General features: G+C 34.4%; 2 protein-coding genes across 10 annotated transcripts; both read right to left on the bottom strand.

Annotated features, from left to right (window-relative positions):
- Positions 1-7,131: 7,131 nt before the first annotated feature.
- Positions 7,132-151,738, bottom strand: LOC118201287 (uncharacterized). 8 transcript variants are annotated; one of them, XR_015041233.1, is made up of 8 exons: positions 151,488-151,738; positions 126,040-126,123; positions 111,879-111,967; positions 94,631-94,816; positions 79,778-79,949; positions 49,949-50,004; positions 49,473-49,609; positions 7,132-7,312 (listed from the first exon to the last, which is right to left on the bottom strand). XR_015041233.1 is itself a non-coding variant. In XM_085817064.1 (7 exons), the coding sequence occupies exons 1-7, from the start codon at positions 151,606-151,608 to the stop codon at positions 7,172-7,174; spliced, it is 918 nt and encodes a 305-aa protein (XP_085673190.1). In that variant the 5' UTR covers positions 151,609-151,736; the 3' UTR covers positions 7,132-7,171. The 8 variants fall into 8 exon arrangements, 6 of the variants coding, with proteins under 6 accessions (XP_085673190.1, XP_085673191.1, XP_085673193.1 ...); XR_015041232.1 differs by lacking the exon at positions 7,132-7,312 and adding an exon at positions 46,031-46,158; XM_085817064.1 differs by lacking the exons at positions 49,473-49,609; positions 49,949-50,004 and adding an exon at positions 46,034-46,158 and having other exon boundaries at positions 151,488-151,736.
- A 4,414-nt stretch (positions 151,739-156,152) lies between these two features.
- On the bottom strand, positions 156,153-201,528 carry LOC118180797 (uncharacterized). 2 transcript variants are annotated; one of them, XM_085817070.1, is made up of 9 exons: positions 201,311-201,523; positions 186,789-186,872; positions 183,351-183,439; positions 179,391-179,576; positions 174,914-175,051; positions 170,606-170,661; positions 166,065-166,201; positions 162,942-163,066; positions 156,153-156,329 (listed from the first exon to the last, which is right to left on the bottom strand). In XM_085817070.1, exons 1-9 carry the CDS (start codon positions 201,429-201,431, stop codon positions 156,189-156,191), a joined length of 1,077 nt encoding a protein of 358 aa, XP_085673196.1. In that variant the 5' UTR covers positions 201,432-201,523; the 3' UTR covers positions 156,153-156,188. The 2 variants fall into 2 exon arrangements, with proteins under 2 accessions (XP_085673196.1, XP_085673197.1); XM_085817071.1 differs by lacking the exon at positions 179,391-179,576 and having other exon boundaries at positions 201,311-201,528.
- Positions 201,529-226,715: the final 25,187 nt, after the last annotated feature.

The following is a 226,715-nucleotide window of genomic DNA, read 5'->3' on the forward strand; positions in this document are numbered from 1 at the left end:
TATTTATAAATTTGATTAAAATCGAGATAAAAATGTTATTGTTATCAAAACATCCAGACAAGAGGGAAATATAGAATAATCGGTACTGTCCCATTTAAAGCAGGAAGTATGGTAATTAATTCTGCAAAATAAAGCCCTTGGAGAAAAAGCTAATGTTTCTCGTCGTATAAGGAATAGAAAATTTACATACTGATTTAAAAACTTGATACCATCAAAAAATACGTTTCTAAAACGGTTCAAAACTTTTTCTACAATGTATCTAAATTATCAAGCTCACAAAAAAAGAGAAAAAGCATGCATGCCTAGCAAAATAGGCTTTTTTGGGGTGGCAATCAGCAATAGTTTAAGGCAACGTTGCGCTTTCACACAGAGAAAAATTTATATGTTATTCTTAGATATGCTACGGCTAATTGCCCTGTACTCGTGTAATGTGGATTCTGATGTATTACATAATATTTAATTATTCTATAATACGGCAAAATTTAGAATAAAATTACACATAATACCTTTATACATTTAGAATAAAATCCTGGCAATGTTTAAACATATTGATTCATCAGCTCTTTTATTCCTTAAAATTCGCCTCCTCCAGTGGCCGAGTGGTTATTAAAAATTCGATTCTAGGCAAATAAACAGCCTGAAGGGTAGGCATACGCGGGTTTCCGATGTGTAATGTGAATAGGAGCAGGTTTACTTCAGAAAGTTCTCCATAAAGGCATCCCTAGGCTTAGACAGAGCAGATAGCCTTCATATGCTTTGTATTATTCAAGTAACTTAACCTAAGGATTACTTCATAGTACCTTAACCTAAGGATTACTTTCCTAAACCACAGGCCCACCAGCGGCCGAGCGGTAAAGTCGCTGAATACTGGTAGTTCGGTCCGAGGTTCGAATCCTGCGAACGGGCCGGCTGCATGGGTGTTTTAGTGGTTTTCCCCATGTGTAACGTGCATACGAGCCAGTTTCCCTTAGAAAGTCCTCCACGAAGGCATCCCTCCCCTTAGGCAGATAGCCCTAGTGTGCTTTGCCATAATTAAATACACACGCACTTTCATAAACCACAATTTTTTGACAAATTTTCTACATCTAATTTCATTTATTACGATTTAATAAATATTAAATTAAAAGACGAACTATTTAGAAGGTAAAGATATATTAGCTAATTTTTATTTAAAATTTAATTGGTCCATACTTCAAACTAATTTTATCATATACATAAGAACTCTACTGTATTTCTGCGTACCGAAATTCTATTAAGACAGGTCATTATCTACTTTCTCACAATGTAGACAAAGCTAATAATACTGGAACAAAACTTATCATCTGGATGAAGTCAATCTTCAATAAAGATTCATGCACATTATTTTTTTTTTCGTTTTTTTTTACCTTACCTCTATTTTTGGTAATACTATCTTTCAGTAAAATGAGATGTTGTTATAATCAAGTTATTATAATCAAGAATTACTAGATTTATAATCAGCCTCTTCCAGTCTACTCCCTTTTCAAGCTATATAGTCCCGTTAAATTTCTATAATATTAAAAACTGTCACCATAGTTAAGATAAATGCATGGTTAAGACAGTCTGACATTTTCAGGATAACTATTTTATCTGTAATTATTTTTTTAGTATTAGAAGTCCTACCATATTTATTTAGTTTATTTAATTCTGCATCTTTTTTGGTTTACATATTATAGTTTACGAAGAAAAGCTAAAACAAACTTTAAAATTAATTAAGAACGTAAACGCTATGGAATATATAAAATAATCTAATCAGTATACAACAAGGGTAATTCCCCCTAGGGAAAATTTTATTTCATTTCCCATTCTAATTTCCCCTAGGGGGAATTTCATAGTTTCACGGGGGAATGCGGGTAGCTTTTATTTACCTGTTAAGTATTAGTTTCAGTTTATGAATATAAAAAACTACTTTGATATTTAAAAGGATATCTTCAAGTGGGATATCTTCTTCGATAACGGACCATCTTTAAGTGGCATTTGCCAAGCCCTGAACATAAGTCTTGGAATATCTGGCTAACGAATTGGTGACCGTTACCTGATATGATCTTTAAAGGTGCACCATATTTTAAAATAAATTTATTTAAAAATGAATCTGCGATTATTTTGGCAGAAGCTCTTTTTAGGGGAATTATTTCTATACTCATTTGCTAAAATAATCAACAATTACAACTAAGTAACAGTGTTTATTCTTATCGCTTTTCGGATAAGGCTCTAAGAGATCGACCCCGAGCAATTCATTGGGGAAATTAGCCTTCATGCTATTTAGGTATCCGACCGGCCGGCAATTAACAATGTAGAGTACATTTGTATAGATAGCTTAACTCTCTTTCTCACTTTCTCACTCTCTCTCACTACCGAACCTCGGTTTTTAAACTCATTCTTCAAGGCAGAATTTGCATTCCTTCAGGCGCGCTACCAAATTTAAATATTCTGGCATTGACAAATAGGGGAATGAAGGCTTATAGGAAAGCTTAAAATTAAAATTTTACTTGTTAGTTGAAAAATAAATATAAATCTCTACAACATCATTAACTATATGGCAAGACCTCTGACAAACTCTTTAACAATTTCTTGCAATTTTCGAAAGATTAGCGCCTCTTGTACACGTTTGATTGTTTTCTAATACCGACATGACCAAATAAATAATTTTAATAAAGGACCTATAATATTTCAAGAAATGGAGCTAGTTTTTTCGCAGTAATTGAAGGAGGGTAGGTTTTAATGGTGATAATTTTTGAATCTTCGGTTTCGATACCTTTTTTTTTCGATACCTTTTATATCGTGTTGTATAACTTACAGCATCGGAAATTTTATACTTTAGATATTTCAATTTCATTTGCAGAGGATTTTCACTTGTTAGGTTTTACTTTTAAATCAGTACCTTGTAAAAGTATAGACTTCCGCCAAATGTTTTATGTACTCGTCTATCGTATTACTGGTAACAATTATGTCATCTAAATACATGACCGAGGACTGGACAAAGAAATTATGTCCATAGCTCGTTGAAAAGTAGCGGAGGCACCACATAAACAAATGGCGTACGTATAAATGCGTAAACGCCAAATTTTATGATAAACGCCGTCTTATTAACATGTCACTAAAGAAGGAAAAATTATTTCGTTTCGGACCTAGCATCTAAAAGCATAATGTTAAAAGAAAATAGTTATTTAAAAAAAAAAAAAAAAAAAAAAAAAAATTAAGTCGGAGTATTTTATTTTCAGATTTTCTAGTTATTATCTAACTATTGCACAAAAGAGGAAAGGAAACGTAATAAAATAATTACGAGTGATAGTTTTTTACATTAATTTCGAATTTCAGTTAAGTCAATAAATACAGCAAAAATATTATTTTTTTTTGGAATAATATAGAGAGCATGCCAACTTCGATGTTTTCAATGCAATGAATTTTATTTTCTTAGTCATCTAGCAATTTAAATTCTTGTTATTTAAAATGATTTAACAGGGCAGTTGTTAAGCATGCAGATAGTTCATTCACTGCGAAGCATTTTATTTTATTATTTTTATTTTATTTTATTTATTTTGTGTTCGTCTGTGTTTGAAACAAATAATCAGATAATTACCGATTAAAAGGAGGTATAAAACAAGATAATTTAATGGAATGAAAAAGGTACATAGCCCATTAGTTGGCAAAATGAATAAAATTGCTGAGACGTAGGTTAGAATATCAGCGAACCAACATATTTTGGTTACCATAGCTCCTCTATCATTGACTGTTTTCTTTCAAATAACCTCATTTACAATAGTCAAACTACTGTTATTCCTGATTTATCTTCTGATCACTATCCTACCTTGTTTGAAATTACTATCAACTGCTTCCTTTCTGCATTAGGTCGCAGCAGTGGAATTACCAATTGGAATAAATATTCTCAAATTATGAGAGAAACTATACCAGATAATCCTTGCATTAGCAGTAAAGAAGCCTTAAACACAGAAATTTAAAATTTTACCAGCAGTATTGAGCAAGCTTTGCTATCAATAAATTCATCAGTAATCACCCTTTTCTTCCTCTTCCGAATAATATCAGGCAAAATATTAAATATAAAAATCGCATCCGGAAATTATGGCAATCTACTAGAGACCCAAGAATTAAAGCTCACCTAAACGCTCTTCAAATGACCATTAAAATAGATATCAGGGAATTTAAATCTCAACGGTGGAGCAACTTCTTAAACACCCTTGCTACTGAAGACAATTCTATGACATTGCTCGTAAATTTAAAAAGGCCTTTCAAGTAGATTCCTCAACTTCATGGTTGCAATGGACTTGTTTACTCTGATTAAGATAAAGCCAATACTTTCGCTGACATTCTTGAAGATACCTTTACTCCCAATGCCTCCCCATATGATAATGATCATATCACCTAAGTCAATAGCACAGTATCTTCTTTCCTTAATAGCGCTGGACCACTTAATTTCACCTTTCTCGCTTCTCCAAGAATTGTTGCGGATTTTTTCAGCTCTTTAAAAACTAAAAAAGCTGCTGAATGTGATGCCATTCCTTCCAAAGCACTCAAGCATCTTCCAATTAATGCAATTAAGTGCTTAACTAAAATAATTAACTCTCTTACTAATAAATATCTGGAATATAATTTAATCTAAAATAATCAAGCTCTCTTACTTCCCAAAGTATGGAAACATGTGGTTGTCGTAAATTTAAAAAGCCTTTCAAGTAGATTCCTCAACTTCATGGTTGCAATGGACTTGTTTACTTTGATTAAGATAAAGCCAATACTTTCGCTGACATTCTTGAAGATACCTTTACTCCCAATGCCTCCCCATATGATAATGATCATATCACCTAAGTCAATAGCACAGTATCTTCTTTCCTTAATAGCGCTGGACCACCTAATTTCACCTTTCTCGCTTCTCCAAGAATTGTTGCGGATTTTTTCAGCTTTTTAAAAACTAAAAAAGCTGCTGGATGTGATGCCATTTCTTCCAAAGCACTCAGCATCTTCCAATTAATGCAATTAAGTGCTTAACTAAAATAATTAACTCTCTTACTAATAAATATCTGGAATATAATTTAATCTAAAATAATCAAGCTCTCTTACTTCCCAAAGTATGGAAACATGTGGTTGTTGTTGTCTTCCCAAAGCCTCATTGTTCTACTTTTCCTCAAAATTATCGGCCTATCAGTTTACTTAGTCAAACTTTTAAAATTGCGGAAAAAATTATTCTGTTTTATATTAATCGAATCATGCCTCCTAGCTCTTATACTCCAGATGAACAATTTGGATTTAGACATCTGCACAGCACCAATGATCAGCTTCTCCACGTTATCAATTACATTACTGAAGGATTCAATTACAAATTTCCTGCCCGCGCAATTTTCGTAGATATTGTTAAAGCCTTTAACAGAGTGTGGCACCAAGGATTTATATTCAAACTAATTCAGCTCAATTTTCCGAACCACTTTATTGGACTTATTGCCTCTTACCTCAGAAATCGAACTTTTGCTGTCAAAAATGAAAACACTCTCTCAACTACAAGAAATATTACTGCAGGTGTCTCTCAAGGCTCCATTCTGTCTCCTTTTATTTACAATATTTATACTCAAAACATTCCAAAAGAATCTCATATTACTATCGCCTTATTTGCCGACGATACCGCTATCCTAACTCAAGCTTCAACAATCAGTACTGTACAAATTTTTCTACAAAACTATTTGGAGCTTCATGAAAACTGGATGACGCTGTACAGAATTGACAAAAACCAAAGCCATTATTTCAGAAAAGGGCAAACAAACTTCCTTCCGCCTAATCCCATCTTCTTTGACGACGATATTCAGTGGACGGATCAAGTAAAGTATCTTGAAGTCACACTTGGCAAAAAACTCACTTTTCGGCAACATTTACACGAAACTGTCAGAAAATTCAATATCTCAATAGCTACTATGCGTCCTCTCCTCGGCAGACATAGCAATCTGACTATCAACAATAAACGTGTTTTATACAAGTCTATCCTTAGACCTGCTTTACTTTACGCCATTCCGGTATGGGACACGTTGCTAAACTCCACATGTAAAAGATCCAAGTTATTCAAAATAAGACCCTTCGTGAAATTATTAATGCACCCTGGTTTATCCCAAATTTCATATATTCACAGAGATCTCCAAATTGATAGTATACAAATTGTATAAAGTATATATATATATATCTAAAAAAAAAAAAAAAAAAAAAAAAGAATAAAATTACATAAAAAAACTTGCAACAATTTTTTTTTTCATTTCACAATTTTTTTTCTCATCCAAACAGCTGTATCAGTTCTTTGTGATGCACACCTTTTCCTAGAGAAAAACACAAATATCCTTCGTATAATCTTACCTAAGATTTTTGTTAATTTTTTGAAGTACTTACTACCTTACTGATCCAATTTTTTTACACATTTGCTTGTCTATTTCCATTCATTACATCTTTCTTCGCCGACTGATGGCGGCTAAGTGAAATATCCCATTCTACCATCTCGATTCTTCTTCTCATCCTTCGTTGTTTCAGACATTCTTTTATCTGATGCAGAATAAACGCGTGTTGTCGCTATTTCTATTCGACATAAGTAACTATACTACTAGTATTTTGATTGTTACAGTTATTGGCGTCGCTGTGAAGGTAATTTTAGTCCTGCTTTTCCGAAAGTCATCAACACCAAACATTCTTCGTTCATTCGGGAGATTAAAACTTGCGTCTGTACTGTATTTGTAATGGATGGTCGACATTTTTACTTTACAGTTGTAATTTATATATCATTTTCGATAAGTAATTTTTCCTTGAGGATTCGTACATTCGCTTCATCTACTGCACTGATTTAGAAAAAATTATCATTATTTTATCCATCTTTTGTAAGTCTAGCTCATTCAATTCTTAGGCTTAATAGTAGAAAACGTGGCATAATTTGAAATAAGCTTAATCTTTATTTCAAATGTTCTTAACGATTCCTCTAACATTCCATGTTTTTGAGTTTTATTAAAAACACTTACACATCATGAAAAATAAAATGTTTTCCCTTAAAAAGTATTGCAGTTAAATTCTTTCGCCCTATTAAACCATTTTAGTGCCTAAATATAAGTATTTATTAAAGAGAAAACGTTCAAGCGCTACAATGTTCAAGCGCTACACTTTATTGTTTATTCATTAATTACAGTGCTATACTCCGGAGTTTTCGGAAAGCAGAATCTATGTCATCTTGAGAGAGGTCTGAATGCAGGACACAACGAGCACGGTTGCTAAGCCATGTCGACACTTTAACTGTGACTTGTTCCTCATCTCCTTCTTTTACCTACAGACAGAAAAGCGTAACATTATTTGAACTGTTTACAATACTTGACTCATGGATATTAAAATATTGTTGCTTATTCTTAGAATAAAATCTAGTGATATTGAGAACCATTTTAATATTAACTAATTCTAGTCTGAAAGTGAGACATTATATTACGAATAATAAAAGAACTCCCGTAGGAAAATGTTTATTTGAAGCTTAAATAATATTATTACAGTTGCCCGCTAATAGCAGCTATTGCCTGACTCCTTCGAGGAAGATCTATTATGTTTGTGTAAATACTTGTACATATTTATTACTCTTCCTCCTGTAGAATGAGGAGCAGCTGTGCATTTGTTTTTAGAGTAATTTGGTAAGGCTCACAACCAGCGCTCAAATTCACCCCAAAAATGCTGAAAGGGGATGAAAATGAAGCCGATTGTCTCCCAGTCCAGTTTCATTCACACTTATTTCCTCAAACCGTCCAGTTATTAACTTTGTAGGGTTTATATTTATTTTAACTAACATTTATATTAAGTTTAAGCTATCTTTCCTGTCAAGCCTTTACTTTGCCCTAGAACTGCCAATGCCAGAGTATGTAAATCACAGTAGAACGCGCAGAGTATTCAAATTTTAGCAGAAGTAATTTGAGTTAAATAGAAGGGAAACGAGATTTGTAAGTGTGCTTCTTGATTCACGAGAGTGAAGGTTGCTTGGTAGAAAGTTTAAGAACCGCGCGTTTCGATCTGTGTGCCTATTTCGACAGTTAGTTGAATCTTTCAACTTCTTAATCAGAAAGTTTTCTGAATCTCAGCTGTATCTTAGAACGCGGTTAAGATAGTTACAATTATAGAGCCTCGTAGATAGTGACTTCGTTAGTTATTCATCCTGCCATTCATTTTTAGTTGTACTTTCTTATTTTTGTTTAACCGCCAGGTCGGCGTAGTTTGTGAGCGTCAAGTGAACGCAACTATAATTTCTAAAGTGAAATAAAAAGGGATTAAACCCTTCTTACGAGTTTGTGTAATTTCCAGTTCATAGCAGTCACTACTACTGTTGGGGACAAGTTGGGGCCACGCAACATCACATTGGCGCCCGAACACTTTACGAACTGAAATGGCCGAAAACTGGATGGAAGCTCCTGTACAATTCCAACAACAAGAAATGGAGAACCAATTAGAAGGATTTGGATACCTGGTCCAGACGATGAGAGCATCGATCAAGCCAAACGTCAATTTCGACGGAAAAAATTCGGGGGCGATATTTTTAGAAGGCTTAGAAAATCATTTCCAGCTATACCCTGTGCCAGAAAAACAAAAGGTTGCCATTGCCATGTCTGCACTAAGAGGACAGGCCTCACTATGGTGGAAGAATATAGGGAAATTTTTATTAGGGGAATTCGGAGGCCAAACATATACCTTTCAAAATTTCAAAAGATCATTATTAAAGGCCTTCCCCATAGTGAAAGACCGAGCAAAGCTAGAAGCTGAACTGTATACTTTTTATCAACGTAATATAGAAGATTTGACGGACTTCATTCTGCGAAAAGTTAAGCTGATAAACATGCTGTATGGGAAATGCATGAAAAAAATGTAATGACGCAGAGATTATTGAAATAATCTTACCAAGATTACTACCTGCTGTCCAAGATAACGTCTAAATCCGAAACCCAAGCACCTTGCAGGAACTCTTCGAGTTGGCGGTCAAGTTCCAAAATCACAGAATAGCGGAAAAAGCTAGAGGGGCATCGTATTCTCAAAGTATCCGAAGGCAATCTTCAGATGAGCAAACCAGAAACGCAAATCGCTCTTATGGGGGAAAGAGCTATCAAGCTAACTCAACGAAGCTCGAAGGTCAAGGCCCAAAAAGGAAATTTGAAAACAACCGTCCGCGTACCCAGAAGACAGAAGTTAAAAGGAAAGCTTTAAAAGGAGTAGAGGGGCCTGTAAAAGCGAAGGTCCAGACACTGGAACTTTCGAAAAAACCCGCAAGAAGATACCTAAATATGGTTGCGGTAAAGAACTCACAATTACCGATTATACAAGTCCTGTTGGCGATGTACCAGTAGAAGCCTTCATCGATACAGGGGCAGAAGGTAAGTTTATGAGTGATATTTTTTTTAAGAAGAATTTTAATAGGTTACGATTATTTAAAAATGAAAACACAGAAATCATAACAGCGCAAGGACAAACTTGTCAATGTATTGGAAAATTATCTTTAAAAATACAGGTTCAAAACGAAAGCCTTAAAGTATTAACTTTTGTAGTAAAAAACTTGCACAGGCCACTTATTTTAGGTATGGAGTTTTTAAAAGCCGCGAAGGCCAAACTGAATTTTCACGAAAGTTCTATTGTGCTGGAGATGGATCGGAGGGTGGTGGAACCAGTGGAACAACCGCAAGTCGACCTTAGCCATTTAAATGACCATGAAAGCCAAGCCATCCAGCAAGTGCTGAGTACTTTTTCAAACTTATTTTCAGAACGGCCTGGTAATTGTCAAATTATTACGCATGATATTCAGTTAATTGCCGACAAAACCTGTAGGACTAAACCTGACCGCTATGATAAACAGAAAGAGCAAATCATAGAAGAACATATTCAGGAAATGTTAAAGAACCAGATAATAACGCCCATAAATAGTGAGTATGCGAGTCCAGTCGTACTATGTAGGAAAAAGAACGAGTTTCCTCTTTCGGATAAAAGGGCTTGGCGGTTTGCTATCGATTACAGAAAACTTAATAGTGTTACTAAATTCCCAGTTTAACCTTTGCCGGTTATAGAGGAAACAATTAGAAAGATTAAGTCTACGAGATACATGACTATATTGGACTTAACGTCTGGGCTACTCTCAAATAGCTATGAGACCCGAAGACATACATAAAACCGCGTTTATAACAAAATCGGGCACTTATGCATTTTTACGCATGCCCTTTGGGTTGTGTGGGGCCCCGTCAACATTCCAGAGAGCTATGGACATTGTTCTAAAGGCCTGTCCTAGGAAAATCGAATTTAATCTATCTAGATGATATAATTATAACGAGTAGTACGTTGGAACAACATATTAAAGACCTGGAAGAAATTTTTAAATTATTAAAATCGGCCGGTCTTACAATTAACGCATCAAAATGCAAGTTCGCGACTAAAGAACTTAAATATCTGGGTTATAAAATTTTGCAACAGGGTATAGAAATTCAGGATTCAAAAATAAAAGCCATCAAGAATTTCCCACCTCCCAACACCGCCAAGAAACTTTCTTCTTTCCTTGGGTTATGTTCTTATTATCGGTCGTTCATAAAAGATTTAGCGAACATTGTTGAACCGTTGTTAGTAATTAAAAGAAAGAAAAGTAAGTTTACGTGGACAGCAGAGGCAAATACTGCATTTGAAAGGTTAAAAGAAGCACTCATCAATGCCCCTGTTTTGAAATTCCCGGAAGGGGACGAAAACCTGGAAATTGCAGCAGATGCGTCGGACTATGCCGTAGGTGCGGTTCTCATGCAAAATGGCGATCCTTTGGCATTTTTTAGTAAAACTTTAAACTCTACGCAAAGGAATTATACAGCTATAGAGAGAGAAACATTAGCCGTATTAATGGCTGTACACGAATTTCGAGTTTATTTCGGCAAAGCGCCAGTAACAGTTTTTTCGGATCATGCAGCTGTTGGTAGACTTTACTCGTGGAAAAACCTAACGCCCAGGTTAATAAGATGGGCTTTAAATCTTCAAGAATATAACCTAATAATTAAATATAAACCGGGTAAGGAAAACAATGTTGCTGACGCACTATCTGGAATAAAACTGCATGAGGAAGGTAATGAACTCAAATGCGCTGTGTTGACTTTAAAAATTTTACCATTCTAGACAAACAATTATTGCTGAATTGAAAGCTGATCCTGAATTTGGAAGTATCTATGCGTATTTGAAGGACCCTGAAAGCTTTGAACACACAGATATCGATGCAATAAGAGCAGAAAACTATGAAATAATAGATAATTTATTGCTTTATACGAAAGCAACAAACGAAAATTTCGAATATAAACCACTTATCCCAGCCTCGCTTCGATTAAGCATTTTGAAGGAATTACACGACGCGAAAACAGCGGGTCATTTCGGGGTCAGAAAGACTTTAAAAATGGTACGAGAGGCGGTATATTTCCCGCAATTATACAAAATAGTAACTGCGTATGTCAGGTCCTGCAATCAATGTCAATTAATAAATGATATTAATTACAGCCTGGCCGGGTACTTAAATAGCATTCGCGCTACATTTCCGAATAAAATTTTATTCATAGATCTTCTTGGTCCTTTCCCCCAGAGTGACTTAAATAAAAATCGTTTTCTTTTAGTATTTGTAGATCATTTTTCAAAATGGACAGAAATTGTTCCACTTAAAACCCGCGTCAGCCAAAACAGTCGCAGATGCATTCTTACACACATACATTTTAAAATACGGTGCACCGATAAAAGTCATTAGCGATAACGGTAAACAAATCGTTAGCCAAATTTTTGAAAACATTTGCACTGGACTTGGCATACGCCATATCAAAATGGTTCCGTATAGACCACAGGCAAACATCGCAGAAAGAGTTAATGAAAATATTGTAAAATTAATTAAAATTAATTGTAAAGTTATGTTAGCACACATCATAAGCGCTGGGATGGCTACATAAATGAGTTAGCTTATGCTTTAAGAACAGCAAATCATGATACTACGGGAAAAACTCCAGCAGAATTATTTTTAGGACGTAAGTTAATTACGCCACTAGATAAATTATTCTTTGTGCAACAAAGAGAGGAAAAATTGAAATAAAAAGATATACAGAAACTCATTGATCAGGCGGTTAAAAGTTCGGATACGGCAAGAAATAGACAGAAACTGTACTATGATCGAAAACGCAGTGAAGCAGATGTTAAAGTTGGGGATAAAGTGTTAAAGCGAAAACTTTCTTTATCAAGTGCCCCGGACAATTTCACTGCAAAGTTGGCTCCAAAATTTGAAGGCCCCTATGTAATTCAGGAAATCAAGGGAGTCGTATTGTACCTTAAGAACCAGAGAGGGGAAATCTGTAAATCAAGTTCCGACCAGGTGAAGAAATATTATAATCAAAATTATTTTGAAATCCTTAAAAGTTTCTTGCAGGACTTAAGCGCAAAAGAAAAGAAGGTCCTGAAGTAACGCCACCCGCTCCACCACCCAAGAAGCAGAGAACAGAAGAGGAACCTAGCCCTTCTATAAGTCATTCTAGGGTCCCGAAAAGAAGGAAGGAAAATGGTCAGACTTCAGTATTCAAGAAATCAACGCCGCCGCGTAAAGAATCTTTGGTAAATAGGAAAAGACCAGATACATCTTTCCACAGTAGAAAGTCTGCGTCGAGGAAACCACTTCCAGGGCCAGATTGTCAGGAGCAAACAAGGCCGCCGTTCACGAGAAGAAAAAGACAGAAGGAGGAACGAAAAGATTGGCACCAACAGAAGAAATTCAAGCAAGATTCCAGACCGGAAGCCGCCAAGACCAGCCGTCCAGGGGCAAAACGGAAAAGACAGGAACCCGAAGACTACTACCCCAAGAGGCCGGCGTACAGAGGGCGAAAAACATTGTAAGTTACCATGGACGAACAAAAAACCCAAAGGCGAAGATTGACTTCCATGAATTCCATAACTTGGGATCAATTCTGCCAGAAGAGGATGTCAGAGTTCCAAGCATCGAAAACTCAAAGATAAGTTAAAATCTTCTATAAATTTTTCCTTTGGTCTGAAATGTTATGCATAAATACGAAGTTCTATGTGTTGACGGAAGTCAATTTGTCTCGGTTGAGACTTAGTTTTGTTTTACTTTATTTAGCTAAGGCAAAAGCATTATTTTCTTTAAGTGTAAAATCTAAGAGCAAGCAGTTCCTGTTGGTCGAAAGACTAATGCTGTTATTTTAAAGCCAAAATTTGGCCGAAAGTAAAATAACTTCGTATTCTTGTATTAATCAAAAATTTAGTTTCAGTGCCGCAAGCTTGGCGAAGAAAGCGTGAAGTAAAACTTTATTTTTATCTTATTCATTTTATGGTAAATTGTAAAAATCATATGTATTAGAATCTTGTAAATATAGGTACATACTTGAAAGTTATGTAAAAGCAGAATTTAGTCTAGAAGCATAAAATTTTAGATGCTAAAATTAAATGCTCGAAAGAAATGAATTCAAATTTAAGTATTAAACTGTAGATAAAATCATGCTTTAGAGTGAAAGCCTGCATGTCTAAAGAAGAATGAGGGGGAATTAGAATGAATGTGTTTTGTAGGGTTCTCTACCTACACTTGAATTTTAAGAATGTTAAACATAGCTCATCGAGTTTCAGTATGTCGATTAAGGTGTGTCTATTTGGTCGTTGAATTCTAACAAATCATTGTGGTTAGGGAAAGTATCGTAATACAAAAACACGAATATTCCCGTTTGACACCCCACATGGTGGAGAACCAGGCTAAAGTTAAATTCATGTTTGAATACTTGAATGAATGTGAATTAAGCAGTTAATTAAGGAAAATAAAAGGATCGAAAACGAAAACTTTATCCAGTGTTAAGAAAGTGTAAATCATAATGTATTTAGAAGATACTGATATTTATTCCTTCCAGATGATGGAAGGAAGAGAAAAGACTGATTGCTGAAGACCAGAAAGGATCCTGTAAGAAGAGATGGTAATTTTTATGTATGTACAGAAATGATTCTGATTTTTGCGAAAACAGTTTGTTTTATGCAAACGGGGCTCTTGAGTTTTAGATCAGAATGTGGAAACTTTTTCAACAGGTCGTTTCTAGGACCTTCTTCCAAGTTTACCAAATTCTGGCAGAGGCAAATGTAGGGTTTATATTTATTTTAACTAACATTTATTTTAAGTTTAAGCTATCTTTCCTGTCAAGCCTTTACTTTCCCCTAGAATTGTCAATGCCAGAGTATGTAAATCATAGTAGAACGCGCAGAGTATTCAAATTTTAGCAGAAGTAATTTGAGTTAAATAGAAGGGAAACGAGATTTGTAAGTGTGCTTCTTGATTCACGAGCGTGAAGGTTGCTTGGTAGAAAGTTTAAGAACCGCGCGTTTCGGCCTGTGTGCCTATTTCGACAGTTAGTTGAATCTTTCAACTTCTTAATCAGAAAGTTTGCTGACTCTCAGCTGTATCTTAGAACGCGGTTAAGATAGTTACAATTATAGAGCCTCGTAGATAGTGACTTCGTTAGTTATTCATCCTGTCATTCACTTTTAGTTGTACTTTTTTATTTTTGTTTAACCGCCGGGTCAGCGTAGTTTGTGAGCGTGAAGTGAACGCAACTGTAATTTCTAAAGTGAAATAAAAAGGGATTAAACCCTTCTTACGAGTTTGTGTAATTTCCAGTTCATAGCAGTCACTACTACTGTTGCGGACAAGTTGGGGCCACGCAACATCACACCTTTATTTTATAAAAGAATTTGTTATCGAGCAGAAAAAAGAAATTGGCCTGATCGAAACTATTGCTACAGAGTAAGCATAATGCAGCTCTCCAGGACTGCTTTATAGTCATCGGTATCAAGATTCCAGGCGCAAAATTTAAACAATCAAGACGGAAAAAAAAAAAAAAAAAAAAAAAAATCCATCCTGTCATCACGAGAGTTTTAACGTTACTGTTAAGTAACGTTCCCTTAGTATTACCTATATTCTCCCACATCGACTAAATTCTACAGCATATAATAAGATTCTTTACTCAACAAAATGTTCCATTAGCAATACCTGTATTTACACACATCGATTAGATTCCACAACATTTTATATGATTCCTTACTCAAGAAAATATTTTTTTTTCATTTTTTTCAAGTACCTATTGGTGACACGCTTTACGCAACTTTTAATCGCTGGGCAGCATTCTTTCAGTGACTACTGGGTTATTGCAGTGTTATGTAATTCTGTTTCTCAATTTAAATTTATCAGTTTTTACTGTTTCTTAATTCAGTTTTTTCAGTAATGAAATTTTATTAATTTGATTTAATTTATTCTATTTAAATTGTTGAAAGTTAATTTTTTTGTAAGCTGTAATTTGTTAACTTTAAATTTAAGTTTGTTACTGTTAATCTTTGCATCCTTTAAAGTGAAGTTTGGTTAACTTTTAATTTTATTTAAGAACTTAAATTTACGAGTACTTTTGGTTTTATTTGTACTGTTCTGTTTGAGGTTGTTTAGGTTTGAAACTTAAATTTATTTAACTCTTAAAATTTAAAGTTTTTGTTTGTTACACTTGTTTGGTGTGTAAATTTAATAAGCTTTTGTTTAACGTTTACCTCTCTTTCTGGTTAAGTTTATGAATCCATGTTTTCTGACTTTGGTGGTAATGTTGATTTAGGCGTTGAAGAAACTTAATTTTTAAAAATGATCACTCATCCGAATAACTGTGTAATTACAGTATTTTAAATAGAAAAAACTTTTTTTGTGTATTTGATTGAAATGAATTTGTCAAGTATTAGATCGTAAAATTCAGTACCTATAAATGAAAATTATATAATAGATTTATTTTTCCACAAATTGTTGGAAGGGAAAACCTTCGTATTCGCAGAATTTGGGGAGATACTATTTTTCTTATCTCGGGCAGTTAGCGTCCCTGAATTCCTTTCTAAACGTTTGGCCATATGTTTTTATTTACATATTCTGTACCCTTTATCGCAAAGTTCTTTTGTATGCATTTGTTCTACGAGGGATTGCTTACGGAGGGTAGGTAGGTAGGTAGGTTACGGAGGACTGGAACGCCTGGTGTCTAACAGAGGTAAACAGGCATGTGTTCCAAACCTTCCTCTAACTACGGCAAAAGCTTCCTGGAACCACACGAGGCTGCACCAGGAGATTATTGAGGTTGTCAGAGGGAAGTACATGGCCTTACAAGGGCATTAGTGGGATTGTATTACAGTTTGAAGAGGCAATCTGTGGTGTTACATATAGTAGGTAGTTAAACTAAAAATACTTGGATAATAAGACGTACGCATAAAAAAAACATAAAAATGCATAGGCAACAATACACAAAGCACAATGCGTAAAATGCATAAACAGAGAGCACAAAAAACAGGTACATACACATAGTCACTTAAGGCACAAAAAGATAAATGGAGTACATGAAGTCACATGAGAGCTGGAGCACAATATTAGTGTAAGGCTGTAAGGATCTTAAGTTTTACTAACGTTTATTTTATTTTAAATCTTTACTATCACTTCTTATTTTCTACTTCCGGCCAGAATTATAAGCGTTAAGGTTTTTGTGCAAAGTTTGTCTGGCGAACGCCAAGTATTTAAGTTGTGGCCTTTTGCCAAGCGAGAGAGAGGAAGCAGTGAGTTCGAAGCAGGCCGCTTACCTTAGAAGTTACGCAGTTGCTTGTTGCCTTCCAGGCCAGAGGTTTTAATCCTCTTGATAACTTTTAAACGTATTGTAGTGTTCTCAGTTATCTGTACTACATACGCCTTCCTGTTAATATAAGGCCAATCTTCCACGTTTATTATTCTAAAGTTAAATTAGAGTTTAGTTTTATTTTTATACTTTTACGTTAGACCCCGAGTAGCGGGTCGGTGTATTCCGAAGTACGGAAGTTATTGTATATAGAGAAAAATAAAGGGTTTTGTATACCCTTCGTCTGTATCCTGTCTACTTACCACAATTAGTGAACATAGCTTTAGTAAGCTCTCTGTTCCGAGTCAGGTCCTTGTATGTTCCCGAAGAAGGTAAGAAGGAACAGTGACCCTGATAGTGGCGCCCAACGAAGAAGAATAACCATGGCTGAGTTTCAAGAAGAATCTGTGCTGCCTGCAGAAACGGCTCAGAATCGAGAAATGCCAGCTGCCGCCCTGGAAGGATTTGGTTACATCGTCCAGACCATGCGCGCTTCGATGAAACCAGAAGCATCATTTAATGGAAACTCACCGGTAACCAGTTTTTTGGAAAAATTAGATGACCACTTCATGCTCTACCCCGTGCACGAGTTTCAAAAAGTTACCTTAGCTACCAGCGCTTTGAGGGGCCAAGCGCTTAACTGGTTCAAATGTATAGGCAGAAGTCTCTTGGGTCAAGCAGGAAGTCCCACCTATACTTACGAAAATTTCAAGACTGCCCTACTAAAAGCCTTCCCTGTTGTAAGGGATCGTGCGAAATTAGAAACGGAACTTTTCAGTATATATCAACAAAGAATCGAAAACCTCTCGAGCTTTATTTTAAGAAAAATTCACGTTTTCAAGCTCTTGTATGGAAACCGTCCGGATCCTGAAATAATTTAAGTGATTTTGCCGAGGTTACTACCCCAAGTGCAAGACTTTATTGAATTAAGAAATCCGACTACACTGGAAAAGTTATTTGAGCTAGCAATCCAGTTTGAAAGTAGAAGAACGGCGGACGTCGAAAGAAGACGCCAGTATCAACAGCGAAACCAATTTGGTACGCTAAGACTACAGCAAACTCAAGCACATGGCTACGGAAAAAAAGCGAATCAGTGGGCAAGGAAACCCGAGCATTCAAAAACAGCCGGCGAACGTCGACAGTTCAATAGCAACCCAGGAAAAAAGTCTCAAGGCCAGGGGAAAAAGAAGGAAAGCACGGAAATGAAAAATAATTTAAACTAAAACGGATTTCTGCTGACGGGAGGGTGCGGAAATCCGAAGGCCAAGAAAACCCCTCTTCCTACAAGTTAAATACAGTAATGGTGAAAAATTTGACTCTTCCGAAGATTGAAGTGTTGGTGAATAATATCCCAGCCACCGCACTCCTGGATACCGGCGCGCAGTGTTCCTGTGTGGCAGAAGAGTTTTTTAGGAAGTATTTTCGCAAATACCGCATATATAATGCGGATAATACGACAGTGTTAGCGGCGCAAGGAGAAAAATGTAAGTGCGTAGGTAAAGTACCTTTGTATATCCGTATCAAGGACGACCAAGTAAAGGTGATGTTTTTTATAGTAAAGAATCTGCAAGCACATTTAATTTTAGGAATAGATTTTCTTTCAGAAGCACAAGCTACGCTGGATTTTAATGAAGCGTCCCTTAAGCTGACAATGAAACCAGTTCGTACAGAAAACGCTGAACCGCCGATGTTAAAACTTGACCACCTCCCTAATGACGAGCAAGGAAGAATCCGACAAGTGGTAAGTGAATTTGCTTCGTTATTTAGTGATATTCCAGGATTTACTCAGGTTACTAACCATAGTATTGACACCGGAGATGCAATGCCAGTTCGTCAAAAACCATACCGGTATGATAAGAATAAGGAAAAAATTATAGAATGGCATATTACCGATATGCTACGTAAAAAGATCATAACGCCCATCTCAAGTAGTTATGCTATCCCGGTGGTTTTATGTAAGAAAAATAATGACTATCCTTTGACGCATCCAAAAAGATGGAGATTCGCTATTGATTACCGTAAATTAAACTCCATAACTAAATATCCGGTATATCCGTTACCGATTATAGAAGAAATTCTAAGGAACATAAAATCAACCAAATTTATGACGACTTTAGACTTAACGACTGGTTATTTTCAAATAGGCGTGAGGCCTGAGGACGTGCCTAAGACTGCTTTTATAACCAAGTCTGGCACTTATGCATTTTTGCGTATGCCGTTTGGCCTTTCAGGGGCCCCGGCAACATTTCAGCGATGCATGGACATTGTGTTAAGACCTGTTCTTGGAAAGTCCACATTTATCTATTTAGACGATATCATTATTACTAGTGATAATCTCGACCAGCATGTACAGGATTTAAGACAGGTGTTTTCTTTATTAAATGAGGCCGGTCTAAAAGTTAATGTCGGAAAGTGCAAATTTGCAGCCCCTGAATTAAAATATTTAGGTTACAAAATATCTCAAAAAGGGATCGAGACAGATGAATCAAAAATAATCGCTGTACAAAAGTATCCGACTCCAAACAAGGCAAAGAAGCTCTCTTCTTTTCTAGGACTTTGTTCATATTATAGGTCCTTTATAAAAAATTTTGCAGCTATTGCTGAGCCATTATTAAAATTAAAAAGGAAAAAGGCAAGATTCTCGTGGACGGCCGAAGCCAATAGTGCTTTCGAAAAATTAAAACAAGCATTAACGCAAGCCCCTGTGTTGAAATTTCCTGAAAAGGATGAGAATTTAGAAATTTCAGCGGATGCTTCGGATTATGCGGTAGGAGCGGTACTTTCGCAAAATCAGCAGCCCGTGGCATTTTTTAGCCGAACTTTAAATCAAACACAAAGAAACTATTCCGCGACCGAGAGAGAGGCACTTGCAGTTCTGTTAGCAGTGCAAAAGTTCCGAGTCTATTTTGGAAAGGCGCCGATAACAGTGTACTCTGATCATGCGACGGCAACTAGATTGTACTCAGGGAAAAATTTATCCCCCAGGTTAATAAGATGGGCACTCAAGCTGCAAGAATATAATATGGTAATTAAGCATACCCCTGGAAAGGAAAATATCGTAGCAGATGCCCTATCAAGAATTAAAATAGACGAACAAGGAAATACCGTAAAAGTTGCAATGCTGACAGCATGTACAATAAATTCCCGAGAAACTGTAATAACCGAACTGGGTAAGGATCCTGAGTTTGGAAGCATTTATGAGTATTTGAAGGATCCTGAAAATTTTAGCCACCAAGATATTGTGGCGATAAGAAATAGGGCGGCCCATTACGAACTAATAGATGGTCTATTATTCTATACAAAAACTACGAATTCCAACAACGAATTTCGACCTGTTATCCCAGCTAGTCTTAGATTAAATATCCTGCAGGAGCTCCATGACAGCCCTTTAGCTTCTCATGCTGGTATTCGAAAAACTATCCAACGCGTACGCGAGGCAGTCTAATTTCCTGAACTGCAAAAGTTAACAAGGGCGTATGTCCAGTCCTGCCCAACATGTCAAGCAGTTAATTATATTAATTTCCGCCCGGCCGGGTTTCTAAATAGTATTAAATCGGAATTTCCAAATGAAATAATTGGCATCGATTTATTGGGCCCTTTCCCAAAAAGTCAGTTAAACAAAAGTCGCTATCTCCTTGTTATAGTTGATCATTTTAGTAAATGGACCGAAATTGTTCCCTTAAAACGAGCCTCCGCGAAATTAGTTACGGATTCTATTTTAAATAAGTATATTTTAAAATACGGGGCGCCCCTAAAAGTTATATCAGATAATGGTCCTCAATTTGTAAGTAATATATTTGAAGACATGTGCCAAAAACTGGGCATACGTCATTTAAAAATGGTCCCGTATCGGCCGCAATCAAATTTAGCGGAACGGGTCAATAGAAATATAGTGAAAATTATCCGTAGTTATGTTCAAAATTTTCATAAAAGCTGGGATAACTATGTCAATGAATTTGCTTTCGCCCTTAGGACCGCAAAACATGATACAACGGGCAAAACTCCTGCTGAGTTATTTCTAGGCAGAAAGATTATAACACCGTTAGATAAATTATTTTATGTGCAACAAAGAGCCCCAGAATTTAAAATGGGTGATATAGAAAAACTAATAAAAGAAGCAAAAAAGAATACGGAAGTAGCACAAAGAAAACAGAAGCTCTATTATGATTTGAAACGACGGGGAGTAACTTATAAAGTAGGGGACGAAGTTTTAAAAATTAAGCATTCACTTTCTTCAGCACCAGAAGATAAAACTGCCAAATTTTTTCCACGATTTGAAGGACCATATGTTATAGAAAAAATAACTCACGCTGTTGTAGTGTTAAGAGCCAGAAATGGTGAAACCTGTTCCGCAAACATTGATCAAATCAAGCCCTACTTCGATCGTAATAAAATGCAAATCTTTTCAGATCTTTTGCAGGATCCGGCACGGCAGACACCGCAGGTACAAGTTCCAGAGGTGGAAAAACGACAAGTACAAGGGCAAGCCAATGAGAGACAGAAGCAAGTGAAAAGAAAATTGCCCCGCGGAAAAATTGAAGGTAACAAGAAAAAGAAGCCGTTCCACCGTCCAGAAAACAGAGTTCACGAACACCCCCAGAATGAAGAAGAGAGAAGGACGACGTATGTGAAGAGGACCAGGAGAAATGACGGCAACTATAACCCGGCTCTAAAACGGAAGATCGACTCATCCGACAGGACTCTCCGCAGTAAATGTAGCCGAACTGCGGAAGGGCCATCAGCGGCGGAGGAAAAGTTACAAGGAAAATTTGAACGGCCAACAACGAGGTCCAAGCAGGCACACGACAGAAGTTTCCCGGTTCCGCCAAGACCAGCTGCCATCAAACGGCCAAGACCACAAGCAGAGGACAAAAAGAAGGTATTCAAGGGTGACCGAATTGGTGAAAAAAGGAAGCTTCCAGAGGAAAGCACTGAAGGGCGAGCCCGTACAAGAAGGAGGATAAATCACACAACTATCTGCAATACCTTTAAAGACTGGGCCCAGAAAAGGATGTCCGAATATCACAAAGATAAGTAAAATTTTATGTTACTTGGCAAACTTAAGTTAATCTTTCATTCTTACTGCAAGTGGCAGATTTCAAGAAGTTTTACCTCATGCGAGGTCTACCTTTATCGCCAAAAGGGCGAGAAATCAGTTACCGATTTTGATATTATGTTTTTCAATTACTCGCGCGTAAAACTAAAGTTGATGTATAATAGCGTTGTGTAAGGACTTAAATATTGTAAAAAGTTATTGTATAAATTTTATTTAAAACATTCTAGCAAGAAAGAAGTTTTAGTCTGAAAGACTTTTTGAAATGTAGTATTTCAATGTAGAAAGAATTGGCACTTGCTTTGAAAAGAATAGAAGTTAACAATGTACTACTAATGTATGTTTCCAAATGTGTAAAATTAACGGCATGTTAATATGTTCTTATATACAATCTGAACTGTTATTTTAAATGTTAAGAAATACCGTGATATGGTAAAAGTGAAAGTAATGTTAAATTTTTTTTTTTTTATTCGTGTGACTGTAAAAAGACTAAAGCATGGCGAATATGTGTTAAAGGTTGAATGATGTAGTTAGGCTCTCTGACGCTACACTTTAGAGTTAGACACTTTCAGAATAGTACCTCAGGGTTTAGAGTTGAAATTAGGGTGTGTTAAGAGGTCTTCTTATGTTGAATTTTAACACGTTAGTGTTTTGATTGTAGGAGGAAGTGTGGAACACGTAGACAGAAACACATTCGTGTTTGGAGTTCTTTTACAACACATGTCAGAGAGCACGGGGAGAGATAATTAAAATAGTCATGAACAGGTAAACAGGCATGTGTTCCAAACCTTCCTCTAACTACGGCAAAAGCTTCCTGGAACCACACGAGGCTGCACCAGGAGATTATTGAGGTTGTCAGAGGGAAGTACATGGCCTTACAAGGGCATTAGTGGGATTGTATTACAGTTTGAAGAGGCAATCTGTGGTGTTACAGATAGTAGGTAGTTAAACTAAAAATACTTGGATAATAAGACGTACGCATAAAAAAAAACATAAAAATGCATAGGCAACAATACACAAAGCACAATGCGTAAAATGCATAAACAGAGAGCACAAAAAACAGGTACATACACATAGTCACTTAAGGCACAAAAAGATAAATGGAGTACATGAAGTCACATGAAAGCTGGAGCACAATATTAGTGTAAGGCTGTAAGGATCTTAAGTTTTACTAACGTTTATTTTATTTTAAATCTTTACTATCACTTCTTATTTTCTACTTCCGGCCAGAATTATAAGCGTTAAGGTTTTTATGCAAAGTTTGTCTGGCGAACGCCAAGTATTTAAGTTGTGGCCTTTTGCCAAGCGAGAGAGAGGAAGCAGTGAGTTCGAAGCAGGCCGCTTACCTTAGAAGTTACGCAGTTGCTTGTTGCCTTCCAGGCCAGAGGTTTTAATCCTCTTGATAACTTTTAAACGTATTGCAGTGTTCTCAGTTATCTGTACTACATACGCCTTCCTGTTAATATAAGGCCAATCTTCCACGTTTATTATTCTAAAGTTAAATTAGAGTTTAGTTTTATTTTTATACTTTTACGTTAGACCCCGAGTAGCGGGTCGGTGTATTCCGAAGTACGGAAGTTATTGTATATAGAGAAAAATAAAGGGTTTTGTATATCCTTCGTCTGTATCCTGTCTACTTACCACAATTAGTGAACATAGCTTTAGTAAGCTCTCTGTTCCGAGTCAGGTCCTTGTATGTTCCCGAAGAAGGTAAGAAGGAACAGTGACCCTGATAAGGCAGTTCTGTTGGATATAAATACAGGTACATCTTGAATGATGAATGATGAGTTCTTGAATACTCATGTGTGCAGAAGAAGAGTGCGGTTAGATTGCTAAGGCGTTGATTATTGTAGCATCGCTAAGAACATAGATAAAAACACTTATAAAAGGCACGAGGATGTTGTAGCACTAATTATTGAGCAGTGCCCCAGCAATGTGTGCACCGTGAGGCACACAAGCGTTCACTAACCCTGCGTAAGAAGATGTTGTTTACATGCTGTTGAAGGGATTACACACGTATCATTATGGAGGCATAACACATCTCTCTAAGGAGATGCCACATATTTGCGAATTGTTAGTATTGCCACTTTAGATTGTGGGCGGGGGAGCTTAAACACACAGTTGTGGTGAAGCCCAGATATTGTAAAATTCACTTGACTAGTCTTAGAGCTTATCGTCAGTACACCATAGCGTCATTTTAGCACGGTAGGCAAAGGTCTGTGCCAAATGCCGCGATGGTATTCATGATGCTGGAGATTGAATTAACCGCTCCTTTATGCGTTATAAGGAACCGGTGATAGGCGTTCCTATTGTTTGTAGGTAGCGGAAGATGGTGTGCAGCCGTCAAAGGACATTCAAATACGTAATGGTCTGGTGACCCTTCTGATCCACAGACACAGATATCTGTATTTGAGATGCCGTGGCGATTGTAATAGCTGGGAAACGGGCCGTGACCCGTGATGAAGTAGGTGAGAGGTGCTTCGGCAAAGAGTCGATCGGCGGAAACTTTCGGGAGGTAGGTGAAAGTCCGTCTGCCTGTCTCGCATTCGGTCCACTCACGTTGCCATTGGTGCATTCCTTGCTCTCGTAGGAGGCCCTTTAGATAAGAGCAGGGCGCAGGTACGGTGATGGGTTGGGCTGTCGGGTTGGAAATTGCATCTTTGGCCAACGTGTCAGCAGCCTCGTTGCGCTCATTATTCGCATGGGCTTTAACCCAGACTAGATTGAGATGGTAATGAGGGTGTTGCATAAGGAGATGTTGGAGACTGAGTATGAGAGGTGAGACATGATGATGGTTCTCAAGTGCAAGTAAAGTTGAAAGGCTATCGGTATAGATATTTGCTCGTGGGATCTGGCAATCTATGAGATGTTGCACTGCTGCCGTAATTCCCAGTACTTCCGCCTGGAAGATGCTATTGTAAGTGCGAAGTTGTCCTTGCCAGTCGTGTACAGTTTTGCCATTCTCATAGTGCACAAAAGCACTGCCTACACCATTCTCCTGCTTTGAACCGTCTGTGTAGATCTGGTTCCCATTCCGTGGTGCGTGTGTACAGGTGTGAGTCTGTTGCTTGTCAATTTTGATGTGGGTTCCACTTCCTCTGAGAGCTGGATGAGTATGGGTAGAAGTGGAGGGACGTTCGAATTGGACTGGACTGTAGCTGTTATTTGCGAAAGTTGCATTTTTGCGTAAGTGGATCAATTTAGTAAAAGTTGCCTCCATCTCTGCTTTTATATGGAGTGGTAATATGCCGGCTAGAACTGTTGCTGCACTGGTGGCGGTTGTGCAGTAGGCTTTGCTTAATTGCACGGCGAAAGGGCGTTGTAGCGTTGTAAGTTGCCTGATCTTGCGAGTACCCATTGGCTGCGCCCAGATCACTGCAGCGTATAAAGCTATTTTTTCTACAACTGTGAGGTATAGCACTTTTTGGATGTGGGGGTTTTGGCCCCAGTTGCGACCTTGAAATTGTCTTGCTATGCGGGCGATAATTGACGTCTTGTTTCTGGTTTCCATGATATGCGGAATCCAGGTGAGACCTTGGTCCCATACTACCCCTAAATACTTGAGATTCCTCACAATTTTGATGTTTCGGCCTAGGAGTTTTATGCATGGACGACGAGTTGGATTGGTACCTTGTCTGGGAATTATTATTGCTGACGATTTTCCTATGGAGATCGTGAGCTTTAATTTGTTGCATGCGGTGGTAAATAAGGTGCAGGTCTCTGTGCTGTTGCGTTCCAGTTCTTTCCTGGTGCGTCCTCTTACGAGCAGGGCTACGTCGTCTGCATAAGCAGTGATGTTTGTATGCTGTGGCCAGTTGGTTTCAAGGACTGAATTGAAGGTGAAGTTCCAGAGTGTCGGTCCCGCACAGGACCCCTGCAGACAACCTTTTTCTTGTACCTTGGATGTCGTACCGTCGTTATTTACAAACTGAATATGGCGGTCGTGGAGGTAGCTGTTGAAGATGTTGAATAGGTTGAAGGGGCAGTGTGCTCCTCTGAGGGCCTGCTTAATTGCTGGTCACCAGAGGGTGTCGAATGCACTCTTTAGGTCTATAGAAATGAAGGCTGTGTGCATGTCGCTGTTTTTATTGCGTAGTATTGTATCCTGAATATTGTAAAGGGCATGTGTCGTGGAAAATCCTGTGCGGAATCCATACTGCCGGGGGCTGAGATGGTTAATTCTGTGCAGGTGGTACTTGAGCCTGTTAATGAGGAGTTTTTCATAAATCTTGCCTAAAGCAGAGAGGAGGCAGATGGGCCGGTAAGAACTTGGGTCTAGTGGGTTCTTATTCTTTTTAAGAAAGAGAACGACATGTCCTCTTTTGAAGGCTGCTGGAAAGATTTGTTGGTGAAGAAGTTGATTGAAGTAGGTCTCAAAGAAGGAGAGGCGTGCTTTATAAGCTGTATGGATGATTGAATAATCTAAGCCGTCAGGTCCTGGCTCTTTTTTCCGAGGAAGGTGACGGAACAGCTGTTTGATTTCTTTATCGCTAAAGGGTACATCGGGAGGTGTCGCAGGAATGGTGGTGTTATTGCGAACCTTTCGTTGTTCTATCGTGTCCTCTTCTGGGTCATCGTTTGAGAAGACGGTGTCCAGAATGGTGGAAGCTGTGCTCTGCACGATGTTGGTGGTAAAATCCATGGTGGGTTGTGCGTGGATCTGGGCCGGGTTAAAAATCTTATTCGACGAGATTTTGTGTAGGATCCCGTAAGGATTGTTGTTGTTGGTACAGAAGGTGCGCCAGCTGGTGACTTTAGCCGTGATGATGTTCTTTTTGTATGCTGCACGCTCTTTACGGTATGTCATGAGTAGGTGTGTCTTTTCTTCTTCGTTAATAGTGGCGCGGAGACGTCGTCGAAGGGCTCTGCATTTTTAGCCTTTGCTGCCTCAGCTCTTTGGTCCACCAGCTGACACCCTGTATTTTCTTGGCCACACGGATAGGAAAGTGATTTTTACATGCTTCGTGTAAGCTTTCTATCAGATGATTCGTGTAGTGCTCCATGCCGTCCGGGCTGCTGAAGTTGTAAATGTTCTTTTCTTCTTCGCTGAGTAAGCGAGTGAAGGTGTGGGTAATGGGACGAATCTTATTGCTTGGTAACTTAAAGCGTCGTAGGATAGTAATGGAGGTGACGCAGTCTACTTGAAAATGGATGTACTTATGGTTTGAAGCACTTTCCTCGTCTAAGATGGTCCAGTTTTGGATGAAGGATGCTATGTTGCTTGTAGATACGGTGAGATCCGGCCAGCCCTTTCTGTAGGTACTATCGTAGGATGGTGGCGCATTTGGTGCGTTCAATAGCTGCAGGTCTTGGATTGCTAGGAAGTCTTCGAGTTCTTTTCTTTTCATTGTGGTGTCTGCGTAACCCCATATGGAGTTATGCGCATTGAAATCACCACCTAGGAGGAGTGGTGTGAAAGGATACTTTTCCCTGTTTTCCTGTATGTTGACGATGGCGTTGCTGATGTCTTCCGTGGGGGAAGAGTAAACAGAGGCAGCGATGATTTGTATGTTGTTGTAAACGAGTAAAATGGCGATGCAGTCTCTTTTGAGTGTGATAACGAGAGGGGACCAAGAAGGATTGCAACAGTCGATAACTGCTCTGGGGGCTTGATCATTCGTACCTGCTTGTGATTGAAAAATTTTCCGGGCTGTTGGAAGGCTGGCTACACGGCGATCATTACAGTATGGTTTTTGTATGAGAAGGAGGTCCAGGTTGTGGGTGATGACATGCTTGACCAGTTGGGAGGCAGCTGCTTGAGCTCTTTGTAAATTGATCTGAGCACAGCGTATTGGTCCATTTGTCTTGGTAGTGTCTGTGATTGCTGTTGTGAGGATATCGTTGCTGAAATTCTGTAAATCATCCATAGGTGGTATTGCATTTAATTCTGCTGATGTACCGTCCATAAGTTGGGCAGGTGACATCGTAGGCTGGGTGGTTGCAGGGTGATTTGCTTTTTGTGTGGTAGTTGTAATCCGCACAGTTGATGCAAGTGGCCTTTTGGGATTTGGAATCTGTGATCTTGTGATTGCCTGAGCAGTATGAGCAATATGCTTTCTTTTTGCATCTGTCTTGGGTATGCCCAAACTCCTGGCAGCGACGGGTATTGAAATGTTCAGCGATGCGGTATGCCCGCCAGCCGAGATACAATCTTGATGATTGCATGATGGTGTGGAAAGCTGCGGGTTGGCATTCAACGATCCACTTGACGCCATTGCCCCTATTTTTTAACCTATAGAGGACTTTGGCGTTGCTTTTGGAGATCTTAAATTCTGAGCCAATAGCTTGCTCTATTTCCTCCTGAGTGATATTAGGAGGGACGATGTGGATTGCTACCCGTGGGAGTCTAATGATTGGCAATCTCGTTTTAACGATTTCTCGACCCTGTGTACTTTGGAGTGCTTGGGTGAGCTTTTCGAGATCTTCTTTAGTGGAACAGTCGACTGCTAGTCCTTCCTCCTGGATGTTACGGACTGTCGCGATTTTGATGCCCAATGAGGGAAGTGGGAACTGTGCGCTTAGCTTCTCTTTGAGCTCCTTTATGGTTGTTCTGATGTCTTCTTTCGGATAAACAAGCAGAGTGTGCTTATAGGATTGTGAGGTCGCTTGAGCGTATGTGCGCGTGATGTTGTAAGTAGGCAGAATAGGTGTGGCAATGGGTAGTGAGGTGGCTAACTCCTGATCTGTGTTAACTTCCGCATCAGTTGTTGAAGGTACGGAGGACAGTCCTCTGAGGGCCAAATTTCGGAGAGCTTCCAGAGCTGTTGTTAATTGGTCTCTGAGATCAGCAGGCAACAGGAATCGTTTGTTCCTGATAGTTGTACCAATTGTTTTTGCTTCTTCAATAAGTGAGTTCACTTTATCGGAGTAGTTATATTGCACTGATTCGATGAGGATAGCTGTGTCTAAGTTGCTATGGTGCACTGACGTGTCGGCTTCTGGCATGATACACTTGTGTGGTTGGAGCTATGTAACACTATGATCACTATGTGAAATGCCGAGGTCTGTAATAAATTTCTGATAAGTAACACAAGTACTGGAGTAAAATTCTAGGGGGACTGTAGATAGAGTATTAAATAAAAAGACCTCTTGGTATCTAACACAAAGAAAATTACTAGCACAGTAAGTCGCAGATAAGCGATGCTAACTGGATAACATTATTTACCATGCTAGAGGCATAATTGTGAATGCAGAATAAAAATGCAATTAAAAAAATGGATTACTATGACTATTAAAATCAAAGCAACATTGTAAACAGGTAAATTTAGCTAAACATCAGCAACAACAACAACAACAACAACAACAAAAAAGATACTAAACAATTTGCTAATGCTGGCAATACTCTAGACTGGTAAAAAGTATAAAGCTTACTGAATATAAATAAATTATAGCTTAAGTAGCTGCTGAATGGGGATAACTACTGAGGAATTGGAAAGCTACAGATGAGGTGGCAGGAGGAATGAAAAAAATAATGAGCTTAATTAACTAAGTAGTTAAATATGTTAGTGGGAGTTGAGATAGAGGAGGAGGAAAGGGTAAGGGAGATTAGCGTAGAGTTGTTAGCGCATTCGAGGGATCAGAAATTAGAGAAATTGAGATTAGATAATGCAATAAATTAGAATTATATTAGCCGTATGCAATAAGCTGGCGAATTATTGAAAGTGTTAGTGGGAGTTGAGATAGAGGAGGAGGAAAGGGTAAGGGAATTGATGTGAAATTCGTAAGGAGTTGTTAACGCATTAGAGGGATCAGAAATTAGAGAAGTAAAAAAAAATTATATAATATAATACAATAAATTAGAATTATATTAGCCGTAAATTATATAATACAATAAATTAGAATTATATTAGCCTTGTGCAGTAAGCTGGCGAATTATTGATTATACATTGCAAGAAATTAAAATTATATTAACATGTAAAACACAGTAAATGAGAATTATAATACAAAAATAATGCAGAAGATTAAAGTTATGTTAACCGAGGAGCAGAAAACTGGAAATCATAAAGAATATACAACGAAAAGAATAATAATAGTAAAAAAAAATAATAATAATTACAATTTCTAGAAAGCACAATAACTGAGCGTTATAATGAGATTATTACTCGGAAGGCACAGTATTTCAAAATTAAAATGATTATACAAGCAGAAAATTAAGATTAAAATTTCCGAGAAACATAATACTCAGTTAATATTCTACGTACTACGCGTTAAAAATGTTACTGAAAACAGTAAGCAGGAAATGTGAGAATCATTATTATAAATTTAAAAAATATATATACAGACAACAAGCAGTATGTTCAAAAATTAGCCATGGGGTGCTAGAAGAAAAGATCTAACAGTTGAAGAAATGCTGCGCTAGAATAAATCAGTCTTGTAACACTGATATAACGTTGAAGAAATATATATTGATGTGCACCAGGTAAAGAACTCAGTCTTGGAAGTAATCAGTAGCGCATGGGAAAATAGTTCTTGCAAAGTTCTTTAGATGGCAGTGCAGAGTTGACTTCCGTAATAGCTCCCAAGTGACCTTACAGGGTAAGGGAATGTAGAGGGGGCTGGACAGTGGACGTTGTACTTAGGCCAGTAGCAAACGCTCCACAGTGAGCGCATGCGCAGACTATATAATAGCAGAGTGTCTCAGGGACCAACCCTGCGATGTTATAAAGTGACGCCAACTGACAGAGTCGAAGAGGGTAGAAACGTGAATTAAAAACGATTAAAAATCATTAAAAGTTTAATAAGTATTGTTATAATTAGGCTATTGAAATAAGTGATATACCAGATGATTGATAATAGGAAGGCCTACCTCCTTATTGCTAAATGAAGGCTGTAGCACCAGGGGTTCCGGAGTAATCCTTTGTAACGATTGAGTAAATGGCTAAAAAGTGATCTTCATTAAAAACTATATAAAATCACACACGCTCGGCACACACTCACAAAAATTGTACGAGAGGAGAGCGAAATGTATCCCCTATTCAACCATATGACGATTGTGGATGGATTACTTCTAGATTTTACACAATCGATTTATATAAAACAGGTAACAATCGGCACTTCACTCAGTAAAACAATGGAAATTGCGTGGTATCCGTCGCGAGAAACACAATAATTAGAAATGTAATATCTCCGGAACTGCTGAAGTTATCCGCTCGATTTTTGCACCGAATTAATCCACAGATTATGCACTTTCCGATAATATAACACTTAGAATCCTAGGATGAGTAATTCCGTTGATGACTTTGGCTTACTACGTAGCTCGTGCATTTCGCGGCAACAATCTTCTTCGTACGACACTGAATCGGCGGGGGGGGGGGTGAAACTTATGGCCATTAAGCATATCCCTATGTTAAAGTGGGACGGACCCTGGGCGAGGCTAGTTTGTTTAATAAGTCGCATTTCGGCCGAGGGGTGTTTGACCTCTCACAATAGCTTTAAGGGATGGTACTAAAAATTGTGATATGTCAGCCAACTTTTGGAAGCCGGCGAAGACTCTTTTCCCCGGTGAATCTCTGGTTCGCACCGAGAGGCTGCTGAAATTGGGCGACCGTTCCATCCTCACTCATCATCAAGTACAAGGTGCCCGCCAAATGAAGTAAAGCGGCTGCGACGCTGTTCGAGAGAAGGAGACTGAGAGACAGACCGAGGCATTCAGAAAGAGCTGCAGCTGCTGTAATAGAAGAAGTTTTGTACTTCACTGCCCTGAACGGGAGACGGGGAGAGAGCATCGCAGACGGAAAGTTGGGGACTCCTTTTTGATGGCTACAGTAACATCTAGAGACACATAAATGGCCAGCGGAATCAAGGAAGTTTTGCACTCGTCGGATGGAAGCGTGAGAAAAGCAGTCCAGGGCGGAAAACTGGGTGAAGAGCCTGGCTTCAGACACTGATGCTTTAGTCTAGTTTAACCTCTTACCTTTACTTTTGTTCTTACATATGTAACCACTCCAGGCGGGATGTTATGTAATTTGGGTTCGCCTCGAAGTTTTTGCTTTACCGTAAATCAAGCAGTCTGAAAAAAAAAATGTTAAGAAGACGTCAAAATTATTATTGAGGTGGGCTCTCCTCGCACTTGTGAAATTAAATAATTTTAGTGAAGTATGTTATTTTGTTGTTTTCTCGAGTTCTCATATTTAGACAAAGCCACCATATGTTTTAACTACAAAATGTAACTATGTACAACTAACTAGTATGTTTTGCTCACAATAAACATTAGATATTTTACTTCAACTTTATCTGTTTGTTTTAATTTTTTTACATTGAAAATACTGAACTAATTATAACTTATACAATCTTTTGCAAAAAATTCGAAGCGCCAAGAAGGACTTTTGCGATTGTGACGACATTTGATATGCATAAACATCTTGATTGATGAATGCTCGCGCCATTGCTGTGTCTGTTTTCTTGAGGTCTGATTTTCAGCTTTATGTTGCGGTAAGTAATGTGTGTAAAGTGTAAACTATTTATTGTGTATAATTTTATTTTTGCAAGTGCTCTATATTTGTGCAATTTGTTTCAAGTTGAAAGAAATGTTGTTATTTTATGGCTCTTGCAAAATTTCGGTACAGTTAAGCCTAGCACGACGATTTGTTTACATCTTTGAGTAGTGCCAGGAGGTAAAGGAATGCCAGGATGGACGAAGAGGACGATGATACGTTTTATAGCGCGCTTAAATGTTGCTATGATAAACTTGAAACGGCTATTGATCAAAGTGTAGTATGAACCAGAATATTCGTGAAAAGGCAAGGCATGCAATGTGTGAGTTAAAGGTTTTGATTATTAAGAATTTTGAACGTATTAAGTCCTTGGGTTACCGTGAAGTTTGTAGGGAAAGTCTTAAAGACATTTTCGTAAAACCAACGTATGCTAGTGCTGTACTGCCATCTCCTGTGGACAATGTGAAACAAAGTTCTTTAAGTTGTGGTCTTGTCATTTCTTCGGAAAACCGTTCGTCAGAGGATATTAAAAAGATTCTTAAAGTACAAATTAATCCTGTAGAGAAAAAAAGTGGGTATTCTCAATTTGAAAAATATTGGAAATGGCAAGGTATTGATAAAATGCCCCTCTGAAAATGACTTAAAAAGGATACAATCTGAAATTCAAGTAAAATCACCGGAATTAACTGCCTTTCCTTCCTTCCTTCCAGACGAAGGAATCCTACGATCTTAATAAAAAATGACCATAATGAGATAAGGGATGAGGATGTTCTTGATGTTTTAAAAAATCAAAATTCAGATGTTATTGCTTTTAAAAATGAATGGAATGAACCTCGAATTCGATTTACATTAAAGAAATTTCAAAATACGAGACATTTAGTTGTTGAAGTGCATCCAGACATGCGTAGAGGTATTTTACAGGAAAATGCCGATTAAAAATTTCTTGGAGTATTTGTACTGTGGATGATTTTGCGGTGCTTAATCGGTGTTTTAACTGTTTAGGATATAATTACCGTGATAAACATCGTAAAAACCTTCGCGCTTGTTATTTCTGTGGACGTGAACATGAAAGTAAAAATTGCCCACATAAAAATTTGAATGTCTGTATTAATTGCATTAAACACATTAAACAAAAAATAAAAAACGAGAAAAAAAAATTAAATGTAAGCCATTTGCCTTTTTCTGAAAGTTGCTCTTGTCATGAATTTATAACAAGTCAAAATATATCAAGAACAAATTATGGATAGTAGTCATAATTCTATTTTAAAATTTGTTAAAATTAATATACATAGATGTAAGGCTGCTAGTCAGCAACTTGTTTTGAATATGGAGGTAAATAATGTTTCTGTTGCTTTTATCCAAGAGCATTATTCTTATCATGGTCTTATGCCTGGCTTTCAGAGTTCCTTTAGGTTATGCTAAGATTTTAATTCAGTAATCATAAAGGCTGCTATTGTTGTTCGAGTCGGATTTCTACCTACGTTTTTGGATTTCAGATTCGTGGATTATAATATAGTGACTCTTGACATTATTTTTAAAGATACAAGAAACTTTTTATTTTCATACTACTTTGAGCCTTCCCGATCTATTAACTTTGATTTACAAAAAATAAGTCGGGTCTTCCAGGCTAGGGATCTTGCAAAGCTTATTTGGGGTATGGATTCCAATAGTAAGTCTGAACTGTGGTTTAGTTCTTAAAGTGATGCTCGAGGAAACAAGCTTGGAGATTTTGCCAGTTTCTATAACTTATATTTGATCAACGAGGACTGCGGCCCTACCTTTTGTTCGGAACAGGGATCAAGCTATAGAGACGTCACAATTATGGGAGCTGATATGCTAGCAAATGTTACCCGCTGGTGTCTGTCTTACTGTGAATCATTGTCAGACCATCCAATGATTTAATTCGACTTATCTGTTTCTGCTGCTGCTTTAATTGCTGTCAGTAGATTTTTGTTTAATACAAAAAAAGCAAATTGGTGATATTTTGAAAAATATTGTTCACAGTATATTTCTTTGATCATTAATAGTTTGGATTCTTGCTCAAGTACTGACTCACTTGATGTGATTGTAGATTTTATTACTTCAGTTATTTTTAAAGCATGTATTAAATCTATGCCTACTAGAAGGACTGGTATGCGAAAAGTACCTTGTTGGTCATTGGAAATTTCCATTATGAGAAAGAGAGCTAATGCTGCTAGACGGAGGTTCCAGAGGACTACTAGCAATGATATACGGGAATTCTATAAACGGAAAAACCTTGATTTAAGAAAACAATACAATAAAATGCTTCTTGAGACCAAATTAGAGTCTTGGAGGAAGTTTCTTTCGGATATCAATAATGAGAATGTGAGGAAAAAAATTTACACTTACGGTATTAAAGAAAATTTTATGAGGAAGATTGAGATCTCGGGCTTTCGGCTTCAAAGCGGTAACTTTACGTCTTCCTTGAGGAAACTATCGATGCTATTCGTGATTGTGTGAGGAGCATTTCCTCCTGATTGTGTGAGGTTTTGATAATGACTTTCATACTCAGTGGCGCTCATCTGCTCGCAGTAATTATGCGTCTCAGAGTGATCCTCCTTTTTCGCAGGCTGAAGTTGATGATGTAATTTGTAATTTAAGGCTTGACAAGGCTCCTGGCCCAGATTCTATTCCCAATGAAACTATAAGATACTTTCATCGGCTTTTCCCTTCAGTTTTTCATAGATTATTTAATATACTATGTTTGAATCTTGGTGCTTTTCTACGAACTTGGAAAAACGCGCTGGTTATTGTGATACCCAAGAAACAAACTTTCAGTGTTCCACATGTGAATAATCTTAGGTGTATCTATCTTCTTTCTTCTTTAGCTAAATGTTTTGAAAAACTAATTACTAACAGAATTACTTGGCATCTACATAAAGAAAATATTCTTAGTACTGACCAATATGGTTTCATTGCTCAAAAATGTGCTGAGGATTCACTTCTGCGTCTTAGCAACATTGTACAGAGGGGCAGGACGAAAGGTTTGTACACTATTTTAATTTTTCTTGATATTGAAGGAGGTTTCGATAATGAATGGTGGCCTGCTATTCTTAATTTACTAAAAAAATTAAAATACCTCATAATGTGTTAATTATACATAATGTGTTAATGTATATTGTGTTTAATGTTGTTTCTAATTTGCTGAAAGACAGGACAGTCGAGCTTTTTCTGGGTGGCACGTCAAGTGTTCATCAACCTCAGGGAGGATGTCCACAAGGATCTGTTTCCGGTCCCAAGATTATAATAATCTAAGATTATTATTATCCAAGATTATTATTATGAATGATCTCTTACAGAAACTTTCTGATCTCTTCAGTTGTGAAGTCATTGCCTTTGCAGATGATTTGTTGATTTAATTCAAGGAAACGAAATGCAAAAAGCTTTTCATCTCGCCCAAGATATTTTAGATTTCATTTATCATTGGTCAATAGATTTTAAGTCAAACTTTAACCATGCAAAATCGAAAGCCATGTTTATTGATAGAAAAAATACTACTTATGAAGACTATCAATTGCTTTTAAATGACAATCCCTTTGAGAGGGTGAATGACATTAAATATTTGGGTGTTTTGTTAGACAGCAAATTAAACTGGAAAAAGCATATTTCCTACATTTCTAATAAATGTGAGAGACTTCATCTTGGGCTGAATCGAATTGCATGCAATAGTTTTGGTGTTAAATCGAATGTTAGCGCAATTATTTACGAACAAGGCATTGTATCCTTCATTTCATATGAACGTAGAGCTTGGGGATTGTTTCTAAAAAAGAAAATTAACTCTAAATGCCTGCTTCGAGTTCAAAGACGAATTTTACTGCGAGTTATAAGGGGTTACCAAACTATTAGTTACAATGCTGTTTTCTTTCTTGTCGGATTTCCACCGCTGGATTTGTTTATTCTGACATTTATAGATTACAAGAATAGTCTTGCAAACTGCTCCAGTTCTCATTTTGATCGTTTATTGCCCTTGCCTGTTCTTCCACATCCTTCTGTAAGACAACCAGTACAGATTCTGGATAGTACGGACACTGATGTAAATTCATTCTCACTTGTGATGTATACGGATGGCAGTAGGATTGATGATAAAGTTGGTTTTGCTTATGTTATTTTTGGAGATGATGTTGAAATTGAGTGCCACCGATTTCGCATTAGAAATGAATGTACTGTACATATTTCTGAGCTTCTGTGTATTAATTTTGCAATTAAGTGAATAATTAGCCACGATGGACGTGGTTCCAGCTACTTAATCTGTACGAATTCACTCTCTTCCCTAGAGTCCCTTAAAAATACATTTTTATGCAATGAGATTATTGTTAATATACAGCAGTCTCTCGGAGATCTGGAGAAGAAGGGTATTTCAGTGTTTTTTACATTTGTTTGTGGTCATTCGGGTAATTATGTAAGGGAAAGAGCTTATTGGCTTGCTAAGAATGCAACTAAAAATGATATTAATGTTGATGTAAATATTCCAAAATCTTATTTAAAAAAAAACATTCAAAGCTAAAATGATTGAGCAGTGGAACTGTGATTATATCTCTTCTGATAAGGGATCTGTTACAAAAACATTCGTCCCAACTATTTTTAAAAGACTGAAAAATAAGGACTTGTTGCTCAATTTTTGTCTGGACATAGTAAGTTTAATGTTTATCTTGAACGGTTTAAGCTGACGTCTTCCAATTTGTGTTATTGCAATTTGTGTTTTTCTACCTGCTTTTTGACTGCCCATTACTTGATTAAAACAAGAAATCTATTGAAATGCAATTCATTGGCCGCCGAAATTTTATAATTTTGTATTCTTCAGCTTCGGCCTACCGAGCATTCAACGATTTTGTTGATTTTTATTTTAAAAATTGTAAATGATTTCTTTATACATCTTTATACTTTAGTATTTACTTTTTTTTGTGTGTGTGTTTTTCTTTGTGTATGATTTCATTGTATTATTGAAAATTGATGTTATTACTTAGAATTTTGTCTTTTTTACTTACGATTTGTAAGTCTCGTATGATACTTTGTGGTACACGAGTATTTCTTTTACTTAAATAAATAAATAAAAAAAATCTTGATCGAACATGCAAATGATCAAAGTTTCAAGGCAAATGAACAGGAACCGAGATCATAGTGCGCAATTCGCAAAGTATAAAACCAGTAACACAGGTGGAAAATTTATCTTTTTTGTTGCTGCCATTGTAATTCTGTAAAGAAGCAACTAAAGATGCCATTACAACGATATCGAAGACCTTACAGACAACTAAACGATTTCGAATATGGTCGTATTGTAGGGTTGCGTGAAGCTGGGTGGTCATGCCGAGCAGTAGGCCGCCACCTGCAGCGTAAGATACTGCTGTGCAAAGATGTTGGCAACAATGGTTGCTACAAGGAATTTTCGACGAAATGAAGGCTCTGAAAGGCTAAGAATCACAAATGCAAGACAAGATAGGATGATTGTTCGTCAAGCCCGAACCGTCCCAACGGTATCATTATCCACTATTCAACGCACTACAGCCACGTCTATACCTCCCGTGGTACCGTCCGCTATCTCACGGCGCTCGTCTGTGGTAGGGTTACGCTCACAGAGGCTTTTAAGACTTTTGCCTTTGACCCCACAACATCGGCGGAGTCATCTGGAGTGGTGTCGCAGCCGATCATCAAGGCTGCCATCAGACTGGCACGGTATAGTGTTCAGCAATGAATCCCGTTTCACTCTTGAAGCCGATGACTGCCGTGTTCGTGTCTGGATAGGACAGGGCCAGCGGTCCCAATCAGCCTTTGTTTTACAAAGGCATACAGCCAATAACCCCTGGTGTGATGGTATGGGGTGCTATTTCTTATGACAGTAGGTAATCTTTAGTCATCCTCCGTACATCTTTAACAGCTCAACGATATGTTGATACCATCCTGCGGCCGGTTGCATAATCCTTCATGACACGTTATCCTGGAGCCATTTTCCAAGAAGATAATGCCAAGCCACATACCGCTCGCATATCTGTGGACTGTCTCAGTGCGGTTGATACTCTTTCTTGGCCAGCAAGGTCACCAGACCTTTCCTCAATCTAGCATTTCTGGGAGACTTGGTAGGCCGCCAGATTCAGGCACCACAAAATATCGCAGATCCGGAGCGACAACTAATAAATGCCTGGTAGAATGTGTCGCAGGGTGGTATTAGGGACCTCTACCACTGCTTGCCTCGAAGAATTCAAGCATGCATTTCCGCCAGGGGCGGTTCGACCAACTACTAATATGAACACTCAATGGGTGATTATGATCCATGAGCAGATACTATGACCTTGATTTTTCAATTATTTTATTATCTGTGTATGAGTTATACACATATTCAATTTAATCAAAAACAAGCATTTCTTTCATGCTGCTTCGATTTTTTTGCAAAAGAGTGTATATTTGTTTATGTTGCGAGTACATTTCACAAGGCATATTTATGTAAAAGAATACTTAGTTACGTTAAATTAGGTTACTAATTACCTAATTTAATTAATTTAATAGCTATTAATTAATTTAATAGCTATGTCTACACTTTACACCATGTTCAACGCATTAGTGTTTGGCATGAGCTAGCTATGTTCTTTAAAAGTATTTACATTTATTTGTGGCACCTGAAAATTTCATAAATAGCTTAATATTTAACAGTAGCTCGCCCATGTAACTCAAGAGCATACACTTTTCAGTTCATGAGGTAACTTCCCGAAGCCAATAAGAGAGCTTCAATTAGAGTTCAATTAAGCCTACCGGTTTGGGCACCATTTCACGTCCGAAATCTCGACGATACAGATCTGCCAATTTTTTCTACTTCCCGAGCTAGGGTTGAAGTTTTATAATTCTCACATATTTTTATTCTGTGATACTTAACTAACTGTTGTTTATGGCATTTACATTTTCGTCAGAAATCTCACAGATTAAATAGCAGAATCTTTGGGTACCGATAATTAAGCGAATTTGAATTTAGTTCTACTCGTGTTTTCGTTCATTTTAAGAGCAGTAACTGATATATTTATTAATTTAATTTCAGCGGCGTAAATAAGGATATGCAAGGAATGCCGTCGCATAGGGGCCTGAAGGCTTAGGAGGCCCTTGAATGTCCTGCTGAACTACATTCACATATTTAAACTTAAAACACAGATTCTATTGTATATGCATGTATATACAATAGAATTCATCTTCTTTTAAGTTTTTAAGAGCCCCATACATATATGACGCAGGTAGGGGACCCTTGGATGCAGATGAAACAGCTAAATTCAGTGTTGCACACATCCAAACTTCAATTGAAAGCAAAGCAAAAGAGCTGTATGCTTTCCTTTTGATTCTCCTCTAGAGGATAGCTTTCAAGTTATTACTGATAACCGGGGCTAGGCTGTTGCTAGTTTATTGTGAGAACAGATTCCGAATTTCTTGAAGTGAGCACGCGCAGTGATGCAGTGCAAAGGTGTAAGAGAGTTAAGTAAGTATTTCGAAATTCTTCAAATATTCACTGGTATTTCGGAGAAAGTTTAAAAAGATTGCGTTCTTCGGGAGACTCTGGAGCAGTGATAAAATATATAAATAAATAAAATAAAATAAATACTCATTTAAAATATAGAATGACTGGAATGACAAAATTCGCAATGACCTTTTTTTTTCTTTTGGAACCTAAAACTCTGCCATCATTAACAATGTTTCATTATTAATAATTATAAATCAAAATTATTATCAAAATTATTAATAATGTTTCAAAAAACATGTAAAGAATACTAATCCTCGTGAAGTACAACTGCTGTTATTTATAAATACTTTCAGAACAAGAATCGAAAATTTGAAATCCATTAAGCATTTAGCAACATTACCAAGGTAAAATATTATATGATATGGCAAGCGATGATTCGGAAATATGCTATTTACTTATATTGTATTTATCATTACCTGTAACTACAGCCACGAATGAGAGACAATTTTCAAAACTGAAACTAATAAAAACATATTCGAGAAACACTATGACGCAATATCAGTTGCGAAACCTGTTACTATTGAGCGTTGAAGCTGAGAAAATGGACGTCCAGGTATTGATAAATAATTTTGAGGAAATGAAGGTCAGGAGGCGCAAATTTTAGTAAAGAAGGACTTTTGTCTTCATGATGAATTTAGGTCACCGATATTATAATTACACTTTATTATGAAAAAAACATTAGAAAAAAAGAACCGTATGAACTGAGAAAAAGTAAAAGAAAACAAGAGAAAAAATTTACCATACGCATGATAAATATGTTTTATATTTAACAAATGTAACATTTACATTAGAAAAGTTCTTATTTATTACTTGTATATTATACTGCATAAATCATGTTCATAAGCTGAGCACTTTTATATGTTAGAGTGATTTCGATTTTATACGTTTACTTATTATGTTTTCTGTCATTTTATAACATAACCAGTCAGTTATTTATTAGCTTTCTAAATTAAGCGAAAAAAACTCAGTTTGGCGCAGATTTTGTTTAAAAACTCAAAATATATTTGTATGTAAAACCTACTGGATTTTATATAAAAATCTCCGCAAATCTAGGCTTTCTTCCTTTTCTTAATGCTATACTTTATATCGACATGTTCCTTTTTTATATGGACTTATTCATTTCTTATCTATATTTATCTCAGTGAAAGGGGAGAAAAATCTGCCTCTCGCACTCCCACACTCGCACACAAAAAATCTTAAATAAACTGATTAAAATCATCTGATGTCAAATATTACACCCAGACTAAAGTAAACATTTATTTCACAATTGGTCAAGGAAAAATATTTCCATTTTTATTCTTTCTTTAAGTTATGTACATTTAAACTGGTTCCTTAAGAACGTGCTTTTAATTATTCCGGATGTGACAAAAATCACCATCAAAACATCGGCTCCTGAATATTTTATTTTTTTTAACTTTTAACTTTTTTCCTTTTTTAAAGCAAATTTATTGGGAAGGCAGGAAAGTTTTTGCATAGGGGCCCAAGAGTTCTAGTAACGCCACTGCTTAATTTCACAATCCTTTTATTGGATCATGACATACATCGATAACACATAGATCACACTACTTGCATTTCATTAGCTATCCGCTCATTACAATCAAATTAGTACACATTACTGTACTTCTATTAGAAATATTGCTTTGCAGTGTCTAGTACCTCCTCAAAAACTTAACGTCTGATTTCTTTATATAAAATTAAAGAAAAAAAAATCTGATGTGTACACCACATGACTTCCTTGTACGGAATATTAAATTATACGCATTTTTTCTTGCATTTCATTTAAACTTATTGGATTTAATTAAATCTACTTCGCCGACAGCGCATAAACAACAATAGAATAAATCCATTCTTTAAAATTCATTCTAGTATTTGTTTACCATAGCGACACTCTGGCGCTAGATTCACTTAACAGTATTATATTTCGTTCATATTATAACTCATAATGCACAAAATTTATATAATTTAAAGAATAGAATTATCTAATAATTAATATGTTCTATTCAAATACTATAATAAAGCTAGAATGATGTATAAAAGAAATTAAGCAAACAAAACAAAAAAAGAAACAGTTATTCACAGACGATTGAGTATTTCTCATTGAATTAATTCAGTTCTCACTTCGCGAGAAGGCAAAAATACATAGAAACTCAAAATATCTATATTAAAAATTACGAAGTAAATCTTATACTCTTATTTCCTGGAGAAAATTCCAGAAAGGATTAAGCATGATTTAATTGGCAATAATAAATGAAGGCGTTATCTTTGTTCTTGCGAAGCTAAGTTTCTCTAGATTGGCAACAAATCCACTAGTCTGCTGTTTCAAATGTGAACAAGCAATGGCCGCCATCAAAAAAATTATTAGGCTTAGCGGCACTTGAACAACTTTAAAATTGTTGATAATTCTCAAAATATTGCATACAGATTTACTAAAGGCATAAAACCCTCAACCGGAAGATAAGAACAACATAATTCAATCATTTTTAAAGCAAAAAATGTACAATTTACAAACATATGAGAGTAAAGAAACTGAGATCACTGAGCCGGGTAACAGAGTGGATATATATATAAATATATTTATATACGTTTGGTGCGGCCGATTGCAACCAAAATACGAGGTGCACATCTACATGCTATAGCAGTCCTATATACAAAATTTCAACGTTCTGAGGCTACTCGTTTTTGAGTTAGGCGAGTTATGTATGTACGTACGTACGTACATACGTTCGTACAGACGCCACGAAAAATTCTCTTCAGAATTTATTTTAAAGCAGTTTTATATTTTTTTTGGAGGAAACGAGTCTTTTATTCTGTCCTTACGTACAGATATCACGCAAAAACATCGTTAAATTGCATTCGATAGCGGTCAAAATGGATATTTTCTTTGAAATATGCTGCCTGAAACTTTTCGCGATTACAATACTTCCTCTTTATTTCGTACAAGGAAGTAAAAGGGGAGGGGATTTTCTTTTTTAAGAATCACATTCCTTAAAATTAGTAAGGCATCTTAGAGTAAATCTGATTGAGGTAAATAGCAATCCTTTAAAACCGTGGTGGAAAGCATGTTAGGTAAAATATCACTCATTTAATTAATTAGTATCTCAAAAAGTGTAAAGCATCGAAGTTAATATTTAGCTGTAGATGTAATAAAAACAGCTCGCCGAAAAGCTAAATGTTAAAGAAATAAAAAATAAATAACATGATTTAACGAGAGCAAATTTGAAGATTTATAGTTTTGGAGGTTAAACAGAACCTTTCCCTTCAGCTGCTAAACTGAAAAGGATAAAAAGGGATATGGACTACTTTACTGTGAGTTTTCAATAATTTGTTTCTGAGTTGTCTTTCGTTTACTTTTTGGTCAATAGATGACGCCACTGTTTAGTTTTCTATCATTTAATTAGAATCTTTAATTAGAAGTTTTTCTGCTGTTCTCGTGCAGGTACACGTGTCTCATCAGTTGCCCCCTCAGTCCCATCCATGGGAAAGATTGGATTGGATTAGCCGTGGGAAGCTCCCTCATTCCCATTCTGGCTGATATCTACATTCACTATTTTGAATCAAAATTGTTTGAAACTTTAAACTTCCCGGTATGGTTTCGCTACGTAGACGATACTTTTACCCTGTTTGAAGGTAATAAAGATGATTTAAATAAAGTTCTTTTAACAATGAATTCCATCTATTTAGTTCATTTTTGAGCTTGAGACTTGCAATTCTCTTTTGTTTCTCGACATTCTAGTCACACGTAACACATCCAACTTCAGTACTACGGTTTACCGTAAACCTTCATCGGTTTGCCTTCCACCACACTTCAAATCATGTCATCCGACTAAACAAAAATTAGCTTCATTTTATTCCTATGTTTTCCGTGCTCTTCAAGTTGGCTTCTCCAAAGTATCCCTTGATAAAGAACTAAATTATTTAAAAGCAATAGCTATTGACAGGGGCTTTTCACACAACGTTATTACTCAAGCAGTTAAAAAATTCTCATCTCAGCACACCAAAAAGCACACTCTTGTTTTAGGAGAGTATAAAAATTCTGTTGTCATTCCCTTCTTTCCATCAATAATCTATAAAGTTGCATGTATTTTGCAGAAATTTAACTTTCGGGTCGTTTATTCTCCCATCAATAAAATTCAGAGTTCCATACGCAAGGACCCCATTCCGAATATGAATTCCTGGGGTATTTACAGGATTCCTTGCCAGTGTGGTTTAATTTACATTGACCAAACTAAGAGAGCCTTAAAATTTCGCGTTAAGAACATGAGGCATATGTTAGAAAAAAGGAAACTCAGAAGTCTGCTGTTGCCCAACATTGTTGGTCCGAAAAATCACACTTTCAATTTTTCTGCTGCGAAAATTCTTCAAAAAACAACTTCCATTGGTAAACTGGATTTTCTAGAAGCATTTCACATGCAAAAAAATCTTTCTGTTCTAGTTAACGACCCTAATTCCAATCCATCTTTGCCTTCAGCCTTTAAAGAAATTATGTTTTAGTTCTGGTTTCATCAACAGATGGCGCCAGTAACTTATCTCCTGTCCAGGCTTTCTTATCTTATCTCGTTCATTTGCGATTTTGCAGCTGAAGATGATGGCTCGGTAAAACCATTGAAACTAGTCTTGTGAAAATTTGAAAATATAACGCTGATTTGATTTTTGTTGTTTGACTTCTAAATTAATATTTGTTCGGCGTGTTGTTGTATCTTAATCTATAGTGCATCTCAAATTTTAGTTGTTCAACAGTTACAATCACATATTTTCGCTCTTGAGTCCTAGTTATCTGCTTGGAAGATGAAATAGATAAATAAATATATAAAAATTAAAAAGACTAAAGATATTTTATCAAGTCGCAAAAAAGAATGTTTATGCATGTTTGGTAAAATATCTTGACGTTATCCTCGATAATCACTTAACATGGCGTTTCCAGACAAAATATGTTACCTCCGAACCTCGAACCAGTGAAATTAAACACTGCCGCTTTATTGCTCGAAATAAGCTTCTAGATTCTGACCATAAACTGCTCGTTTATAGAACTATGTTAGCATAATTATGTTTGTCCTATCTGGAGATCTGAATGTAATTGTAAAGCAAGCTACTAACTGCTAATGGTTTATAAGAAATAAAGCCGATCATAAAGAAGTCAAGATCGCTACTGCTACTGACTACGATTTGAAAATTTTCTAAAAATTCTAAAACAATATAGTCTAAAATTCAACAATAAGTCTAAAATTCAACAATAACAATTCTAAAACAATAAGTCAAAAATTCAATTATTTTAAATGTTGGCTGGGATGTACGTATATTCCACGAACGACGTAGTACACGTTGCTATACACAATTTGATTATGATCGTAGCTGTTTAAGACAGAGCTTCTTAAATGTTTTTCAGTCGCGACCCCTTTTTTATAACTGAGATTTTTTCCGCGACCCCAGGGCCTCATAATATTTATGGAAATTTTGTGGGACCCCATTGAGTTAAACCGACACACGCGTGAGTGAAACTGTTAATTTTTTTACTTGTGCTGTATTATACTACTGCAGTTTTAGGTCATTAACTTTAATTTCTAATTTTAGGACATATGACAGTGTGAAAATTTTAAATCAGTAACAGACGAAATGACAGCGTCACGTGCAAAGCAAGTAAGGCGAACGTTTATATTATAAAAAGAAGCGCCGAAACGTTTTTATTTTTTCTTTGTCTGTATTGTCTTATCTTTAACTATTTTCAGATACATTATGTAAAAATATTTGGTAATTGTAAAATTATTATAATATAATAAGTTAAAGAAATATTAAAACTGCTAAAATTTTTGGCGACCCCCTGCTGCAGGTTCCGCGACCCACAGTTTAAGAAACTCTAGCTTAAGCTATACGGATAAAGACTCTTCTAGGAATGAAATGCACACAGATATCTGCAAATTTATCACCATCGGGTTTCAAGGATTTTATCACTTCATATGCTATTCAGTGTAAGATTCCACTGGGATAGAGCAGCCAGATCAACAGCAGGAAAATTAGAATTGCTAGTTTAATGGATGGAGTAAGGAAGAGGAAGAGTGAAGCTAGTGCGCGTTTTATGACAGATATGTCAGTTGCACACATGTTGCAAAATATTCTAGATTTCGAGACATTCAGGAAGAATATATAAAATGAAATTAAATAAGTAGGTATATAATTTATTTACTCGAACTTCAGTCACTCAGTAAAATTCATTGGATCCCCATCAGCTCTAAAAAATTGAGGGAACTTTAAAAGCTTCGGCTACTTCCCTAAAGCGTTCATTGACGCCTTTGGAAACTCCGGGTTTAAATACATCTTGAGAAAGCATTTAAGTAAGATTTACATTACTTATCGCTACACATACCGTAGCCATTCTGTCGACAAACTGTTGACATGTGAAGAGCGGCGACGGGAAGTTAAGCAAAAGCATATTTGTTTCAACAACATCTGGATTGATGGTGATCAGTGCACTCTTTAGATTATGAATATCTGCAACATAAAACTTCGCTATTTAAATTTGAATAAAAATGAACAAGAAAATACATAATATTAAAGTGAAACAAGTTGAAAACATCAAATTAAGTCGAAGTATAATTAAAGTATTTTACATAAAAATTATATTGGATTATGTAAGAATGTGTAATACTACAAACTATACTATTCACACGCAAAGATTTTGCTTTAATTAGCAAAAAAATTTAGGTTTGGTTTATCAAACCATTTGGTTTATCAACCATCAAACCAAGTAGCTATAGATTGAAAAAATATTCATATTCTAGTTTACTCATATACAATTAACGCAAAATATCACTTAATTCTAGTTTTAGCGTCACTAAACCAATTTAAGGAACTCAACCTATTGAAACACTTAAATAATTCAAGAAATGCCATCCTCAGAGGTAATCTAAGGGTTGCATTCAACTACTTTCTTGTAGTGCCATCGTATTTAATTTTTAGCTTTACTTCTTCATTTAGAGGTAGTTAAAATTTAACACAATTTAAATCTCAACTATGGGATATACCTTGCAATATAAATGTGGATATTATTATTTCATTATCTTTCATTAAAGGTGATTTTTTCTTTCTCTGCAAGAGAATTACTTTATAAGAGCAGCAGTTCCAATACGTCATAGTAAAGACCATAGTGGTTAATTCAAACAACTTTCCTTTAATGTTCTTTAAACTAAATACTGAAACTTCATTTAACTCCATTAAATATACCGTGAACACTCTTTGAGACCCCATAGTTACAGATGATTAGTCTTCTATGGAAGTCTTCGTCTTAAGGAAGATGACTATTTAACGGTAATGGCATTCAAGGCATTTTAGAATCTGTTGGAATATTATTGAAAAGTGCGAGACAACGGCTTAATAAAATGGTTATATTAACACAATTATATTAATAAAATTGCAAATTAAATATAAACTATTAAATAAATATTGTATCAAATATGGAAACTTTTAAATAAGTAAAACTTATCTAATATGAAAAAAGAAAATACATAATAGGAACTTTATGCAATTGAACTTCCTATTAGCGGACACTCAGGAGGCTAAGGCTATTCTTTCGTTATCAGGAATTGTGGATTAAATGGGGAAGTAATTAGTCTCCTATTTAGAGTCTCGAAGGTTAATGACGAGTATCCGTTAAAGTGGAACCTCGATTAACGGGGTTTCAACTGAAATATAAATTTGATTTGGATGATGAAGTTAATTTTTATATACTATTACTAATTTGGCAGATAGAAAAAGAAAAATCTAGTATAAGCAATATCACGTTTATCGTAGTCACCTCAGTAGAAGTTGCCATTTTCACATCCGGTTCTATTTCTTCTTCATCTATAGTTGTATTCCAAGTTCCAGGGTTTTTAAAAACAAATCGTAATATTTTTTGGCTTAAACTCAATTTTAAAATTTGCACTGACGAAATTGGGCAGCAACGGAAGAAACAACGGTAAAATTTCTGCAGCAATGCCGCAGAATCTCTAAAGTGAACAATGATGAAAAGCGTTTGGTAAATAGTCGCTGCGTAATGCCGAGGTTGTGCGCGATACCGAATTTGCACAATCCTCAGAGTTTTCAATGAAAAAAGGTCGCTGTGTAAATAAGGGGAAGAACAGGGCAAAAAATAAATGAGAGGGATTTCCCCAAAAAATGTAAATAATATATTTTTAATGTATCATATATCTGTCATTCAATAATTAAAATTTTATTTTAAACTGTTAAAGTGTTTTTCTTTTAGTATGTTGACAATGTTTGCAGGCTTACGATAAATATAATTAGTTTGGAAATCATTTGTTGAAAATGTCACGAAAATCGCAAACTATCACCCAATAAGTAGCTCTGACTTTTTCATCTGAAGAAATAGCCCCGATTGCTCCAAGGTGATTGCGTTAATATGTAAAATGCGATTTATTTAATACATGTTATTAAAGAATTTTAGTTTGACAGAGAAATTAGACACTACTTCTCCTAGTATACATGTGATGGTCTAAATCTGGTCAGGTGGTGGTCGTCACAGAAAATCATAACAAGCATGAAAGATATTTATTTATGTTCTCAGATACCTTGTCAGTTTTAGAGGTGGTATCCATGAAAAGATTCACTTTGTTGTATTTCTAGCCTGGTAAATAATTTTTTTACGGTGTACCGTAGAGAGCCTATCATTATCTTCTACTCAGATACTTACAGTTGCTAGCATAAAAAGATTATGTAATAATATTAATACTACACTTTTTATAGAGCCGAGTTTGCATCAAGAAGTGGATATCTGTTCAAACTCATCTGTTTTAACACTCAGTCTTCAAGAGCTGACTTTCGAATTATTAAATATCCAGTTCCATTCATATCCACAATTGAGACGCTTTGCTGTACCGTATTTTCTGTGTCTTTTCTCTTCATTGAAATCATAGATAACGAAATCTTTAAAGCGAAATCTCTAAAATGAAATGCTGAGTAAAATATAATGGAAACCATGATTTTTGCTAGAACAATAAGTTTTTATAGCTCTAAATATGTCTTTTACAGATATTAATATAAATTTTCTCTTAAAATATTATGTAAATTGACAAAATATTTGATTTCACTAGATATTAAATTGCTCAGTTTATCCTATTAACGTTAGGCTACTGAATGTTTTATTCTCCTTTGATACATCTGCGATTTTGTATACAATATTCCCTCCCCCTGAGTGACACAGGATTTTAGATCCGTCATGAAGACCAGTATTTAAACAGCATTTATTAATTGAGTTTGTATAATTACTTATTTTAGTCTGTATTTGCATAAACTTACATTCATTAAGATGATATTTACATTATTAAAAAAGTAAGAAAGCAAAATATCTTAAATTATAAGCTAATTATATACCAAGTAGCAAAACTTCTGATAACCGGATAAACCCGGTCATAACGCTCAGAGGGTTGAAGAGCAGTTCAGATTTTATGTTAATACACAACCATACGAACCATAGTTAAAATTTTGCAATCTGATTGCTAAAAAGGGGGAAACGAATTAGTGACATTCATTTACAGAAGTGTGTGCGTATTTTGCAGTCTAAGGCAGCAAGATAAATAGTCACTTTAACGTACAGTTTAGAATACGAAATACCTATGGATAACTCTATATCTATGGTTTGGGTCCCTCCTAGCTGTTTATTTGAGAATTCCTTACTCACTTTTATTCAGCCCTTGTCAATTGAAAGTTAATACTAGTATAATAAGAAATGAACAACTACTCTAAATTTAACCCTTGATAATTGTCAGTATATTGAGAGTAGAAACATGTGGTATAATTACTATTACCTTGAGCTAATTTATGAGCTCTTAAGTGATCCCTTTGTATTCTTTCCGTTGCTGTATCTAAAGCCACTAAACCTGCTGCAGCGAGAACCCCAGCCTGGCGCATTCCACCGCCCAGCACTTTACGACATCGCATCACTCTGTTAATAATAATGATAATGATAATCATAAATCATAATTTCATACTAAAATATTTTTATTTTGGAATTTGTTTTATAACTTTAATTTACAGAATTATTCTTTACAAAATTAATTGCACCGAGAGGTTAGACAAATTACAGATCAGTTTAGTGAAGACAATAATTTAACATCAATATTATAATAGACATCTCATTTACTTTCGTCTGTCTTTTTTCCTCCCTCATTATAATTTCATCATTTTTATCATTGAAAAAGCAAATTAAACAGAAATAAATTAACTTCTTACAAGATAATAGATAAATGAAATTAAAAAAAAAATAATTGGAATATTTAGTTACCAGTTTATAAATTCCGAAGTTCCGCCTACTAGGGAACCTACAGGTGCTCCAATTCCCTGTGTAAATTTATCACTGTAAATAAATAATTTTAAAAACAAAAAGAATAATTAAATAATTATTTCAGTTTCTATCTGGGCAGTTTTAAACGATTTAAATATTGAAAAATATACTCTTATGCGAAAGAAATTAATTGCTTTTCGCCTTCAGTATAATATGTGAAATCGGCCATTAGGGCTATGATTTTCTAAACAAAAAGAGATATGTTCGGTTCTTTGAGAATTATTTTTCTGGTGAAAGTGATAGAAATCATAACATAATCATAATCACAACGCGTAATAGTTACAGATACATCAAAACAAATAAACGTTCGAAAACATTTATAGATTAGCACCGTAACTCTTTAGTGTTTATGTATAGATTAAAAAAAGTTACAGAACTGCACAAATTTGGCATTGCTCACATTAACCCACCTAATGATCCGTATTCGATTCATTTATACGTTCCAGAAATGAATTGAGAAAGATCAACATTTTCAAAAATTTTAACGTAGGATAACGATCCTCCATAATGGTCTGATAGAAAAGCAAAAATTAAGATGCTATTTGAGGTGTGTGTGAATGCTTATATTTTCGAAACTACAAATGTTCCAATCAATCTAAATATATTATTAGACATATAATAACCCTAGAGTACTGGCTAGACAATGGCTTTACAAGTATGTCAAGAAAATCAGAGCCTGTTGACTCTATTGCTTTATTAGCAGATACAAAGATATTGGCGAATCTTCAGCCACTTTCTTTTGCAATAGAGGCAGATGTTCTGGATCTGAGAGAGACCTTGCAAAGAGAGATTGAGACTTTAAAGGAAAGAAAAGCTCCTAATCATATGTCAGACTTACTCTCCTGTCCTTACGGTGGGCAAATTTTGTGTTTCTGAAAGTACTAAAAGTGATAACCTGGTCGTACATGTTCCACGCTAGTGACTTCCTATTGCTGAACTCCTGTAGACTTTCTGAATAATGTAGCCAAAGTGAAGGGAGGATCACTGCTGTCACTTGTACAGACAATTTCTTACGTTTATTTTCACGTTGTTACCGAATCGTAATCAGAGAAAATTTCTCCTTGACGGCTAGAATTATATAGACCGAGTATCACGATCAGAAAGTCTTCAAGTCTTTCCTCTTTATTTTCAAAGCTACACTTTTCCGTTAAAATTTCCTTCCATATAATCATACTGTTTCCAGAATTCTCGTGATTCTTCTTAGTAGAACTTTAATCGTTTTATCCTTTTTCCTTAGTGTGCTGGGAAAACAAAGTGGTACCTATCATCCATTGGAATAGTGCATTATACGTATAATCAAAGCTTAAATTCAGACGAAGATCGGCTGAGCTGCTTTTTGGTTTCTAAGTGGAATTGTAATTCCAGCCGATACCCCAAAAAAGACAAGGTCCGATAGTTTTTTTTTTTCTATTTAACTATTTAAAATTCTTTTAATAATTTAATAGATTTCTCTTAATTTAAATTTAATTACTTAATTAGTTTAATTTTTACACTGTAAAAAAAATCTGTAAAGTTACTAAGAAAAGTCGTGGAAACTGGGATGTCATGGATTATTTGAGTAATCAAAACAGGAATATTCTTAGTAACTTTACAGAGATTATACCTGTAATGGTTACAGATGTTTGACATGTAATGTTACCGGAAGATATTCTGTAGGCATAACAAAGTTTTTGTAAGTTGATTACCGAAGCATATGTCTGTAAAGGTTACAGATCAAAGATCTGTAATGTTACAGGAAATTATCGTGTAAGTATAAAATGGTTTTCATATGTGATTTACCAATGTAAACATCTGTAAAGATTACAGGAAATAATAGTGTAAGTAGATCGTAATTTTTGTATGTGAATTACTAAAGGGAATATTTGTAGATTACTAGTGTTCTGCTTGTAAGGTTTGTAATGTTGCGCGGCCCCAACCTGCACGCAACAATAGTGGTGACTGCTAAGAACTGGAAAGTACACAAAGTCTTGAGAAGGGTTTAAATTCCTTTTTATTCAACTTTAGAAATTACAGAACCGTGCTCTTGACGCTCACAAACTACGCCGAACCGACAGTAAAATAAAAATAAGAAACTAAAAATGAATAATAACAAGTGACTACCTACGAGGCTCTCTAAACGTAACTAACCTAACCGCGTTCTAAGATACCGCTGATAATTCAGCAAACTTCTGAATATTACGCTGAAAGATTTAACTATCTGCCGAGGCAAGCACACAGGCCGAAACGCGTGGTTCTTCAATTTCTACCTAGCCACCTCCACGCTCGTGAAGCAAGAAAGCACACTTTCGAACTCGTTTCCCTTCTATTTAACTCAGATTACTTCCGCTGACAATTTGAATACTTTGAGCGTTCTACTAAAATTTACATATTCTGGCATTGGCAATTCCAGGGGAAAATAAGGCTTGACAGGAAAGATAGTTTAAACTTAAAATAAATGTTAGTTAAAATAAATATAAACCCTACATTTTCCGCTGCCAGAATTTGGTAAACTTGGAAGCAGGTCCTAGAAACGACCTGTTGAAAAGTTTCCGCAATTCTGAACTAAAATTTAAGAGTCTCGTTTACATAAAAAAACAATTTTCTCACAAAAGTTAGAATAAATTTCTGTAGATACTTATTTAACCCTCTCTTCTTACAGCAACCTTTCCTGGAATTCAGCAATCAATCTGTTCTCTTCCTTCCAGCATCTGGAAGGAATAAGTATCAGTATCTTTCTAAATACACTATAATTTACACTTTCTTGACACTGAATAAGTTTTTGTTTTTGAACGATTTATTTTCCTTAGTTACTGCTTAATTCACATTCATTCAAGTATTCAAACATGAATTTAACTTACTCGACACACTAGACACACCTTACTCGACCCTGGGTCTCCGCCATGTGTGGTGTCAAACGGGAATATTAGTGTTTTAGTATTGCAACACTTCCCCTAACCACAATAATTTGTTAGAATTCAACGACCAAATAGACACACCTTACTCGACATTCTAAAACTCGATGAGCTATTTTAACTTTCTTAAAATTCAAGTGTAGGTGGAGAACCCTACAAAACACATTCATTCTAAATTCCCCCTCATTCAACTTTAGACATGCAGGCTTTCGCTGTAAAGCATGATTTTATCTGCTGTTTACTTCCTAAATTTAATTCATTTCTTTCGAGTATTCACTTTTAGCATCTAAAATTTTATGCTTCTACCCGGTTTATATTTAATTATGAAATTATATTCTTGAAGTTTTAAAGCCTATCTTAGTAACCTGGGCGTTAGGTTTTTCCCCGAATAAAGTCTACCAACAGCCGCATGATCCGAAAAGACTGTTACTGGCGCTTTGCCGAAATAAACTCGAAATTTGTGTACAGCCATTAATACGGCCAATGTTTCTCTCTCTGTAGCTGTATAAATCCTTTGTGTAGGGTTCAACGTTTTACTAAAAAATGCCAAAGGATGGCCATTTTGCATGAGAACAGCACCTACAGCATAGTCCGACGCATCTGCTTCAATTTCCAGGTTTTCGTCCCCCTCCGGGAATTTCAAAACAGGGGCATTGATGAGCGCTTCTTTTAACCTTTCAAATGCGGTATTTGCTTCTTATGTCCACGTGAATTTACTTTTCCTTCTTTTAATTACTAACAAGGGTTCAACAATGTTCGCAAAATCTTTTATGAACGACCGATAATAAGAACATAACCCAAGGAAAGAAGAAAGTTTCTTAGCGGTGTTGGGAGGTGGGAAATTCTTGATGGCTTTTATTTTTGAATCCTGAGTTTCTATACCCTGTTGCAAAATTTTATAACCCAGATATTTAAGTTCTTTAGTTGCGAACTTGCATTTTGAGGCGTTAATTGTAAGACCGGCCGATTTTAATAATTTAAAAACTTCTTCCAGGTCTTTAATATGTTGTTCCAACGTACTACTCGTTATAATTATATCATCTAGATAGATTAAAGTCGATTTTCCTAGGACAGGCCTTTAGAACAATGTCCATAGCTCTCTGGAATGTTGACGGGGCCCCACACAACCCAAAGGGCATGCGTAAAAATGCATAAGTGCCCGATTTTGTTATAAACGCGGTTTTATGTATGTCTTCGGGTCTCATACCTATTTGATAGTAGCTAGACGTTAAGTCCAACGTAGTCATGTATCTTGTAGATTTAATCTTTCTAATAATTTCCTCTATAACCGGCAAGGGGTAAACTGGGAATTTAGTAACACTATTAAGTTTTCTGTAATCGACAGCAAACCTCCAAGCCCTTTTATCCGAAGGAGGAAACTCGTTCTTTTTCCTACATAGTACGACTGGACTCGTGTACTCACTATTTATGGGCATTATTATCTGGTTCTTTAACATTTCCTGAATATGTTCTTCTATGATTTGCTCTTTCCGTTTATCATAGCTGTAAGGTTTAGTCCTACAGGGTTTGTCGGCAATTAACTGAATATCATGCGTAATAATTTGACAACTACCAGGCCGTTCTGAAAACAAGTTTGAAAAAGTACTCACCAGTTGCTGGATGGCTTGGCTTTCATGGTCATTCAAATGGCTAAGGTCGACTTGCGGTTGTTCCACTTTTTCCACCACCCTCCGATCCATCTCCAACACAATAGAACTTTTCTGAAAATTCAGTTTGGCCTTCGCGGCTTTTAAAACCTCCATACCTAAAATAAGTGGCCTGTGCAAGTTTTTTACTACAAAAATTAATACTTTAAGGCTTTCGTTTTGAACCTGTATTTTTAAAGATAATTTTCCAATACATTGACAAGTTTGTCCTTGCGCTGTTATGATTTCTGTGTTTTTATTTTTAAATAATCGTAACCTATTAAAATTATTCTTAAAAAAATATCACTCATAAACTTACCTTCTGCTCCTGTATCGATGAGGGCTTCTACTGGTACATCGCCAACCAGGACTTGTATAATTGGTAGATGTGAGTTTTTGACGATGACCGTATTTAAATATCTTATTGAGGGTTTTTTCGAAATTCCGAGGTCTGGACCCTCGCTTTTACAGGCCCCTCTACTCGTTTAAAGCTTTCCTTTCAACTTCTGCCTTCTGGGTACGCGGACGGTTGTTTTCAAATTTCCTTTTTGGGCCTTGACCTTCGAGCTTCGTTGAGTTAGCTTGATAGCTCTTTCCCCCATAAGAACGATTTGCGTTGGTTTGCTCATCTGAAGATTGCCTTCGGATACTTTGAGAATACGATGCCCCTCTAGCTTTTTTCGCTATTCTGCGATTTTGGAACTTGACCGCCAATTCGAAGAGTTGCTGCAATGTGCTTGGGTTTCTAATTTCGAAGTAATCTTGAACAGCAGGTAGCAATCTTGGTAAGATTATTTCAATAATCTCCGCGTCGGGTTTCTTCCCATACAGCATATCCGTCAGCTTAATTTTTCGCAGAATAAAGTCCGTCAACTCTTCTATATTCCGTTGATAAAAACTAAAGGAAATTTGAAAACAACCGTCCGCGTACCCAGAAGGCAGAAGTTGAAAGGAAAGCTTTAAACGAGTAGAGGGGCCTGTAAAAGCGAGGGTCCAGACCCCGGAATTTCGAAAAAACCCTCAATAAGATATTTAAATACGGTCATCGTCAAAAACTCACAATTACCAATTATACAAGTCTTGGTTGGCGATGTACCAGTAGAAGCCCTCATCGATACAGGAGCAGAAGGTAAGTTTATGAGTGATATTTTTTTAAGAATAATTTTAATAGGTTACGATTATTTAAAAATAAAAACAGTTCGGCTTCTAGCTTTGCTCGATCTTTCACTATGGGGAAGGCCTTTAATAACGATTTTTTGAAATTTTCAAATGTATATGTCTGGCCTCCGAATTCCCCTAATAAAAATTTGCCTATATTCTTCCACCATAGCGCGGCCTGTCCTTCTAGTGCAAATGTGGCGATGGCAACTTTTTGTCTTTCAGGCACAGGGTAGAGCTGGAAGTGATTTTCGAGGCCTTCTAGAAATATCGCCACCGAATTTTTTCCGTCGAAATTGACATTTGGCTTGATTGACGCTCTCATTGTCTGGACCAGGTATCCAAATCCTTCCAATTGGCTTGCCATTTCTTGTTGTTGTCCAGCAGCTTCCATCCAGTTTTCGGCCATATCAGTTCGACAAGTGTTCGGGCGCCAATGTAATGATGCGCGCTTCCAACCGGCACGCAACAATAGTGGTGACTGCTGAGAACTTCGAAAGTCCTCCACAAAGGCATTTCTCCGCTTAGGCAGATAGTCCTAGTGTGCTTTGCCATACTTAAATAAACTAAACTAAATCATTCTCCTTATACCCAACAGTGTAATCTAAAGAGACTGCAATTGGATATGATTACAGTAAAAAAATATTTTAATGAAATTGTTTCAATAAACAATTCTAAATATTTTTTCAAATTCTAAAAAAAATTACAGATATAACTCAACAATGGACTTAAATTCAGTTATCACAAGCTATCCAAAATTATTTTCATGCTTAATTGCATTATTCGTTTAAATTACAACATATAATTCTTTTAGGCATAAATGCTTTTTAATCTCTTCTGCTACTAACCATTAATTGAAATAATAGATTAATTACTCGGACAGTTGTACAGGAATTTTCCCAGATTTAAAACTTTATTAATAAATTACATTCTTCTCATTGAATACAAAATTGAAGAATTAGTTAGTCCTAAATTTAATTTTTCAAGTATTCCTTCTACTAAAACATTTATTGCTTACAGGCGGCCAAACAGTAAGCTGAACACTAGCATTTGGCTCTAGATTGAAATCCTAGAGAATGGGCTGCCTGTGTAAATGTTTGTGTAACGTGAAGTTTTCCTTAAAATATTCCTTTCCTTGGACAGATCGCCCTCTCTTGCTTTGTCATATTTCAAATAATCAATTCAAGCATTTAATGTAGGTATGACCTCACAACTTCGTCACAAATTCTAACTGAAAAATTTAACAGAATCCCTTGATACTGTGTCTATAATACATGATGAATATAGAATTATCTTAAAAATTTAAGGAAGAAAATATAACGTATTTGGAAATGCCTTGATCCTATAATTATATTTTTCTCTGCTATGCCTAGAAAATTAAGAAAAGTAGATTTAAGAATGTAAAAACTGAAGATAAAGAATTCAGCATTAATTATTGATATGATAGTAGTAATAAACTAACAATTTTTTAATGAAAAATTGATAATGCATAATGGCTCCTTAAAATTTTAATTTTCTATCCTACTATTAATGGAACTAATTTATCACTATAATCAAAATGACTCAGATTTTCTTCCTTTAATTGATGTCAAACATACGATGATTATTTCAAAATTCCTGTGGATGATTTAATTGTTCTCAAAATTTTCTATTCATTTATTAAATGCTTCAGATTAATGTTTTTGTTATCATTATTTCAAACCACTTTTTAAATCTTCGGGAAAAATGTTTAAATCTTCATTCAACAAAATTATACTTTTAGATAGATTTTTATGGAATAAAACTTTCTGTAAGATAATATTCATTCACACAAGATATTAACTTAGTATTTGCTCATTTCTTTACAAGTATTCGATGACGCCTTTTAGTGTAACATACATGTTACATAAGGAACCATTTCATTTTAATGTAATATTCCATAATCATATATTTTATTTTGTAGAGTTGCGCGCCTCCAACTTGCACGCAACCAAGAGGTGACTGTTGAAACTGGAAAATAGACAGAGTCTTGCTAAGGGTTTAAGTCCCTTTTTATTCAACTTAAGAAATTACAATTGCGTGCTCTTGACGCTCACAAACTACGCCGACCCGGCGGTAAAAGAAAAATAAGAACCTGAAAAGAAATAACAAGTCTCTAACTACGAGGCTCTCTAAAAGTAACTAACCTCACCGCGTTTTACAATACCGCTGCTAATTCAGCAAACTTTGAATATCACGTTGAACGAATAACAATTCTCCGAGGCAAGCACACAGGCCGAAACGCGGGGTTCTTCAATTTCTGGCTTACCTCCGCGCTCGTGAAGTACGAACAGCACACCTCGAACTCGTTTCCTTTCTATTTAACAGAATACTTCCGCTGATAATTTGAATCCTTGCGCGTTCTACTAAAATTTACATACTCTGGCATTGGCAGTTCCAGGGGAAAGTAAGGCTTGACAGGATAGATAGTTTAAACTTAAAATAAATGTTAGTTAAAATAAATATAAACCCACATTTGCCGCTGCCAGAATTTGGAAAACTTGGAAGCACGTCCTACAAACGACCTGTTGTAAAGTTTCTATAATTCTGAACTAACTCTCAAGAGCCTCGTTTACACACACACAAAAAAAAAAAAAAAAAAAAAAAAAAAAATCTTATGTAACAAAATGTATACTAAATTTCTGTCGATACTTATATAAATCTCTCTTCTTACAGCAACTTTTCCTGGACTTCACCAATCAATCTTGTTCTTTTCCTTCCAGCATATGGAAGGAATAAGTATCAGTATCTTTCTATATACGTTATAATTTACACTTTCTTGACACTGAATAAATTTTTGTTTTTAACGATTCGTTTTCCTTAGTTACTGCTTACTTCACATTCATTCAATTATTCAAACATTAATTTAACTTTACCCTGGCTCTCCACCATGTGTGGTGTCAAACGGGAATATTCGTGTTTTAGTCTTACAACACTTCCCCTAACCACCATGATTTGTTAGAATTCAACGACCAAATAGACACACCTTATTCGACATTCTACAACTTGATGAGCTACTTTAACATTCTTAAAAATTCAAGTATAGGTGGAGAACCCTACAAAACACATTCATTCTAACTTCCCCCTCATTCATCTTTAGACATGCAGGCTTTCGCTCTAAAGCATGATTTTATCTACAGTTTAATACTTAAATTCGAATTCATTGCTTTTAAGCATTTACTTTTAGTATCTAAAATTTTATGCTTCTAGACTAAATTCTACTTTTACATAACTTTCAAGTATTTACGTATATTTACAAAATTTTAATACATATGATTTTTACAATTTTCCATAAAATGAATAAGAGAGAATAAATTTTTACTTTACTCATTCTTCGCCAAGCTGGCGGCACTGAAACTAAAATTCTTATTAATACAAGAATACGAAGTTATTTTTATCTTCGGCCAAACTTTGGCTTTAACATAACAGAATCAGTCTTTCGACCAACAGAAAATGCTTGTTCTTAGATTTGTACTTAAGAAAATAATACTTTTGCCATAGCTAAATAAAGTAAAGCAAAACTAAGTCTCAACCGAGACACATTGACTTCCGTCAAAACATAGAACTTCGTATTTATGCATAACATTTCGGCACAAAAGAAAAAATTTTATAGAAGATTTTAACTTATCTTTGAGTTTTCGCTGATTGAAACTCTGTCATTCTTTTCGGGCAAAATTCTTCCCACGTTATAGGTTTCATGGACGTCAATCTTCTCCTTACTGACCTCCGAGTGTCGTCCACATTAGTTTTTCTCTTGCGTCCTCTGCATGTTGGTCTCTTGGCGGAGTAATCGTCGGGTTGCTGTCTTTTTCGTTTTTCTCTTGGACGGCTGGTCTTGACATCCTCCGGTCTGGAGTCCTTCTTGAATTTCTTCTGTTGTTCCTGGTATTTTCGTTCCTCCTGCTGTCATTTTAGTTTCCGGAACGGCGGCCTTGCTTGCACCTGACTCTCTGGCCCTGGGAGCGTTCTCCTTGATGTATAATTTCTACTGCGATACGCTGTAGGTGGTGTTTTCCTCTTTACCAAAGTTTCTTTACGCTGTGGCTTTGGATTCTTGTTGATCTTAAATGCTGGAGTTTGAAAGTTTTCATTTTTTTTCTTTTTGGTACCGTCGTATGGGTTGTAGAAGGGCTAGGTCTCTCTTCAGTTCTCTGCTTCTTGGGTGGTGGAACACTTGTCGTTATTTATGGACCTTCTACTTCTTTTAGACTTGAGTCCTGCAAGAAACTTTTAAGGATTTCAAAATCATTTGGATTATAGTATTTTTTCACCTGGTCGGGACTTGCTTTACAGATCTCCCCTCTCTCGTTTTTAAGGTACAATACGACTCCTTTGATTTCCTGAATTACATAGGGGCCTTCAAATTTTGGAGCTAACTTTGCAGTAAAATTGTCTGGGGCACTTGATAAAGAAAATTTCCGCTTCAATACTTTATCCCCAACTTTAAAATCTGCTTCACGGCGTTTTCTATCGTAATATACATTTTGCTTATTTCTTGCCGTATCCGAGCTTTTAAGCGCCTGATCAATAAGTTTTTGCACATCTTTCTGTTTAAACTCTTGCTCTCTTTGTTGCAAAAAGAATAATTTATCTAAAGGCGTAATTAACTTTCGGCCTAAAAATAATTCTGCTGGGGTTTTTCCCGTAGTATCGTGATTTGCTGTTCTTAAAGCATAAGCTAATTCATTTATGTAGCCATCCCAGCGCTTGTGATGTGTGCTAACGTAACTGCGAATTATGTTTACGATGTTTTTATTCACTCTTTCTGCTATGTTTGCCTGTGGTCTATACGGAACCATTTTGATATGGCGTATGCCAAGTCCAGTGCATATGTTTTCAAATATTTGACTAATGAATTGTTTACCGTTATCGCTAATGACTTTTATCGGTGCACCGTATTTTAAAATGTATCTGTGTAAGAATGCATCTGCGACTGTTTTGGCTGACGCGCGTTTAAGTGGAACAATTTCTGTCCATTTTGAAAAATGATCTACAATTACTAAAGAAAACGATTTTTACTTAACTCGCCCTGGGTGAAGGGACCAAGAAGATCTATGCCTAAAATTTCATTCGGAAATGTAGCGCGAATGCTATTTAAGTACCCGGCCGGGCTGTAATTAATATAATTTATTAAATGACATTGATTGCAGGACCTGACATACGCAGTTACTATTTTGTATAATTGCGGGAAATATACCGCCTCGCGTACCCTCTTTAAAGTCTTTCTGACCCCTAAATGACCCGCTGTTTTCGCGTCGTGTAATTCCTTCAAAATGCTTAATCGAAGCGAGGCTGGGATGACTGGTTTGTACTCGAGATTTTCGTTTGTTGTTTTCTTATAAAATAATAAATTATCTATTATTTCATAGCTTTCTGCTCTTTTTTTAATCGCATCGATATCTGTGTGCTCAAAGCTTTCGGGGTCTTTCAAATATGCATAGATATTTCCAAATTCAGGATCAGCTTTCAGTTCAGTGATAATCGTATCTCTAGAATCTAAAATTTTTGAAGTCAACACAGCGCATTTAAGTTCATTTTCTTCATCGTATAGTTTTATACGAGAAAGTGCGTCAGCTACATTGTTTTCCTTACCCGGTTTATATTTTATTATTATATTACATTCTTGGAGTTTTAAAGCCCATCTTATTAACCTGGGCGTCAGGTTTTTCCCCGAGTAAAGTCTACCAACAGCCGCATGATCCGAAAAGACTGTTACTGGCGCTTAGCCGAAATAAACTCGAAATTTGTGTACAGCCATTAATACGGCTAATGTTTCTCTCTCTATAGCTGTATAATTCCTTTGTGTAGGGTTCAACGTTTTACTAAAAAATGCCAGAGGATGGCTATTTTGCATAAGAACCGCACCCACCGAAGAGTCCGTCGCATCTGCTGCAATTTCCAGGTTTTCGTCCCCCTCCGGGAATTTCAAGACAGGGGCATTGATGAGCGCTTCTTTTAATCTTTCAAATGCTGTATTTGCTTCCGCTGTCCACGTAAATTTACTTCTCTTTCTTTTAATTACTAAGAATGGTTCAACAATATTAGCGAAATCTTTTATGGAAGACCGATAGTAAGAACATAACCCAAGGAAAGAAGAAAGTTTCTTGGCGGTGTTGGGCGGTGGGAAATTCTTGATTGCTTTTATTTTTGAATCTTGCGTTTCTATACCCTTTCGCGAAATTTTATAACCGAGATATTTAAGTTCTTTAGTTGCGAACTTGCATTTTGAGGCGTTAATTGTAAGACCGGCCTCTTTTAATAATTTAAAAACTTCTTCTAGATCTTTAATGTGTTGTTCCAACGTACTACTCGTTATAATTATATCATCTAGATAGATTAAAGTCGATTTTCCTAGAACAGGCTTTAGAACAATGTCCATAGCTCTCTGGAATGTTGATGGGGCCCCACACAACCCGAAGGGCATGCGTAAAAATGCATAAGTGCCCGATTTTGTTATAAACGTGGTTTTATGTATGTCTTCGGGTCTCATAGCTATTTGATAGTACCCAGACGTTAAGTCCAAAGTAGACATGTATCTTGTAGATTTGATCTTTCTAATAATTTCCTCTATAACCGGCAAGGGGTAAACTGGGAATTTAGTAATACTATTTAGTTTTCTGTAATCGATAGCAAACCTCCAAGCCCTTTTATCCGAAGGAGGAAACTCGTTCTTTTTCCTACATAGTACGACTGGACTCGCGTACTCTATTTATGGGCGTTATTATTTTATTCTTGAACATCTCCTGAATATGTTCTTCGATGATTACGTCTTTTTGTTTGTCATAACGATATGGTTTAGTCCTACAAGGTTTTTCGGCAGTTAATTGTATCTGATGCGTAACTATTTGACAACTACCAGGCTTTTCTGAAAACAAGTTAGAAAAATTACTCACCACTTGCTGGATGGCTTGACTTTCATGGTCATTCAGATGGCTAAGGTCCACTTGCGGTTGTTCCACAGATTCCACCACCCTCTGGTTCATCTCCAGCACCACAGAACTGTCTTGAAAATATTGGCCCTCGCGGTCCATACCTAAAATAAGAGGATTTTGCAGATTCTTCACTACAAAAATTAATACTTTGAGGCTTTCCTCTGTTACCTGTATGTTTAATGATAATTTCTTGATGCAGTGACAGGTTTTTCCTGGCGCCGCTATAATTTCGGTATTTTTTGTTTTAAATAATCGTACCCTATAAAAATTCTTTTTGAAGAATGTTTCGCTCATAAAATTTCCTTCTGCTCCTGTATCGATTAGGGCTTCTACTGGTACATCGCCAACCTGGACTTGTATAATTGGTAGATGTGAGTTCTTTACGATGACCGTATTTAAATGTCTTTTTCAGGGTTTTTTTAAAACTTCCGGGGTCTGGACTCTCGCTTTCACAGGCCCCTCTACTCGTTTAAAGCTTTCCTTTCAACTTGTGCCTTCTGTGTACGCGGATGTTTGTTTTCGAATTTTCTTTTTGGGCCTTGACCTTCGAGGTTCGATGAGTTAGCTTGATAGTTCTTTCCCCCATAAGAGCGGTTTGCATTTCTGGTTTGCTCATCTGAAGATTTCCTTCGGGTACTTTGAGAATACGATGCCCCTCTAGCTTTTTCCGCTATTCTGCGATTTTGAAACTTCACCGCCAATTCGAAGAGCTCCTGCAATGTGCTTGGGTTTCTAATTTCGAAGTAGTCTTGAACAGCAGGTAACAATCTTGGTAAGATTATTTCAATAATCTCCGCGTCGGGTTTCTTCCCATACAGCATATCCGTCAGCTTAAATTTTCGCAAAATAAAGTCCGTCAACTTTTCTATATCCCGTTGATAAAAACTATATAGTTCGGCTTCTAGCTTTGCTCGATCTTTCACTATGGGGAAGGCCTTTACTAACGATTTTTTGAAATTTTCAAATGTATATGTCTGGGTTCCAAATTCCCCTAATAGAAATTTGCCTATATTCTTTCACCATAGCGCGGCCTGTCCTCTTAGTGCAAATGTGGCGATGGCAACGTTTTGTCTTTCAGGCACAGGGTAGAGCTGAAAGTGATTTTCTAGGCCTTCTAGAAATATCGCCACCGAATTTTTTCCGTCGAAATTGACGCTCTCAAAGTCTGGACCAGGTATCCAAATCCTTCCAATTGGCTTGCCATTTCTTGTTGTTGTCCCGCGGCTTTCATCCGATTTTCGGCCATTTCAGTTCGATAAGAGTTCGGGCGCCAATGTAGAGTTGCGCGCCTCCAACTTGCACGCAACCAAGAGGTGACTGTCGAAACTGGAAAATAGACAGAGTCTTGCTAAGGGTTTAAGTCCCTTTTTATGCAACTTAAAAAATTACAATTGCGTGCTCTTGACGCTCACAAACTACGCCGACCCGGCGGTAAAAGAAAAATAAGAACCTGAAAAGAAATAATAACAAGTCTCTAACTACGAGGCTCTCTAAAAGTAACTAACCTCACCGCGTTTTACAATACCGCTGCTAAATCGGTGGTGCAACTTTGAATATCACGTTGAACAATTAACAATTCTCCCAGGCAAGCACACAGGCCGAAACGCGGGGTTCTTCAATTTCTGGCTAACTACCTCCGCGCTCGTGAAGTACGAACAGCACACCGCGAACTCGTTTCCTTTCTATTTAACAGAATACTTCCGCTGATAATTTGAATCCTTGCGCGTTCTACTAAAATTTACATACTCTGGCATTGGCAGTTCCAGGGGAAAGTAAGGCTTGACAGGAAAGATAGTTTAAACTTAAAATAAATGTTAGTTAAAATAAATATAAACCCTACAATTAAAAAAATATCGTATTCTGAAAATATTGGAGATTGCAATGTATTTCACTCCTAACATATACAGCTAGCTTGAAGATCTATAATTAACAATCAATATAATTCATAATAATGAATTTCGTTATGCATATGCAATCCTTCCCATAACTACATCTTGCAAGATTAGATTTAGTTGACAAAAACTATTAAAGATAATATAAAAGATCTATTTGGTTCCAGCAATTTAATGCAGAAATGAAAATACTTTTAATACCATATATTAGTGGTTCTCAACCATTTTATCTTTGCTAGATCACGCCTCTCCTGCTTACCCAACTTGAAAAATAGATATACACTTATTTTGATTTTATTATATTTTAACGTTTTTATAAATTAAATAAGAAAAAGGTATGGAAAATGTTGATATATACAAAAACAGATCTTATATTTAAAATACACAGAAAAAAAAAAAAAAGACTTATCCAAATGCTACAATGAATCTTCTATTGTAGATCTTGAAAATTATACACACTGTGAAAAATGAATGTGGCAAACAAAAATTGATTTAATTTTGCACACAGTTCTTTTACATGCATATCAGTGAACACTGGGGGGGGACTCTTTATTCCAATACACAGAATATAGAAACAAAAATAGGTTTATTTTTATTTGAAAACTATCCAAAAGGAAAATAAAATAAAAAAATAGGTTAAATTTATATATTATTGTTATTTTTAATTAATCATAGTTGGGAAGAAGCAGTCCTCTTCTTCTTAGGATTCAAAGCATGGCTCCTAAATAAAGAAAAAATCACGTTCGTTAGAAGTACATAACATATTTTAAATTTGTTATGTGACATTTTAATTCAGAATCTCTCCATAATAATTACATGCACTTGCACATATTTCAAATGATTTAAATATTTTTTAAAATTAAATAATTAAATTGCAAACAAGATTCCTTTTGGTCTTTTCATGAAATCATAAATTGCATGTATCATCTATTTTTGAAGCAAAAGCAGTACAAATTTAAATAATTCATTTTGCAGAAAATAATTTGAAGTTTATTAGATGTTTACTATATAATATAAAATAAATCTCTAAAATAGTTTTAATAATGATCAGATTTTTTTTAAAGATTAATTTCTCTAGAAATTGAAATGTATTAAGGTAGCACTTCTCAATCTGTGGATCATACAGCTTGCCCTCGTGGTCCTCTGAAGTTTCCAAAGGAGACAAAAAAATTTAGTTGAAAAATCTCAGAGTTTAAAAGTTACATATGACTATCATCTATCACCTTTTCTCATAAGTTAGACATTTTATGAAATTTATTATTGGTTACCCTACTTACAGACTTCCCACTCAGTCTTAGCAGTAAAAGATGAATTTAAAGCACTATAACTGTGGTACTTACCACCATATATCCAAATATACTATCATATATCCACTAAGACTGTGGTCTTACCATCATATATCCAAATATAGAAGAGCCATGCAAGAAGTACAACTCATCCTATTAATAATCTTGAAATATTAGAAATATAACTTTTCTTCAATGGAATTAATTATAAAATATAACGGATTTTAATTATATGTTAATAATATAAGTGTACTAGTAGTAATATATGCTAAAAAATTGCTTTCGAAGGGAACAGCAGCAAGGTGATTCACAAATTATGATAATTCACATAATCTCTATTCGAAAAAAGTTTAAGAAACCCTGAAACAGGAGAATAATTAAATTATGGTTAATACTGATAATTTCAGCCATATGCTTTAAGCTTGATGATCAACATTAAAAAATTCTCAGAAAGTGTTACTACTAAAAAAAAACTACTTTTCCACATAATATGAACTTATACGTAACAGCATTTAATACTTAGCTCACTGGCAAAATATACAAAATTTTGAAATGCAAGTATATATATATATAAGGCCAATAATATAGTTATCAACAATTAATGCATGAACTTCAATACTTACACAATTAACAAACACATGAACAATGATGTTACATGCATTCATCCTCTGAATTAACTAGTCAGTTTGGGTATTTTCTATCTTAGATGTCGCAAAAATTGATCGTGGATTTAATATTTTAAATGTTCCTCTCATAGACATTTTAATACTTGTATTTTTTACATAGAGTTTTTAGTTTTACAGATATTCATTTGTTCACTTATTACGATTAAATTTTACAGACAGAATAGATGATACCTGATTACATTAAGTGGTATTTAAGACAGAAACTTACTTACTGGTACTTAACGCAGTTGCTAGAAAAATATTACATAGTGAAAGGCAGGGTACAAAGTCAGAATCTGAAAACTTATTGACTTACACTAAGCTATTTAATGCTTGAAATATTTATGATTAGATAATATCTTTTACATAATCAATATCTAACAGTGATATGATATACTTTAAGTATACAGTAAAACCTCTCTATAAACTTCCATAATTTTGTACAATTTTGATATTTAATGGATTTTGATATTTAATGCTTCACAAAGCATGATTCTCAGTGATAATTAATATCAATGTTTGTATCACCAGAATACTTGACATAGTCACTTAAAGAGGTATAGTTGCTAAGGAAGGTTTTTCTGTACTTCAAACAATGATTTACATATTTTAAAAAGTATATTTTTCTGACACTGCTATTTAAAAAGTGTATAACTCCTTCTACTCTTAAGCATAAAAATTTGATATTTTTATGCTTAAGAGTCATTCATTTAGTTGTAACTTACAGGAAGATATCTTAAATGCCTAAAATGTTTTAATTTATGAAAAACAGCAGTTAGAGTATATTGAAGGGTGCCCCCTGCATTATCAAGGGAGCGCAAGTTTGTGCAATTCTCTGATGTTTACACAAGCCAAAATAACATGGTCAAAGAATTGCACAAACTCGGTATCCATGTACTTCCAAAAATCGCCAATTTTTGCCAAGGGGCCCCCATAAATATGCTTTTACCAAAACAGGCTTTAAGGCATACTGTCAATTACATTTTAAATTCCAGTGATTTTTCAACACTAGTTCAAATACTCTAAGCATCTTTTGCATCAGCAAAATTTATAACTTAGCAAATGTGAACTATGAAAAAAAATCTCTGAGCTTACCTTGACCCTTGGATTTACTAAATCTATGACACTTTTTTAACGCCAAAGAAATTCGATGACTGAAAATACGCGATGATTTATTTAATCTGGTTTTAAAATGGGTCATTTTAAGTTTGGCTATATCAACAACTTATATTACTCAGTATTGTTGGATAATGAATTTGTAATTCTTTTTCATTCTTGAAATATATACACGACAGAATTGGAATAAAAATTTTAGGTTTTTCAGATGAACTCATAGATTGAACTAATTTGTTGAATTTTATCAAGTAGTTCTTAAAAATACAACTAACGATTAATTAAAACCAACTGCAATTCAAATGGATACTCTTTGTCAAAAAGGAGCAGTAGAACTTATTTTAAACATTCAGCAATAAATAGTTTTCTGAATATATTTTTTAGCGTAACGGCAGTTTCAAACATAATAAAAAGAACAACATTCATTCTAATGAGGATAATTTTGAAAATAATTCACATTAAAATATATCTCAAAGAGATTTTTAAATTAAAAGATGACACAAAAGAATTATTCTCAAAAAATACATGTTATCTCAGATATAGAAGAAATTTGGCATTGAGCTGAGTATTGAAATTAATATATGCAACTGACGTATCATTACTTAAATTTCCATGATTTGATATTGAATGCTATAACTATTAAATATTAGCAAATGCATTTTATAATGAACTTTGCTCCAAAATTTATAGTAAATGTATATGTAAATTTACATTATAAGTACTAGAATGAATGTTGTACCATTTTATTAATATTTTATTTTTCAACAAGCATAAAGAAAAAAAATAGAATTTTTTTCTCTAATTTCCTAGTAAGTTACATAATAGTTAAAAATATGCCAAAGTCATGGCATTTCGATTATTGCCTTTTGTAAATGTTAGTTATAATGTAACTTAATAGATGCTGTAAATACGCATTTACATTCTTTGTCGCTAAAACTCAATTCAATTCAAAATATAAAGAAATCTCACTTACCTGTCAGACGCATTCTCCACTTTTTATTATTTTCTACATATTTTATTGACGACACAATTAAATACATTTACAACAAATAGAGGCACATATAAACTTTGGTTAATGTTTCGCGATATTGTTACATCTTTCGCAATCATCAAGGTTCTGCACTAGTCCGAAGAATTCAAGCGCACACAGCGCCATCTGGTGCAATACAGTTTCTACAGAATGCCCCCCGAATGACCAGGGGTTCATTCAAACACTTGCATTAATACAAATTTAACAAAAGAAACTTTTACAATGTAAAGTTCAATCAATTCACACATACTTATTTACTATACTACACTTATACAAACTACACTTATTTACTATATAAACAAAGCATTCATCTTTAAACAATTTGTAAAGTTACCTGCAATAAAGTATAATAAAGATAATAAGCTGGCAACTCAATACCTGTACATACATTAAAACTTTCATTACATATATCGAATAGTACTGTAACAATAATACAGATTAATAAACATATAATAAACAATTAAATTTATTCATTTATTTCAAGATTATATAAAAGCTGCACAGGTCCTTTAATAACTGCCAATGCCAATGATTTGCAATTTTCGGAGTGCCTATGGTTCAAAACCATGTACCTCCACATCAGAATTACTAAAAGTGAGCAGAAATAGGAAAAATTTGGCATAAGTGATTTATTTGATGCTCAATAGAGGGAGCCACAGGCTCGAGAAAGTTTAGGGATAGAGAAGAGAAAATAAAAACTTAAGTATCATAATTTTTTTTATAAGTTTTTAGGTTTTTATAATTTTTTTGTATTTTATATTTTATACTTTTTTTGGTTTTTATAATTTTTTATACACAATACAAACACTAAAGCAAAAAGCGGATAGAAAAGAGTTTACGATTAATAAGCTCATTGGCATGTGGCTTGTGTAGGAGAGTGCAAATAATAAATGGGAACGCGATGAAAATATTTTTAGGCAGATTTAGAATCTGCGGGAGATGTGATTCTTAAGTAAACAGATTGATAACTTTGCTTCAAGATCTTGGATTGCAGTTTTTGAAGATGGAAAAGCAATTATATGGCAGCTCGCTGAAGAGACGTCCTTCCTTCATGGCGCGGGGGCTGGAACTGATGTTGAGAGGGCGTGTTTTGCCCTTTTGGACGGCGGATAGATGCCAAACTCTCGGCCTCTTCTGTGAGCTGCGAATAGCAGGGTCGTATGCTGGTATCTGCTGGAGTGCTCGGTTATCAATCTGTTCAATTTTGAGGAATAAATTTTGACTAAGTTTTTTAATATAGTAATCAACAGGTTTAATATTAAGGTCCGAATGAATCACATCTGTACGGACGTACCAGGCTGCATTCAAGGCCATACGTAAGGTCTTACTTTGAAAAGATTGAAGTTTTTTCACATGAGTTTTTGCAGAAGTATCCCAGATTGTACATGCATACATGAAGACATGTCTTATAATTGATGTATAGAGAAGAATTTTGTTTTTAATTGACAGATGGCTCTTTCGAGCTAAGAGAGGGTAAAGTTGGGCTCTAGCACCTTTTGCTTTATTGAGAACATTTTCAATGTGAAGGTGCCAGCGTAATTTTGAATCAAGTACAACTCCTAGGTACTTGTAAGAATTTGACCAGGGAACATAATCGTCGAAAAACTTTAAATTAATGGAAGGGTACGGGAGGGGGCTACGTTTGAATATCATAGCAGCACATTTAGCAACATTAATTTTAATTTTCCAAGTGATGAGCCAGTGCTCAAGGCTGGAGAGATATCTCTGAATGGTGTGAACCAAGTTTTCAAGGCGTTTGTGCTGAGCTAGGATGGCCGTATCATCTGCATAAAGTGCAAGAGTGATACTAGGTGATTTTGGTATGTCATTTATGAAAATGTTGAACAAAATTGGGCCTAAAAGTGACCCTTGGGGGACGCCGCTTAGTATAGGACGGGGTGCCGAAATGAAAGAATTAACTCGTACAGAAAAAGATCTATTAGTGAGGTACGAGTTAATTATATGAATTAAATGGGCCTAAACGTCAAGTCGTATGAGCTTGATAATGATTCCTATATGCCAAGTCCTATCAAATGCTTTGGCTATGTCAAGAAATAAAGCGCCAGTAAGCATATTGTTACGAAACCCTTCGTGAATGAACTCCACTGTCCTCAGCAGCTGGTGCGTAGTGCAGTGTTTTGCTCGAAATCCAAATTGTTCATCAATCAGAACGTTGTGATTTCGGAGAAAATCATTCAGGCGTTTAAGTAACACAAATTCGTATATCTTTGATAACGAAGATAGGAGGCTGATAGGTCTATAATTTTGAGGATTAGAAAGGCTTTGGCCTGGTTTTGGAATAGGCACAATGAGTGCTTGTTTCCAGCTTTGAGGAAAATAGCAATGCTGTATCATAAAATTTATAAGCATTACTAGGAAAAATAGATAACTGGTGGGTAAATTTTTAATCATACGATTAGAGATAGAGTCCATACCAGGGGCTTTTTTGGGTTTGAGCTTGGTAATGTATTCACTTACCTCGCTCATGGATGTGTATTGTATTTCTCTCGCGAAAGGCGAGGAGAGGAAATGTTCAACATCTTGTGGGAAAGAACTTGCGTTGTTCGCAAAAATTCCTTCATTATGTGGTGTAAATTGAGTTTGAAGAGAATCCGCAATTAATTCAGATTTCTCAGCGTCTCTGTGAGCCACCGCTGCGTCCTTTAATAACTGATGTACCTGTTTTAATTTCACAAGACCTTACTTTTCCATCTCTGCCAGGAAATACTGTTACAACTCTTCCTAATTTCCAAAAATGTCTAGGTAGCTTTTCATCATGAATTAATACAATATCATTAACTTTAAATTCAGTAATTTTACCTGAAGGTTTAACACAATGAACAGATCTCAGCATTAATAAGTATTCATTTTTCCATTTATTCCAAAACATACTTACCAATCTTTCTAGATAATTAAATCTTTTAATTAGCATTTTCCTATTAACTAAATTAGAATCAAAATGAAGCCTGGCAAGAGGCAAACTATTCACCCTGCGCTCCAATAGCATATGAGCTGGAGTTAGAGGCATAGGTTCCTGTAATTCAGAATAAACATAAGTTAAAAGGACGAGAGTTAAGAACACCTTCAATTTCAATAATTAGAGTTTCTAATTCGTCTCGAGATAAAGTGGTTTTTCTCAGAGTTTTTCGTAAAGCAAGTTTTACAGATTTAATTAGTCTTTCATAGAAGCCACCACGCAGCTTTCTCAGCGATGTAGCACCATTGGATTTTGTGGGAGGCGTAAAAGTCTTTTACTGTTGGATGACTAATGACAGTCCACAAATTTTTAAGTTCAAGTTCTGATCGTTTGAAAGTTTTGGCATTGTCCGTCAAAACTTGAGAACATAGACCTCGACGAGCAATGAATCGTCGAAAAGCAAGAAGAAATGTTTCTGTAGTCATGCTACCAACAAACTCTAAATGAAGAGCTAGCGTTACTCCACAAGTAAACAACAAGATGTAGTTTTTCTCATCACTGTCTTTGGTATAAAGTGGTCCACCGAAATCTATACCTACTACAGAAAAAGGAGGTAATTCTTCTGTTCTATTTACTGGTAAAGGAGCAGTAACTTGCACACCAGGAGAAGAATTAAATCGTTTACAAAGAATACATTTTCTTAAGATATTTTTAACAGTTTGTCTTCCTTTAATTATCCAGTATCTTTCGCGTATTTCTATCAAAGTTTCAGAAATTCCACCGTGAAACACTTTGTTGTGTGCATCCCACACTAATAAATTCACAAAGTGATGTTTTGAGGGCATAATAATTGGGTGTCTTTGAAGGTAAGAAAGTCTTGACTTCTGAAGTCTTCCACCAACATGCATTATCCCGTCATTATTAAGAAAGGGATTCAGTTCTAGAATAGAGGAAGTCTTAGAAATTGTTTTACCCTGTCTCAAAGAGGACAGCTCTTCCGCAAAAGCTTCACTTTGAACAGTTTTTGTCCAGATAATTTCAGCCTCGTTAAGTTCTTCAGTGCTTAGTTCACCACATCGTTTAGTTTTAAATTTAAGGTTGTATATAAATCGTAGTATCCAACTTGTAACACGGTATAATTTTCTTAAACTACTATATCTATTCAAATCCATTAAATGTGTCAAATTCGATTGCACTTTGCACACAAAAGACGATACTTCTTCCAGTTTACTTCTTTTTTCGCAATATACTTCTAAAGAAATCTCTAGACAAATTTCATAATTAGAGCCTTTTGGCCAATCCCTTTTCTTCAACCGAAGCCATTCTGGACCTTGCATCCAAATCGAACTGGACATAAACGTTTCCACGGTAGCTCCTCGAGATACGAAATCTGCAGGATTATCCTGCCCACTACAGTGATTCCAATCAGCAGGACCAGTTCTAGACTGGATTTCGGATACACGGTTCGATACAAAAGGTTTCCATTTTGAAGCTTTCCCTTTAATCCAATGAAGAGAGATTAAGGAATCTGTCCACATATATACCCTAGGCGCAGGAAATTTAAAATTTGTTTTCAAATATTGGAAAAGTCAAGAAGAAATAACAGCTCCCATAAGTTCAAGCCTCGGTAATGTCAACCTTTTAAGCGGTGCGATTCTAGATTTCCCAGTGATAAAACTTGTATAAATACAATCATCACTTGACACATAACGGAAGTACGCAACTGCTCCGAAAGCTTTAGGAGAAGCGTCAGAAAATATGTGTAGTTCTAATTCTTTCACCAACTTCCATGGTATGGAGAAATATTTTCTTTCGATTGTCAAATCTTTCAACAGATAAATATGAGAGCACCAATTATCCCATTTTTTCTTCAAGTCAGTTGATAGCTCATCATCCCATCCTAAACCAAGTTCCCATATTTCTTGCATTAATAATTTTATGAGAACAATAAAAGGTGATGCAATTCCCATAGGTTCAAATAACTTCGAAGCTGTCTGAAGTACACTACGTTTTGAATTCTTCCTATCACAGGTCATGTCCAGTAGAGGTTTTACATCTAACTTAAAATTATCTTCTTCGGTGTTCCATATTATGCCTAAAACCTTCAAAGGACGTTCTTTAGTTTCTGTCACATCAGACAAACCTCGTTCACTCCATGATTTTCTCAACTCATCCGAATTAGTATTAAATTTTCTTAAATTCATGTTCGCATCTTTAAGAATTTTTACAGCGCTCTGTGAAAGTTCTAAAGTTTTCTCTATTGTATTTGCTCCATAAAAAAGATCATCTACATAAAGTGCCGAGTCAAGCATTTCACAAGTTTCGCTTTGTTCAAGTTTATATTTTCTAACGTGGTATTTAATAGTCGCAGCAAGGATAAATGGGCTTGATGTCACTCCAAAGGGAACGCGAGTCATTCGTAAAATTTTGTAAGTTTTTGAATCACTTTCATCTGGAAACCAGAAAAAACGTAAATAGTCTCTATCCTCTTCCGCTATTCCTATGGTCAAAAATGCTCCCTGAATATCACAGCTGAATGCATATTCATATTCGAGAAATCGCAAGATTACATCCAAAATTCTGGGATTCAACGGTGGCCCAGGATTTAAGCATTCATTAAGAGATTTGCACCTATTACCTTTTGACGATGCATCGAAAACCAATCTGACTTTCGTAGTGTCCCTATCCGATCTTACTACAGCTGAATGAGGCATATAATAAGAATTCTCTTCTAAGCCGAAAGGACATTCTTCAACGATATTCAGTTTTAATTGCTCCTTAACTATATTCTTATATTCATTATAAACCCAATCATTTTCTTTCATTTTTACACTTAAGTTACGAAATCTTCGTTTTGCTACAGCGAAATTGTTAGACACGTTTTCTGGTTTACTGTCCCAGAATAATTTAGATGTATACATTCCATTTTCATATTTTAAATTACTTTCGAATTAAGAAATAAATTCCTCTTTTAAATTTAAAATCTCCACTGTGAGTATCATTTATCCCCATTGAATCTAACTGCCAAAACTGCGTTAGTTTTTCATTTAATGCGGTGCAACATTCAATTTTCATAATAGAAATATCCCGATTCGCATTTAAATCTGATGGAGGGATTCGACCTTGAACAACCCTTCCAAACAGAGTATTAATCAAATACAAAGATTTGTTTAATAGCCATTTTTCTTCCGTATGAATATCCCAAAAATACTGTGCTCCAATAAGCAGAGACAATTCGTTTCCTGACAATTTACTTATGTTTGACAATTGAATGTTCTTTCTCGAAAGTATTTGCATTAATTTGTTATGCGATACTTTAAACTGCGATTCAGAAATACAGTCAGTCAAAAGTGCTTCAATCGTTATTTGCTTGTCCGAATCACATAAATTACAAAGTGAAAACCGAACTACGTCATACGTTTTTTGTATTGGCACTCTAGAGCCGAAAGTGTAAACAGCTAGACTTTCTTGTCTAATTATCGGTAGTTTCATTTCTACGGCTACTTCTTTTCTCAAAAAACATCTCTGTGACGCATTATCTAACAAAATATTAATCTCGATTCTATAGTCTTAGATCGAGATACTATATCTTATTTTAAAATTCTATTTATTTTTTTTAGTTTTATTTCTATAGAAAATTCGATGAAAGCTAAATACATCAAGAATTAAATTTTTCCTTATAAAATTCTTCTTTCTCTTATCCCCTCTTATTTAGTAAATGATACTATATGTAAACAAACTATATCTTTATTATGTATAATAATAATCTAATAAATGTTTACATACATTCACATTTACTGCCGAGCAAGTTTCAAGTAGTATGTCGCAATCATCGGATTCATTCACACATGCTACGGAAGACACAACATTTAATTTATTCGCGTCGACGGTCTGACGAGACTCCAGAGGGGGGGGAGAAGAATAAACATTGGGTTGATCGCAAATCAATTCGTGATGCATAAAACGTTTACAAATTCCACAAATAGATTTTTTTTGACACTGCTTATATACGTACCCCTTCGAAAGGCAAGCGTAACATATACCATATTTTCTAAGAATGAATTTTCTCTGTTCTACCGATAAGGGACAAGAGGTAGAATCGTGCTCTATTTTCGGTTTTGTACAAAATATACATTTTTTCACATCAACAATAAATGCAGAAGTAGTAAAAATGTTCGAATTTAATTTATTTTTCCCCTTACATTCAATTTTGGTTTTATTAAATCTCCCGTTAGGTTTTTGTAAAGGATTAAATTTAGTTTCCAAACGCGAATCTGAAGTGTTTAAATTAAAGTCTCTACTTAAGTACTTGTTACGTTCACGACACTGAATTTCAATCTTTAAAAATTCCAATAAATCAGATACTTTGTTTTCATGTTCTGAATGTGTTTTACGAGAAAATTCTAAGGACAAATCTTTGGGTATCGATTTTAACAACACTGGATACAATAGACAACTGTAACTATTAGGATTAATTCCGTCATTTTCTAATCCTCGAATATGTGTTTCGCATTCTGAGTAAAGTCTACGCAACGCTACAATGTCATATGATTTTCGTACTGGACTAAGTTTAAAAGTCTTGCCATATGCGCATCGATAATAATATCGTTTCGACCAAAGCGTTCTTTTAATATGTTCAAGGCAATTTCATAGTTTTCAGAGCTTAATGCTAAACCACGTAGAGCTACCTTAGCTTCGTCTGTTAAGTACGATTTTAAATAACTAAACTTCTCCACATTACTAAGATTCACATTTTTATGGATAGCTACTTCAAACTGAGAATAAAATTCGTTAAACCTTAATATATTGCCATCGTATTGAGGTATCTGCAAGCGAGGAAGTTTTACTGTGTTCTGCTGCTCACTTCTGGTTTCTACAACATTCGTTCTTTCAGTTTCGCGAACAACTTCGCTTTCTTTCGTTTTAAGGATTCTATTCGCGCGAATTTTCCAAGTAATAATATTATCTTTATATTCTTGCTTTTTTTCAATTTCCTTTTCTATTTCTTCCGTTTTGCACAGTTTTAGAATTTCCTCGTTAAGATACTTTAAATTAGCTTCTTTATCTAAAAGTTTCGCTAAAAGTTCATCAATTAAATCAACTGATCTTTCCTGTTTGTTTATTTCAGTTTCTAACAGTTTCATCGTGTCAGTTGCCGCGCGTCTGACAGGTGCTCTAATCTTTTTTAAAGCTTCAATATCCATCATAACAATTTAAATTATTCAATTCGCTAAATACGTTTTACAGTATTCAATTCGCAATTTACTTTATCTAAAGGTCTCTTCCGGATTATCGGCACCAAAAAGATTTGTAAATACGCATTTACATTCTTTGTCGCTAAAACTCAATTCAATTCAAAATATAAAGAAATCTCACTTACCTGTCAGACGCATTCTCCACTTTTTATCATTTTCTACATATTTTATTGACGACACAATTAAATACATTTACAACAAATAGAGGCACATATAAACTTTGGTTAATGTTTAGCGATGTTGTTACATCTTTCGCAATCATCAAGGTTCTGTACTAGCCCGAAGAATTCAAGCGCACACAGCGCCATCTGGTGCAATACAGTTTCTACAGATGCTTTATAAGTTGGTAAAGACTGTCCTGGATTAAAACTATCTTGACACAAAAAATAATATACATTGAATACTTTTACAAATATGTAATTGCTATTCGACTATATAATCTTTTAAGGCGAACTTATCGCATGTATTAATGAAATAATATTCCATTTTTAATGTATGTTAAGTTATTTTGTCGAATTTTTTTAAATATATTACATTTATTTTTTCTTTTTCGTTGAGATTAATAATAACATACATAGTGTAATAATGCTCTGAAAAATATTCTAAAGCAGTTCACGCTGGAATTAATGATAACATGCATGGAATAAGAATGTTACATCTGTCCACAAAATGAAAAATATGAATATTCTAACGCGATATGTTTTAAAAGATACATAAATATTTAACATGAGAAATTATTAGACTATAGATAGAACATTAATATTAAGCTTATTTGTTTTTAAACTAACATATTAACAAATTTGTTTCTGTTTATAAATATGAGCAGTTTAACTGCAGACACCTGCAGATGTAACGAATAAAAGTTGTTATTTTACTAAATGGAACACAAGCTCTGTAATTTGAACTCTAACAATAATTCAACACAGGTTTATTTAGGAGCATTAGAATTATAAGCTAAACATTAAAAGAATTTAATTATAGATAGTGTAAAGAACATAACAAATACATTACATAAAATTAGTAAAATATACGTCAAACACTATTTCGAACTTACCTCGACCATAGCAAAAATAATGGCTAACATGGCGACTATCGTTGAACTCTCCCGCTAAGACGCTGTTTTTCCACCTTCTTCCTGATTGGTTCTTCTCTCTCAGCAGTTTTAAGCCACGTGATCACACGCTACGGACAAAATCAAAGCAAAACTTCTTGAAAAATTCCTGTAGATTTTACAGTTTGGTTTGGTTCTGTGTTCGTTACAGGTATTTCCTTCGTAATTGTTCGCATTTCTGTAACTATACAAGACTTTTGTCTGTAAACTTCGAGGTTTTTTTTTACAGTGTAGCTAGTTATTTATTTATTTTTTCTTTCGCTCCTCACAGTCTTCCATAGGGCTCCGGCACTTCTAACTTTAGAAATTAAGCCCTGATCTAATTCATATTAAAAGTTACATGTAAAGGATAAGAAACATATAATTAAAATAACGAATAAGTGCTTCTGTCATCACTTCGGCAACTTGTCTTCAACTTATTTTACTCTACATCATTAAGCTTATTTTATATTGATAAAAAAGTTTTTGCTTTTATCTCACTTGTTAGGTTAAACTCAATTCAAAGATGTAATAAAATAGTGAATATTTTAAATCAAATTTCAGTCAAAATCCTATGCGACAACGGTCTGTGTTGTCGCTTTAAAAAATTACCTGCATACTGTCAAGATAATGTCAACATATCGCTCACTTTCCGAAACTAAATGCATAGTTGTGAAATTTGGTGTATTTTCATAAGATTATTATTATTTTTTTATAGAAAGCGTTATATACAGCAATTCGTGCAACAACAGTATTTTAACTTTTTAACTTAAATATATCACCTGTATTAAATGGCTGAAATTCATTGCAAATAAAATCTCGCTCACGAAATGTAGATGTAGAAAGTTAAACTTGCTTACCTTTCAAACCAGATTTTTTGTGTCTTTACACATGCGTAATGTGAATGCGAGCCAGTATTCTTTAGTCCGCGAAGCCATCCCTCCCCTTAGGCAGATAGCCCTCCTATGCTCTGCCATAATCAAATAAATCAAACCATACGAGACCAAACCAAATGCTTTCACAGCAGCGTTTCGCATTTTTGAAGGTTTTTATTATATGCAAATTATTTAGATATCCTCATTTACATTATTAAGTAATGTAATAATTTGTAATATTTTGGATAAATTAAAGCAAGCTGAGGATTTAAATTTAAACTATTTATTTTACAGTAAAAAATAAGAATAGTAAGTTTTGAATAAATCTTTCGACATATTAAATAGGAAGAGAAACTGGTGAGTGTAAAATTCAGTATTAGATCAAAAAGGAACCTTTGTTTTGACGTAGATTTTGAATAAAATTCTATCAACTTTGAGGGCTATCGGACAAGATATTTCTTCAGGAGAGAAAAAAAAAATGCTTTCTGAAGAAGTAGCATATTTATTATAAGTAAGTTTAAAAGAACTCATAGCACTTTTAATTGAGGAACTTTATTTGCTGAAAGGAGTGAAACTTATTATTAACATTTGTGAAGAATTTCAGGTAGAAGCTGCAAGACTATGGAGGCTGGGGATCCGATTTGTTAAGTGTCTAAAAAGCCAGAACCTCTGTTGATTAAACAGTTACGAATTGTTTACCAATTACTTTTAATTTCATTCAACTGAGTATAGAACCTGAGACTGCAATTTAAGTTTGTTTTTCATAGCTGCCAGAAAAAGTACAATTTTCCGATATAAAACTACTATTTAATAATTTTTCTGGATTATCTATGAAATATTAGAAGCTAATGTTTTTATTATTATGTATTTCTAGATGAGAGCCTATAAACACTTTTCAAAGAAATGAGAGCGTAAGTTTAAAAGACTTTTCGTGTAAGATAAGTGATAAGTTTAGCACGAAAATATAATTTAGGAAGTAGAAAATCTTGCGTATAACTTACCTTCGATATACACATAGAAACATTCTTTGACAGAATTCACATTCACATTCATTTCAGAATCACATTCTTTGACGATTTCATTTACTGGTATTCCAGAAGCAACTGAAGCATTTATGATTCTTGCACCGTCCATGTGAACTTGAATTCCTCGGCTGTGTGCTAAAGAACAAATCTGAAAGTTGTGGAACAACAATAAAGCGGATTCTCTAAAAGATTTGGGACAATAATAAAAGTATAATTTCTATTTTTAAAAACACTTCTGCCATATAAAAGTAAAATTACAGCCGCATACATGTAAATACGTGGTTATTATGGTGATGCATATATGAATCATACCAATTTTAGCTGAATTTAGCATTAAAACAATTCGAAAGTAGACAGTTTACTGAGCCGATTTTTATCTTAATATATCCATATCAATGTTTAGCTGTTCTTTTCCCCGGTAGACAACAGCATAAAATAGTACTCTTTATTTCATTAATGCGAAGAAAAAACAATTAATTTCTGTTTTTACAGTGGTCAATTTAGCTGTGTGTTATTCATAAATTCGACATTCGAGGCTTCAGAATTTTACTCTATGTAGTTGAAGGTATGCACTTTTCATTTCTATGTTAAGATTTAACTACGTAATTGTTTTAAAATGAAATATTTCAATTTTTCTGTCTGATTCATATATGCATCACTATGCATTTATGATTATTCATCACTCCAGAGTGCAGTTAGATGCATATATGAATCAGGTTAAAATTTAGAGTTTTAATTATAAAATTTCATAACACCTATTATTTCATGCTTAGTTTTATATCAGCAATACCCACTCGATATTTGCATGCGTTGTTGTTATTTAGAGGCAAAAAATATTAATTTTATGGCTCTAATTATGTAGCATGTGTACTGTTTGTTTGTAATAAAAATTCGTTTGATTTTTTTATTTATCTTCATTTAGTGGGTAATTGCTTTCAAACCATTTTAAATTGACGCATCCTTGTGAGTTACATAATTTTCTCCAACAACTTAAACCTGAATTTTTTAGTTTACTGATAGTTTGTATGATATAATTTCAGTTTCAAATTAAACTGAATTTTTTTAATATGAGTGAGCTTGGTAGATGAGCGAGAAAAAATATTTGAATGACGAAGAAATAAAGAAAGTATGGAACAATGGGCCGTCTGACAGTGAAGATGATTTTGAATTTCTGGAAAGAGATGATGACAATCATCCCTCTCTACAGAATGGAGCCAACCGCAAGGATTTGCTAAATCTGGCCGCCTTTCGGGTTGAGCCATCCTTTGGACTGTGCAAAATGGGTAGAAGTTCAGTTCCTAAGCATGGAAGAACGAGCGGTCTTTTACAAAATGATTATAATGTGAAAAGACAGAGAGGCCATGTATCAAGCATTCCTCCAACCTGTGTCAGCAGGACAAAATTCAACATGTATCCATATGGAGCGAAAATCGCACTTGTAAAATGCCAAACTGCTAATTCCTAACATTTATTAGATGCGAAAAATTCGCTGTAGCATTATGTCAAAATAAGGGCAGAAATTGGTTTAAAATTTTCCATGCAACGTATATTGGACAATAAATGTACATATACAAAATATTTGATATGTCATTTTCATTTAAATTTTCATCACAATTATAATTTTTATAAAGTCTGAACATGACTAATTAGAATTAAGTTTCAATAAAATTTTAATTAAAGTCAGTATCTTCTAAAAACAATAAATAATTGAGTATTTTGTGCCAATATTAATTAATTATATTATTGGAAATGATTTTTTCATGTGGTTTACATTCTAATACTAAATGTATGACGATGCATACTGTGTCTCACAAAAGTAATGGGACACTTGTGCTTTACGAAAGGAAACTGTAGTAAAATAAATTAAAAAAAACATGTAAAAATTTTTTGTGGGTGTGTTTCATACTTAAATTTAGTAACAATTATTACATAACATACATTTTCTCAAAATATTAAAATAGTAATTTAATAAAAATACAATTGTTTAGAACGGAGCAAAAAATGGCTCACATAAGTGATGGGACACTTACATTTCCATCAAATATTTTTCCAAAAATTTTACTTCTTAAAATGTTTTAATATTTTGTTGGATTTCCTTTTACTTTTAAAACGTGATTTAATCTTCTTGGGATGGATTCGACTAATTTTTTTTTTGTGATTTCTGGAGTGATTTTACCCCATTCTTCTTGAAGCAATAATTTTAATTGTTGTTTTGAAGAAATGGTGCGTTTGCGAATTCTTGATTCCAGTTCTTGCCAAATATTCTCTATGGGATTTAAGTCTGGAGATTGTGGTGATGTTTTCATTATTTCAGGACAGTTATACAGCAGCCAGAGTCTAACGTTCAAAGCAGTGTGCTTGGGATCATTGTCCTGGTAGAATTTAAAATCGTTATGAAGGGTCAATTTTCGTGCTGAAGATTTCAAATTTTGATTTAAAATGTCAATATACTTGTACTGATCCATTATACTGTCAATAAGAACAAGATTACCAACTCCAGCGGACGACATACACCCCCATACCATAACTCCTCCTCCCCCATGTTTTACTGCTGGCACCAAGTTCTGTTTGCGAAATTCTTTCCTGGGTTTTCTCTACACCAAGATTCTACCGTCAGAACCAAATATAATCAATTTACTCTCATCAGCAAATATAACTTCATTCCAGTAATCAGAGTTCTTATTTAGGTTGCATTTTGCGAAAGCCAGTCTGTTCTTTTCTTTTCACCTTACGAAGAATTTTTTCCCGGCTGCTCTACCGTCATATCCAGCAGATTGAATTACTCTTCTAATAGTCTCAGGATTAACAATTACTCCATATAATGTTTGTAAATCAGCAGCAACTTTAGGAGCACTCATTCTTGGATTTTTTTTAATATTTTGAACAATAATTCGTTTTATTCCATTGCATAGCTTTGATGGTCGGCCAAGTCTTCTTTTATCCTGAATCATATGATTCTTTTTATATCGTTTAATGATATTGAAAACTTTTGAATGACTCATGTTAACTGTTTCAGCAGTTTCTGTAATAGATTTTTCACGTTCGATATGCAAATTAATAACTAATTTTCGAATTTCAGGCAAAGTTTCTTTTCTTTTAGCATTCATCGCTGTACAGAGCTAAAACATACAAAAATTCCAAAACAAACTGGAGAGAAAGACTACAGACGATTTTATAAATTATTGCGAATTGCTTTTGAGTAAAAATAAAAACCCAAAAAATATTTTTATTGTAGTACGTAGTATTATCTAATGGTGTCCCATCACTTATGTGAGCCATTTTTTGCTCCGTTCTAAACAATTGTATTTTTATTAAACTATTATTTTAATATTTTGAGAAAATGTAAGTTATGTAATAATTGTTACAAAATTTAAGTATGAAACACACCCACAAAAAATTTGTACATTTTTATTTTAATTAATTTTATTATAGTTTCCTTTTGTAAAGCACAAGTGTCCCATCACTTTTGTGAGACACTGTATATACATCAAACCTAAAAATTCAAAAAATAACCAATAAAAATTGCTAAATAATTTTTTTAATATTTTTCCATATTTATTTAAGCCATGACCATGAAGAAAAAAATCTGATGTGTACACCACATGACTTCCTTGTACGGAATATTAAATTATACGCATTTTTTCTTGCAATTTATTTAAACTTATTGGATTGAATTAAATCTACTTCGCCGACAGAGCATAAAGCACAATAGAATAAATGCATTCTTTAAAATTCACTCTAGTATTTGTTTACCATAGCGAGACTCTGGCGCTAGATTCACTTAACAGTATTAATAATTATATGACAGTTAACTTATATAATAATTATATAGCGGAAACTAAGTTAACTGTTATATAATCCAATAATTATATAACAGTTAACTTATATATTTCGTTCATATTATAACTCATAATGCACAAAATTTATATAATTTAAAGAATAGAATTATCTAATCGTTGTCACATGTTCTATTCAAATACTGTAATAAAGCTAGAATCATGTATAAAAGAAATTAAGCAAGCAAAACAAAAAAGAAACAGTTTTTCACAGACGATTGAGTATTTCTCATTTAATTAATTCAGTTCTCCCTTCGCGAGAAGGCAAAAATGCATAAAAACTCAAAATATCTATATTAACAATTACGAAGTAAATCTTAAACACTTATTTCCTCGAAAAAATTCCAGAAAGAATAAAGCATGATTTAATTGGCAATAATAAATGAATGCGTTATCTTTGTTGTTGCGAAGTTAAGTTTCTCTAGACTGGCAACAAATCCACTAGTCTCCGTTTCAAATGCAAACATCAATGGCCGCCATATAAAAAAGGCTTAGCGGCACTTAGACAACTTTAAAATTGCTGATAATTCTAAAAATATTGCACACAGATTTACTAAAGGCATAAAATCCTTAACCGGAAGATAAAAACAATATAATTCAATTATTTTTAGAGCAAAAAATGTACAATTTACAAACATATAAGAGTAAAGAAACTGAGATCACTGAGCCGGGTAACAGAGTGGATGGTGTTGGTGAGGCCGATTGCAACCAAAATACGAGGTGCACATCTACATGTTATAGCAGTCCTATATACAAAATTTCAACGTTCTGAGGCTACTCTTTTTTGAGTTACGCGAGATATGTACGTACGTACGTTCGTACAGACGCCACGAAAAATTCTCTTCAGAATTAATTTTAAAGCAGTTTTATAATTTTTTTTGAAGGAAAAGAGTATTTTATTCTGTCCTTACCTACAGATATCACGCAAAATCATTGTTAAATTGCATTCGATAACGGTCAAAATGGATATTTTCGTTGAAATATGCTGCCTGAAACTTTTCGCGATTACAATACTTCCTTTTTACTTCGTACAAGGAAGTAAAAATGTTTGGTAAAAATATAAAAAATCATGCATTGAAGGGTTAAATTAAGTACGTGTAGCTGGTTAGAGAAAGGTAAAGGATCTCCCGTTTCTTCTGAATAAGGGGAAATCGTCCATCTGTAAGCCACTGGTAAAAAATGCATTATTTCCTCCTTGGTGTACAACTTAAAAATATTCTATTAATAAATTTCAGTAATATAGTCATGATTTTACTCTTGATAGTCAGCTTTATTTAACCTATTATAGATTTGGGATTAATCAGTCCAGTGAGTAAACACTCACGTCTTTGGCAGATGAAGTATATCTCTGGCAGAAGAACTATATCTAATTTCGTTGCACTTCATGAAGCTTTCGTGCAGCAGTAGAATGGCTAATTCGTGTTTCCGCTGCAGCCTGAAGGTAGCATCTTCCATTGCGCATCACGTTGTCAGTTGCATTATTAGTATATTTCAAGCGCTAACTAGTGCACAAAAGACCAGTTTTACATTCAGTTACTGATAATTAACATCAATAATTACTCCACTGAGCAATGGTTGAAAACTTTAATCAGTGAATAATTTTTGAGTAATAATAATCAGTAATAATTTTTGAGATTATACTTTAATTTTAAAGAGCTATGTACACTGCTCAAAAAAAAAAAAAAAAAAAAAAAAAAAAAAAAAAAAAAAAAAGAAAAAGAAAAAAAAAAAGGGGGGGGACAGTGCTATATCTCTCGTTCTACTGGGCCGATTGACAAAATTCAAACTGCGTTTTTCATGTCTCCAAAACGAAACTTAGGATATATATTAGATTTATATATAGCACTATTCTAACATAGGTATTCTGACACAAAATTGCACTTTTTCTGAAATAACATATCAATATTTTTCCATATTTCGATTCTACGACTCAAATTATGCCAAAATACCAAGTTTCGTAAAAATCGTACGAGTAGTTTTTAAAATATTAACTAAAAATTATTAAAAAGCTAAGTTTTAGCTCCTCAATGTTAATTGAATTTGGTAAATGTTTATTAATATCGCTTTTTTTATTAAACTTTTATTATTTTTCCTTTCACATTTCGAAATTTAGGTTCATTCCAAATAAAATTTACCCATTTTTTGTGTTTTATTTTTTAAATTTCTATTTTTAAATAATTTTTATAAATTTTTCGAAAAAAATTTTGAATTATAACCTATAAAATTTTTACCATCATCTTAAAGTAGGTGCATTTTTAAGCATATCTGCAAAAAATTAGACTTTTTTATTCAAAATTTTCTAAGATATACGCGAATTTACATATTTTCGCGTTTTGAAATTTCGCATCTTTTTCTTGAGCGATAATAACGCCAAATGTGGTTTATGGATTTTTGTTACAGTGAATTGCCACCGCTATTTTTAATCTTAAATTTCAAGTAAAATTTTACGGAGAATTAATTATATGAAATATTTTCCCTCAATGATGCGTAATAAATATTTATTAATACTATACGAAAAGCTATTTTTTAAAAAATTACAGATATTATTCAAATTTTTAACTATTTTTTTTAATTTCTTTCTTTCTTCCTTTTTTTAAAAAAAAATAAGAGTAAATTTTTGTAAGAGTAAATTTTTACCTTCGGCGTTTTATCGTCTGCTACTTTACTTTAACTTTGTTTAAATCGAATTGTCTAAAACTGAGAGTTTTCGTTTGATGTTTATTTGAATTTTATGAAAATATTTTATGACATTAACTGCATAATTTATTTCTAAAGAAACTGTTGCTTATGAAGTGGCTGAAAGAGCAGCTGATACTATCATCCATATTTTTAAAGCACAGTATATTTTTATAGAAACATAAGATTTAGAATAATCATTTTTATAAAAGTCAAATTATGATATAGTAAACATACAACCCTCTAGAGACTGAATTAATGGAAGTTCAATGGTTATGTAGAAATGATCTGCAGCTACTTAATGGCTGGATAAGTAAGCAGGTTCTGCGGACAAGTAAGAATAATTATATAAACGACACCCAACATTCTGGATTCAATTAACGACGAGGATACGATGTTTATTAAATAAATTTAAGAATTTTTAAAACATAAAATATCAACTAATTTTTTATCCTAAAATGTATTTTTGTGCGTAGCGTATTTTCATTATATCCTTAAAATTCTAATTTAGAATGTAATTGTCAAGAACTGAATCCTAATCATCAGTAATATAATAAGTAATTATTACGGTTATTAATAAATCCTTCTTATAAAGTAATTGCAAATATTTCAAAAAACTTTCTGTCTGAATGAAAATATTTTTCTATGCAAATATTTTTAATTTTATATTAATCAAGATTGCACACGATATTATTTATTTACACTTCAATTCTTACCGTCAGCTCTAGTAGAAGTTACAAATCAATTATATTTAATTAAGGATTGGATTGGATTGGATTGGATTATTTAACTATGGCAAAGCACACGAGGGTTATCTGCCTAAGGGAAGGGATGCCTTCGTGGAGGACTTTCTAAGGGAAACTGGTTCGCATACACGTTACACATGGGGAAAACCAGGGAAACGCCCATGCAGCCAGCCCGTTCGCGGGATTCGAACCTCAGACCGAACTACCAGTGTTCAGCGTCTTTACCGCTCGGCCGCTGGTGGACTATTTAATTAAGGAATGACCATCTAAGTTTAGAAACAGCGTACCGTAACAGCAATTCAATTATTGGCGCAATATCTTTTATGTTACTCCCGATTGGCAAGCTACATGTTTTTTAATGAGTATTCGGGTTTTGCTAGTAACTTCACTTGGAAATCGCGCTTAAACTAGGTTAGTTGGTTATTTGAACATAGAAAGAACATGGGAGCTATTTGATTAAGATGCTTTCATAGAGAACCTTTGTAAAGAGAACCTAGAAAACTACGAAAACTAACCATGCAGCCTGGGTTAAACTTCCCAACAAACAATTAGTATTTAACCATCTTCAAATGCTAGGCAACTGGCGAGGCTCGAATTAAATCTCCAATTTAATATTTTATTTGTAAATATTTAAAATATTGTTGTATTCTTAGACACAAAAAGCAGAATTTAAGTTTTGTTAACTCATTAGTAAATTACCAAGCCGTAGTGCAAATGAATATTCAATTTCTTTTGCAATAATTGCATTCACTTAATATTCTTGGAATATGAGCTAAAGAAGGAACGTTCTCGGAAGATTAACGAAGTGTTTAAATTCAGTGATATTAGGTTTGTCTTACAAGCTCAGGATCAAAACGATTCTGCAATTGCCCGAGCAGTTGACTTGTAAATGGCTGTGAATTAATCAGCTGACTTTTAATGACTTTAATTCAGTCAGAAAACGTATTCCAAGTGTTTTGTATTGCATGACAATGCATGTTTTCATTATTCAATAACCAGTCGGAGAACCGCTTGTGTTCCGAAAATAAGTATGTGTATTCAATTGTGCTGCATGTTCTTCAAATTTGTCTTCGTGTGATTTTTGTTTTCTTTCCCAAAATCTAAAGTTGCCACTCAAAGGAAAGTTTTTTGACATTGAAGAGACAAAAGAAGTATGACATCTACTTTTAGAGGCATGTCAAAAACAGATCTCTACAAGCCTTCTCTTCCATTACATGTTGTGCAGTCAGACAAAAATTGCATCAGCGTAAATTCTATAATCTATTTTTATTACACTCTGATTACTTTATTAACATACAGTGAATATATACTAAATCTTTTACTTCAGCTTAAGTAATCCGGAATTGTTGTCGGAACTAGGACTTAGAAGATAAGTCAAATTAAATATTTCGATATCCCAATAAATTCAAGGTCGAAGTTTCAATATTTGATTTTCGGAGGGAGAGGAAATTTTTTAAGTTTTGGTCCATTATCCTAAGTATATTTGCTTGGATTCTTTATTTTTCTATAAAAGCGCAAAATTTACGCATGGTATACATATAACGCATAGCTTCAAATTAAAATTTAATAATATACAGAGTGGTTATAATTAAAGTTCCACATTGAAACGGTCATAAAAGGAAAACTACTGGATCAAATGTTATCAAGCTTGGTAATCGTGTAAAGGAGGTCATAGGAATTTATTTTCCGGGAAAAAAAAAAGAAGTTCGAAACCTCACCATCAGGGGGGAGGGGAAATGACGCTGTATGCGATATTGTTAAACGAAATATGGGTCGGAATCTAACTTAACCTTTTGTTACACGGTTTTAGTATGTTGTATACCCTTAAGAAATTTTGAAGTAAGCAAATTACCGTTTAAAGGCGTTAAATTCGATAAAAGTCGAGTGCGCCATCCGTGTAAGTGAGAAATTCGTCCGTGAAAACCACGAATTAGCGATTAGAAAATGTGAGATCGCAAATCACTCGCACAAGTGCGTACAATCTGGAAATCGTTTTCTTACAAATCGCTAATTTTTAATTTTTGAAGCCTGAGTTCGGCCCTGAAACATGAAGATACTGATTCAAAACGCTTTTAATCGATTTGGGCCAAAGAAATCTCTCATGTTATCTATCTAGTTCCATTGCATTCTGTTTAGTCATTCCACACTGTTTAGTGTTCAATTGACAGCTAGTTTTATAACTGAACCATTTTTCTCTGAAAAGGGGTCGACAGCTGGACCACTGTGATTTCAGCTCACTTAGAGTCAATATTAAAATGTTTCGTGATACATGAACTGCAGTAACGTGGCATTTTAGATACTACGATTTTTATGCAGGGCTGGGCCCCATCTCACGTGTGTCTCACAGTTACTTGGGCAACATTTCACGAATGAACGTCTTAGGCCGACACTTCCCCTCTTCCCACCAGACCTCAACCTCTGTGACTTTTGGCTATGGGATTATCTCAAAAGCACTGTTTATGGTGATAATCTAAACAATTTGGCAGAAATGAAAAATGTGATACACTGACATGTACGTAACATTCCTCCTGATATGCTAATTGCTGCTGCTGAGAATGCAGTAACAGAATTTAACTTCCTTTCGGAAAATGCTGGACGCTACGTTGAACATGCTTTATAACACATTTCGGAAACTATTAAACACATTTTAAACAGATATTTTTATGTCTTATTTCATTTAACAATATTGTATACAGCGTCATTTTTCCCCTGGTGGTGAGTTTTTAAACTCTTTTTTTTTCCTGCGGAAAATAAATTAATAAATTCCCATAACCTCCTTTACACGATTCCCAAGTTTGATAACATTGGTCCGGTAGTTTTTCTTTTATGACCATTTCAAATTGGAACTTTAATTATAACCACCATGTAAATTAAACTTTAAAAGTTTGACAATTTGGTTCAAGTCCCAGCTTTAAAAGTATATATATATATAAATATAATCTTTTACATTAATCCTCTTAGAAAGAATGTTTTAAGAAGCTAATTTTTCTCTCGCGTTTTAGATTGTATAAAAAAAACATGATCTTTAATATGATTTAGATTGTTTCAGTCGATATAAGAATCGGGTTACTCGGTGGTACAGAATAAACCCTGTTGGACTGTTTTATTTCTTTGTCTTTTAGCAAACATCTTTTAATTAAAATATTTACCCTTTGGACTTCGCTTTAAACTTTATTTATAATTAAAATGACTAGAAAATGAAAAGCTGTCTTCAGCTGAAACGCAATTCATGTAATTGATATTTTAAAAAATTGACAAGAATGCAAAATTTATGAAAGTCTAGCAATCGAAAAATCTTAATTTTCTTGTGTGAGCACTGAAAATAACTGTAGAAGGAAAGAAGAAAATTAGGGAGAAAAGTAAGCAAAAATTTGCAGGGAAATTTGGCTGTCAGACATACCAAGATGTTTCAAAAAGTTGGACGCTTTTGAATATACTTTCAGGATACTTCAAAGAATTTAGGTGTTCAAAGAGAAAACACTTGGACGTGTACATCAGCAAATACCATCAATTGAGCTTGTGTTAACAGAAAAGAAAAAAAACGATATCATTGCAGATTAAAGTGAAGAGCGACTGGTTTTAGACTATATGGTTGTATAAATTTAAATTTCGTTATAGAACATCATATCGTATCATAAATGGAGAATCCCATGATTTTCTCAGTCGAATTATTCGAAGATTCAGGAGTTTATCCAGTGATGTATGTGGATGTCACCTAAAGATTTCTTTTCCTTCTGATGAAACAGCGGCCGAGCGGTAAAGTCGCTGAACATTGGTAGTTCGGTGCGAGATTCGAATCCCGCGAACGGGCTGGCTGCATTGGCTTTTCCTGGTTTTCCCCATGTGTAAAGTGTATGCGAGCCAATTTCCCTTAGAAAGTCCTCCACGAAGGCATCCCTTTCCTTAGGCAGATAACCCTAGTGTGCTTTGTCATAATTAAATAAACCAAAACCTCTCTTTCCTTTCATCTAGTACCTTCAAAATGTTTAGCCTCTAAAGACTGATAAAGGCTCTGATCAAATACTTCGTGAAGAACTTTCTAAGGGAAACCAGCTGGCATACACGGTACACATGAGAAAATCCACGAAAACGCCCATGCAACCAGCCCGTTTACTGGGATTCGAACCCCGGAGTGAAATACCAATGTTCAGCGACTTTACCGCTCGGCCGTTTGTGGGCCTTTATGAAATGGAAGGCGATAACTTTATTTAAAATGATTGTCAGAAATACCAAGATATTTCGAAAAGTTGGTTACTTTTTAATATACTTGCAGAATGCCCAAAGAAAAAGAGCAAGAATAAAGTAGAATGCCTGAAGAAAAAGAGAAGAAAAATAAATTTTTGCGTAAAATTTAGTAAGTGTATTTTTTTTTAATTTAAAACCTTTTAATCTTATGATATTTGATTCTTGGGATTTCAAAAATAAAATATTTGGCTAAAATATGAATAACATTTTAAGAAACCAAGTGTAGGATAAAATTGTGTAAAGCAATGGGCACAATGATGAAACTTTTTAAAGCAGTGTATGCAAGTCCTCCTAAGTTAAAATTTCGGTTATAAATCTTTCTTATTTATATATATCTTTTCTGAACGGAGCATTGAAAGGCGTGTTAACTGTGCTTTACTGTATTTTCTCTTTTAATATACGCAGTTTTCAAACGCATCGTAGTCTCGGTCACAAAGTATTCTTCCGAAAGAAACGCAATTCAAATAAATAAAATCAAATTCTGGAAAATTTATATTAATAAATATATTTAAAAGGCTCAGTTCGAAGGAATAAATAGAAAATTTAAAACAATTATCTGAAGAGACAATGCAACACAAACAATTAAAATAAAAGTATAAAAATTTAAAAATTACCTAAAATAATAACTATGACAAATATATATATACAGTGTCTCAAAAAAGTGATGGGACACTTGTGCTTTACAAAAGGAAACTGTAATAAAATAAATTTAAAAAACATGCAAAATTTTTTTGTGGGTGTGTTTCATACTTAAATTTAGTAACAATTATTACATAACATACATTTTCTCAAAATATTAAAATATTAATTTAATAAAAATACAATTGTTTAGAACGGAGCAGAAAATGGCTCACTTAAGTGATGGGACACTACGTACTATGCAACAAAAATCGTCTGAAGTAAGCAATAAAAATATCTTTTGGAGTATTTATTTTTACTCAAAAGCAATTGCCAATAATTTATAAAATCGTCTGCAGTATTTCTCTCCAGTTTGTTTTGGAAGTTTTGTGTTTTTAGCTCTGTGCAGCCATGAATGCTAAACGAAAAGAAACTTTGCCTGGAATTCGAAAATTAGTTATTAATTTGCATATTGAACATGGAAAATCTGTTAGAGAAACTACTGAAACAGTTAACTTCAGTCATTCAACAGTTTTCAATATCATTAAACGATATAAAAAGGATCATATGATTCAGGATAAAAGAAGACCTGGCCGACCATCAAAGCTATCCAATGGAATAAAGCAAATTATCGTTCGAAATATTTAAAAAAAAATCCAAGAATGAGTGCTCCTAAAGTTGCTGCTGATTTACAAGCATTATATGGAGTAATTGTTAATTCTGAGACTATTAGAAAAGTAATTCGATCTACTGGATATCACGGTAGAGCAGCCAGGAAAAAATTCTTCGTAACTGAAAAGAATAGAAAACTCAGACTGGCTTTCGCAAAATCCAACATAAATACGAATTCTGATTACTGGAATGAAGTTATATTTGCTGATGAGAGTAAATTTAATATATTTGGTTCTGACGGTAGAATCTTGGTGTGGAGAAAACCCAGGAAAGAATTTCGCAAACAGAACTTGGTGCCAACAGTAAAACATGGTGGAGGAGGAGTTATGGTATGGGGGTGTATGTCGTCCGCTGGAGTTGGTAATCTTGTTTTTATTGACAGTGTAATGGATCAGTACAAGTATATTGACATTTTAAATCAAAATTTGAAATCTTCAGCATGAAAATTGAACCTTCATAACGATTTTAAATTCTACCAGGACAATGATCCCAAGCACAGTGCTTTGAACGTTAGAGTCTGGCTGCTGTATAACTGTCCTGAAATAATGAAAACATCACCACAATCTCCAGACTTAAATCCCATAGAGAATATTTGGCAAGAACTGGAATCAAGAATTCGCAAACGCACCATTTCTTCAAAACAACAATTAAAATTATTGCTTCAAGAAGAATGGGGTAAAATCACTCCAGAAATCACAAAAAAAAAATTAGTCGAATCCATCCCAAGAAGATTAAATCACGTTTTAAAAGTAAAAGGAAATCCAACAAAATATTAAAACATTTTAAGAAGTAAAATTTTTGGAAAAATATTTGATGGAAATGTAAGTGTCCCATCACTTATGTGAGCCATTTTTTGCTCCGTTCTAAACAATTGTATTTTTATTAAATTACTATTTTAATATTTTGAGAAAATGTATGTTATGTAATAACTGTTACTAAATTTAAGTATGAAACACACCCAGAAAAAATTTTACATGTTTTTTTTTAATTTATTTTACTACAGTTTCCTTTTGTAAAGCACAAGTGTCCCATCACTTTTTTGAGACACTGTATATATAAAGAAAACTATTTGAAAAAAAAAAAAAAAACCCTGCACCTTTATTTACGCAGTTCGAATAGGTAAATAGAAATTTTTAAAACAGTTATTCGGAAAAGCCATGCAACTTAAACAATTAAAATGAAATTCGAAAAAGAAAAAACTACTTAAAATAATAACGGTTATAATTAAAAATATAATATAAAGTATATTATTTGGAAAAAAGGAACGATGATGACTTTTTCTCCTCTCACGAGAAAGGAAACTATGTTGCCATATATTAAGAAGTTCGCCAAGTGAACTATTCTTAGCGAAAACTGAAAAAAAAAAAAAAGTGCCAACATAAATTTGTGAATTTCTCAGTAAATTTCGCTCCAAATTTTACAAAATTTCATATTTAGGCGTAATTTGAGTTGTAGAATCGAAATATGTAAAAAAAAAATTGGTATTTTATTTCAGAAAAAGTGCGATTTTGTGTCAAAATACCTATGTTAGAGTAGTGCTATATATAAATCTAATATGTATCCTAAGTCACGCTTTCGAGACATGAAGAACGCAATTTGAATTTTCTCAACCGGCCCAGTAGAACGAGAGATATAGAACTGTCCCCCCCTTTTTTTTTTTTTTTTTTTCTTTTTCTTTTTTAGAGCAGTGTACGTAGCTGAATATGACAGAGGCTAACACCTTCCACTTATTTTCAGGCAATTTTCACGTAGTTATCATATAAAACTCTCTAGTTCTTTTTTTATGACTTTTGAAATAATGCTTGTTATAGAAACATAAGATATTATGGAAAAATTAAACAAACACTTTTAATTTTCCATTAGCGACAAAGTAGTTACGTATAATCTAAATCCACGAGGTAGATGAAACTGACATACATCTAGCTCAAAAGAGATTTTTACGATGCACAAATTTAATTCGAATTGAGAAAATATTAATAACCAATAAGGTAAACTCTAAACTACGATTTCGCTCCATTTTGAAGTTATACGCTTACCTGTTTAATAAAAGAAATAGGTAGTACCCTTCCTCCACATCTGTTGTGAGTGTTTTCTAGACATAAAAGAGCTGTGTGTGGTTCATGAGCAGCTGGTCTTTGAGGCCGTATTTTATTAACCACTTGTTCCATATCAAAAGTTCCATCTTCACGGGTAGTTAGAGCACTAGCATGGATACCTCCTAACTGTTAGAAAAATACATTTATATCAAAACATTGTTCAGTGAATTAGGGCTTTTTGAAAGTGGTTGCATTATGAAAGCATTTTGACATTAGACCCCCCTTTTTTTTTAGAGATAATAACGCCGAATGTGGTTTATGGATTTTTTTACCATGAATTGCCACAGCTATTTTTAAACCTTAAATTTCAAATACATTTTTACGCAGAATTAATTATATGAAATGATTTCCCTCAATGAATGCGCAATAAATATTTATTAATACTATATAAAAAGCTATTTTTTTAAAAATTATTGATGATATTATTCAAATTTTTAACTTTTTTTTTTTTAATTTCTTTCTTTCTTCCTTTTTTTTTTTTTTTTTTTTTTTTTAATATTTGTAAGAGTAAATTTTGACCTTCGCCGTGTTATCGTCTGCTACATTACTTTAATTGCATTTAAATTGAATTGTCTAAATCTGAGAAAGTTCGTCTGATGTTTATTTTCACAATGTTTTCAAGCAAACAGGACGCTGACATTTTGGGTCATGTCCCAGCTTAAAAAATATATGTATAAATATAAGTTTTTTCATTAATTCCCTTTAAAAGAATATTTTAAAAAGTAATTTCCTCTCGTGTTTTAGATTATACAAAAAGCATGTTCTTTAATATAGAAATTATTAGGCTTAAAAATTCTAAATAATATAATTTAGATTGTTTGCATCCGATATAAGAATCGGGTTACTCGGTGGTACAGGATAAGAGTTGCTGGAATGGTTTATTTCTTTCTCATTTAACAAAAATCTTTTAATTCAAATGCTTATCCTTTGGACTTTGATTTATTTATTGTTAAAATGTCTAGAAAATGAAAAGCTGTCTTCAGCCGAGACGCATTTGATGCAACTGATATTTAAAAAAAATTGACAAGAATGCAAAATTTATGGAAGTGTAACAATCAAAAAATCTTAATTTTGTGTCAGCACTGAAAACAAATGTAGATGTAAAGAAGAAAATTAGGGTAAAAAAAGCAAAAATGTAAAGGAGAATTTACTTCAAGGAAGTTGGATGTTCAAAGAGAAAACACTTGGACGTGTACACCAGCGAATAGCAGCAATTGAGTTTGTGCTAACAGAAAAGACAAAAACGATATCATTGCAGATTAAAGTGAAGAGCGACTGGTTTTCGACTATATGGTTGTATAAATTTAATTTACTTCATAGAATATCATATCGAATCATAAACGAAGCATCCTATGATTTCTCAGTCCAATTATTTAAAGATTTCAGAATTTATCCATTGACGTATATAGATATCATCTGAAGACATTTTCCATCTTGATGAAATCAGTCTTTCCTTTCATCTCACGCCTTCAAAATGCTTAGTCTGTAAAGACTGATAAAGGCTCTGACTAAATACTGATGAAATGGATTGATTTGGATTGAGAGAACTACTAGTATTTAGCGACTTTTATCGCTCGACCGTTTGTGGGCCCATTTGAAATGGAAGGCGATAAATTTATTTAGAATTAATGTCAGAAATTCCAATATGTTTAGAAAAGTTCGATGCTTTTTAATATTGCAGAATGATTAAAAGAAAAAAAAAAAAGAGCAAGCCATTAAGAAGACAAAATAAATTTTTGCATTAAATTTAGTATTTTTTAAATTTAAGTTTTTTTAAATTTTATATTTGATTCTTGGGATTTCAAAAATAAAATATTAGACTAAAATATGAATAGCATTTTAAGAAATTAAATATAGGATGATTAAATTGTGCAAACCAATGGGTACAATGATAAAACTGTTTAAAGCAATGTATGCAAGTCATCCTAAACTAAAATGTCGGATATATACACTGGTGTGTAAAACTTAAGCAACAATGCGAATTTTAATCAGATAACCATGCAGTTGCAGAAAAGGGCTTCTTACTATCGGTACAATGAACACGCAATTCAGTAGAAAGGTCATGCATATGCAAATGTTCGGAAAAAAACATTACAGGTTACGTGATCGTACGCAAAACGCGTGCGCTCCACTCGAGACTACCATGAAAGGAAGGACGAAGACGCAATTAAAGACATTCGCTGCAAGTACAGTGAAATATGGCTAGAAGAAATCATCTGGATGACTTCACGAGTGGAAGAATGATCGGAAAACTGGAGGACGGGTGTAGTGGGACCAGTGGGGCTGAAGATTTCGAAGTCAACAAAAGTGTCGTTTCGCGGGCTTGGAAAGCTTTCCAAACCACAGGTACAGCTATTAGAAAGGTTGGTGGTGCCCGCTCCAGGACAACAACTGCAGCAGATAACCAATATATCGTCCTACAGGCGAAAAGAGCCGAAAACCAGTCAGCAAGCTCCACAGCTCAGCAACTGTGTACAGCAACCGGTGACAATTGTCGTGGTTTACTGAGTCCAGACACCTTCACAAAGATGTCTTATTCGCCCGCCGTCCTGAACGCTGCATCCCTTTTAAAAGTGGCCATCGGCGCCACCGTTTAGAGTGGTGCAAGGAGCGCAAAAACTAGGCATCTCATCAATGGAGTCGTGTCCTCCTTACGGATGAGAGTCGTTTTAGTGCCCCAAGCGATTCTCAACGCCAACTTATTTGGAGAGAGTTAAGAACACGGTTTAATCTCAGTAACATCACGGAAAGAGACCATTACGGCGTCCTGGAGATCTCGACTGGGGATGCATTATGCTGAAAGGGCGGACAGAGTGCCACGTTTTCGACAGAAGTTCTGTAACCGGAGATCGCTTTTCTCAGGAGGTTATCCTACCCTATGTGCATCTGTTCCGAGGTACAATTGGACCAGACTTCATTTTTATGGATGACAATGCACGGACACACCGGACTCCTGCTGTTCAGAAGCTACTGAAAAGTGAAGATATCACTCGAATGGATTGGCCAGCGTACTTCCCTGATTAAAATCCCATAGAACATGCGTGGGATGCTTTGAGAAGACGCCTTGAATCACGATTACATCCTCCGGCGAACACCCAGCAACTGAAACAGATGCTGATTGAGGAATGGGCACTCTCACCTCAAGATCTGTTGGAAAATCTGGTGCTGAGTATGGGGAGACGGTGAGAAGCAACCATTGCAGTAAGGGGAGGGCATATCCCATACTAAGGAACATCTGCTTGTTGTTCTTCCTCTTGTACAAACAATCGTGTGTAACGATACTATGAGTTCAATAAGGCCTGTTTATGTTTAATTCCATTCTGTATGCATTGTATTCATTTTTGCGCAATTATGCTTTCATCATGGTTTAAATACAAAATACTGTCTCTTGTTTCTGAATTTCCTCTCTCTCAGATGATATTTTGTGGATTTATGCCAAAAAGAACACCTGTTGCTTAAGTTTTGCACACCAGTGTATATCTCTTATTTATATATCTTTTCTAAATGGAACATTGAAAGGCTTGTTAACTGTGCTTTACTATATTTTCTCTTTTAATATACGCAGTTTTCAAACGCATCGTAGTCTCGGTCACAAAGTATTCTTCCGAAAGAAACGCAATGCAAATAAATAAAATCAAATTCTGGAAAATTTATATTAATAAATATATTTAAAATGCGCATTTCGAATAAATAGAACATTTTAAAACAATTATCTGAAGAGAGAGTGCAACACAAAAAATTAAAAGAAAATTATTAAAATTTCAAAAATTACCTAAAATAATAACTGTGACTAAAAATATAGTATAAAGAAAACTACTTAAAAAAATATAAACGACGCACTTTTTATTTAAGCTACGCAGTTCGAGTGAGTAATTAGAAATTTTTAAAACAGTTATTTGAACGAAACCATGTGTGACGAACCTGCATTTATCCATGGCGGCCCGTAGAGCAATCACAAAACATCCGATGGTTCAGTTTTTCTAATGCTATTTATTATTCGCTATACTTACATATTTACAACTGTCCTATTGTTAGGCGGACTACCTTCACAGAAATCATGTTGCCTAATCAAACGACATTTCGTTTCTACTTACATGCATTGCGCTACTGCCAAGCAGCGCCCTCTACTTCTCTCTTTACAACACTCCCCACCTGTGAACTCTTTAAGTTCACAGAAACTGAATACAAAATAAACCATAATTTCTAAATCAAACACAACATTTGAATACTACATCAAATTACAAATAACAATTAAGTAATGTTTAAACACGTTAAATCAACTTATAAAGTAATTACTAAATAAGAAACATTATACTAAATCAAAATTCGCAATAATTATATAAACTAAACTACATTTAGCAACAATCAATAAAGATACTCAGAAGATGACATAAGTGTAAACAATAAATTATTATACTGTAACTCTTTACTACTAATTATGTACTTCAAGGTTGTACAGTAATTGTACTGGTCTCTTTAGATTACCTGTTTGAGTTTTAATGAGACACGAGCGAACCTGACCATCTCTGCCAGGATAAGTTTCTATTATCTTACCTAGTGTCCACAAATTCCTTGGTAAACGGTCGTCATGTACAAGGACTACATCATTAACATTAAACTGACCAGACACTTTAGTAGGTGGACATAAATTCACAGATCTTAAAGAAAGCAAGTAATCCTTCCTCCACCTATTCCAAAAGTGGTTTAACAAGGTTTGTTGATGTTTATACCTTTTGATCAAGGAATGTCTAGATCCAATAAAGTCTTCTCTGCACACTCTTGTAACTGGAAGAGAAAGTAAACGTTTACCAATTAAAAAATGAGCAGGAGTTAGCGGTGAGGGTTCTGAAGGGTCATTGTAGACATACATTATGGGTCTTGAATTAATTATGGCTTCGATTTCTACGAAGACTGTTTCTAGCTCATTCAAACACAGACTAGAACGTTCAACTATTTTCCTTAAACAAGTTTTGATCGTTCTAAAATGCCTTTCCCAGAACCCTCCCCACCATGCTCCTTTTTCCACAATAAACTTCCATGTTATACCGTGGGAAGAAAACAAATTTTGTACAGATGGATGTTGAATACATTTCCAAATTTTTCGCAACTCGAGATCAGCACATTTGAATGTCTTGGCATTGTCAGAATATATCGTTGAGCACAATCCACGACGAGAAATAAACCTGCGAAACGCAAGTATGAAATTCTCCACGCTCATAGAAGGGACAAGTTCTAGATGTAAAGCTCGAGTTGTAGCACATGTAAACAAAAGCAGATAATGTTTATTCTTGCTGTCCTTTGTAAAAAAGGGACCAGCATAATCCAGCCCTGTTACAGAAAATGGAGATGATTGAAGAACACGATCAGGTGGTAAAGGAGCGGTTTCCTGTGTACCGGCACGCACCTTGTATCGTTTACACAAAAAGCACTTACTTAACGTGGACTTGACGTATTGGCGTCCTTTTATGATCCAAAACTTTTCTCTAATATCGGCTAAGGTAGCTTCGACTCCAGCATGAAACAATTTGTTATGAGACTCAAAAATTAGTAGTTCACTGTATCTATCTTTATAAGTAACAGCCATGGGTGTTTTTCTTCGAAAGCAAAGTCGGAAAATTGAAGTCTGCCCTTTAAACGCAGAAGACCATGGGTATCCAATTCTGGGTTAAGTGAATAAATCGACGATGTGTTTTCTAAGCATTTTCCACTTGATAGATCTAGAATCTCTTTCGCAAAGTATTTTCGCTGTGTAACTTTTACCCAATAGAGCTCAGCTCGCGAAATTTCAACAGAGCTTAATGGACCTTTGACTTTCACTGAATTTCGTTTTATATTGTTGACAAACCGCATAACATAAGCCGTAATTCGATACACCTTCAGCAGCCTGCTGAATCGCGTTAACTGTAGTAATGCCGAAGATTCTACGTCTTGAACAGAAACATGAAGAGATGTTTGCACCCTTGCTTCGTTCTGAACGCTCTCCTCGTCGATGTTGGTCTGTTGATTTACTGGCCAAACACTTTCAGGTTGAGACAGCCAGCTAGGTCCCTGTAACCAAAGGGAACTTCTCACAAGATTAAAGGCATTTTCTCCTCGAGATAAAAGGTCAGCAGGGTTTTCACTCCCACTGCAGTGAAACCAGCATTCAGGATCCGTGAGAGACTGAATATCAGAAACTCGGTTTGATACAAAGGGTTTCCAGTTTCTTGCACATCCCTTTATCCAGTAGATAGTTATTTGGCTATCACTCCAAAGAAACTTTTGATGACACAGTTCAGGAAACAGCTTTGTCAAATACATAGACAATTTGGCGGCTACTAAAGCAGCCATCAATTCCAAACGAGGTAAAGTCATAGTCTTGAGTGGAGCTACGCGACCCTTTGCGGTAATGAAACTGGTGCAAATAATGTTTTCTGAATCAAGGTATCTAAAGTATGCTACTGCGCCGTACGCTTTAGGGCTAGCGTCAGCAAATACATGAAGACTAACATTAGATTTTTCACTACTACCAAAATATTTTCTCGGAAGAGAAAACTCCTCCAACACCTTTAATTCAGCTTGCCAGCGACTCCAGTCCTTAACTATTTCTAATGGAAGGGTATCATCCCAGTCCACACCTAATGTCCAAATGTTTTGTAACAGAATTTTCATTTTCATCACAAAGGGTTGAAACACACCAATTGGATCGTAAACTTTGGCCACCCTTTGGAGAATAGTACTTTTTGTGGCCTCAGCACTGTCATGGGATAAATTTACTAAAAATTCGCAATTCAACTTGATCTTATCTGCTTCAGAGTTCCAGATCATGCCCAAAAATTTTGACTCTTTAGCTGGTTCTATGTTATAACCTTTTCCAATCCACCAGGAATTAAGTTCCTCGGAATTTGACCTTAATTTTCTCAAATTCATCTCAGCGTCTTTAAAAATCTTAACCGCGTCTGAGGATAATCGACATGCATCTTCAATAGTGTCTGCACCGTAGTATAAATCGTCTACATGTAACGAGGAATCTAACATTTCATAACTTTCGGGATTTGTGCTTTTATATTTTTTAATCTGGAATTTTATCGTCATCGCTAAAATTGCTGGACTACAGCAAAGTCCGAATGGAAGACGTTTAAATCTTAAAACTTTATATTTTTCCTCACTATTCCCGAACCAAAGAAATGTTAAATATTCCCTATCCTTTTCTAAGATTCCTATCATTAAAAAGGCCTTAGCTAAATCTCCGCTGAAAGCAATTTCATATTTCCGAAATTTTAAAATTATGTCCAAAACCACGGGGATCAAACTAGGTCCAATATCTAAAAAATCATTTAAGGACTTTATACCTTTAGTTCTAGAAGAGCTCGCGTCGTAAACAATCCTACAACTTGTGGTTTCCTTAGGTTTTATTATTTCCCTGTGCGGCATAAAATACGATGCCTCCGTTATTTCCTGTGAACACTTCTCAACTATACCCTCCTTCATTTGCTCTTCAATTACGGATTTATACTGCTGATAAATCTCAGGATTTCTAATAAGTCTATTTTTAAGACTTTCAAATCGTCTTAATGCTACTACGAAATTATTTTCTAATTGCCCTGCTTCCGATTTCCATAATAAACTGACATAGTATCTATTACCTTCTACCCGTATTTCCTTTTCAAAGCTCTGAATCATTTCTCTCGCCTCGTTAGAAATCGCTGAGTCATCGGTAAGGCCCAGCAAATCTAAAGTCCATAACGATCTCAATGAATCAGTTACGCAAGAAGAAAGGTTTACTATTGCCGTGTTTTGAGATACTATTTCGCTCTCTTTATCTTGAAGGCCAACTGGGACCCATCCAAACATAGTAGAAATCGCATAAATTTCCTTTCCTAATTGAATCTTTTCCCCCCTTACCATCTTCCAGTAATAATCCACACCTATTAGAATTCCAACGCTTCCTTTACATAAACAAGCGATTCGCAATCCGCACTCATACATCATTTTTAGTGTTTGTTTTGACGGCGTGGTCATATGCGCAGCCGTTATGGCGTCAGTGACAGCTGATTTTTATTTTGTTCTTTTGCTTCGCATCCGAAACACAGAATTCGACAACCTTATATGTTTTAGGTACTGCGTATTTCATTCCGAAAGAATAAATAGACAATGTTTCTTCTCCAACAAATTTTAAGTTTAATTTCTTAACTACACTAATATGAACAAAACTTCGTGTAGCACCACAATCGAAAATTAAATTAGTTAACTCTAACATTCCGTCATAATGAGCTAACACTGAACAGGTTTGCAATAAAGCATTTTTATTCAATGATCTATCACAAGGAACAACAGAAAGCGTGTGTTTTTTTGGGGAGTTTTGTGTTTCATCTACTGAATTATCTCGCGAACTTTCGCACAATTCTTTTATGTTTTGATTTGAAGCCGTTCGCGCTTTGTTACGATTTGAACTACTCGTACAAAGTGATTCATGATGCGACTTAAACCCGCATTTTAAGCAGTTAGTTTTATTTCTGCACGATTTCCAAATGTGATATTTTCGAAAACAAATAAAGCATCTATTTTCAGTACGTAACTTAAAAAATTTTTCTTTAATGCTTTTATCACAAGAAAATGAATTATGGGACTTTTCGCAGAAGATGCATGCACGATTATCAACATTGAAACTGGCAGCCGTAGGTACATTTCTGTGAATTTTTTTATAATCAGACTTAGCATGTTCGAAACGTGGAGGCAAGGTATTTCTTTTATCTCGCGTCAATAAACTCGACGCTTCACGACATTCAATTTCCCGCTTTATGAAGTCCAACAAGTCTGAAACAATTTCTTCATTTGGGCTTTTCCTTCAATCCAAAACGAATTCTTCTGGAATAGCTTTTAACAAAACAGGTATTAATAACTGACCAAATGAACCTTTCGTAACTCCTTGCGCTTCCAAATTCCGAACTGCAATTTCGATTTCATCATATAACCTACGTAAAGCTTTAATATTATTTGAATTCCTTACTGGTTCTAAATTTAACAGTTTGTTCATGAATTGACTAATTATTATTTCTTTTTTCCCGAATCTATCCTTTAAAGTTTTTATACTCTCATCGTAATTTTTTGCATTTAATTCTAATGAAGATACTACATTACTCGCGGCACCTGTAAGTAATGTTTTCAAGTATGCGAATTTTTCGATCTTACTTAGACTTCCGTTTTTGTCTATAGCGCTTTCGTAACTGTTCCAAAACTCCGTAAATTTTTCAGGATCACCTGAATATTTCTCTAAAACTAGTTTTGGAAGTTTTACCGTACTTTGTACATTTTGCAGTCTAACCAAGTTTTGTTCAGGATCTTTAATACTTATTTTATCCTCTTCCAACATTCGATTAATTCGTTTAATAGCTCGAGAACATTTTTCCTGATATTCCTCAGAACTAACTACATCCGCTTCTAGAGAATCTATCTCAATTACGGAATGAATTGCCTCGTCTAATTCTTTCAAATTACTTTTCTTTTCTATTAATAATTCAAGCACTTCGCATAATTCATCTGTATCTTTCTTTGCTAAGCTATCCTCGACTTTCTTTAGTAGTTTAGATACTACCGTTCTCAATGCGGTTCTCTTTCGTTTTAATCTATCTAGTTCTGCCATTATTTTGCGTTAATACACAAATGTACCTAAGACTGCAAATTATCAAAATTCAAATCAAACACGTTCAAAATTTAATAATAATCATGCTCTTACCTAGGGCATGGTCTGGACACATACTTCCTCGTGAAGTTCACTTTAACAAATCCAAACATTCCCGGCCGATGCACCATTGTGACGAACCTGCATTTATCCATGGCGGCCCGTAGAGCAATCACAAAACATCCGATGGTTCAGTTTTTCTAATGCTATTTATTATTCGCTATATTTACATATTTACAACTGTCCTATTGTTAGGCGGACTACCTTCACAGAAATCATGTTGCCTAATCAAACGACATTTCGTTTCTACTTACATGCATTGCGCTACTGCCAAGCAGCGCCCTCTACTTCTCTCTTTACAACACCATGCAACTTAAACAATTAGGATGTAATTCGAAAAAAAAATATTTAAAATATTAGCATGAAAATATAATATAAAGAACATTATTTGAAAGAAAGAACGATGCGACTTTTTTTTGCCTTTCACGCACAATGTAAAAAGGAAAAGGAAAATAGGTTGCCATATATTAAGAAGTTCGCCAAGTGAATTATTCTTGGAGTAAACTGAAAAAAAAAAAAAAAAAAAAAAAAGCGCCAATATAAATTTTTGAATTCTCCGTAAGTTTCGCACCAAATTTTACAAAATTTAATATTTAGGCATAATTTGAGTCGTAGAATCGAAATATGTAATAAAAATTGGTATGTTATTTCCGAAAAAGTCCGTTTTTGTGTCAAAATACCTATGTTAGAATAATGCTACAAATAAATTTTATATATGTCCTAAGTCGCGCTTTCGAGACATGAAAAACGCAATTTGAATTTTGTCAATCGGCCCAGTGGAACGGGAGATCTAAAACTGCCCCCTCTTTTTTTGCATAGTGTACATACCCCCTTCCGGGACTAACCGGAGGGCAACTCCCGGCTTATACTTATGCTTTACTTTCGTTGCAAGCATCAACTACTAAGAGTTTAAACCTGATCGTTGAAGGCTGCCGTATCAAGAACGGCCGTTCGCGGTTGTGAGAAAAATAAGGACGTGTCAATACATGTCACCACCCGAAGGCGAAAATTAATACTTTGTCACCCGAAGGCAAAAATCACAAATATGCAGAGCATACGATCTATGTGAGATGTTAAACGCTGGAAGGTCCTTGCATTAGCAGGCTGTCGTGGTAGGTGCAGGGTAGTCATTCGAAGTCCGATCGGGGTCCAAGTTCCTCGATCAGCAACTTAATCATCTGATTCTGCAATCTTCATTAGCATCATCGCAGCTTAGAAACCTGTTGATAAGTTTTCTGCTTTGGTCTTTGCCAATCTTTTCTATTTGCAAAATAATAGTTTTAAGGAAACTATCAACTTTCCGATCATTAAGCCAGTCCAAAGCTTCTGGTTCTGCTGGTGGAGGGGGATTTAGTTTCTTCTGCAGTTTCTCACTGTAAAGAGACTTGGTGGAGTTTCCATGATTTCTGTCTACTTCAGCTTGAATAAGTTTTGGGAAGTCTGCTTTTTTAGGTGGTGGAATCGTCTTTTGCGGGATCCTTCTTTCAAATTTCTTCTTATACTTCGCGCAACCATGATAGCTGCAAACACGTTTTTCTTGGCAAAAAATGCACGTTGGTTCTGCGTCTGGTTTCAGGTTACACTGGTTGCTTCGGTGGTTTTTTTCCATATTTTCAGCACCTCTCTGCATTGGTGCATAACTGCTGCGTGTGTCCCCACTCTTGCCACCTATAGCACTGAATAGGTCGGTTTTTCGGTGCAAACTTATCTATTCTGATGTTTACACTGAATATACAGCGTAGATTGTGTATGGCATAACCTGATTTCTTTTTTATGGGCAGTTTTTCTGAATTATTTTTCTTACTTCTTTGGAACTGTTTTACTTTCAAGATCGGGAACTTCCTCCTTTCTAGATCCTTGAATATCGCTTCTTCAGTTATATTATCCAGGGATGTTCTTCAACACTACTTTCAGCTTACTTGGTTTTTCCGCATTCAATTGGAAGGTATGGAACGGTATGTTCCTTTCTTTCAGCAGTTTTGTAGCATTCCTGTAATTATCTACGGTCTTCACATTAACGAAGATTGATTTTGCCTTTGTATCAGCTAGGAATTCTTCCTCGCACGCTTGTCGCAGTAGTTCCTCAACTTTCAACCAATCAGTTGCATTGCTTTGAAGTACAATTGGTGGGAGCGTCTCTTGCTGGACTGCTCTTCCTTCCGGCTCCTCCTCATTTACCTTATCGAGTGACTGGAATCTGTTCGCAATTTCCAAGAACTTTTCTCTTCTAGAAATAACCGACTGTGAAACCGTAGACCTCCATGGTGGGGAGGTTTTTGGGAAAGATAGATACGAACGGTTAAAACTTGCTTAAAGAAAATTGTTGGACGATCCTCTCTTTCTTTGAAAGAATTGGAAGCTGTTTTTTCAGAAATTGAAAGCATGTTTAATTCCAGGCCTATCACGTATCTGTACAAAGAACCCTCAGAACTCTCTCCACTCATCTCAACTCATTTTCTCATTGGTCAAAGATTAGTGTCTTTACCTGTAATTAAACATAAAAATGAAGATTTAAATGTTAATAGAAATTCTTTGGTAAAGAAATATAAATATCAGCAAACGCATCTGAATCACTTCTGGAACAGGTGGAGGAAGGAGTATTTACTTAATCTGAGATCAGCTTATGTTTCTCCACAACCAGGTAAAATAGTTTCATTTAAAGTGAATGATATTGTTTTGATTAATGATGAGCGTTATCCCAGAAATGTGTGGATGATGGGAAAAATTCTAGAGCTATATCCAGGAGGAGACAGAAAAATTCATTCTCTTCTTATTCAAACTCCTAAAGGAAAAATAAAACGCTCAGTACAACTTGTGTATAATTTGGAAATTAATCCTCAATTGTGTTGGTTTAATTGAGTTGTAAACCTGCTAATGTTCTATCTGTGTATTAATGATAGTTTAAATTCTATGTAAAGTGGATATTTGAATAAGTTTATTCAGAAGTTAAACATATAATTTGTTTTTGTATATTAAGTAATTGTGAACAATTTTGATGCTTTGTAAAGGATGTAATATTCTATTCGTGTTTTTTTTTCATATAATTTCAAATGGTTCTTGAATGTAAATGTTGTTACAAACCAATGGTAAGTGAACTCAAGTGAGTTCAGGTGGGGAGTGTTACATATTTCCCGCGCCATTCGGCTAGAGGGCGCTGTGACGTTCCAGTAGCCAGTGGCGGGCGGATACGTGTATGTTCCAATAGTTAGTGGCAGTGGCAGGCTGGATTCTAAGGGTGTAGTACGTAGAAGGCAGAGATGCCTAATAATGTATCTGTATCTTCAGTTTATTTCAATTTCTTACATATTCTTGTAAATAAATTTTATTAGTATTATTGAAAGCCTCTTTGATGCACCTTTAGGCACACAGAACCATTAGAGGCAAAAACATGTATCTAGACAGACTCGACTTCTGTGGTAAATACATCTGCCTTGATAATGCTGATGACGTAACTAATGCCGAACCTGAACTGAAACTTTGACGTTACTAATTCGAAACTTGAAATCAAAATTTCGAGAACTGAAACCTTTTTCTTGTTGAGCTAAATTACTGGATAACTGTGCAGTTCAGCGTCTCTTCCCGTTAATATGCTAATTCGCTCTGCTCTCTTTCAAAAATGTAAATATTCTTGAATGGCCACGATTAAAATGCCAAATAAATTGCAGCTGCAAATGCCATTTCAAATAGAGATAAATATTTAATTCTCTTCGACGGTAAAGTTTGCTGTTCATGACAGATTTAACATCTTACGTTTTACAACATCAACATTGCTAAGTCTTTTTAATTATACACACACACACACGCATACATATGTATATGTTTGTGTGTGCGTATGTGATATTGTAGTTTTTGCGGAAAATGAGACCAACTCCCTTTTTAATACTGGTCGAGAAAGTTGCTGAGTAGATGACGATTGCTGCGAAATTCACAACTGGCATGCTGGTTAAACATAATTTTTATTTTAAACAGGAAGAATTATTTATAAATGCGTTTTTTTTTTAAACTGGAACAGCACTAGGGCTGCTAAACAAGCCTCACAATTTCCATGTACGCAGTTTGCATTTTAGGTGATAAATAAAGAAAGAAAAGCCGAAGCGACACGCGTGGTTTACTCAAATATAATCTGGCGTAAAAAAGTAATGCATTTTAACTTCGGTTGTATTTATAGCCGGAAGGTCTCTGTATTGATACTGAGCAGCGATTGAATTAATATTCTATATATAGTTGGTTCTCGTAGGAAAGGAAGTGTAAAACAGTTGCCAATTGAAATTAGGAAATGCTATTTCTTAAGATGACTGTGACAAGAACTGTTAAAAACTTGTAATAATCTTAGAAGAAGTTTAAAATTTGTATTGGTAGGCGTTAAAAAGGTACACTTTAAAATAAAGCTAAAAAGAAAACGAATAGCACATATATAAAAAAAAATAAGGTAGAATAGTATATTACATAAAAAAGTAAATAAATTATTGCTAATTTCACGGAAGAGGGCTGACTTATCAAGAAGAATCAGTCCTCCCCCCCAAAAAAAAATTCCTTTGTCCGTCTTTATTTTCACAGTTGTTTGGTTTAATCATATACTTCCAATTACAGAAGCATTTTAAATGGTGAAATGTTTTGGCAATGTGTAATTTAAAAATAATTAATTTTTGACTAATAATGAAATCTAACTACGTATATAATAACTGTTTTTACACAGTAATTCCAAAATCATGGTTATAGGGGAGGTACAGAACAAAGATACAAATAACATTCACATAGGAAATACAGATCACAGTCCATTTATTTAGGCATAATTACAACTTAAGATGCATTTACAATAAGAAAAAATTAAAATGATATTGAGATCACATAACTTCTCATACAAATTGCTTCATATAAAGAACAGTACCCACAGAAACTGTATCAGGCATTTAAAAAGATCTTGCTTCAAACTACGTCAGAGAACACATGTGCATATTTGTAATTTGCCTAAAAGAAGATCATTGCCGGTAGAGGGCGGTAGGCGCACATCTCAGTAAGGGAAGACGCCATTCGCGATTTTGCTTTCGTCAGTGATGGGAGACTTTACGTAAGCCGAAAGAGTAGATATGATTACATGTAATGCGGCCGTGCTTATTCTTACATAATTTTACGGTACTAATCGGTTTTGAGAGCCGTAAAAAATCGCCAAACTATTGTTGATGCCAGTGCTGACAAAAATAGTTGCGGCAACCCTAACGCAAGAAAGGAAGTATAATAGTAATTAACTATCTAAGATTGATGTTTTAATTTAGATGAAAGGTTAATTTCATATGATACTTTTTTATTATTATAATTTATATAAAAAAGGCTAAACATGACTGAGTGGAAGCATAAGAGTAAATAGCTATTTCAGATCATTGTTATAATTTATATAAGAATTGCTAAACATAACTGAATGGATGCCTGCATCGCTATTTCACTACCGAGTTATCGCTAAAACATAGTTTCATCTCGTTGGTTGTTCAAACACAATTTTTTATAATGAATGATGCCTTTTCTTTGAAAAAATTCTCGGTAAAGTGCAGAATCGCCCACTTATTTGTTTGCCGCTTTTTACAAGGGATTTTTGGATTTTTGTCAATTTTACTTTTTAAGTGAAAATAGGTCGATGTGTACATAGATAAAGTGCAATTCTGGGATTTATTATTATTATTATTATTATTATTATGAAGTGAAAATAGGTCGATGTGTACATGGATACCGAGTATGTGCAATTCTTAAAAACGCGTCAAGCAGTGAGTGATTCTGCACTTTACCCAAAATTCTATTGCACACTTTTCGTCATGGGCAATTCCCAAATTGTTAAATCTATAGGATGTTAAAAAAGGATTTAAAATGAAAAAATGATTTAAAAATTAAACTAGTATTTCAATGGCGTCTTAAGAAAAATAGAACTATATAAATTTACGCAATCTGAAATCAGCGCATACGCTAGATTTGGCGCGCTGTTAAATGGGCGAGTTTGCTAGATTTGGCGCGTTTGCGCATACATTTTCGCTGCAATTTTTTTACGGTCCTCAAAACGGAATAGTACCAATTTTACTTCGTGCCTCACGCTGAAATGAAGTATTAACGTATTTTAATACAGAAAAGTTAAGTATTTTTTTTTTCCTTTAAGAATTATGTGCTTTCGAGAGATTTAATTCATGATTATACTAAACATTTTGGTTAATCTTCGGATTATGGAAACTTGGCGATTTTTTGGCAACCAACCCTGCTACAGCAACCTGCTAGTTTATTTTGCGGGGACGCCATTTTTTTTTTCACGAAGTAAAGGCATGTTTTTTATTTTATTTATTTTTTTTTTAACTCAACATTTTTTTCCAACAGTCTGCTAGCCGAATTACGCTTATGCTAGAACTTTTATGGAACAAAAGTGCTTAATCATGACGAAGATTAAGTGCGAAATTGGGAGAAAGTGCAGAATCGCCCACTGCTTGGCGCGTTTTTAAGAATTGCACATACACGGTATCCATGTACACGTCGACCTATTTTCACTTAAAATAACATCCCAGAATTGCACAAAAATGGCATTGCGCACACTCTTGACTTTATCCATGTACACTGCTAAAGTCCTAGCTAGTAACCTTTATCGTCTTACCAAAATGACGCCAAACTACCTGTTACCATATTTCAAAAATTAGCCAACATTTTAAAAATTTCATTAAATGATTAGTCATTAATTTTCAAGCAATAAATATCTGCAAATTCCCAAGGATACCTTAAATGGCTAAGTACATTGCATATTCTCAGCTCTTACGTGATTAAAGAATTAAGTTAAGAAAAGTGAACAAACTATAAAATTAAGTTCAAAATAATCCTTCTTTTCATAATTTGAATCCATAAGCTATTATAAAACACTGCTTATTAATTAAAACATATTGCTCATCATATTTGTATGAAAGAAAGGCATAATATCATGAATTTTTATTTCATTTTTAAACTGCGTCAGTAAATAAAAAGAAGGAAAAAAGTATAATGCAGTTTTATCGGGCGATATTTAGGCAAAATATTTTCAGTCTTAATATTAATAGGTTTGGTTTATTTGATTACGGCAAAACACCCAACAGTCATTGCTTAAGTGGAGGGAGCCTTCTTTGGAGGACTTTCTAGGATAAGTTAATTGGTATCTACATTACACATTGGGAAAATCACTAAAACCCTCATATGCTAGCCCGTTGACTGGGATTCAAACCCCGGCCAAACTACCAAAGTTCATCGACTTTACCGCTTGGCCGATGATGAGCCAATATTAAATAGACATAGAATCTTAAAAAGTGATACAAATGTTGCATATTTATGTAATTTGTCAGTGCTTTCTCTCTACACGTCGCTTCTTTTCCCTATTGCTTTAGATTTCTATTTTACTGAAGTTGCTTTCTTAAAATAAATACTTACTTTAAAAGCAATAGCTATTTTAAAAGATCAGGTGTAAATTTTAGGTACCTGTGAAATTCCACCTTGTTCGGACAAGAAGATGTGGGACAAATCTCCTACCATAACTTCCTGGCCTCTAGTCCAGCAGTGTGCCATGACTATAAAAAAAAAAAAAAAAAATCATAATATGACAATCAATTAAAAATGTTATATATTTTATTTTAGAATAAACAAATAAGTTTATAATAAGTTTTTTTTTTAGGCAAAGCCAAAAAAGAAACTTATCATATTGATAAAAGTTCGAAATCTGATAATTAAACGGTTATGTTACACATACATTCAACTTCAGCAACAGAGCTTCTCAGCCTGATGGGAAAATAACAGTCAAAATGCAGCTAACATCATGCAAGAAGATAATCCTTGTTATACATGATTTTAGCCTGCTGTAAATGCCTCCTTCAGTTCCATATCTTTTTTTTTTTTTTTTAAACTTGATGAAAGTACACAGAAAGTTTCCAAGACAGAGGATAAAAAATTTAAACAAACTGAAGCCTATCGAGTGCTAGAATATTTCTGAACAGCTACATTTTTTTTAAAGCTCTTATGATATATGCGGGAATAAGCTTCTTTTTACATCTAAAAATGGCAACGCGCTTACCAGCAAGATCACGTGGCCACTTCGCAGACGAGAGATGAAAACATAAGCGAAGAGCATATTCGCAAAGCTTACAGACCGTTTCTTCAACTGTTTGCTCCAATTGGTTAAAACAGGAAACGTAGAGTTACAGAATCTTGTGCTTGGCGACTTTTGCTTCATTGCCTTTGCTATTTGTTTATATGAGCATGTTGTACCAAAATGCGTTAATGTAGGAATAACGCATACTGGAATAAAACATAATTTTAGTTATACTTACTTATAATTTAAGTAAAAAGAAAAGGTATCCGACGTCCTTAAATGTTTATTGAATGTTTTCATTTGGTTTAATTTTCATTTTAATTTATTTTACTATATTTCCCCGCGATGTTCAGAAATGGTTTAGTTTAGAGCTTGCACAGTGCTTGTTTATGTGCTTTGAAAGTTGTATATTTTCCTTTCGTTATACAGCTTTATTGATACCTTTGTATAAATTAATGCGCTATGGAAATTTACACAATAGACTCTTTCTAACAGAAAGGACGAAAAGGTACAAATGTGATTTCCATGTAAATACTTTTCTTGCAAAGCAATTACCGTATTTTAACAGTTTAAGTTCATTCTTTAACCAAATACAAATAAAATATTAATAAGATCAGCAAGTTGTTTAAAATATATTGCGCAAAATTCCCCTTAGCTTTCATTTATAAAATAAAAATTATCTAATGATACAAACGCTGTTTCTCCTCGCTTTACTGAAAGCATACAAGGTGTTTGGCGTTCGTTACAAAGCCGCCTACAAGGCAATAACTCGCCGTTCCAAATATGACCGCCAAGCAGATGTTTCATCCAATGAGAGCAGACTGTAGCAGAAAAGGCCTGTAGGCTTTGTGAATATGCAAACGACGATGGAAGTTTGAAAGCGAAGGACTTTGAATTCTTTTTATGATGCGATTCCGCTTAATATGATGTTATGCTGTTTTTATGATGTAGAGACATTAGGTTATTTGGAAGCAGGAGACATGAAAAGTGAGCAATGCAACTCGCCGGGACTCGAACCACGGACCTCTCGAATACTCGTCGAGTGTGCTGATCACAATACCACGAAGGCATGCTAAGAAGGCGGGAGAAATACTTTATATACTCCCCCATTTAAAGAGCGACTGGGGATTAGGGAACCCAATCACCAAATCCCGGTTTTGGAGAATCAGCATCCCCCCTTTTTTAGTTCGGGCGCCACTGTAGAGGCATTAAGTTATCTGGAAGCAGGAGGCATGAAAGGGGAGCAATGCCCTCGCCGGGACTCGAACCACGGACCTTTTGAATACGCATGGAGTGTGCTGACCACTACACTGCGAAGGCATGCTAAGAAGGCGGGAGAAATACCTTATGATGCCATAGACAGACCTTTTTCGTCTCATTTCATTTTATGTATTATCTTCGTATTAAATATGTTCACGTGTTTTCGTCATTAAATTACTAAATGTGACTGTAAAGTGGTTGAAAAGTAGACACACGCGTTCGTTATTGCTTTTATTGGCCGTGAGAAAAACAAGTTGGTACAATAGATATAGTTCGGCGCTCGCAGGCGCCCTCTTGCAGAGAACAAAATCAAAATTTACATAAAGCGCGAACCTTGAAATACTATTTCAACATTCAGTGGTTACAATTCACAAAATTCAAAAACACAATGCAGTGTTAAAATCATGATATAATGCTTAATTTATGATACATATGAATTCTCAAATTGGTAATGAACACAATTTTGTAATATTTCTTTTGACCATGCCATCTGAAGTCTTAATGGTCACAATTCTAACAATATTATCAAAACCAGGATGTAACTGAGTAATTGTACCCATTTTCCATTTAGTTGGAGGTAAGTTATCCTTCTTTATGAGACACAGATCATTAACTTGAAGATTTTTAGTTGGCAAAAGCCAGTTTGCTCTTTGTTGTAATCGACACAGATATTCTTTGTGCCAACGCTTCCAAACTTGTTGAACCATTTTTTGAATTGAGATGGGAAACATTAACTTCAATATAATTTGGTTCAGGAATACTTGTTAATGATCTACTAGTAAGAAAATAACCAGGCGTCAATGCTGATAAGTCATTTGGATCATTAGATAAATTTGCTAAAGTTCGCGAGTTAAGGCAAGCTTCTATTTGTGTGAGAAATGTTTCAAATTCTTCATATGTCAATCTTGCCTCACCAACTACTCATTTTAAATTATATTTTGTTGATTTTATACCAGCTTCCCGGAGTCCACCCATATGGTGCGAACCTGGAACGTTTAGATGCCATTTAATGCCATTATCAACCAAATATCTACGAACGTTTTGGTTATAAGTTGTAGATCTAGCAAGCCTTTCGAATTTCATGAGTTTGCGTTTTTCTCCAACAAAATTGGAACCGCAATCGCTATATATATCACTGTTTTTGCCCCTACGGGAAATGAACCTCTTAAGGGCTGCAATAAAAGCATCTGCTGAAAGATCAGTTACTAATTCTAAATGAATAGCTCTTGTCATAAAACATACAAATAGAGCTATATATGCCTTGAATGACCTAGAGCTTCGACCCTTATTTGCTTTAATTTGAAAAGGACTTGCGTAATCCACTCCGCAGCGCAAAAGCGAAGGAGCAGAGATGACGCGACTAGATGCAAATCGCTCATCAATTGATTAGTGACAGATGCTCTAATTCTGCAACACTCTATACATTTTCTAACTAAATCTCTGATAACAGCTCTAGCACCTATGATCCAATATTGTTCTTGAATACAAGATTGCATGAACTATGGACCTGCATGCAGAAGTATTTCATGGTAATGTCTAACAATGAGATGAGTTAAAATGTGCCTCTTTGGCAGCAAAATGGGATGACTAAAGCCATATGAAAGGTTTGAATGCCGCAAGCGGTCGCCCACCCTGAGAATACCTGAATTATCTAAAAATGGTTTTAAAGACAAAATTTTGCTTGTACAAGATAATGATTGATTTATGTTTAAATTGTTGATTTCATTCTTAAATTCAACATATTGCATTTGTAGAGATATTAGGTATTTTTTGGAAGCAGGCAAGATGAAAAATTAGGAACGCCTTCGCCTGGAATCGAACCGCGGACCTCTCAATTACGCGCTGAGTGTACAGACAACCACACCACAAAGGCACGCCAAGAAAGCGGGAGAAATACCTTATATGCTCCCCTTTTAAAGGGCGACTGGGGTTTTTAGGGGACCCAATCGCCAAATCCGGGGTGAGGAGAATCATCATCCAACACCCTTTTAGTTGGGGCTCCACTGTAGAGACATTAGGTATTTTTTGGAAGCAGGCAAGATGAGAATTTTTGCATGATCAATTTATACCAAATTGTGATCGGTGAGGTCGATTGGTGTGATCATCCAAGAGGGTCAAAGGTCTTTGCGATTGTTGAAAGTAGTGTTCGTTTGGTTAAGACCTCAGGATATGATGAATTGACTTTGAAAAAAAACATATCTGAAGCTGGATACCACAAGATACCTAACGTTTTCTACAGTATCATCATTGTCAATGTTCAAAGAAACATTTGATAGGCACAAATTGGATTAATTGACTTTAAGACTTCTTTGCTGTTAGAAGCCCATTTTCTTAGAACAAATCCTGCACGTGACAATATCTAAATTGTATTTGTAATTCAAGAATTTCAGTAACTGAACGGGCTCCTGACATCAAATCATCAACGTGAAATCCCTAAAGCATGTCTCGGAAGCCAAAGGAAAATTATTTGCTTTTTCTATTGCTAACTGCTGTAAACATTTTACTGCAAGGTACGGTGCTGATGCAGTACCGTAAGCAATCATAGTTAATCGAAAACCCTGAACTGGTTTAAAAGGTGAATCACGCCAGACTATTCTTTGAAAGTCTGCATCTTGAAGTATAATTTGTCTGTACATTCTCTCTATGTCCGCAGTTATAGCTATTCTGTGAATTCTGAAACGAATAATTAATGTTATCAGATCAGTCTGTAACTGTGGACCAAACATCAGTTTCTCATTAAGAGAAATACCACTAGAAGATTTAGCAGAATCATCAAATACCACTCGAAATTCATCACGATTTTTATCTGGAACTGAATGGTGCGGAAGGTCAAAGCTTCTTCTCAGAATTTTATTTTGTGTTGCCTGAAGTATGTGAAAGTTTACCTTTGAGGGTAACGCCCAGGCTATAGATGAGTAGCATAGAATCGGCCGTACAATGTATACGTATATCCTGCTCTTTTTGTTGAGAAACAGCCCAGAGTAATTTCCGAGGAATGCAGGAAGTTGTTTGGCAATATCACAAGCTTTTCCTATGCCGTGCTCAATATGGCAATTCCATGTGAGCTCTTGGTTAATAATAACCACCAGAGATAACTTACATTATTTACACAGTTCACAATTTTCCCCAAAATGTAGAGGTTGTTCAGTGCTGTTTTCCGAATCTTGTGCCTCCTTGCCAATAGAAACCTTGAGGCATTAACATTTATTCTCCATTTTCTGCTCCAGTTCTCAGTATCTAAAACAAAATCCTGAAGTCTGCAGAAGGCACTGTAGGGTTGTGTTACGTAGAAAAAAAAAATTAAACTTTTCTCATTTAACTTTTTACTCTTTCAAACTGACTGCTTTGGTGCCGCGACAAAAAAAAAAAAAAAAAAAAAAAAAAAAAAAAAAAAAAAAAAACTACTCTAAACTACTAAACTTTGTACATACAATAATCAAAACTTTTAAACTCTAAAAGACATCAAAGGAAGATATCCCCCCTGGTGTTTTGGTAGGTAATCACGATTAATTGACAAAAACAAAATTCGAAAATGCACTTCCACAACAAAATCTTTAACACGCTATCTCTCACTAAATTAAAATAAATTAAAACTAATTTATATCTCCAACCTGAAAACACATAAATTTCAATACAAAATCTAGAGATAGCCTTAAACCTTTAACATTTCAAATACCACACAGATCTCTTCAAACACCGGGGAAAGATACAAACTCACAATTAAGAAGTTTACTCAACATAATCAAAATCAATTTAGTAAACAGATCGTATAGTCACCAACACTAAAACTTATTTTTCTACTACTGCAATATACGAGGTAATTACCCAGGTTCGGTTGAAAAACCATGTTTCCGTAAGGATCACATGGGTGACCTACAGTAGACCACAATTAATACACAAAAGAAACATACTATTGCGTGCGTACGGGTTCGTTATGAAATGAATGCACAAGTCCGATAAAAAATGAACAAAAATTTATTATTATCACAACAAAAATGCTTAAATTTTCTCAAATTATCATGCAGTATTACAATGTCTCACAGTAGTTATCTTTTAACTACTCAAATGTCCAATAGAACGTAATTCAAAACAGCTAAAGAAAGCTAATCCGCGAATTCGCTACAATCAACAAGAGCAGTTTTCTAAACAACAACAAACTAAGCAACTCTACTAACTGAGATGTTTTCCTCCTTTTATAAGCTTTTAAAATCACGCGCTAGAATTTTCCAGTACTTTCTCGAAATCAAAAAGAGATATTTATTTATTTAATGCACGCGCTTTTGTATTTTTAATTTTCCGGCTTAGCTTTCTTCTTTTAATATTCGTCACGCGCTGCACTGCGCGGGAAATAAAACCAATTAATTTATAATTGAACTAACATTAGCTTTTTAAGTACCGAATTCGTAACAATACGATATTAAAGATAATAAACACATTTATTGAAAATTCCCACACATTATAATTTAAGATAGCTGGCCAGACTACCCCTACAAAATCTTTTAAATGATACTCATAGTTGTTTTTTCTTTTCATAACAATCTCAATTTGAACATTATTCCATTAACACAAAAATCATAGTGAAACACGTCACAGTTCTTAATCATTTTAAACAAGAACACTGCAGAAGATTAAACTCATATAAAAGGCTAATTTAGAATAAATCATGTTGAACATAGCACTTAAACATTAAAACAAGGATTCACTTCTTCCAATTAGTTCAATTAACTTCTGACTAGTAAACATTAAATAAAAAAAAAAAAAAAAAAAAAAAAAACCTTCTCAGCTAAGAATATAGTAAAATATATTCAAATTTTATCTACTTAACATGACAGCTCTTGCTTTAGTATTAAACATTTCCAAATTTAAAAGGATTAAACACCACTGATCAAAATTAAACACCAATGAAAATATAAAGTCACTCACGAAATCGGTGTACCACCTTTGAGAGATTCAGTCACTAATCGCCGAAACAATAACTGCCAAATCTTCATCGTTGTTTTCCGGAACCGGAGCTTTTTCATAGTTCCAGTTCATAGTTTTCAAATTCCTCCGTCAAGCAGCACCTTAAGTCAATCAACTTCCCGTTTTCGAAGTTCCACTGAAAATAAGAGAAGGAGGTCGAAACTGGAGACAAAGACCAAGGCAGACTCAGGCGATGACGACTTTCCATATTTCCATCTTTTCTAAAGCAAAATAGAAACTCCAGCACGAACGAGCAGTTCAGACTGTTCCACAAATGGGAAAGAAACATCAGCGACGAAATTGAAAATAATAGGCCGCAAGAATTGCCGCCGTCAACATGTCGAGCACCCGCACAGTCTCGGACACTCCGTACTCAGATTCTCGGAGATAAAAACTTAACTGTAAACCGCGGTCGACCCCCGAAGAACCGCCGCGTTTTTCCTCCGCTCGAATTTCTTATTTTCCATCCTAACGGTCTTCAACGGCGGGAATTTCATGTCTGTTTCTGAAAGAGGTCGACTAGGTGATCACGTAAGATGGAGACAGGATCTTGGAAGAGCTCCTGAATTTTCAAAGGTGTTTTCCAGAAAATCTTCATTTATTTAAGAAAATTTTCGCGAATATCCTCTGCATTGTCTCGTTCTCAAGGTCGGGAGTTCTCCTGTACCTGGGGGTCTTGTCTTCCTTGCAATCTTTTGCAGCACTAAGACGGAGCGTTCAGATAAGTAGAACTTCTTTTCTCTAAGCTAAATCAAATATCTGTCACTAAAGTACCTTTAAATTCATTTATTTATTATGTTCATTATTATTATTATGCTCATTTTATTATGTTCTGGCATTAAAAAATTAGTAATTGCTTTAAATCATGTGGTTCTTTTTTGGTTACCATCTCGTAGGGACGCTATCCTTATCAGTAGCCCTTATCAGTAGTGTTAGCACTACCCATTGGGGCCCCTTTGAGGAATTTTTCGAGAGGGAAAAACACGATCTCGGGCCTCAATGAATGTATAGAGTTGTAGTTTTTGCTCCTTTAGTCTATATTTCCTATCTATTTAAATTAAAAGTATATATTAATACAGTGTTCCTCAAATTGATAAAATAGTACACATATAATAAATTATGACCATTAACTTAATAAATAAATAAAATGCTTATTTAAAAAAATAATTAATATTAAAATTTAAAAAAGTTCCTTTTTACTCTCCTCTGAAATATTAAAAGTTCCTTTTTACTCTCCTCTGAAATACAAAATTGCACCCCTTTCTACACTCACGTTTGTGAAAATTGCAACACCAAGAAGGAATCGTCATAATTGAATGCAATTTAATACACAGTTGAGTGGTAGTGGTACAAATAAATGATTAAATGTTCAAAGCAAACAAACAAGAACAAGAGATCAGAATCAGTATTTTGTGTGGCCACCACGCGCCGCAATAAGTGCTGCTACACGACGTGGCATGGAGTCAAACAAAGTTTGAATGTCTGACTGAGGAAGAGCATTCCATATCGTTTGTACGCGTACCCAAAGTTCGTCTGCAGACGCAACAGGACGAGGATCACGAGCAAGACGCCGACCAATGACATCCCACACATGTTCAATTGGCGACATATCCGGGGAACACGCAGGCCAAGGAAGAAGCTGTACCTGCTGCGCTGCAAAGAAGGATTTAACAATCCGAGCAGTATGAGGGCGGGCATTGTCCTGTTGAAATACAGCGCCTGGCAAGCTTTGAAGGAAGGGAACAGCTTCGGGCTGTAGAACTTCACGGATATACCGGTTGCTGTTCAGATTGCCCACAATTCGTAGCAATTGAGATCGTCTATGATATGCTATGGCGCCCCAGACCATAACTCCGGGTGTTCGTCCACTGTGGCGTTCGATAATGCACTCCGGAAGGTGGCGTTCACCGGCATAGCGTCTGACACGAATGCGACCATCATGGTACCACAAATTAAAGCGGGATTCGTCAGAAAACACGACATGCTGCCAATCAGCACGCCAGTCTCTATGCTGATTGGCCCATTGTAGCCGCAGGCGGCGATGGTCGTGCGTTAGGGGGATCCTGTATAAAGGAGTCCGTGCGCGCAGTCCACACTGCAGCAGACGTCTACGAATTGATGAAGCACACAATGAAACACCTGTAGCTATTGACCACAGTGCTGCCAATTGTCTAGAGGAAGCTGTGCGGTCCGTCCGCGCCATGCGGACCAGGTGTCTATCATCGCGAGCTGACGTCACATTTCGGGGTTCACTCCCGGATTTCCGAGTTGTCCGACACTCGTCCGTCCACTGCTTCCAAACGCGCATCACTGTGCTGCTGTTACGCTGCACACGAGAGGCTACTGCACGATACGACAGTCCAGCTTCACGAAGGCCGATGATTCTCCCTCGTTCAAACTCTGTAAGTTGTTCAAATCTCGCTCTCTTTCGTCGACGAGGCATAAGTACAGATTGAGTTAACGTTTACCACTAGCAGATAACCACCGATAACCATACACGCCTCGCTACAGCCGTCTATTTATTCGGATCCATCAGCCGTTCAGAGGGCGCTGCTCAGCATAAGCATGCGCTACGGATTTGCAATTCTAATCATTTGCATATCATGCGCTACTTTGCATTTCCTGAAAATTTCAGCTCACTCGCGTAAGTCCTTCATGGTGTTGCAATTTTCACAAACGTGAGTGTATATACCTTTCCTTCGCACCTATGCTTGATTTTTTGCCCATCGGTGCAGAAAGACTTAGCGGGTGCAACAAAAGACATCTGTCTACTTTGTCTGTCTGTCTGTCTGTTTCCTCCGCTCTATCTCAGCACCTCACTGACCGCGGCCGGCCCCGTAGGGGCCGCCGTCAACGTAGCAAACCTGCTAAGGCTCCAAAAAAAATCTGCTAAAAGTCTTCTCTAAAAATCTCTTTTTTTCAAGTCCAAAAGATCCGTCTCCTTTTTTTCGTGCAACCGCTTAAGAAACCTCGGTTTTACAAACCTCGGCTCAACCGCTTAAGAAAGCTCGGTTACAAGAAACGCCTCAAAATCACTATTGGCTCAAACAACACTAAAATTAAAAATTTAGCCAATCTTAAGGAAACTTGGACTCCCTTTCGCCAACTAGAAGAAAGGTAATAAATAGCCACTGAAATTCTCAGAAAATCAGAACTTTCTACAAGAAGACAGACCCTTTCTTTCCCACGCAAACGAAGAATGTTTCCAACCTATAACTCTGTCAAAAAATCGCCGCCCCTTAGAACTATTCGCCTCTGAACGAGAAAAACACGTGTTTTCAACCCCCGCGAAAAAGGGGAAAATGCAGCTGGACAGTGACCTCTAACCTCCAAAGAAGCCTACTCGTGAGAAACGGAAATACAACCGCGCCCTTTTAACTCTAACACACATTCTGCTAAACTTAAAGGAGCTTTGCCGTTAAGTTTAACAATATTAAATATTATACATTAATTTTAAAATAAGCACAATACAAATTCATTAAACACAATAAAATAATATAATAACTAAGAATACATTATGCACAGTAAAATAACACGCAATAATTATACACAACAAAAAATACATAAGAATTTTCCATAACAGTTGCCTAGAGCTCACAGCTGCTGCCGCATCCTCGGCGTTCCAAGCTAACATACAGTTATGGTCCAGTTTATCTTTGGGAAATTGATTACGCAAAGGAGGTAGAGAATGAGCGCAAGACAATAACCCTGGGGCACTTCTGCAGTGGTGTTTTTGAGCGCTGTATAAGCATTTCCTTGACTGCCGCTAAAAATTAGATTGGTAAGGAAGAAACTGAGGAAAAGAACACTTTCCTCATTTTCTTGATCAGTTTTAAATTAACCCCTTATGCCAGATGCTGTCGAATGCTTTCGCCAAGGATTTCTGTGCATTTTTTGTGGTGCAAAGCTGCCGCAATAAATGCAACTAGTTTGATTAGCTACTTTGAAGTAGACAGTTGTTTTCTGAATGATTACAAATCGGAAGGAAGTAGCTAAAGATATAGATTCACCCTTTTTAATACAATGTGTTCGTAAATATTGTTAAAATTGGAAAGCAATCTTACAGGGCGAAAACTCTCTACTTTAGTTCTGTCCTTTTCAGGCTTACTGAGAACCAGGATCCAAGCTTGGCTTTTCTAAGAATTAAAATAACTTAAGAATGAGGAAGGCATTGATAATTCCAGTGACTTTGGCGATAATGTTGAAAAGCAAATTGCATAATATGTTGTTAATAATTCCGTCAAGGTGCAAGGCCTTTTTAATATCAACATACGTATTATATTTTGAAATTCACAGGAGTAGTGAAGACACTTATAGGGCTTGCCGAGTAGCTAAGCTTTAGTTCTAAGCTATTTGATAAATATGAGGTCACAAAAGTAATATAATATGAGAACTGAAAGTTAACTTTATTCCAAACTAGTTGTATTCGAATTTTAAAAGAGTGCAAATATGTAACTAATGTGTATTTTCACAATAGGAAGGTTGTTTGCAATGACAGTATGAGCCAAAGCATGTAAGTTAATATGAGGGTGGTCTTAACAATTTAATGGAGAAGTCGGACATAATGATGAGGCGAGCGGGCTGACTGCATAGGCGTTTTCCACACATAGGGAAAAACATAAACACGTGGATACGAGTTGGTTTTTCCTAAAATGGTCATCCAAGAAGGCTTGGTTTAGTTTTCTGTATTTGGACATAGCAAAGGAGGGATGCCTTCCAGGCCTAAGGGAAGGTATGCCTTCTAAGGCTCTTTGCCTAAGGGGAGGCAAAAGAAAGAAAAAACTGGTTCGTATCCACAATATCTATGAGGAAAATCACGAAAATTCCCATGCAGCTACTTCCATGGGCCGGGATTTGTACTCCGGACAAAACTGTCAGTGTTCAGTCATTTTACCGCTTGCCAGAGACTACAACTCCTCCACAAAGGTATACTTCCTCTTGGACAGATAGTACTTAAGTGCTTTTCAATAATCGAATAAATCAAACCAAACCAAGGACATACGTATTAACTAGAGACTCAAACTTGAAGCAGGAAATCAAGGTACCAACCCTCTGAATGTTGCGACTTAAAAAAACTTTAAATGATTTTAAGTGAAATTCTCAATAGCATAATATAATAGCAATAAAAATTTCCAATGATTTTTTCGTAATTAAATTATGGAAATAATACTACGAATAATTATTAAGGATAATTAAGAATCTTATAAATGATATAAATATTAATATAAATTTGTGAATAATAACAGCTTTTTGTTCATTTTACAGGAAAACAGCACATTTCAAGGGAAAATGATACGGATCTCTGTGTTAATGTTTGTTAAATAATATTAGATTTATGTATCAAATATTATGAAGTCTATTCTGTTATAATCTATCTATATGACATATAAAAATAAAACATTGCTCAAAATTATACTTTTAAATTTAAAGCTGAATTAATTGAATTGGTACAGAATGTGTTTAAATTTATTTCTATATGGTAGGAAACGCATGACATCATTAAATCACTTTGCTAGATTACATTTGGTTCATACAAAAGTTTAAGAATAATGGAGAAATGCGTTTCCTTTTTTTATTAAAGGACTTTCAAAGGTACTACATTTTGCACGAAATTTAACATGTGTAATAATACAGTTAATACATACAACTATAAATATTGCATTTTGCATTAGCAAAAAAGTTCTTCTCATTTAGATACTTTTAACTGCATACTGACTAGAGGATTTAGAAATAAAATATACATTTTAATTTTCATCATTTCATTAGGAAATAAGCTTGATACCAATTGTTTAATAATGTGCTGCTGATATGCACTGCTTAAAAACAAATAAATAAAACATTTTAAAATAAAAATTCAGTAATTATATGCTTTCTTACCAACAATTTTTTTTTTAGGGGGGGAGGCTGCTCCTGGAAATAAATGCTTATTCAAATTCGGAAAAACTCGAGATCGGCAACAATAAAGCCGATGAAAGATGTACATTGAGCCAAACGAGCGAGAAACAGCTAAACATGGCAAACACGCACCTATGCATTCGCTTCTCCTTTACTATTTCCTAATGGCTCACCAGCAGCCGAGTGGTAAAGTCGCTGAACACTGGTAGTTCGGTCAGAGGTTCGAATCCCGCGAACGGGCTGGCTGCATGGGCGTTTTCGTGGTTTTCCCCATGTGAAACGTGTATACGAGCCAGTTTCCCTTAAAAAGTCCTCCACGAAGGCATTCCTCCCTTTAGGCAGATAGTCCTCGAGGCTTTGCCATAATCAGACACACACACACATACTATTTCCTAATACGTAGCTGATTCCAATCAACAGAATGGACTGGCTGCATGGGCGTTTTCGTGGTTTTCCCCATGTGCAACGTGTATACGAGCCAGTTTTCGTTAGAATGTCTTCCACGAAGGTATCCCTCACCGTATGCAGACAGCCCTCTGGCTTTGCCGTAATTACGTAAACCAAACAAACCCAACCTACTTCTGTTAGGTTGTCGCAGGCCGCGAGGCACGAATTCCTAGGCCGGACTCCTATCACAGATTAATAAATAAACGATGCCTAAACATACAAATAGCATTCTGAGGGTGTAAATAGCATTTCAGAAAAAAAAAAGTAGTTCCAGTGCGGCGAGGAGTAGGGCGAATCACGCTACTTCCTGACAGGGAAAAGAAATTTCATTAGTGGGAGAAGCGAAACCACTTTATATGGAAATGAATCTAGCATGTTCTGTTGAACAAAGTACGAATGAAATGTGAAAGTATTAGAAACCTGAAAGCATTAGGAAGAGAGAGATTCAATGCCGGCTAATTTTCCGTGTCAGCCTATGTGTCCTTGTCGGCTAAATGTCTTTGTCAGCTAAATGTCCTCGGCTAACTGTCCTTGTTGGCTAAATGTCTTGTCGGCTAAGTGTCCGTATCGGCTAAATATCCTGTCGGCTAACTAGTGTCGGTTAAGTGTCTGCGACCGTATTCCAACCACAGACGCAATCAATAGTATTAGAACGCGTATAAACTTTGCCAACCATTTGGCGACACTTTGGTCCAGCCCCTGTATAACTGTAATGGGTATTTTAATTGAAAACTGTAACTGACCTTCCAAGTAGCTGTAACTGTATCCGGCTCTCTTATGTCTTCTAATAATTTAGAGAAGTATTAGAAATTTCTCGGTGGCTGGAGAAAAAATATATAAGACAGAAGAGAGCATTAGTTTCTCAGTTGTTAGTTCAGAGTTGAATTCCTTGTATTGATATATCCGTGACGCTTTCGCCTTTTAGATGCACTTTGTATTTAACGTCACGTGTCAAGTTAACTAGAATGCATTTACTTATCACTGACTTACCAGATGCAAGATTTCCCATAGTTCCCGATGGAACGAATAGAGCTGCTTCTTTGCCCAGAAGGTCAGCTACACGACGTTCTAGCTCTGAAAAAAATACAAATTTTTATTGTAGTCTATACAATTTTATAAGCATTTCACAGCAATATTGTCAGAATTTTTTCACATGGAGTAACAGGAGAATAATTGAAAAGTCGCAAAATGTAGGGCATGCCGACAGAAATCTCATAATTTTGGGCGATGCCATAGTTATATATGCTCACATGACCACTGACTTCATCACAAATTCACATGCTGCTTACGTAAATTACGCTTTACAATTCGATTCTTAGTCGTTTTAATAACGTATCTTATTTTGGCGAATATTTTAAAAATATATTGCTAATTATCTATTATTGAAACATTCATTCTTCTTTTAATTAATTCTGAGTTAATTTAGGTTTTTATTTTAAAATTAATTTGTTGATATCCGTTGATAAGTGCTTCCTGATGTTTGGATTGTTAGCGATTTTGTGCTAATTTTTTTGTGTTCAATTTAGGTTCAATCCAAATGAAATTCGCAGATCCTTTATTTTCTGACTTGCTTTAAAATTTTATATTTTTTAGTAATTTTCATAATGTTTTTGAAAAATATTTTGTACTATCTATAAAATGTTTACGTCCTCTTAAAGTAGATGTATTTCTAAGCATGCCTGCAAAAAAAAAAAAAAAAAAAAAAAAAAAAAAAAAATTAGAGCTTTCAATTTGAAATTTCCAAAGATATACGTGACTTTATATATTGGCGCCTTTTGGAATATGGCATATTTGTTATAAGCGACAATAACGCCAAGTGTGGTTTACGCACTTTATTAAAATTATTTGAAAGAGTGAACGATGAACTTTTTTCCCGCTTATGCGCAGCGAAAAAAGGGAAAGGAAAATAGTTACTATAAATTAAGAATTTAGCCAAGTGAATTATTCTTGGCGCAAACTGAAAAAAATGCGCCAGGATACGTTTTTGAATTTCTTGACAAGTTTCTCACCAAATTTTACAAAATTAAATACTTGGACATAATTTGAGTAGTAAAATCGAAATATGAAAAAAAAAAAGGGTATGACATTTCAGAAAAAGCTCGGTTTTGTGTCAAAATACCTGTGTTAGAATAATGCTATATGTAAATCTCCTAAGTAGCGCTTTCCTGACATGAAATACGCAAGTTAAATTCCGTCAATGTGCTCTGTAAAACGACGGTTATAGAAATACCATTTTTTTCTTTATGCAGAGTGTACATATTTTACAATACATTACTATTAATATTTTCACATTACATACATACGTCATGTATATATATATTATATAAATATATATAACAGATTTGTAACGAAATTATCCTAATAATATTATTTCTGCGCAATATGCTGCTGAAAAATTTATCAGTTATATACAAAAATTTAGAACCAAATTTACAAAACAGAAAAGGAATGAAATTCAATCTCACTGAAATCCAAAATTCCCAATAAATATGTAAAAAATTATCAACTAATTAACACCAAAATAGAAGAATTTCCGGAAACTACAGATATTTGAAATGCAAAAATGTGTCTTTCTTTTAAAAAAATTTCTTTAAAAATTTATATTTCTTTTACTTTATTTGGGCATTAAATTTATTTCATATGGATTTGTTTTTGTATATTTTTAATTCATTTTCAGAATTCCTCAAGTGGCGTACAGAATTTTTAGGTGAGCTGTTATAATTTTTTTTTTTTTTTTTTTTTTTTTTTTTTTTTGTTGTTGTATTTCACATATCTGTAGTTTTCGGGAGTTCTTTTGGTTTGATGACAATCCGTTGATAATTTTTACATATTTATTGGGAATTTTGGTTTCTACTGGTACTGAAGTTTATTTCTTTCGTATCTTTGTTGAATTAGGTTTAAAATTTCTTAGTTTTTGGTCCATATATATAGATATATATAAAATCTGCCTGACCTAAGCGGAGCATTTTAGCATGGAATAGAAAAAAATTACTAACTTATATGCTAAATAAATAAATAAAAGTTGCCCTTTTAACTTAATATTGAAATTTTGTACATAGTTTTAATAAGGAAAAAAGCGTTAAGAATTCTATAGATACAAGAAGTTACTTTAATTATAAACAAATATTCGTGTTTGAAATTCTAAAGCTTTAGCTTTGCTTTGCCTCGACAGTATATATCAGGTCTAAAAATATTTCATTTTAAAGTTAATCTATCATTTGAAATAAAATATATTATAGAACAAACACAGTGAATACTCTTTAAGACTCACGAATACAGATACTTTTTATTTTCGGTAGATGTAACCGTTTTATACAGCTAATGTAAATGTATGTTCTTATATATAAATGCAGATCATTTTCAGAAGTAGTTGCCTTGAAAGAATCTACCGTAGTCATATTCCACTGTAGTGTCAAGATATCTTATTTAGTGTTGTTGCAAAATAAATTTTTCTCATTGAATTATTCCACTTTGTTTGATACTTATATAATTAACACATAAAATTTTCCTTCATTTTAAAATTAATTGATTAATACTTGAACGAAAATAAACATATTTTAAAGCATATTATTATAACATGCATGATTATCTTACTATGTTTATTAGAAGAAAAATCATATAAAAATAGACATTTTTGTTTTATAGTTATTTAAAAGAAAATTTAATTTGATAATTTCATCATCGTGTTCATTTTCTTGATCTGTTATCCTCATTTTGTCCTTTTCATAAATATCTGAACTATATCTAAATAATTTCGTTTTTCAATTGAAGATCGTTTATTTACTTCTGGGACACAACTACAAAAGAGCGTTTTAACCACTGTATTACATATTAATAACATATTAACTTTTGCTTGGTTTAAAAACACATCATGTACACTAGTACAATGTCGCACGAAGGCGGAAATATGAAGATATGAGTTCATGAGATAATAAAGTACACTAAAAGTAATACACTAAGTTAAAATAATAGCACAAAATTTGTAAACAAAGTCCTTTTCGGCTCTGCCAGTGTATTAAACAAAGCTCATTCTTTGCAAGATGAGTAAAATTAAAAAAAGTTTTGTTTAAATAAAAGTAGAAGTAAATGTATACAGAGTAACTAAGATACGAGAAGCTAGCTACAAGTTTCGATGGATATATATATATAGGAGATGAGGATGAAGGATGAAAAACTGAAACTTATGCTTCTGAAACTATTGAATTGCATTTTTCGTGATAGAAGGTGACTAAAATTCAAATTTGAGGCTTTAAAACTTACGACAGCTATGCCAACTTCCAGCTTATCCATAATGGATTTTGCTGTTTTGAACTTTATGAAGAATTCTTTTACTTTTTTGAATTTGTATCGTAATCTTATCCGAAGAAGGATGAGTCATTTTCTTTTGGTGGATCTTGATGAGTTTTTTTTAAACCATACAGATGAATGTTCAGGAAGTTTTCGTTCATTTGTTTTGAAGTGAAGGAAAATCTTTATTTGAAAAAATGAAATTTTGCTGATTTGCTGATTTTGCGGATTCTTTTTTATTTCTAGCTGCTTCTATTACTTTTCGTATATTTTTTGAGTGTTTAACACACCATTTATATGATGATACGTGGGAATCACTGCATAAGGCGCACGAAGCTGGTTTAATTTCTTCTTTCTTTATGTACATAAGTAAGTTTTATGATGTTTCGCACTCTAAAGACATCTAGGGCTGAAGTGGCAAAGATCCGTACCTTTGGCACTTATAGCACTGCACAGGCTCTGGCTTCGACTTGTGCGTTTCAATAAATACATCTAAACCTTTGATGGTTCCTTTGCCTTCAACGGAGCGTTTTAGATCAACTTGAAAAACTAAAATATTAACAGTGTTTCCATTTCTGACTGAGGTGAGTTGTCTAACTTCAAGTATAGGAATTTCTTTATGAGTTCTTGTTGGATTAACCCCAGGTTAGTCTTCTTTAGCAACCTTCATCGGTTTTTCAGAATTCAGTTTAAAACTCTAGAACTCCACTCCACGCATTTGTAGCAGTTTGGTGAAAAATCTGAATGATCAATTTCGTAAACTCTAATGGTAATTTTTTACCTTTCATGTTGGCTTTATATTTTTGATGTCTTTATTTTCCATTTTCTCTTTTAATGATTTCTAACCTGCACTAAAGTCATCGAGTACAATTGGGGGAACATGACCTTTAGTTTTGGGAGGGATAAAATCCATTGCATTTTCGTCATCTATATGGTCTTTCTGATAAGTTCACAAAATCTATTTGATTGTTTAGGTTCGCTCTGTTCAGTGTTAGAAAGAGGTCATTTGATAGAGTTACGACGGGAAATAAACCCTTTGGTCCGGCTAATTCAGTGTGGACTGTAACTCTTAATTAAACTAAATTACAATATCTCATTATCTTTATTTTACTCATTTGTGGAAGACACCCAGGCAACCACACTAACTCTGCTTTGCCACTAAAGCAATTCCTAAAAGGAATTTTTTTTTTTTTTTTTTTTTTGTAAACAGTAACGATAGCAGCGCCATCTCGCTTCAGAGGGATTTGACACCTTTTGCTATCCAAGCAGGCGGTCTCAAATGTCATTGCAATGGATATTGAAGTAACAGGTTTGAAGAGAATTGCTGTTTTGGCCACCAGAGCTCTCTGCCTGTCTGTGAGATTATTTCGCAATGCGCAGATTGTATGCGCAGCTCGCATTTTGTTCTTGCATTCTTAAAACCGCTAATTAACTCTGTGGTTTTACTTTGTGCTGTGTGTTGTGTTCGAAAGTTCAAACTACCGAATAAAGGTTAAATTTACAGTCCACTCGCAGTGATGTATTCTTAGGTTTATTAATTTAAAGTTAAGATACCGCTTCGCTACATTATTTTAGTCCGTCGAGCCAGAGCTTCGAAAAAACCCCGCGCTTGTGAATAAGAATTCTACGTGTCCGTATTGGTGTTGATAATGCAATTTCGGTTTAGAATTCTCAAGAGTTAGGAATGGATACGGTTGATCTTTACATTATGGTAACTTGGCGATTTTTTGGCGAAAATTTGGCAACCAACTCTCCTACAGCAACCCTCTATTTTTTTTTCCCCGCCGCCATTTTGTCTTCACGAAATAAAGACATGTTTCTTTTCTTTTTATCTACTGAACACTTCTTCCAACAATCTACTAGCCGAATTACACTTATGCTAGAAATTTTATCAAACAAAACTGCTTAATCATGACAAATATTCACTGCAAAATTGGGAAAAAGTGCACAATACCATACTCCTTACGCGTTTTTCAAAATAACACATACACATAAACCATGTACACGCCGACTTATTTTTACTTAAAAAAACATCCCAGAATTGCACAAAAATGGCATTGCGCACACTCTTCACTATATCCATGTACACTGCTTTTTTCTCATAAACTAGAAAAATTTCACGAAAATACATGACAATTTTCTCAATCTTTAAACCCGGTAAAAAGAACATATATGAAATTACCTGATCGCGAAAAAGTATTTACCCTTTACAAATATGAACATTTCTACATATAAAATAAATAAAATATCCAAAACGTTTACCTCTAAATCATCTATTACATTATACATGTCACCAACGAATTCATACCGCAAGCATTACAAATACTTAGTATCAAATATTTAAATTATTTCCATGCACGTTTACTTCAACTTAAACGTATACCAAATTCCTACAAACATAAAATTCACAAAATAACTATCATTTAATTAAAATATCACTAAACCATGTACACGTCGACTTATTTTTACTTAAAAAAACATCCCAGAATTGCACAAAAATGGCATTGCGCACACTCCTCACTATATCAATGTACACTGCTTTTTTCTCATAAATTAGAAAAATTTCACGAAAATACATGACAATTTTCTCAATCTTTAAACCCGGTAAAAAGAACATATATGAAATTACCTGATCGCGAAAAAGTATTTACCCTTTCCAAATATGAACATTTCCACATATAAAATAAATAAAATATCCACAAACTTTTACCTCTAAATCATCTATTATATTATAAACGTCACCAACGAATTCATACCGCAACCATTACAAATACTTAGTGTCAGATATTTAAATTATTTCTATGCACGTTTACTTCAACTAAAACATATACGAAATTCCTACAAACATAAAATTCACAAAATAACTATCATTTCATTAAAATATAATTAAATTCAAAAACACTACTTAAAATATAAATGAGCACATACATTAAATTAATAAAAATTACCTTACAATCCTAATTACTTTAAACTAAATCATTGCTAATAACAATTTTCCCAATAATACCAAATTCCTTTCCACCTTACATTTAGAACAATGCATAAAAATAATATCCTTAAATAATTAAAAATACTAACTTACCTAATCTTCTTCAGAATCTTGATTACGTGGCGGATACACTTTTCTAATTCATTCAATAAAATTATTGAAAGATTTTTTCTGCGAATTTTTCCTCCATACTTCCTCCGCTAAATAAAAAGCAAACTTCTCTTTATCACAATACCTAAATACCCATTTCGAATTCACTTTAGTTAGGGCCATGGGATCCAAAAATTAACCAACACTGTTTCACACAACACAGAATAAAGCTAAATACAAAATTTCCAGATTTTTTCCCGATTTCCCCCCTTTTCCGATTAAAGAACCGTAATTCGTCCATTAATATCACATGACATATCCCATTATCTCTCATTTCCCTCACGCAAAATAATGCGTAATCGGAACTGAGTACTGCTCACATTATTACCAAAGTCCCAGGTAGTAACCTTTATCGCCTCCAAAATGTCGCCAAACTACCAGTTACCATATTGTAAAGATCGACCATGGATACAGTGTTCGAGGTGAGTGAAATAGTTAACGCATTTTAGTTGCATTTGAGATTTCTTTATTGCTACTATTTTTGTGTTTAAAGTATTAGTAAAATCGAGAATTTAGAATATTTTCAAAATGTCAGATATAGAAAAAAAACGAAAGAAAATTTTGAAAACACAGGTAACGAAATTCATCGAGAGAATAGATTATGATAACTTAGATAATGCTGAAGCTGAATTAATCTTAGAAAATGTAAAATCTTTAAGGAAGATTTTAAATCTCTATTTAGAGAAATTTATACAAATTGTGATGATGAAAAAATAGACACTTTCGTTGAGGAAGAACAGTCGATTTTAGAGAAAATTGAGGAGGTTCACTTAAAAATTATTCGTAAGTTAAAGATTTACAAGGTCGTAAATGCAAATGGCGACAAACCTGTCGTACCTGAATCAATCTCTGAAAGTTTAAAGTTACCGAAATTATCTTTACCCCCATTTAGCGGAAATTTAACTGAATGGATAACATTTAAAGATTTATTTAACGCTAGTGTTCGCAACAATCCAAATCTATCTGGAGCTCAAAAATTACAATATTTAAAGAGTTCTTTGAAAAATGATGCTTATCGCATTATTCAGTCAATTCCCATATCTGATCAAAATTTCAGTATTGCTTGGAATTTACTAGAAGAGAAATTTTCTAATAAGAGAGAACAGATATTTGCTTTTATTAAAAGAATTCTTAACGTTTCACAAATACAAAAGGAATCTGCATCATCGATATTAAGTTTAGTAGATAACGTAAACGAAATAACTCGCTCATTGGAAATATTAGATCAAACGATAGATAATTTTAATGATACTTTGTTGTTGTATATTATTTTGCAAAAACTTGACGTTTTAACAAAATCGTGGTGGGAGCGTCAATTAAAAAAAGACGAAATACCAAAGTTGAATGACTTTATAGAATTTTTGAAGAATTACGCTAGAACATTACAGAACAGTAAACCTTTAATTAGTAAAACGCATAAATCAGAATTTTCTTTCGTTTTTTTTATAATAGGGTTACTTCTCTGATTACTAATTCTACCTACTTATTTTGTAAAGAAGATCATTTTTTATACAGGTGTTCTAATTTTTTAAATTTACCAGTGCAAAAACGAATAGAGTTTGTTAAGACTAATAAACTTTGTTTTGATTGCTTGTCTAATGTCCATAAAGTTAAAATGTGTAAGAGTGAAAACACCTGCAAGCATTGTTTTAAGCATCATCATAGCATTTTGCATTTAGAAAATAATTTCAAACCAAAAAGTGCATCTAGTTTCTCTTCACCGGAAGCACAAGTGTTTGTTCCGAAATCGCAAATTAAACCAGAAAACAGCTTGAGTGAGGTTTCTCCAACTGTTTGAGAAACAACTATGAAAATAAACATTTTGTAGCTCATGCTAATGGTAAACGTAGTCATGTACTTTTGTGTACTGCTTTAATTAAGGTTCAAAACTCAAAAAATGAATTCATAAATTGTAGATGTTTACTAGATTCAGGTAGTGAAAAATCATTCATTCGTCGGAAAACAGCTATCAATTTAGGATTGAGCATAAAGGATTCGAAGATGTTAGTGTCGTGCTTAGGTACTTTCAATACAACTACTACTGGAGAAGTTGAGTTGTTGTTTACACCTCATTTTAATACTAATTACAGAATTTCAACGTCCGCTTACATAATAGACAAAATTACAGGAAACATTCCAAGTGCAACATTACCTTTGAATTTATATGAAAATTTCGAAGATTTAACTTTAGCAGATCCTACATTTCATGAATCGGGAGAAATTGATATTTTACTTGGAGTTAATGTATTCCTTACTTTAATCAATGGCGAGGTAATTAAAAGGGGCAAAAATCTTCCATTTGCATGTTGTTCTAAGTTAGGATGGGTAATTGCTGGAACTACACATTTTGAATTCCTAAACCGTAAGCAGGTTTCAGTCAATACGCTAAACGTAAACACGGAGGAATTAGTTAAATCATTTTGGGATTTGGAACAAATTCCCGCATCGAAACCTTTAACTAAAGAGGAAAGATTGTGTGAAAATCATTTCGTGGAAAATCACGTGCGTGGTGAAAATGGTCGTTACTCAGTAAAACTGCCATTCAAGCCTAAAAGAAATGAGTTAGGTAATTCCAGACCATCAGCCTTTCGCAACTTTCTTAGTCTACAACAAAGACTAATAAAAACTCCTGAAGTATATCAACAATATAAAGACTTCATGTCCGAATATTTATCACTTGGACACATGGAAGAATTATCCGATGATAATTTAGATAAAGTAAATTTTCATTATTATATACCTCATCATCACGTGCTAAAAGAATCCAGTCTTACCACAAAACTACGCGTCGTTTTCAATGCTAGTGCCAAAACTACATCATAGATATCGCTTAATGACACGCTAATGAATGGTTCCAAGGTACAAGACGACTTATTTACTATTCTTTTGAGGTTTAGATGCTATCTAGCCATTACTGGCGATTTATTGAAAATGTATCGACAAGTTCAAATTCATGGTGAAGATCGCGATTTCCAAAAAATATTTTGGAGAGATGATCCATCGAAGCCGATTAAAACTTACAGGTTGTGCACAGTTACGTACGGCACTACTTCCGCTTCATACCTGGCTACTCGCGTACTCAAACAACTAACAATTGACGAAGGAGCTAAATTCCCAACGGCAGCTGAAATAATATTACACAATTGTTATATTGATGATGTCCTATTTGGTTCAGACACAGTAGAAGACGCAGTAGAGTTAATTTCACAACTGAGTGAACTTTTACAAAAAGGTGGCTTTCAATTGCATAAATGGTGTACAAATGATCGCTCGATTTTGGAAACTGCTTTGAGTGCTCGGAACTCAAATTCTTCATGTACAGTAGTTGATACTAAATAAATAAAATTATTGGGTTTGGAGTGGTATCCAACGCAAGACGAGTTTACTTGTCACTTTGGAAATCTCGAAAACAGAGAGTGTTCTACTAAAAATTTAATTTTATCTTCTATTTCGAAAATCTTTTATCCACTTGGTTGGTTAGCACCTTTTATAGTTGCAGCAAAAATCTTGCTTCAAGATATATGGATAATACAAATCTCGAGGGATGATCCCTTGCCAGATGAAATCAATCAAAGATGGAAAATCTATTGTGAAGATATCGCAAATCTTGAATGCATTCATATTCCTAGGAGAGTATTATTGCCCAAATCTACAAATGTAGAACTTCATTGTTTCTGTGACGCATCAGAGAAAGCTTACGCCGCAGTGATTTATTTAAAGTCTTCAAATCATTCTTCAGTTTCGGTGCAGCTACTAACATCAAAAACTCGCGTAGCTCCCCTGAAAGAAATCTCTATTCCTCGTTTAGAACTCTGCTCTGCAGTTCTATTAGTGCATTTGGTTCAAGCTGAGCAGAATTCATTGCAAATTCATGTTGACGATATTTACGCATGGAGTGATTCAATGATAGTTTTGTCCTGGATACAATCAGAACCAACACGCTGGCAAACCTTCGTAGCCAACCGCGTTTCAGAAATTCAATCAGTCTTACCTTCATCGCATTGGAATCACATAAAAGGAAAGGAGAATCCAGCTGATTGCGCATCAAGAGGTCTTTTGCCTTCAGAGCTTTCTACTCATGACTTGTGGTGGACAGGTCTTCATTGGCTTAATTCAAATAATATTCCGTTCTCTATCAACTTACCAGTTTCAGAAGAGTCTTTAAGGGAACAACGGAAAAATATTTCTTGTTCAATTGGAACAGTCGCTTCGCAAATTCCAGTCCTTAATGAAGTTTCATCATTATTGAAACTTAAAAGAATCATCGCATGGTGTTTTCGGTTTGCGAATAATTCAGCTAAATCTACCGCAACAAGGATTAAGGGTTACCTTAAAACTGAAGAATTGCAATACGCTAGAAATGCAACTGTTAGAGTAGTTCAAATGGATGAGTTTTTTAACGAATATAATCTTCTGAAAAAGAATCAACCGTTAAACTCAAATAGTAAGATCCTTTCTTTGAACCCCTTTATCGATAAGAATGGACTTATACGCGTTGGAGACAGATTAAGACAATCCAACATCGCGCAGGACAGAAAATACCCTATTTTGTTGCCCAAGAAACATCACGTAACACAGATTATAGTGAATCATTTTCATATATCCCATCTTCATGCTGGCCCCCTGCTATTGCTATCAGTAATTAGAAGAGAATATTGGATAATCCACGCTAGGTCAGTTGTAAGACAACAGATTTGGAAATGTGTGAAATGTAATCGTGTACGAGATAAAACATCTACCCAGATAATGTCTGATTTACCATCGTCTAGAGTCGTTCCGTCAAAGGTTTTCTCCAAAGTTGGAATTGACTATGCCGGGCCATTTCAAGTGAAGCCCAGGCAAAGTCGAGGAGTAAAACCAATGAAATGCTACATTTGTGTATTCGTGTGTTTTACTACAAGAGCTATACATATTGAATTAGTAGGTAATCTTACATCAGAATCATTTATTGCCGCTTTGAAGCGCTTTGTATCTCGAAGAGGAAAACGAATAGAAGTGCATAGCGATTGTGGCACAAATTTTATTGCTGCAGATAAGGAATTGAAAAGAGTAATAAACTCCTTGAATGAAAATGAATTGGTTAATAAATATTGCTCTACTGAAGGTATTAAGTGGATATTTAATCCTCCCGCAGCGCCACATTTTGGAGGATTATGGGAAGCTGCAGTCAAATCTACAAAGTTACATCTCAAGCGAACCATAGGTGAACAACTTCTAACGCAAGAAGAATTTATGACATTGCTAGCTCAAATTGAAGCTTGTTTAAATTCGCGACCTTTGTGTCCACTGTCTGAAGATCCATCAGAATTTTCTGCACTTACGCCAGGCCACTTTTTAGTTGGTAACCCGCTAACTGCCTTACCAGAAGAAAGTTTACACGATCAAAAAATTCCTATATTGCAACGCTGGAAGATTGTTGAGAAAATGTTTCAAAGCTTTTGGAAAAGATGGTCCAATGAATACATTTCTAATTTGCAACGACGTTCAAAATGGTTGAAAGTGCAACCTAATTTAAAGGTTAATGATTTAGTTATCATAAAGGAAGACAATTTACCCCCGCTACGATGGAAATTAGGAAGAGTGCTGGAAGTTTTTCCTAACTCAGATAATATTGTGCGTATCGTGAAGATCAAAATTGCTACCGGAGTTTTCAAAAGGCCAATTCACAAACTTAGTATTTTGCCTATCATTGATTAAATTTTTTTTTTTCTAAAGCATTATAACTTTGTACTTTGCTTTAACTATAATTTCCTGAATTGTATCAAGGCTTCTGTGCATCTGTTTTGAGAACAACTTAGTTTCATTGCATAATTTCATATTATGTTTTCTTGTGTATATTTTAATGATATATTTTTGCATAATTTAATATTGTTATGATAATTTCATTTTGTAAAAGTTATCTATTTTGAAACGATGTTTCAACGCCGGGCGGAATGTTCCGGGCACCAGAGCTCTCTGCCTGTCTGTGAGATAATTTCGCAATGCGCAGATTGTATGCGCAGCTCGCATTTTGTTCTTGCATTCTTAAAACCGCTAATTAACTCTGTGGTTTTACTTTGTGCTGTGTGTTGTGTTCGAAAGTTCAAACTACCGAATAAAGGTTAAATTTACAGTCCACTCGCAGTGATGTATTCTTAGGTTTATTAATTTAAAGTTAAGATACCGCTTCGCTACAATTGCTGTTCGAAGAATGAAAGAATTTTGCGTAAACAAATGGAAAATACAGTGGTTTTCTTCACCTAAAAACAAAGGATTTATGGAACTAATGAAAATCACGAAAAAAATTAAATTTATGAACAATATTAATATTAATCAGGTTTTAACTGGACATGGTAGGTTTCCGTTCCATTTCAACCGATTTAATCTGCAGAAAAATAAACTATGTAATAGTTGTCAGGTTGATGGTGATGGTAGGCATTTTGTGGTTGATTGTAGTTTAACAGCCCCTATTAGACAGATTTTTAACATTACTGATTTCAATGTAAGTGTCATTAATTTTTAAAGTTTTTAAATCATATACTATTGCTCTAATGAAGTTTATCAACTAAAATAGGGCGCTTGTAAGAATCTTCTATTAAAACTGAATTCTGTATTTATAATGGGTTTTAGATATCTGTGGTGTTCTATGTTGTGAATTAATGTTTATGGTTTGTTTTTTGTTTGTTGGTTGATTGGTTTGTAATTTTGTGTTAGATGTGCTTACTTATTTTTAATTTAGTATTTTTGTTTGTTGTTTGGGGGTGGCTGGGTTACTGGCTGCACTCGTTTGTGGAGATACTGGGCCCTCTTCTTTCGAGCTATGGGGACACTCATGTCCAGGTGGGCTGAAGGAAGCCTCCAATTCTTACCCTTTGCTATCCGTAATAGTGCGTTTTTTTGCTTGATTTATTTTGCTTTAAGGTTAAAAGATCATTATCTTCTTTGTTTTTAGCATGATTGCTTTCTTTAGAGATTTTAGGGGTTTAATGAGTTTGATTTGATTCGTAAAAAAAAATCAGCGAAAATATATGCGCAAAAGCGCCAAATCTAGCGTACGCGCTGATTCAGATTGCGTAATGCGTAAGTTTATATAGTTCTATATTTCTTAAGACGCCATTGAAATACTAGTTTAACTTTTAAATCCTTTTTTGATATCCTTGAATTTAACAATTTGGGAATTGCCCATGAAGAAAAGTCTCCAATAGAATTTTCGGTAAATAAACTATGTAATAGTTAATATTGTGGATGATGTAACCAATCACCCACTGCTTGACGCGTGTTTACACATACTCGGTATCCATGTACACATCAACCTATTTTCACTTTAAAAAAAAAAATCCCAGAATTGCACACAAATGGCACTGCGCACACACTTGACTTTATCTATGTACACAACGACCTATTTTCACTTAAAAAGTAAAAGAAAATTGACAAAAATTCAATTGTTACCCTTGTAAAAAACGGCAAACAAATAAGTCGGCGATTTTGCATTTTAGAAAATTATGTTTGAACAACCAACGAGATGAAATTATACTTTAGACATAACTCGGTAGCGAAATAGCGATGCAGGCATCCGTTCAGTTATGTTTAGCAATCTTTATATAAATTATAAAAATGATCTGAAATACTTATTTATTCTTATGCTTCCATTCAGTCATGTTTAGCCTTTTTTATATAAATTATACTAATAAAAAGTACTATATGAAATTAACACATCAATCTTCAATATTTACCATTATACTTCCTTTCTTGCGTTAGGGTTGCCGCAGTTATTTTTGGCAGCACTGGCATCAACAATAGTTTGGCGATTTTTTACGGCTCTCAGAACCGAATAGTACCTTATTTATGACTTCAAAATAATAAAAATGAATTTAATTTTGCATTTTTATTTGAAATAAAAATTTTATTGTTTATGATATTTTATGGAATTTTATGTTGTGAATGATGTAATGAATGACGTCACATTATTTTAAAAGTAATTGGTTTTAATATCTATAAATTTAATCTAATGTTTTAAACATTACTTATAGCTGTTAAATATTAAAGCACAATTTAATTTTGCAATTTTTTAAATATAAATTTATTATGAATGATTATTTAAATAATTTTAATTCTATGCGTGATGTAATCAGCTCCCTGATTGGTTACTGAATATTTGTGCATTTCCGCGCCATTTTAAAATTTTATTATTCATCTCTTCGAATTCCTCAGATTTCAAAGCGAATGGATAAATGTTGTTATTGGTAATTACCAAGAATTATTGGTATCGGCATAAAAAAAATTGCCGTTTGAGACCTTATTTTGGCCAACCTGGATTTTCTAATCAAAGACTTATTTATTGTTACAAGGGTCAGAAGAAATTTATTAAAAATTTTTTGAGGAAACCTCGCTAATTGTTTCTTCAATGAAGTGCGAGAGATGGGGATAACAGATGAAAATCTTTTCTTTTTTCTGGTACTTATCAATATACTTAAGGTAAACTGCTTAAAAAAATGTAAGTACATATTTTTCTTTTACTTTATTATTGTATACTTCAATTTTTATTTAAAAATTAATACCTTTTTTCAAAAATTCCTGAGATATTTATTGCCACATATGTTTTAATGTTAAATAATTATATCATATAAAACTTATTTTAAAGGATTTGAATTTAAGTAATTGAAACATTTAATTCTTTTGGTGTTACTTTGGTAGACGGTTGCACGGATTTTGGCGATTTGTTGGCGATTTTTCTTTTGGCGAGTAATACAACTTATGGTATTGATGGATAAGTTATTTATGGTAACCGATACTTTGTTGTCATTTTATTTAAAAAATAATGTGTTTTATTCTGCATAAATTCCGTGTTTTAAATATTATTTATGGCTTCTAAATATTAAAAATCAATTTAATTTTGCGTTTTTATTTGAAATAAAAATTTTATTGTTTATCATATTTTATGAAATTTTATATTGTGGATGATGTAACCAATGACGTCACCTTACTTTAAAAGTAATTGGTTTTTATATGTATAAATTTAATCTAATGTTTTAAACATTATTTATGGCTGTTAAATATTAAAATACAATTTAATTTTGCATTTTTTAAAAAAATGATTTTTTTATGTATGAATTTTTAAATAATTTTAATTCTAGGCGTGATGTAATAAGCTCTCTGATTGGTTATAGAATATTTGTGCATTAACGAGCTATAATCAGCTCCCTGATTGGTTACTGAAAATTTGTGCATTTCCGCCCCGTTTTAAAATTTAATTCATATCTTCGAATTCCTTGAAAGATGTCTTCAAAGATGTTATTTAAATTATGATTCCGATTTTTTTTGTGGTACTTATCAATAAGCAATAGGTTAAATGACTAAAAAAATGTAAGTAATATTTTTCCTTTATTTTATAATTGTATACTTCAATTTTTTGTTGAAAAAATTAAAACACTATTTTCAAAAATTGCTGAGATAATTATTGTCCATATGTTTTAATGTTAATTATATTCTATATAACGTATTTTAAAGTATTTGAATTTAATATTATTCTAATTCTTTTAAATGTTGGTATGATGGTTTTTATTTCGATATTCAATTTCAGTAATATTTTAATCTAATTAAACGTTGGCACAATGTTTTTATAGCGGTGTTTTTATTCTCTTTGCTATAGGAAAGTAATAGTAACCTTACTTTACTATTTTATACTCATAGTAAATGTATTTATTTACCCTTGCTGCCATCTTAAAAAGCGACATTTTCAACAAAAAAATTAATCCATTACTTTTAACGATATTTTTTTTTTTTTTAAGTTTTGAATATTTTACTATACGTAAAAACAGCATTTTTCAAGATGGCTGACGACTGTAAAATCCAAGCCAACAATTGCGCCAATGTAAATCGCCAAAAATCCGTGCAACCGTCTACCAAAGTAGTACCATTTTTTACATTCGTGCTTCACGAACTTAACGAAATTATAATTGAGATCTTGGCGCAAATCTAAAATCGTCAAATGGTGCCCGCAGAAAAACATCGCGGACGAAAACGTCGCGGAGAAAACAACGCAAAGCGAAAACGTTGTAGTACAAAACATCGTGGGAGAAAAAAAAATGCAAAGAGAAAACACCGCAGTTCTAAAACATCTTGGTACAAAATATCGTGGTCGAAAATTAAGCGGTTCAAAAACGTCGCAGTTTGAAATCATCGTCTTCGAAAATATCGTGGTAAGAAATAAAGTACTTACAAATCATCACAGCGATGCGATGCATGATTTTTTTTTTTTTTTTTTTTTACCACGATATTTTCGACGACCATGTTATTAAACTGCGAAGTTTTTGAACCGCTTTATTTTCGACCACGATATTTTCTAACACTATGTTTTAGAACTGCGATGTTTTCTCTGCTTTCTTTTCTCCTACGATGTTTTATACCACGACGTTTCCGCCTTGCGTTGTTTTCTCCGCGACGTTTACTTCCGCGATGTTTTCGGCTGTAACCCGTCAAATATGGTTGAGGGCCGCTGTAACAAACATACACCGAAAATACTTTTCTTTTGAAGTTGAGAGAACATACCCGTTGATGATTTTACTTATAATAAACGTGCTCGTATAGCTGACAGCTGCAGTCATGATCCTGTTTGCCATTCCAATCAATGTCACTTTTCTTATTTGAAATAATTTAAGATAGCGTTAGATGAATATTTTTCAAACAGCCAGAATCAAACATGTAAAATTATTCTAATCATTCAGAACTCTAATAATAACGCATGACAAATAATTGCCTCTCAAAATGCTCCAAAGTTAATAACGATTCGCTAAAACTACAAGTTATTTGATGAAACGCATTATTACCCCGTAAACACAAATTCAATACGTACATCTTTAAATATCACAAAAAGATGCTTTTTTATATCTGAAAAACAAAGCATAACTTACTCATAAACCAAAAACAAAATAGAAAAGAATTAGCAAAATTTTCACTTTTGCTAGAACCTAACAACTAAAAATCGTACAGTTACAAATATGTCAAAATGAAATTCAAAACGCATCATTCAAAGGTAAAAATAAGACGTAAAACTAAAAAATAAACAAAATATGAACTTACGTTTGCAATTATTTGAAAGATACAATTTTTCATGATGCACAAAGCAGAATTTTAGGAGAAATTTTCATTTAATATGTATTTCATTCAAATCCAGTTAAATAAAAATGAATTTTTCATCATTGTTAATAACTTGAGAAGTATTCCAGAAATCTTTATATTAAATTTTAATCATTTTAAGAGCTTAAGATAGAAAATATAATATTATTTGCTGTTTGCGACAAAACTCTGTCCGTTATAAACAAAAGTCAGAAGCACGAGATTATTTACATTTTTTATCATACCTTTTACTTCTAACTCTACTTCTTTTATTCCGTATTATTTGCATCTCAAATAAAATCAAATGGTTATGATCGAATTTGTTTTTATTTCTAATCTTCTTGAACTGCACCTACAGCCAGATCATTTTCACGAATTTTATGTTGGCTAAAATGGATGTCTTCTAATATTGGACCCTCAGTTTTTCTCAAAATATCTACTTATCACGAAATATAGAATAGCGAAATAATTAACTCGTAATAAAATCCAAAATCTTCTATAGAAAATCCAAAAATAGTATGGGGGTTTGATCGTCTACGGTGAATTTCCAGACGAATTTTATTGCCAATAGTGAATTTTCCGAAGCTTAAAACTTCATGAATCTCCAACACAGCGCTCATTCGCCAAACAGAGTTAGACTTTTACATTTTTAGTTTCTCACTCCCACTGCTTTAGCAATTAATTATTGTTAACATTATTTACTTTTACATAAGAAAAAGCATTTATATCTCTTTCATAAATTGTTTTATTCCAAATAATTTTAATTGTGTTATTGAAATGGATTCCTTAGTTTTTCAGCAAAGTTTTAATCTGAACTTATGGAGTGGTGTATTTAATTATGACAAGGCACACGAGAGCTATCTGCCTGAGGGGAGGGATGCCTTCGTAGAGGACTTTCTAAGAGAAGCTGGCTCGTATACACGTTGCACATGGGGAAAACCACGAAAACGCCCATGCAGTCAGCTCGTTCGCGGGATTCGAACCTCGGACCGAACTACCAGTGTTCAACGACTTTACTGCACGGCCGGTAGCCCCTGAACTGATGCGAACTTTAAACTGAATTGGGAAAAAGAATACAATGGATTCCATACTTTCATAAAGAAAGGTATTGAGTTATTGTTAATGGCTAAATTTCTGCAGATGAAATAAAATAAACAATTACATTTCTTTTAATTACAAAAAACGAATTTTCTACAGATATTTGCTCAGTTTTAAGAATTTTTCTTATCGAATAGGTTTGGATCAAGTATATATTCGTACCAATTCTCACCTTTTAAATTTGTAGTCTATCCTTTGAATCTTAATTATTCTTTTAATCTTTAATTAAGTCTTCATAATCAAATCAAAAATTCTTTACTTTTATTACATTATAAATTACTAAATTCTTTATTAAATGATTGTAAATTCTTTATTTTTATTACATTTTGTTATATTATGCCTGCTTTTAATTTAATACACACCATTGTCAATATTTTAAAAATATTTTTTTTTGGGGGGGCAAGTAAATTTTATTTTCAATTTGTGATCGAGTTTGTTATTAAGGTCTAAAAATTCAGGAGATATTAAATTAGAATTTTAGTCCTAAGCTATGTCTTTATTTGAAGATATAAATACACATATCATAGTTTGGGTATTATTTCAAATGATACTCTCGGACATTTGAAATGATGTTTTTACAGAAGAAAATATTTAGGCACCAAATGTTTTGAAATTTTAGCTCGAAAGTAGAAAGAAAATCACAGATGACGAGGTAATAGACAAAAATATGCTTCCTCATCAGTTATGAACATCTATTAGGTTTTGTTTTGGTTTATTTGATTATGGCAAATCACCCAAGGGCTATCTGCTTAATGTCATGGATGGATGCCTTCGTGGAGGACTTTCAAAGCGAAACTAGCTCGTATAGAAATTACATATGGGGAAAACCGCGAAAACGCCCTGCAGCCAGCCCGTTTGCGGGATTCGAACCTCGGATCGAATTATGAGTTTTCAGCGACTTTACCGTTCGGTCCCAAGTGGGCTAATCTTTTAGGTAATAAATCTAAAAATGAATTCACAGATCTTTCATCAAATAATGCAACTGAAAGCAGGGAGTCAAAGTCACAACGTACATTACGAAATGTAGGGGGGGGGAGGGAAGTTGGTAAGATTTTAGTAGAATATAAGATTAAAACAACAAAAAAAGTGTAGCTTGCATTGCGTCCAAAATTAAATTAGGCAGCTAAAAAATTTGTAGCATTTTTATTGAGGACAGAGTTCCAAGAAGTCACAGAAAACATTTGCCTTAAAAAGACATTTCAAAATAAATAACTTATGTTCAAGTCATCCATAAGGAAACCATGAAAATGTTTTTTCGGATAGTCCATTGACAGTGATTAGAACTCGCTTCGAACTACCTGTGATCAGTGATTTTACTGCTCGGCCACCGGTAATCTCGCAAATTTGAAATTTATAATTGGATTATTTCGATAATTGCAAGTGGTGTAAAATAGATTTCTTCATTATTTATCGCACCTTTCTGTAGTATACATTCAATCCCCTGTCAGCGCATTTATTAACATATAAGATGTGTACTCTCTGTATCGCTCTAAAATAAATATAATAGGAGACATCATCTTTCAGCAGCAAACTGATTTCCAGAATTTCTTGTATTCTGACTTAAATTGGTACTTTTCCGTTTCGCCGGCTCAAATCTCGAAAAGCAGACTTTGTTGGCGACAGCATACAGTATACACATAAAATTGTTAACAAATGTTAGTTTTAAGAATTTTTTATTTAAGGCATAAACGTTTTAATATGGTTTAAAATTTTGTAAAAAGCCAATAAATAAAAACAATAAATTTGTAAAAAGATATTAATTTAAGAATTTACTATTCTATCATGGTTCAACATCCTGATTCGCCGGTTCGTATCACGTGACCCCATTATTATGTCAAATTGCAGTGCTTTACTTCGCTAGTGCATTCTTATTAGAATTGATGAATTTAACTCTTGATATTGCCTTTTCTATATTTTCGCCTTCGGGTGATTGGTGCGTTTATGTCCTCGTAATTAACTTAATTACCGCGAATGGTCTTAGGGCACAAAATTTAATCTTTGTAAATATTTTACGTGATTGTATGCCAGTATTGAAAGAAACAATCAATCTGGTAAGAAATGGCTGCGACTTGTTTTGAGAATGAGGCGTAAAAGGTTACCAGCGAAGATATTCCGTTTGGCATCAGTTGTACCATTATTGGCGACTTTATCGTTTGGGTCGGCAAAACGAAAAAGTACCCTTAAATTTTCAAAGATTCAATTGTTATCTGTATACTAATTCAGAAGTCAAACAACAAAACATCATATCAAACAACAAAACATAGTCAAAGAACAAAAATCACATAGTTTTTTTTGTTGTTTGACTTCTGAATTAGTATTTATTCGGCGTGTTATTGTGTCTTAATTGTTATCTGTATGTTTAATGTTCCATTTGGAAATTTTTTGCTACAGCGGCCCCCAACCATATTTGGTGATTTTAGATTTGCGCCAAGATCTCAGCAATAAGCGCTCGTGAAACGCGAATATAAAAATAAACAGCACAATATACTAAGATAGTAACAATAACACTAACATGCAGTTTTCTAAGAATATTTTTAAGATTTACTCCTTATTATTTTATCGCATGTAATTGTTCCAGTCAACTGCAGCACTTTAACATATATTAAATTGTTTGATACACCATTTCATGGACGTTAGCTGCTCTGCCCAAGAATATGTAAAAATTTAAAGCAGTAACGAACGATATTCTGGAATCGCTGAACTAATTTCCAACACGGAGGCCAATCATGTTTTTGTTATTTTTAACACTGCACATCCGAATGGGTTCTTCGTTACCATAAAGTTTCATGTTCTGGCCATTTTCGAATACTCCTTTATCAGGTAAGAGGCCTTTTTCTTAAAAAAATGATTCGGAATCCACCTCATTACTTGTTAAATTAAAGACTGTTAACGTCATACTCACACACACCAAAAAAAAAAAAAAAAAAAAAAGTATATATTCTAAAATAAACAATGCGTATTTGAAAACCTTATAAAATTGAATTATATAAGAGAGAGCAAAAATGCAAGACGGTGATAATGTACGATTACATGTCGAGGTAGAAGAACACGCAGCCAGATTTTGACGATATATCCCAGTTGATTGACGATTCCATCTCGGGGAGCGCTTTAACAAAGAATTTCCTTCTGTTTTATATTACCATATGCTGACATCTAAATATACATTTTTCATTTGGTATCCCTTATTCATTATTTTATAGTTTTATTGTAAGTCTCGATCACCTTGGCGACTTTCTAAATTTTCAAAACTGAATTTTTGAAAATTTTGGATATTACTAAATAGGGCTGTATAACCAAATCTCGATCTCGCTATTTCTTACAATAATTTAACTCTTTACCTGTAAAATATTAGCAACTAATTTTTCTACCATGATGCAGGATGTCTTAATACCACGTTTCAGAAGTTCTAGGAGGGATAGGGTGCACCCTCAACGACTCGGAATCGTATAGCCATGCAGAATCTGAAATGCTTTTCTGACACGGTAGATGGCGTTGCGCGAAAGCTCATTTAGAGAATCGTTATTTCGCGTAAGAACACAAAGTTAATAGGATGAATAATTACACGAACGTGGAGTTAGCCAATATACATTTAGCATATGGGGCTGCAGATTGTAGTGGGCCAGCCGCACGCAGCGCTTGTACGCGGAACGATATACTATGAGGCGTCATCCAGCAATAATTTCTTTGCAAAGATGCACCGGAGGTTAGCTAAAATAGGCTCCTTTCAAAGAGCTGCCATGAATCGATGAATCGGGCACGATTAGCCTGGACTCCAAATATTGAAGAGCATGTGCTACATCAGGTATAGGAAACTCCAAATTTGATTATGCAAAGTGTAGCGCATGCAGTCGGAGTTTCCCGTTCTACCATCTGGAGGATTTTCAGAGTAAACGAATTGCAACCGTATCACGTGCAGCTTATCCAAGCTGCTTTTGCACAACGGTATCTTGAAAAGTGTGCTACAAATCACAGTTTCCCTGCTAATGTGTTGTTCACCGATGAGGCATCCTTCACAAGGGAAGGAATATTTAACGCCCATCTATGGGCTGTAGAGAACCCTCATGCAACACGACATCGTGTAGCGCAGAGTCGGTTTTCGGTTAATGTTTGGGCCGGCATTGTGGGGAATCACCTCATCGGACCTTACCTGTTGCCTTTTCGTCTAACCGGTTGTATCTACTTGATCTTTCCGTAGCAAGTCATGCCACAACTTTTAGATGATGAACAAATTTCTGCATCGATGCGACAGACAATGTAGTTCCAACAGGATGGGGCCCCTGTCAGTTTCAACCATAACTTTCGGAGCCACCTAGAAGTCAGATTTGGCAAACACGTGGCCAAATCTGAAGGACGTGGTGGTCCGGTGCGTTGGCCTGCTTGATCACTGAACCTATCATGTCTTGATTTCTTTTTATGGAGGTGTATGAAGATACCGCTTTATGACGCCTGCGCTGACAACGTCGAGGTGCAAGAATCGCATTTGCAGCCGAGGAAATTCAAGAAATGCCTGAAATATTCTAGAATATTCGGAATTCCATGCGCCGTAGATGTGAAGCGTGCATTGAAGTCGGTGGACAAAACACTACCTTTGACTCATGTAACTTTTGTTCATGTAAATTTATTATTAAAGCGAATACTAACATATCTGGCATCTTTTAACTTCTGATCTGTCTTTGTACACCAGCGCGTCAGGAAAGCATTTTCGACCCTGCATTGGTATATGATTCTGAATAACTGGAGTGCATCCTATAAGAGTTGCTCCTGACATTGACTTTAGCCTTGGGGCCCTCATAATATGACCGTAGGAATCAGCCTAACTCTTCCCTGTTCTGAAAGAGGATCAGTGGTCGACAGTTCCGGAAATTTCTCTCCCGTCTTTCTTACCATTATCTCTCTCGAAAGCTTTATGCTTGATAGTATTTAAGTGCCTTCATGCCGTAAAAATACTATTCACTTATAAGCATCCATGGTTTCTCAGGGATTGGAGCCCTTGCCGAAGGCCACATAAACTGGCTCCCTTCACTATGTCAACAGGGCGGTATGAAAGTTTGTAATAACATACAGATTGCAGTCTCTTTTAAGTCGTATTTCTTTTTAAATTTTATACAACTGCAATATATCGTTGCAATTTTTTTTTTTTTTTTGTTTACAGAAGCAAAAGAACTTTTTAAAATCAAAATACTTTTTTTTATTGGAGTTTTAATTTTTGTTAACAGTAAAAATTTAAGGATATGAATTTGTAACAGGAGTTATTTTTGTTTAATAAGGGAATTAGGTTAAATGTCAGAGTTAAGAAAACAAAAATCAAAATCGAAATTTAAAAATCAAATCCTCATGTTTTGTCTGGCAGAAATGAATAAACATATTTTTTCTCTTTTTATTACGAATAAGTTAATAAAAAAATCTGATGCGGACAAAACATGACTTCCTGTTGTTCTTGTGACTTATCTCACTTGCCTGATAGTAGCATCAGAAGAGGCCTACGAAATTCATCCTGGCAAGGACAGCAAAACTGCACCTGTCATTGGCAAGAGTCTTGAGTACCATACAGATGACAGTTCAACTTCCGCCTCCAATTTGGATGGAGAACATTCGGAGAGTCTCTTACACCTCTTCACCTACCACCAACCTCTCGAGAAGCTCGCGATATATTTATAGTGCCCTTGCTGCAAAGATACTATATATTTACAAGTATCCATGTCTTCTCCGGGATTCAAACTCGGGCCCTTTGGTACTGCAAAAAGTTCCCTTAAGAACTAGACCGTCTGGGCGGCGGACATGACTTCCTTGTACGGCCTATTAAATAATATATATTTCTCGCTGCATTCCATTTAAAATTATTTGTTCTAATTTTATTAGAGATACATTTCTCGTACAATTAGTTCAGTTCTCAATTCGCGGCAAAGCAAAAATACATAAAACTCAAAAACATCTTCATTAAAAAGTGTAAAATACAGAAAATTAAAAGACCAAACAGTTAAAAACAGCTAAAAAACACTTTTTACAATTGGAATTAGCGTTTCTATGCAGAAACAAGCAATTCGGCCAGCGGGTAGGAAGACAGATTTCTCGGTACCTAAAACTGAAAGTTTACTTTTTATCCCACTTTGTATAAAGACATTGAATTTGATGCACAAACTGACTTAATTCACTATTCTACTAAGAGTTGAAAAGCATAAAAACCTTAACCGCAACATAAGAACAACAGGATTAAGCCACTTTTAAAGCGAAAAATGCACAATTTACCAATATATAAGAATAAAAACCCTGAGCTTACCAAACCGGATATCAGAGAGGTTATATGTACTTTTGGTGCGGCCGATTGCAATCAAAAAGATGTTGCACAACTACATGTTATAGCAGTTCCATGTACAAAATTTCAACGTTCTGAAGCAACTCATTTTTGAGTTATGCGAGATACATATATACGTACGTACAGAAACCACGAAAAACATCTCTTCTGAATCCATATTAAATCCATTTTACAATCCGTTTTTGAAAAAAAGAGTATTTTATTCTGTCCGTACGTAATGCCACGCATAAACATAGTTCGAGTGTATTCGAGAGCAGTCAAAATGGATATTTTCGTTGAAATATGATACCCAAAATGTTTCGCGATTACAGTAAGGATGTAAAAATAGTTCAATGAATGAAAAGTAACAAAAACTGTCAGTTACTTCCTTTTAATAGTTAAAAATATATTATGTATTTGTAGTAAAAAAATGGTGCTTTTTTCCTCTAATCTTAAAATAATGCATCTCATTTTCCAAAAACAAAAAAAAAAAAAAAAAAAAAAAAAAAAAAAAAAAAAAAATCATACCAAGAAGTGTGGGATCTTCTCTGTATACATCATCTCCCACAAGAGCCTCTGCCATGGCCCGCCGCATCGCAGCTGTTGGCTTCGTCACGGCATCACTTCGCAGATCCACTTCTGGTACCATACTCTTCTGTTCTTTCGAAGAAACTGAGGTTGAAAACTTACATTGGTTGATGAAGTGTTTTATTCTTTTTAAACGTCTCCAGATTGTCTGAAATCGCAATGTTCAACACTCACATAGTTTTCCCCTTCTGCGCCTAGCAACCCACCGTATAAAGATAAAGAAATAATAACTGAGTGATTAGATAAATTCGCCACTTAAAATTTATATCGCTTTTTAAGATACAAGCTACGATATCGAGAAAAGATGAACGAAATGCCATTTCAAATGGAAAAATTAAACTGTTTTTTTCTCCTCATTTAGCTACAACAATTAATTAATTAAATAAATTTTAGGAATATTGAAGTATAAAACTCTGAAATCTGGAACCTAACTAGTACATAATTATAACTCACACAGAACTACACTGGCTATCATTAATTAAGGAAAAATTACAACAGTGATGATTACTCAAAAAGTTACGTGTAGAATTCAATGAAACTGGCCCGAAGTATGCAACACATAGTAAGGTATAAAATAAAATGAAAAGAATTACTAGACAATTATGGCGTTATTCAAATTAGCATACGCATAAAATGAACAAATCGGATGTGCAAGTTTGGTATAGGAATATTACCTTCAATATGGAGTATTATTTGCCCTAGAAGCAATACAACACATACAGCGATGTGCGATGCTGTTATGCAGTCTATCAGTTCCTCAAAAAATGAGAGCCATTGCTCTGGCAAAACAGTTGCAAGTGCGGCAAGGATCTGAAGAAGATAATTTAGAGCAGCTATACGTCTACCTAAAGCATCTCAAACATGCTCGATAGAATTCAGGTCCGGTGATCGAGTTGGCCACTCCATGCGCTGAATGAGCATACTAAATGCTTCCACTCGCTGAGAACAGATACTTAAAACCCTGTCTGTATAACTCGAGTTCAAATATATCTATACATATTAATCTTCACAGAACACGACGTCTAAATAGTGGAAGGTTGCTATGTCTAAATAGCAGGGAAGCAAAAAGAGATGCACGTAACATATTTCAATCAGCTCTTTTACGAATAGGACTTAACTTAGAAACATGGAGAGTTAGGTGGTCTTATCCCGTACTGAATTACACTTAAAATCTTGATAGCGCATGGAAAATATGATTCACTTTTATCTTTGAAATTATGCAGATTCATTCATTTTAAAAATTCCCGGGGTATTTGGAATGGTATTTCCTAAATATTAGACAAGAGTTTGAAAAAATATCGTTTGAGGGAAAAAATTCATAACATCTGTAAGACAGAATCCTCTACTGACGACTGGAAGCCAATTCCAATAAGAAATTAAGATGGCAACTACCTTACTAATGTCTCATATCCTTAATGTGTTTTCAGAAAATAACCCTACAGGAGATAATTTTATATAATAGCTATACATGTAGTTATGTTGATATAACGAAGGCATTCTATAGAATACATAAACTTTTTTCTAAGCTAAGGCAGGCGTAAGCAAAATAGGAAAATTCTGTGATGCATGTGAACTCATATGCATTTTACTACATGCAGACTCATGCATTTTACTACTACATGCAGACTCATATGCATTTTATTACATGCAGACTCATATGCATTTTACTACATGCAGACTCATATGTATTTTACTACATGCAGACTCATATGCATTTTATTACATGCAGACTCATATGCATTTTACTACATGCAGACTCATATGCATTTTACTACAGTGGTGGCCAAAATTGTGGACACTTTTGGAAATTTTTATGATTTTGAACTTTGTATGCTTATAGAAAATGTTACGTTTCGCAAAATGCAAACTTGTATACATCATTTAAAAGAGAATTTATTACTGAATTCAATACAAAACACAAAATTCAATTATTTGCAATACAAAAAAAGTTATATGTACTTTGATATAAATAAAAAACACAGTTATGAATTGGTTTCTAATGTCTAGCTTTCCTGGCCAATCACTGTTCTTGTTCTGAGAACCAATCAAATGTTAGTAACTGCCAGTAGAAGCTGACATCATGTTTACACTTGAAACAATTCATTATTTTGCTTTGTTCTGCAGAAGGAGGACCTGTTTCTTATACACTGCAATTACAAGTAGGAATTTTTGTAAAAATTTTTAATATTTAGTGAAGAAGCAATGACAATAAATAAAAGAGTAGATTGGACACCTAGAAAGAGATGTAATATTATTGTGTTACGAGAAAGTGGTCATTCTTATGCTGAAATTGCAAGACAGGTGGGTGGTTCAGTGACTGCATCTGGAGTCCGAAAGTTTTGTTTACGATATCAGGAGACAAATTCAATAAAAAACAAAGAAGGAAAAGGCCGAAAAAGGTGCACCACATCTATTGATGACAGAAGAATAAAAAGACTATGTCTCCAAGATAGAAAAATGTCATCAGCGGCCATCAGAAGTGATCTGAATGATGCTGGTGTTTCTGTCAGTTCAAGAACAATCAGGAGAAGATTAACAGATGTTGGACTGAGAGGTAGAATTCCACGAAAAAAGCCTTATCTTAATTTTCAGCAACGGAAACAAAGACTACAGTGGGCAAAGGAACACATTAATTGGACAGATGATCAGTGGTCACAAGTTATATGGAGTGATGAAACTAAGATATCGTTATTCGGTAGTGATGGGCGAAAATATGTAAGACGTATAATAGGAGAAGAGCTACATCCTGACTGCATTCAAGCAACTGTGAAGAACCCAGTTAGTGTTATGATTTGGTCATGCATGTCAGCAGATGGTATAGGTTGCCTTCATGTCATCGATGGGACACTGAATGCCAGAAAATACATTGACACTATTCTAGAGCCAAAACTTCTACCTTCCATCAGAGATCTCTTTCCCAACAATGCTTCGTTTATTTTTCAGCAGGATTCTGTCCCTTGCCACACGGCCAAAATATCGATAGAGTGGTTTCGTACAAAGAGCATTAAAGTGTTGTCACGGCCAGGAAACAGTCCTGACCTCAATCCTATCGAAAATTTGTGGCACCGTTTGAAAACTCTTGTCCGAATGAGGCGCCCATCAAATAAAAGGGAACTAATTGAGGCTATAATTGTTTCCTGGCATCATGAAATAACGAAAGAAGAGCTTAAAACTCTTGTCAGCTCAATGAAACGTCGATGGTCGATGTGAAGCTGTAATCCAAAATAAAGCGTACCCTACTAAGTACTGATAACTCACTGCAATCATCACTATCTAATGTATATCCATAACTATTATCGTTTAACTTTTTTTTTGTATTGCAAATAATTGAATTTTGTGTTTTGTATTGAATTCAGTAATAAATTCTCTTTAAAATGATATATACAAGTTTGCATTTTGCGAAACGCAACGTTTTCTATAAGCATACAAAGTTCAAAAACATAAAAATTTCCAAAAGTGTCCACAATTTTGGCCATCACTGTACATGCAGACTCATACGCATTTTACTACAAAACCATCTGAATGAATTATTTTGGATGTTCTTGGGCCAATATCGGATACTAATGATAACATATATATCATAGGTCTTATGCATTGTTTTAGACACTAGGAAAAAACTTTTCCCGTACTTGAATCACTGCGAGCAACAATTTTTTATTAATACTATTTAATTGTATCTGAGAGCGATTTGTTTCCTTCCGGATTAATTCTATCCTCTGTATTTTAGTACACCTGATTAAATTCTTTCTGTCTACTCCTAGTTTCCTCTTTTGTGATTTATATTAGCGATCGACAGTCGCGATGGAAAATTTCTTCCTGTTATCAAAATGTCTACTGTCGTCAGACTGTGACATCCTAGCGCTATACGTCTGGAAAATATCCACTCGACCTCTAGCTTTATCCGGACGTACTTGTACTTTCTGATACACAACCTCGCTTTCTGTGTTGAAATCAGAAGTTGAAGCAGTTTTCAAGAAGAAGTACTCTTTGTTACATCCTATATTTTTGGATTATTATTTGTGATCCTGCTTTAAGAAGGATTTTTTCCGGGCATCTTGGTACTGCTAATGCTACGCTTTCTTATTGCCTTAATTGTATTAGCTGTTACCCATTTGCAGCTGTAATAAATATCAACGCTTCCTGTTCTACGCATCTAATTATTCCAGGGATTGAACACGTGCAGGTTAACACGCGATTCTATCTTGCGAGCATACATAACACACTGATAAATCAATTCTAATTGGAAATTTGTGTATTTATTCTTTCTGTTGAATTTCTTAGATGGTCTGTTATTTTATGTATTGTTTCAATGATATGGTGGAATTTGTTTAATTACTTAAGTAACAAAATACGAAATATATGATATAATTTGAAATAAGCATTGTATCAACTAGAAGTTTTTATGCCGAGCTATCTACTATGCATTACAAACTTTTAAATTCTATCCAAACAAACAAACTACAGTTTTTATAATTAGCATTTTTTTTCTTTTTACGAAAGAAAAGTTTATTATAGTTTCTTTGCTTTATGATTTGTTATATGCATTTGCTTCTTCATAAAATTTACTGCCGTTATATTGTCTTAATGATCGAGCATAACTGCATCTTAAAGTGATAATAGATTTTTATTTTCATTCTTTATTTACACAGCGATGCTCTGGATTTTGCGAAAAGCAGATGCTACATCGTCTTCAGAGAGATCTGAATGCAGAACAAAGCGCACTCGGTTACCGAACCACGTCGAAGCCTTGACTAAAACTTGTTCTGGATCTTCTTCTTTTACCTAAGAGATTGAAAAGAGCAATATTATACAATTTGCTTTCAAATTTTGATATGTTTTGAGTGTAGTCAGAACCAAATACAGCTTTGACATTGTAAGTTAATGCATATAAATTCAGACTTTAAGAAGAGTAATGTAGTAAATTTTTGTTCTTGATGACTAAACGTATTATTTCATTTAATTATCTAGATTAAGAAAAATGAGAAATTTAATGACTGATGCCTTTAAGGATCAATATGAAATAATATGAAACCACTTTTCATTGTATACAGAGTTACACATTTGGCCAGTTTACACAAGGCAAGACTAAGAAGCATGCTTTGAACTGGCTCCAATATTTATGTTATGCATAGTCGGATTGAAACATTTTGAGATTTTATTCTCTTATTTAGAATAAGATGACTCTAAGTAAGATCGATTCTCATTTAGGGTACTTTAATATTTCATTCTCTTGCTTAGAATTATACGGCCCAATTATTTTTTGCTTTTCAAATTTGAGTATTTCACATTGAATTACACTTTTCATAGGGTTTTATAAACAATTCACAGACATAAAAGACTCGTGTGGCATCCTCTGTAGCAATGCGGACATGCCGTTTTATTCTTCCTCATAAGAGAATTTCTTTCCTCGTAGTTATCGTTTCAATACTGAGGATGTCCAGAAATTCCATTTTATTAAGTCTATGCATTTTTTCTACACTAGAACATCTGCACGTAGCATGTAGAGCAATTTTACGCAATGCTAATGTCACAGTTACAAACGCTCAGCCAGGGACTGTCCTGGATCAGAACGACTGTTTTTCCTCAATGAATCTGGGCTTTTGTTTCTTTTATGGTTCCACTCAAATAGCTTTCAAAACGTTTACATAATACTCCTAAAGCCACATCAGCAAACATGCAGCCGGGATTCGTCCTGGAAACCAAGCCACGGTTTTTCCTCAACAAATCTGGTTTTTGTACCTCCCCAACCTGTATACACAAGTAACGTTTTTGGTCCAAAAAATCGATAATGAGTTTTCAGTGAATAATTGCAAATTAGTATCACTACAGCAGATTTTTGCTAGTTTTACGATGATGCCTGTCCTTTCTGTGTGTCTGTATGTATGTGGCGATTGTTTTGTCCCTATAACTTGTAGGGTCTTACTTTATTTTTGTAGTACTTATTTTTATTTTAGAAATAGCTTTTTTTTTTACTTCCTCATTTTGCTATCTACGCTTTCCTGCCAGAAAGTATTTTCAGTTTTACCCTTTATGCAAATAGGGTAGAAACTACTGTTTAAGCTCAGGTCTTACTTACTTACTTACTTACTTACCACCAGCTGAAGTGCTGTAACGCCTGTTATATGACTATCCGCATTTGTATTCAGTTGGAGGAGCAATCTATTGTTGCTAGGCCTAGTCAAAAATCTCTACAGAATGTTAAAATTTGTAGCGGAATTTATAAAGTTACTTCAGAAGATGGGTATTTGTGACCTATGGTTATTAAAGAGACCCTTTCAAGATTTTGACTCTGCTGAATGCGGATTTTAGCAATGTTTTATGTATTGTGATTCTGAATTTACAGAGAATTTTTCTGAGTTACTTCAGTTAGAGAGAGCGTGTTCTGCTTTTCAGTCACGTTGTTGCTACGAGTTAAAGCTTGCTAGATTACGGCCGTGCTTATTACGTGCTTGTTAGTCTATGTCGGTGATTTTAGCCATGAGCCAACTACGCGGTAAACAACTCTGTGTAGCTTATGCTAATCTGCTTAGCATTAGTTTAATTTAACACTTACTATTTTAGGTTCAAACCAAAAATGCGTGCTTCCTGTTCGCCCAAGAGCCATCTGTGAATGAGTTAAAATAAAAATATTTTAACCCTTCTTCTGAGTTGTTACTAACACAACAGAGTCTAGCGAATAGTCCGTACACTGTTCTGCTAGATTCTAGCAGTCAAATAACTTTATTTTAGCTAGAACACTATAAATTCTTGTATGAAAGTTCCAAAAATTTCTATCGAAAATGTTATTTTACATGAAGCTGATAACAGTGTAAGATATATTTTAATCTTATAACAGTTATTTTAATTTAGATAAACTTTCCTATCAATTATTCGTTTTCACTTATAACTCCCTACCAAAATGAGTTTTTAGAAACGCGTTGAATGCAAATGAGTTAGAAACAGCACTTAAAGAACGTTAAACTTACTTCGAGAGAGAGAGAGAGATAGGAATCCTGAGTAGCGCGTGTTTGCCTTTGGGCTAAGTCTTTCTAAAAGCAATTAGGCTCGGTCGCATATTACGCGCCTTTTGATATTCGCCGGCTAGTTTAAATTAAGGGCTACGTTAAGATTTGTGTTAGCCTCGGCTAAGTCACTTAATTAATTACAGTTACTTCTTATTTTGATTTCAAGCCCGAGTGGAGGCTTTAATGAAAGCCCGAATAAACGGCCAACTGTTCATCTTATTTTGAGTGAAATGAAGTGTAGTTAACCCTTATTGAGTTTACGACATCTATTATTTGAGCTCAGCTTCAAGTCGCTAACAAGTTCACTAAGTCCCTCGATATTTACTTTAGACAAAAAGAATGAGGAACTCTACAACAGTCTTTAATAGACAACCGGAAGTTCTACTTTACTTAGAGCACGTAAACGTTTTTAAAGAAAATCTATATTAAAGTATAATCCAAAACTTTCAGTTTTAGTATTTAAGACTTTTATATTAATGAGAACAACATATTAGATTTTGGCTAAAACTGATAAACCGAAGGTAATACTTTACTTGAGGCTCTGAACAGACTTTCGTAAAAAAATATGAAATGATCCGAAACTTCTCCAATTTGGTATTTAAAATAGGTATGTGATTGAGAATAACATATTACCTTTATAAGAATTAAATATATTCTTGGAATTATGCTAAACGTAAGGAGAGTAATCTATCCATTATAGAGACGAGCTCTTGTTATGAAATAATTAAATGTAATCTAAATAAATTAGCCTTAATTCTAATTTTGTATCCGTTTCACAATTATGTCGAATCACTTTTCAAAAAAGGAGGATGCTGCGACCAAATGTTATCGGTATGTATTATGTTTATAGAAATATATAGCGATTATTAAAAAAAATATGTGCCAACACTTAACATTTTATTGGAAATCCTCGAGATATGGTGATTTTAAAGATTTTTTGATTTTATTATTGGATTATTATTGGATTTTAAAGATTTTGTGATTTTATTAGGCGGAATTGAGTGATGTTTCATAAATAAAGCTAAAATGATAAAAAAAAAGGTGGTCATCTTATTAAGGAAATTAATAAATAAACTGAAAAAGTACTGAAAAGAAATATATCACAGGACTTTACTCTGTCGATAATCCTAATGATATACTGCTTTTAAAACTGTGTATTTGTTGAGTCATTTTTTTATATGTGAATCCAAATACTGTATGACCAGAGGATCGGTGCGATATTTTCAAACGAATGTGTATATGGACACTTTTAGTTATTATTTCTCATTTTATGGGAGAATAAATTAATAAAAATGAGTATTGTTTATAATTAACATGAAGTCATAAAATTTACAAACAAATTAGGTTTTATTTACAAACGATCAACTGGAATTGATAATTTATGTAAAGCTCCATATGCCATTATATGGAACTGGCAGGATGTTGTTTTTCATGTCGATCATGTATCAGCTATTTTTCCCCCTTGTGATTTCCTGCAAATGCTTTTCAAGACGATTATATGATAGTTATTGCGCACTGTCTGTATATTAACGTGCAATGCTGGCATTAACAATCACGGAGAATAATCGTGTTTGTTGATCACTCCGATTTCATCTCTTTGAATTGCCACTGTCATCGAAATACGGAAGCATGATTAAATGTTTCTCTACCTAACACATACTGTTACATGCCAACTGTTATCTTACAGTCCAAGTATAAGGCAAACTTTAATCACATATCTGCCGGATAATCACAGAGACGCCTTGCTCTTTCGCTACGACCAAGTAAACTCTATTTATACAGACAGCCAAAATGTTCGTGGAAATGTTCATGAAAGCCAAAGTTTTCATAAAAAGCGTTATGTTCATGAAAATATCTTATTCAAACTCTTCAAGAAACAATAAAAATGGAAATGAATATTAGTCCTATTAGCCTAAAGTGGATACTTGGGCATGCAAGTATACTAGAGAATGAAGTTGCTGACGCAGCAGCTAAGGAAGCCACATTAAAAGATGACTGATATCCATCTTCCTATTCCGAGACATAAATCAAGAACAAAATTTCTAAGCAAGTTTTAATGAAAGGGCAACGAACCAGATACAGGAGGATTAACTCACGAATACTTCTCAGAAGTATCTCTAAAAAGAATAAAAGCAAATTTCCTGATACTACAATTAGCAACGAATTATGGAATGTTTCCATCTTATTCACAGCGATTCTTAACAAGAAATATAAGATATGCGTGCGGAATATCACCACAACTAGGAGATGCTAAATAATATATATGTCAATGTACATTTCTTATTATGGCAAAGTATTTACTGGATTTGCATCAAAAATTCCAGCAAAATATTTATTCTGCAATACAATGTGTGTCTCTCCACTTCAACAAATTATGAAATATATTATTGAAAACAAAGGCACAGTGATTATAAATAATTAATCATATTACATAAGCGAATTTGCATGTTTCAAGAGCAATTAAGGATTATAGCCTGTCTACATTTGCAAAGAGCAAGAGAACAATTATATCATAGAAATGGGTATGTAATCTTCTTTCTCTCTGTATGTGTTGTAGTATACGTTTTCCTTCCTTACTATATTTTTTTATTACTTTATATGTTTAACAAAGGTCCAATGTGTACCATTGACGAGGTTAACCAAATTACCAGTAGAGGGAAGTTATTCAACGTTAATGCTCTCAGCCTTATGCATATGGAGAGCGGATGGCTGATCAGTTGCTTCGGGAATTTTCGGCACAAGATTTAAAATTGTGTCCCCACAATGTTCTTCATTGAACGGGACGAAAGTTCAAAATACACATAGATAGGTGGCCAAATACTGATTCATGACTATTCAACTGCAAGTTAACTTTCATTACACCCAATACGGGGTTACCACTCCTAATATCAAGAAAGAGAAACAGAGGCGACTTCAAAACTTTTCAGTCAGCCCCTATATGTAGACGAAAGGAAAACATACAATATAATTTAGGACAGAATAGAATTTACAAATCTTAGATTACAAGAAGGCGGATAATCCCACTGAAATACCGACGCTCATGTCAGGCTTCAAGGATGGGAATAAGACATGAAGTGAGATGAGAAGGAAAAACCCACTGAGACAATGATAAGACCCTGATATGCAAACGAACGAACGGAATCTGAAGCATAAAACAGCATTATCAAATGCCTTAACATTTAGTTTAATCGCATTATAGCCCGTGCCAACAGGTAGGAAAAAATTTCTTTTTCAGCAGTACCATATAGTTCTTGCAAATCAGAAATTACTTGCCTCTATGCGGCATATATATATATATATATTACCGCCAACTGAGAAGTGCAACCCTGAACAGTATTAGGATAAACGGCTTGCTCCACTTTTGCAGGCTACATATTTATCCGATATGCCATTATACTTCTCCATGTTGTCCATTGTCTTCTGATGACTATCCTAATAAAATTGTCACCAGGAATGAAATTTGACATGATACTGAAAGTGATTAGATTTACATATTTCAAACGTATATCCGAAGTCTCATCCTTTCAATGCCAAATTGTATTATGGAACTTATTGTCGCTTTTGGTGAAACAAGGCGATGGCTGACACTAATTATTTTGTAATCCATAGGTTTTAGAATTTTCTACATACGCCTTTTTTCCTTGCAGCGCAAGTTCTATCTTTGATAAATACTGCTTTCCTTTTTCTTTTGGTGCTTCTTAAAGCAGTACTTTAAATGATCAGCAATACATGTTATCAAACCTAAGTAAAATATAAAAAATTTAGTATCGATAATATTCCTGAAATTATTTGTCAGTAAGACCAGATAAAATCACATATAGAATGCAAACAATACTTTGATTGCAGCCATGTGCCTCTGCTTCTATTTCCTGCCAGATTTGTGGCAACTGAACACATCTGTTTATAGATGAAAGGTTATGTTAGAATCACCATTTAGGTATATATACCATAAATGAAATGTAGCATTATATCAAACGTGCATGCACTGAAGTATTGAAAACACATCCTGATGGCTATAAGGTATACTATTTATATTGTAATCTGTTATTTGTCTTTGTAATCAGTTTAGCCTAACGCAAGTTATATCTTCGTGGTGTTGCAATATTAATGGCAGCAGTACATATTGTAACTGAAAACGTAAATAAATGAACAAACTTTTAATATGTGAAACTTACTTTTAATATATAAATGACTAGTTAATGATCTCATCTGTAGCAATCTTCAATGTTCGAAAAGGAATGTTTTAAATTCCAGTAATATTTCTTATCATGAAATTTATAAATAATTCATATTCTCAGAAACGTATTATATTTTAAATTAAGATTATCCATAAACATTCCAAAGATAATAAGATTTTAAAAATGTTACAACATTAACACAGTTTACGTACCAGAGCCATTCTGTCTACAAACTGCTGAGATGTGAAGCGAGATGAAGGGAAATTAAGCAACAGCATATTTGTTTCTACTGCATCAGGATTAATAGTGATCAAATCACTGTTCAGATTATAAATGTCTGCAAAAAAAGTAACATTGTATTTATCTTGAACAATAAGGTATATAACACTAAAATGGAGTGGAAAACACAAATATAACATAATTTTTTTTATATATAAAAGGTGATATTCTATTTGTATTTCATAATAATACGTAATACTAATTTACATTCAGAATAAGGGTTTCCTTTTGTAAAAACTTGATTTCTTAAAACTGTCGACAGTATGTCAGTATAGTTTTCAGACAGAGCGCTGGGAATATTAATGTTCCTTTTTACTCATCTATATTTAACAGTTCGAATTTCTTACAGGCAATATTGCAGTTTTAGCTTACTGAACATATTGCATAGATGAGTAACTTAATAATATTTATTAAACATTTTATATTATTTATTAAACATTATTTATTTTCTTAAACAATACAACCTTGTCAACAAGTGGCATTCGATTCCGGAGGATTCTTTTTCTGTCTTTACTTAGGTTTCTATTTTATTGCTTTATTTAGTAAAAATCTTTTGTAAGATTCAACATTCATAAAATATTTATCAAAATTTAAGAACATTCGAAATTTTTCCTAATCATTAAATATATTTCTCCAGCTGTAAAAATTATTTTTATAAATATTGATATAAATATTTACAACAAGTGCTTTTTCAGGAATCCCATCGTAAGTCAATTCTGACGTAAACCTGGAACCTGTTTTATTTTTGATAATATTTTCATAAATTAGGTCTTTATTTAAAAAAATAGTTAAGCATGTGAAAATTTGTGCAACATTTATAAAACATTTATTTCAATACATATATTTATGCACTACATACATACGTACATATATTAATACTCTTCCTTTGAACTGGTTAACATGAACAAAAGCACAGAAACATATAAAAGTGGACCTAGACTAAAAATAATAACCGAGTAATTGTTTTCATTTGGATGATTCACTGAAAAATTTATAAAGTGAAGCAGATTTGTAGATCTCTTAATCTTTTCAAAGTTTAGAAATCCAGGAAATCCGCAATTTTCTCGCTGGAGTACGAACTCTGTACTTTTCGACGGCCAGTCGGATGTACTTCGAATTACACCCTAATAGAACGTGATAAGGGAGGACAAAATGCTTTATAGACTTTTTAATCAGAAAATTCGAAACTGTTTTATTTTATTTATTTATTTGTGTGTGTGGGTGTGTGGGTATGCGTGTGTATTCATATACTTCTCGATAACATTCGACTACTTCTCGAATTTGTTTTTTAACTTATTAGAGAATTTTTTAATCTTAGTATTTGGTCGTGTCAAAAGTGAGGCATCGTAAGTCAGAACATATAAGCTCAGGACTAATGTAATGTAAATTTTCAGAAGGGAAAATTATAGTTAAATGCTGCAAATTACAAAAATATTGCACTTCCTTCAATTCATTCAATCTGTCATGTTTACAACACAATTGCAATCATACACATTTTAGCATTAACAAAGATTGGATTCAAGACATCTTTTTAATAATAATAAACAATATTAATTTACATAATATCATCCCCTTTTATAACATTTTAAAGTAGAATTTCCCTAATTTTAGTTGCTTTTTAGGTTTCCTCAATATAGTTAGATTTTACAAGCTAATAACAGGAAATCTTAGAATTCATCAGTAGGAAGCTTAGAATGCATTAGTGAGATACATTAATATTCAATACAATAAAGTTTGAGGATAATACTACATGTGATCGGATTTATGTGTGCAGTACTCTTTAAATGATAAGAATATGTATAATATGCTGTATATTATCATTACCGCAGGAATCTTATTTTTCAAATGAATCCTTAATAATGTCACAAATGAATTCTGTGCTGAAAGTAGTGCTATGTATTTAAATAAAAAATTGTACTACTTTTGAAGCAAGGATTTCTAAACAGTTCTTTGAATAAAAATTTTAGAAATCTGAAGGAGAAATGTTTGTATGATTTATTTATCAAAGTCACAGATAAAAAGATTAAAAAAATCATCTGTAACTTGAAAAACAAAAGCAAAATGTGGTGAATATTCACTAAAACTAGACTAAAAATAAAAAAAAGGATAATTCAATCGAACTTTCATAATCAAAATACTATGGCTTAAAAGAGCAACCACAAACAATTTTATGCTAGTCAGTCACTGACACGGAGAACGGCTGGGAATGAACAAACATAATAAACCAATTTGCCAACAGCTGACAATAGTAATCACTAAAAAAAAGGAACTTATTATCGAATATTATCCGATATTCCACTAAAAGGAATTTGGATCCCTCCCTTCTGATAACACACTATTTCACTTATCTCAGGATGCCAAATACAGAAAAATACTGTTAAATCGGAATCACGTGTGTCTGTGTGGGGGGGGAGAAGAGAATAGGCAGCAGTTTTGAAAGTGCACCTTGCCTACTGACATCACCTTATGGCTTGATTTTAAATTTTAATGTAATTAAACCATTCTATTTTCTTATCAAGGCTAAAGGAAGAGCTTATGGCTAAGACCATCAAAATAAGTTACTGTTTGATAGAGCAAAAGAAACTCAGAGATTTTATCCAGGTAGCAGCTGTTCTATCAAGTTTCCCCTTCCGTATGTCTCAGGCCACTGTAAAATAGCTTCACTTAAAATTAACGTTTTCATTAAAGTAATTTGCATCTTCATATGATGCTACGTATTGAAATGTTTTCTGTTGGGATACTGTAAAGAGAATTAAACAAATATAAAATGAAAGGTCTGAAACATCTTCAAATGATTTTAAGGCCTAAAAATATTTCAGGAAATAATTGAAAGTGTTGTGTTTGATTTATTTAAAACTTATAGGTATAATAATGGTTCCATTAAAAGGTCAATGAAAAGTATTTCTACAATAAAGAAAGCTGTTATTTCAAATTTAGCCATATTTATTATGAATGAATTTATATAAAAAGCGATGAGCCATTTTTTTGAACCCCTAACCAAAATAACTGTCGTAAAAAATAAGAATAAAATACCTCATGCAACTGATATTTATTACCTTGAGCTAATTTCTGAGCTCTTAAGTGATCCTTTTGTATTCTTTCTCTTGCTGTAGCTAATGCCACTAAACCTGCTGCAGCGAGGACCCCAGCCTGGCGCATTCCACCGCCCAGTACTTTACGGCATCTCATCACTCTATTAAAATAAAGAAAAATTAAATTAATTTTAAATATTTTACATGTTCAAGAGAATACAGCAGCCTCTTATGACAACTTTCTGTATAAATTTCTGTATTATATTAATATTAGAATATATTTATTTATTCTTGGTGGCTGATGAAAGAATGTATTCTTGGCTCTAGCAGCAGAAGTAATTAAACCAAACACACGACGTTTTATTCTTTGTGTGATAGATCACAATGTAACCTGAATTCATTTAGAGAAAGACTTGAAGATAAGTTTTAATTTTAAATATTCAGTCAAAATATCTTAGCTCATACTGGAATGAGTAAATTAAATCATTTCTTGAATAAGCTATTAGATGATAGGTAATCGCTTACTCTTAGTTAATTTTTAAGGGAAAATATACATAAATTGTCTTATAAGTGCTAACTTTCAACGGAGATTAGTAATTGAACTCTAAACGTGACTATCTTTACATGTTATATTGATCTTAAGTGCGGAATGATGTTCCTCTTGTTATCGAGAATATTTAGCAGATTCGATGCAGGATAACCTTAAACTAAGACGTAGGATAACCGTCCCACTTATGAAAAAAAATTTAAAAAACTGAAACAACGTAGAACAAGCCAGAACAAGGCCGAACAGGAGCAGAAGCAAGAGGCTGTTACTTAGCTTTAACTACGATCTGCAATACTGAGTTGACAGAAAGGCAAGTCTTTCTCTTTCTGGAATATCAGTGTTTAAGTAAACAGTTTACAGAATTCGCAATTAAATTAGGTTTAGTTCAGAAAGTCCAATACCCTGCGTTTCGCTGTTTGCTTGCCAAAGAACCACCCGTCTGAACTGGTGAATAAATAATATCAGGCCTAAGAGAAAATTAATAGGATTAGTGGGCTGACGGGTATTTCAGAGCTAAGTTTAAAATCTGCCTTGAACACTGATCATCAGTCACATCTGGAAAACTCCAAGTCCCCAAAGCTTCCTTTACAGCAGAAAGACATTCCATTATGATAGTGATGGACCAATGACATTGAGCGGTGTGTAATGGCTTCGCCTTAAAATTGTGTGTATGCTACGAATCGCCGCTGCACAAAATTCTGTGGAAATCTCTGACTTCTGATTCTGATCTCTGAAACGACCGAAAACGTTTGCCCATCCCTGTCCTAAACTGTTTAGCCACGAGACGGAAAAAATTTTCTCACAGTAATGCGAGGCCTCCTGATAAAAGCGAAGAAGGTTCACCTTTCTTGCTAAAATCAAAAAAGGTGAATTTCTTCGACAACGACCTCTTCTGCTTCCAGCTATAAGGAAAAGACTGGTGCCACTTCAGGTGCCGCACATGGGAAAAGACCGCACAGATGCACACTAGATACCTATAATAAGTTGGCCATTCTTGATATCGACAACGAGAACCTGGAGCCTCTGCAGACGGAAGTCAATGGTAAACTTTTCTTAATTACTCTTAAGAAAGTTCCAAAATCCATATGTCAAGACAACTAAGCATTCTCAGCGCCAACAGCCCCATTCACAGAAGAATCCTAACGTGTTCAACTTGAGACGTACAGAGGAGAGGAGTAATCCAACAACCAGGACATGATGGTGTAGAATCCTGTGTAGAAACGAATCACGAAACCAGACAACCGGTCAGAAACCAGACATGACGAAATTCCAGAGGATGGGCAACACACGACTTGCCATATCTAAGGTGGTGTGGTGTATTTAATTATGGCAAAGCACACTAGGGCTATCTGCCTAAGGGAACGGATGCCTTCTGGAGGACTTTCTAAGAGAAACTGGCTTGTATACACGTTACACATGGGGGAAAACCACGAAAACACCCACGCAGCCAGCCCGTTAGCGGGATTCGAACCTCAAACCGAACTACCAGTGTTCAGCGACTTTACCGCTCGGCCGCTGGTGGGCAAATGCAATATCTAAGACGACACTGGAAAATCTAATCCATCCTTATACTAGATCAATCTTTGACTTTAAAGGAACTAAACAAGCTACTGGAAGACTCGAGGACTTTAAAACAAAAAAGCTTGCTTTTTAAGAATTTGAGGTTAAACTTTTCTTCTGCTATGTTCATAGAAATATCACTTCTTTGATTAACAGAGATATTTAGTACTGCTTCTATATGCTACCGGATGAGAAGCTTCTTAAGTACTACTTAGGAGTATTCCAACATTCACCTGTGCTATGGACGTAAGATAGGCTCTGACGGCTCTAGGATTTCCTGTTAAAAGTGTAGTTCAACATACGGCCGAAGCCCAGATATCCCGAATATGCCTCTTTTTCTGTTCACTTTACCCAGGATTGATTAAGCCAAACTTATTTGCAATCTGGAATAACTTATGAGCCTTTGCATAAGCATAAATAAATACAAAGGAAAACGCGGTCTCAGGATCTTTTACCTCTTCCAGAAGTTTCGTCAAGCGCAAGCGCAGTGCTCTCTTTCACCAAGTATGTACAATGTGCACAAGACGATGAATTAACGGATTGTACCAAACCAAAATTAGAACCTCCCACTTGTGCCAACTGTGGACTTTCTCACACGCCAGTTTTAGGGTTGGTTCTTACTTTTCCAAACCAAGAAATCCTACTTCAGGAGCTTAGTTCTACAACCCAATTTCCTTATTTGTTCTAGAAGATACTACATAACCGGCCAAATATTATAAACAGAAGACCAGAGATATTAGAACTTTTCTCTCTAGATAATATCCCAATCTCGTTGGAAGAGTTGAGAGATATTTCCTCGGACCAAATGCCTCTAATACCTAGATTTGGTATGAACAAGCCAAAGATGTCTTCCCCAAACACACGGTAGACTAGAACTACTTCGCAATATTGCAATTACCTCGAGTTTCGTATTGAAACTCTTCGTTCAAAAAATACATCTTAACGCATCCGGAATATTCACCATCAATGTTCAGCTTTCTTTGAAAAGCCGTTACTCCAAACAACAGGTACTACATGCATGAATAGCTTCCCTTGCATATCAGGAATTTTATTACTAAGCGAAACAGTCTGCGTAAATAATTTAATAGAAATGCAATCGAGTTACTAAAATTAAGATTAACAGGCTCTCTACAATTAGAAAAAGGTCTTTTGTAATCTCTAAAAAATCTTTTATATTGCATCATATTGAAAACTGGTGTGCTAAAGTTGGCAACCTAAATTTGAAGGTTGATCAGAAAAACACACAGATCAAGTCTCCTCTAATCAGAAAACTAGACGTATGTGCATACACCAATCAGGAAAAGGCAGAGACATTCGCAAGTCACCTGACCCAGCAGTTTTCTCCGAATTATTCTCCTGTGGATAAGGACACTATCTTCTGCTTTGAAAACGCAATTCGGGAATAGCATACTGCTCCAGCTCCTAGTTAATATTATCAAATTAACTAGCCCCGAGGCATTCACTGAACTAATAAAACATTTCAGGACCAGAAAAAGCCCTAGAATGTGAGCACATTTCGATCAGGTTACTAAAGAACCTGCCTCGCAATGTAATATGCAAGCTTACAAGCTTACAAGCAATGTAATATGCAAGCTTACAAGCTTACAAGCAATGTAATATGCAAGCTTACAAGATTTTGAAAATTTGTATAGTAAAAGCTCAGTTTCCACTGATCTGGAGAGAAATCTGATCTAAAATATTTTCTTAGTCAAAAAAAAAAAAAAAAAAAAAAAAAAAAACTACTGAAGGACCATCAAGCTATCGCCCTATCAGTTTCCTCTCTGCATTGAAAAAAATTCGTTAAAGCATAATTTATGCCAGACTACATTGTCATCTTGTCATCTCAGAGCAACAGCAGGGCTTTAGGAAGGGAACTTTTCATCAGCTCATATAAATTTCAAAATTCATTGGAGCTATTCTCTGAAAAACTGAACCTCTCAATACTCATGCTGGACATGGGCAAAGCCTTCAACCACGTCTGGCATACTGGTTAGCTTTTCAAGCTGATTCAGCTTAAATTCCTTTGTGAGTTCATCCTCATCTTGAAATTCTTCCTAAAAAGTAGAACTTTCTCACTAAAATAGGGAGACAATTATATTCAACCATATCCCATCCGAGCTGGAGTTGTTCCAGCCTGGGTCCTATCATCCACTTACGGTATGTATACGACTTCCCAAAATTATGATCGCATCTAATATTTGTTAATTATACGCTATGAGTTAGAAAAAATGTGCAAGACAATTTTGAAATTAGAGGATTAAGCAAAGTAAACACGATACACAACGTGTTTTACCAGCTTTCGTAATATTTGTAAAATCATTTGATTCTTTTTTCATAGCATTAGGAATTTTTCTATTTATCTATGATAAATTACTGCATTATTAAGAAAACTGAATGAAACTGGTGTTAGTTATTTTAGGAAGCGACTATGTATAAATAAAGCAGAGTATTAGCTTACCTGCTAATAAATTCTGAAGATCCAGCAACAATGGAACCTACAGGCGCTCCAATTCCCTATGTAAATTTACTATTATTAGGAAAATATTTTATAAAAAAATACGATAATTTTTAATCTGTTTTAAATCGACTTAAATAGTAAAAGCTAAGGACACTGCCACCAAGAACAACAACAAAACATTTTTCTAAATTAATATAAAATGCTTATTTAAGCTAACCATTCTTTACATGTTATTGCATTTTCAAAAGACTTGATTAATACCTAAGATAAATAATTCTACTTCAGCAAACTTTTAAAAATTTGAGATTTTGTTAATGTTTAAAATTATGTATAGAACGTTATATAAAGTGTACTTTAAAAAAGGTTAATTGTTTTATTTCATCATTGGTGTCATCGATGATACTTAAAAAAGGGACAATTCTATTCAAAATACAGCATAGGAGTCAGCAGCTTCAAAGGCAAAGCTATTTGAAAACACTTACTGAGAAAAGTTAAAGCAAGTCTTATAACTGCTTAGTTCCATTGACTTGGATTAGACAAGTAAATTATACGAGTCAATTGACAGAGTTCAGTTGACTTGGATTAGACAAGTATTATTATTTACAAGTAAATTATATAAGTATGGTGGTACAAATTTTTGAGACAGATAATTACACGCTGCTTTTAATATAATAATTTAATTTGTATTAGCCGTTTTGAACAATAATAAATAAAACGTATCTGGAAAAGCAACTGTGATAATAAAAACAGATCGTTAATCATATCAATCTTTGAATTTATATTAACAATAAAATAAACATTATTTTGTTTTTCGTTGCTATGAGTTACCAGACTAGCAGCGTTGAGTTGTAGTAGGCAGGTCATCACAGTACTCACCCTCTAGTGCTAACGATACCTTACAAATATTTTGGGTTGATGCGAACTCGACGACCCGAGCGTGTTCTTGTCGTAGCATCTGATAAGTCGTAAGTCTTGGTTTCTGTCGAAGGCTTGGAACAGCTTGTACTGAAGTCTGTTGTAAATAGATGTGGATCTTGAGATGCAATTTGCAATGGTGAAGACGCATTCGCTCCAGTGGCTTCTGGTGTCCAGATAAATGCCGGCTTAAGACGGTCGATACTAAAGATGACTTCTTTTTCGTTGTCCTACATTTTAAAAGCTAGCACTTGATGTGGCCTTGAAAATTGTAGTGCGAGAGAAGGCTTTGAAGCATCACATCTGAGAAAAACATGAGATAAGTTTCTAAGTTCTTTTATGCATGAACACAGTTTGTTTGCAATGAGCGCTGGCAGGAACTGGTCGCAATTTTGACATGCACTTTCTAAGCTGATGCACGAATGTAACAGTATCTACGTTGCATTTAGATGGATTGACTGAATGTACGATATTCCCAGGCAAACGAAGATTAGTACCATATAACAGTTCGGCAGAAGAGGCATTCAGATCCTCTTTTAACGCTGATCGAAGACTTATAAGTAGCTAACACATCAGTCCACTGTAATGCAGTGTGCCATCGAATTGATTGTTTTAAGGAGCGATGAAATCTCTCGACAGTTCCATTGGAACTCGGATGGTAGGGGCTGGTTCTCACTTTGTAAGTGCCCAAATACTTAGTTAGTGACGTGAAGATTTCGGACTCGAACTGACGCCCCTGGTCAGTAGAAATGTGCTCCGGAACTCCAAATCGAGAAACCCAAACGGTGTAAAATGCCTTTGTCACCGTACCGTATCAGCTGAAATATCTACCAAAGGAACGGCTTCGGGCCAGGGAGTAAATCGATCAATGCAAGTAAAAATATAAGAAATACATTAGAAGGCGGGAATGGCCCAACCAATTCGAGGTGCACGTGATTTAAGCGAGATAAGAGCAAATTAAAATTTTTAAGTTGGCTGGTGGTGTGTCTGACAATTTTAGATCTTTCGCACTTCAAGCACGAACGTGTTCAGTTGGCTATATCGTTTTGCATGCTAGACCATACGAAACGTTGCTGTATCAGTTTCCTCGAAGCCTTGATGCCAGAATGTGATAGGCGATGTAACTGACTAAAAATGGCATAGCGAAACCCGGAGGGAACATAAGGTCGAAATCTTGAATCCTGAACATCACAATAAAGTGATTTATTGTGAGGCGACAGCTCACAATTTTTTTAGTGACCAGTTGAGATTGCTGGAAGATTTGCTTTTCAAGAAGGTTTGTAGTTTCTGAATCCCAGTGTTGTTCATCCGCAAGGGCAGCAAAGTTTATTGGCGAAGGGACGGCTAGTTCCTGCGCCAATAAACTAGTTCTTCAATACAAGACAAGGTGTCTACAACAATATTCTGCGAACCCTCAATGTAACGGATATCTGTTGAAAATTGCCCAATGAAGTCTAGGTATCTCATTTGACGAGTAGAAGCTTTATCCGAACGCAGTTGAAAAGCATAGGTTAAGGGTTTGTGATCTGTGAAGATCATGAAAACGCGTCCCTCTAGCATATGTCGAAATATTTGACAGCTTCATAAATTCCTAATAATTCGAGATCGTAAGTGAGGTATCTGGTTTGTGTTGGTGAGAGATTTTTAGAAAAATATGAAAGTGGTCTCCATAATTCTTAATCTTTCCTGTTGTAAAACTGCTCCTATACCTGTTGTTGATGCGTCAACATAGAGTGATAATGGTTTAGATGCTGAAGGATACTGCAAATTTGTTTTATTAAATTAAATCATTTTTGCATTTTGAAACGCTTCGCGAGATTTTGTGGTTCAGGTTATAACACGTTTATCATCTATAAGGATTGTGGTTTATCATTCCGTGACTTTTCTTTCTTTCGTTTCGCTATCGACGGAACAGCTGTCCCATTGGTTGCTCATACTGGTCGGGATGATTGGTTGGTCCCTAGTACTGTCAGACGTTATGGAATCTAAGGGTACAGAAGAGACATATTGAATGCCATGCAGGTTTTTAGAAATCCTGGGCCACTAATTCTCGAGGAGATAATAATGTTACTGCCCTGCGTGGTCGTACAGTCACGTCATGTGCTCTGAGTCAGGAACTTGGCTAATGAACAGGGCAATGTTCATTAGCCAAGTTCATTAGCGGACAATGCGACGACGTGTGCAATACCCCGGATTGTCAGCATGGTGACCATTGCTACGGCTTCCTTCTACGCTGCAGCTGAGACAGGCGCGCGTATAGTAATGCTCTGAAAGACGAACTGGACAAAGGAGTGATAAATTCCGATTCTAAATGCAGCACCAAGTTGGACATATTCGTGTGCGGAGGCACCGAGAAAATGAATATTACCAGTTTTAATTTATCACCGTCATACGGGTTCAGCACAAGGCATGTCGTATGGGGTGCCATTGGCTACACATTCCGGTCACCTCTTGTTTGCACAGCCGGTAATGTGGGGAGCCGCAGTTACATTTCTGACATGTTAAGGTTCGTAAAAGTAATCTATCTGAGAAGGCTGCTCAACGCCATATTTCGACAGGATAACGCACGACAGCATATTGCCTGCACTATCCTGACCTCCTTCGACATAGAAGGTATTTTTCTGTTGCCTTGCCCAGAACGTTCTCCAGATCTCTCATCCAGTTAGGATATCTGATAGTGGGTTGCTCCCAGACTGGCACGCTACCATCCGCCACCACCTTCAATCGATGAACTCTGGCATAAATAGGTTTCGTTCGTCAAAATAGTTGAAATCACACGGAGTGAAGTATCCGTATCCGTCATCCAAGCTCGGTTCGATACAATGTCCAGCCAGATTACAACCATTGTTGCTGCCAGAGGTAGCCGCTCAGTATTCTGAATTCTGCACTCCAAGTATTTGTGATACATTAAACCACCTGCAAATTCAACCATGGCTTTATTCCATTATATTACATTTGTATAATAAATAAGATTCTTTTATTTGCTTTTGTTCCTGGTATTGTAATTTTAATAACCAGGGCTGTACAAAATTCTAGATTTCCTTTCTTATTGGAGATATCAATTGATTGTCTCTGTTAATAATATATTATTAAAATTATTGCTTTCATAATATTTTATGCACAAACAATATGTAATAAATTCCATTCTATTAAAGTTTTTTTGCATGAGAAAGAAACATACGAAATATTTTTTCTATTGTAAGAAATATTTATAAATTCCTATTATATTTCTAAGCGCATTGCATATAATCTTAGCCTATATTAATTTGCTCTGAAAGTATTAAAAAAGGAGCATGCGCGTTCCTTTTAAAGGTTAAAATATTTGGAAAATATTATTGTTTTAAACAACTCATTTAATATCAAAAGGCAACAAAAATATTTTGCGTTACTCACTTTGGACAGGCATATAGAAACAGAATCACATTCTTTGACAATTTCATTTACAGGTATCCCGGACTGTACTGAAGCATTTACGATTCTTGCACCATCCATGTGAACTTTTATTCCACGGTTGTGAGCTAAAGCGCAGATCTAGAAGAGATTCGCAAGTTAAATATGGCCGATATTCCAAAAGTTTCGAAATATTAACTAACTTTTCATTCCTGACAAAATTTCTGAATTAGTCGTGAAAACATAATACTGTGTCCAAAAAGATACATTTTATTGTTTAATATATCATATATTAATTTTAATATTATTAAAATATTAATATCAAATATTGCCCAAAATTAATATTTTTATTTATTTATAAAACATTAATAAGAAAACTATAATAAGAATACATTTCGTCTTTGCATTACAATAGGAAATGGAGAATATGAAACTATCGGGAATTTATCTTTCGATGAGATATCTCAAATTCGACTTCTTTGGGAAACATGCTAGTAATATCTATGGATTAAGGCGTTTGTTTTAGCAATTATGAGTCTTAAAATTCCCTTTTTTGCGCAATGCAATACGCTTTCGTTTTACAGTCTGTAATAGTTTGAAAACTAGTTTAATAAAACTAGGTTTAAATAAAAATAAGTGTCCGAAACAAGAATTTTATTGTGGATAAAATTAAATCACGCGCTGTAGTGATCAGCTAGTTTTCACAATATATTAAAAAATGGCATTCCTTTGAAAGCGTGTTATTCTATTGGAAGTTCGTGCTTTATTATCGACTGAAATATAAAGACAATTGACAGAAATCTAGAATCTGATACAAGGTGTATTGGTTCAGCGACAAAAGGGTCACTTAATATAGGCTTTAAATTAAAATTAGTCTTTGAATTCTGATTCACCAACCTGAATTTCAGGAGATATTAATACTTACAATTTAGTAAAAGTATACAAATTACAATGCATTTTTTTTTCTGAAATGATGACAAAATATATCCACTGCTTTCATAACATAAAAAATTCAATTTGCATAAGAATTTATGAAGATTATCCAGCAAAGTAAAAAATAAAGAGTTCAATCTAGTAATAAGATTCCCTAAATATTCTAGGCTATTTTCTACAGGAAATGTAGAATGAGTAAATCAATGAAGTTGGACAAATAAGTAAATAAATAATATATTACTGCTATGTATATTTCTTTTACATTGCCTGCTTCCAATTATTTTTGGTCATTATGTCACGAAAATGCTACATGTTTCGTACAAAATATAGCATTTTTATGTTTTATGTTAAAAACGAGTAAGCGTAACCGGAATTGTAAATATATATAAATAAAATAAATTCAGTACTTCCGCACGAGAAACATGAAACTGAGAGGTAAATTTATTTGTTAAACGAAACTGAATCATACACTGAAGTGACAAAAGTCATGGGATACCTCCTAATATTTTGTCGGTCCTCCTTTTGTCCGGCGAAGTGCAGCAACTCGACGTGGCATGGACTCAACAAGTGGTGGAAGTCCCCTGCAGGAATAATGAGCCATGCTGCCTCTATAGACGTCCATAATTGTGAAAGTGTTGACGGTGCAGGGTTTTGGGCACGAACTGACCTCTCGATGATGTCCCATAAATGTTCGATGGGATTCATGTCGGGCGATCTAGGTGGCCAGATCATTAGCTGGAATTGTCCAGAATGTTCTTCTAACCAATCGCGAACAATTGTGACCCGGTGACATGGCGCATTGTCATCCATAAAAATCCCATCGTTGTTTGAGTACGTGAAGTCCATGAATGGCTGTAAGTGATCTCCAAGTAGCTGAAGGTATCCATTTCCAGTCAATGATCGGTTTAATTGCATCAGAGGACCGAGTCCATGCCATGTAAAAACAGCCCAGACCATTATGGAACCACCACCAGCTTGAACAGTGCCTTGTTGACAACTTGGGTCCATGCCTTCGTGGGGTCTGTGCCACACTCGAACCCTCCCATCAGCTCTTACCAACTGAAATCGTGACTTATCTGACCACGCCACGATTTTCCATTCGTTTAGGGACCAACCGATATGCTCACGAGCCCACGAGAGTCGCTGCAGGCCTGCGGATAAAGCCTGCGGATAAAGTCCTAAAGAATATTTCTAAAGAACGATCATGTACAGATATTTGAAAAGCAGTGTAATGCTTGGGAAAATGTACTGAAAGAGAAAGAAACAGTTTTGGAAACAAGTATGAAAGAAAAGCGCCGCCCAGACGGTGTCCGCCGATAACATCGCGGACGAAAACGTCGCGGAGAAAACAATGCAAGGCGAAAACGTCGTGCTACAAAACATCGTGGGAGAAAACATCGCAAAGAGAAAACATCGCAGTTCTAAAACATCGGGGTAGAAAACATCGTCGTCGAAAATAAAGCGGTTCAAAAACTTCGCAGGTTAAAAACATCTTCGTCGAAAATATCGTGGTAAAAAATAAAGTATCTACAAATCATCGCATGACGATAACATCGCAGACATGCTTTTTTCAGGTTTTAATAACTGTAAATGGATATTCCCATAATGATTTGTGAACGCAAGATGGAAAGAAGGATAATTTTTACTTTCATATTCTTTTTTTTTTTCATTTATTTTTACTTCAGAGCAATTAAACTTTATAATCAATCAAGTAATATTGTACATAATAAGGATTTAAAACAAATTTAATATAGTGGAGTACTTGTACATTGACGCAATTTCACTTGGCTATCAATTAAGCTTTTCCTGTTTTACAACTAGTATACAATTTTGGAAATAATATTTCCAAGTTTCAGTTGCATCTATCACTTCTTTTCACTTCTTTCTTGTAGTAAAGAAATAGCTACATATTTTCAGAAAATGGCAAATAAACAATAAGTAAAGATCATTATTACATCTCTTTTAAGAAAATACACTTCCTCTCAAAAAATAAGTAGTAAGTAAGGCAAAACACGGAATAAAACAAGAACCATTTAATGGATATCCGTAAAATTGATCCAAGAGGTTGGCAGGCCATTACTAGACCACATAGCAAACAATAAAGCAAAGGCATACAAAAACACATGTATTACTACCATCACATAGTAAAAGTCAAATGGATCTGAGAAGAATGTGCAACGGAAACATCACGCCAATAACGGGTATGATACCCTTTGGCTGAAATGCATGCTTGACTACGGCGAGGCAAGCTGGTAAAAGTGTCATTGATCTCTTGTGAGGCAGTAAGGCCCATTCCTGTACTAACGCATATCGGAACTTGTGCAGGGTGCCTGGCGGAAGACTGCGACCTGCTATGCGTCTTCCTAACATGCCCCACGCATGCCCTGTGGGATTTAGGTCTGATTATCTAGTCGGCCACGCCAGATGTAGAATGGTTTCAATCTCCAGATAACTCAGTAACACTCGTGCTGTAAGCGGGCCGGCGTTATCATCCATAAATATCAGTTGGTGCCCATTGCAGTGACAAAAGGACGCACAATAGAGTGTAGAATTTGGTTACGATATCTAACGGCTGTGAGGAACCAGCAGAAATCACGTAGAGGTCGATGCGGCCGTTCGTTGCTATCCTAGCCCATACAAGTTAGCCTCCTTCTCTGTAATGGTCTCTTTCAACGATGTTTGGCGCCCGATAGTGTGTCACTGGGTCTCGCCATATCATTGCCATTCAGGAATCATTCTGGATGTTAAATCGAGACACATCCATAGAATACGTGGCCTCACTGCTCTGGTGTCCAACTGCGATGTTTACGGGCTCAATTCAAACGCGTCTGACATATGATAGGGACAAAGGAACACAAACCACAGATCGTTGGGCGTACAGTCCATCTTCATGCAGTCAACGCGACACAGTTTAATGGGATATAGGCCGTCCTGCAGCAGCAAGAAATGTGACGTTAGCTGTCGTTTTTAGTGATCTGCGGCGACTGGCACATAGCAACACGAAGCGATAGTTGTTTTGATCCAGTTTAGAAACAATACCACAGATCTGATGATGATACTATGATGCACATTCAGCTCTCTCTCAAGAGTGGATTGTCTAGCTCCAGCTTGCAACATCCAACAGCCCTCTAGTGCATTTCATTGTGGAAATGGTGTCTTCGGCTCATGCTACCCGATTTGGTTATCTAGGATTACACGGAACTATTGTTGCTTGCTCATTGTGTCAATGCGCAAGCAGATCAAATGGTCCGGCATGCCTCTTTTTAAGGCGTTGTGGCGGGATTGCGTTTTATGTTGATTTTGGTTACTTGTTTGCATTCGGCGATGAAACCTCTACCTTTCATATAAATTGTATGTTTTAATTCCTCTTTGTACATTTGTACCTTTCCTTTTAACGTTTGTTGCTTATTTTTTTAGCACAACTGTATTATTGCCGCAATTATCTCTATACCACATGCTTATCTCTTTAGGTACAAATATTAAAAATATTCCTATCTATAGAGATAAGAATAATAATACTTTACTTAATTTGAAGTAATATATTCACCTTCTGAATGAATAAAAGAGGCAGTACCCTTCCTCCACATCTGTTGTGAGAGTTTTCTAGACATATGAGAGCAGTCTGAGGCTCGTGGCAAGATGGGTCTGGGGATCGTATTTTGTTTACCACTTGTTCCAAATCAAACGTTCCATCTTCACGTGTAGTTAAAGTGCTAACGTGAACTCCTCCTAGCTGTTGGAAAAACATATTTCTATAAAAAGGATGTCTAAAGAAGAAGGTTTTTTAAAAATCTTATTGAATCATCATGACATTTTGATGTTAATGATATCTTTATCTTAGTTTTTCTATTTTCATATTTTATTACACTCTTAGACGAAAAAAAAAAAAAAAAAAAAAAAAAGGACGCACCGAGAAGGAGTTTTCCGAATGGGACGAAAATCGGTAGAATTGATGTATATGCACAGAAAAACAAATGATTACAGTTTGAGAAAAATTGGATGATTTATTGAAGTGATAGAGCTTCACAAAGTGAAAAAGTCAGTAACGCGTTTTTCCAACTCTGGCCCTTATAAAAGCAGTTAGTCGGCTTGGCATCGATTGATAGAGGTTGCGGATGTCCTCCTGAGGGATATCGTGCCAAATTCTGTCCAACTGGCGCGTTAGATCGTCAACATCCCGAGCTGGTTGAAGGGCCTTGCCCATAATGCTCCAAACGTGCTCAATAGGAGAGAGATCAAGCGACCTTGCTGGCCAAGGTAATGTTCGGCAAGCTCTAAGGCAAGCAGTCGAAACATGTGCAATGCGGGGGCGGGCATTATCTTGCTGAAATGTAAGTCCAGGGTGGCGCGACATGAAGGGCAACACAACGGGCCTTAAAACTTCATCGACGTACCGCTATACTGTAAGGTTGCGACGGATGACAACCAAAGGGGTCCTACTATGAAATGAAATGACACCATCACGACAACCAGACCATAACGCCTGGTTGTCGGCCTGTCTGAAGAAGTCAGGTTGATATCACACCGCTGTCCGGGAAGTCTCCAGACTCGCCTTCGCTGGTCATCGGGGCTCAGTTCAAAGAAGGACTTATCACTGAACACTTCAGTCAGTGACATTCCATTGCGAATGACCCCGACACCACTGAAAACGGGCTTGACGTTGTACAGAGGTCAATGTTAGTCGGCGCAAGGGGCGCCGTGACCTCAGCCTCCTTTCTGTGAGCCGTCTATGAATGGTCCTTGCGGTCACTGAAGCACTAGTTGCACGTACAATCGGTGATAATGATGCATCTGAGGCTGTGCGTGCCACTCTGACGATAGCTCGGTCTTCACGTTCTGTCGTTTTTCTAGGCCTACCTCTTCCTTCTTGACGCTGTGTGCACTCATGGTTCACCCATTCCTGCCAACATCGTCTAATAGCGGCATCGCTCCTGCTCAAATGTAGAGGTATTCGCCGATAAGACCAACCGGCTTCTTTGAGCCCAACTACACGACCTCTCTCAAGTTCTGACATCTGCGCATATCGTTCCCGCACCTGTATGGAGGCAAAGTTATTCGTGAAGAATTTATGACCTGGAATCGTAATTTCTCCGCTTAAATATCCTGCCAGTTAAACAGATCAGATGCGCTGTAGCGACAACCGTTCGTTTATTGGCAGCCAAAATGTAAAATTTTGCATTTTGCGTCGAAACCTGTATGCATATCAATTTGTGTCCAATTGTCTTTATATCTTCTCGGCGCGTCGTGGTGCGTCCCTTTTTTTTGTCTAAGAGTGTATATTGTGTTAGCTGATATGGGTAGCGTTGTTATTTTACAAAGCGTAAAGTTCTCTAACTTTTCATCCATGCGGCCTCAAACAACCAGTTTTCAGAGCTGTTACGATTCAACATGGCGTATGATATTTTCTTTTAAATTAAAAGTTTTTCTTGTTGATCTGATATAGTAGTCTAAACGCATATACTTGCTTTTTAATAGTTTACATGATTTTTAACAATATCCGCTAATAGAGCACGTCGTAAGAATCACCAAAGTAGTTCTTCAGAACAGTTATTGCACTAACAGTAACTCTTCCCTGCTGTTGAAAAAACAAATAACTATTGAAATTACTTTACAAAATGAGAAGTCTTTTTAAAGTCCAGCAGAAAGAAAGAAATGCAGAGGAACGGTATTTCATTAGAACTTCTACCCTACGTGTGTGTGTGATTATGGCAAAGCCTCGAGGGCTATCTGCCTAGGGGGAGGGATGCCTTCGTGGAGGACTTTCTAAGGGAAACTGGCTCGTATACACGTTACACATGGGGAAAACCACGAAAACACCCATGCAGCCAGCCCGTTCGCGGGATTCGAACCTCGGACCGAACTACCAGTATTCAGCGACTTTACCGCTCGGCCGCTGGTGGGCCCTTCTACCCTACGAACTTTATTATATTTATACTCGTATTTTAATATGATTAGAATTTGCTTGCAATTTTATTTTAATATGATTAGAATTTGCTTGCAATTTTTTAAAAATTATTCCCAATGCTCGTAACAAAGAAAACGAATTTTCGATCTGGTTCTTCTGTCATTACAAACTCTCAGACACTTCAGCGGCATAGCTAATATAAACTTAAATTAGCCTTTTTAAAATTTCTTCATTGAGATTTCCTGCTATTTACAAATAATTCCAAAATTTCCTCTCTTAAATTTTTATCACATTTGCTACTAAAGGAATATCAAGCATGCGTAATTATTTTCTTATTTAAAATTACAGCATTTTATCCCATGAAAAAAAGTTCGACTCAATTTCCTGTGCCATGATATTATCCGATAGCTCTCTCTGCTGCTTTGCAAATAAATTGCAGATAATAAAGAAAAACTTATTACATTCTACCCCTAACTACTGTCAAAAGTAAGTAATGTTTACTGGATTTCTTTTTTTTTATAGCATCTCAGGTAGCGAAGCCGTAGATGTTTTTGCTATGAATGGTACAACAAATAATTTAATTAAGCCTCAACTTAATTATTTTTAATGGGATTTCATAAAAATCAACGGTCTGCATTCTTCATAAAAAGATTAAAAGCATTTATAGATGCACTCTCAATATTTTAAGTCCAGGTCTGGAAAACATGTTACCGTTCGGTTGCTGAACAGCGGGAGGGATGGCAATGCAACGGGCCGAATAGCAGCATGATTTGGTGTATGTTGGTGTATTTAATTATGGCAAAGCACACTAGGGCTATCTGCATAAGGGAAGGGATGCCTTCGTGGAGGACGTTCTAAGGGAAACTGGCTCGTATACACGTTACACATGGGGAAAACCACAAATAGTAGCAGGAATAACGGGAGTGAAACTCTGATACGGTTGAGATGTGATGCAAGCTAATCGTGATATTTGAGTTTCGCTAACCAAATATAATTTTTGTTTTTAACTTTCCTATTGCTTCATTTTCTCACGGGTTCTTTCATTCTAAAATTTTATGCAAATTTGAGTGGGAAACAGTTCAGCATAAAGTTAGAGGAGTAGATCGTTATCGCATGTGAGAGCTTTGGACTAACGGCGGCTGTCTGTCGTCCAGCTTGTCACTTCGCGAATAACTGCTGCCTCGCGTAAAACTTCAAAGTAGATTTGGTTGGTAAATTCACATTATGAATAACTGTTAGTAGTTGTCTGTGAACTTGTAACCTCTGTTTGAAATGATTAAATATTTGTACTTTCAAGAAGTTTAATTTTGGAAGGAAGACTTTGTTCCTTTGTTTTTGTTGTTTGTGTGTTCATCGTCAGGTCTAGATAAATTGTAAATTTGTATTGTAATATTTTAAGCCTCACATGTAGTGATGCAGAACGCATTTAAATTTAAAGCAATTTCTGTTTGCTAGTAGTTAAGTTAATGGTGAAAATTTACCAAATAATTTTATGTAACAGTTAATATGTAATTGTGTTTTATGTTTTTGTTCACAACAATGTAAAAAACTATAGATAAGCGTTCATAACTATTTTAAAAAATAAAGAAAATCTTGAAGTACCTGCGAAATTCCGCCTTGCTCGTATACGAAAATATGTGACTGGTCTCCCACCATGACTTCCTGGCCCCTAGTCCAGCAGTGCGCCATCACTGTAAAAGAAGATGCGTCATAATTTATGATCAATGGAATATATATATATATATATATATATATATATATATAATAAAAACAAACTTAGAAGTGAATGACCAGCAGAAATTTTGATAGCGTAGAAGTTTTGATCCATAATGAATAGAAAATTGGACACGAAGGCAGATTAAATCTTCAACGAAGTAAAAAGAAAGTATTGTAATCGCAAAAAGTTTCAGGCAGCATATTTCAACGAAAATATCCATTTTGACCGCTTTCGAATGCAATTTAACGATGTATTTGCTTGATATCTGTACGTAAGGACAGAATAAAAGACTCTTTTCTTCCAAAAAAATTATAAAACTGCTTTAATATGAATTCTGAAGAGAATTTTTCGTGGCGTCTGTACGAACGTATGTACGTACGTGAGTATCTCGCATAACTCAAAAACGAGTAGCCTCAAGAAAGTTGAAATGTTGTATATAGGACTGCTATAACATGTACATGTGCACCTCGTATTTTGGTTGCAATCGGCCGCACCAAACGTATATAAATATATTTATATATATATCCACTCTGTTACCCGGCTCAGTGATCTCAGTTTCTTTACTCTCATATGTTTGTAAATTGTACATTTTTTGCTTTAAAAATGATTGAATTATGTTGTTCTTATCTTCCGGTTGAGGGTTTTATGCCTTTAGTAAATCTGTATGCAATATTTTCAGAATTATCAACAATTTTAAAGTTGTTCAAGTGCCGCTAAGCCTAATAATTTTTTTGATGGCGGCCATTGCTTGTTCACATTTGAAACAGCAGAGTAGTGGATTTGTTGCCAATCTAGAGAAACGTAGCTTCGCAACAACAAAGATAACGCCTTCGTTTATTATTGCGAATTAAATCATGCTTAATCCTTTCTGGAATTTTTTCGAGGAAATAAGTGTTTAAGATTTACTTTAATTTTTAATACAGATATTTTGAGTTTTTATGTATTTTTGCCTCGTCGCGAAGTGAGAACTGAATTAATTGAATGAGAAATACTAAACCGTCTGTGAAAAACTGTTTCTTTTTTGTTTTGTTTGCTTAATTTCTTTTATACATCGTTCTAGCTTTATTATAGTATTTGAATAGAACATGTGGCAAAGATTAGATAATTCTTTAAATGATATAAATTTTGTGCATTCTGAGTTATAATATGACCAGTCAACTAAAATACTTTTCATCCCTAGTAATAGATGGCGCCACACGACGTCTCATTTGTTCAAAGTTTACTTATTCTACGAACGGCGGCGCAGGAGCCTCCGTCGCTAGTAATATCTGAGTTCTAGCACAGCATGTGCACAAGTACTTCCATATTATTGGATACAACTTTCTCGATTACTCAAGCATTTAAAAGTATAATATATTGGTAAAGACTGTTAATGGCCGATTGCCTCTTACTAAGTGATAAGACATAGACATAGTTATAATATGAACGAAATATAATACTGTTAAGTGGACCTAGCGGCAGAGTATCGCTATGGTAAACAAATAAAGTGAATTTTAAGGAATGCATTTATTCTACTGTGGTTTATGCGATGTCGGCGAAGTAGGTTTAATTCAATCCGATAAGTTTAAACGAAATGCAAGAAAAATGCGTATAATTTAATATTCTGTACAAGGAAGTCATGTGGTGTACACATCAAATTTTTTATTTCAGCAACATGTTGCGGCCGCAAGCAAGTTGGCATATTAAATGTGCCTATCCCAAAAAGTTTACATTTTAGGTAAATTTGCAATAAGAAAGAAGGAGCAGACAGGCTGGAGTTCAGCTAAGCGTAGGAAGCAAGTGCCTTATGTTCAGGGAGAAATCTTAATTCAGACTGAGTTACTTTTGGTTCTCAATGCATTTTGATTGGATAGTTAATATTGCTGTAGAATTACTATAAGGTGCCTGAGTTTTTGTTCCATTTACATCACTGGAATTACATAAGAATTATATGACTTAGATTAGTCTCGAAATGACGCAGTGCAAAGAGAGGTTACTATTTTTAGAATTGAGAAGGGAAATTTACGTAGCTAATTTAATCTTTTACATAGTCTTTATTTTTCTTATATATATATATTTCTTATATATATATATTTCTTATATATATATATTTCTTATATGTATATATCTTATTAGTATATATCTTATATATATATATTCTTACGGTTTTGTTGGAAGATAATTGGAAAATTCACCTTAATTGAGCCCTTTTTAATAACTACATTCAGTTCAGAGATTTATTTTTTCATCAAATAAACGGAATTGCTATGGGATCTTCCTATTTCCCATATATATGCAACCTCTACCTTTTCACAAAGGAATCTCACTTCCAAAAATTTCTTAATCAAGTTGATAAAAATTACTTCACAAATATTTTTTGATGTATTGATCATATTTTAGCAATAAATAATTTTGAGAAAAAAGAAATATTTACCTTTTTAATTTAGTCCTAAATAAAACTAAAGTTATTAAAAATAAATTGTCTATTAAGATTTGCCTATTTTTTATTACAAAAATATTAAACTTCACGACAAATGAAGAGATTTCAAATTTAAAGCAATGAAATTAATTCACATGGATTCTAACATTTCTAAAAAGTTTTAAATAACTTTTTAGAAATTTTTAGAAATTTAGAATAACTATTCATTAGATAATCAAAAACATTTGTACTGAAATTAATTACCTTCAAGAAAAGAGATCATCCTTTTGATCAATTCTTCAACACAGCTTAAAATTCCAAAATATAACATTAACATTTCTCTAAAAAAAAGGCAGGTATTAAATACCAAATCCAATCTCTAGTTTCATTTTACAATATGACTTCGTTATTTTAAACCTTTAAAAATATGAGAATAAAGCAGGAAGGTAACTAAAACAGAAGTTAACTAGGCCTAATGGAATGACCTTCACGCTTAGGGAATGGATGTTTGTAAAACGGATGTTTAAACTCTATGAAAGAGTACCAAATATTCATATAAAACTTGGGTGCAAAATGAATTTCGAAGTTAAGGTTGAAAAATTGTTGTAGCTCAAATTTTAACCAGATGATAGAATCTTTTAAGAACTGAATTGATAGTATCTTTTAATACTACTATTTTTTAAACTAGTAAAAGTGATTTATGCACAATATTATTATTTAACTAAAATAGGAAAACTATATGTGAACTGTGACGCTTTTATTTGATCTAACTGATAGTTTCTTAATTTCATTTTATTTTATATAGCGTCATTGTTTCGGTTTTATCTATTTTTGATTTTATCATTCCTCAGTTTAACTCTCTGCTTAGCGATTTATGAAAGGATTAGTTTACTTTTAAAAATTGCATATTATTTGAAAGACTTACCCGAAGAAAGATTCCCCATGGTTCCCGATGGAACAAAAAGGGCTGATTCTTTACCCAATAGGTCAGCTACACGACGTTCCAGTTCTAAAACAAAAAACAAAAATTATTGTTTTAAAACTGCACTGCATGATTACAAACATTTAGACAAAAAAAAAAAAAAAAAAAAAAAGCATGAATGTAGCGTTTACATTGTTAAGCCCATCCTTCTATCTTTCGAGACTCACTAATGGTGGAAAGTCTAAAGTCTAAAGAGACACTAGACGACTAGTATTAGCCTTTTGGAGATTTTGCTCATGTAGCTGTGGTAGGACCTTGAGTCTGCAGTTTGACTTGGACACCATGCAGTGATATGTTAATGCTCCGATTGATGAAGGAAGGCTCTAGTCATTATCTATTATCTTTCTAATGATTTAAGTTTCACACAAAACGAGAATTATATCAACAATTTGTATCTCCAAGTAAAACGTAGCACTTAAAATCCGTTCCTTCAAACTGGTTTTCCACGGGCCAGAGGCAGATTTATGGGTCACTCAAATCGCAGCTCCAGAGGCCTCACTTTCCAACTGGTGTTTAAATCACACATTAATTTTTAAAACGGTAAAAATACCCAGAATGTTAAGATAAAGGGTCCATTTTACTTGAAGTTCAAATGAAATAGACCCTTTATTTCACAAATCCACCGCTGAGAAGAATTCGTTTTCAGAAGTTACTCGCCTGGCATTAACGAGAATTGTTGAATGTAGTAAGTCCCGTAGCGTAAATATGACTCAATTCACTCAAAATTTCTCCTTACTGTCATTCCTCCGTTTAGTCAGTAGCTCCAGTGTTGTGTTTTGCCTTGATTAAAATAATCCAATCCGCTCTTCTCTTCTGCCTAGCTAGGATCCTTCCGATAACAATTTAACCAGTCAAGACTTGTGAAGTAATAAAAGAGAAAGTGAAAACTAAACAAACATTTTTTTTATTTAAATCAAGAAAGAAGAAGCAGTCAGACTTATCTCTTCAAATTGAATAACATGATCAGGTTACTAGAATGCTGCAGTCTTCAAATAAGTGTATTTTACTCAAGATAAATCTACATTTTCGTAATTCTAAATAGCTCTTAAATGCATTTCTCTTCCCTCTATTTCCCCCACATCAGAATATTCCCTATATCGGAATATTAGTTTGTAGGGTTTATATTTATTTTAACTAACATTTATTTTAAGCTATCTTTCCTGTCAAGCCTTTACTTTCCCCTAGAATTGCCAATGCCAGAGTATGTAAATTGTAGTAGAACGCGCAGAGTATTCAAATTTTTAGCAGAAGTAAATTGAGTTTAAATAGAAGGGAAACGAGATTGTAAGTGTGCTTCTTGAATCGCGAGCGTGAAGGTTGCTAGGTAGAAATTTAAGAACCGCGCGTTTCGGCCTGTGTGCCTATTTCGGCAGTTCGTTGACTCTTTCAACTTCTTAATCAATAAGTTTGCTGAATCTCAGCTGTATCTTAGAGCGCGGTTAAGTTACTTACTATTATAGAGCCTCGTAGATAGTGATTTCGTTATTTATTCATCCTGTCATTTATTTTAGTTGTACTTTTCTATTTTGTTAAACCGCCGGGTCGGCGTAGTTTGTGAGCGTCAAGTGAGCGCAACTGTGATTTCTAAAGTGAAATAAAAAGGGATTTAAACCCTTCTTACGAATTTGTGTAATTTACAGTTCATAGCAGTCACTACTACTGTTGCTGACAAGTCGGGGCCACGCAACATTATATGTTTTTCTTTACTATAGTGTCAATTAATTTTGGGAAACACATTTATACCATGATTTTTGTTCTGTACCTCAAGCCCAATTACTTTTGCAGATTATTAATCTTCCTATTATATTTGGTGCCGTTGAAAAAAAAAATCTATGTAAATTAAGTCAGATTGAGAACTTATGTAATATATGTACCTAATAACAAAAATTTCTACATATGTGATTCAATTAATTGAATGTATGCTGTTGCCGTAGTATTGGTAATATACGTTAGAAATTGAATGACATTTAATTATGGTAATAACCGTGATGTTTAATTAATAATCAACATTCGATATGTACAAAATATGTGTTGAAGTGATAACATGACATTTACATTTTAAATATTTTTAATAATCTCTTCTTTTTGGCTTCCGAATGGCTTCATTTATATAACATTTGATACTGGGACTTTCTATATTCTATTACATTTGGTATGTTTGTGGATTAAACCCAAAACTTCAAGAACAGTTGCCAGTAATATAAAAATATTATTAGCTAATTACTGATTTAGCCCCTGGAGAAATATTAGCAATTGACATAGTAGGTAAATTTATTAACAATCATTGATCATTATTCGAGATAGTTAGCGATTCTTTTAACCAACATCACTTCAGCAACAATTATAAGATTCATTAATCTATGTATTTCAAAATTTGGTGTCCCTAAAATAATATTATCCGTTTAAAGGATCAAAGTTCCGTTCAGCGGAATTTGAAAATTTTCTAAAAGATTTAAATATTGAGGATAGGGGAAGTTCCATTTATTATCCGCAGTCTAGTGGGACTGTTGCGTTCGTACGCGTCCATAATAAATTGGATGCACACGAGTCCGATAAAATTTATCAGTAAAATTTATTTTATCAAATGAAACACTTTAGAGTTTTGAAACTTTCCACAGAAATATTACGCTGAACTAAACAACTAACAATAACAGCAACTGAGAACTTATGCTCTCTTCAGTCTTGGATAATACTCACTCGGCAGCTAAGATATTTCAAGTAATTTCAGCATCATGAAATTACTGAAAGGCATATGAGGGCCGAACACCGTTACAAAGCATCAATCACAGTTAGTTAATTAAGAATATCTATTACAGTTATACAGGGACCGGATCCAAATGTCGCTAAATGGTCGCTGAGTTTGACGACTTTTGGCTTTGGCCAAAACCGTTGCCTGCTTGGTGATATTTCACCAAATTAGCGAGATAGCCATTTACTCAATGCTAAATAGACTTGCCCCTGTATCCTTATTTTTTCGGCAGAACATCTTGTTTTTCACCTTTTCATATTACATCATACAGAAAAAAAAAACAATTTCACATATAATTTTTCTAAACTGATCTATCTATGTACAAAATATGTTTGATTAGATGCAGGCTAGTCCGGGCTGAGTAAGGTCATGGAATTTCGAAAAAATTCTTACAAATTTATAAAAAAAAAAAAAAAAAAAAAAAAAAAAAAGATATTGAGAAGACTTTGTTATTGTTACTAGTAACAGGAGAGACATGAAATTTTTGCGACTTGTAACTGAAATAATGGTCAGGGATTACGGAAAGAATTTGAATAATTGAAACATATGAAATAATTGAAAGAAATAAGAAATTGCAATATGAAATAATAATAATATAAACAAATAAAAAATAATGTGAATGTGAATGTTTTATGTTATTGGCACTGTATGAAAATTGTATTAGTAATTAGGTTTAAAAATTGATTGATTACGTAAAATCTTATGATATGTAATGACATTCAATCAATATAAATATAAAGTACATGTAAATTTGTGAATTCTGAATCAGATATGTAGTAGGCAGGACAATGTATAATGCCAACTCTTTAAGGTATGATATTGAGAAAATAGTAATGATATTTTGAAAACTGTGTAGTCTCAAATCACAAATTTGGGAAAAATTGGGAAAATATCACGCTAATTCATAAAGCTAATTCACTCATGCAGTGAATGATCATGAGTGTTTCAAGATTGTGAAGAGGTCATCCTAAAATCACAGTGGGTGAGAGATTATAAAAATGACAATTGTGAACTTTGTACAATTGTGAACTTTTAGTGTTAAGTAAAAGGTGTAGTGCAAAGTATTCACCTACAACGTCGGGCTGGTTCTACACGAATATGTGCTGCATAAATCAGCTTTTCAAGGTTTCGATGCCGTGATATGGCTGTCCTTTTCTTCGTAGGGCGGAGGGAATGTCGTGGCAAGCCCTCACATTTTTCACTCCGAATCCATTTCAAGAGCAGCAACTGATTTTGCCTAAAAAGACTATAAATAAATCGGTTTGAAGTTTACTCGTTCTATTTTCTCCTCTCTTTCCCTTTCAGCTTTACTCTCGCACGAGTGAATAAAAGGTAGCAAGACTTGTCTGGTAACTGTTCATCCCACGCCGATTCGGCGCGAAAGTTTTCTTCGGCAAGTCCTCACGCTTCTTCATATAACAGCTTATTTTTTCGACTATCAATGAGAATGTCCAAGCAGCTCATTTTTTTTAGAAAATAATTTCCCATTTCTCATTCCTACCAAGCCCTATAGTTTTCTACTAGTAATGATGTCGAAATTTAATTTGTGACTTTTGCGATGTTTCAAGATTTTGCTTACTTCGAGGTGCTGTTCTTCTATGACAAACTCGCGAATGTTATTTGCGAGTAGTGCTAGGTAGTTTCTTGTGACCAAATATTTATCAATATTTCTGCTACAATTTTAAGTTTCTGAATAAATACGTGTTTCGCAGGTAACGACATTACGTGTTCTTTTTTTGGTACTATATATAGATAAGTCGATATTTATCTTTTATCTAATTTTAGGTTATTAAAGCACATCAGAATCAAAATCATAACATTTTCTTTTATTTGGGTATTGCGGTAGCAGCGCAGAAAAATAATTAGTCTATCTATCCTTAAACATTTTATTAACAATTTTGATACCGTGGCACTTACGTTTTAAGCATTTTTAATAATTTACTTTTTTGGGCTTATTGTCCCAAATAAATTTTATAACACTAGGAAAAACGCATTTTAATTTTTGGTTGTAACAATAGCCCGTCGATTAAAAAATTATTAAGACCGTTAGAAAATGTTTTCCTGTAAGACAGTGCTATTCAAACTATGGATTTCGACCCCATTTGGGTAACGAAAATTTATTGTGGAGTCGCAAGGAGGATAAAAATCCTAAAATAGTCTGAGGTGATAGTATATAACTAAGGCTTGATGCCTTGATTGGAGTCGCAAAATTGCTTTTGGGGGGGGGGTCATCTGCAATTTTATGGGATCGCACTACCAGAAAATTTGAATAGCACTGCTCTAAGATGTTTGATTTTTAAAGTTCCAAAATAAAATTTAAAAGTATGTACAAATTTTTCTTGGTTATGAAGTTTCTGTTAAATATAATAAAGCTTCTGATCTTAAATATAATTCCAAGATATGAAGGCAATGTATTTTTAAAAAATTTACTGGTTAAGTTTGATATACTTGTATATGTAATGTTAGCACAAATTTGGAAGCAGCAATGTAAGAACAGTGAGATGAAGACGCGCAGAAATACTGATGGCGTAGATACTTGATGCTTAGAACGTCCATCCATTTTGAAGAAGAAGTCGAGCCGGATTAAATTCGATATTTATTTAAATTCACATTGGTGCCCACAATTTACTTGGCTCTCCAATCGTGCCTATTTCCAGAACATTTACAATTTTGATAGTATTGCAATATAAGCGAACGCAGAAGATGCAGCGTCTTAAAAAGATGAAAAGCGTAAGCGAGAAAGAGTGTCGCAGTACTTCAGAAGAAGAAAAGGAAGAAGCCAAGTTTCAGTTCGAGTTAGTTTTGTTTTACAATTATTTTGATTCTGCAAGAGACATCTGCATTAAGCGTTATGTAAGATCACAGGATTAATTTAAATGACGCAGTTTAGACTTACGACGCTATTTCTAAGACAGAGAGATGAAGTCCCTAAATTAAATAAAAATTAAAAGAGGCCAATTAAAATTAGAAGTTTGGTTTTATATTTTTTATCTTACACATATGTATATAAATATTTCATTTAAAAAGATTATGTTCTCTGAAAACAAAAGATCATTTAATTTCTGTCAACCGACTAATCTCCTGCTCATTGATTATCAGACAGCAGCCTTTAAATTATTAACAATATTGTAATATCGACTTGTTGAGTTTTTGGTACGACAGCTGAAGTACGTGCAGGAACCAGACAGGAGAAGGGTTAAAAGAACCCTTTATTAAAACTCTTTAAAATTCACAATGCGTCGACTTGACGTTAACAAACTATGCCTCACTCGGGTGGTAACTCAGCTTACAAGAACTAAACTACAAATTCAAAGATATTAACAAACAGTAGAATTTACTTCACAGGGCCCATATAAACCTGTTACCTAAAACCGCGTCGAAGTCTCGTGGCAGCCAAGTAATAGCTGTTACGCCACGTTAACCAGCTATAAATGCAGAATCAGAAGCTCACACTACAAAGGTACAGCGCTTGCCCACACTCTCTAACTTTCCCTTCTAGAACTCAGTATTTAAACCTTTTCTCCTCAAAGTAGAATTTGCATTCCTTCACGCGAGCTACCAAATTAAAATATTCTGGCATTGACAATTAAGGGAATGAAGGCTTATAGAAAAGCGTAAAATTAAACTTAAATCGTTATTCAAAATAAATATAAATCCCTACAATATATTGTTTCGTTGGCGAAGACTTTATTCTCATAATGGAAACAAACATTTTAAATGACTTCATGTGGATTTTACTTGATGCAGCTGATACAGCTGAGATAGTAATGTGTTGGTTATATAAATTTTTTGGCAAAATTAATAAGTAGTGGTATACTAATGTGTGCTATAGTCTTCAAACATCTTCTAAATATTAAATCCACCATTCGAACAACTTATTGAAATTGTGATTTGATACGAATTTTGTTAAATAATTCCATCGCACACATCGTTAGTTCTTCAAAGGGTGGAAATAGATTTTCTGAATAAATTTATGAGACTGTGTAATTCAGAAGTTGACTCTTTTAATACTACTTGTAGGTTTTGAGAAATTGGTTAAAAATCTTACTGCTATTAATAAGCATTCCCTCTTAATTAGACTTTTTACTTCAGAAATTAACTATTCTGGATCTTAAAAGCATTTCAACAGAGTTCTGTCATATTTTTTTAGCCCACCAGCGGCCGAGCGGTAAAGTCGCTGAACACTGGTAGTTCGGTCCGAGGTTCGAATCCCGCGAACAGGCTGGCTGCATGGGCGTTTTCGTGGTTTTCCCCATGTGTAACGTGTATACGAGCCAGTTTTCCTTAGAAAGTCCTCCACGAAGGCATCCCTCCTCTTAGGCAGATAGCCCTCGAGGCTTTGCCATACTCACACACACACACACACACATATCTTTTTAAATTATCTTTTTACATGATCTATTTCCCTTTATGATAACTTCATTATTTTCTTATTGTTAAGTTTAGGATTGTGTATCGCCAATAGATGGCGGTAGTGTTTGTTTGTAAAAAGAAACTGTGATGTCAATTATGTATATGTATCAGTTCGTCTTTGGTGTTCGTGAATAAATGTTGTGTGGAAGAACGCTCCTCTGTCTATTACTTTAACTGCGATCCAGTCTGATTTATTATAGGTTTACACATATTTTGTTTATGGTGCCTGCAAACCGGGATTATTACGAACCAGAAAATCGATAGACTGAATATTTCGAAAATGGAGAGCGTTCTTGAACATTTGAAAAAGAAACGATCGGTTGTTAGACAATTAACTACGAAATTGATAACCAAAGTCGAAACGAATTTAGGAAATAATATTCCGCTAAATGAGAAAATTGAGATAATCGAGGATTTATATGAACAGTTAATTGAGAAAATCAATGAACTGAAAAGTTTAGATTCAGAAATAGAAACGAAAGTAACTTCGGAGGAGATTGAAAATGAAGTTACCTTAAGTCAAGAATACCAGGATAAAACTGTTATATGGAGAGGAAGAATGTAACGATTTTTGAAGAAGAATTCGGAATTTTCTAGAACAGTTCATCAGAACGAAACGGCTAATGTTGCACTTTCAGTTGAAGCGAAAACAGTGAAGTTGCCACATCTGCAAATCGGAACTTATTACGGAGATTCGTGTAAATGGTTGGACTTTTGGAACCAATTCGAAAATACAATTCATAATCATAGTGGATTGAGAAAAACTGAAAAATTTGCGTACCTAAAATCCTTACTTGGAGGTAATGCTTTAGCTGCCATTTCCGGTTTCGCTTTAAGTGACCAGAATTATGATTCCGCAGTAGAAATATTGAAAGAACGTTTTGGAAGACAAGATGTTGTTATCACCTCGCATATGAATAAATTATTATCCCTTGAACCAGTGGGAAACATTTCAAATGCAAATGTTAAAGCACTGCGTAAGCTGTACGATGAATGCGAAGTCAACATTCGAAGTTTAGAATCGTTAAACGTTACTTCTGGAAGTTATGGAAATATTCTCTGTCCTATCATTTTGCAGAAATTTCCAGAGGAATTAAATTTGGAATTTAATCGAAGTCGAAATATAGAAGCAGGATTTGATATGAAGGAACTTATAGAATTCTTAAAAAAGGAAGTTAACTGTCGAGAAGCTGCAAGTTTAATGAACTCTGCGAAAACGAATCAGAAACCATACTTTCGTCAAAATGAACTACGCACGAAAGTTTATCCGAATTATAAACCGAAAGTTCCGACTGCTTCAGCTTTATCAACAAATGGATACAAATGTATATTTTGTGACAAAGAAGATCATACGAAATATAAATGTACTGAGGTGAACGCTGATGAGAAACGCAACATTTTGAAACGTACAGGAAAATGTTTTCTGTGTTTTGGATGTAAACATTTAGCTATCAACTGTAAGAACAAACAGTTTTCCTGCAAAAAGTGCCGCGGTAAACATCATGAAAGTGTGTGTGTAAATCCCACATCAGCTGTCTCCAGTGTAAAAAATAAGGAGACCGAAACATCGCCAGAAATTGTTCAAATTTCTTCTGCCAAAACTGGATTTAATATTATGCTTCAAACGGTGTATGCTGTGGCTGAGGGCAGAAATAAGAACTGTATTGTGAGATGTCTTCTTGACGGCGGTAGCCAAATCTCTGCAATTCGAGAAGATTTATCAAGAAAATTACAGTTACCAGTGAAAGGAGAAACTGTTTTAAATCTGCATACCTTCGGTGAAAAGAACGCGAAATATTGGCGTCGAAAGAAAGTTGAACTTACGCTCCGAAATATTAATGACCCTGAAAAATACATAAATCTCGAAGTCATCGAAGTACCAGTCATAACAAATGCCGATATACGGATACCAGATGTAGAAATCAAATCCAAACTCCAAGCATTCGGCGTCACTTTGACAGACTGCTGCGGCGCCGATGGAATGAATCATATTTCCGTTTTAATCGGCGCGGACATTATGTGGAAAATAGCAAGCGAAGAAATAAAAAGGATAAACAGAAATGCCATAGCGATGAAAACCTTGTTTGGGTGGTGTATACAAGGCAAATTTCCTTCATCAGACTTTCAAATCCATGATGCGTGTTTGAACTTAAGTGTAGAAGAGAAACTTCTAAAAAGCGTCGAATCGTTTTGGGATATTGAATCTATAGGAATTAAAAATATTTCTGACGAAGAACAAAATGAAATGGCCTTGCAAATATTTAACAACTCGATTACACAAAAGAGTGATAGATACGAAGTTAGACTTCCATGGAAAGATCAGAATGTGACTTTAAGAGACAATTTTAAGAATGCTGAAAGACGATTTTTAAAGCTGATCAAACAATTTAAATCAAACTTGAACTGCGCAATATAAAGAAGTGATTGACTATCAGCTTAAGGAAGAAATCATAGAAAAGGTCGATCTTGGTACTCCATCTGAGAGACGAACTTACTACATACCTCACCGTGTTGTCATCCGTGAAGATCATAATTCTACGAAACTTCGCATTGTTTATGATGCTTCTTCAAAGGAAAAAAATCATGAATCTCTAAATGATAATTTATTACAAGGATCAAATCTTCTTCCTGAACTTTTGAAAGTTTTAATAAATTTTCGACTTCACCGAATTGCATTTACGTCAGATATTGAGAAAGCGTTTTTACAAATTTCTGTTGCACCTGAAGATCGGGATTCAATGCGATTTTTGTGGATTGATGAGAATTCAAGTTTGAGCAATCCGAGAATTCAAGTTTATTTGATGTGTCGTGTAATTATTGGAGCAAAATCAAGTCCATTTTTGCTGAGCGCTTGCATTAAGCATCATATAAAGAAATTTGAAGACATCCATCCCAGAACTGTAGAAATGTTAGAAAACTTCATGTATGTTGACGATTTTATTTGTGGATCAGATACGGAGGAGGAAGCTATACAGATATATCATGAAGCCAATGATATAATGAAAAAGGCATCAATGACTTTGACCAAATGGAATTCTAATTCGGATACTGTAAAAAACCAGTATAAATCAAGTGACAACTTCGTTAGCTTTAAATTGCCTGACTGTGATTCCCCCTCAAAGATTCTTGGACTTCAATGGGATACAATTAAGGATATCTTCTGTTTTAATGCACAAGACGTTATTGATTTCATCCAGTCAAATGACCAAACAAAACGTTGTGTTTTAAAAGCTGCTTCAAAAATCTTCGATCCTATTGGGTTTCTTGCTCCATATGTTATTCAAGCAAAAGTTCTGTTTCAGGATTTATGGCTGAAAGGTGTTGATTGGGATGAAATTATACCACCAGAATCGCAAGACAAGTGGAACAAATGGTATAGGCAACTATGTGATCTACCTAATATCCAGATACCTCGATGGTATTTTCGTGATGTTGATGAAACGCCTGAAACACTGGAACTACATTGTTTTTGTGATTCATCTCAAAGTGCTTACGGAGCAGAAGTGTACGTGAAATTCCGTAGCTTACAATATTGTGGAACAAGTTTAGTGATAGCCAAGAGCAGAGTGGCTCCCCTGAAAAAATTATCTTTACCAAGACTCGAGCTTATGGCAGAAGTGTTAGGTGCAAGACTTGTAACTACAGTCCATGTGTATTTTCCTCAAGCTAAGATTCATTTATGGACAGATTCTATTATTGTGCTTCATTGGATAAAAAACTCACCACGGCGATGGAAAACATTCGTACAAAATCGAGTGTCTGAAATTCAAGACAAAACATCCCCGAGCATGTGGCATCATTGTCCTGGCTCAGATAAACCTGCCGATAAAATTACACGCGGTGTTAAAGTGAGTGATCTTGTAGTAGATCAAGTGTGGTGGCATGGACCTCCATGGCTTCATCAAGATGAAATAAATTGGCCTAAAGTGAACAAGCATTGTAACATAGTAGATAGTGCTGAAGAAAGAGTTGTGACTCAAGTTACTAGCAGTGTTCAACCTTTACAACCTGTGTTAAAAATAGAAAACTTTAGTGACTTAGGTAAACTTTTAAGAGTCACGTCATATGTATTTAGATTCATTAATAATTTAAAGTCACAGAATAGAGTGATTGGTCCTGTGACCAAAAATGAAATATGTAATGCTATGTGTTATTGTTTTATCTTATCACAAGGTGAGTATTTTTTTGAAGAGTTGAATGATGTTAAATGTAAAAAACCATTGTCTCATAATTCCAAATTGTTTGGGTTAAATCCAGTAATGGATGAAAAGGGTTGTTTAAGAGTTGGAAGTAGATTAGTGAAATCATCATTAGATGTCGATGAAATTCAGCCTATAATATTACCAAATAATTATTTTTCTCGTTTAATTATTTTGAATTGTCATGAAAAGGTGTAAATGAAACTTTAGTCCAAGTAAGAGGGAAATTTTGGATTTTAAAAGCTAGACGTTTTGTAAAATCTGTGTTACATGATTGTAGATTTTGTAAAAAATATAATGCTAAAGCTGGACACGAGATATCGGCTCCTCTCCCAGCTGACCGAGTGGAGAAAGCTCAAACATTTGAGGTAAGTGGCATAGATTTCGCTGGCCCTTTGTATTTAAAGGATGGTACAAAAGTGTATATTTCATTGTTTACCTGTGCAGTGACTCGAGGAGTCCATTTAGAATTGTTATCAAATTTAAGTGCAGAGTGTTTCATTCAAGCCTTACGTAGATTTTTTGCACGTAGGGGTATTTGTAGAGTTATATATTCTGATAATGCTAAACCTTTAAGACTGCTGATCGTGAATTAAAATATTTGTATAAATTATGTAAAGATGAAAAGGTTCTAAATTTCCTTGGTAAAAATGGGTTTGAATGGAAATTTATTGTAGAAGGTGATCCTTGGTGGGGCGGATTCTGGGAACGTTTGGTAAGATCTGTAAAAACTTGTTTAAAACGTATCTTAGGTAAAGCTTCTTTATATTATGAAGAACTGTATACTGTTTTAGTTGAAGTTGAAGCTGTTATTAATTCTAGACCTATAACGTATGTATACAATGAACCAAATGAACCTGATCCTCTTTCACCATTTCATTTTATAACTGGATCTAAATTGACTGTTTTACCTTCACCTGAATCTAAACTAGAATCTACAGGATCTCAGTTGATTAAAAGATGGAAGCATAGGCAATTAATATTAGAGCATTTTTGGAAAAGGTTTTATAAAGAATATTTGTTAGAATTAAGGGGTTTTCATCCGCAGAGAACCCGTTGGCGCCGTTGCAAAAGATCAGTCATGTTTTCAAAAACTCCAAAGAATTATCCCGTGTTTAAAATTAATGATGTTGTACTTGTACGAGAAGATAGGTAGGATTAAGGAATTATTTCACGGAAGAGATGATAGAATTAGATCTTGTGAGATTCAGTTAGATAAGGGTGTTGTTAGAAGACCAATTGAAAGATTTTTTAATCTTGAAGTTCAATAAAATTGATGCATCCGTTACGGATGCATGGGGGGGAGTGTTAAGTTTAGGATTGTGTATCCATAGATCGCCAATAGATGGCGGTAGTGTTTGTTTGTAAAAAGAAACTGTGATGTCAATTATGTATATGTATCAGTTCGTCTTTGGTGTTCGTGAATAAATGTTGTGTGGAAGAACGCTCCTCTGTCTATTACTTTAACTGCGATCCAGTCTGATTTATTATAGATTTACACATATTTTGTTTACTTATAAAATATTCTGTGATACTTTTTATTTTAAATGCAATTAATTCTGTTCTATTAGTTATTTGAAAGAACCTCATTATTTTCATTCTACTATAAAGTTAAAATTTTTATGTATTTAGCATAAATGATGAGCTAAGCAATTTATTTCATAAATTCTTTTGCTTACATCTTAATCTAAGCAAATTTGGAGTAAACTTGCATCATGAAAAATGAAAGAAACTGTACAAACTTTAGAAACTATAGAAAATTTACAAAGAGAAGTCTCTGTTACAGCTCCATTGAAATTGAAATTTTGAAATATAAAACCTTTTAAAAAATAACAGTAAATTTAAAGTTATGTTATAAATAATTTAGTGATAGATGCAAATGATGTCTAACTTGCTCACATAATTTTTTCCTCTTGAATATTTTCTATTGTGTCACAACTGAGCTCATGATAAAAAGGTACATTGGTTGCGTTGCTTGTTTCGCCTTGGCATCCCTCCGAAATTATTTTCGAGTCTAAAATCTTTTAAAGAGTTTAGGAGCATAACAGAAGGAAGCAAAGTTTGGGTTGAAGGGGAATTCTGAATATCGCAAACGTGCCTCCTACCACACACACACATAGCAGCCTCATGAAGGTAGGAAATAGCAACCTCCATGAACGGCCTAACCTGTCGCCCCAATTAAGGACTGCGAACAGTTCGGACCTTCTGTTCACCAATTATCATGTATATAGACCAGGGTTTCTAAACCGGGGATGGAATTTCATAGTTTGAGGAAGGGGTGAGGAATGCGGTCAGTCTTTTATTTACCTGTCAAGGATTTAGTTTTAGATTATGAATATAAAAAATTACTTTTATTCAAGCTTTGGTATTTATAAATACTTTCTATACTTTTCTTGTTTAATTTGGTAAAAATTATGTATATTTCAATACATTTACACATATTTTTCAAATTTTGGAAATGAGGGGGAGGAATGATCGTCAAGGAATGATCAAGAACCTTTAAGAAGTTGAGGATTTCGCAACGATACTGATGTCAAAGAAATGATGCATCCCTGCCTAAGATGTTTTATTTCTCTTCAAATACCACAGAAGATTCTTTTCTCGTATGGAATTAAGACAGCTGTTCAAATAATATGAGAAACACATTGAAATGGAAGTAGTTATGTAGAAAAAAAAAGTCATTTTCGTCTGTTAATGCATTATCTCATAGTTTTTCGTTTGCTGTTATTTTTTGAAGCATTTTGTATGAAAAATCTTGTTTTGCATATCAAATAATAAAATATTGCATATATCAATTAAAATAATAGAACTACAAATAAGTAATAAAATTATCACAAATAGCAGTTGTCATTATATTATTTTAAATCTGCTATTGAAGTTTTATTATTAAAGCTGTTATTTTTGTCTCCCAGAATTTATAATTTTTTTAACTGAAGAATACTTATTAATGAAAACAAAATCCGGTAAATAAGACGAGATGAACAATATCATTTTATTGCATTTAAGATAAATGCATAATAAGATAAATCTTGTTTATAATATTTCTTAAGGAATGTATAAGGCAGGAACTTTATATTGGATAAGATAAAAATAAATATTCATACCAAGAAGTGTAGGGTCTTCTCTGTACACATCATCTCCCACAACGGCCTCTGCCATAGCTTGTCGCATAGCAGGCGTCGGCTTCGTCACGGTGTCACTTCGTAGATCTACTTCTCGCACCATCGTTTTCTGTCCTTACTCTGAGGCCTGACATAATTTCTGAAGCAATTTATCTCATTTTAAGGAAGAGTTACACGCCTCTAAGCTATTTGAAATTGCTCTGTTTTCCATTCACGTTGACGTAATTTATCTCTCTCTAGACAATGGGCACAAGGCTACATTATGCCTCAAATGATCTGATCAACGTTCACGTGATTTCTCCGTCTCTCCGCTATCATCCAGCTGCATTAACAGCTGAAATGATAGATAAGATAGCTTCGTTCCGCAAAATATATATAAATTTTCAAGATGTAAACTACAGTAATGATTAAGAATGAACGAAGTATTACAAAAAATAGTTACTTAAATTCTACCTTACTTATTTAGATACTGACTGACTGACGACTGAGGCTTAGGCGATATAGGAGTTATAAACTAAATAATGCCTGCTCAGTGCCCCTATATCTTAGGCGATATAAGAGTTATAAACTAAATAATGCCTGCTCAGTGCCCCTATATCTTAGGCGATATAGGAGTTATAAACTAAATAATGCCTGCTCAACTCTAGCAGCCACCGCTGCCAGAGTAGAACTGGCAGATCAGCGGCGTTCATTTAAATCTTCGCAAAGAAGTTCAATTTTTACAATAATAAAGTAACGTTGCCAGCTTTGCACACAGTGCATCCCAAGTATTCAAATATATAACAATTCTTGTTTCTTAATACAGTGCTTAATACTTTATACAATTACAACTTAGTAAGGCAATTACTTAATACTTAGTACATTATTACTTTTTATATTGGTATATGTTGCTTAATATGACATAATTTTATCATAATTTTTAATCAACTTAGCAACCTAAAATAAATGGTATGTTTGAAGAGGAATTATTTAGAATATATAAAGCAAAAAACAATATATATATATATATGTGTATGTATATATATATTATATGTTACCGTGAAAGACCGAAATTGGAGAATGTCGACTTTCATCGGAGAATATCAACATTCACCAAATACGTCGGTGAAAGACCGAATATTTCACTACATTCTTGTATATTCGGACCCTCACCGGTGTATGTCGACAATCATAGATATAGTCGAAAAGAGAGGTCATAAAGTGCCATAATAGTTTAAGTTGTTGCAATAAATAAGATTTGAATCACATAATTTAGTAAGTTTTTTATTACTGTTATTTTATTTTCTCATTTAGAACGTACTGTATAATTAAGTAAGTTTTTAACTTCTATTATTTTCTTTTCTCATTTTGAATGTATTGTGTGTTTTAGGTTCTCATGTTCTTAAGCTCTTATTTCAAGTATCAAGTGCGTTTATTCGCGACTGAATTACGGAGAAGAAAATATAATATTGTTATATGTTCAACATTCACCATTAGTACATGGTGAATGTCGACATTGACCGGTGTAAGTCAAAAATAAGAGTATTTAGAAAATATTTCGGACATACACCAAGAGACTATGTGAATGTTGACATTCACCGGTGAAAGTCGACATTCTCCAGATTTCGGTGTTTCACCGTAACATATGTATATATATATAATCTTATACAAGAATAAAGAATATTTAGAAATACATACATTTAGCAATTAATTAATGTGTAAAGAAAAAGAATTCAATTATTTATATATAAATATGAAAACAATGACATAATACACAATTAAATACATAAAAGTAAGATATAGTACTATTTAGTTAACCGAGAAGTGATGTTCTTTACATAATTGTATTATCTTTATCATTTGTGTGCTCCTGAATGTTTAATATGGTGCAGAGTCCATTCCATCCAGTAGCGCTCAGATGGTCTTGTTAAATGGTAAGGCTTTTTTAACTCACATTGGAATACATAATGATCAGATGATCCTTGGAGACCACATTCTATCATTAATCTCAAAGCAATGTAAATAGTTCATAAAAGTTCCATATCCCGTTAAATATGTAATCACTATAAAAGAGCGGGAGAATAATTTCGATTATGATGAGGAATATGCACATATTTCAAACTATATCTTAAACGACATCACAACAGATTGCAGGGTCATAACTACTCCCGGGAAACCGAGGCACCGAGCTTAGGGGGGATCTGAATGAAGAAAATTATATTGATTCTCTTAAATTGGAGATTGTATTTTTAAAAAAAAACTGGAAACAACTAAACTTTGCTAATGATATTTATATTTTCATTTTATTCATCTAATTATAAATAAGTTAATTTCCAGTTAAATAAAGAATGCTTGATACCTGCAAGTGCATCGATGACTAATCAGATTATATCAATCCCGCTACGATATACTGTCGCAAAATACTTAAGTCTAAAATGAGCTTATCAACGTTTAGCACCTAAAGATAACATCGGAAACTTCAGAATGTCCCATTGTTTTCACTAAGTTTGGATGCTAGCCAATATATCTATAAAGTTGAGACAAGTTTATAGATGTCTGGAAATATTGCACGAGAAAACAGGGTAAGGGTCAAACTCTTTTAACTATCATGTTCTTAGTAATAGTAACTTAACTGCGTAAGTGGTTCTTAGTAACTTAACTACGTTCTTAGTAATAAGCCAGGCGATTTCTCGCACAGGCCTAAGAGCTAGAACACAGAGAAAGGGTTTAAATATCCCCTTTTATTTGATTAAAACTCTTTAACAAAAATGAGCGTACTTCATAATCACAATAACACCGACTACTTGCGGTGGTAACTAAAGAATAATTTAACAATAATTTAAATGGCAAAAAGTAGTGCTGGACTATTTAAAACTAACAGGTTGACTCAGCAACCTACTCCGGCGATAGACTTAAACGACCAGAAGGCCTATCAGAAACTAAGATTAACAACAGGAAGGACAAAATAGGCACGTGCGCTATATGCTAGGGAAATGACGTTCTCTCTAACTTTCTCTTTTCGCTCGTGTAAATACTCTTCTTCACTTTAACTTAACTTGCATCCTGGCGACGAAATGCGAGGGGAAATAAGGAGTTCAGAAAAGATAACAAAAATCAGAATAATTGGTTGTTCAAATTAAGGGAAACCCTGAAAAGAAAACTTAGGCTGCTATCACACGTCGTTTTGTTTCGGAAGAACAACTGTTTGGAACAATTTTTCTGCTTTGTCTCAAGAACCAATCACCATAGATCGCTTTGGGGTTAACACAGTGGGAACTGGTTCGCATTACAAACAAGTTGATAACATTCGAATCTGATAGCTGATTGGTTGAAAACGAACAACTTGCATTTTTTTGGAAAGGCACGACTTTAACTCAATAGTAAACCGGGCAGAAAAATTGTCCGAAACAGTTGTTCGTGTGAAACAAACGCCGTGTGATATGGGCCTTACAGAACCAAAAATTTGGGAAGTTTTATCTCTTTTAGGAAAATTTTAAAAATGAATCTTCAAAGTATCTTGAGGAAAAATCGTGAAATTCCTGCATAAGAAAAGTTTGGATTTAGCAAATATCGTAGACAATAATATGATGGCGCAGCAGCAATGAGCAACACATGCTTCCTTTGTACATTGTGTGGAACATAACATAAAATTACTTTTAAAAGATATTATTTACGAAGAAATTTTCTAGTTTTTCAAAATAGTCCAGAACGTATACTACTGCTTTCATTATAGCATTCTTCACTGGTAAGAATTGAAAACAGTGTCTCAGAATGGGTCGTGCAAAATGAAAATGCAAGTAAGAGCTCTAAACCCGACTCGCTGGACTGACAGATTTGATGCACAGTCTATGCCTTAAAGCAGCGGTTCTCACCCTTTTCACTAACGCGTACCACCTAAACAAAAACTGAAAAACTTCATAACCACCACTACATTTTACAATGATTATTTTTCAATTTCTCAATAGAAATAGAAATATAAAAAGAAGTATATTTTCCCATTTGCACAACCTATTGGCTATTTGCATTAAATATGCACACATAAAAAATATTAAATTAAAAATTGGTTACTATTTTAATTATCAAAATTTAAGTTATAATACTTTAATTCTAAAATTTAGTCTGAATTTCGGCCTGTTCAAGAGAGATCAATTTCTTTATGTCTGGTCATATTTCACTTAGTTTCAAACATAAATTAGGATCCACTTTTAATTTTATTCTGTATTTATTTTTCAAATATGTAACATGGAAGAAAAGCCTTGTTCACACAGATAGGTTGTGCAATGAAAATTCATATAAATCGACAGTAAAAATTTAATAGCTTAATTTAAAGTGCCTTTAAATTCGTTTTTTTGGGTTCAGCTAAAAGTTAACAGGGGTTTTATTTTTGAATACTTCAGTTAGAGTTTGATAACAAGAAATTTTTATCAATTGTTCTTTTTCTTCACGAGATAAAATTTCAAGTATATTTGAATGAAATGGATTTCTAATTCAATTTTCTTTTTCATAACCCTCGAGAAAATGCATAATAAATTATTTATCAATGAAAAAGAAGGAGTTTTAATGTCGGATTCTTATTCTTCTTTTATTTTCAAATTATTTTCGGTTAGAAAACTTTATAAAAGTGGTAAAAACTTTAAAATTATTAGCCAATGCTTTGATTATTAGCTCGAGTTTCTTATCATTGCATTTATTTTATCACTAATGGTAAAAAAGTTAACTTGTCCTTGTAATCCTAAATTTAATTCATCTAATTCATATAACTTTCCAAAAATATCAGCTAAATATCTAAACGCGCCAATCATAATTCACTAAATAAACATTTTCGCGATTCAAATATTGAAGCACAGAGGAAAATTTGAATTTCTGATCGAAGTTCAAAAAGGCGATTTAAAACATTGCCTCTGAATAACCACCTTACTTCAGAATATAACAAAAGATTTCATGTTCACTTCCGATGTCTTGGCATAAAATCGTAAATATTCTTGAATTTAAAGCTCGGCTTTTAATAAAATGAACAATTTTCACGGCTTGATTCGAAACGATTTTCAGATTTTCGGGGCTTATTTTAGCTACTAAAGCTTCACGATGAATGGAACAGTGAGTAAACTTAGTTTGAGCTGCGGCTTTCTTCATTTGAGAAATAACACCGAAATATTTTCCTTTTAAAGCCCGAACTCCGTCACTGCATACGGCAATGCACTTATTCCAAGTCATATCATTCTCAGACATAAAATTGTCAACTACTTTGAAAATTGCATTTGCAGTTGCTCTATTATGAAGAGATTCAAAAAATAAATACTCATCGGCAATTCATTTATGTTCTTCGAAACGTCTGTAAACTAATAATTGAACAAAGTTCGTTGTGTCCTTATTTTCATCCATTTACAATGCAAAATACTCAATTTTTTTTTTTTTTTTTTTTTTTAATAATAAGTCCTTTTTTTGCGAAACTTGGCATTTTATGAATTCGTCGACTTACTATATCATTTGATAATGGAATATTGTTAAGTTGATTAACTTTGATTACTTGTTTACTATTTTTGAACTCCGATAATTTCATCTTAAAATATTCTTCGAAATTATCCTTTAAATTGGCATGCTTATATTCAAGATGCCTTTTAAAAACGATAGTTTTATACTCTGATTGGATAATAGGCAACTAGAAACAACGCACTGAGGTTGAGGATCCATTTCATTCTCAATTCTAAGTAAGCGCAAATGATAAATAACTTTCATTATATTTTCCATAAACAATTCTTTTCTTTCTAGTATTCTTAGTGCTAGTAGATTGCCCTGGATCCACCACCTGGGGGTGAATCCTCACTTTGCGGTTAGTTCAGTTCTAGCCATTTTTCCATTTTGAGACCTAGGTTTGTTTTATTATTTTTCACAAATATATAAATGCACAATATGTTACGAGTTCTTCAAAATCAAACGACGATATTTTCAAGCCGCGTAGAAAAGTAAGGGATGCAAAGCAACAAGAAGACAAACTACCTGCCGTTAGAGACAGCAAATCGACGTAAAAATTTATTCTAATTGAAAATCAAAGCAATACGTGCTTATAAATGGTGGCGGCATAAAGTGTGGACATGCTAATAAATCGATCAACTCTAACAGAATTAATGAAATACTATTATTTTTTATAGGTGCTTATTTTGATTTCCTAGTAATTCAACACCCACTTCTATTACTCATTCTAAAGCATCATTTATGACAGATTTTGTTATGCCTATGGCTAAAAGAATATTTGTGAAAATAAAAGCAGATTATTTTGCTAAAGTATATTGACTTTGAACAAAACTCAGTAGCCTAAATGTATGTGCGTTAGAGAAAAATTAAACAGGATGTTGGGGTATTTAATTTTTGAATTGAATAGTTAAAATACTTTGTTTCTTTGCTTACCACCTATTTTTCTCTTGCGTAGCACGAGTGGTACATGTACCGCTGGTTGAAAATCGCTGCCTTAAAGCAATAGTTATGGGATAAAATATCTCATCCGCATAATTCTGACTAGGCAAAAACGCAATTAAAGTAAAGAAGAGATACAACTAAAGAAAAAAACTAGCAAAAAATTGACTTTCTCCTACTCTTAGTTAAACAGAGAAAAATTTTAGGATTCCTAAACATTCTTCAAATCCTAAGCATTTTAAACTCCTAAACATTGAAATTGTAGATCTCGTTTCAAAGATCTTTGTGTCTTGAGGAATAATTAAAGAGTTTTGCCCGAGTAGATTTAGAAAAGTGAAAAAAAAAACTTGAACGAAAACAAAAACGATGAATTATGTGAAGATGAGTAATTAAAAGATCTAGAATCTAATTTTAGGATAATTGTGTTGTACTCTATGACAGATATTTATGCACATAGCTTCGCCATAATTACCGAGGTATGAAGAATATTCTTAATGTTTACCGAGTAATTCAACCTGAAATTCTAATGGAAGCAAATGAAAACAGATCCAATACAAAGCAGCTGAGTTTATGCGAAAATTTCCAGAGGCTGTGTCATAAGCAATTTCATCCTAGTTGTCTTTAGATAAGGCGTCACTTAAAGAGGAGCTTATTGATAGCATCATATAGAAGAGCAAACACGTTGCTGATAAATGATAGTTGACTTCCAACGAGCTTCTTAGATGTATCACAATATGCCTCGTAATGGATAATCACTTGTTTAAAACTATTTCCTTATTTACTTGTTTAAAACTATTTCTCTCCTCCCTCCAGACATTAGTTTGCACAGTAATTCGCCATATCTTCTTTGAATTGAGGAGCTACTCATTTAAAATTGGAGAGTTGCTTATAAATCTTGATTCATTTAACAAAAATTCATGATTCCTGGAGAATTATAATGCTGGGTAAAATCAAGAGACGTAACTGAATTCTTAACACTTCGCAAAATTAAAATCCTTTTTACGTATTGAAAAGCATTTCTCTCCACCACCCCTCAGTGTTAAAAATATATAACTCAATTTTGAGCTTTGTTTACTACTACTTTCGAATATACAATCATTTTCAGGAAATAACTGATTTTAAATTTCATAAATTCGAAACACTTCTTTAAGAATTTCAATCTGTATCTAATGCTATGAAAGTATACGATGCAAATATGTTCTATGATTACGTATAGATGTATAGAACAGATATGGTTACATCCATATGTTCTATGATTACATATAGATGTAATCATATCTATGATTACGTTATGCTGTTAACATAAAAAAATTTAGTATACACCCTAGCTTCACTTCTATTACAATAAGCACATAATTTGAGTATTTGACAAAAACTGCGGGAAAGATTATCCAAACATTAATTTCATTCAGTATTTTGATTAAAAGTTGAGCCTAATTTTTTTTTGGCCAAACAGTGCTCGAAATGTCTGTAAATGGGATTTTGCGTTGGTTCACTATAAACTGCGTATCACTATTTAAAATTCTTGCCATTTAATATTATTGTCCTTTATTACCTTTAAAGAAACCGAATAATGAAGAATCTGCAGGTATGTATGTATGTAGGTTCTTCGATTGGTGGAACAACGGCGGTACCTACAGTCATCAAAATTTGAATAGTGTAGTTCTCCACTCGAATATGTGCACGTGGAAGTGCGAATTTTGAATTTCAAATTTGTTTTATTACTTATTTCATATGTTGTAAAACAGGGATGTCAAACTCATAGGTACACTTAGGCCAAACAAATAAGGTTTAACTTTAGGCGGGCCGCAAAAAATACTAGAACTTTAGGCGGGCCAAAAAAAAATACAATTTTTCGTTTAATTTTACTACTACTTGGTTACTGAATACAAAGGGCTGGAATAAACACGGTTAACGTTAAAAAGTTAACAAAAATTTATTCTTTCCACAAGAGATAAATCAAAATGCTGAAATATTTCTTCAAAAATATTCTAACAATATCACAAAATGTCAAACGTTTAGCAAAAATCAATTCAAAACAGAGAAACTAATTCTATCTCACAGCGTAATCGCTACAAATCAATCACAGCATTAAGTAAACAAACAGTTCGCTAGAACTACAGCTACTACTGAGATGAGTTGTTTGTTCTCGGCTTTTATAAGCTTTATAATTAATTTCTCGAATATACTGGAAACATCTATAAATATCTGGATTTTTGTGGATGGCAACAGCAATTACGAGATATTTATTTATTAGGTATTAAATGCACGGGCTGTTCTATTTTTAACCTTCCAACGCAGCTGTCTTTTCAAAAATCGTCTGCGTTGCTAAGGCAACATGAAGCAAATCTAATTACAATTCTAAATAAAAAAAAAAACTAAATAAATAAATAACTATGAAATCCGTAACAATATGAATTAAGTAATAATTAATAATAAAGCAAAGTGCATGCACATGCATGCACCAATATATCGTACAAAACTATGATTGGAAAACTGAGACCATGAGTTCGGCCACATTCGGCTATCGGGAGATGCGTACAAGTTCTGAGTGCACGTGTCTCCCAAAAGCCGAAGGTAGCTGAACGCAAGCTACTCACACGCATTTGTAATTTAAGTAGTGTGTGTGTCAGCTCGCTGTGAGTAATCTAACAACACTGAATAAATTATCGTTAATTACTTAGCAGTAAACATTTCATTTTCTTCGTCGATATGTTATTTTATTATTATATATTATTATTTGCCGATATATTGGCTGGGCCGCAAAAATATTTGTTGTGGGCCGCATGCGGCCCGCGGGCCGCGAGTTTGACATCCTTGTTGTAAAACTTTAATGAATTATTAATTAACAAACTCAATTGTTTGAAAGCGAGCAGTGGCATCACATTTCGAAACAAAACATTTTACTGCCAGCTCGAGAGACTGTTGCCATTCAGGAAAATGTAAGATATTTATATTTTGATTTTAATTAACAAACTGGACTCGATGAAAACAATGTATTGCCGCGACTAAAAATTTATTAATTTTATCTTCCGCGTCCCAGCGTGTTGCCATTCAGTAAAGCCAAAGATACTTTCAAATATAATCTGGAAGATAATTGAGTAATACACTAAGAAATTAAAAAGAAATAAACACAGCTCTTAATAATATTTTCTTATTTTCTAAAGTTATCTATTTAAATAAACATGCATTAAAATCATGAGATGTCTAATTAGAAAAATAGCAGCTTCGCAGCCAGCCTTCGTCTGGCTTTTAAATGTACCGGAAAAATGGCTGAAGGGAACATCAAACGTTAAATTTAAAAACTGCGTAGAATTTTACTCTGCAGAACATCTTCATAAAAAAAAGTTATTAAGTATAACAAAATTACAATAAAATAAGCAATATCCCTTAATACAAATATTAATTATCCTAATAAATAAATTACCAACTTCCCTTTGTAAAATCTTAAGAACTCAAATGGTGTAAAGGAGGTTAAGAACTTTGTTTCCTAAAAAAAAATCACCCAAAACTTTTCAATATCTTAAAAAAAGTGAAATGAGCAATAAATAGCATAAAAGGGTAGGGTACGAACTGCGCCGAATTTGATCGAAAATCCTCGTCCCCCTCTTTTCTAATGCACGAACTGCGCGACGTTTCCTGTCCCCCATTTCTTTCCAGGAAGATTGGGTGCTACAAAAAGTCGTTTGTCGCCATTAATGGGACATTCTGTTGAGACTACAAGCCTTTATTTTCGTTTATCAATATTGTAAAAACTGTGCATGTAAAACAAATATTAATTTAAATTCTAGAGTGTGCTAAAAAATAAATTTCTTTTACACTCATTTTAAAGTTTTATGATGCTTAAAGGAATGATGATCCAGATCTTTTTTATTCTCTATAAGAATTAAAAACTTTCCAAGTTGTAGATTTTAGGCGCTGATATATATATATATATATATATATATATATCAATTTTGAACAGTAAAATTGATAGATTAATGACATACACAAAACTGATACATAATCAACGTATCAAATATCGGATTTGTAGCTCACCTTAAATAAGTTTCTTGTCTAGATAAATATTAACAAATCTTCTTAGATAGCAGAATGGTTTTAACTTTCAAATTTACCATTTTAGGTAAACAATTCTAATTTAATTATAAAAATTATCTTTATTAAATCAAAAAATTGGACTTCTTAAGTAGTTCTAAATTCATACTAATATTATTGCAATATATTCCCGTGTTAAACTTTCCATTTTTAATTATTGAAGTTATTTTAAGGTTATTTAACTTTGTTACAAACTCCATATTTTAATACTAGAAACGTTTAAATATTTATTCTGTTTTCCACCTGATGTACTTTGGCATACATTTAATTTCTAATACACATTTAATTAATAAATTAATAATTATGAGCGTCAGAGCAGAATTTTCATAATTAACAAAAAATAAATAAATAAATAAATAAACTTCCTTATATTCATATCCTGGGATTTTCAGTTCCCTTTTAATCCATTCCTTTTTCACATATTGTTGCACTATACGCAAGTTTTCATGCATGTAGAATTTATATACTTTGTATTGTATTTATGCCAATTTATATTTAAATGATAATTTTTACAAATTCTTGCATCACAACTCTAGTTAACAGAAGATGTTTCTAACACCTTGGCAAAGCTTAATCTTCAGAATGTAGCTTATTTTCCAACCTAGTTTCAAGCTGAATTATTTGTAAAATTAATTACTTGAAATTATTTGTTAACAAAGATGGTCGCTAAATAACGCTAATAATATTTCAAACTTTTGTAATTTATAATGCAACGAGTTCATGCGTTTTATAATGTAATTCATTTATAATTTTTTCAGCAGTATTGAAATTAATAGCAGATAATCATAATAATATACATTTAGATTACAATGATTTAGATTGCCATTGCCTTCTTCACTCATGCTTTTATACTACATTCCTAAAATTTCATAATGGCATACAGGTAAGTTTAAATCATTCACTAAACATATAAATCTCTAATTCAGCCCACTTTTGTTCTTACGTGTGCTGTATCTTCTGTTTTCTTTGATATATTGTTCAGCCTAATTTCAAAAGGTCTTGTGGAAAAGTCACTAAACATTGGTAGTTCGACCCGAGTTTCTAGTCCCAGTGATCCCCCAGCTCTTTCTTTTCTTTTCTTTTTTTTTTTTTTTTTTTTTTTTTTTTTGTACTTATTTACTGTATAAAAATGTAGCGTAAAAATTTCAGTTCATGAAGTAAAAATACTTTTTTAATTTATTCTTTAAAAGTATTGCAAAAAAGTTTTAACTTTACCTTAGCATATCTTTTTACATATCCCTCTAATAAGAAAAAATAAGGAAAGAAATTAACTCAGTTTCGGTGATTAATACCTAGGTGCAAATTATATGTAACGTTTTTCCAAAAGCCTAGAGTTTATATGGATATCAATAAATTAAGGATTATTTCTCCATCTAATTTTCTTAACATGTTTATTCCAGAATTTTCTTTTCACGCTGTAGTGCTTAACTTTATGAGTTTTCTATAATCATTAAATTTCTCTAGCCATTGCAACTTTCCATTGCAACCTTCTGACAAGTAGTTATATTTTTAACCACTGTATTTTAATTCCTGTTGGCTATCAGTACATTATTCACTTATTTCACAAGTGCAACTTTTATTTTATACGCAACTCTACGTAAAATAGCATTAAATCTTCACTTATGCGGAGCTCCTGATCGATTGCTTGTTTTAGATTGAATGAAATTAAGCTTAATTTTACTGTTAATTAGCTTGTTATTAATTTAATTGTATGTTTCTAACTAATTATATGTTCAGATATTTCCAAGTATATTACACAAACTTTTGCATCCTAATTTTTAGTTTTTGGTTAAAAAAAATAAGCTTTTATTTATTGAGAGGCCTGATTGATTATATTAGTTTGAAGTACTGTTTATCTAATTCTTTTCTTCTAGATAAATTTTAAAAAAATTCTTAGCATAATAATTTAAATTTATTTACAATATATACGTCAGTGATCCAAACGCATAGTAATGTTGTTATAATAGATTTCATGCTAAGCTTTTTTTTAAATTTAACTATTAATTTCTGCAAACATTTACATGATTGCTTTAATTAACGAAAAATATTTCTAGCACACTTTAACACACTTTGATATGGAATAATGTTTTGCACTCTATTAAATTTTCCAGTCTAGTTCAGACATCTTGACTATTATTGATGTAATTTATTAAAAATATAATTTGTTTGCTTTATAATTATTTAATTTATAATATTATTATCATAAATGAAAGATGTTTGTAATGCTAATATGTATGTTTACCAATATCTTTTATTTTCTTTGTTAGCTCTCGCATTTATTACTGTTATTCAAGTAATTATCCTGCTTGTTAGATATTTTTTACTTGTTCTTGTGATATGTAATTCTATTTATTTATTTTTATTTTCCTCTTGGCTACAATTGGCACGAAAAGTTAAATTGTAACCCTGTAGGCAGCAGGGGGGAAAGAAATTTTGATTGGCGCAGTTGGACTATAGCTCGACCCGGGGGAATTTTCATTAGCGCAGTTGGAGTACACCCCATAAAAGAATACAAAAAACAAAAAATTCTGAAAATCAAAGCATAATTAATGATATTTTATCTTATATTTTCAAAAGAAAAAAATTACAATGAAATAAGCTATATCTCTTAATACAAATATTAATTATCCTAATAAAAAATTAACCAACTTTCCGTTGAAGAAAAAAAAAATCATGCAAAACTTTTCAATATCCTACAAACAGTGAAATAAGCAAAATATAACATGAAAGCAACTCAAAAAACATAAAATTCCGCGCAGAATTTTACTCTGCAGAACAACTTTATCAAAAAAAAAAAAAAAAAAAAAAAAAAAAATCAATAAAAATTTATTATATATATATATATATAAATGACAATGAAATATGCCAATCTCTTAATAACAGTGATATAAGAAATACGATGAAAAATTGTTGCCAAACCCATATTTCTAAAAGAATGAAACTATTCAAAATGATGCGATTTCATCAAAAATCTATCAACAACAATAAGACAGGAAAATTGTTGCCAAAGTCACATTTTTAAAGATGTGAGATGCGAGATGTGAGAAGTGTACTCGGAAGGTTCATTTAAAATTTTTTTTAAAAGTACAAAATATTATCATTTTTCCAAAATTCTTTTTGTAAAAGCTGTCGCAAGGATGTGTCCAAAAATCAAAGCAAAATAAACTGTACATATTTAAAAATAAACTTTTTAAGAAAAAATCCCGTTGAAAAGGAGTTAAGCTCCCTTTGTTAAATAAATTCGTATTTAATCGATTTATTGAAACACGAAATTTATTTTAAGTTTGTAAAATAGCTAAGTGCCTACGTTTCATGACGATGTGAAAATGGAGTGTGTAGAGCAAAATCTCGCTTTCCTATAGTCCATTATGTCTGAAAATGACGCGATTTCGTCACAAAACATAAAATAAAAAAAGTTCTAATTCGAAGTTCGAAAAAATTGCTTCGAGGTGCATTGGCTCTTGTCTAGATGCACCTAAGTACCAAATTTCGCAGCCGTGGGTCTATTAGCTTACGCGCAGCGCGAACGAAAGACACACACACAGACAGACTCTTTCTTTTATTATATGTAGAGATTTTTATGGAATTACACTAGCTGTACTTATTAAAATACTTACATACTTCTTCTTTTTTAAGATAACTATTTTAGGCTGGCCGAGCGAGAGGCTAATTTTAAAGGAGGAATATATCGAATATTAAAATATGTACGGCAACCTCTAACAATGCACTTGAAATTCTAAAAATATGCTGTTTTTAAATATTTTATGATTTTGCTCTTAAATTGAACTTTATGTGCTGTAAATGCGAAGAACTGAAGTGTTTTTAATAAAAAAGTTAACTCATAAAAAGTTTATAATGCCAACATCAACACTGCATCGGGTATTCTAAACATATGCTGCTATGCAGCTTTTAAAAATTTTATGATATTTGTTGTTGAGTTGCGGTGTATGTGTAAAGAAAATGATGCTTTATAAGAAAGCTAAAAAGAGAAAAAAATAGCGTTAGTAGGTGTGTGTGCAACAGGAGGCTAAAAGACTGCGAGTTCAGCGAGAGTGTTGTAGGGTTTATATTTATTTTAACTAACATTTATTTTAAGTTTAAACTATCTTTCCTGTCAAGCCTTACTTTCCCCTGGAACTGCCAATGCCAGAGTATGTAAATTTTAGTAGAACGCGCAACTTTACATTGGCGCCCGAACACTTGTCGAACTGAAATGGCCAAAAATCGGATGGAAGCCGCGAGACAACAACAAGAAATGGCAAGCCAATTGGAAGGATTTGGATACCTGGTCCAGACGCTGAGAGCGTCAATCAAGCCAAACGTCAATTTCGACGGAAAAAATTCGGTGGCGATATTTCTAGAAAGCCTCAACAATCACTTTCAGCTCTACCCTGTGCCTGAAAGACAAAAAATTGCCATCGCCACATCTGAACTAAGAGGACAGGCCGCGCTATGGTGGAAGAATATAGGCAAATTTTTATTAGGGGAATTTGGAAGTCAGACATATACATTTGAAAATTTCAAAAAATCGTTATTAAAGGCCTTCCCCATAGTGAAAGATCGAGCAAGGCTAGAAGCCGAACTATATAGTTTCTATCAACGGGATATAGAAGAGTTAACGGACTTTATTCTGCGAAAAATTAAACTGACGGATATGCTGTATGGGAAGAAACACGACGCGGAGATTATTGAAATAATCTTACCAAGATTGTTACCTGCTGTTCAAGATTACTTTGAAATTAGAAACCCAAGCACATTGCAGGAGCTCTTCGAACTGGCGGTGAAGTTTCAAAATCGGAGAATAGCGGGAAAAGCTAGAGGGGCATCGTATTCTCAAAGTACCCGAACGCAATCTTCAAATGAGCAGACCAGAAATGCAAACCGCACTTATGGGGGAAAGAGCTATCAAGCTAACTCATCGAACCTCCGAAGGTCAAGGCCCAAAAAGGAAATTCGAAAACAAACGTCCGCGTACCCAGAAGGCGGAAGTTGAAAGGAAAGCTTTAAACGAGTAGAGGGGCCTGTGAAAGCGAGGGTCGAGACCCCGGAAGTTTTAAAAAAAATCCTCAAAAAGACATTTAAATACGGTCATCGTAAAGAACTCACATCTACCAATTATACAAGTCCTGGTTGGCGATGTACCAGTAGAAGCCCTTATCGATACAGGAGCAGAGGGTAATTTTATTAGCGATACATTCTTAAAAGAATTTTTATAGGTTACGATTATTTAAAAACAAAAACACAGAAATTATAGCAGCGCAAGGAAAAACTTGTCACTGCATCAGGAAATTATCATTAAACATACAGGTACAAGAGGAAAGCCTCAAAGTATTAATTTTTGTAGTAAAACATTTGCAAAATCCTTTTATTTTAGGTATGGAGTTTTTAAGGGCCGCGAGGGCCAAATTGAATTTTCAGGACAGTTCTATTGTGCTGGAGATGGACCAGAGGGTGGTGGAACCTGTGGAACAACCGCAAGTTGACCTTAGCCATTTGAATGACCATGAAAGTCAAGCCATCCAGCAAGTGGTGAGTACTTTTTCAAATTTTTTTTCAGAAAGGCCTGGTAGCTGTCAAATAGTTACGCATGAGATACAGTTAACTGCCAAAAAACCTTGTAGGACTAAACCGTATCGTTATGATAAACAAAAAGACCTAATCATTGAAGAACATATTCAGGAAATGTTAAAGAACAAAATAATAACGCCCATAAATAGTGAGTACGCGAGTCCAGTCGTACTGTGTAGGAAAAAGGACGAGTTTCTTCCTTAGGATAAGAGGGCTTGGAGGTTTGCTATCGATTACAGAAAACTGAATAGTATTACTAAATTCCCAGTTTACCCTTTGCCGGTTATAGAGGAAATTATTAGAAACATTAAATCTACTAGATAGATGACTACTTTGGACTTAACGTCTGGCTACTATCAAATAGCTATGAGACCCGAAGACATACATAAAACCTCGTTTATAACAAAATCGGGCACTTATGCATTTTTACGCATGCCCTTTGGTTTGTGTGGGGCCCCGTCAACATTCCAGAGAGCTATGGACATTGTTCTAAAGCCTGTTCTAGGAAAATCGACTTTAATCTATCTAGATGATATAATTATAACGAGTAGTACGTTGGAACAACATATTAAAGATTTAGAAGAGGTTTTTAAATTATTAAAAGAGGCCGATCTTACAGTTAACGCATCAAAATGCAAGATCGCGACTAAAGAACTTAAATATCTGGGTTATAAAATTTCGCAAAAGGGTATAGAAACTCAGGATTCAAAAATAAAAACCATCAAGAATTTCCCACCTCCCAACACCGCCAAGAAACTTTCTTCTTTCCTTGGGTTATGTTCTTACTATCGGTCATTCATAAAAGATTTCGCTAATATTGTTGAACCCCTGTTAGTAATTAAAAGAAAGAAAAGTAAATTCACGTGGACAGCGGAAGCAAATACCGCATTTGAAAAATTAAAAGAAGCGCTCATCAATCCCCCTGTTTTGAAATTCCCGGAGGGGGACGAAAACCTGGAAATTGCAGCAGATGCGTCGGACTATGCGGTGGGTGCGGTTCTTATGCAAAATAGACATCCTTTGGCATTTTTTACTAAAACGTTGAATCATACACAAAGGAATTATACAGCTACAGAGAGAGAAACATTAGCCGTATTAATGGCTGTACACAAATTTCGAGTTTATTTTGGCAAAGCGCCAGTAAGAGTCTTTTCGGATCATGCGGCTGTTGGTAGACTTTACTCGGGGAAAAAACCTAACGCCCAGGTTAATAAGATGGGCTTTAAAACTCCAAGAATATAATCTAATAATAAAATATAAACCGGGTAAGGAAAACAATGTAGTTGACGCACTTTCTCGTATAAAACTGGACGATGAAGGTAATGAACTTAAATGCGCTGTGTTGACTTCAAAAATTTAAATTCTAGAGATACAATTATAGCTGAACTGAAAGCTGATCCTGAATTTGGAAGTATCTATGCATATTTGAAAGACCCCGAAAGCTTTGAACATACAGATATCGATGCGATAAGAAATAGAGCAGAAAACTATGAAATAATAGATAATTTATTGTTTTATACGAAAACAACAAACGAAAATCTCGAGTACAAACCAGTCATCCCAGCCTCGCTTCGATTAAGCATTTTGAAGGAATTACACGACGCGAAAACAGCGGGTCATTTAGGGGTCAGAAAGACTTTAAAAAGGGTACGCGAGGCGGTATATTTCCCGCAATTATACAAAATAGTAACTGCGTATGTCAGGTCCTGCAATCAATGTCAGTTAATGAATGATATTAATTACAGCCCGGCCGGGTACTTAAATAGCATTCGCGCTACATTTCCGAATGAAATTTTAGGCATAGATCTTCTTGGTCCTTTTCCCCAGAGCAAGTTAAATAAAAATCGTTTTCTTTTAGTAATTGTAGATCATTTTTCAAAATGGATAGAAATTGTTCCACTTAAACGCGCGTCAGCCAAAACAGTCGCAGATGCATTCTTACACAGATACATTTTAAAATACGGTGCACCGATAAAAGTCATTAGCGATAACGGTAAACAATTCATTAGTCAAATATTTGAAAACATATGCACTGGACTTGGCATACGCCATATCAAAATGGTTCCGTATAGACCACAGGCAAACATAGCAGAAAGAGTTAATAAAAACATTGTAAAAATAATTCGCAGTTACGTTAGCACACATCACAAGCGCTGGGATGGCTACATAAATGAGTTAGCTTATGCTTTAAGAACGGCAAATCACGATACTACGGGAAAAACCCCAGCAGAATTATTTTTAGGCCGAACGTTAATTACGCCTTTAGATAAATTATTCTTTGTGCAACAAAGAGAGCAAGAATTTAAACAGAAAGATGTGCAAAAACTTATTGACCAGACGCTTAAAAGCTCGGATACGGCAAGAAATAAGCAAAAAGTGTATTACGATAGAAAACGCCGTGAAGCAGATTTTAAAGTTGGGGATAAAGTATTGAAGCGGAAATTTTCTTTATCAAGTGTCCCAGACGATTTTACTGCAAAGTTAGCTCCAAAATTTGAAGGCCCCTATGTAATTCAGGAAATCAAAGGAGTCGTAATGTACCTTAAGAACGAGAGAGGGGAAATCTGTAAAGCAAGTCCCGACCAGGTGAAAAAATACTATAATCAGAATGATTTTGAAATCCTTAAAAGTTTCTTGCAGGACTCAAGCGTAAAAGAAGTAGAAGATCCAGAAATAACGTCAGCCGTTCCACCACCCAAGAAGCAGAGAACTGAAGAGAGACCTAGCCCTTCTACAACCCAGGCGAAGGTACCGAAAAGAAAAAAACGAAAACTTTCAGACTCCAGCATTTAAGAAAAACAAGAACGCAAAGCCAACCTAAAGAAACCTTGGTAAAGAGGAAAACACCACTTACAACGTATCGCAGTAGAAATTATACATCAAGGAGAACGCTCCCAGGGCCAGAGAGTCAGGTGCAAACAAGGCCGCCGTTCCCGAAAATAAAAAGACTGCAGGAGGAACGAAAAGACCAGCAACAACAGAAGAAATTCAAGAATGACTCCAGAACGGAGGACGCCAAGACCAGCCGTCCAGGGGAAAAACGAAAAAGACGACTACTACTCCAAGAGACCCGACGACTACTACTCCAAGAGGCCAGCATGCAGAGAACGAAAAAGAAAAATTAAAGTGGACGACACTCGGAGGTCATTAAGGAGAAGACTGACGTTCATGAAACCTATAACGTGGGAACAGTTCTGCCAGAAAAGAATGACGAAGTTCCAATCATCGAAAACTCAAAGATAAGTTAAAATCTATAAAATTTTTTCTTTTGTTCCAAAATGTTATGCGTAAATACGAAGTTCTATGTTTTGACGAAAGTCAATGTGTCTCGGTTGAGACTTAGTTTTGTTTTACTTTATTTAGCTAAGGCAAAAGTATTATTTTCTTTCAGTATAAAATCTAAGAACAAGAAGTTTCTGTTGGTCGAAAGACTACTTCTGTTATGTTAAAGCCAAAATTTGGCCGAAGATAAAAATAACTTCGTATTCTTGTATTAATAAGAACTTTAGTTTCAGTGCCGCCAGCTTCGCGAAGAATGAGTAAAGTAAAAATTTATTTTTCTTTTATTCATTTTATGGTAAATTGTAAAAATCATATGTATTAAAAATTTGTAAATATACGTAAATACTTGAAAGTTATGTAAAAGTAGAATTTAGTCTAGAAGCATAAAATTTTAGATGCTAAAAGTAAATGCTCAAAAGCAATGAATTCTAACAAATCATGGTGGTTAGGGGAAGTGTTGTAATACTAAAACACGAATATTCCCGTTTGACACCACACATGGTGGAGAGCCAGGGCAAAGTTAAATTAATGTTTGAATACTTGAATGAATGTGAATTAAGCAGTAACTAAGGAAAATAAATCGTTTAAAAACAAAAATTTATTCAGTGTCAAGAAAGTGTAAATTATAATGTATTTAGAAAGATACTGATACTTATTCTTTCCAGATGCTGGAAGGAAAAGAACAAGATTGATTGCTGAAGTCCAGGAAAAATTGCTGTAAGAAGAGAGATTTAATTAAGTATACTCAGAAATTTTATTATCCTTTTGTGAGATAAGATTTTTTTATGTAAACGAGGCTCTTAAAAGTTAGTTCAAAATTGTAGAAACCTTTCAACAGGTCGTTTGTAGGACCTGCTTCCAAGTTTTCCAAATTCTGACCGCGGCAAATGTAGGGTTTATATTTATTTAAACTAACATTTATTTTAAGTTTAAACTATCTTTCCTGTCAAGCCTTAGTTTCCCCTGGAACTGCCAATGCCAGAATATGTAGATTTTAGTAGAACGCGCAACTTTACAGTGTAAAACATGTTTAATAAACTTTTTTGGGTGACCGTTATGAATTTGAAACCTTTCAACTTTTTTTAATCACTTGTTTTCCTATTTGCAAAATATTTTTAAGACAAAAAATTAAAAACTGAAGCAGATGTCAGGCAAGCGTTACTTGAGTTCTTAGCCACTAAGAACAAGATACAAGATGTATTTTTCAGAATGGTATTTACAAATTACATCACGCTGACAAGAGATCATAGATAACGACTGAAGTTATATTGTATAATAAATATGTTAAAGGTATAAAAAATGTATTATTTTCTTTCATTTCCCAAACGAGGAGAATTTTCTGGTAGATCTTAAACTTGTAAAAATGATTATCAAAAACAAAAATAAATTTTTTAAATCATATCAAACAATATATAATCAAATATATATATATAACATATCAAAGAATTCGAAAATCTCTTGAAGGAAAATATTCAGTACTTTTTATCTATATTTCTTTAAATATTTTATAGATAAATAACTGGAAATATTATAGCACAGTCAAATGACAGAAAAGACTTTTTAATTTTTTTTTTAAATAAACTTTCTCTGATAAATCTTTTTAATTACACTCTAATTAAAAAGTAAAACACTCTTTTCCTTATAATATTGTTCCTCTAAAAAGTGTTTAAAAATCTCAATATATTAAACTCATTGAACCAGTTGCTGAACAGCAACAACTGGTTCAGTGACACGTACTTATAGTTCCATCGTTTCAGGTTCCATACACATTAGGATGATGGCGAAAATGATGCATGTTTGCTCTTTTCTTCAAAACATTTTGCTTCAATGCTTTCAGTTGAATTTAGAGCAGACAGAAAAGTTTTTTTCTGCGTAGCTTACATAATTTCTTTAAGCTAGTATAAAAAGTTACGTATATAAAACCCGAGGAAACAGCTGTCATAGAGTTTTTGATCAAAAAAGGAGACATCGCAACCAACTGCTACTAAAAAAAGCTCAGAAATCTGCATAATGAAGCAACGATTGTTGGGAATAATAAGAGAAATGAGTAATTACGCAAGTGAATTTAGCGAAGAAAAGACAAATTGTATAGTAAAAGATCGACAGCAATCACCAGTGTAAAGCGCAATAGATTAAATAATATAGTTCCTGAAAACCGGTATCTGAAGGATTTCTGAGAAATTGGACTGCGGTCTGTACAATTTTCGATATCACAGACTCATCAAAAATAAGACAGAATAATGACAGTGATCAAGACAGACAGAATAATGGTGCTTTTTAGCTGATAATATACAGTCTTGAAAATAAAAAAATCAAAAATAGCTTAGTTTCTCATCAAAAGTAGCTTATTCGCAATTGAAAAAATAAGAATTTTTCGTAATTATTTTATAGTTGCTCAATGCCCAAATGTAATCGAATTAACGGAAATACGCAGGTGGAGTTACTGTCGTTCGATACATCAGTTGAATCATCATGACTTTTAGTGATTGATGTCATAAGATTGGCTGTACCTGCAAAGGAAAAGAAAGTTACAATATTATAAAAATCAGTGCATGGCAGCGCAAACTAGAAAGAAGTTCTGAAAGAGACTGCCTGTGTATCTATAACTGTAGATAGCATTTTAAGCAAACAGTATTAGTGATATCATTTTTAAGAATGCTTGGTTTGGTGATGAGGCACACTTTCTTTAACTTTAAAACCTTTAAGACCAAGGATATGTCAGCAGAACGCTAACACGCAGGATTTCTTAGATGACAAACAAAATTAAAATTAGAAAATAAATTTCAGACTTTAAATTACGTCTAAATGTGCGTTTTTTCAACGTCTTGTGTGTTACCTTTATTTATTAAATATCATGTTCTTTGCACTTTAACAATAAAATTCAGTTCAACAGCAATGTCGCAAAATAATTTTAAAATGAGCATATCTTTAGAATTTCCGATACACAGTTCCGCGCACTGTAGATAAAAAGGTTTTTCCCTCCGTAGAGTGTTGCTATTGCTCGCTTTAAAATCGTTGAGTCTATTAATCAAAAATTCGTTAAAGTTTTACAAAATATGAAATCGATAATAAAACAAAGTAAAATTTCAAATTTGGGCTTTCAGATGCTCATATTCACAGCAGGATTACGTCATTCAAAATTGGATGGCTCTAGGTACCGTTGTTTTATCACAATGCGAGAAACATACATACATTTATCTTCAAATATAATACTGGGCGATAGTATGTGGTGGCAACGGTGGTTCAACGGTGGATAGTATTTGGTGGTTCAATTTGAAAAGTGATACACCGTTTATAGGGTAACGACACAAAACGCAAAACGAAAACAATAGTCCTTCAGGGACAATGCCCCTTTGGGAAAAAAGTTAGAGATCAGCATAAATGATTTTCTTTGATATAGCTTTAACAACGATTTCAGGTGTGGTGAAATTGTAACTCTATAAAATGGAGGAGACAATTTTGAATAGCAACTCGTAGCAGAAAAAAGTCTATGCACATAAGTAATTGCGCGGATTTCATGTTCTATGAAAGAGTTGTGATTTAATAGACATTATATTCAGTATAAGCCTCGTATGAAGACAATAATGACTGATCTTTACTTAATATGCTTCACAACAATAATCACTTAACACATGGACAGTATTCCTTCACTTTTATTTCATTACACTAATTATAAATAAGATGTCAGCGATGCGAAATAATTGATACAAAATAAGCGAGCCATTCTACATGGCTGTCACAAACACAATTCTATCAAATCAATTATCTTGTTGCCACACATAAAGTTCAAAACTAAAGGAAGAAAAATAAAAGAAATTTACGCTGTTTGCAACAATAAAATGAAGCAAACGATACTCACATAAACATCTTGGCCCTCGTTGAAATCCCAGGGGATTTCAACAGTTAGATCATTTTGAAACTTCTTAGTCTGTAATAAAAGATAAACATAAGAAAAATAATACAAAATATTATATGCGAAGCAGTTCATAGTTTTTAGTCTGAATAGGAAGAGGACACAATTTCACGACTGGTCGTTTTATGACACCATGACCAGTTTTAATACTAACAACTCTGATTCTATGATTTGAGCCCGGATGAACAGCAATTATTCTCCCTAACCTACATTTAAGAGGCGTAATGTTGTCTTCTTTGATGAGGACTAAGTCATTGACTTCTAAATTGTTTTGACGTTTTTGCCATTTAGGTCTTTGCTGAAGCTGAGACAGGTATTCTGGACTCCATCTTTTCCAGAAGTGCTGAAAAATAAACTGTCTCACATGCCATCTGTCATGGTGATTGAAGGAACTATAATTTAGGTCTGGTTCAAGTATGGCAGTTAAAGACGTTCCTATTAGGAAATGACCAGGTGTTAATGCAGTTAAACCATTTGGATCAGCCGATGTTGGGCACAATGGCCTAGAGTTGAGACAAGCCTTAATCTGCGCTATCAAGGTCTGAAATTCCGGATAGGTCAGCACAGTATCACCAACAGTCCTTTTTAGATGTAATTTCATTGACTTTACTGCAGATACCCATAGTCCACCAAAATGGGGAGATGATGGCGGGTTGAATATCCATTTTATTTCCTCTAAAGACAAAAATTTGTTAATTTCTCGATTTTGCTTACATTGCAAAAAACATTTTCTAATTTCTTTGTCTGCACCTTTAAAGTTAGTACTGCAGTCACTATAAATCCCAAATGGTTTCCCTCTTCTTGCAATAAATCGCTTCAATGCACTAAAAATGACTTTGTTGACCAATCTTCTACCACTTCAAGATGTACTGCCTTGCCACAAATAAGCATACGTAACATTTAAATGATTTTTGTCCACGTCCTGCACGATGTTTAATCATGAACGGTCCAGAAAAAATCTATTCCAGTTCGATGAAATGGTCGCGATTGTTTTACTCTAGATTCCCGTAGATCAGCCATTATTTGACTTGCAGTTTTAGCTCTAAGTTTGCAACACGTGATACAAGATCTTACTACTTTTTCGGATAGCAGATCTAGCAGCTATGATCCAAAATTACTGTCTAATTAAAGATAGAAGAAGTTCTGGTGCTGCATGCAGATATTTGACATGAAAGTGTCTAATTATGATTTCTGTCAGATTGTGTTTTGAAGGTAATAAGATTGGATGATTTTCATTTTTTGATAGTTGCGCATTTTTCAGTCTTCCCCCTACACGTAACACTTTCTTGTCATCTAAAATTGGACACAAACTAAGGAGGTTGCTGTTTGTAAGTAAGTCCTTTCCTAACTCCAAACATTGAATTTCTTTAAAAAAGTGAAATCGCTGTATTATTCGGACAATACAGAAAGTTGCAACTCAAATTTCATTACTAGATAAAAAAGACGTATTTCTTTCTAGATATGCTACTTTAGAATTCGATATGAATCTTAATATCCAAGCAAATATGCGTTGTAACTTTGGAAATGAAGATATATTTGATATAATAACAAGTTCCTGTATAGGTTCAGAAACTACAAATGAGACTGTTTTACATGCTTCTGGTAATGCCTCTTCATCTATAAGAATATTTTTAGACAAGGCAATCTCACTGCACTTTAACGAAGAAGAACCGTTCCACCACAATTGATGAGATAATAGTTCTGCAGGAAATAACCCACGTGAAGCACAATCAGCTGGATTTTCTTTTCCATCAACATGACTCCAGTTCTCAGGTGATAAAACGGATTGTATTTCAGAAACTCTATTGGATACGAATACTTGCCATTTTTTAGGATCTGACCTTAGCCATGACAACACGATTTGTGAATCACTCCAAGCTTGCAATAAATCAAAATTTATAACTAATGCAGCTTTTACAGATTGAATCAAGCGTTCCAATAACACTGCTGCACATAATTCCAGTCTTGGAATCGTAATAGATTTTAATGGTGCTACACGAGTTTTAGCTGTTACGAGTTTAACATTAATGTCAGAGTTATTGCAAGTTTTGATATAATTAACTGCTGCATAACCCCTTTCAGACGCATCACAAAAACCGTGAAGTCCACATCGAAAATAATCAGGTAGCAGAATTTTCC

The sequence above is a fragment of the Stegodyphus dumicola genome, chromosome 5 (assembly GCF_044657685.1).
Source record: "Stegodyphus dumicola isolate Sdum_Otavi_A_Nest chromosome 5, ASM4465768v1".
Lineage (NCBI taxonomy): Eukaryota > Metazoa > Arthropoda > Arachnida > Araneae > Eresidae > Stegodyphus > Stegodyphus dumicola.

Bases quoted from the DNA above. Each gene is read 5' to 3' on its own strand.
- LOC118201287 (XM_085817064.1), bottom strand. From the start codon at position 151,608: ATGGTACCAGAAGTGGATCTGCGAAGTGATGCCGTGACGAAGCCAACA. The intron at 111,968-126,039 runs GTAAGTCAGTGA...TTTTTTTTATAG, and splicing joins TATGGGAAATCTTGCATCTG to TCATGGCACACTGCTGGACT. The intron at 94,817-111,878 runs GTACCTAAAATT...TTTTTCTAACAG, and splicing joins AACAAGGTGGAATTTCACAG to TTAGGAGGTATCCATGCTAG.
- LOC118180797 (XM_085817070.1), bottom strand. From the start codon at position 201,431: ATGGTGCGAGAAGTAGATCTACGAAGTGACACCGTGACGAAGCCGACG. The intron at 186,873-201,310 runs GTATGAATATTT...TTTTTGTTTTAG, and splicing joins AGAAGACCCTACACTTCTTG to AACTGGAACGTCGTGTAGCT. The intron at 179,577-183,350 runs GTACTTCAAGAT...TTTTTCCAACAG, and splicing joins AGCAAGGCGGAATTTCGCAG to CTAGGAGGAGTTCACGTTAG.